We start from the raw sequence: 277,290 nt of genomic DNA on the forward strand, positions 1-277,290 counted from the left end.
GGCAACACTGACCCTCACCTCCTCCTCCTCACACACCCAGCAACACTGACCCTCACCCCCCTCACACACACTCAACAACACTGACCCTCACCCCCCTCACACACACCCCGCACCCCGGCAACATTGATCCCCCCCCCCCCCCCCCACACCCCACATACCCGGCCACACTGACCCTCACCCCCCCACCCTCCCCATACACCCGGCAACACTGACCCTCACCTCCCCCTCCTCACACACCCATCAACACTGACCCTCACACCCTCACACACACACCCAGCAACACTGACCCTCACCCCCCCACCCTCCCCTCACACCCGGCAACACTGACCCTCACCTCCCCCTCCTCACACACCCAGCAACACTGACCCTCACCCCCTCGCACACACTCAACAACACTGACCCTCACCCCCCTCACACACCCCGCACCCCGGCAACATTGATCCCCACCCCCCCCCCACACCCGGCCACACTGACCCTCACCCCCCTCACACACACCCAGTAACACTGACCCTCACCTCCCCCTCCTCACACACCCAGCAACACTGACCCTCACCCCCCCCTCCTCACACACCCATCAACACTGACCCTCACACACACACCCAGCAACACTGACCCTCACCCCCCCACCCTCCCCTCACACCCGGCAACACTGACCCTCACCTCCCCCTCCTCACACACCCAGCAACACTGACCCTCACCCCCCCTCCTCACACACCCAGCAACACTGACCCTCACCCCCCCTCCTCACACACCCAACAACACTGACCCTCACCCCCCCTCCTCACACACCCATCAACACTGACCCTCACCCCCTCACACACACACCCATCAACACTGACCCTCACCCCCTCACACACACACCCAGCAACACTGACCCTCACCCCCCCTCCTCACACACCCAGCAACACTGACCCTCACCCCCCCTCCTCACACACCCAGCAACACTGACCCTCACCCCCCCTCCTCACACACCCATCAACACTGACCCTCACCCCCCCTCCTCACACACCCATCAACACTGACCCTCACCCCCTCACACACACACCCAGCAACACTGACCCTCACCCCCCCACCCTCCCCTCACACCCAGCAACACTGACCCTCACCCCCCCTCCTCACACACCCGGCAACACTGACCCTCACCCCCCCTCCTCACACACCCATCAACACTGACCCTCACCCCCCCTCCTCACACACCCATCAACACTGACCCTCACCCCCCCTCCTCACACACCCATCAACACTGACCCTCACACACACACCCAGCAACACTGACCCTCACCCCCCCACCCTCCCCTCACACCCGGCAACACTGACCCTCACCTCCCCCTCCTCACACACCCAGCAACACTGACCCTCACCCCCTCGCACACACTCAACAACACTGACCCTCACCCCCCTCACACACACTCCGCACCCCGGCAACATTGATCCCCACCCTCCCCTCACACCCGGCCACACTGACCCTCACCCCCCTCACACACACCCAGTAACACTGACCCTCACCTCCCCCTCCTCACACACCCAGCAACACTGACCCTCACCCCCTCGCACACACTCAACAACACTGACCCTCACCCCCCTCACACACACCCGGCACCCCAGCAACATTGATCCCCACCCCCTCCCACACCCCACATACCCGGCCACACTGACCCTCACCCCCCTCACACACACCCAGTAACACGGACCCTCTCACCCCCCCCCCCCCTCCTCACACACACACGGCAACACTGACCCTCACCCCCACACACACACAGAGTCTGTATCTCGGGGTTGGCTGTTGGGCGGTGATGCGCCGGCTGCCATTGGTTCATGCAGCCCCGCCGCTAACACGTTCTAACTGCGGCGGTTGGGAATCGGCACGCGCAACACCGGTTTCAAGCAGTTAGCGTGAAGCGTGGGGCCCTCAAAAGAGCGGGGCCTGTAGCAAATGCTACTTTTGCTACTATGTTAATCCGGCCCTGGATGATGTGTAGTCCTTCAAGTGCAAGCCAAGCTTTGGCCTGGGGTGGGATGTAAACTGCTGTCTGGATGGCACTTCACTGTCAGATATTCCAGGTTTGGGATGCAAGGGATGGGTGGAGCAAGTGACAAAGGGTAGAGAGAAACAGGAGACAAAAGTGTATCAGATAAGAAAAGAAGAGGGATGTAATGTAAAGCTGGAAGGAGGGATATTGGTGGAAAGGAGGAGTGGAAAAAAGCAGGGATTTAAAGGGAAATTCAGGATTTGGGGATGGGAGATGAGCAAACAGGGGGATAGGAAATGAGTTAATAGTTGGGAGTGCACCTGGTACTTGGAGTAACAACCCATTGAATATGAATTTTGTTACAACCATGGCATATTTCTGATCTGAATATCGTTGTCACTGCTGTCTTTAAACCAATAGAGACATTGTCTCCGGCGCTGCCTCTAAAATATAATTATTAAAGTATATAATTATTTAACTGCTGCATTCATGATGGGTAAGAAAGCTTGCAGTTCATGATTCTATTTCCTATTTGCATTTAAGAAAATCCTGTAGTTCTGTCAAGTTATGGATTTGGCACTTGGCAGATTGAGGAGCCCATCAAGTGCTCATGGAAACTGCATTTGCTCCTCTGTTGTTATGATATTATTTTTCATAAAATAAGTTGAATTTTATTTTATTCCAGGCACCAGAAACATCTTCCTATCTGTTCACATTGGAAAGTACCCTGAAGTAAATACAGGACCTGTTATTTGATGTCACGTCTTCTTTTCCTTAATGGCATTTAGCTTGCTGATGCCAAACCTTATTTTTGTCAGAGATAATGGTTTTTGATTAGAATATCTTTGCTGTGTCTATTTCCATGCACATTAAAAAATTCTTATTTTCGTCCTATCTTTCATCCTTTTGAATCAGGTAATTACCTGCCTCACTACATCTCACTCTGGATCTTTTATTCTTTGGATGGATGCTCATGCCAGCTCACAGCTGCACCATCTAATCGATTCTCCTCTGTCTCCATCATTAGCAAAACCTGTGATCCAGACTATGGAATATTTCACAAGCAAAAGGGGCCAGGAGAAAAAGAGATAGTTGAAAACACAAATTTTCCTTTTCCAAATATCGACTGTAATTGCCCATCACAAAAGAAACAGTAGCACAGCTGGTAGACTTGCTGCATCACAGCGCCAGAGACCCGGTTCGATCCTGACCTCAGGTGCTGCCGGTGGATTTGCACATTCTCCCTGTGATTGTGTGGGTTTTCTCTGGGTGCTCCAGCCTCCTCCCACACTCCAAAAAAATGCAGATTTGTTGATTAAATGTCTTTGGTAAAATTGTCCCCAGTGTGTAAGATAGTGTTAGTCCGCAGTGTGATCTCAGGCCAGCGCAGACTCGGTGGGCCAAAGGGCCTGGTTCCACCTTGTATCTCTAAGGTCTAAAGTCGAGAATCCAGATGCAGAGATGAATGCTGACTCCAAGTTCCACAAGTTTGCAGATAAGCTTGGATGGGATAATCCTATTCAAAGCAGAGCTCTAGTCTATCAATAGAAGTCTGATGTGGGTGCCTCTCTTATCCAGGTGTTCCACGGATGTGTAAGGCCAGGGGGATGGCATCAGATGTGGATCTGTTGTGCTGGACCAGAGTGGTCTCAATGCCAGAGAGAAGGAATGGGTGACGTTTCGGGTCGAGACCCTTCTTCAGACTGAAGAAGGGTCGCAACCCGAAATGTCACCCATTCCTTCTCTCCTGAGATGCTGCCTGACCCGCTGAGTTACTCCAGCATTTTGTGATACCTTCGATTTGTATCAGCATCTGCAGTTATTTTCCTACGTACAATGCCAGAGAAATAATTTTACAGGTTCCAGCCCTTTTTATGTCTAACAATGGCAGGGCTTCAAATCTTGGCCAAACCCCATTGACCCTTTGAAGGGTCTTTCCAAGCTTAAATATGTCTCTCAGCATGTAATCCTGGAGCATGAAATATGTTAATGAACATGAATAGTATAAATTTCCCCCAGGGTGTAGGGAGTGGTCGCAAAAGTGGGATAACATCCAGTGAGGGTGAATGGGTCTTCTGTGGGCCGCTGAGTCTCAATCAAAATGATAAGAATATGCAGAGAAGGAATGGGTGACGTTTCGGGCCGAGATCCTTCTTGAGAATGAGAGTCAGGGGAGAGGGAGACACGGAGATAAGGAAGTGTAAGGTGAGAAACAAGAGAACAAAGGGGATGAAGGTCAAGGAAAATGTAGAATAAATAAAAACATTGAAAAGTAGGTGCAGGAGTAGGCCATTCAGCCCTTTGAGCCAGCACCGCCGTTCAATATGATCATGGCTGATCATCTAAAATCAGGACCCCATTTCTGCTTTTTCCCCATATCCTTTGATCCCAGCCCTAAGAGCTAAATCTAACCCTCTCTTGAAAACATCCAGTGAATTGGCCACTGCCTTCCGTGGCAGAGAATTCCACAGATTCACAACTCTTTGGGTGAAAAAGTTTTTCCTCATCTCAGTCCGAAATAGCCTACCTCTTATTCTTAAACTGTGACCGCTGGTTGTGGACTCCCCCAACATCGGGAAATTTTTTCCTGCATCTAGCCTGACCAATCCTTTAAGAATTTTATGTTTCTATAAGATCCCCTCTCATCTTTCTAAATTCCAGTGAATACAAGCCCAGTCGACCCATTCTTTCATCATATGTCAGTTCCGCCATCCCGAGAATTAACCTGGTGAACATATGCTGCACTCCCTCGATAGCAATAATGTCCTTCCTCAAATCAGGAGACCAAAATTGCACACAATACTCCAGGTGCAGTCTCACCAGGGCCCTGTATAACTACAGTAGGACTTCCTTGCTCCTAAACTCAAATCCTCTCTCATCCTCTGCCATTAGCTTTCTTCACTGCCTGCTGTACCTGCATGCTTGCTTTCAGTGACTGATGAACAAGGACACCCAGATCTCGTTGTACTTCCCCTTTTCCTAACTTGACACCATTCAGATAATAATCTGCCTTCCTGTTCTTGCCACCAAAGTGGATAACCTCACATTTATCCACATTATACTGCATCTGCCATGCATCTGCCCACTCACCCAACCTATTCAAGTCACCCTGCATTCTCATAGCATCCTCATCGCAGCTAACAGTGTCCCCAGCTTTGTGTCATCCACAAACCTGGAGATGTCACATTTATTTCCCTCATCTAAATCGTTAATATATATCGTAAATAATTGGGGTCCCAGCAACAAGCCTTGCGGCACCCCACTAGTCACTGCCTGCCATTCTGAAAAGGTAATTCCGACTCTTTGCTTCCTATCTGCCAACCAGTTCTCTATCCTTGTCAATACCCTACCCCTAATACCAGGTGCTCTAATTTTGCACACTAATCTTGTGTGGAACCTTGTCAAGGGCTTTTTGAAAGTCCAGATACCCCACATCCATAGTTCTCCCTTATCCATTCTACTTGTTACATCCTCAAAAAATTCCAGAAGATTAGTCAAGCATGATTTCCCCTTCATAAATCCATGCCGACTTTGGCCGATCCTGTCAATGCTTTCCATACATGCTGCAATAACATCTTTAACAATTGACTCAAGCATCACAGGCTAAATGGTCTATAATTCCTCATTTTCTCTCTCCCTCCTTTCTTAAACAGTGAAGTACATTGTCTACCCTCCAGTCCACAAGAATTGATCTAGAATCGAGAGAACATTGAAAAATGATCACCAATGCATCCACGATTTCTAGGGCCGCCTCCTTGAGTACTCTAGGATGCTGACCATCAGGCCCTGGGGATTTATCTGCCTTCAGTCCCAACAGTTTACCTAAGATCATTGTTAGCTAGTGGAAGGTGACAACAAGGCATACAAAAATAAAATTTAATCAGGACAGTCAGACTGGTCAGAGAACTACGATGGGGGAGGTGATGAAGAGAGAGGGGAAAGCAAGGGTTATGAAGTAATAGAAGTCAATATCATACTGCTGGGGTGTTTAGCTGCCTAAGCGAAATATGAGGTACTGTTCCTCCAATTTGCATTGGTCCTGACTCTGACAGTGGAGGAGGCCCAGGACAGAACGGTCAATGTGGAAATAGGAGGGGTTAAAATGGTTAGCAACTAGGAGATCATAGAAACATAGAAAATAGGTGCAGGAGTAGGCCCTTCGGCCCTTCGAGCCTGTACGCACCGCCATTCAATATGATCATGGCTGATCATCCAGCTCAGTAACCTGTACTGCCTTCTCTCAATACCCCCTGATCCCTCTAGCCACAAGGGCCACATCTAACTCCCTCCTAAATATAGCCAATGAACTGGCCTCAACTACCCTCTGTGGCGGACATATTGTAATCTCTTTGAATGGATGAACCATGAGTAATATGACCAACTGTCATTTTGTGAATTAAATTTATTATTAAAAATGTCTTCTAAAAAAAATTGCCAACTTTATCACTTTAACCACCAGATGGAGCTCTCGTCCAGGTAATCTTTTACCTTTTGTTACAAAGAACCAACATGATGTCTTCCCCATGGTGTCTGAAATGTTCACGGTTTCATGCATCCTTGTTGGTTTTACAATGTTGCGCTCGCTTCCTCTTACTCACTTAGAGCAATTAATTTTATTGCAAACTATAGGTGCCTGTTGTAGTTAATTTCTGCAATGCTTCTGTTAAAAGTAGAGAAATAACAAAAATGTCTGTAGTGATCATGAATTCTGATAAATAACACTGCGTAGCTTAGTTTAGACTATTTGGAGACTGGACTTATTTGGGTAACAGTGCTATTCAAAAGGTAATAAAAGACAGATGGTTGGGTTGAAATATGCTAAAAAAAATACTACCCTGCAGTCTTAATGGCTTTAAAACAATTATACAAAGATCCCCACATTCTTCAGTAATCCCTTTCCCAATCTAAAGGAAACAAGAAACATGTTGGAAATGAAAAAAAAATGCTCAACGCACTCCCAAGTAGAATGATGAATAGGAGAATGCTAACCTATTTTTAGCTCCTGTGAAATTCAATAGACTTCTTAAATGGATTAGCAATTCTCCATCATCTCCTTTGCACTACCACCAACGATGAATATTGTCCCAGAAAACTCCTGCAGAGATTGGGGGAAGCGTTTGTTTTCCTTTCCAATCTCCTCCTTCACTGACCTGGTATTTTACACTGTAATATGCCATCTGATTGATAATACCATAAATTGATCTGTGTGAGGGATCTGGGAGGCTGCCTGGTGAACAGCTGCAATCAATAGCTGAGAAAATGCCTTCAAAAGTAACCATGCATTAATAGCTACACAAATATAACTGTCAGTTCCTTCAATACAAAGGGCCCTTTCTTCCTTTCATTTAGATAATCGATATATTCTTAGCGGGGCAAATGTTAGTCTGAGATCCTATTCCAGGCCATTCACAGCCCCTTGCATTGGGATTGAAAGCTGGAAAATTACCACCTTGGTTGCATGACCAACAGTGAATTTGCAAATTGCCACATCTCCAGATCAAAGCCCTGGCCTAACAAGGATAGTAATCCTTGCATAGACTACGATGAAATTTGCTAACACTCGTAGATTAAAACCGATGGAAAATTGGTCCTCCACTGCTTTTCAAACTTTGAATCAAGAGGAGTTTAGGCGAGGGAAGAATTAAAGAAATGTAGTGACATCTGTAGCATTCAAGCATGTTCCATTGGTAGGTCAGTCCAGCTGTACCTGAGACCACTTAGGCATTTTGCAAACAGTAAGACCAGGGCTCAGGCTTCAGTTAGACGCATACATAGCTGCAACGCTTGCTCCCCCTGCATTAGGGGAGGTGTGAGGATGTCCATGCCTTGACCCTGCCGAAACACACTGGTGCCCAAGGGCTTGTACTTTTTATCCCTGTGTGGTTACCACACCACCAGTTACACGAGGGCACTTGTTGTTTTGCCTGTTGCCGTCAAAAGCCTACTGTTCAAGAAAGGAGCTACAAGTTCCACGTGGTAGAGCAGCTCCTCCCCATTGTGCACAAGGAGCCCACTAACTTCTGTAAATGATCCAAGTTTCCCAGGCAATTACCTGCAGCAGTCAGTGTGTGCTTTGCATCGGCTCGCCAGAAGCTGCACTGGCTTGACGACAGAAAGTCAGTAAATATAAAGAAACCAGCACTGAATTCTCCACAGCTTTATGATGGCAATTAATTCCTTTGGCATGATTTGGCTTTTGACAGCAGGTTACAGAGTCCTACGTGGAAACTGAATGTGAACATGATAAACCCAGAAACAAAAGGAACTAACAAGGGAAAACACAAATTTAAAAACTATGAAATGGCTCTTTGATTCATTGGATGATTTAACATGGAAATAGGCCCTTTGGTCCACCAAGACCACGCTGGCCATTGATCACCCGTTCACACTAGTTCTACGTTATCCCACTTTTGCATCCACTTGGGGCCAATTAACCTACGTGAATCCCTGATGCACTGCTTGGAAGTAATTAGAGCAAACGTCAGTAAGTGTTGTCAGAGAGAAGCACATCCACACCTGGAAAGCTTGCTGCCGTTGTTGGGGTGGATGTTGAGGAGAACCTCAAAAGGCATGGAATGCAGCAAGACTCGATCTTTGCCTCAGATCCCATCAAGAACGAGTATCCACTTAGTAGAGCAGGAGAACTTGTGCTCATCCTTCTTCCAAAATATTCAGAGGGAACTTTGTGGCCATGGGCACAATGCAAGAGATGGCTCAGTAATGTCTTCACAGACATAGAAACATAGAAACATAGAAAATAGGTGCAGGAGTAGGCCATTCGGCCCTTCGAGCCTGCAATATGCAACCATTCAATATGATCATGGCTGATCATCCAGCTCAGTAACCTGTTCCTGCCTTCTCTCCATACCCCCTGATCCCTTTAGCAAAAAGGGCCACATCTAACTCCCTCTTAAATATAGCCAATGAACTGGCCTCAACTACCTTCTGTGGCAAAGAATTCCACAGACTCACCACTCTCTGTGTGAAGAAATGTTTTCTCATCTCGGTCCTAAAAGACTTCCCCCTTATCCTTAAGCTGTGACCCCTGGTTCTGGACTCCCCCAACATCGGGAACAATCTTCCCGCATCTAGCCTCTCCAACCCCTTAAGAATTTTATATGTTTCTATAAGATCCCCCCTCAGTCTTCTAAATTCCAGCGAGTACAAGCCTAGTCTATCTAGTCTTTCTTCATATGAAAGTCCCGCCATCCCAGGGATCAATCTAGTGAACCTTCTCTGTACTCCCTTTAAGGCAAGAACATCTTTCCTCAGATTAGGAGACCAAAACTGCACACAATACTCCAGGTGCGGTCTCACCAAGGTCCTGTACAACTGCAGTAGAACCTCCCTGCTCCTAAACTCAAATCCTCTTGCTATGAATGCCAACATACCATTCGCTTTCTTCACTGCCTGCTGCACCTGCATGCTTGCTTTCAATGACTGGTGCACCATGACACCCAGGTCACGTTGCATCTCCCCTTCTCCTAATCGTTCACCATTCAGGTAATACTCTGCTTTCCTGTTCTTGCCGCCAAAGTGGATAACCTCACATTTATCCACATTATATTGCATCTACCATGCATTTGCCCACTCGCCTAATCTATCCAAGTCACTCTGCAGCCTCCTAGCATCCTCCTCGCAGCTAACACTGCCACCCAGCTTTGTGTCATCCGCAAACTTAGAGATGTTGCATTCAATTCCCTCGTCCAAATCATTAATATACACTGTAAATAACTGGGGTCCCAGCACTGAGCCTTGCGGTACCCCACTAGTCACTGCCTGCCATTCCGAAAAGGACCCGTTTATTCCTACTCTTTGCTTCCTGTCCGCCAACCAATTTTCTATCCACTTTAACACTGAACCCTCAATACCGTGTGCTTTAAGTTTGTACACCAATCTCCTATGTGGGACCTTGTCGAAGGCCTTCTGAAAGTCCAGATATAACACATTTACTGGTTCTCCCTTATCCACTCTTCTAGTTACATCCTCGAAAAATTCTATAAGATTCGTCAGACATGATTTGCCTTTTGTAAATCCATGCTGACTTTGTCTGATGATTTCACCACTTTCCAAATGTGATGCTATCACGTCTTTAATAACTGACTCTAGCATTTTCCCCACTACCGATGTTAGGCTAACTGGTCTATAATTCCCCGTTTTCTCTCTCCCTCCCTTTTTAAAAAGTGGGGTTACATTAGCTACCCTCCAATCCTCAGGAACTACTCCAGAATCTAAAGAGTTTTGAAAAATTATCACTAATGCATCCACTATTTCTGAGGCTACTTCCTTAAGCACTCTGGGATGCAGCCTATCTGGCCCTGGGGATTTATCTGCCTTTAATCCATTTAATTTACCTAACACCACTTCCCGACTAACCTGGATTTCCCTCAGTTCCTCCATCTCATTAGACCCCCGGTCCCCCGCTATTTCCGGCAGACGGTTTATGTCTTCCTTAGTGAAGACAGAACCAAAGTATTTGTTCAATTGGTCTGCCATCTCCTTGTTCCCTATGATCAATTCACCTGTTTCCGACTGCAAGGGACCTACATTTGTCTTAACTAATCTTTTTCTCTTGACATATCTATAAAAGCTTTTGCAGTCAGTTTTTATGTTCCTTGCCAGTTTTTCCTCATAATCTATTTTCCCTTTCCTAATTAAGCCCTTTGTCCTCCTCTGCTGGACTCTGAATTTCTCCCAGTCCTCTGGTATGCTACCTTTTCTGGCTAATCTGTATGCTTCATATTTTGTTTTAATACTATCCTTGATTTCCCTTGTTAGCCACGGATGCACTACCTTTCCTGGTTTGTTCTTTTGCCAAACTGGGATGAACACTTGTTGTAGTTCATCCATGCGACCTTTAAATGCCTTCCATTACATGTCCACCGTCAACCCTTTCAGCATCAATTGCCAGTCTATCTTGGACAATTCACGCCTCATACCCTCAAAGTTACATTTCTTTAAGTTCAGAACACTTGTTTCTGTATTGACTTTGTCACTCTCCATCCTAATGAAGAACTCCACCATATTATGATCACTCTTGCCCAAGGGGCCTCGCACAACAAGACTGCTAACTAACCCTTCCTCATTACTCAATACCCAGTCTAGAATGGCCTGCTCTCTCGTTGGTTCCTCGACATGTTGGTTTAGAAAACCATCTCGCAAACATTCCAATAAATCCTCTTCCTCAGCACCCTTGCCAGTTTGGTTCACCCAATCTATATGTAGATTGAAGTCACCCATTATAACTGCTGCACCTTTGGTGCATGCATTTCTAATTTCCTGCTTGATGCCATCCCCAACCTCACTACTGCTGTTAGGTGGCCTGTATACAACTCCCACTAGCGTTTTCTGCCCCTTAGTGTTTCGCAGCTCAACCCATATCGATTCCACATCCTCCGAGCTAATGTCCATTGCGTTAATCTCCTGTCTAACCAGCAACGCTACCCCACCTCCTTTTCCTTTCTGTCTATCCCACCTAAATATAGAATATCCCTGGATGTTGAGCTCCCAGCCTTGGTCACCCTGGAGCCACGTCCTCGTAATCCCAACTACATCATAATCATTAACAACAATCTCCACATTTAATTCATCCACCTTATTCCGAATACTCCTTGCATTGAGACACAAAGCCTTCAGGCTTGTTTTTATAATGCTCTTGCCCCTTATATAATTATGTTGCAAAGTGGTCCTTTTTGATTTTTGCCCTGGATTTGTCTGCCTGCCACTTTTACTTTTCACCTTGCTACCTATTGTTTCAACCATCACTTTATACCCCTCTGTCTCTCTGCTCTTGTTCCCATCCCCCTGCCATATTAGTTTAAATCCTCCCCGACAGCACTAGCAAACACTCCCCCAAGGACATTGGTTCCATTCCAGCGCAGGTGCAGACCGTCCTGTTTGTACTGGTCCCACCTCCCCCAGAACTGGTTCCAATGTCCTAGAAATTTGAATCCCTCCCCCTTGCACCATTTTTCAAGCCACGTATCCATCTGTAATATCCTCCTATTTCTACTCTGACTAGCACGTGGCACTGGTAATAATCCAGAGATTATTACCTTTGAGGTACTACTTTTAAGTTTATCTCCTAGCTCCCTAAATTCACCTTGTAGGACCTCATCCCGTTTTGCACCTATATCATTGGTGCCAATGTGCACCACGACAACTGGCTGTTCACCCTCCCCCTCCAGAATGTTCTGCAGCCGCTCTGAGACATCCCTGACCCTTGCACCAGGGAGGCAATATACCATCCTGGAATCTCGTTTGCGACTGCAGAAACGCCTATCTATTCCCCTTACAATCGAATCCCCTATCACTATAGCCCTTCCACTCTTTTTCCTCCCCTCCTTTGCCGCAGAGCCACCCACGGTGCCATGAACTTGGCTGCTGCTGCCTTCCCCTGATGAGGCAGCTCCCCCAACAGTATCCAAAATGGTATATCTGTTTAGGAGGGAGGTGACCGCAGGGGACTCCTGCACTACCTGCTTTATGCTACGCTGGCTAGTGGCCACCCTTTCCCTTTTTGTCTGCTTAACCTTTACCTGTGGTGTGGCCAACTCACTAAACGTGCTATTCACGACTTTCTCAGCATCGCGGATGCTCCAGAATGAATCCAACCGCAGCTCCAACCGTTCAATGCGGTCTACCATGAGCTGCAGTTGGACACACTTCCTGCACACGTAGTCATCAGGGACACCGTCAGTATCCCTGATTTCCCACATGCTACAGGATGAGCAAACCACGGGGCCGATCTCAGCTGACATGGCTTACCCTTTATATTAACTCAAATCCCTTAAATTAAATCAAATCAATAGTCACACATAGTCAGGATCTACACCTATCAATGCCAGGCTATACCACCTGAAAGGTAGTACAGCCACCCAGAACTTTGTGTTGTATAACATAGAACAGTACAGCACAGGAACGGGCCCTTCGGCCTACAATGTTTGTGCCGAGCATGATGCCGTTAAACTGATCTCGTCTGCCTGTACATGATTCACATCCCTCGATTCTCTGCATATCCATGTGCCTATCCAAAAGTCTATTAAATGCCACAATAGCATCTCCTCCACCATTACTCCAGCCATGCGTTCCAGGACGTCATTACTCACTGTGTAGATAAACATGCCCCGCACATCTTCATTAATCTTACCCCCTCTCACTTTACAGCTATGCCCTCTAGTGTTGGATATTTACATCCTGGGAAAAAGATATAAAAACATACTGTCTATCCTATCTCATTATTTTAGATACTCCGATATAGTCTCCCCTTAACCACCGATGTCCAGAGAAAACAATCCGAGTTTATCCAACTTCTCCCTCTGATCCAGACAGCATTCTGGAAAACCCCTGCGCCCTCTCCAAAGCCTGAACCTCTTTCCTGTAATGGCGCGAGCAGGCAATACTCCAACTGTGCTGTGGCCTAACTAAAGTCCTATAGAGTAGGACTGCATCATGACTCCCTTGTTCCTCGGGAATTATAGATAATTGTAAGCGGAAAAAGCTGGACTCTCCATTAACTCTCGATGAGCTGACAAGGTCGACCTGTTGCTTTGGGACAAATTAAAACTCCCAGATACAACAGCTTATTGGTTGAGTTGCACTTTCCTCTGTAGATTGATTGATGCAAACGTTCTGGAATTGTCTCTATCTGAGAGAATGTTTTGCCTCTAGCTGGGAGCATGTCAGGATCTTTAAGGGAGAGTTTTGTCCATCTCATTTTATTTCATCTCATTTTACAAACAAAAGTGGGAAGAGGCAAAGATTGAAAATTGGCCGCCCGATTCACTGACTATGAGGCAATTCAGTCAGGTTTGTGATGGGGTAATGGATTAGTCAGGTCAGACCTGAACTGTACCGGCAGGGAAATTGCACTACTCAGATATGATCAAGCTGGGAAGGGTACAGGTCATAAGGTCATAGTGATAGGAGCAGAATTAGGCCATTTGGCCCATCGTCTACTCCCCTATTCAATCATGGCTGATCCTTCTCTCCCTCCTAACCCCATTCTGCTGCCGTCTCCCCATAACCTCTGACACTTGTACTAATCAAGAATCTATCTCTGCCTTAAAAATATCCACTGACGCCCTCCACAGCCTTCTGTGGCAAAGAATTCCACAGATTCACCACCCTCTGATTAAAGAAATTTCTCCTCGTCTCCTTCCTAAAAGAACGTCCTTTAATTCTGAGGTTATGACCTCTAGTCCTAGACTCTCCCACTAGTGGAAACATGCTCTCCACATCCACGCTATCCAAGCCTTTCACTATTCTATATGTTTCAATGAGGTTCCCTCTCATTCTTCTAAACTCCAGCGAGTACAGGCCCAGTGCTAACAAATGCACTACTCATTCCTGGGATCATTCTTGTAAACCTCCTCAGGACCCTCTCCAGAGCACACATCGTTCCTGGATACTCTCCCCATTAAGAAAATAATCTACGCCTTATTCCTACTACCAAAATGCATGACTCCACACTTTGCTACATTATATTCCATCTGTCACTTCTCTGCCCACTCTCTAAACCTGCCCAAGTCCTTCTGCAGAGTTCCTGCTTTCTCTACACTACCTGCCTCTCCATCTATTTTCATACCATCCACAAACTTGGCCACAAAGCCTTCAATCCCCTCGTCCAAATCATTAATATACAACGTGAAGAGTTGCGGCCCCAGCACCGACCCCTGCGGAACCCCGCTAGTCACTGGCAGCCAACAAGAAAAGCCCACTTTATTGCCACTCTGTCTTCTGCCATTCAGCCAACCTGCATCCATTGTAGTATCTGCCTTTGATACCATGAACTCTCATCTTCCTTAGCAGCCTCACGTGTGGCACCTTAACAAAGGCTTTCTGAAAATCTAATTAAACAACATCTATTAACTCTCCTTTGTCTGTCCTGCTATTTACTTCTTCAAAGAATTCCAGCAAATTTGTCAAGCAAGACCTCCCCTTCACAAAGCCATGCTGACTTTGGCCTATTTTATCGTGAACTATGTACTCTGTAACCTCATCCTTTATAATGGACTCTACAGAGAAGATTTACGAGGATGTTTCCAGTACTCAAGGTCCTGAGCTATCAGGAGAGTTTGAGCAGGCTAGGATTCCTTGGAGCAGAGGAGGATGAGGAGTGATCTTATAGAAGTGTACAAAATCATGTAATAGATCGGGTGGATATACAGTTGCTTGCCCAGGGTAGGGAATCGAGAACCAGGGGACATGGGTTTAAGGTGAGAGGGGAAAGATTTAATCGGAACCTGAGGGGTAACCTTTTCACACGAAGAGTGGTAGGTGTATGGAACAAGCTGCTAAAGGAGGTAGTTGAGACAGGATCTATTGCAACATTTAACAAACATTTGGACATGTACATGGATAGGACAGGATTAGAGGGGTTTGGCCAAAGGCAGGCATGTGGGACGTGTCGATATTCTCCAGAGATGCTGCCTGACCCGCTGAGTTACTCCGCTGAGTCTTTCTTTGGTAAACCAGCATCTGCGGTTCGTTGTTATTACTCAGTCAGCCAGCTTGGATGTAGAAGTCTTTTACAGAATGTAGCACATGTGCATGATGAGTATGCTCTCCAGAATGGGATACAAGGAGGGAATCAACAATTGGACATTACTGGTTCAGAGATCAGAAGCATAGTCCTAATCAGTGGGTGGGGAACAGAAAGCTTTCCAATCAAATTTGGAGTTCAGCGAGGCTTCCCTCTCCCACTTCATCCGTCTTCTGTCGAGCCTTTTGCCATATTCTTTGTGCAGGATGCAGACATATGAAGCATGATGAGCCCAGTTAGTGGAGGTTCTAGCATCAAAGCCTTCCTGGTGCACAGACATTGCTAACTTCTGTAACCAGTTCTGGACTCTGGGGCCTGAGGGAATTGCAGCAAAAGGGAAACTAACAAGGTTAGTTTGGTTCTTGGTTCCCTACACCATTTATTTCAATTGTCTGGAAGTACTGGTAATATAGTCGGGAATTGCCAGGCCATGCACCAACAGGATGGGATTTATGGCCAAGATGACGCAAAATCTGAGTTCGAAAAAAGGTCCCGAACCGAAACGTCACCCATTCTTTTTCTCCATAGATGCTGCCTGACCCGCTGAGTTACTTCAGCATTTCAGATCAATTCAGTTTTGTTTATTGTCACGTGTACCGAGGTACCGTGAAAAGCTTTTCTTGCATGCTAGTCAGCAGAAAGACAATACACCATTACAATCGATCCATTTACAGTGTACAGGTACACGATAAGAGAATAACGCAGTGCAAGGTAAAGCCAGCAAAGTCCGATCAAGGATAGTCTGAGGGTCATCAAAGAGTTAGTTGTTCAGCGCTAGTCTCTGTTTGTGGTAGGACGATTCAGTTGTCTGATAACAGCTGGGAAGAAACTGTCCCAGAATCTGGTGATGTGCGTTTTCACATTTCTATACCTTTTGCCTGATAGGAGAGGAGAGATAAGGGAGTGGCCAGGGTGCGACTCTTCCTTGATTATGCTGATGGCCTTGCTGAGGCAGCATGGAGCAAAAAATGGAGTCAATAGAGGGGAGGTTGGATTGTGCAATGTTCTGGGCTCCGTCCACAATTTGCTGCAATTTCTTGTGTCTATCTTTGGTATAACCCAGAATTTGCAGTTCCTTGTTTCTACAGAATCTGAGATTGTTGTTGCTTTGAAGTGGCACTCCTCTTATGACTACAGGAAATTTTTATATGTTGGAAGGTGTTCTTGGCCTCTTATTTTGTTTTGGGATTGAAACCAGATGTATTTGCAGAGATGTGATGTACAATTCTCCTGACAGGAGGAAAAGGTATAACCAATAATGCCTTTACATCAAGCTATGACTGGGCATGCAACATTAACTGCATTACATACAGAAGTATTACCTGTCCCCAGTGTTGTGCAGGATGGGTCTGGCTACATTGCCAGTGAATATTGTATTCAATTGGACTGTATATCATCCCCTCAAGGAAGGTTTGTGTTGAACACTTTTGCCACAAATCATTCAAATAGAGATTTCTGTATGAGATGTCCTTGAGTGTGTGCAGAAAGAGATGGTGGATCCTGTCAAATGGCTCCCCAAGTAAACTGTCAATGCCATTTGGCAGAATATCTCATCAGAACTTTCAAACAAGCACTTTTCAACTTTCAATTAAGATCTTGCTTGGATGGTGATGAGAGGGGTCCTCCGAGTTAGGCCTTTCATGTACAGCCAGAATCCCATTCCTTTGGGACATTCAGTGAGGACACTGGCGGAAATGTGACCGTCATTCATTTCCAATCCATATTTGCCAATCAGGAAAAAGATGCAGTTTCTTAAGGTTTTAGTTTAGTTTAGAGATACGTAAATAGGACCTTCGGTCCACCAAGTCCGTGGCGACCAGCGATCTCCGTACACTAGCAAGCACTATTCTACACATTCGGGACAATTTACAACTTTAACGAAGCCAATTAACCTACAAAGGTCCTGACCCGAAACATCACCCATCTATGTTCTCCAGGGATGCCGCCTGACACACTAAGTTACTCCAACACTTTGTGTCCTTTATTTTCTTGCTTTTATTACCTGACCTAAGGTGCTTAATAATTCATCTTTGCATTTTTTAATTAATGGGATGAAAAACCACTTATCATTGTATAATGTTGTTACTATTGCTAAAGATCTGGCACACGGTTTTAAAAACTCACATTTTAGCATTTCATTACTAATACTGTTCATTTACTTTAGCATGCAAATACAAATTGAAATTATTTGAGGTAACATCCAGAAGTTAATTTATGCATTTTAAATTTTGACCTGCATGTCAAACAAATCTTTTGAACTAACAAAATGCTCAGATTTCTTCTTTAAAAATGAATATACAAGAAAAATAAAGAGGCACACAACTAGGAATCTCATTAGTCGACTCACTTTTCCATCTATAGATACCACATTTACCACGCTAAGTAGTTGACCAATAATAAACCACATAATATACCCAGATTAAATAAAACCTTCTAAGAATTTAATAACTAGTTTATTTTCTCTTTCCTTTCGAGGAGGAGAATGGATAGAAGGAAACAAAACATCTTCACAGAGTAAGGGATGTATTTTGGAAAGTTCCACAACACTGCCCAAATGAATGTGGTTAAACTGTTCATCAGCTGAGGTGTAAAAATAACCAGTGGTGGCTGTCCTTTTTTTTGAGTCTGGCTGAGATTTTGAAGAATAAAAACCTAACTACAGTACATTAGAATTCACAAAAAAAAGTGTATACATTTAAATCTAGAATTGTGAAATGCAATTTGATTATTTACATTTATTTGACTTCAGATATAAGCATCAGGGATAAATATTACCTTTTTCAATAGCATTTAAGTGACTCCAGCAGTTCCTCAAAAATTACATCTCCAATAATTTTTTTATATTAAGTTTATTCCTTCATAGAATTTTGACAAATGGCAATTCCAATTCACAGTATAAACACAGACGTGAACAGTCAGTCATACAGCTGGGACCACTGGTCCTTTGGTCCAACTCGTCCAAGAAAGCCAAAGCATCCTGCTGATCTAATCCCATTTGTCTGCATTTAGCCAATATTTCTCTGAATCCTATCCATGAACTCGTTCAAAGGTTGTAATTGTACTTGTCTCTATTACTTCCATATAGCCACCACTCTTGAATGCAAAACCTGCCCTTCAGGTACCCTTTGAATATTTTCCCTCTCACCTTAAACCCATGCCCTCGAGCTTTAGACTCCCATTACTGTGGGAAAAAGACTGCTACCGTCCACTTATGCGTGCACCTCATGATTTTATAAATCTCAGCCTTCTTCATTACAATAATACTTTATCACAATCACAATAATACTTTATTAGCCAAGTATGCTTTGCAACATACGAGGAACTTCATTTGCCATACAGTCATAACAATAAAAGGCAACAGAACACACAAAATACATTTTAACATGAACATCCACCACAGTGACTCCTCCATATTCTTCACTGCGATGGGAGGCGAAAAAAAGTTCAGTCCCTCCCTTCTTTGTCCTCCAGCGGTCGGGGGCCTCTAACCCGTTGATGGGACAATCTTGACTCCCGTAGCCAGCAGCGGGCCTTCCTCGTCGGGGCAATCCAGCTCCTGCAATGGTGGTGGTGGGGGGGATTTCAGCTCCCCCACGCCAGGCCATCTACCCCGGGTCGGAACCAGTCGAACGTCGTGCGGCTTTTGGAGCTCCTGACTGGTCTCAACCTGAGACTGCGAGCTCCTTGATATTAAAGTCCTCAGGCCGCGGTTGGAGCATTGATCCAGGCAAGGAATCGCACGCTCAGATGGTAAATCCATGGCCCACGGGGGCTCAAAGTCCCAGGCAAGGCCTCCAGCTCCACAATGTTAGGCCGCAGAGCGACCAGAGATACGACCCACAAAACAATTGCATCTCCGGCAAGGTATGAGATTGAAAAACAGTTTCCCCCTCCCCCCCATAAAATAAACCAGAGAACATCTGCACAAACTTTTAAAACTTACCAAAAATAATTTTAAAAACCCCAAAATGACAGACAAACTGTAGGCGAGGCAGCCATCGTGTGGTGCCCCCTGGTTGAGTAAACAGACCCAGCCTATTTAATTTCTCCTTATAACTATTGCTATCCTGTCCAGGCAATATCCTTGTGAATCTTTTCTGCACCTTCTCTACCTTAATCACATTCTTTCCATTGTATGGTGACCAGAACAATGCACAATTTTCCGGGTGCAGTCTCGCCAACATACTATATAGCTTTAACATGATCTCCCAACTCTTGCACTCAATACTCCATCTGATGAAAGCAAGCATGCCATATACCTCCTTCACCACCTTGTTTACCTATGTTACCGCTTTGAGTGAACTATTTACTTACAACCTTAAGTATCTCTGTTCTACAACATTTACTGTCATTTACTCTGCATGTCCTACTCTGGTTTAACTTCCCAAAATGCAGCACCTCGCACTTGTCTGAGATAAATTCCATCTCCAATTCCCTTGCCCACTTTTCCAGTGGATCTAGATCCATTGTCACGAAGACAACCTTCTCTGTCCACTGCACAAGTTTTGTTGTCAATCGTAAACTTACCAATCATGTCACCTACTCTCTCATTAAAATATATACGATGAATAACAAGGGAACCAGCTCTGATCCCTGTTGCAAGTCTTACAGAAAATAACATTTGGGTCAAACGTGTTTCAGATGCACAATTTTTATATTTTAAATGTATGCAGAGTCTGTCCTTAATTTCCACTGTGCTCTGCTCTGCCATCAATCGATAGTAAGAGATTGGAAAAAGCCTTGTGGATACTTAAGGCTACATAACCTGAGCATTATATTTTGGCGATATATTCAACTCAATTTGAATTCATAAAGACACAGCACAAGGCAATTAATTTTCCACAATTTATTACCAATGCGAAAGTAAGTGTATGCTAATGGAAGTTTCATTAAAAAAAAATTCAGGACCATTGCACCACAGAGAGCTTTAGAAAGTCATTGTCATGTTATGCAAAGTTTTGGTTCTAAAAATGCAGATGGTCCCCTTTTACTGAAAAATAAATTCACACAATTTACAATTTAAAAATGCACTCATTCGCTGTTAAGACATTTTCATGTTTCAGACCCAAACATAGCAGAATAAACCCACTCATTCATATCAACTTGGCATTTTGGTACATTTGGTAAAAATGTTTATGATGAATGTTTAAATTGACTGAAAATAATAAAATTAAGAGCACAACCCCAATCATTGGTTTGTATGCAACTATCAGGGTGTGCCAATGTCAAAGCAAGTGATTAACACACTTGAACAGCACTAACATTCTGGAAACAAATCCACATATATCTACAAAACCCTAGTTTAAACTATTTAATCAGAACTGTACATTAAATTTACACAGGAAAACTGCAGGACAGGAAAAATTCTTTAAAAAAATTAATCTCTGTATTATTAGAATTACATAAATACAGACCAATACCACAATGAAAAGATGGTGTGAACTATATTGCCAAATATCAAAATCCTTCAATACTTTGCATGTTGATACTGATACAAAACCACATTTTGAAATGGCACAGCCAATGAAAATGTAAGTTGTTAAATTCAGTTCCAGTAGCTCAGGAGAAAGAAAGTGATGGTGTTTAGGAACATGCTGCATGATCCACTGCAGCCATGCTGAAATTAGCTCACCACCCACGCTCGCAAATCAATATGCAAAATAACATACAATACTTGTCAATATAGAAGCTGTTGCATGACACAGTCCGGTTAAAGCCCAGGCACTTTAATTTTGTATGAACTGTCAGACTTCAGTGTGTTGCTGAAAATCCAGTGGTGGAATAGTTACATCATCAAAGTGGCCTTCATCCCCACTTTCATAGTCACTCATCATGACTTCCGATTCTTCCATCTCACAGCACGCTGAGACATCAGAGCAAGAGGCGGTGGTAGACGTGTAGACAGACATGGAGATGTTATCCATGCTGGGTGCTTCAAAGTCATCGTTATACGTTAAGGAGTAGGATGGGTAGGTGCCCCGGTAGCTGTTTCCTGTGGGGACTGCATTCTGGCATTCTGAGAAGTCCGCTGAATAGTGATGGTGGGGTAGATACTGGTTCATGTTAAAATGCGGTTTATTTTGCGATGTTGAATTCAGACTTGCTGCAGTGGGCATGTCCCGTGGAGGCTGTATGGAATCAAACTCATTGTATTCCGGGGGCAAAGGCGGCAGTTCATCGTGAATGGGGAAATCATCTGGAGGTGGTGGGAAATCACTTTCAATGTCATACCCTCCAGGGTAGTAGTCCGTGTCAATGGCATTGGGATCAGAATAAAGTGGGGGTGGGTGCTCTGTTACCTCATACTGCGGATATTCCTGGATGCCAGGCAGTTGAACATTGGGCATCCAATCCGATGTGTCCCAGTGATATGCTTTTCCAAAGGAGGGGAGGAAAAAGGGGGGAAAAAATTAGCATGTTTTACTTTGAATTGCACATTTATTATTATCAAAGTCAAGAACACAACAAAGAACAAATGGTATGGAAGAACATATTGTTAGTCTGCTGGGGATCACCAAGGTGCACAAGGACATGGGATGGTGGGCACCAAATCCCCATTACAGATTGCAGAGACAAATATTCTGTTACCTGCATACTTTAAAAATATGACAATTGCCAGCTGCACATAGCCATTTACATGTATGGTTTAAAACCAGCGGGCAATGTTATTCTGGTTACATTACAAATGCAGTGGCTGATTTACAATAAAACAGGTGAGATTTGGTTTAAAACATAAACCTTCTATATTGTCTACCAACCACATTAATAGCTGTACAATGAGTACAATGGATTAACAATTCACTCTTGCAGCTATACCGATTACCGTGCTGTGGATGTTAAAGTGAAAGATGCACAGCTTTAGTGAGTAGGAGGGGGAAAGAAAAGGCATGCAGACAAAAGTCACCTCTTGGATTCTTGAGGTCATGACCCGCAAAAGTTTCTTTAGATGGCAAAGAAGAAAGAGAGGAACAAAACATGAAATATTAAAGCACCAGGATATTAAAGAAATCTCCATACTAACATTCCATGTGCGTGCTTGCAACAAACATTTTAAATGCCCACTTACGTACATTTGAAAGAGCAGTTAAGTGCTGTTTATCGAATAAGTGATTTTTAAAAAGCTCTTTGTAATATCGAAGAATGCCCCTGAAAATTTCCCATTGTACCAACGACAAAGTAAATTGAAACATTGAAGAATTTGTAGGGAATTGAAAGAAGATACTGAGAAGTTGTTTAATCCAACGGGTAATACTGAGACTTTATCTCCTTGTGTGTCAGCCATTTTAGATGGAGATAGGATATTTATTGATAAAAAGGCTGAATACTTTTTTGAATTCTGTACCTCTGAAGTATGTAGAGATTCAGTTGCTGAGCATACCCAAGGCTGAAATCAAAACCGACTTTTGGACTAAAGAAACTGAAAGACATGGAGATCAGACACAAGAAGAGGATTTGAGCGAGAGGATGAGCTTTGATCATCTTGCTGTAAAATGGAGAAAGCTCAAGGGGCTAGGTGGCCTACTCCTACTGTTCCATATGTTCTATATTTATGACTTTGGTCTCATTTCATCATTCTAACTTTAAAAAGATGACTTCATGAAAGATAAACTTTGAAATGTTCCAGGAAACAAAAACTGTGGCTTCAAGTAAGATAAATTCAAATATGAAGATACATGAAAAAAGGTTTTTTAATATATTGCATAGTGGTTCAAAAAAAGATTTTACATTAAAGTAATATTTAAACATTCAGTCAATCAATTTTTAACACTTATGTGGTGATTTTGCCTAATAGTCAATTCCCCTACCTCGAGAGATTATCTGATATTTTGAGGATGGATTCTGAAATAAAATGTTTTCTCTTAATTCTGGCATGGTGTACGGAAACTATTGCCCTACTGCCAAGTCTGAAATGTCAATGGATTTGAAATGAACAATAATTCCAGTCCGGGAATTAATCCTCACCTCTTTTCCAGCTTTCTCCCCCCCCCCCACCAAGAATGGTCCCAGGAATGAGTGGGTTAACATGTGATGAGCGTTTGACAGCACTGGGCCTGTACTTGCTGGAATTTAGAAGAATGAGGGGGGACCTCTGAAACGTACTGAATAGTGAAAGGCTTGGATAGAGTGGATGTGGACTACTAGTTTCCACTAGTGGGAGAGTCCAGGACTAGAGGTCATAACCTCAGAATTAAAGGACGTCCCTTTAGGAAGGAGATAAGGAGGAATTTCTTTAGTCAGAGGGTGGTGTATCTTTGGAATTCTTTGTCACAGAAGACTGTGGAGGCCAAGTCAGTGGATATTTTTAAGGCAGAGATAGATTATTGATTAGTACAGGTGTCAGGGGTTATGGGGAGAAGGCAGGAGAATGGGGTTAGGAGATATCAGCCATGATTGAATGGCAGAATAGACTTAATGGGCCGAATGGCCTAATTCTACTCCCATCACTTATGACGACAATCAGTCTAAAGAAGGGTCCCGATCTGAAATCACCGATCCATATCTTCCAGAGATGCTGCCTGATCTGCTGAGTTACTTTTAGTTTAGTAGATTGAGAACACACTGCAACAAAATACTTGATTCATATTTTCTGAGCTCTCAGACAGACATCATCCAAATGTTCATCTGGATTATTATTTTTTTTTTTTTACAGATGGGTAGTGATCTTCCTCATCTATGGTTTCTTCTGCTACTAGAACTGCTTCTACCCATCATTCAAACACTCTATACCCTAAATGGCTTTTAGACAATTATACATAATACTTTCTCAGAGAATCTTGGTACTTATTTAGAGTGAAGTCTACAAAATGGAGGGAGGAATGAGTAACAAGAGGAATGCAATATCAGTGTCACATCATAAATGGAGAGGTGTATCTTCAACTGATCCACGTATTTCTTAACAAGTATAACACAGAAAACAACGAGGATGCCTTCAGCAATTGTAACTACGTTTTGCAAAGCAGAAATAGCAAATTATTAGGTGAAGGAAAATTCAATCAGTCTGGAACCACTATAGTTTGGAGCATGAATTGAAAAAATGCTCTGGACGTATTTTGAAAAGTGAATAGAATACTGCTTTTCAAAATAATAATATCGATGACCACTGGTCAATAGATAAACAGCACTCACTGCATTTGCATGACAGTGTTATAGACTTACAACATAGAACAAGGTTCAAGTAATCACAGTACACTTAGAACTGAGCTTTGTAAAAAAAATATACCTTCTTTTTCTACCGTGTCAACAACTGCATTGACAAGGTGTATTACAGTCACTATGGAAGCTTGGGGAGGAGTAGATTAAAATAAATGTATCATTAGTACAAGAAGTCAAGATATTCATAATTTATTTATCTGAGCATTTCTGCTATTTAAAATGCAACTTTAAAACATACCGCACAAAGTTTCAAGCAACAAGAATATCTAATTGGCTAATGGAATAATTTTATTTACATCAATGTTAAATACCCGAGGAATCCATTTGAAGTGATAAGCATTTGGCAATTAGTTTTCCATTTGCATGATTGCTTTGTAGGGGTTTCAGAAACTTCACATAAAATGAAAGGGCAAATATTGTCAAACTCAACATCACCTAAAACCTCAATAAAAAAACCCTCAATTCAAGGAAGCTATATCGTCTATTTAGAGAGGAACTGATGCTTCTCAAGATGTCACTTGTAGTTCCAGAAACTCATGCAAGCTGAAGCTTTAAAAAACTACAGTACATTTATTTGCAGAAAAAACCCACCAAATTCCTTTAAAATGAATGTGGAGGGTGAAAAGTACGGTTTAAAGACATTATACCTCAGGTCCAATTTACATACTGAAGAACTTAAATGAGAGATATTCCATCTGTAAGCAATTAATATCACATGAATTGCTGTGCATTTCAACTGTGCAGACAATTTCTCGGACACAACTAGAAACAGATTTATTGATGGGTTATACAGAATTTATTTCACAAACAATCTAATTTCTTCAGTCAAATCTACTGGATTCATTATGATATACTACAGAATTCAAAGCGGGCAATAAAAACAGCCAAGTTCTTTGATTTCCCTCCTTTGGGCCTGCCCTCTGACTCCTACTTCCCTCAAGAGCCTTGCAGTGGAACTGGCTACAAAGCCCCTGCACCCCACCTCCACTGAACACTCCAACCTTGCTCCTCTGCCTCTACTGCAAGGTTGGAATATCTCAGCCTTTTCCGAAGAAGACTTTCTGTAAGATTGCGCATTTGCTGGGAAAGTTGCACAGTACACCAAGAAACTCTAAAGGATCCATGATTAAACAGAGCTGCCAAAACAAACCAGTTATGGAAATTCTTTACCAATAGAAAATTGTCTAAAAACAATTTTTTTATGCTCCGATGTCAGGAAAATAATCCTACATTCCACAAATAAGTCTATATGAGGTTTCATTTATACCCGGGAGCTACTAAAATGTTTGTAAGCACAAACTTCATGAATAAGAAAATTATACTTTGATCTCCTGTGGCAGAGTCAACCTCAGGCAGCATCACGAAACATGAGAACATGCCTATTTTGCTGCACCCTGGGCTCCCAATTTTCCACAGTACCTCAGTGATATCTTTTGTTAACCTTAAGCAAAAATCTGTTAGTTCTACTCAATTTTCCAAGCTTATTTCCTTTAGAATCGCTTGTGGTTTTCTTTCAAGGCTAATGCAAGTAGCAACTAATGGATTAGATTTTAACTTCCTCCACCCAATGAGTTAGTTTTCTTTTATATTTCAATAATAAACTTTATTCATAATATGTGGTAGACATTGTCCTTGCTATTGCACTAAACTCTGTTTAAGAAAGTGTTGCACTTATGAACGATCTTTCATGGCCTCGGGGTGTATCAAAGTGCTTTGCTGTCAACATAAGTGGACTCACTTGAATATAGAACAGTACGGCACAGGGACAGGCCTTTTGGCCCACAATGCCTGTGCCGAACATGATGCCAAGTTAAACTAATGTCATCTGCCTGCAATTACTGTTGTAATAATGCCCATAATTTTGGCTGGGTATTCAGGAAACTTGCAAGAATGAGTTGCCTGCCTCAGTAATCGAAAGAGAACAAGAACCCTCAACATGCGTAAGTCTGAAGAAGGGTCCAAACCCAAAATGGCGCTTGGCCATTCCCTCCACAGATTCTGCTTGATCCACTGAGTTCCTCCAGCACTTTGTGCTTTGCTCAAGATTCCAACACCTGCAGCTCCTCGTGACTACAGTTTACTTTAATTGGGTGTTGGAATGTTTATTCATAAAATGTATTGTGCATTACATGCCTGCAATCCTTTCCACCTTTCACCTATGCCCTTCAAGTCAGTCTTCAATTTGTTCCATTGCTAGTAGTCACGCCTTAAGTTGTTCAGGCACCATATTGTGGAATTCCCTCTCCTTATAAAATGTCCTTCAATATCTGTTTATTATCCTCCCCTTCTCTCTGACACAATTTCAATTATTTTTCCTTACACCTCTGAAGATATTTGGAATATTTTTTAAACACTCTCAAACACTCCCAACTGCTGCTGTGTAGGACCACTATATTTAAGTAAAGCTGTTCGAATCCCTGATGCCCAGAGTTCACAACATCAAATTGCTTATTAATCCTAAATTCATGGCAATCTTATTTCAGAGAGGCCAGGCGATGGATAGAGCAGAAAATTAAAGAAAATTATAGTCTAGAGGAATGCAGGGAGTACCTCTAAAGTTCGAGGCATTACTCTCCATCTGATTGACAGAGAAATGGAAGCCGCTGAAATTGGTCTGTGAAATGCAAAGAAGTGTGTATATTATAGGGAATTTATAGCAGCTGGCTCACCGATCTAAGGTAGTTTAAACATGACATTCAAATAAATTTATATTATGATATTTTGACTTGATTTTCAGAAGAATAAGCCATAAGCAGAGGTACAGTGAGAATGAAGGGTCCAGGAAAATGTAGTCATTGTAGAGGGTGTGGAAAGGGTTGGAGAGTTCTTAATATTCAGAGTGGAATTAACACATGTCGAGCTCATTTGGATTTGGGGATTGCCTCTGGAGAGTCATACTTACCATTGCACTGTGTCTATGGGAACAGAAGAGTGGGAGGTGAGCATTTTGCAGTAAAAGTAAAACAATTGTGAATTAATAATAAAACTATTCATTTGTGCATCTGACAAGGCCATTTAATGCCATCTTCAACTGCCCATACGAAGGTGGGAGTGAACCACCTTTTGGAACTGCTGCAGCTTTATCTTGAAGAGTTCCAGGTTTTATATCCGGAACTGGTGATATATTTCCAAATTAAGGATTTAATTGTTTGAAAGATACAGAATGAAAACAGGCTCTTTGGCCCACCAAGTCTACACCAACCAACGTTAGTGTACAACTTGGAGGGGAAAGTGCAGACACTGCTCTTGGTAGTTCTTGGTAGTAAGAGATTGCATTTTTGGGGGGTGTTGTCAGGGTAGCCTGGTCGGGTAACCACAACGTATTTTGCAGATGGTGCACAGTGCAACTACTGTGTACTGGTAGGTGGGAATGAACAATTGGGGTGGTTGAACGGGAGCAACTCAGAAAGGTGAATATAGTGCTACTCAAGTAGCACTACACTCGTTCAGTTATTCCATTATCCTCTTGACTTGTGCCTTGTTAATAGTGGAAAAGTTGTGGGATATCAGTAAGTGAGTCACACCCTCTGGATATCCAGCTTCGGTCTTGTACATGGTGTTTGGCTGGCTGGTCCAGTTGACCTCCTGGTCAATGGTGACCCCCAGGATGTTGATGCTTGGTAACTCAGTGATGGTAAAATTACAGAATTACAAGTGTAGGTAGATTATACTCTCTCGTGTTAGAGGCAATCATTTCCTGGCACTTATGTAATGGGAATACCACATACCATTTATCAGCCCAAATCTAAATGTTGCCTCGGTCATGCTGCTAGCAGACATGGGGTACTTCATTTTGGAGTAGCTATTGAAATTGAACACCGTACAGCCCTCAGTGAGCTTACAATGAAAGGAAGGTCACTGATGAGGCAGATGAAGAGCATTGCTCTGATCAATGTTTTGCAGCGAAATACGGTGTTTTTTGTACACTATCCTTGATTGGTAAAACACTGCACATAATAACCTTCTTCCCATGTAGCATCTGTAATAATTGGAGTATCTCTACCTACTGTCTATTGACTTCCATTTTACTAGGACCTTGATGCCACATTAAGTTAAATACTGCCTTGACATGAAGGTCACTATGACCTCTGGTCCATGTTTGGACCATAGCTATGTAGAAGAGAGAGAGTATTTAGTTAAGTGGCAATAATTTGGTTAGATGGTGCCTAATAATGGCAGATAGCAGACCACCCAATGAAGCCTGAATCTGTTCTTGTCTGTAATGCACACATGTATCAGTAACATGTGTGTAAGGTATGGGTGGGGTAGGACTAGGGGATTGCTACTCACTCTGCAATTTGTCCTCCAATTCAAAATTTGATGACGTAATTTTCTTTTTAAGGAAAACACAATTACAGCTCAATTAACAGTTCAACCTCTGCTCCTGGATCCCTCTGCAAAACTAGAAACCAATAACTGGACCAAGCACTGGGAAAATTTGCTCAGAATTTTTCAATGTCTTCTATGTAAACAAGCTTTTTAAAGTTTTGAATAAAAGAGAAACCTTGCAGAGGAGTCAGTCAGAAGAGGTGTGCTCCTTAACTTTAGGCATTGTGTTTGCCTCCAGATTTTCTTCTTCTGTTAACTATTCCAATCAGCTTTCATAGTCTTACCAGTGAGTTGGCACCAGTGTGGCAAACAGCTAGAAACTAAATACTTCTACCATGCAAGTCAGCAATGTAGGTGTGAATACTATATAAAACACTGGGTCGGTCTTGGTCCTCATGGTCGAAAATAGGCTTTGAAAAATTTCTTCACCCGTACATTTGCACTATGTAAATGGCAATAAAACTGAACATAGGATTAATGGCAACAACTTGAAATTGATTTTTGAGGATCTCTATAAAAAATAAATTACTGCTATAGGTGTCTGGAACCCTCCGGAAATTTACTCCATCTTCACAAATTACACTCCTCTTAAAATAATGTGAGTTATATTTTAAGAGTGTAACTTTGACAGCTAATTTACAAACTTTTACACATGACTGCCAAATATCAAATTCTGCCTTAAAACTTCAGGAAATAATGATTGAAAAAAACCATAATCCCTGTTTAGTTTTGATCACTTGTATGTAGGTTATCAAGAGCATAATTTTGAAATTAATCTACAATTTACAAACAAATGCATCCCTGCGGATGTACAATAAGCCTAATGACCTTTTCTTGCCTGTATTATTCAACCTGATTTATGATACCATCGCTTTGATATTCCAGGACTCCCTTTGTATAATAATGTTCTACCAAATTATACACTGGTTTCTGGAGTGATTTCTAAAATATCACATGCAGTTAGATTGCAGTTATCCAAAATTTAATTGTGGAGTTTGCAGAAGCAATTGCTGGCTCTGCTCTGAAGATAACATAGGGAGTTCCATTTCCATTCACCCCATAAGCATTCTTGTACTATTAACTTCAGTTAGGTGACTCATTTAAATTCCACAAAAATTGATCATTACAGACTTAACCTGGGGTAAAATGCTAGATCTCAAGAAGGCACTAACAAAATAGTCCTCGTTATTGTTCATCCTAATTTGGATTTTTCAGTGTTCAATACACAGCTCAACAGCATTTTGTAGCGACATTACTTCAGCTTATTTGTAAGTACTTCTTCTCTATAACAAGCAGTCAAGAATATCCACTCCCAAGAGTCGGATAATACCTCGTCAGATAACTTGAAGAGATTTTTTTTAAAAACTGTTTTCATTAAGGATCTATCACTAACTGTGAGACTATCAATCAATATCAGAGAATCCCATTTCGCTCAAGTACATCCTCCATTACTTCTGCAATCAAACACGAAACTGAATACTTGTTAAATCCTGTTCTTGTTTATCAGTAACCGAAAACAGATGGCAGATAACACCAAAGCAAAATCAAGTTGTAAAATCTCATATATCACCCAATGATTAAGATAGATAGAAGTCACTTACTTAATATAATGGACTTCTATTTCAGAATGCAATACTTGGAATTTTAGTGAATTTAGTGTTTGTAGTAACAATGAAACCTCAGCTACTTATTGCAGGGAAATGTGCAAAATTGTTTTCCAGTAACTGCTTTGAAGGGCTTAGATAAATGATATGCATTGAAATTCAATAAGCATTAAGAGTCCTCCAAAAGAGACAAATTAGTATTGGACATGACAATATAGATTTTGATGCCTGAAATTCTTACCATTGTCATCACATGATTCAGACTGGAAAGAACTAAGAGACTGGACCTCTGAGATGCTTCCCCGGGTGTTAAAAGGATGGCAAGCGCTATCCTCAAGAGGCATTTTTGATGGACAGGGTTCAAGATCCACCACTTTTGCTGTAAGTGAACAAAATTGATATGAGCTCTTAAAATCTGATAACCGGAAAAGATACATGCTTAAAGGAACCATTAGTGCAGAAATCTGGTAAAAGTGGATTTAAAATGCATGGAATCAGATGACCAGAATCTAAAACAGAATTAAAACATTGAACATATGTTTGTAACTAATCAATTCTCAGGGTAGTATGCAAGAAGCACTACACAGAAATGCAGAAACAACATTGTAGTCAGGTTTTAATCAAACTAACATAAAACTGCAGATGCTGAATATCTGAAATGGGAAAGTGCAGGAGGAGCAATACCAGGTCTTTCACCTCGTTGCAAATAGTCCTTACAGGGTGGCACAATGGCCAGTCTGAAGAAGGGTCCCGACCTCAAATGTCACCCATCCTTTTTCTCCAGAGACGCTGCCTGACCCGTTGAGTTACTCCAACACTTCGTGTCTTTCTTTGGTATAAACCAGCATTTGCAGTTCTTTATTTTAGCATAATGGTGCAGCTGGTAGAGCTGCCGCCTCAGAGCCAGAGACCTGTGTTCGATCCTAACCTCAGGTGCTATTTGTGGGGAGTTTGTACGTTCTCCTTGTGACCACATGGGGTTCCTCTGGGTGCTCCGGTTTCTTCCCACATTCCAAAGACAAGCAGATTTGTACATTAATTAGCCTCCGAAAAAAAATGCCCTTAGTGTGTAGGAAAAGAATGAGACAATGGGATAACAAAGAACCCACTGTGTAGGCAGGACCTACAGAGTGAATGGTAGGGCTCTGGGGAGTACATGAGCATGGTTCCTTGAAGGTGGAGTCGCAGGTAGATAGGTTGGCCAAAAAGGCATTTGACACATTGTCCATCATCAGTCAGAGTATTGAGCATAGAAGTTGGGAGGTCATGTTGCAGTTGTATTAGACTTTGGTGAGGCCACTTTTAGAGTATTGTGTTCAGTTCTGGGCACCATGTTAGAGGAAAGATGTTGTCAAGTTAGAAAGGGTACAGAGAAGAGTTACAAGGATGTTGCCAGGACGAGAGTGTCTGAGCTAGAGGGACAGGTTGAGTAGGCTGGGACTTGAAGAGCAGGAAGATGAGGAGTGATCTTATTGAGGTGTATAAAATCATGAGAGGAATCGATGGGGTAGATGCACAGTCTCTTGTCCAGAGTAGGTGAATCGAGGACCAGAGGACATATGTTTAAGGTGAAGGGGAAAAGATTTAATAGGAATCTGAGGGGTGACTTTTTCACACAAAGAGTGGTGGGTGTATGGAACAAGCTGCTAGAGGAGATAGTTGAGGCAGGGACTATCCCAACATTTAAGAAACAGTTAGACAGGCACATGGATATGACAGGTTTGGAGGGATATGGACCAAATGCAGGTAGGTGGGACGAGTGTCGCTGGGACATGCTAACCGGTATGGGTAAGTTGGACTGAAAGGCCTGTACACACACTGTATCACACTATGACTCCATAACTAGTGCAAATCGTTGTTCAACATGGACCCATTGGGCTGAAGTGCCTGTTGTATGCTGTATCTCAAAACAACTTACACGTCTTCCAATCTACTTCATGCGTTGGTTATATTTCTATGTGCTCCCCCCCTCCCCCCCACCACATATTGGATAAACCAATCACAGAATGAGTGACTGTTTTGTGGAACTCCACCATGCAGTCCACAGGGGCAACCCCAATCTTTCAAACGCCCATCATTAATTCTCGATCACATCTCTACTCCGACCTGCCTATCTCCACTGTTCCAAAGCAAGCTTAAGGAACAGCATTTCACATCGTCTGGGCATCTTGGAATTTTCAGGTCCTTAATTATTTCTGGTAACTAGTTTTCTGCTGTAATATCTGTTACATTAAAAAAAAAAATTCCTCATCAGTCACTGCTTGATCCTGTCAGCATTTCCAGCCCTGTCTCCCTCTCCATAAGGCTGCCTGACCTGTAGACCTGGATTTTCCATTCTTATTCTGTTTATGGCTTCTTAATGTTTTCTGATTCACAAGAAGTTTCAAGGTTTCCATAGGCTTCAGTTCTCGAGAATGGTTTGTAACCTCAATTGTTCAACAGTTCATTATTGTTACGAATGCACAAGTGAGATTTGTTTGCACAACTACAAAATGCAGAGTCGCCACAATTTTGGCACTGATTAAAAAGAAAATAATACTAATCAGTTAATTAAAAACAGTACATGCGAGAGGGTCACAGAAACAGCTGTGACAGGAAGGACAGGGAGCAGGAGCGGGAAGAGCAGCCAACGTCACTATGTGGGCGAGTATGCTCAGCATTCCCAGCTCTGCTCGGCTCAACCCAGCCCTGACCCATGCATTTCGGCAAGGAGGGAGGAGGGGTTTAGGTGGGGTGGGTGGCGAGAGGAGGTAAGTGGAAATTCTCCATTCGTAGCTGACAGAAGATGTCTGCAGTCCCGCCACACCTGGCAAACACATTCCTATCCCTCCTGCTGGTCTCCCGAATGCTGTTCATATGCACGGGATGTCCATAAGTTGGGTGTTCATAACCAAGGGCAGGGCCTGTACTAGCTTCATGAGTGACAAATGTAACAGGCTCTTTTCGGAAAAATGCTGTAGTGGTATGACATAACAAGACGACCAAAAGGTTACACAAATTTCTCATGCAATTTGCTTCTAATGATACTGAAGATATTTTCAGGAAATAAAAGTGGAGTGCAAAACTAAATAAGCAAGCAAGTTGGGTTCTTCTCAGACTTTGGCCAACAATTAGTGGTAGTATATTAATACAAAAGGTTTGTTTCAATAAGAAATTCTGTGGCACAGATTGGATCGAAAACGATTCTTTTGCACTGGAGGGCACTTTCTACAGCTGTTAATAAATTTTGCACAATCTTTAGTTATGCATTTGTCTGATAACTGGGAGAAGTCTGTAGATGGTGATGAAACATCTAAACTCTGCAAATTCTGTCAATTCACTATGAAGAGAGGCTAAGTTCTCCGCTTGTTAAAACAGTCTTGTTTGATTACTGCAAAATCTCCATTGACAATAAAGGCATGGTACATTCCTTCTTAATATAAATATCAGCTGCAAGTGGCTGAGATTTCCGCATTAGCACAAACAAGTAAAAGAAATGCATTACTAAAATGGTGTGAGCAAATAGGCACGGTATTGTTCTACCTGCTTGTCAGGAGATGCATGCGACTGAGTTCAGAATGAGGCATTAGAGAAACAATTACCATGTGTAATAGCTACAGTGAGATACCTACCATCGTAGTCATAGTCCCAACTGGGTTTTTGTATGGAATCGCAATCTGATGGAGAGTTGGATGGAGGAGGAGGAGGTAGGTTCGGAGCAACACTGCAAACGGCCACAGTTTTCCGGTGTCCATGCACAGAGTCTGGATTGAAGGTGCTGAATTCTGGATGCTCAGGTATTGCAGATCCTTCAAAAGAATTTCGGTCAAGATTGTTTCTGGAGTCACTTGGAATACTTGGAGTATAAGAGATTGGACGAACAGGCACCTGTGGTGGAATGTCTGAATAGATTGTTTTATTCATTTTAGAATCAAAGTAGTTCTTCTGCAAGAAAGAAGTGGTCGCTCCAATGCGTTTTTCACTAGCGTCGTTATGATGCTTCTTTTTACAAACCTTCTTACGGAAGAAGACAAAGAATAAAACAAGGATAAATATGGTTGCGACAAAGACTATAATTCCAATAACTTCTTCCAGGCCAATGTTCCAGGGTGTAGATATATATTTGTTAACTACAGTATCGTCACAAAGTTTTCCAACAAAGCCATGGCTGCAATTGCAGTTGTAGGACCCATATGTATTTTCACACTGGCCTTTGTTAAGACAAGGGGTTTTGTAACATTCATCAATATCAGCCATACACCTAGGAATAAACAAAATAAGGTAATTTTCCGGGGAAAAAAAACCAAAACGGATATTACATATATCTGAAGGGCATACTAACCTCTCTCCACGATAACCTGGTTCACATTCACAAACTGGGCCGTCGAGACTATCGATGCATTTGCCATTATTTTTACAAGGATTATCTTTGCAGTAAGGACCAACTTGACACCTGAAATCAATTTAGATCAAATTACAGGAATTGATGTGATAGGCCTTAACATTTTTCATTTAAAAAACAGATTGAAATTAAAGAAGATGGCTGGGTTTAAGGGAAGAGCGGAAATAGTTGTTGTAAAATTTAACATCATCAGTGGCTCAAAGTTGATGACTCGTAATGGCTGCCTCTTGTTCACCCTGACTACCTAAAGACTACCTTTTGTGGAATTATATTTTACTTTCCATTCACAAAACCGGAAACTTCTAGCACCCGAAAGAAGAGTGGTGCCACTGTGCAAGATGTTCAGAAAGGATGAACATATGATTTTGCTTATAACGTACAGAAAAAAAGAAATCCCTTCATGAATCTCAAGTACATTGCTAAAATATCAAATGCTTACTATTGCTGCCACAATCATGTTTGAAAACCTATGATAAAGGTTTTAGGTGGGATTTGGCAAGTTCTATGTTTAGGAAAATAGTTGCTGAAAGGGGCTAAAGCATAAGAAACAATTAAGCATAAGAAACAGCAGGATTGCTCACCACTGCCTTGCATCTTCTTGACTTTTGCCCAAAGCCATCAGTCATTAGGGGTAAATAAGTCTCCCATTAACAATGATGAATACCATTGTTACACGTAAAACTATAGCTTGATGAAAAAGATTGCTTGCAGCAATGATTAAAAGCTTGGAGTTCCTCAACAATAAACAGGATTAATGTCAGATAGACCAAAATGCAAAAATCCCAGATGTTTCCTATTGCCTAGATTGAATAACCAAGCAGAGAAGGAGAGCATCCAGACCATATTTAAACATTGGACAGTGCAGCGACACAGCTGGTAGAGCTGCTGCCTCATAGCACCAGAATCCCAGGTTCCTCCAGGTGCTCTGGATTCCTCCCACATCCCTAAGATGTGCAAATCTGCAGGTTAATTGGCTTGTGTAAATTTCCACGAGGGTGTAGGGAGTGGATGGAAATGTGAAATAACATAGAACTAGCGTGAACGGGTGATGGCTGGCATGGATGGCTGGCTGGCCGGCATGGCTGGAGGCCCAAAAGGACTGTTTCCATGATGTAATGCTCAGCTAAAACACGAATGCCAAACTATGCCCCAACCTTACCAAAATTCTGATTCTTTTTTCTTCAAACTAACAGTCACATTGAGAATTTGGGTGACAGCTACTATAGATATAAACGTGTTTTCAGTAAATGGAAGGATGGAAATAACTTTGATATTTTCTGTTTTAAAATATGTTTTTTTAAGAAATTGAATTTCCATTAAGATTCAGTCTGGCATATAATGTGAAAAATAAACTAACCTTAATCCCGTATATTGTCCTCTACACTGGCAGATATAATCATCATTCACTGGAATGCAAGTTCCACCATACAGACACGGGTTCGAAGCACAAGGGCTGACACCAATTTCACAATGAATGCCCATGAACAGAGAAGTGCATTTACAAAAGTAGCCTGCAAAAAAGGAAGTTCATGCAAAATGTGATGATCATTAGCAATTAAAGAATCAGCAAAACTACCACAAGCAATAAACTAAGAACATTTGAATATTTGTTAAAATCAACAATCGGCAAATGAGGTGAAAAACATACCATAAGATTATGCGTCCAGTTAGTACCCATCATTAACTCAAACAAAAATTATTAACAGCACCAGTGTTAGCCATTTGGGCCACTCAATCCGTGCCAGCCAAAAGACCTACTCAGATTATTCAAGTTTTCTAGCTCTCCTTTCGCAGCCTTGCTGACGATAGTACTTCAAATGCTCAATGAATTTTAAAAAAAAAATCAATATGAAAAGAAGATTGCTGCCCCAGAAACTTTTACACGGTGAGTTTATGATCTCCATTCCCTTAAATTCATGCTCCCTACTTAAATATTTTTTCATCAGTCCACATTGCTGTGCTTCTCCATGACGTACAACATGACTCATTTTCCACTTGACTCTCGGGAAAACAACTACAGCCAATTGTGTCTTTGCAACTACAATTCCCCAATCTGGCAAAATCCTTCTAAATAAATCACCTGGTTAGTCACCGGCTTTCAGTGCTTCCTTTAAAGTAGCGATTGGACTCTTACACAGTTTTCGAGCTGTGACTTAACTAGTGCTTTATACAGTTATTGCTTCACTTTCCTCCACTAGTATTCTATACCTCAACTAAGACTTTATGGGCAAGGTCCCCAATGAACATTACTCCTCTGCTTTTACTGCAGGAAACGACATGAAGATGATGGAATGTTTTGAAAGTTAATGGAAATGTCACGAGGACAGTTCATGTTACAGTTGAAGAGGTGCTGGATATCCTAATTCATATAACGGTAGATAAATCTCTCGGACCTAATCTTATATATCCAAGGACACTTAGATATATTGTGGCACTTGGATAGATTGTGAGAAGCTAGAAAATAAATTACAGCAGTCCTAACTGAGATTCATGAATCATCATTAGATACATGTGAGTTGTCGGATGACTGGAGGGTGGCTAATGTTCCTCTATACAAGAAGGGCTGCAAAGAAAAACTTGGGAACTATAGACAAGCCAAACATTTATGGTAAGAAAATTACTGGAGAGCATTCTGAAGGATAAGATATAGCAATTTAGAAGGGCAGACATTGAGTAGGGACAGTCAGCATGACTTTGTTCATGAATTTGATTGGAATTTTTGGAGAACTAACCAAGAAGTTTAATGAAGGCAGAGCCGCAGACTTAGTTTATATTATTGTCACATATACCGAGGTACAGTGAAAAGCTTTGTTTTACATGCTATCCAAACAGATCAGATATACCATACATAAATACTATCAAGTTAAACTCAACTACAATAGATGGAACAAAGGAGAAGATAGAGTTTCGAGTACAGAATGTCGCTTTTAGCATTGTAATGCATCAGTTCCATAGACAAAGACCAACGTCCACAATGGGGAAGAGGTGAACGGGACAGTACCCTAGCTCATGGAAGGACTGTTCAGAGGATGGTAACAGAAGGTAAGAAGCTGTTACTGTGTTCGGTGGTGCACGCGTTCATGCGTTGGGACCTTCTGCTGGATGGGAGCAGAGAGGAGGAATGAGTGGGCTGGGACAGGTTTTTTATTATGTTGGCAGCTTTTCCAAGGCAGCGTGAAGTGTAGATGGAGTCAATGGTGGAAAATCTGGTTGGTGTGATGGACTGACTAGGTTAGATCTACGACTCTGCAATCTCTGAACACAGAACTATGTAGAATTGGCTTCATGGTAGGAAGCAACGGGTGTTGGTGGAAGGTTGTTTTTCAAACTGGAGGCCTGTAACTAGTGATGTGCCTCTAGGGATCAATGCTGGGCTGATTGTTGTATGTCATCTATATCAATAATTTGGATGAGAATGTGCAGGGCATGATTAGTATGTTTGCAGGTAACTAAAAATAGGTGCTATGAATGACAGTGAAGATAGTTATCAAGAATTACCACAGGATGTTAATTAGCTAGGCAAATGGGCCAAGGAATGGCTAATGGTAGTTGAATTTTTTCACTCAGAGGATGGCAGATATATGGAATGAGTTACCAGAGGAAGTAGTTGAGCAGATCCAATATCCACATTTAAAAGACATGTGGACAAGTGCATGGATAGAAAAGGGTCAGAGGGATATGGGCCAAATGCAAGCAAATGGGATTAGCTAAGATGGATCTTAGTCAGCATGGATAGGTTGGACCACAGCATCTGTTTCCATGCTGTATAACTATGATAATGGGAAGCATCCTGTAGGTCTTTATAGCCTTATCTACCTGCTGTGTTATTTCTGAAATGTGAGCAACTACTCCAAGATTCCCCTCTTCTTTCTGCAATTTTCAGTATCCTATCATTTATTCTTTGTTCAAACTCCAGCTACCAAAAAATTTCAGAGAGTGGCAACGCGTTGCCAGGGGTGATGGTAGAAGCAGATAAATGGTGGCATTTTAAAAAGCATTCTGATAAGCCCATGAATAATCAATGACATTTTTTTCTACAACTTTTCCTCAGATTACTAAATGCTTACAGCATATGTTGTACTCGACTGGAGATTCAATTGGCTCCATGATACTTTCTTATTCCTAATATTCTTGAATTAAGTAACGTTTTATGGCGGCATGGAGGAACAATGGAGGGGCGGCATGGTGGCGCAGCGGTAGAGTTACTGCCTTACAGCGCCGGAGACCTGGGTTCGATCCCGACCACGGGTGCTGTCTGTATAGAGTTTGTACATTCTCCCCGTAATCTGCGTGGGTTTCCTCCGAGATGTTTGGTTTCCTCCCACACTCCGAGAACGTACAGGTTTGTAGGTAAATTGGCTTGGTAAATGTAAAAATTGTCCCTGGTGTGTGTAGGATAGTGTTAACATGCGGTGATCGCTGGTTGGCACGGACCCGGTGGGCCGAAGGGCCTGTTTCCGTGTTCTATCTAGACTAAACTAAATTCATGCTTTGTTTTTACCTGTTTCATATTTCATTCATTACCCAAACTGAAGCAAGCATCCATTAAATGAAAATTGTTTTTGATGACAACACATTCAACACCATTAAACAGCTGATAAATAGTAAATTTAAATCATTTGGCATTGTAACCATTTCCGATTTGCAAAAAAAAATAAAAAAATTCACTCACCTCCACTAGGCAGTGATGAACAAGTGCCACTGTTCAGGCATGGACTGCTTGAGCAACCTTCTGCAAGCATTAGTGAACAACCAGAAGACATTTCAACAGATTCTTCCATGACTGCATAGGCTCTAGGCTTATTATTTAAAGGCAGCTCTTGCCCATTCAGCATGACTGATTCCAGGCAGCCTCTAAAGCCATTGCTGACCTGCAGATTTCTACTATGTTTTGTGCGCGGTTGACGGATATGACCACCAAAATACAAGAAGTTGTCCAAGTTTAATGTTCTGAGAGTGCCTGGAGCAGTACCAGCCGCTGTATGGACTCGGTCGAGAACCAATCTTGCGTAATTTCCATCAACTTCCAATGAAACAGAATGCCATTCTCCATCATTGACTTGTATGCTCTGCACAGACACAGTTCCTGGACCGCTCCCACAGTCAAACTTGTATTGCAATCTTCCATTGTTAATCTGCAAAATAGCATTGTGAGCATCAACTCATCTAGTTTTATATCTAAATACCGTTGCTGGTAATGGCAGGATGATATTAACTTGCAGTAATTCAAATAATTATCAAGTTTATGACCTTGCTCTACAGTAAGGCGATCATTATGAGATCAGTCCTAACATCACATTACTAAATCAGTCCAATGTTATTAAAACTAGCTGTCGGAAGTGTTTCCACTGACCTTTATGGATATTAAATCTTTTATGTGACATACTATATTAATCTAATTGTATAATAAAAGGACGGTATTCAAGAGCCTATAGCATTGGGGGAAAAGTATTAATAGCGATTGAAGGCTGGTTATCACACAGACGACAAAATCAGAACAAACGGTATTTTTCAGATGGCAAAGATGCAACTATTAGAGTTCCTCACTGATCCTGGGCCCTCGATTATTTACTGCCTACATTGATGACTTGGAAGAGGGGACAGGATGCCAGGTATCCAAGTTTGCTTGCAACATGAAAATAGATATGAGGGAATGCTCCGATGCAGATAGTTGGATTCTAACAGGTTACAGAAAGACTGAATAGACAAAATAAGGCAATTAGGCTTTAATGCAGGGGAGAGTGAGGACATGTACTCCCATAATATAAATTAATAGGTAGACCGGTATCTAAATGGAAAGAAATGGAGATTAAGTGGAGTGGAGGACAGAGGGATCTAGGTGTTCTGTGTTAAACACAAAAGGTTAGCAAACAAATGCAATAGGTAGTTAGGAAGGTAAATGATATATTAGCCTTATTTCCAATCTCCAACGTCCTTATGATAAATATGTTTTGTCACAAGTTTACAGGGTACACCTGGAGCATTATTTTGATCCATTTACTTAAGGATATACTAACATTGGAGGTATAATTATTAAAAGATCAGGAAACCGATGGCTATATTGTACTGGCACAGAGAAGCCATGATCGGCTTGAATGGCGGGCAGGTTTGAGGAGCCAGCTGGCCTTGTCAAGTCCCTTTTTTCTTGCATTCTTGTAATAGAACATGCCATCAAAAAATTGATTTGTTTGCACATCCAACACCTCAGCTTTCAGCATCTCTAAGTTAAAGTGGCTGTGTCAAATTCTCAGGTTCTTGATTTCAACAGGATTGTTCGTACACATAAATGAATAAAATGCAAAGAATAGCACTGAGCAAATTTTTGCCCACTTTTGAGAATTGCACATACTTCCAGAATGCTGTAGTCTGTTCCTCTTGCATACATGACAACAGCATGTGGATGGTAAGTCCGTAAACGCAGAGAAAGTTTCATTTCTTCTTTATTCTCATTTTCTATGAGCCGATATTTCACGTAACTATTACCGTTGAATGACAGAGAAGCACCACCTAAAAATGCAAAACAAAGGCGGTCCCAATAATTCAACACACAAAAAAAGTCAGCAAATAATTATGCACACACAGAAATAAAAGCTTTCACTGGCAGTGTAAACCTCACAAAAAATTAAAACTTAAAAAAGTCTTTATCTTAGATTATAGAGAAAATCCTTACCAGAGCATTGGCCCCGATTCCCATTTTTGCATAAGCACGTGTATCTTCCCTCTTTCGCGTCAGGTACACATTCAGTATCAGCCGGACAGAGATTACCTTCACAGAGTTTATGTATAGTGGGGCATTTGCTGCCTGGAAGTAATAAAATATATCTCTATAGAACATTGCTTTTGGGTTAAATTGATGACATCTCAATGATTAGAAATCTATAAAGTTAGCTGCAATTTAATTAAACAAATGTGTATTCTCATGTCACATACATTTGACTTTTAAAATTTGTAAACAAATTATCATTTCCATATTATATTTTTGGTTCTTTGGCACATCTTATAGTTAATAAGCAGACCAAAGACAATACATCCTTACCTTTACAAAGACAGACGGCCGTTCTATGGTGCCTTGGTGTTACAAAGCTCAGCCTTGCAGTGCTGTGTGTTGACATGGTATTGCCATCTATGGTGATCTTCTCTTCACAGAATCTAATTGGGCAATCTAGGCCAGCACAAAGTTTGTGAATGACTCTTAGTATTCGGACACCCATCATTTCTTCCATGTCTACCACAGAGGTATTCATCTTACGGTAAAGAACTTCAGGTAAGTGTAAAGAATCACTTGCTTTATTGACCGTTAGGAGCACATCCAAGTTTGAAGGTGGTTCAGAAGGTTGCAAACTCACAACATGTACATCGTGCCTTCTAACGCCAAGAATGTTTCGCAATGCTCTTTGGAAATTACGCCAATAGTCACCTATAAACTCCTCAGGTGTAATGTTTGCAAATTGTATGGCAATGGAGTGGTTGACCTGATTTTGTGTCACTTGTTTAACATGCACAGATACGTCAGCGGCTGTTGTAAACCGGCCATCAGTAACGGTGACGTTAAGAATATATTGTCCAACATCCAAATGCTTATGTGCGATCATTTTGCCGTCAGTGCTGGAAACTGCAAATGAGTTTCCCATGTCAGAAGCAAGGCTGTAGCTGAGAGTATCATATATATCCTGGTCTGTTGCATGAATCTTTCCTATAACGCCTCCTGCATACTCATCCCCAACAGTGGTTATGTGAATTTCTAGAGGAAGTATAGCTGGGGGATAAATACTTTCTTCAATAATTTTAAGGTTTATGAATGTTGATGAGGATAATGGAGGTCGCCCATTGTCAGTCACCTGGAAAAATAAAGTAATCATAACTGATATTGGAGAATAATCTGTTTCTTATATACTTCTATTTACAGTCATGGAGCAATACACCACAGAAACTGGTCCTTCACATTCTATACACTGTATACATTGTATACACTGGAATTTAGAAGGATGAGAGGAGATCTTATCGAAACGTATAAGATTATTAAGGGGTTGGACACGTTAGAGGCAGGAAACATGTTCCCAATGTTGGGGGAGTCCAGAACAAGGGGCCACAGTTTAAGAATAAGGGGTGGGCCATTTAGAACTGAGATGAGGAAAAACTTGTGATCTGTGGAATTCTCTGCCTCAGAATGCAGTGGAGGCCAATTCTCTGAATGCATTCAAGAGAGAGCTAGATAGAGCTCTTAAGGATAGCGGAGTCAGGGAGTATGGGGAGAAGGCAGGAACGGGGTACTGATTGAGAATGATCAGCCATGATCACATTGAATGGCGGTGCTGGCTCGAAGGGCCGAATGGCCTCCTCCTGCACCTATTGTCTAACAGCCTACCACATCCATTCTAAATTAATCTCATTTGTCCACTCCTGCCCATATATCCTTCTAAACCTCTCCTATCCATATATTAAAGGATATATCTTATTTTTGATCATTTGCATTCTTTTTCAATTGGACCACAAGGATGGCATGTCTTCATTTTACATTAATCTTAAAATTAGTTGTCTCCTCCAGCTTTGCATTTAGCGATTTGAAAAAAAGCAAACCTGCCTCAGTGTCAAAATCTCCTATTAGCTTCATTGTCTCTAATTATGGATGGCTGCAGAATGGACATGTTTCCAGCCCAATGTCACATACAATGCTCATAGAACATTTCACTTTCAGCTTCAGAAAATGTGACATAAGTCCATCATCATTTCTCTAGCAGATTGTTTTTGGTTCAAGAATCCACCATCTGCAGTCTCAATCCTAATATCATTAATCCTATGATAGAGAACAAGGCTGCAAAAAAAACTTCCAAATCATGTCACACTCTTTAAATATGAGAAGGGTTCCCATTGGAACATCTGTAACTGTTATCACAGAAATAAAAGTAAACAAAAGGTCTCCAGCCAGGGTATGCATTAAAATTTTATATGCACTGGAGGATGATTTTCAATTTTCACCATAATGCTACAATTACTGACAGGTTATTTTCGATGGATTCTGTTCCGCAGAAGCCTTTGAGCTATTTTCAAGTCTGAATTTTGTTACGGACACTGTTCAATGCTCAATAACTCGTAGGCAACTTACGAAGCAGGAGAATGAGAAGACACCAGCTTCACCAACGCGCTGCCAGAAATCAACAACAAAGAGAAAGGAGTAGTAGGAGGCCTTGCGTATGTTGCAGCATTAGTCTGGAGCCCAGAGAACAATTGTGTTCTTGGCCCCATATAAGTCTCCTTAATTTTGCTACTTATGCTCACCGCACCTCCTCTCTCAGTTCTGTCCAGGACCTCAGCAATCCTGAGACAGAGGTTCAAGCACACCATTTCCATCCTCTTTTCCTGCATTCATTCACCTTGATGTGGCCTCTTTTACATTGATGAGACCAAGAGTAGACTTGGCAACCATTTTGCTGAACGCATGTACAGCTTGCCAAGGCCTGCAGGATCTCCAGGTTGCTAACCATTCCCATACCGACCATTCCCATATTCCACCCTTGGCCTACTCCATTGCCTGAGTGAGGCATGCAAACTAAAAGAACAGCACCTCAAATTCCACTTGGATAGCTTACAACCCAAGGCTATGAACATCGAATACTCTAATTTCATGTAATAACACCTCTTTCCCCTGCCCTTCATCACCCAAGTGCACACATTTTCCCACCACCACAGGCATCCAGCTCCTTTCCCATCCTGTGTACACTTATCTCCCATCCCCAAGTTTCACATTTCCCTTTAATCCCCCTCTTTCCCTTCTCCCCATTCCATTCCGCCCATACCTTCCCTCTGGCTTTACATTGTACTCCTCCGCTTGTTTCCTTATTAGACACCCTTTTGTCTTCTTTTCACCTCTAGCACTTGTCATTTCACCCATCTGACGATCACCTGTATCATCCACTTGTTACTTGCCATGCTTTGTTCTGCCCCCATCTCTCTTTTCCAGCTTTCTCCCCATTTCTCTAAAGGGTCCCAATGTGAAATGTCATGTCATTTCCCTCCGCAGATGCTGCCCGACCCTGCAAGTTCCTCGAACACTTTGTTTTACTGCTTACAATGCTCACTGTTTGGTGTGAAATGTGTGTAGATTGGGCAGTGCGCATTTCATTCATTTGTACATGAAATATGCAAATTGAGGGTAACAATAGGGATGTGGCCAAGAAAAGCGTCGGTAATTTTTCCATTTGCTTTAGGCCAGAGCGCCTTATAGCCAGCAGAAGAACTTCCCAGAAAACCTATTAGATGGATACTGTGCATTCTGGGAATACCTGTTCAACTGCCACACACTTTGGACAGGCAATTGGCATTTCATTGTCATTCTGTCATTTCTTCTGTTTAGCTTTCCCATAAAAGTTTTGCTTTAATTTATTTTAATCTTTTTTGAACCTTAATTCAATCAGGCCATGCAGTGGGGACTGTAGAATTATTAATGCTGAATAATTATTCCAAATTACAAAATAGTTCAAAGCGTTAACGAAAGCTGTGCAGTTTGGCATTAGGGGATTTAACATCATTGAAATGCTCCATTTGCAGCAACATCACATTATACAATTGCTTAGTTTGTGTAGAAATTGCTTGAAACCAAAAATTCAAACAATCATTGCAATCTTTTTCTTCTAGAAAGGAGAAGTCTGTGGTTCTTTTGAGAAAGTGAAGCTTCTTTTCAAACCTTATTTTACTGTGGGCATTTCCTTAATTTGGCAATATATCTTCTCTCCTCTTCTGATGGTTGTGATTCCTGGGGCAGTATACAGCCAAAGATCAATGAGTGGTTCTTGTTCAAGCAGTAATTCATTGTGTGCGGCTGCATAGTGAGTGCTGACAGGCTTCTTAATCATTGACGTGTTTAGGGGAGAGTGGGAGAGGGGATTGCAGGGGAGGAACTGAAGCAACCGGAGGTATAAAACATTTCAGCAGGCTAACACCAGACGCTGGGAGAAATATGCTTAAATGTTCCTCTCTGAAGCAAACAGCTGGCCATACAAGCTGAGATTCATTATTGGCAAGTTAAGAAAGATGTTGGTAACTAAAACTCTCATCTTGTTTGTTTGATCCTTCCTTATTTTTGTGCCCCCGTCACACGATAGCTTAACAATTTTAGGACCACCTCACTCACCATTGTCCTGGGGTCACCTTAATGCAAGTTTCATTCAAATTGGCCATATATTTTTAAAGTTAGAGACATTTAAACGTTTAAAAATCACCTTTTCCAAGTTCCTGGCCATCAGACGCGTTTGACGTCACAATGGGACCCGCCTGAGTGACGGAGGTGGCGGCCAATGAGGGAGGGGTGGGGGCCCACGATGACCACCAGGGGTGGTACCCGCAAGAGTGACAGAGTGAGGGAGTGGCGGCGAACGGGGGGGGGGGGGGGTCTGGGCCGACGATCTGCCGCTAACTCACCCACTCTATCCCCCATCAAAACCCCTCCTCCACTCCACTCCAACCCCCCTCAACCCTCCCCCTCTCCCCCCCCCAACGAGGACGAGCTGCGTTTTCGACGTCAGTCCGTGCGTGCGCAGCTGGGGCGACCTACAATATTTGCAACGATGATGCAAACGGCAGTTCAAACGGCCGCAGCTCGCTTCTGGCCAAGTGAGGGGGGGGATGGAGTGGTTGAGTGGGTGAGGGGGGCGGGGGGAGATAAGGGGGGGTTGAGGGCAGATGGAGTTGGGTGAGGGAGGGGCAGTGAGAAGAGGTGGGATAAGGGGGGTTGAGGGAGGATGGAGTGGATGAGGGGGGGAGGTGAGGAGGGAGGTTGAGGTGGGATGGAGTAGGGGGAGTGGACGAGGGAAGATAAGGGGGATGAGGGGGGATGGAGTGGGTTTGGGGGGGAGGAGGGGTGGGTGCTCGACCAATGCAGGAGAGGTTTGGGGGTGAGGGGGGATGGAGTGGGTGGTCGAGGGGATAAGGGCGGTTGAGGAAGGATGGAGTGGGTGAGTGCGTGAGGGGGGAGGGGAAGGGGGGGATCAAGTGCGTGTGGGGACGAGGGGGGGTTCAGGTGGGATTGAGTGGATGAGTGGGGGAGGGGAGATAAGGGGTTTGAGGGGCAATGGAGTGGGTGAGGAGGGGGGTGCGGGAGTAGGGGAGGCGAGGTTGCTGGACAAATGCAGGAGAGGTTTGGGGCCAATGAGGGGGAGGAGGTTGCTGAGCCCATGAGCTACCGCTAACTTTAATAGATGCACTACCCCCCCCCCCCACAAATCCATTTCATTCAATATAAAAGTTTTCATACGACACACAAGACTGGATACTTTACCTGCACCTGCAATAGATACACATCTTTGATCTTGTGGTCAAGTTGAGATGACGATAAGAGCAGACCTTGTGGATTTATCTGAAATTCATTCCCTTCATTCCCCCTCATGATTGTAAAAGCGAATGGAGGGCCATTGTGCGATGAATCCCTGTCTATCACTTGAAGCTGCAGCACACTGGATCCAAAGGGCTTGTTTTCCTATAGAAAATAGATATAATTCAGATCCTGGAAGGAAGTGATTTCTCTGTAACATGCATGCTTTCCAGTTTGCTAGTTATATCAGACTAGGTCATTCTCGCAGAGAGGACAAGTCGATTCCAGAATGAAAAGCTAGATAGGAAAGTTGACCTAAAACTAGTAAAAAAAACTGGGTTGCCGAATTTGGGGAAGAAAGCCATGAGACAATTTTGGTGTAGGGGGCAAGAGAATGATATAAATTTTGTAAATGGCAAATGATAGGCTGAAGGGAAAAGGGATATACAGATCATGGACAGTACAGAATTTTAGTGGGCCTAGGGAAGACTGCTTATAAGGGTAGTATTGTGACATTTGAGAGATTAATAGATAACTATGAGAATTTTATCGAACATGTGCAATTTATAAATCAGGTTGCTGGCTAGCAGGACTCGGTGTGTGACAGATTTGCACAAGATGGAGTTATTAAGAATTGATGAGCAAGGCGAATTTTATTACAGTTGTGAGTGTGGAGGAAGCAAAGATTTCAGCATTAAAGAAATTAAGGAAGGATAGATACTGTGGAAATGGAGGCTTAAAATCCACAAATACAGTAAGATCTAAAGAGTATGACCAAAGAACACCAAAATGTTAAAAAGTCTGATTTACCCCTAGAGAATGATTATGGAGATGCAGCATAGAATCAGCCTACCTAGATCATGCCATCAATCACACTGGTTCTATGTTATCTCACTTTCTCATCCACTCCCTACATCTTAGGAACAGATTTACAGAGGGCAATTAATCGGCAAACCTGCATGTCTTTGGGATACGAGAGGAAATCTAAGCACCAGGGGGAAACCCATGCATTCTCAGGGGGAATATGTAAACTCCACATAGACTGCACCCAAGGTCAGTATCAAATCCAGGTAGAAACATAGAAAACAGGTGCAGGAGTAGGCTATTCGGCCCTTCGAGACATTCAATATGATAATGGCTGATCATTCAAAATCAGTACCCCGTTCCTGCTTTTCCCAATATCCCTTAATTCCTTTAGCCCGAAGAGCTAAATCTAACTCTCTTTGGCACTGAGAAGCAGCAGCTCTACCAGCTGCACCACTGTATGACATCATAGGTTTATCATCTAGGAGGCATTCAGGCCCTTCACATCCAAGCTCTTCAAAGAACAGCTACTCAGCCTAAATACAATTTCCACCACTTAATATGCAATCATGCAGATCATAACTCTTGAAGTGCACATTCCGGGCACTTTTTCAATGCAATACAGCTCTCTTTATCACGCTTTCACGCAGTGAATTCTAGTCACCGTTTGTCCTTTCTCGCAGCCTTTTGACAATGATGTGCATACTGTTCAAAGTTCTGCTGTTCCTCGACAACTCTGTTTTCTCACATTGTCATTAATTCCCTTGCATGGTGTACCTCCTCAAATGAATTATTTCACTTGTGCCCCAATTGGCAATTACATCACATTCTCCAGCAATTATGCTGATTTCACCGAGCACTTCATTTTCATGAAAGTCAACAAAACGACAGCAAATTCAAGTGTGAAATATAAGTATCTGTAATCCAAAATTCACTAATTCAGTGCACAAAAGTTTGATTGATCCAGCTTAATAAACACGTTTCAAAAAATAAAAAAGCCAAATGTTATAAGGACTACCATAAGATTTTGTTGCTCTTACCTGGATGACAACACTATAGTTTGTCTGAGAGAACATTGGAGGATTATCATTGACATCAGCTACATCAATATTGACTGTGGTTGTGTTGAACCGAGAAGGAGTGCCATTGTCTGAAGCTTGGACTATCAGGGTATAGCCAGATATCTATGCCAAAAGAACAAAATTATCAAAATGGAGCTTGATCTATGCATGACAAATATAACAATATAATCTCACACAGTAAGTGGAGGCTATCTTTCCATCTGTACATACCACAATTTGAAAGACAACATAATAACATCCAAACTCAAAAGTAACTTGTAATATATTTTCCTACTTTTGATCAAAAAATATGATTACAATTTGATGACATTGAACACCATTTTGTTTTAATCTTCTCCAATAATAAAGGAAAAATACTGACCATGTCAAATTAATCATGTATTCGGTTCACTTCCAATGTACTCACTTTTTCTCTGTCCAAATGTTGTGCCACCTTTATTTCCCCCTTGGTATTATCAATAGTGAATGGGCTGCCTTGATTACCATTAATAATAGAATAGTAGATTTGGTTGTTTGATGGGCCATCTGAGTCATCTGAAATGACCTACAGGAAATGATGATTATTAGGATCATATTAATAAGTATTTATAATGTAACTTATTTTCTTGTAATCTTGTAATTTTCTCTTTTCCGGGTTTGACAAAGGGCCTCAACCCGAAATGTTAACTATTTATCTCTTCACAGATACTGGGTTTTCTTTTTTATTTCTGATTTCAGCATCTGCAGTTTTTTTAAATTTACAAATTATAATATTTCATTGCAAATTAAAGAGGACTAAGCAGGCCTCTATTTGAAGGTACTTATTGAAAACAAAGACAAACAGGAACACCAATATTTGTCACTCAATTTTGAAAAAGAGAATTTAGTTCAAGAGGGCTTGTATACAAAAACAGGGATATAATGCTGTGGCTCTATAAGGTGCTGGTAAGACCGTCTTTGGAATATTGTGAGCAATTTTGAGCACAACATCTGAGGAAGGATGTGCTGGCTCTGGAGAGAATACAGAGAAGGTTTACAAGAATGATCCCAGGGATGAGTAGGTTAACTTATGATGAGCGTTTGTCGGCACTGGGCCTGTACTCGCTGGAGTTTAGAAGAATGAGGGGGGACCTCATTAATACATACAGAATAGTGAAAGGCTTGGATAGAGTGGATGTGGAGAGGATGTTTCCACCAGTGGGAGAGTCTAGGACAAGAGGTCATATCCTCAGAATTAAAGGACATTCTTTTAGGAAGGAAATGTGGAAAAATGTCTTTATTCAGAGGGTGGTGAATCTGTGGAATTCTTTATCACAGAATGCTGTGGAGGTCTAGATAGATTCTTGATTAATACAAGTGTCAGAGTTTATGGGGAGAAGGCAGGAGAATGGGGTTCGGAGGAAGAGATAGATCAGCCATGATTGAATGGCAGAGTAGACTTGATGGGCCAAATGGCCTAATTCCACTCCTACCACTTATGACCTGATGAGAAATCTTTGTAAGGGAAATTTGGATCTTTAGTCCAAATAAAAACAAAATTAGAACTCTTACTGCAAGAGTCATAGAACCATTCAATTTCATGCTTTAGAGTCAGAGTCATACAGCTTATAAACAGGCCCTTTGGCCCAAATTGTCCATGCTGACAAAGCTAGTCCCATTAATATCTAGTTTAAAACTCCGGAGTAACACCTGCAAACCTGCCTGCCTGGATATTTTGATTATGATCTGATTAGTTCATACAGTAAAGAATGAAATGAATCTCAACATTATTTTAACGCGTCAACATTTTATACTGTAATTCTTGCTCAAACTTCTTCCTTTATAAATTTTTTTAAAATACAGAGCCCATAGCAGAATTGCATATAGCAATATATTTATTTAAAACACCTGAAGGAAATTATGCTCACAGATCTGTTAAAATTAAAAAAAATATTTTGCTCTTTAGTTAATTAGCCTACAATAAATTACTCTTGGGAAATAAAAACTAGGAATATCTTGTGTGGCCTACCAGTCTGATTTCAGGTACCTTATGTAAGATTGGGAAATCACACCATTATCATTGGAGTGGGGATAGAGTAGTTGGTGGGATATTGGCCTGGGAGGCATTTCCAGGAATAGCAAATGAGGAGGGCAGATAATAAGATTAAGAGGGGTGCCCTGGAAGTCACAACTCCGCTGAGATCGAAAGGATGGCCAACAAAGAGCCCTAATGCTAAGAACTCCAATGCAGACCTGAGATCGACTTATGCAGACATGTTGGAAGCCTGAATCTGCCAGTGGGGCCCATCAGCATAGACCACTCAAACACTGCTGAAAATCATGGGAGAAATCTAGATTTGCATCACCACTGTGGAGCCCACTACACATATCAGGAAATCCTTGCATTAGTGGTTAGTTGTAGGAGGACAAATATTGGAACTGTTAATTCCTGCAGGGTCTCCAATATTAATTATTCTGAATTTAAACAGATAAAGGAGTGCAAATTAAGGTCTAAGCACATTTCTTTTAAATAGGCTGCTACCCGCTGCTAAAAGCCAGCACGTGCACGAAACAAAACCATTCCTCCAATGGTGGCTCTCCTAATCATGTGATCTATTTAAGTATTTCTAAACTCAGTATTGGCAGCCACCATATGAAAAAAAAATGATGCAGTTGTTCACTAACTAGGCAATATATTAATCTCTTTTAATAATAATAATAATGTGTCATTCACAAGAATAATTCTGCTTAATGGAGACACAAGAGACTGCAGATGCTGGAATCTGTAGTAAAACCAAACCACTGGAGGAAAACCATCTATGGGGAAAATGGACACACACCATTTCAGGCCGATGGTCTGCATCAGTACTAAGAGTGGTGAAGAAAGATAGGCACAAAAAGCGGAGAGGGGGAGGAGCGAGACAAGGGTGGAGGGGTGGAGTTGGGAGTCAGAGACAGGTGGCTTATAGGTGGAAGCAGGCAAGGAGGGTGGTAAGTGAGGATACCATGGTCACCAATGCTGGAAACTGATAAATAAGGATGATAATGGGAACCTTTAAATGAGAGATGAAGGACAGTGGGAACAAGACAGAGGGGATTTTGTGGGCACAATGTGTGGGTAGTAGGTGTACGGAACCAGGAGGAGAAGGGGGACAAAAACGGATGACAGAGGCTCTGGGTATATGGGGAAAAGGAACAAAAATGGGAAGAGGTGGGTCAAAGTGAGGGAGGAAAAATTGGAAAATTCACTGTTCATACCATTCAATAATGGTTGATACTAAAATTAAAATTTCCAGCAGTATAATCGTTTCATTGTTCAAAATAAATAATTGACTTAATTAATTAAAATTGAAAAAAAAAATAGCTCTTTTCCTCAATCTGTTTCATGTTAGGAATTTTGCAACAGATGAATTGTAATAAGGATAAAAATACATCATGTCCGCAGGACTAGAGCAAAGAAAGAATAAAATATCCACTCATCTTGCAGAAATATCTAATTTCTGTCAAAAATTACAGGTCATATTTATTGGCATTAGTGCACAATTGTGGCACCCATCGTACCAGGACATGAATGTGGGCATCACGAGAGAATTTGACATAGGTGGGGGCCTTATGCTCGAACATCTAACATTTACAAAAACAGCAGCCAATAATTGCACTCTCTTCATACATTTATGTGAAAACTACAATTGAAAAGTTAAATAATTCAAAGTGCTTTGCACTTTGACAGAAAATACCTGCATCATTTAATTTAAGTTTATGTTTAGTGGAATATAATATTATTTAAAAGGCCAATTCTCTGGATGCTTTCAAGAGAGAGTTAGATAGAGCTCTTAATGAAAGCAGAGTCAGGTAGTATGGGGAGAAGGCAGGAACGGGGTACTGATTGTGCATGATCAACCATGATCACGAAAAATGGCGGTGCTGGCTCGAAGGGCCGAATGACCTACTCCTGCACCTATTGTCTATTGAACTGGTAGAAAATTAGAGCTGCTCTTCCCACAATTCGTGATTAATTAAGCTATAATGAATTATCCTCCACTGCCAATTGTTCAACTATTTCAAGGAAAACTTTTGTTAGACAATGAAAAGTCATTAGGGATTTCTCTTGCCTTAATTTATTTCTCAATCGCAATCAATGCAACCCAAAAGCTGCCCAAAGACAGTAGAGCATAATTATTTTCCTGCTTCATTGTTTAATTTGTGCCTTACTCAATATTTATGAATTACTGCTTGTCCCCTCTGATTATGTCTTCAATTTTTTTTGTGCATTTCACTTGATCTTGAAATATTTCCTTTCGCCCTCTCCCCAGACAAAAAAAATGACTGATTGAGGCCCTCCATGTAAATCACTCTGGTTACCATTTCTTGTATTCATTCTACTGTACCTATTCTTTTTGGTTCTTCACAATACTTGCTAATTACTGTTTAAACTGAGAACATAAAGGAACAGTGATAATAAACATCAGCAGAAACTCCTGCTAATCAGTGTAGAATATTTTTTGAATACATAACACAGCATTCGGGCTTTTCAAAATGAATCATGATTTTATGGACTTAATTGTAATATGCAGTTTCTTTAGGTTACGTTAAATTGCATCTTTTTAAGAAATTCCTGCTAATCAGTGTAGAATATTTTTTGAATAAATAATACAGCATTAGGGCGTTTCAACATTAATGACAATTTTATGGACTTAATTGTAATACGCAGTTATCTTTAGTTTTTGGTAAATTGCATCTTTATACAAAATCTATTTTTGAATTCTTGTTAACTTCTCTCTCAGCTGTTGAGTTATCTTTAACATTTAAATGAAGGAGGAATATCTGAAGCATCTGAACATACTGTAACAACCAGCTGTCCCAGAGGAGCATCTTCACTTATCACCGCCATGTATACATCGTGACTAAACTTCGGAGTGTTGTCATTGATGTCTGTCACATTAATATTCACTGTCGCTACATCATTAAGTGAAGGTGTTCCACCATCCGTGACTTCAACTGTCAAATAATATTCATGAGATGTTTCAAAGTCCAGACTTGAGAGCACAAAAATGGCACCTGATGGAAATCAAATGGCAAATTAATAGAAGTGCATTGCACCAACCTTACAGACGGTTTGCAACACTCAATATATTACTGCTGATTGAATTATTTCCAAATTTATCCACATTATCATATGTATAATGATATACCTGTGCTTGGATCAATGCTGAATTTCTTATGTTCATTGCCACTAATGATGGAATACGTAATCTCGGCATTGGCCTCAGCGTCCCTGCTGGCTGCAAATACCTGAAGCACCTCAGTTCCCAGGTGAATATTCTCAGGAAGTGTTGCTAGGTACTCTCTATGCTCAAACACAGGTGGGTTGTCATTAATGTCCAGCACAGAAATCAGTACAGTACATACGGATGAGAGCTTTTTTAGAGCTCCCTGATCAGTGGCCTTCACAGAGAGACTGTAGGATGCTTGGAGTTCTCGATCCAATGTCTTCTCCAGACTGATAATTCCAGACAATTCATCAATGGAGAAATGATCATTTGCAGAATCCATTAGCGAATAAAGCACCTTACGATTCAAGCCTACGTGTTAAAATTTAGGAATAAAAAGAGGATTTTATCAATGTCAGCACCTCATCATTAAAGTCTGCTTAAAAAGGAAATAAAACAGAATGCTTCCAGTACATGATTTTATTGCCTGAGTAAAAATGATGTCTATAAAGCTTAATAAACGGAAATTACCACTTTGCATAAGTATTGTAAGGTTTGAATAGTTTAAAATTTATTATATACTCCCTGATTTTTATATACTCATATATGTTATACATGCACATATATCAAACACAAGTTAGTAATGGTAAAAGTTATACTTGGCTTCCATTTGCCCCTAAATGTAAAAGAAAAACAAGCAGTTTTTGCAAACAATGAAATTACTGGAAATACAATGAAATTATTAAAAATAAATCCATTTCCTGGACATTGAGAAAATACGTCCCAAATTTTAAGTCTTGTTTTTAGCCTCTGAACTTTATTTCATTCTTAATGAACAGAGTACCTTATTTTTTTTTAAACCACCCCAAAAGGTGCATGCATATTTCTTCTCTGAAAGTGGCACCGGAGGTAGATAGAGGGAGTGAAGCAGAATTTTGTATACTGGCTATCATCAATCAGGGATTGAGTACAGAGGCTGGACATTATGTTATAGGCCTTCCCAGTGATGCTGTGTTTGGAATAGTGGGCCCCTCGATTTATGTGATAGGCGACTTGCGTAAACCTGCACTTATGTAAGCAATTCTTTAAGCCCACTGTTGCCCACGTGGTCTCGGCGTCGAATAGTAAAATCACGCTTGTGCAGTCATAGTTCCGTTTCTGACTTTCGTAAGGATCCACAGGATCATAAGATCATAAGTGATAGGAGCAGAATTAGGCCATTTGGCCCATCATGTTTACTCCGCCATTCAATCATGGCCGATCTATCTCTCTCGCCTAACCCATTCTCCTGCCTTCTCCCCATAACCTCTGACACCCATACTAATCAAGAATGTATCTATCTCTGCTTTAAATATATCCACTGACGTGGCCTCCACATATAACACAAGGGATATAACCCTTACATTAGTCAGGGAGCATCAATAGTGTCCTCAGTTTTGGTCACCCTGCTATGGGAAAGATTCCATTATGCTGGAACGGGTGCAGAGACGATTTACGAGCATGCTTCCAGGATTTGAAGACATGAGCAATAGGGAGAGGGTGGGAAGGCTAGGACTTAATTCCTTAGAGTGCAGGAGACTGAGAGATAACCTTATAGAGCTGTATAAAATTAAGAGGCATGCATAGGGTGAATGCATAGAATATTATTCCCCAGGGGGGGATTAAGAACTGGAGAGCATGTTTCAGATGAGAAGGGGAATATTTAGCAAGAATACTAGGGACAACTTTTTCACACAGAAGGCAATGGGCATATGGAACGAGCTGTTGGGGAAGTACCTGAGGCAGGCACAATAACATTTAAAATTCATTAGGACAGATACATGGATAGGATGGCATTGATGGGTCAAAAGGCCTGTTTCCACGTTGTATAACCATGATTCTATTTGAGCACAAACTTCCTTTCTGTGGTAATTCACTGATATAATTCACTTGTTTTACAAAGAACTGCAAATAGTTGGTGAAGTTAATCAGTTCTGGACAGCCTGGCTCCATTCTAACTTTCTTGTAAAGATTACCCAATAATCTATTTAATCACAACGGAGTAACTCAGCAGGTCAGGCAGCATCTCGGGAGAGAAGGAATGGGTGACGTTTCGGGTCGAGACCCTTCTTCAGACTGATGTCAGGGAGGGCGGGACAAAGGAAGGATATAGGTGGAGACAGGAAGATAGAGGGAGATCTGGGAAGGGGGAGGGGAAGGGAGGGACAGAGGGACTATCTAAAGTTGTAGAAGTCGACGTTCATACCACTGGGCTGCAAACTGCCCAGGCGAAATATGAGGTGCTGTTCCTCCAATTTCCGGTGGGCCTCACTATGGCACTGGAGGAGGCCCATGACAGAAAGGTCAGACTGGGAATGGGAGGGGGAGTTGAAGTGCTCGGCAACCGGGAAATCAGTTTTGTTAATGCGGACCGAGCGCAGGTGTTCAGCGAAGCGATCGCCGAGCCTGCGCTTGGTTTCGCCGATGTAAATGAGTTGACATCTAGAGCAGTGGATGCAATAGATGAGGTTGGAGGAGGTGCAGGTGAACCTTTGTCTCACCTGGAAAGACTGTTTGGGTCCTTGGATGGAGTTGAGGGGGGAGGTAAAGGGACAGGTGTTGCATCTCTTGCGGTTGCAGGGGAAAGTGCCCGGGGTTGGGGTGGTTTGGGTAGGAAGGGACGAGTGGACCAGGGAGTTACGGAGGAAACGGTCTCTGCGGAATGCAGAGAGGGGAGGGGATGGGAAGATATGGCCAGTGGTGGGGTCCCGTTGTAGGTGACGGAAATGTTGGTGGATGATATGTTGGATCCGCTGGCTGGTGGGGTGGAAGGTGAGAACGAGGGGGATTCTGTCCTTGTTGCGAGTGCGGGGAGGGGGAGCAAGAGTGGAGCTGCGGGATGTAGAAGAGACCCTAGTGAGAGCCTCATCTATAATGGAGGAGGGGAAGCCCCGTTTCCTGAAGATTACCCAATAATCTTATGGCAGATGTGCCCTCTTGTCTTTGAGTGGCTCAGTACTTTACCTTTAAACCAATCTATACAAGTAGATTGCTTAATCATGATTCCTAATGCAACCTGTTCCAATCCTCTCCCTCTCCACCAAGTCAAATACAAGCTAGACATGTTGAAGCTGATCCACATAATTAAGCAGGCTCAGCACACAAACTCTCATAGATACAGACAATACATTACTTAATTAGTGTATGGATGGTACTCCAACTGAACGATGTACTAGTGAATAAGTCCATCCTGGTAAATCATGGCCAGTGACACATAATATGCAATAATGCTTCTTACAGAATTAATTTAAAAAAATTAAAATATGTAACACTTTATAACATTCTCTTAATTTAGATAGCGACATAGGCTATATACCAAGTCTCCATCAACAACACAGTTGTAAATTGGTAAGATTATATCTCACTTTAATGTCCAAGCAATGCACTATTTTAATAAACCAATTACATTAATTGATACAATCTTTATCTCCCTTTATTAGTAAAGATACTCCAAAATTGACACATTTTTGTCAGTGACTAAAAGCTATATTTCATTTTCGATAAACTGTAAATGTCTAAGGATTTATACCACCAAAATGAATTTAAGTGAGAAAAGTTAAGGTACTATTTATTTATCAACTTATATCAAAACTTATTTTGAATAGTTAAATTTTCATATTTGTAGAATAACTGTTGCTGAAATGATTCCAAATTTACTGAAAGGACTAGAAGATTAATAACAATGTGGATAAAATCGGTGTTGAAACCACAATTTATTCTGGCTTTGTGCAACTATTGTTGGGGTTTATTATTCCTTCAGCACTGGTCTGTTTCATGCACACAACTGTACTATGATTCTTCTATGTCCTCATTCTTCAGGAAACGGGGCTTCCCCTTTTCCATTATAGATGAGGCTCTCACTAGGGCCTCTTCTAATCCCGCAGCTCCGTTCTTGCTCCCCCTCCCCCCATTCGTAACAAGGACAGAATCCCCTTCGTTCTCACCTTCCACCCCATCAGCCAGCATATCCAACAAATCATCCTCCAACATTTCCGTCACATACAACGGGACCCCACCACTGGCCATATCTTCCCATCCCCTCCCCTTTCTGCGTTCTGCAGAGACCGTTCCCTCCGTAACTCCCTGGTCCACTCGTCCCTTCCTACCCAAACCACCCCATCCCCGGGCACTTTCCCCTGCAACCGCAGGAGATGCAACACCTGTCCCTTTACCTCCCTCAACTCCATCCAAGGACCCAAACAGTCTTTTCAGATGAGACAGAGGTTCACCTGCACCTCCTCCAATCTCATCTATTATATCCGCTGCTCTAGATGTCAACTTCTTTACATCGGCAAAACCAAACGCAGGCTCGGCGATCGTTTCACTCAACACCTTCTCTCAGTCCGCCTTAACCAACCTGATCTCACGGTGGCTCAGCACTTCAACTCCCTGTCCCACTCCCAGTCTGACCTTTCTGTCATGGGCCTCCTCCAGTGCCATAGTGAGGCCCACTGGAAATTGGAGGAACAGCACCTCATATTTCGCTTGGGCAGCTTGCAGCCTAGCGGTATGAACATTGACTTCTCCAACTTTAGATAGTTCCTCTGTCCCTCTCTTCCCCTCCCCCTTCCCAGTTCTCCCTCTATCTTCCTGTCTCCACCTATATCCGTCCTTTGTCCCGCCCCCCTGACATCAGTCTGAAGAAGGGTCTCGACCTGAAACGTCACCCATTCCTTCTCTCCTGAGATGCTGCCTGACCCGCTGAGTTACTCCAGCATTTTGTGAAATAAACTGTACTATGATTAATGTTTTCACCAATTGCTCCAAAATATTGTTGGTAAGGAAGTATAATTAGTCATACTCAAGATTCCTTTACTAAACTGTCGCATGAAAGCAATTCTGCTTTGAGAGACGAGTTATAAAATTCTAAAATATCATATACTGTAAATATCTTCGACAATTGCGTTCAACAAGTGCTATTCACAGTCAGCTTTCACCTGCCAAATGTGCCCTAATCAACCCCTAAGCTATCACCTGACTTATGCACTATTTACAAAAAACAGCATTACTATAATCTGGCCAATTACTATCCTGACGCACTCCCCATTGATTATTGCAGCCCGAGTCAATATACCCATTAATCAATAGCATGCTGATTGCTAACAATCAGTGTGTAATCTATCAGAACAACTTGGTTCTATCTAACGCTTTCACTGCCCCCAATCGAAGCACAGGCATAAAAGCTGTAAGTAAGAATCCTGTTTTTGTTTTTACATAACTGGGAGGTTGTTGTTCTTCTTCCCTATTTCTAGTTGATATATTTATAGTAATGTACATCTGGTAACAAACCAATGAAATGTTCTTATTCTCTGAGGGCAATGGAGTATTCAGACTGGTAATTTAGTACCAATTAACTTAATCATACCTGCATCTGAGTCAGTGGCTTGAACTCTTGTCAGCAGTGTTTTATTGGCTGTGTTTTCAAAGACAGATACAGTGTACGATTCAGATGAAAATACCGGTGCATTATCATTCACGTCCTCCAGTGTAATAACAATCTCGGCCTGACAGAAACGGCCTCCTCCATCACTGGCTCTGACCAACAGATTATAAACTGCTTGCTGCTCACGATCAAGAGGAGCGGACGTTTTCAATTCACCTAATATTTAAACAAAAAACAATTACATATGTAATTATTCAGTGAAAAATCTTTGCCTGTGATTATTAATATTTGAGATTTATTTGACTTTCAACCCATTTAAATACTCAAAAATCTATGTAGTTTTATATTCTCCAGTTATCTCATGAAGCCATATGATTTAATGAAAATACAGCACATATCTTTAAGGTTTTAATTTGGATGGCCCATATTTTCCACTCCATCATAGTCATGCAGCATGGAAAAAGGCCAACTTGTTCACGCCGACCAAGATGCCCCATCTATGCCAGTCCCATTTACCTGCATTTGGTCCATATCGCTCTAAACTTTTCCTATCCATTTATCTTTCAGTTCCTAGGGAGACAGAGGAACTAAAAGAAATTTGCATTAGGTGAGAAATGGTATTGGGTAGACTAATGGGGCTGATAAATCCCCAGGGCCTGATGGTCTGCATCCCAGGGTATTCAAAGAGGTGGCTCTAGAAATCGTGGACGCAATGGTAATCAGTTTCCAATGTTCAAGAGATTCAGGATCAGTTCCTGTGGATTGGAGAACAGCTAATGTTATCCCACTTTTCAAGAAAGGAGTGAGAGAGAAAACTGGGAATTATAGTCGAGTTAGCCTGACATCGGTGGTGGGGAAGATGCTGGTAATTATTATTAATGAGGTAATAACTGCACATTTGGATAGCAGTAAAAGGATTGGTCCAAGTCAACATGGATTTATGAAGGGGAAATCCTGCTTGACTAATCTGGAATTTTTTTGAGGATGTGACAAGTAAAATGGATGAAGGAGAGCCAGTGGATGTAGTGTATCTAAACTTTCAGAAAGCCTTTGATAAGGTCCCACATGTGAGGTTGGTGAGCAAAATTAGAGCACATGCTATTGGGGGTAGGGTATTGACATGGATAGAGAATTGGTTGGCAGACAGGAAGCAAAGAGTAGGAATAAACGGGTCCTTTTCAGAATGGCAGGCAGTGGCGAGTGGAGTGCCGCAAGGCTCGGTGCTAGGGCCGCAACTATTTACAATATATATTAATGATTTGGATGATGGAATTAGAAGTAACACTAGCAAGTTTACAGATGACACAAAGCTGGGTGGCAGTGTGAACTGCGAAGAGGATGTTAGAAGGTTGCAGGGTGACTTGGACAGGTTGAGTGAGTGGGCACATGCATGGCAGATGCAGTATAATGTAGATAAATTTGAGGTTATCCACTTTGGCAGTAAAAACAAGGAGGCAAATTATTATCTCAATAGTGTCAGATAAGGTAAAGGGGAAGTGCAATGGGACCTGGGTGTCGTACACCAATCACTGAAAGTAAGCGTGCAGGTACAGCAGGCAGTGAAGAAAGCTCATGGCATGTTGGCCTTCATAACGAGAGGATTTGAGTATAGGAGTAAAGAGGTCCTTCCGCAGTTGTACAGGGTCCTGGTGAGACCACATCTGGAGTATTGTGTGCAGTTTTGGTCTCCTAATTTGAGGAAGGACATCCTTGCTATTGAGGCAGTGCAGCATAGATTCACAAGGTTAATCCCCGGGATGGCGGGCCTGTCATATGAGGAAAGATTGGAAAGACTAGGTTTGTATTCACTGGAGTTTATAATGATGAGAGACTTATAAAAGTCTAATAGAGACTTATAAAATTATAAAAGGACTGGATAAACTAGATGCCGGAAAAAAGTTCCCAATGTTGAGGGAGTCCAGAACCAGGGTACACAGTCTAAGAATAAAGGGAAGGCCATTTGAAACTGAGGTGAGAAGAAACATTTTCACCCAGAGAGTTGTGAATTTGTGGAATTCTTGCCACAGAAGGCAGTGGAGGCCAATTCACTGGATGAACTTAAAAGAGAGTTAGATAGAGCTTGAGGTGCTAGTGGAATCAAGGAATATGGGGAGAAGGCAGGCACAGGTTACTGATTGTGGATGATCAGCCATGATCACAATGAATGGCGATGCTGGCTCGAAGGGCCAAATGGCCTCCTCCAGCCCCTATTGTCTATGTTTCTTTCTGTCCAAATGTCTTTTAAATGTTGTTATTGCACCTGCCTCAACTACCTCCTCCAGCAGCACGTCCCATACATCCACTGCACTGTGTGGAAAAAATTGCTCCTCGGTATCCTTTTAAATTTTTCCTCCTGCACCTTTGACATATGTTTTCTGGTTCTTGATATCCCCTGCTCTGGGAAAACAATATTCTGTGTATACACCTTCTTTATTCCCCCCATAAGTTTATACACCTTTATAAGATCACCCCTCAGCCCCCTGCACTCCAAGGAATAAAGTCCCAGCCCGTCCAACCTCTCCCTATAGCTCAGGTCCTTGAGTCCTGGCAACATCCCTGTAAATCTTCTCTGCACTCTTTTCAGCTTAATGACATCCTTCGCATAGCAAGGTGACCAGAACTGAACACAATACTTCAAATGCAGCCTCACCAACGTATTGTGCAACTGTAACATAACATCCCTACTCAATATCCTGATTGATGAAGGCCAATGTAATGAATGCCTTCTTGACCACCTTATCTACCTGTGATTAAACTTTCATGGAACCCGTGATTAAACTTCCTGCATGCCTAGATCCTTCTAGTCACCAACACGCCCCAGGGCCCTACCATCCACTGTGAAGGTCATGTCTTGGTATGACCTCACAAAATACAACATCTCGCACATCTCTGCATTAAACCCCATTAGCCATTCCCCAGCCTACTTACCCAGCTGATCATGACCCTGCAGTAGTTTTTGATAACCATATTCACTTTCTACGATACCAGTTACTTCCGTGTCACCAGAAAACGTACTAATCGTGCCTTCTACAACCATTGATATAAATTCTAAATGGAATGGGCCCAGTATCGATCCCAGAGGCACACCACTTGTCACAGGCCTCCAGTCCAAAAAACAACTCTCCACCAACTCTGCTTCCAATGCAGCCAATTCTTTATCCAATGGGTTAGCTCTCTCTGTATCCCATTCGATTTAACCTCCTCGAGCAGCAGACACCATCATCCACATACAACACCATGCTGACTATTCCTAATCAACCCATCTATCCAAACGCATATTTTTCCTCAGAATCCACTCCAGTAACTTGTCTACCACAGATGTTAGGCTCACTGGTTTATAGTTCCCAAGCGTTTCCTTGCTGCTCATCTTAAACAGAGGCAAAACATTAGCCACCCTCCAGTCTTCGGGCATCCCAACAATGTCCAGTGATGAGTCCTACACCACAGCCAGGGCTCCTGCAGTTTCTTCTTTAGCTTTCCATAGTGTCCTCGGATATATCTGATCTGGCCCCGGAGATTTATCCACCTTCATATACCTTAGGATGTCCAGCACCACCTTGACTGAAATACAGACCGTTCTTGTGATATCTCTATTAATTGTCCCAAATTCCCTTCATGTCTTTCCAAGAAGAGGAAAATACTCATTGAGGAGCTTGCCCCTCTTTTGTGGCTCAACGCTGGGTTGACTGCTTTTAATTTCCGAGGGATCTTATTCAAACTCTATTTAACCACTTTCCATTCATGTACTTATGAAATCTGTTTGGCTTTCTTAATTCCAGAAATTAACAATTAATTCTCAGAATACTGAGATTTCCATACAACCATGGCAAATGAGAAATGCATCACACCATATCTTCCCAGAGTGCGAGGAAGCAAAATAAACAAAAATACAATTTATTTCTGTAGTCAAAATGTTTCTCACCGGTGACAGAATCTAATCTGAATTTCTCTGCCCCAGTTCCATGGAGCGTGTAAGTGACTGCTCCATTCGAACGGATATCTGCATCTTCAGCCAAAACCACAAGGATTAGTTTGGCAGAAGGAACATCCTCTGCAATGGTCTCAGTGTAGAGTGTCTAAAAAAGAAAATAGGATACTTTATATCTTAATTATACCAGTTTTCATCCATGTGCCCCATTTGACAAAAAAAACCCTTGTAAGCACAGGTCCCTCTGACTATCATGATTTTAACAAATCCATAATTGACAGCTAACATTTTAAAAGCCTATAAATTGTGATCTGTAATCCAATTAGTTTGCCTTTTTTATTTTCCCCTATCAACGTTTATTGAGCTGTTGTTTCTTCATTTACCACACAAGTTTCCCCTTTACAGTTTAGCTGCCACTGTACTAATGTTGCTGAAGATCTAATTGTGACACTGATATTTAAAAAAAATAAGGTAGACTTCCACAACATCGCACATGTAAAGCTGAAAACATGCCTGAGATTTAGAAAATAGTGAATGAAGAGCAGGGAACAATTAGATGCACAAATTAGTCTTTGTTTTAAAATTATAGATTTTGTAATAATTTACATATTCTAATTAAATTTTTATGAAGTTAAAAGCAAAATTGATTAAGAAAACTTGACCAGTCATGTTTGGACCCCTGACAATAATGATACAGTATTATGTCTGTTGCTGAGAATAAATTACTTATTAGAAACTAATTTAGTGCTTAGAGCAGTGGTTCTTAAACTGAATGGTTCACCCAAGGGTGAATGAAACTAGAGGGGTGCATGGTGAATGACTTGATATATATATAATTAGACACAAGGGAGAATACGACGAAAATTACCAAAAAACATAAGAAAATTTAGTTGAGGGTGAATGGAATTTTGTGATAAAGACTCAAGGGTGCATGTGTTTAAGAAGCACTGGCTTAGAGCATTTCAATTCAAATATGAGCACAGGAATTTACTGTGGAATATTTGGAAGTGGGCACGTATAAGATTAGCACATCTGCATTCAAAAGTTAACATAATCTGGATAATCCATATTCCACCAGACTTTATATAGCAACCTCTATAAAATTCTGGTCACATACTTTCAGCATATGTGCTAGGGAACTGACAGATATTTAACATGGATCAATATAAAGTCATAATACAGATGGAACAGAATATTGCAAACATGTGTGGATTTATGTTGCTTGTTGACCTTTTGATGAAATAAGAGTCTGACTTCAACAAGGCCAAGCACGATATCCCTCAAGAATGTTTGGCCATAAATTGAAACATAATAATTCCATCCTGGAATGTATCATTTCAGGAACAAGGTATACCATTTTGGGAATTTACCCTCCAAAGGACAAAGAAATAAAACCAGTCTGGAGGTTAATTGTTGGACTTAATCGTTCAAATTATAACTGATTTTATTTACATTGAAGATCAGAAATATCATTGTAGGAGCCATTTTGTGTTTATTAGCTATTTTAGCATATTGCATTACTTTGTATCCTGTTGTATTATATTTTAGACATCAAGAGGTTGTCTTGAGTTTAATATTAAGCATACGTATAGGACTGGGAAGACCCAGAGGTGTGGCTAGGGTTACGAGTATAAATTCTTCCAGTACTGACGTAATGCTTTAGTGTGTGTCATCAGGAGCAGCTTAGACACAGGGATCTTGGCTGCCATAGAATATTAGAGAAGTGCCTGCTGGATATAGGTCTAGTAAGTCAGTATAGGTCACGAAGGAACGACGATAAGATATTAGATTCTTACCAAGTTAATGGCAAAAGATATGTTAATATGTTTTTATTGCAACTTCAAATAAACCACTAACTAACTGAAATGTTCTGAAGATCTCTCTGTTGTTATTTGCGTCAAGAAAGTATCGCTCCCGTTCCTCGTCAACGGTAAGCACAAAGTCTTTGTAGGGAAGCTGAAGCTGCCATAACAATCATCGAGAGGGAATTGATGATAATGAAGAAAACAGCTGCTTTACAGGCAAGTGACATGGTGTATTTTTGATGGTAGATGTAAAATTGAGGTGCCTCGTGAAACTAATGAGAACATTTTACAAGACATTGTTAGATTCACAATATTGTAAATGTGCAAAGTACAACACAAATTGCTGAAGTAACTCAGTGGGTCAGGCAGATCATCCTCCACAGATGCTGCCTGACCCAGAGTTACTCCAGCACTGTGTTCCACGCAAGATTCCAACATGTGCAGTTCCTTACGTCTCCAATTTAACAAAGTGAAACTTTTTAAAAATTGTCCTTGAACAGTATTTAAAACCTTATGACATAAGGATATATTAGAACAGATATATGAAAGCTTGATTATTGTGTTTTAGAAATATCAGAAAGGTCTTCCTGAAGGATTCAGAGATAAAAGCTTTGGCAACAACAGCTGATAATGGCGGTAAAATTAAAACAGAGTGCATTGGTGGCCAGATTTGGAGCGTTGCACCCATTTTGGAAGGTTGCACTGTAGGTGAAGATCACAAAGGTAGGGAGGTGTATTGGAGGCCACTGAGATTTGCTAAGCTGAGAGGCAGGGGTGAATGCAAGCAAGATAGCAACTGAAGGTGAAGTAGGTTGACTGCGGCAAAGTTTTGACTCGAAGTTTACAGGATGGGGAAGGAGGAAAAGAAAATGGGCTTTCCAAAGAACATTAATATCATTAAATCTAGAGGTAACATTGGAGTAAATTACGCAAGATGTGACCGTAACTGAGCCAGGAAATGGTACACAAAATAGACAGTCTTGACGACAGCACAGATATACGATGCATTTCTGAAGGCCACTGTGGAGTGCAAGTTGAAGCCAAGATTATGAATAGTCCACTCCAGACTCAATGAGTGGGCAGGGGAAGAAGAAGTGGCCACGGAACAAGATGTTGCCAGGACTGGAGGGCCTGAGCTATAGAGGTTGGGCAGGCTAGCATTTTATTCCTTGCAACACGGTAAGGCTGAGAGATAATTGTGCAGGTGTATAACATAGCGAGGGGAATAAAAAGGGTGGATGAGCAGTCTTTTTCCCCAGGGTTGGGGAATCAAGAACTAGTGGACAACGGTTTAAGGAGAGAGGCGAAAGATTTAATAGGAATCCGAGGGGCAATTTTTTCACGCAGAGGGTGATGGTTATATGGAATGAGCTGCCAGGGGAAGTTGTTAAAGCAGTTACAATATCAACCTTTAAAAGATGTTTGGACCAGTACGTGGTTAGAAAAGGTTTAGAGGGATAGTGCCAAACATGGGCAAATGGGACTACAGATGGGGCAACTTTGTCGACATAAGCGAGTTGGGCCGAAGGGTCTGTATGACTCTATGATCAGCACGCAGATTTGGAATCTGGCTTAAATGAGATCTTCTGGGCAGATCAGAACAAGGAGGATCTAAAGAAATAAAAACTAAGGAAGACATTTCAAGTTGATGATAGAAATTAAACAGTGAAATGTTTTTTGCTCTTGCAAACGTGCTATAATGTGCCCTCAAAGTAGAAGAATGATAAATAATCAAAACAATACAGTAATAATAGAAGTTGGCATCAACCTTTTTTTTCTTTGAGCCAAAGGGAGTCTCCTCAACGCATAGCATTGTAAAGTGAATTTACCACAGCATTAGCCTTTTTGCAAAACTGCCCAGAACCTACTGTGCACAACCAGCTGCCTGTGCCTATCATAGCTATCACTGATCTATGCACAAACTTGGCTTTTCCAGCTTCAGCATGCCAAATACTGGCCTATCCTCAATACCAAGGCCCTGTGCAACATAACATAATTACACAAAGTGTTGAGAACAATACCTATCTATGATTCTCGTGGCTGTTCTGTGAGCTTGACCTGCTCTTACCTGTTGAAGGTTCAAACAAACTTCTGATCTGCCCCAAGGATCTAATCTAATTTAGGCCTTTCTGATTTCAAATCTGCTTGCTCATCATAGAGCTGATCATACAGCACGGAAACAGACCCTTTGGCTCAACTCGCCCATGCCAACCAAGATGCCCTATCCCCTAGTACTGGGTAACTGACATAACTTCACACAACACGGTTGGACTCTGCGAGGAAAGCAATGCTGGATTGTAATTGGGAAATCATTGGCAGATGGGTGTTTGGCATGTCTCCAATGACTCTTGCCAATTTCCACAGATACACCACAGATAGCATTCTATCAGGATGCATCACAGCTTGCTGTGGCAACTGCTCTGCCCAAGACTGAAAGAAATTGCGGACAGTTGTGGATGTAGCCCAATCTATCACACAAACCAGTACTTCCCCCCCATCTACTCCCTCTACACTCCACGCTACAATGGGGAAGCGGCCAATTTATTCCAGGACCAGTTATTCTCTCTTCTCCCCTCTCCTGTTGGGCAAAAGACACGAAAGCCTGAATTCTCAAACCACCAGATTCAAGAACAGCTTCTTCCCATCCATTGTGCAACCCTTGAATGGGCCTCTCCTGTGTTAAGGATGTATTCCCAATTTTCCAACCCATCTTGTTGTGGTCCTTGTACATTTTGATCTTTGTAACTTTATTTTCTGCACTTTGTTTCCAAACATACTAAGCATTTAATCAATAATTGACAACAATAAACAAGAAATGTAAATACTTACCTTTTCACAAATTGGACTGTTATCATTTGCATCAAGGACTTTAACTTCAACAACTGCTCTGGCTACTAAAGTTCCATCAGTAGCTATAATGTTTAAAAGATAATGATCCTTCTTCTCTCTATCCAAAGGCTTCCTGACATAAACTTTCCATTCATTCTGAATATGCTCAATGGCAAACTGTCCCAGAAGATCACCATCTGAAGATTGATTTGAAAATTGTTATTAAAGATCACCGACATACCTTGCTTATCAACAAGAGCACAACAGAGCCACCAATTAATCATCAGCATCTGTTACTAATTTGATCAGATAAAAATGCAAGGAGAAATTTTGAAGCATATTGGAAACATTTGCACAGCATCTGCTGTTGCATAAATTTGTGAGCAATTAATCGAGTTAGGCACCATGAAATTTTCAGAGGTTGTTGTTCCAGCAACTGAGACTAATAAATAAATGTTATTATGAGAATGTTTCTGATGGTCATCCAGCGAATGCTGATGTGAAAGCACAGCTGCATTACCTCATGTCCATGAAGAGATTCATTGGCCACTCCAACTTCATGGGCAAACATACAAACCCACATTCTTTGTAATGATGGTGTGATGTATGAGGAGACACAAGAGTGGCATTGGCTATTAGATCCATTATTCAATTTCACCTTTTGAGCTCAAATACAACAAGGCAATTGTCATCCCATTTCAGCTGCCATAACACCAACTCAGAAAGCAAAGATAGACATAGAGTGCTGGAGTAACTCAGCGGATCTGGCAGCATCTCTGAAGAAAAAGGATTGGTGACGTTTCGGGTCAAGACCCTTCTTCAGACTGAAAGTAGGGGGTAGGGAGGAGGAGGGGGTGGGGAGGAGAAGTTGGAGGTAAGAGATGACCAGGACCAATCAGAAATGGCCTCAGGCAGGGCATTGCCAGGTCCATTGTTGGCTAGGGAAAGTGTGGTCTCAGGAAAAACAACGTGGAGAACTGTGGAACTGGTAAAACGACTAGGAGAAGGAAAGGGGTGAGGAGGGAGGGAGGGGAGTATGAGATGAAGTTATTTAAAATTAGGGAATTCAATGTTCACACCGCTGGGTTTTAAAGCTACCCAAGCAAAATCCTCCAATTTGTGTGAGGCTTCACTTTGGCAATGGAGGAGGCCCAGGACATAAAGGCCAGTCTGGTAATAGGAAAAGGAGTTGAAATGGTTGGCAACTGGTAGATCCCGAAGGCCTAGGAAGACCTGTTGCTGAGTCTACGTTTGGTCTCGCTAAATATATTTTATTTTTCCCTACATATCTTTGGAAAACTTTCAGCAAGGAAAAACATGATATACAAATAAAAAAAGTTAATTATTTCCACTGTCCACAATATTCTTTAGTGTACAGGTGACATTAAATCACTAAATATATATTTAGATGATGGAATTAAAAGTAACCCTAGCAAATTTGCAGATGACACAAAGCTGGATGGCAGTATGAACTGCAAAGAGGATGCTAGGAGATTGCAGGGTGACTTGGACAGGTGGATTGAGTGGCCAGATGCATGGAAGATACAGTATAATGTAGATAAATGTGAGGTTATCCACTTTGGCGGCAAGAACAAGGAGGCAGATTATTATCTGGTGTCAAATTAGGAAAAAGGGAAGTGCAATGAGACCTGGGTGTCCTTGTGCACCAGTCACTGAAAGTAAACATGCAGGTACAGCAGGCAGTGAAGAAGGCTAATGGCATGTTGGCCTTCATAACAAGAGGATTTGAGTTTGAGAGTAAAGAGGTCCTTCTGCAGTTGGACAGGGCTCTGGTGAGACCACATCTGGAGTATTGTGTGCAGTTTTGGTCTCCTAATTTGAGGAAGGGCATCCTTGTTAAGGCAGTGCAGCGTAGGTTCACGAGGTAAATCCCCAGGATGGCGGATCAGTCATATGTGGAAAGATTGGAAATACTGGGCTTATATTCACTGGAGTTTAGAAGGATGAGAGGGGATCTTATAGAAACGTATAAAATTATAAAAGGACTGGACAAGCTAGATGCAGTAAAATTGTTCCCAATGTTGGGCAAGTCCAGAACCAGGGGCCACAGTCTAAGAATAAAGGGGAGGCCATTTAAAACTGAGATGAGAAAAAACTTTTTCACCCAGAGAATTGTGAATTTGTGGAATTCTCTGCCACAGAAGGCAGTGGAGGCCAATTCACTGGATGAATTTAGAAGAGTTAGATAGAGCTCTAGGGGCTAGCGGAATCAAGGGATATGGGGAGAAGGCAGGCATGGGATACGGATTGTGAATGATCAGCCATGATCACAATGAATGGTGGTGCTGGCTCGAATGGCCAAATGGCCTCCTCCTGCATGTAATTTCTATGTTTTCTATGTTAAATTTTGAAAAGATTTATCCTCCCACTTCTACTTTGAAACACAACAGTGTTTATGAGTTTTTTTTAAACTTCATGAGAGTTTTCCCCAAATTTTAGATTGCAACTCAATCACCGTAGAGACAATGGCAAACCAAATTTTGTAACTTTTAACTTTTGCTTGGGATAGTTAGATAGGTAGTTGCCTGGGATTATTTGAAACTGGAGATGTACCATGGCAGAGGATGCTGATAACATTATCTGGTCTCGTGCCTTGCAGATAAGATACAGAGTTAATAACGTAACTACAGACATAATAATACAAATGAACTTTACTTCCCTTTAAAGTCCTTTGTACAAATCAATTACAATGCATTGGTAACACTATTTATACTTTATCTCCGTCTCCTTGCTATTGGAAATGTTGCAATAAGCAAAATTCAATAAGTAATCATAGAGTCTGTCTAATTAAGCTAAACCCTCATTGGGTAAACATTAAAGAGTTCTACAAAATATAAATCTAAAATGTAATTATTTTTACAGATATAAAGTCAAAAATAATTTTGTAAAACAGTATCAACAGATAAGTAAACATGATGTGGTTTGAAATTAGTGAAGGGATTAAATGGGGCCAATGCAGAGTACCTCTGTGACCATCTGTCATTGTATCAATTTGGCAGCAACTTATGGGAACATCTAACACATGGTCCATATTGTCAACTCAAGGGAGTTTCACTGTTTATCTCACATACGTCTCTAAACTCAAACAGTAAGAATAACAAGGGGCAGTGGAATAAGGAATGTGCTGAAGGAGCAATTTGTCCAGGCACAATTAAAGATTGGGTACCATTCATCCTGAAAATTTGGCCAACTGTCAATATTTAAAAACAGACATGTTTTAGAGGACTATTCAAGGTAAAGAGATCTCTAGCATTCTTTTATTTGTCAAAAGTAAAAAAGTAATAAGTTTAAACCAAATATGCAGCACGGTGACGCAGCGGTAGAGTTGCTGCCTTACAGCGAATGCAGCGCCGGAGACTCAGGTTCGATCCTGACTATGGGCGCCATCTGTACGGAGTTTGTACGTTCTCCCCGTGACCTGCGTGGGTTTTCTCCGAGATCTTCGGTTTCCTCCCACACTCCAAAGACGTACAGGTATGTAGGTTAATTGACTGGGTAAATGTAAAAATTGTCCCTAGTGTGTGTAGGATAGTGTTAATGTGCGGGGTTCGCTGGGCGGTGCGGACTCGGTGGGCCGAAGGGCCTATTTCCGCGCTGTAATGACGTTGCTGCTGACAAATACCAAACATAGGCACTGATATTGTTTGTAATTGAGATTGATGACTTGGACATAAATGGGTTCGTTAGTAAGTCTGCAAATGACACCAACATTGCTGGAGCTACAGACAGTGAGGAAGATTGTATAAAGCAGGATATAGATCAGTTATAGAAATTAGTGGAGGGAAGGCTGTTAAGAGGAAGTGCGAGGTGGTGCTTGTTGGTTGTTGGCAAAACTCTTAAAAGCATAAACGTACGAAAGGATGTTGAGGTCCAAGTCTGTAGCTCCCTGAAAGTGGCAAACACAAGTACATAGAGAGGTAAAGAGGGCACAAGGTATGCCCACTTAATTGGTTAGGACATTGAATATAAGATTCAGAAACTCATAATGCAGCACTATTTGACTTTATTTTGGCCGCATTTGTAGTAGTGCGTGCAGTTTGGTTACCCCATTATGGGAAGGATGTAGAGGCTTTGGAGAGGGTGCAGAAGAGGTTTACCAGAATGCTGCCTGGATTGGGGAGATTCAGCAGCAAGGATAGATGGTACTAACTTGGATTGTTTTCTCGAAAACCCCAGAGGTTAAGGGGAGGCCTGATCCTGGTTTTGGGCAAATAAATTTAAATATATGATTTTAGATTTGCCTATCCGATTGCAGCAATTTTCTTCTACGAGAAAGCTGCATTTAGTTTATACATACATTCTTAACACAAGAGTTAGCATCCTTTTTGGAACAATGCAATAAGCAAAATATTCGAGTGTAGTCCTCACCTGTAATGTAACAGGTAACTCGTTTGTTGACTTCCTCAGTATCAGCATCTGTTGTACTCAATATAGCGATCACTCCACCAGGTGGATCATCTTCACTCACTGTCCCCTTGTACACTTCAGCAGTAAAGCGAGGAGGGTTGTCATTCACATCAGTGACAGTGATATCGACTAATGTCGAAGCTGACAACTGTACCTTTTCTCCATGATCGGACGCCACCACTATGAGACTATACTTCTTCTGTTTCTCATGATCTAACTCTTTGAGGGTTGTTATCCAACCTGTTTCGCCATTAATGGTGAAGAGGTCCAGCACATGGTCAAGATCCTGAGGTTGAGCTAAGCTGTAGGTCACCTGGCCATTCACTCCAGAATCCTGGTCTGAAGCTTTTACTTGAATTACAGTGGTTCCTTCAGGCAGATTTTCCACAACAAATGCTTCGTAAGGATTAGAATCAAAAATGGGTTTGTTATCATTCTCATCTTTCACTTGAATGCTTACATCCACGTTAGAAATTACTTCATATTCCTTAAAATTATATTGCACCATGACCGTAATCTGGTACCATTTGGTCGTTTCATGATCAAGAGACTTTTCAGTTTTCAACCTTCCAGTATCGGGTTCTATCGTGAATATTTTATTCATGTTACTTTCAGGGGTATTTCCCTCCACAAGACTGTAAATCAAGGGCTGATCACTGTCTGCTCTGATCAAATCAATCTCAGTTCCAATGCTAATTTCTTCAGAAACAGCGAACGTGTAGAATAGTTCTGGAAATAGCGGAAGAGGAACTTCTGGTAGGAGTATTCTTACATAGACAGGGACAACCGAGTCCAGCTGTGGAATTCCACCATCTCTAGCTCTGACAAAGAAAGTGTAAAAGTTATTTTCTAATCCAACCAGACTTTCCTTGGTGCTGATGACACCGGTAAATGAATTAATTTGGAGGTTTTCTTCAACATTGTCGGAAGCAGCTTCAATGGTGTAGACGATATCTGCATTGCTACCTTCGTCAGCATCGGAAGCTACAATTCTAATGACTGAAGATCCTTTTGAAGCATACGAACCAATGTTTACCTTGTACTCTGCAGCTCGGAACTGAGGTGCATTATCATTTTCGTCAGTGAGTATCACATTGACATTGCAGAAAGCCACTTTTCCTCCACCATCTTTTGCCATAACACTGATAGTGATCACCTTCTCTACTGGATTTTCACGGTCCAATTTCTCAGAGGTGAAAATTTTTCCTCTCTGATCAACAGAAAACTTATCTCTTGCAAAGTCATTCACAATGGAATAACTTATTTGCCCATATGTACCCGAGTCTTTATCGGTTGCTTTTACTTCAATCAAAAGGGTGTCAATTTCCGAATTTTCCGCCAATTCTACTTCGTAGTCACTTTGATCAAAAACTGGATGATGAAAATTAGCAGTCATAATGTTTACCAGAACTTTTGCCGAGCTTCTGAAAACACCATCTGATACACTTACTCCAAGATTATAAACTGCCTCCAGATTTTGCTTGGGTAAGATTGCAATAGTAATAATGCCCAACTTGCTATCTATTGCAAAATTTGTATGATCGTTGCCAGACACAATCGAGTATCGGAGTTTCTCCACATCAGAAGCATCTGCATCAGAGGCTTGCACTAGCGTCACGAAATGCCCCCGGCTTATGGGCTCACTTATTGATGCTTGGTACAGCAGTTCATTGAACAGTGGTGGGTTGTCATTCAAATCAGTGACGTGCAGAGTCACAATAATGTCACTACTAAGTTGGGGCTTTCCATTATCCAAGGCTCTGACAAGGAGATCATACTGTTGAATATGTTCATAATCCAGCATCCGTGCTGTTAATATGAGACCACTGGAGCTATCAATGTGAAAATATTCCGAGCTTTTGGTGTCATCTTCTACTAATTGGTAGTAAAGGACTTTATTTATTCCAGAATCTGAATCTGTAGCACTGACCTGAACCACTGGCGTGCCCACCACCGAGGCCTCAGACAGAGTGGCAGTATATTTTCTCTCTGCAAACACTGGCGGATTATCATTGACATCTTCCACCACAATGTCGACAAACACCTCAGAGTGAGAGCCCGTCAGTGAGTCCATTGCTCGTATAGTCAACTTGTAAGCTGGATGTGTTTCAAAGTCTAATGTGCTAATTACATTTATGACTCCAGTGTTGAAGTTGATTGTGAACTGATTGAAAGGATCTCCATCTGTGATACTGTAAATTACCCGGGGGCCTTCTGGACTATTAGCCTGAACATGTACAACCGGGGTGTGCAGCTGAATATTTTCAGGTATCTCAATACTGTAGAATGGTTTTTCAAATACAGGCATGGCTTTGTTTATAACGGTGATGATCACTTCAACTTCTGCAGAAAGTGATACCTCCCCTCCATCCTTCACAACAGCAACAATAACATGCTCCATATTTGAGAGGTCGGGTTCAAAATTCTTCTTTAGGGATATTTCCCCCGATGGTCCTATCTGGAAATGCTCATGGTGTTCTTTGAGATAATAGTAAACTTCTCCATTCTTACCAATATCCTTATCTATAGCGGTGACCTGGCGAACAACATGGCCTATTTCAGCATCAACTTGGACAATCGCATAATAAGGCAGGTTGACAAAAATTGGAGCATTGTCATTAATGTCTTCAACGGTAACCTTTACAACCACATGAGCCACTCTTGATGGTTTCTTTTCTTCGCTAACTTCAACCACTACATCAAACACTTCCTGCACTTCACGATCAAACGGAATTCCCGTAGTTGCCAGAACACCCGATGTGTGACTTATTTTTAACTTTCTATCAGGATTAAGGATGTGGTAAAATAATGGCTCATTCATTTCATTGCCCATTGTCGTAATAATGGCTATGGTTTTAATCTCTGTGGAGTTTTCCTTGACGACAGCAAAATACGAACTTTGTGTGAACCTCAGGTGGCTTTCTTTGCTTTCTTTTATATTTATTCGAACCGACGTTGTGCTTGAAAACCTGCCATCACTAACTCTGACTGTAAGTTCATATCGGCTTCTCAAATGGGTAGTGTTCTGCACTGAAATAAGTGCTGTCTTTACACCTATGGAAAACTTCTCACCTATGTTACCATCAATTATGGAGTATATTAGATCCGCGTTTGAATTAGAATCTGCATCCGTGGCATTTACGACAGTCACTTTCACACCTTTATATGTTGGCACAAGAAGAGAGACATCATACAAATCTTGCACGAAGACTGGGGGACAATCGTTTACATCGATCACATGAATGGTAACGTTTCCGGCATGTTCTGCAAACAACCGTGGGCTTCCACTGTCGTGCACTTGCACGGTGAAATGAAAAATATTAGTCTGCTCATAGTCTAGCTTCAGCACTGCACGAATGGCACCCGTGCTGGAATCAATGGCAAAATATTTCTGGGCAGATGGCTCAGCAATGTGATAAACCAGAAGAGCATTGGATCCTGCATCAACATCTGTGGCTTGAATTACCAGTGGAGTACTTTGGTTATTCAGAACAACACTGTTGATGTGGGCAGACTCACTAATGATTCCAACATACTCTGACTGAATGAAGACTGGCATGTTGTCATTTTCATCTTGCAGCTGTATCAAAACTGTGACATTAGTCGATAACCCGGCCATATTTGTAGCTTGAACAATGAGTCGGTAGAAAGCCAGTCCTTCATTGTCAAGTGCCTTCTGAGTAATGATGACTCCTGAGTTAGGGTTGATGTTGAATGCGCCATCTGTATTTCCATCTTTTATTTCATAAATAATAGATGACTGACTGGATGCAGTTATCAGGATAACAAAACTACCAATGGTGGCCCCTTCACTTATTTCTCCATGGTACTCTTTCACTGCAAACATGGGTGCTGCATTATCAGAAACAGTCACCAAGATGCGGACAATGGTAATGGCACTCATTGGAACATTTCCTCCATCAGTTGCTTTGACTATAAGTTCATACTGCACCCGTGTACTTCGATCCAGACCTTTAGCAACCGTGATCGTTCCCAGAACTGGATCGATGGCAAAGCTGTTACCAGCATTTCCTGTAAAAAGCAAATAAAGATTAATATGTAATGAAAACAAAGGTATAGAATAATAAAGACATATTAACATTAATTCAATAGGGTAGTAGTTTGTGCTGGGGAATGAATGGCAAATTCAGCAAAGCCTAAGTACTCAGAGCAGGATCATTTATTGTTCGAAATTCATCCTCGTCAGTAGTGTTACATTCATCACACAGTAGTTTTAGCACACTAACACAGAGTGCTCTGCTTCTGAAAATCATGCTGTTGCCTCAGCTGGAAGAAAATTCAGAACAGTGGAATATACTGCCGCTATTCTACAGCATGGTTAGTGTTACCAATTGGGGATGAGTTTCCAGATGCTGATGACTTATTGACTCAGATGTCAAGGTATCCAAGTGGCTAATTTCCTGTGTCAGTTGAAGAGACAACACAGTTTTCTATTCCCTATGCACCCACCTCAATTGCTCTGAATACTGAGGCTGCCCTGGCAGACAATGTGGGAGAGAATGAGTGGCGGTGTGTGAATTTCTCCCACAGCACGCAATAAATGTAATTAACAGAAATTAAAAATCATCCCAAGGGAATCTTCTAACAGTTTTAAGAATGTTGCGAGAAGAAACCGATAGCAGCAGAAATAACATTTACTGTCCTCACTTAAAATGGGGTTTTGCAGAGGGCCAAAAACATATACGTTAGATACTCAACGGCCATTTCCAGACATGCAACTTAGATGCCGATGCCAAATACTTAACTAGTTCAAGAAATAAGCAGCCACATGCTACTTTTCACAATGGACTGATCGGCAACCTTTTCATGATTGCAAATGAACACTGCACAATCCAATTTCCAAGGCCATGATTTCTTTAGACTTTAGAGATACAGCGTGGAAGTAGGCCTTTCAGCCCACTGTGACCACGCTGACCAGCGACCATTGTCAATTCTATAAAAGGGCGTTTTTAAAGGCTTTTGAAGGCCATCAAATGTGGCAGACAAGCCAAGATGTTCAATCTAGTGATAGCTCACAACTTTACAGTTGATAGACTCTTCTTAAAAGAAAAAAAAATAATTTTCACTCTGGACAATTACTTTGAATTCATATTTTTTCATTTTATACTGTAAAAGATAAAGAATGAATTGCAAAAGAATTTCTCACTTAATATTAAACTACTTGATTGACATTTGCACTTAATAACTTCTGGCCTTTCACAAAAATCAAAATTCATGCAGAAATTGCAATCTAAGACACTCCAGGCATGCAAGGAATGTGTTTACAGTTATGCTGAATGCAACATTCCCCATATTTTCCCACCCCCACTGTCGCTGTCTCTTGTGTAGAATACAGTGCTGGGAAATTAGAGAAAATGCTTCTATAGGTTAAACATGTGTCAATGAGATACATCATGAAACAATCTCATTATTTATACAGCTCTCGGCTTTCTTTTCCTAATGGAAACAAGCCTAAACTTCCCACACAAAATCAACAAGTTACAAGGAAATACCCATCAGGGATCACAGCGCACTAGTGAAATCTAAACACGAATATTCTTCTAGTATCCTGATGCAGACATGGGAAGGATGAGGCATATCATGGAGAAGGGGGATGGCGGTTGAACGACGAGGCAATGGAGTGGAATGTCTGCCCTACACTCGACCGAAAATGTAAACAAAAAAATCTTTGTATATTTTGTTTCCATTCAAACCTCATATGTTCCTTGCACTCATGCTTAAAGTTTGACTTTTTCCAAATTTGCACATTTCTTCCCTACCGGTTTAGCCTTTCCTTCTAGTCTTTACTGAGCAGTTAACAGAATATTCACACCCACTAAATTCCTTTATCTATCATTTATTTTCTATTTCATTCTGCAGATGTGCCAAAGTTCTTATTCTTTTGGTTTAGCATCAAAAATATTAGTCCTTTCCTTTTGATAATGCCAACTGAAACCAATACGCAGCAAAAAACTGAGTATTAAACTCAGTGGGTCAGGCAGTATCTGTGGGAATGGTCAGATGTCTTAGTCAAGTCTTTAGTTTGGGAATACAGCGTGGAAACAGGTCCTTTGGCCCACCGAGTCCATGTCGGCCAATAATCACCCGTACACTAATTTTATCCTACACATTAGAGACAATTTACAAAAGCCAATTAACCTATAAACCTGCACATATTTGGAATCTGGAAGAAAACCTGAGCACCCGGCGAAAACCCATGTGATCACAAAGGGAAGGTGTAAACTCCTTATAGACAAGACACAAGGTTAGGATCGAACCCGGGTCTCTGGCGCTGTAAGGCAGCAACCGCCACACCACTGTGTCAACATTTCAGGTCAGGGCCCTTCAATCTGAAGAAGGGTCCTGACCTAAAATGTCACTTGTGCATTCCCTGCACAGATGTTGCCTCACCCACTGAATTCCTCCAGCAACTTCTTTTTTTGCTCAAGATTGAAGCATCTGCAGTTTACTATAAAACCAACATTCCTGATATTACTCAATTATCAGTAAATTGAAGTCTCAAACTAGGAAAAATAATTACCCGACTCAATTGTGTATGTAATTTCTGCATTCTGTCCCTTATCTTTGTCCAATGCCATAACCTGAAGCACTGCCGAGTCAACTGCAGCCGATTCAAAGACACGACCAGTATAAGAAGAACTGGTAAACCATGGTGCATGGTCATTGGTGTCTTCAACATTAATAATGACTCTCACATAATTGCGCTTGACGGGAACATCTTGATCTCGAACCTAGAAGAAAAATAGAAAAATAAATCTGTGAATAACTGTTCTAGTACCAAAACAACCACTTGGCCATCTCTTAACTCTTATTCTTAATATTAAGTAATAATAAGATATGGTCAGATGCTTCTATCCAGCAGTAGATACAGAAGCTTAAAGGATCACACCACCAGACTCAGGAACAACTGCTTCTCCTCTGATATCAGGCTTCTGAACAGTGCTTTTATAGGTAGAGTGTGAGCACTCTACCCCATTCACCTTTATCCCATTAAGAACATTGGACTGATTCATTACAATGCTGAGAAATATATTGTATCTATACCTTCTCCTTTGCTCTATCTATTGTACTTGAGTTTGACTTGAATGTATTTATGTATGGTAGATTTGATATGTTTGAAGAGCATGCAAAACAAGGCTTTTCATGATACATGTGACAATAACAACCCTAAACCTAAATATGTACACACAAAAAGATGACGGAGGGAAACATATTAAAAATTGAGGGGTTATGCAAGTTCTGTATGCTGCATCATGACAGGAAAGGAAATTACGGGTCATGGTTGGGGGTTCAGAGATCCAAATAACACTCATAATGTGCAATTTTATTTATTGGGGAAAAAAAGAAAATTAGAATGTGACAGAAAAGGGAAGCGGGCGATTGGAAGAAACAGGTAGAAATTAGTGCTGTGACAACGGCAAGCAAACTTACAATTAGTTAGATATATTATGAATTATCTATGAAGAGGTTTATGCAACATAGGTTGGTGCTTACAGATTCTGCATAGGCACCTAAAATAACATGCTTCTGTTTTGCAGTCCCTCGTGATCGAGGATAACTTCCTTCCACTAGTGCTTGTTCTGCAGGGATTGATGAGTTCAGACTATTCCAGACAGGACTCGGTAGAATAGTTGGTTTGTGAGTTCTGAGCTCTTTCTGCCAAATATACAGTGTTTCTGGATACAGTGATTTCTAGGAGTCAGTGGCAATGCTGCATAACCCCCAAGGAAGATTTGATCATATCCTTAAGTGTATACATACTACCTTGATTTTACATGTTCTGACAATATGTAATTTAATTTACTATGCATCAGTAATTATAATATACCGCCCCCAATCCTAAGAAAGCAAGATGAATCATCAGCTGCATGCAAGATACACCATGTGAGTGCAATCAGTCCACTGTGAGCACACATTACTGAAGAATATTGATGAGGACTCACACCAATTTCACATTCGTAGGCCAAATATGCTGACTACTGTCATTAGGCTGTAGCAATTCTGTTAAAAAGGCTACTTGAGCAACAGCTTACTCAGGAACAAACATTTCTACAGCTGCGGATTATTTGGAAAGTAATTAGAACGAAATGGGCTAATACTTAAATGCACTGGTGACTGGCAGTAGAACTGGCTGACAGCACCATGGACTACTGTTCAATGTCAGTGCCTCTGTTGTAGAAACTTCACAAACACTCACAGATCAAAGACGCCGAACAAACATTGCATCTGAACGTCATCAAGTAGCACATTTGGAAAACTGTTACAGGTAACCGCGATGTTGCAGCGACAGAACCATAAATCTGGAGTGCACAATGAGAGAAATGGGTTCCAGACATGGAAAAATATTCCAGTCTCCAGTATTGTGATCCTTAGCCTAATGAGAACCAAAACCCATCTGTCAACCTGATGCTTACAGTCAAACATAATTGATGGAAGATGAAAAAGTTGCAATGTACATTCTAGTAAAATTATTACAAAGCACCGACTGCCATGAAAACTAAAGTACACCCAGAACACATTTTCACTCAAAAGTATCAAACTCACCATGATAGTAAGTACGTGCTGATGTTTTGTCTCATGGTCCAGTCTTTCTGCTGTAAAGAGAACACCAGTTCCAGGATCCAGCCTGAACCTTTTTAGACTGATTGGATCAGTGCTGGTTTGAAGAGTATAAATCAACTTATTCTTCTCATCCTTATCTGTGGCACTAACTTGCAGAATTACTGTTTCAGGAAGTGTGTCTTCTGGGATACTAACTTCATATTCTGGTTTTGAAAACTCAGGTCGATGGTCATTTGTATCAATTACTTTAATATAGACCTGAAATCAAATAGAATTTGATCATTCCACGTCCACTATATCTCTTTAATGTATCAATAACTCATAGTACAACACCAGTTCCATTATTCAATACTATACCACTAATCGCTTTGTTTGTGACGCAGCAAGATTACATAGCTATTTTATATTGAAAATAGATCATTGACACTTGGGTTTGTTTTTATATTTTACAAAACTCTAACAGGCTGAATTATGTTTTAAAATTTCCAGATCAGAACAGCATGTTGAAGTAAAATAAATCTTCTTTTGAAAGCCCACAAATGAAAGCCTAAATGGCATATTACCAGATTACCATAACAAAAATCAGCTTCATATGTTTTCCACTTCCCTTGAGAATATTTATGAACAAATGTAATGTTTTAAATAATCAAAACTATTAACAGGTTGTGCAACCTGTTAACAGATTAATCAAGGGGATTAACAGATTAATCAAGGGGAATCCAAAATATTGCTCTGCAGAAACTCCTTCATTTCAACTGATGACCCTCAAGTGCTTCATGAATGTTAGTTAATTTTAGAGACAGCTTGCTTGCCTTTGCTATTGTTCCACTGACTCCTACTTTCAAGGGCAGATGTGCTGCTCACTGTAGCTTACTTCATAAATAAAGCTTGCTAATCCACCCACTGAAAGGAACAAATATTACATCCGTCTAAAAATTGGAATAATGTTAAATATGACCCATTGTCAATGTGAATTGTGAATGGATTCATTTATTAAGTGTACAAGTAATGCTTACTTTTGCTGACTGGACAGCAAACTTTCTACATTCCTTATGGATAACATGGCATGGCAATAAATCGAGTAGAAAATCTCAAAACATGACTGCATGAGAGAGTGCCGAGACCTTGAGTATCACAGGCAAAGAAATAAAGGAACACTATATTATAATATAGGGCCATGGGAGGATATAGGGATAGGCAGTGGGGGTAGTGAGCCGAAAGATGCAACATCACTGAAGGAGGATTCCTATAAATTGAGCAACAGAGAATACAATTGCAATGTGTAGAAATCTACCTCAGTGAACACATTTTTTGCAGTCTCTCTTTTATATGAAAAAGGTTTCCCTAAGAGAGAGCTTTTGAAGAGATAGTTTCAGAAATCTTGACCCTTAACATGAGAAGGTGGTTCTGATTAAAAAATACCTTGAGCAATTAACTATTCGGGAAATCACATCCCTCAAGATTTTTTGTCTGAGTTCCATTCTTCGCAATTTCTACTCAACTGTGATTCTATTATTTGCATCTTATGCTGCATTTCCAGTAATTTTACTGACTACTTTAGTGCACATTTTCCCAAAGTATTAAAATTAGATTTTCAACCCCAAATTTAAATCTTTGTACAACTTCATTACTTATTCTTTTGGGGGCCACTACCAGACCACAATCCTTCCTTTAGTTTAGTTTAGAGATACAGTGTGGAAACAGGCCCTTCGGCCCACCGAGGCCACGCTGACCAGCAATCCCCATACATTAGCACCATCTAACACACTAGGGTCAATTAGCAATCTTTACTGAAGCCAATTAACCTACAAACCTGTACATCTTCTGTTTGGAGTGTGGGAGGAAACCGGAGTACCCAGGGGAAACCCACACGGTTGAGAACGTATAAACTCTATACAGGCAATACCGATGGTCGAACTTTCTAAATTCCTTATGGAATCGAACTCTGGAACCTGACGTTGTAAGGCACCAACTCTACCGCTGCAGCTGTGTGCCGCCTGATTCATATATAAATACAAAAAATGCTGGAAACATTCTGCAGATCAGGCAACATCCATGGAGAGAAAAACAGAGTTAATATCAAGCATTTATCCCCTTATCATGTATTTGTACACTGTGGAAGGCTCAACTGTAATCATGTATAGTCTTTCTGCTGACTGGCTAGCAGACAACAAAAAGCTTTTCACTGTACCTGGGTAAAGGTGACAATAAACTAAACTAAACTAAACCATTCGGAATGTTAATCCTCTTTCCCTTTCTGTTGCATTGCCCAATCTGCTGTGTGCTTCGATCATTTTTTAAAATTTTATTTCAGATTTTTAGCATTTGCAGGTTTTTCTTTTTGCTTTTCATTCTTCCTGCTGTGGTCTCTTGTTCACATTGTTGCCTGATGACAATTTCACAGGTATACGTCTACTCACCAAACTCCGAGTGTTATCATTACCAGACCCTCAAAACCTACCTTTTAAACCCAAAATGTCTTGCTTTTGTAAGTCTCAAATGTAGTTTCTGCCCTCCATTGAGTTTTCTTGCTATTAAAGATCTTTCATAAAAGTAAACTACTGTAATCAGTGCGAGGTGCACGTCTTTCAATTTCAAGTCATTTTCATGAATGGTTCATTAATATCCCTGCCATAGTTTCATCCGTAACTCAATCAAAAATGTGTGACAATTCTCCATTTCCTTTTAATATTCTGCTGAAATCGAGGAAGAAGATTAGAGAACATCTAGGGAAATTCTTCATTGCTAGTTACATATTACAACAGAACCATAGAACAGTGCAGCACAAGGTCACACCCATTGGCCCACAATGTCTGTGCGAAACCACTCTCGTTTCAAAAGCCCATTCTTGACCCAATGCTTCACTAGTCCTTTCCTTTTCTTCCGTGCCCTCCCAAGGGTCTTGCTATGCTATAAAATGTTCTATCACATTTGTGAATCGGACATCGGACTGTTCAAAAGCCTTCCTGAAAAGCTTGCGCAGTGATGTCCACCAAGTGCATTTATAGAAACACAGTAAGATAACGTATTAAATCACAGCATCGTCTTTTGAAGTGTGCAGATTGCTCACTGCTTTCCTAATGCTTCTTTGCTGTAGGAACCTATTGGAAATCTTGCAAAAATAAACAAATTCTCAAAACAATTATGAATTAGTGCAATCAGGGAAAAATAATTGTCCACCGTACAGGTCTGAATTTCTTGTAAATTTGCTTATTTGACTCTTACGATGGATCTTAAGAATCAGCTTACTGGTAGAACTGAAATTGAATTCTAGTGCTGCAGAAATTTCACATCATAAGTAATATTTCTTTTTTTTTATCCTTGATATTATATTTGCCGTTATTTTGTAGGTATTTTCAAGTTCTCATTTGAAAAATTATGCGGCAAAAGATTTGGGAAAGAATGAATGAAATTAGACTTTTTAAAAAAAATTAGATTGCCAATATGCACCTTGCAAAGCTCCCTTGCAAAAGAAACAATCACATGGAACTCAGTAACGAGACGAAACCCACACATCTGATTTTACTGTACAAAACAATTATAGCTATGATGTCAACGGAAAAAAAAAATCATAGACACAGAATGCTGGAGTACCTCAGCGGGACAGGCAGCATCTCTGGATAGAAGGAATGGGTAACGTTTCAGGTAGAGACCCTTCTTGGTATCTCAGCCTGAAGAAGGGTCTTGACCCGAAATGTCACCCATTCCATCTATCCAGAGATGCTGCCTGTCCCGCTGAGTTACTCCAGCATTTTGTGTCAATCTTCGGTGTAAACCAGCATCTGTAGTTCCTTCCTAAAAACAAATCATACTTGGATCATTCAAAATTACAAAAGCAGCAGTCTGATATGAATAGAGAAGCTATTGATAATATTCAAACTGCATGACACAAATTCATATCTTACATAGAAAAATGCAGCTAATCTTACAACAGAAAGTAATTCAATGATTAAGATGTTATATGGCAATATATTAACATCTACAAAATAAAATTCCTGTCCCAAATGAGACAAAGCAAATGTTCTTTCAAGAATCCAAATCCTTTAACAGTAATTCAATTACCTGAGTGCTAATGGACATTGTCCCATCTGTTGCCTCCACTGTCAAATTGTAATTTGATTTCTGTTCGGCATCAAGTGGTCTGGCAACGATAATGGTTCCACTACCTTTGTCCACATCAAATCGGCTGTCATAATTGCCACCTGAGTTTTGGAAATTGAAAAGGCAGATATATAAAATGCTGATTTTGCTCAACTTTCAGATGAAAAGTAAATGAAAAAAATAGTGATCTCATTTCACTGAATAAGTAAAAGGCAAATCTCATCAAATGTAACAGTTGCAGAAAAATGAAACTGACACAAAAGAAATCCCACCCCACCATTCTTCCCCAATATTTTTGTTGATATGATTTTTGTTCTTTTTGTTTAATAAATGGGAGGTTGCATGATTTGACGAGTGCTGTTTATGTGCCAGAACTACACTCACTACAATAAAAAGGAAATGTTTCTTAAGGTAGTGTGACATCACACTGAAGGACAAAAGTGGATTTTTTTCTTAGTTGGTGTGCAATTGGAGTGGGAAAGGGGATTGTGCCTGGATTCAGAGAGTGACACAAGTTCCTGGAACTGGAAATGTTACTGTTATCTATAAACATAGTATTTAGCATTCTGATTCTTTCAATAACTATTGCAGGTTATTTCAGATCACTTGATCCATCCAAAAATTGACTTCATTCATTAAAATATTTACATACACAGTGCCCTCCATAATGTTTGGGACAAAGACCCATCATTTATTTATTTGCCTCTGTACTCTACAATTTGAGATTTGTAATAAGAAAAAAAATCACATGTGGTTAAAATGCACATTGTCAGATTTTAATAAAGGCAATTTTTATATATTTTGGTTTCCCCCATGCAGAAATTACAGCAGTGTTTATACACAGTCGTCGTCTCCCCCCCTCCCCCCCTCCCCCCCCTCCCTTGAAGTCTGCGATTCATGGACATCACCAGTTCCTGGGTTCTTCTCTGGTGATGCTCTCCCAGGCCTGTATTGCAGCCATCTTTAGATTTTGCTTATTTTGGGGGCTAGTCCCCTTCAGTTTTCTCTTCAACATATAAAAGGCATGCTCAATTGGATTCAGATCGGGTGATTGACTTGGTCACTCAAGAATTGACCATTTTTTAGCTTTGAAAAACTCCTTTGTTGCTTTAGCAGTATGTTTGGGATCATTGTCTTGCTGTAGAATGATCCGCCGGACAATGAGTCTGAAGAAGGGTCTCGACCCGAAACGTCACCCATTCCTTCTCTCCCGAGATGCTGCCTGACCTGCTGAGTTACTCCAGCATTTTTTGAATAAATCGATTTGTACCAGCATCTGCAGTTATTTTCTTATACTATGAGTTTTGTAGCATTTGTTTGAACTTGAGCAGATAGGATGTGTCTATACACTTCAAAATTCATTATGCTGCTACCATCAGCAGTTGTGTCATTAATGAAGATAAGTGAGCCAGTACCTTCAGCAGCCATATATGCCCAGGCCATAACACCCCCACAACCGTGTTTCACAGATGACGTGGAATGCTTTGGATCTTGGACAGTTCTTTCTCTCCTCCATACTTTGCCCTTGTCACCACTCTGATATAAGTTAATCTTCATCTCATCTGCCCACAAGGCCTTTTTCCAGAACTATGGTTGCTCTTTTAAGTACTTCTTAGCAAACTGTAACCTGGCCATCCTATTTTTGCAGCTAACCAGTGGTTTGCATCTTGCAGTGTAGCCTCTGTATTTCTGTTCATGAAGTCTTCTGTGGACAGTGGTCATTGACAAATCCACACTTGACTCCTGATCAATGTTTCTGATCTGTTGAACAGGTGTTAGAAGATTTTTCTTCATTATAGAGAGAATTCTTCTGTCATCAGCTGTGGAGGTCTTCCTTGGCCTGCCAGTCCCTTTGCGATGAGTAAGCTCACCAGTGCTCTCTTTCTTCTTAATGATGTTCCAAACAGTTGATATTGGTAAGCCTGAGGTTTGGCTGATGTCTCTAACAGTTTTATTCTTGTTTCTCAGTCTCATAATGGCTTCTCTGACTTTCATTGGCACAACTTTGGTCCTCATGCAAGACTGGAGGAAAGACTAGGTGCTGAGAGCTCTCTTGCAATTAAACACATCTGAGCAATTGCAAACACCTGTGAAGCCATGTGTCCCAAACATTATGGTGCCCTGAAATGGGAGGACTATGTATAAACACAGCTGTAATTTCTACATGGTGAAACCAAAATGTATAAAAATGGTCTTTAATAAAATCTGACAATGTGCACTTTAACCACGTGCAATTTTTTTCTATTACAAATCTCACATTGTGGAGTACAGTGGCAAATAAATAAAGGATGGGTTTTTGTCCCAAACATTATGGAGGGCACTGTAGAGTTCATTATAAATATTGCCATTAGCAGTTTTGGTGTTAAGAGATCAAAACCATAACTCATAAATTAAAAACTGAGGGCATGATGGGTTCTTAGCATACATTGCTATAACATTTTCTTCACATTTTCAATGATTACAAGGAACCGTGTCGCATGCCTAAAAGTACTCTTTCTCCTTTAACCTCCATGATTACAAATGATTTAGCAATTCTTTGAGATTTCTCTCTGCCTTTGCAGTTTTTTGCTGACAACTCAACGAACCTTCAGCATAATTGAAAGACTGCCACTGTAGGGCAGACTAAATCAATTCTCAAATGTCAGAAACTAAACACACATTTATTAAGTTCATTCTTAGCTAAATGTTTCCTGCTCACTGATGCCTTGTTAAAACTTTAGAAAAACACATTGTTACAGAATACATCTTTAGAGAAGAATATTCCAAATTCCAGTCATTTTAAGAGATTTTGGCTATATATTTTAGAACCATGCAACATTCTCGGAAATCATGTTGCAATGTCAAGTTACATGGGAACAAATCAGGGCATTTTTTCTGCCATTCAATTAGTTCAGTTAAGTTTAGAGATACAAAGTGGAAACAGGCCCTTTGGCACACCGAGCCGGGCTGACGAGCAATCCCCGCACGCTATCATGATCCTTCATACAGTAGGGACAATTCACAATTATACCAAGCCAATTAGCCTACAAACCATTCAATTAGATCATGGGTTATGGGTACCCCAGCGCTATTTGCAAATCATCTTGCCCACAGCCAACCCTAATGAATCCTAATCTCAATCATGTTCATTGACCCAAAATCTACCATATTTTGAGAAGTGAGATCTTCCAGGTGAAAATGACTTCCTCTTGTACCTCTGAATTGCCTGAGTGTCTGGGACCTTCCCCTCTGTTGCACCTATCCCGATAAATACCATCATTTTCAACATTTCAATTAGATTACCCGAGCTATCTAAATTTAAGAGACTAGTTTAATTTCAAATATCCACAAAAAACACTTAAAATGCATTTTATTAATCAAGCAGCAATAAAACAGCATACATTTCTTTAAATACAAAGTTATATTGCCTTTGTGGCAAAATATTTGCATGTCATTTTAAAATTATACTGGGTGATTTGCATAACATTAAGTATTTTAATTTATTAAAATGACCAAATATTGCTGTTTTAAATGCAAAAACCAATTAGGATTATTTTCACTGCATTTATCTGGAGATAAATTTTACTACTTGTAGATGGGACTTAATAATGTTGAACTTTTACTCCTGATAGTTTCTGGTTCACTCTGCCATGTCTTGCTGCTAAAGAACAAGATTTAACAAAATGTCTAAACCCTCAACAAAAGGAATGAGCAAAATTCCTCTGGTGGTTTGATCTATGCTGAATTATTTGGTTCTAAATTCTCCAATGTCAATTGTAATTCCAAAGACTGAATCTAGTTATTAAACATATTAACCAGTTTTTTTCTCCCAAAAGGCAGTTTGTGGGAGCTTAACTGTTTGCTCCATTTATCTCAAACTTTGCATACCTTGGACCATTCAGGAAGATGAAGGTAATGTGGTAACACAAATTTCTCTATTGCTCTACAAATATACCAACATATTCCCTAATCACGGAGCTGTTTTCTGGCGATTTTACTGATGGTACATGCTTTAAGTTAAGACAAAAATTACTGCATATTAGTTCTACCACCGAATTCATCAGCCAAATGGTTAGAAATTAATTTATGAATATATTATATTTAATTGTTTGATCAACCCAATCTGCAATAGCAAATTCCATAAGATTTTTAAAAACATACATCACCAAAAGGTAGTGATCTAAGCAGTTAGAACATAGTTCTGCATAGGAATAGGCTTTTCAGCCCACATTGCTTGTGCAGAACATAATGCCAAGTTAAAATAATCTCCTCTGCCTGCTCATGATCCATAATCCCTTCACTCCATCCATTTCCATGTGCATTTACAAAGCCTCTTAAATGCCACTATCGTACCTGCTTCTACCATCACCCCTGGCAGAACCATTCCAGGCACCCAGTCCTATTGTACAAAAGCCTTGTCCTGGACGTCGCCTTTAAACTTCCCCTCTCTGACCTTAAAGCTATGTCCTCTGGTCTTTGATAGTTACACCTGGGAAACAGGTTCTAAATGGCTACCCTATCTATGCCACTTATAATATCATATACTGCTAGCAAGTCTCCCCTCAACCTCGATGCTCCAGAGAAAATAATTCAAGAAAATAGTCCAGCCTCTCCTTACAGCTAATACTGTCTAATCCAGACAGCATTCTAGTAAAGCACTTCCGCATCCTCTCCAAAGCCTGCACACTTTTTCTGTAATGAAGCGGCCAGAACTGCACAATATGCCAAATGCGACTTAACCCAAGTTTAATAAACCTGCAACATTACTTCTTGACTGTTATACTCAGTGTCCATATCAATAAAGGCAAGCATACCATATGCCTTCTTTACCACTCTAACTCCTTGTGTTGCAGGTTTCAGGAAACTATGAACGGAACCCAGTATCCCTTTGTACATCAAAGCTGTTGAGGATTTTGTCATTAACTGTTTACTTTCCCCTTGCATTTGACCTTCCAAAGTCCAACGCCTCATACTTGCTTAATGTTATCTTCCATTTCTCCGCCCATATTTATAATTGATCTACATCCCACTGTATACATTTTGTGCCAAGAAAGATGATTGGTTTTTTTAATGAACTTTTCAGAATTTATAGTTTGGACAGACTCGGTTATTTTCTCTGGAGTGACTGAGGCCGAGAGGAGACCTGATAGAAGTGTACAAAATTATGAGAGATAGAGTAGATGATCAGAACCCTTATCACAGGGTGGAAATGTCAAAGACTAGAGAGCATAACTGTAAGGTGAGAATAGCAAAGTTTAAAGGAGATGTGTGGAGCAAGTTAATTTCACACGGAGGGTGGTGGGGCCTGGAATACGCTGCTGGTGATAGTGGAGGCAGATATGATAGTGGCGGTTAAGAGGTTTTTAGATGGACACCTGGATGTGGAGATAAAGGAGGGATAATAATCGTGTGCAGGCAGATGAGATTGTTTTTCCTTGGCATCATGTTAGGCACAGACATTGTGGGCTGAAGAGCCTGTACTGTTCTGTGTTCTACTTTGACAGCCATCCTCACTATCAGCAACTTCATCACTGCAACTTACAAACCATCCCATCTGCATTGATGTCCAAGTTACAAACAGTTTGGAGCGGTCAGTTTGGAACTGCTTCACCGAATAAGCAAAATTGTAACTGCATGCTTACCTTACTTTCCAATCAGAAATATTTTAAAAATCTACCGATTCAACATAATTTTACAACTTAACAGATTAAAATAAAAACTTTTGGTTATTATTTGTTCTTGTCATTAATGCAAAACAGCAAATGTTCATGGAAGCAAATTAAACAAAATTTACTTGCAAAAACTGTTAGTTTATCCGATATATAGAGTAGTTCATACATATACACTACACAACACTACACCTGAATAATTATTGAATAACTTCAATAAAAATTAAGAATTATTCAAATGATGTTCAATGTAATAACAGAATTATAGAGTGCGAGTATAATTCACTCAGTTTTAAAGTTATTCATGTCGTCATTATACTATCACCTTTAAATTTCTGTACCCACATTTATAATTGTGTGCCTATGTAAAGTTGATACATTATAATCACACCCTTCAACCTGTTGTGAGGCTTTAGTGATCTAGTGAGAAGGGAAATGCAGTCCGACAAGCTACCATTAGCATTTTCCATTATAAATGTGGAACTGGAAGCTATAATTAAAGTTAATAAATGGTGCATGCAGGTGAAAATTTTAATATACACAGAGTGATTGAGATACACATAGAAAGAACAAATCTGTTCAATTAGACAATATATCAGTATTTTATGGAACTAGTTACACCATAAATTGAGCTAAAAGTGCCAACTTTCAAACAAGAGCACAAATCATTTGGGCAACATATTTTTCTCGTTTATAAAAGCAGTTATAAAATTTCAATCGTAATCTAATTAGTAGATCGCATAATGCAGTACCAAAGTATAATTATGAGATGGCAGCAGATACCTTCTGCTGTACAGTTCATGTCACAAGCCATCTGAAAGATATAAAACATTTCTCTAGTTTGTTTGTCACCTTGCAGAGCCAGAAATACAGTCGAAGACAGAAAAGGCAGCAAGGATAGAAAAGAAAAGAAATGCGATTAGTTCATTAGAATCTGGATAAAAAGGAAATACATAACAAGAGGCAAAATAATAAAAAAATCTAGTAAACACTTGTGTAATCCTGTCCTCCTGATGGAAAGCAGCATCCATGGAGAACATGAAGACTAGTTTCTATGATTTTATTGTCCAACAAGATTAATAGATGGAATAATCGAGGCCAAGCATCTGTGACCCCCCCAAGATACACTCTCTTTTAAATGCTGTTCCCCACCAGGAGTGCAGATCGAATAATCACCACTCATTTTCCAGTTTTTGTGCAAACTGTAATTTACACAGATTAGCATGCACATGCATGCATTGAACACTGTCTCGGCCCCTTTTCCAATTATAATCAACCATCACAAAAAAGAATTTAAATACTTAGATCATGTATTAAATGCAAAAAAATCGGAATTAATATAATCTCAATTATTATACATCTCTCAGATGGTGGTTTTCTTTAATTTTTTTGAAGTAAGATCATAAACTACAATTATAAATCTGACTTTCAAGTGTCAAATGATAAAATTTCCATGGTTGGTAGTATTATAATTTCATTTTGTAAACAGAATGTCTAAATTATATGTAAGCAATAGACGTAATGTCCATTTTTGAAATTACCTCCAATTTACAGTCAGACATAGATGGATATGGTACAAAAATTATGTTCAATTCAATTATTCACACGTTTCTAAATATAGAATGATCAATCGGATTCAAGAAAATCACCGTAGGATTAAAAAAATATATATATCAATGACTCATATTGTTTCTCTTAGCACTGAGTCAAGGAAGGTCAATTGATGTAGACAAAAAAAAACTGTGGATGTTGGAATATTGGGGAAAAAACAAAATGGTGATATGTTTCATGGGTCAGATTTAGTTAATGGTATGGCACATATAATCCGTGCATCTTGCAGGTAGTAAGACCAGTCAGGGAGATAGGTCCGTTTTCTACCAAGGTCAGTTTTCATCTCTGAATAGTAAATGACCAATGGGTGTCTTTGGTCTTTGGAAAATAGGCCACAAAATGAAAATAGTCTTTTTTTTCACAGATTTCCATGGCATATAGACTTAGCATAAACAATCCATAAAGTCATAGATATAGAAAGCAGAGAACAGGTCTTTTGGCCTAACTTGTCCCTGCCGACCAAGATGCCCTATCTACACTACTCCCACCTGCTCGCATTTAGGCCATATCCTTCTAAACTTTTCCAATATGAAATTAAGTTGAGATGATTTCTGAGGTTTATTTTCCAGAAACTGGGCAAGTACTTGGAGAATTTCCCAAATTCAAAAATCGATGAGAGAAAAAACATAAAAAGAAAAACAAAAACAAAAACAAAAAAAATCTGCACCCAAATTAACTAATATTGCAATTTAGAGGAAAAACTTTTCATATCAAAATGACTACAAATGTGAGAGGTCCATCATATTCCTTACCAGTGATATCAAACCAGAGGGTAGTGCGAAGTGGTTCAACTGCAATGACTCCCACCATATGAGTAATTGGATCATTCTCCATGATGCTAAAGGAAAACAAAGGTTCTTCAAAATGCCATGGTATGGAAGGTGGCTCAGGTTTCACGATCCACTCAACGTGCAGCCGAGCTGTAGCCGATTTCTGAGGACGTCCGTTATCCACAACTTTTATCTGTCAAAAGACGTAAATCTTAGCAAAATGCCTTATATTGCCTATAACAGAATTGTGCAGAACCATTGGTGAAGACCTCCCAACACAGATCTGTTCATCTTAGTCTTAGAGTCATAGAGTAGAGTAATACAGTGTGGAAATTGGCTCTTCAGCCCAACTTGCCCACACCGGCCAACATGTCCCAGCTACACTAGTTCCACCTGCCTGCGCTTGGTCCATATCCCACCAAACCTGTCCTATCTATGCACCCGTGTAATTGTTTCTTAAACGTTGGGATAGTCCCAACCTCAACTACCTCCTCTGGCAGCTTGTTCCATATATCCACCACCCTTTGTGTGAAAAGATTACCCCTCAGATTTCTATTAAATCTTTTCCCCTTCACCTTGAACCTATGTCCTCTGGTCCTCGATTGTTCTATTCTGGGCAAGAGATTCTGTGCATCTACCCGATCTATTCCTCTCATTATTTGATACACCTCTATAAGATCATCCCTCATCCTCCTGCGCTCCAAGGAATAGAGGTCCAGCCTACTCAACCATTCCCGAAAGCTCACACCCTCTAGTCCTGGCAACATCCTCGTAAATCTTCTCTGAACCCTTTCAAGCTTGACAATATATTTCTTACAACATGGTGCCCAGAACTGAACACAATATTCTAAATGTGGTCTCACCAACGTCTTATACAACTGCAACATGTCCTCTCAACTTCTATACTCAGTACTCTGACTGATGAAGGTCAATGTGCCAAAAGCCTTTTTGACCACCTTATCTTCCTGCGACTCGACCTTCAAGGGGCCATGCACCTGCACTCATAGATCCCTCTGCTCTATGACACTCTCCAGAGGCCTACCATGCACTGTTTAGGTCCCTTGTTAGACGTCCCAAAATGCAAGACCTCACATCTCTCTGTATTAAAGATTTAATCAGGTCTTCCAACCCTGTACAATGCAATATGAATGTTTGAGGTGAATTGGAGGTTAGGTGTTGGTGGCTCTAACTTCCTGTTCCACCTCTGGACTCAGCATGGAGCCTGGGACAGCGCACATATGTACCCAATGGACAGCCCAGTTGATGACTTAACCATCGCCTTCACCTCATTTGAATGTGGTTGCTGGCCTTGACAGAAATGGTTTATTTTTCTTTATTTTAAAATGTTTCCTTTTATTGAATTACTTAAATATATTTCAGCTTTTAAATCTCCCCGAATGGGCATTTAACTACAAAACGTTAGGCAAACTGGAGGCAGAGCATCAGTATTTGTCAGCTAAAGCCTCTTCACTGCTCATGGGTTGGCTGCTGCAGGTAGAGGAACTGGTCACCAGTTTAACTGGTCCCCAAGGGCCCCTTAAAAGTGAGCTGGAGAAAAGGTTATGTTTCATAAACTCACTTTTAATGGTCAATGGGTTTTTTTTGTCACGTGTACCAGGTACAGTGGATAACATTTTTTGCATACAGATTCGCAAGACTAACCCTGTACATAAACACAATCGCCCCAGTTAGTGCAGAATGTTCAGAGCAGCCCATCCAGTCCATATACAAGAGGTGCCATTGGCGCCATTTTACAGTCCCAGCTGCAGCTGGCCACAAAGTCTCGTTGCAGCCGTCTCCTCCTCCATTTTCAAGGGCCCTTAAGCCTGCGTGCACCAAAAGGTCCTTAAAAGTGAGGTACAGAACCCAACTTTTTCTTGTGGTCAAGCAGGACTGCAAATAATCTAATCTCCAGCTCCAATCACAAAGAGGGTGAAGATGCTTGAATGATAGCCTCTCTTTTCTTCCTTTTATACAAGGATACAGAAATGAAAAACTGCACAGCAAGTGTGTAAATGAAGTGCCCAAAATCAGTCCCCAAAGGGAGCCATGGGAATGGTTGTGTGCAATTCCCGATATTATCAGGAAGTAATTCTGCAGTTTTATAGAATTTTGTAATATTTGTAATATTTGTAATATTGTATGAAGCTCTGGTCACCCCATTACAGAAAGGATGTGCAGGCTTTGATGAGAGTGCCGAAGAGAAATACCTGGATTAAAGGACGTTGGCCAAAAGAAAAATGGACAACCATGGTTTGCTTTTTATCTGGAGCGACAGAAGTTAAGGAGGAACTTGAAAGAAGTATATAAAATTATGAGAGGCACAGGCAAGCAGTCAGAACCTTTTTCCTCCCCACAAGGGGGAAATGTTAAAGAAGAGGGCATAGCTTTTAGGTCAGAAAGGGAAAGTTTAAAGGAGATCAGTGGGGCATGTTTTGTTACAGAGGGTGGTGGGTGCCTGGAATGGTCTGCCAGGGATGGTGGTGGTGGGAGCAGATATGGCTTTTAAGTGCTTTTGGATAAGCATCTGGATATGCACAGAATGGAGGGTATGGATTATATGCAGGCAGATAAGAGTTGGTTTTGGTACATGTTCAGCACAGACATTGTAGACCAAAGGGCCTGTTCTTGTATTGTACTGTTCTATGTTCTATCTTTGTCTTTGTCCTGAATCTGTTAATCCATTTGGACACGCGCAACATCGCAAACTCGCACTCCTTTCTCTTTCCTTTTAAATGAATGTTCAGAGATAATGCTTAATGCAATATTCAGGGAAACAAGAATTGTTCAGTGTTCAATCAAAGGAGGACCTTGGCACTTCTGCTTCTTCATGCATAAGAAATACCTGAATTTATGAGCTTGTGTTTTATATATATACACACAAGATATACTCACTGTAAGAATATCGTATTCTCCTGCTGCAGAAAACTTTTTGGATGAGACAACGCCAGTTTTAGGTTCAATGAAAAACTTGCCCTGTTCATCTCCCTCTTGAATGCTGTAAGACATTTCAGCATTTGGGCCTTCGTCTTTATCTGCTGCAATGACTCTGAAAATGGGTTCCCGCTTAATGGATTTCTCCCGATCTGGTTTTATCCTCTCTGGTAGTTTAATTTTATAAACCCTCTGCAAGAACTGAGGTTTATTGTCATTTTCATCCAAAACTTTCACGATAACTCTAGCAACAGCGGATTTTGGATGACTGTCATTGTCAGTAATTGTAACCTGTTAAAACAAAAGAAACAACAGATTCATGAAATGCATCTTGAATAATCAGTTTTGTACCCAAATCTAATATGTTCAAAATAAAAGAGGGAAAATATGTTAAAGTAAAATTAGTTACTCCCAGGTGAAAAAGAACAGTTTAATTTTGCTTTACTAAAAACAATCTAAAATCACTGTTTTCAATGCACCTGCGGCAATAATCAGCATCTGTACATTAGAAGAAACTTGGAGAAGGAGAATGGAATATCAAGAATAGACACTATAGTTTACAAGGCACAGAAAACTTGCTTTTTAGCTTTTTTTACGGTAATTGTGCAATTGCTTAAATTTGTCAGCAGGAAAAAAGTGGCATGAAATGGGGCCCAACAATCATTTCCAGTTTTGCATAGCGTCAGAGTTGTACAGCATGGATTTGTGTAGCATATTAAGCAAACAGATTGGATCCAAACTTTAATGAGTTCCAAATTGAAATATGTTAGAGCCGCCTCAGTGTACAGCCATGCCACAGGCAACCATCCTCACCATAAAAAAAACCCACTTGGGTTTTATCCATGAGAGGATAGTTTGATGGGGAACAATTACCTCTATTGGTGAAGTAACAGATGTATGTGACTAAACATATTTAAAATGACCTCTGAATAGTATTAGACCTTACCATTGCAGGGCTGGGAACATTGCTGGTGATGCGAGATAAAATATTAATAAGTGATTTATGATAAGCATAATAAAATCAGTAAAAAGATGCAAATATACCAACAGATAGTAATAATTACCATGCTTGCCAAATATTAAACGTTTGATTTGTTTAGTTTAGTTTTAGTTTAGCTTATTGTCACGTTTACCAAGGTACAGTGCAAAGCTTTTGTTGCGTGCTAACCAATCAACAGAAAGACAGATTTGAACCGTATCTTGAAGCTAGATAGAACTCTTAAGCATAGCGGAGTCAGGGGGTATGGGGAGAAAGCAGGAACGGGGTACTGATTGAGAATGATCAGCCATGATCACATTGAATGGCGGTGCTGGCTCGAAGGGCCGAATGGCCTACTCCTGCACCTATTGTCTATTGTCTAATTCTTCAAGACCTGCATTAACTTTGGTCCCTCTGATTTTTCCAGGGACTATTTCCCTTCCTATTTCAATTATGAAATGCCAAATGGATTTTCCGCAGACTACAAGTGAGCTGTCCATTAGCACTTCATGCATGTGGGCAAATTAAAATAATGGCCCAACCACAAATGGGGGTTGTCTTTCTCCCTGGTATCAAATGTTGTGTGTTCCGCCTAGCCGCCATCTATTGTTCATCATGTGAAAACCCTCATTTTATCAACTGCAGGTGAAGAGGAAAAAATCTTGTTCTCAATATTTTTATGAAAAAACTATTAAATGTCACTCCGTGATTACAATGTGATTTTTCCTTCAGTGAGATTAGCAAAAGCTTGAATTTCTTGTATCAAAAGGCAGCTGCTTTGGGTGTCTGCCAGAAATTCAGACCATAAAACAAGTATATTGAAATCTTATTGTAAAAGAATTGCTATGAGTGAACTCTGTGGCATAAATGAGTAATAATTAAATGGCATGTTAAGTGATTTCAGACAAACCCTTACACAAAGTTCATGTCTACCAATAAAACTAGGGGAATAAACAGTAACTTTTTCCATCAGAAAATTTTGTTCAAGTAATGATAATTATGAGAATGTGACGAATATAGAAAATGTGAAATGTGAAGAATATAATTGAAAATGTGAAGAATATAGAAAATCAAGAACATCACGATTTGATACAAAATGATTTAGCAGCAGCTGAATGAAGACAGACAAACAAGAGTCTTTGCTGCATGGAAAATGTCTCCTTTTGGATTCTGATGGATGAGTATTTTCCATTTTCATTGATAGCAACAACAGCTTCAGATTCTGTTTTAAATTGTCAATTTCTTTGATCTGATGCGAGTTGAGTGGAACATTTCCAAGATCAGGCTATACAGATTTAATTCAACTGTCAACAGCTTCTGTGGTGTCTGCACTGCGAAATACCAAGGAGCTCCAAAAATGTAATTTTATTCATTCCCAGACACAGAGGCATCTGTGCACTGTTCTAAATTGCACTGAAAGGGCTTTAATTCTTCCTGTACAATAATCCTTCTCCATATCCCCACAATCCACATATTCCATTTGTTTTTACTGAAACCGAAACGCAAAAAACAGATGCATGAGCATATCATATGAAGCAATCAGAATCTAGAACAATACAACATTATTATTTATCTATTCATTGTCGAGCAGCAGGATGGGGCCACATTTGCCTGGTGTTCATCCCTATGGATTCAGTCTAGCCAAGAGAAATGGCTTCTCCTCCTGCACTGCTCCAGACCACTGCCACAAAACGTCATGGAAGATCTCTCCTTGAACCTCTGCCATTTCTCAGTCATGTGCCAACTTCAACAAAATTCTCTGACAATGTGTGTAGGAAAATAGCTGCAGATGCTGGCACAAATCGAAGGTATCACAAAAAGCTGGAGTAACTCAGTGGGCAGGCATTGGGTGTCCCTGTATCAATTACATCTCTCACCCAGAAACTCAGTCAGATTAAACTTTCCTCAACAATCTTAATATCAGACCTCATCCTCGGATAAGCTTTGAACCACATACAGTCACGAAGATGTTGTCGTATAGCACCAGTGACCCGTGTTTGATACTGCCTATGGGTGCTGTCTATGTGAGGTTTGTATATTTTTTCCTGGGACCGCTTGGGTTTCCCCCAGGTGCTATGGCTTCCTCTCATGCACCAAAGATGTATAGGTTTGTAGGATAAATGGTTTCTGTAAAGTGCACTTAATATTTAGGATGCGAATGTGGGATAACATAAGTGTACAGGTGATTGATGATCAGCGTGGATTCGGTGGGCTGAAGGGCCTGTTTCTATGTTGTATCTCTAAACTCTAAACTTAGGTGGCCTCTTTTGACCACAAAGTCTGGCTAAACCCATGCTATCTGCTCATATACTGCTAAAACTCACTTATGCTACTTTAATCGGGAATTAGTTAATTTCTTCTTGTGAAACTTGGCATTACTTTATCTGAAAAAACCCCTGTGAAGCAGCGTGGAATTCGTTGCCACATTAAAAGCGCTTCACAAATGGAAACTTTTCTTTGCCACTATCTTTATAACTGTTTACAGTCATTAAACAAAGGCAAACAACTATACTTGCTACAGTCAATGGGCATTTAAATATGCTTCTTATTTTATAACTCCTGCTAATACCAAACCACCTTGCTGCTAAGTGCTGATAAAATTCAAATTGGTTCAAAGTTATATTTAAATGTAACATTTCACACATGATTCTGTTGCTCTGTAACTAAAATGTTATGTTTAATGTCATTCGTTTAATTGTGCATCAGTATTACAGGTGAAAGAGTTCTATCAGGCAATGGGCTAATGCGTCCCCTTAAAACAACTGTAATTTGAACCTGGTTACATATGTATGAAATCCATTGAAAGCAAGGAAGATTGACAGGATGATGAGAGCCTTGCTTGAACCAAGTCTGTAATCGGATTGGGTTTGTGGTCGAGATCCCAGCCATCATGCAACAGACATTGAATGATAACAAAAATGGATACAAAATGCAGGGCTAAGTCAGCGGGACATGCAGCATCTCTGAAGGGAAGGAATGGGTGACGTTAAACGATAACAGATTTCTAATGACAGCCAAATTGAGAAAGATTATCTTTAGTCACTGATCTCGAAGTCTATATTGAGATCAAGAAAGACTATGGACAGACACGATTGCTACTCCCTACACTTTTCATGAAATTGTCATATGACGAAGATCATCTCCATTGTACCTCACGATACACGGAAACCACATTACGACTCTGGGATCAGTTCATTACCCAGTGGAAGTCGATGGTTTTGGAAGATCATGGTAATAACTTTTCCCATGACAGACTGCAAGGAGATTCCTCTATAATTATCATAATTAGACATTTCTGTTGAAAATCGCCATGACTGTGGTCCCTCAGATGCCTGGGCATATTCTCATTATCCTAGACAAGGGCAGAGGTTATGAATTCACGTTGAAACAACTTCTCCCCAATGCTTTAAAACTTCAGATGGGATTATGCCTTGTTTGTTTTTTCAGCTGGGGAACTGCCTTTTCAATCTCTTGCTGATCCGACTGAGTACTGAAACTGTAGCGAATAACATGCTATGCGATGGCATCAAGGATATTCGTGCTGAAGACAAGAATCTTGCTTGAGTTCTTCAAAGTGCTTCTTCCCGTGGTTGCTGACTGCCTCTCAGTCCTTGACGAGGCTTCGCCTGTTCTTGCTCTATCAAACTTAGATGTTTGTGGTTGAAGAGTCCACACGTCATATTTATAGGCTGTTTTATTTCCTGCACTCTTTACAACCACAATCTGTTCTTCAGATCAAGAGGTCTTTGTTGAACTTTAGCCGTCAGATACTTGTCAACCTACGATTCTTCCTCCCTTGAGATTTTCAATCGTTTTCAGTCTCAACAAGCTTTACATTTCCAATTAATTAACTGTTGGATCTGGCCATTTCATCCATCCAGTCTTAATGTCTTCAGGCACAGAAACCATACAACTGCCGGTCATTACTAATTATGGTTGATTTAAAGGTGTGGTGGACTCTGCAACTCCTGTTGACTGGAGTTGTCAGCTGTCTCTTTTTTTTGTTTAAAGCCTGTTTAATTTTTTTCTAACATTTTTTACAATCAAAATATCAATGCACATATTATACCATCAGATTATAACATGATTGTCCAACAACATAATATAACTGCCAGTGTGCACTCCAGCTACTGCGGTGCCCACCAGTTCAAGAACACCTCAGAATGCCCGTAGACAGTGCATGTTCTCTCTCTCCCCCTGAAAACATGGACACAAATGCATCTTTGCAAAAAAGCAGACAGTAAGCTTGGGAGGGGGTGCCCTTGAATCTGTTGACATTGAATTGTTCATGGCTACATATCTATGGTGCTTATATGGTCATAAGGTCGCAAGTGATAGGAGTAGAATTAGGCCATTCGGCCCACCAAGTCTACTCTGCCATTCAATCATGGCTGATCTATCTCTCCCTCCTAACCCCATTCTGCCTTCTCCTCATAACCTCTGACATCTGTACTAATCAAGAATCTATCTATCTCTGCCTTAAAAATATCCACTGCTTTCCTTTTAGGAATGGTTGAACGACATGACTCCAGAATAGAGCTTAGAGATACAGTTTGGAATAGGCCCTTCAGCCCACCGGTTCCACACCGACCATCGATCACCTGTACACAAGATCTATGACCTACACATTAGAGGCAATTTACAGTAGCCAATTAACTTACAAATCTGCACGTCTTTGGAATGTGAGAGGAAACCGGAGCACCCAGAGAAAACCCATGCCGTCACAGGGAGAACGCACAAACTCCGCACAGACAGTACCCATACTTGGGAATGAACTCAGGTCTCTGGCACTGTGAGGCAGCAGTTCTACCGCTGCGCCACTGTGCCGCCCACAAATTAGAGGATAATTGATTTTACAGTCGTCAGTGCCTGTCTTGGCTTGCAGTCCCTCATGGGTGACGATGAAATCCAAGAGGTGCTTGTGCTTGGATTGATGGCACTGCCATGATTCCTTGTATCTCGGAGGAAATGTTACACTGCGTTATGACGTCTATGTTCCCACATTGTGCCAGGACGAGGGGATTGAGTTGGAATTAGGCTTCGCTATCTCGGCATAACCAATCTCGTTTTAATTAAAATGGCTGCAACCACACGGTGGCACAGCCTAGGAGAGCTGCTGCCTCATAACTCCAGTCCTCTATGTACCATCCTGACCCCTTGTTTTTGTCTGCGTGCAGTTTACATGATCACACGGGTATCGACCAGGTACACTGGTTTCCTTTCCACATGCCAAAATGATACCTAGAGTGGGGGGTGTTAGCTATATGTAACAGCTGGACAGACTTTGATTGTTTTCTCTGGAATGCCTGAGTTTATGGGGAATCCTATTAGAAGTATATAAAATACTGATAGGCATAGATAGGGTAGACAGAATCCTTTTCTCAGGATGTTAAAACTAAATAGCAGAGGGCATAGCTTTAAAGCGAGAGAGGCAAAGTTTAAAAGGAAATGTGCAGGGCGTTATTTTTTTCCTCAGAAGGTGATGAGTGCATAGAGCTTGCTGTTGGGGGTGGTGGCTGAAGCATATAAAAGTGACATTTAAGAGATTTTTGAAGAGGCATATGGATATGCAGGAAGTGGAGGGATATGGATTGTGTGCCGGTCGAAAAGAGATGGCCTTGGCATCATGTTTGGCACAGACATTGTGGGCCGAAGGGCTGTTCTTGTGCTGTACTGTTCTATCTTCTATGCCAATGTCATTCTGGCTAGTAGGCTGATTGGCTACTTTAGATTTTTCTAAGTGTGTAGGTGGGTGAAGCATTTTGGGGGAGTTGAATGGATTTTGGGGAGAACAAAATGTAGAATTAGTACAAATGAGGCTTAATGGTCAGCATACATCCTGTGGGACAAAGAGACTGTTTATATGACTCACACTTATACGAATCACACTTCGTATGATTAACAACACTCGCCAGAAAGGATTCCAATAACAATTCAGTGAGGTTGAGCTAATAGTTAAAAATAAGAGATCTTTTGTTCAAAATCTAATTTATATCTCAACACTCAATTTCTGAAAAATGTATGAAAATATTATCCATCCAGACATGTTTTGAACACCTGCCTAAGCTCTACATACCAAAGTAAAGAGACCTGAACACAGTAATCTGATCTATCGCCCCGAGCTCTGGAAGACGTATGCTGTGCTACTGTAATGAGTGATCTTAATTATTACTCATGCATGGAAGCCTGGTCATTTAAAGCCAAAGAAAACATGCTCAATGTAGATAAATTAATTTGTTGTCTCATCATGCACATTTTTATGGTGGCCTGAATTCACTCCCTAAGCTAGCAAATGGATAATTAGAGCGATACAGTCTTAACGTTTCCTTGCAGTGTTATAAATGTTTGTCTGAAGCACCAAGTCACAAATCAAACGTGAGATGTTTAAGAATCACATCAATTGCATAAGTATCCAAATCGTTGTAATGCATTCTATCAATTGTTTGCTGCTTGAAGTGAGTCTTTCAAACAAAACACACAGCGCCCTCAGCCAACAACTGCAGGGCAGCAAAATAAACATTTATCATTGTCAAACAGAAGCTGCTTTCCCCAATACAGCACGGTAGTTGCACCCTTAAAATAATACAATTAATGAAAGTTCAGCAGAAGTCTTGTGACAGTATGTCTCTCATAAACAAAACACAACTGGGTAGATTGTATTAATCGCAGCACAGATTTCAACCAGGCACCCGCAGCTAGCTGACTGTTCTACAGTGTCAGCGGGACAATTCATTCAGTTTGTGCACTGGAACTCATTGTGCAAGGAGTGTCTATTGTTGGAAGGGGAAAATAACTTCCACCTCCACCAAAACCTCTCTCCACCCTGGGTCCCCATTGGGCACCCATGTAGCATGAGACAGTCTACAGCTTATGAAAGTTTACGACATCAGATTGGGGGGATGGCGATGGGCAAGAGAAGTGGCAGGGAATACATGTGCGGGGTCTTGTGGCCACGGCCCAGATTATTACTGTGGAGGCCAGAAGCTACTCCTGAAAGGGATATTCCCTGCTGTTGTTCTGGAGGGGAAACTGCTTAAAGCAAATGGCCAACTGCTGGAATAAAATGGCAACAGGAACCCCAATTCTTTAGGGCAGCACAGTGGTGCAGCGGTAGAGCTGCTGTCATACAGTGCCAGACACAGGTTCAACCCTGACCAGGGTGCTTTCTGTAAGAAGTTTGTACATTCTCCCTGTGACCCTGTGCGTTTTCTTCAGTGTTCCTGTTTCCTCCCCCATTCTAAAGACGTGCAGGTTTGTAGGTTTTGTAAATTCTCCCTAGTGTGTAGGCTAGAATTAGTTTACAGATTGGTGGATGGCATGGATTTGGTGTTTCCATGCTGTATCTCTAAACTAAATTAAATGCATTATTGGATCCCGATTAGTATATTTAATGAACTTAACGCTTTACTTAACGCTCTACTTGAGCGAGTATTCAACTACTCTAAGTTGATTCCTGGAAAGATAGCTTCAGTTGCACTGTCACTAAAAATAGGGCTCAGTCATACAGCAACACCAGTCAACCACAAACAGAATGCTGAAGGTTAGCCATGTCCCAAACAATTGTCCCGAGCAGGAACAGGCCGCTTCAGCATAAAAACTTTCATAGCACCAACTACCTATAGCAGGGGTGGCCAAACCGCGGCTCGCGAGCTACATGCGGCTCTTTGACCTTTAATATGCGGCTCGTGGAAATATGTTGGCTGAGCTCCTTTTTTCATCACAGTTAATATAAAAGGTAAATAAGAAAAAAATTCAAGCTTTATAATTATTTACTGGGTATGAATTGAGACCCCATTGGAATAAAACGTAAGTTTAATGTTCATGGTTAGTAAAAATATTTAAGTTCATGTCTTGCGGCTCTTTTGTTCATGTCTTGCGGCTCTCAAACATCTGAACTTTATCGTATATGGCTCTTACATTAAGCAAGTTTGGCCACCCCTGACCTATTGGATTGCGTCCAAACTAGCTTTGCAAAATTTTCACCTATCCAATAAAAGCAATGAGGCAAAATTCCACACCATTAACCTTCAGTTCACAAAGCCCAAAACGACAATTACAGAATCGATCCCAGGAGTAAAGTAACCTTTGTATCCTGCAGAGTGCTCGATTATCTTTGGTTGTAACTATCGATGTCAATTCTATCTATTGTTTATCCACCTTTTACTGGATATAATTGGCAAAGTATCAACTGCTTCTTCTGACATTCTGTTCCAACATCCATTGCTGGAAATAGCAGGATATAGACCACGACTAACAGTTCTGGTCAGAAATTAGTCTATAAACTGAATATTTTGAATCCAAGCAGAACATCGGGTACGAGTCATAGTCATACACAGAAACAGGTTTTTAAGCACACCACACACATGCCAACGCCCGTATTAGTTGAACAGAAAATAAAATAAGCTCCATATGATAGTTACATAGTAATTTTTAAGCCAGCTATAAGAATTATGTCAAATGTCAATTGGACACTATTAATGAGATAAACCAAAATCTTGTCTATCCATGTTCTTCAGGGATGCTGCCTGACCCGTTGAGTTACTCGAGCACTTTGCATCTTTTTTTCAGCCAACTGCTGACTTTATATGTCATTCATACATAGCCCACAATAATCCCAAATGACTCTTCACACCAGGATGGGCATAAGAGGACTTGCAAGGCAGGAGAAGGAAGGTGAGAGTTAATAAAAATATTGGTCACGGTAAGTTCTGGAAGAATATTTAACACAGATCACAATTTAAATTATTTATTACTAATGAATATTTGCTTCCACATAACAAATTCAGATGATATTTCCCACAAGGATTCTTCATGGCATTTATTTCTCAGCAGTTTCAATACCCCTACTTGAAGCAAACATGCTGCAAGCAATTGAGAAGATTTCTTAAGTCTTCACTCCAGGAAAGGGATCCTCATTGAAGTTCCTTTCACAAATCCACGATGGATTAGCCATCAGCACTGTCTAATTAATGCTAAACAGGGGGTTCATGGTGCTGACACAGAACACAGGGTTCCCTTGCGCTATATCAATAGATGCAGGAGGAGGCCATTCGAGCCAGCACCGCCATTCAATGTGATCATGGCTGATCATTCTCAATCAGTACCCCGTTCCTGCCTTCTCCCCATACCCCCTGACTCCGCTATCCTTAAGAGCTCTATCTAGCTCTCTCTTGAATGCATTCAGAGAATTGGCCTCCACTGCCTTCTGAGGTGGCAATATCCAAGAAAAGATATTTAAAGATGAAGATGCAAAATCTTATCTCTATAAACCACATTATATTTCAGCAACAATGTTATCTGAGGCCATTTTCTTTTACTTTAATAAGACCAATAATAAACATAATCATTTGTGTTTTTGAAAGAATTGAATGCAAATAAACTCTTCCCACCTCAAGGATGTGTTCTGCTTGTTGCTCCCGGTCTAGTTTCCGTGACGTTGTTGTAATCAATCCTGCAAACCCAAACAAATTTATTATAAAATCTCTAAAAAAGTAAAATATGAAATCCCAAATATTAATGTTCATGATAACTTATTCGAAAGATTAATAAAATAGATGAATTTGATATTTTAATGTGAGATTTCTATTGAGAAATAATTCAATAATACTGCTGAAAAGGCACATTAACACAATATTCAACAGCATAATGTGCTATGATTAAGTTGCTTTAATCACCAATAATGCCATGATATACTTCATTCATGCCAGCATTCAGTTTATGCACTGAATTGTTAGCAATGCTTCCAAAACATTTTCTCATTTTGTGTTGGTGTGAAATTATAAGCAGTGCACACATTACATTTTTGGTAGTCAAGGCTACCGGCCAGAAATATCATGCCAAGAGTATTGTTAAAATTAATCTGCTGAACATCAGTACATAAAGTGAGATACAATGTCACACAGGTAACATTACCAGACCAGTCAGTATCGAGTGGCCTAGACTATTCATCTGGAAGCACAAGGGTTTAAATTCAAATAATGAAATAAAAATGTAGATTCTGTAATGGTGCCCACAAAACTGCTGGGTTGTCCAATGTACACAACTGGATTACTAATGTATTTTAAAGAAATTGCGGTCCTTCTAGCATCTGTCCAATGTTTGCTTCAGAACTGAACAATGTGGTTAATTCAACTGCTTTCTGAACTGGCCAAACATTCCCCACTTCAAGAGCAATTAGAAATGGATGATAAACATTGCATTTACCCATGATACCAAGTATGTATTGAGAATAAAAGTAATGTTTTTCTAAAATTACGGTGCTACATTTTTCCAGAATTGTTTTGAAGAGCAATCTGTTACTCTTACGATTATTCTTATGTGTTAATTTTGATGTACAACTGAGATATGTACAACTGAGACATGTTATCCAGTTCACAAACTCCTTCATTTTCATACAGACGCGATGTAGAGCAGGGGTGTCAAACTACCAACCCGCGGTCCGCATCCGGCCCGCGAAGGGGTCCAATCCGGCCCGCGGGATGATTTGGCAAAAAGAAATGCGCTGTTAGATTATACACAGAGAGTGAGCTACTTGTCCGCTTAAACTCGCAGGAAATATGGATTTTGCACAGAAAGAAAATGCAAGTCGGATCTGCAGCTGTCACCTCCCCACTCTCCAGCTCCCGGGGGCGAGTGGAAGCTCCCGCCATTTCTGGCCATGCGGTGACGCGGGCGGGAAGGGGCCGGCGCTGGGGAAGGTGGGGAGTCTCAGCGTTGTGGACACCGGGAAGTGCCTGGGCTGCCGCCACAGAGACCGCCACCATGTACCTGAGACCCTGGTGAGTGCGTGAATAGAGGCTGGTGGGAAGTCGCCGCACTGTGAATGGGGCCACAGCCAGCGATCCAAAATCTGAGCTGCTCTCCAGGTGGGGGCTCTGGGTTTGGGGTTAAGGTTAGGTGGGGTGTGAAGACGTGCAGGTAGTTATGCGAGAATAGGGAAGAGAAAGGAGAAGGTGGTGGTAAAAAAAAGGGGAGGGGAAGCAGATGAGGGAATGGAGGGTTTTTAGGGATGAGGAAGGGAAGAGAGGGTGTCGAGGGAGGGTAGTGGGGGAGTAGGTGGTAAAGAAAGGAAGTAGGGAGGGAGGGGGTGAGGAAGGGAGCAGATGAGAGAAGGAATGGTGTTTAGGGATGAGGGAAGGTAGGGGATTTAGGGACCAGGTAAGGAAAGAGAGCGGATGAAGTAAGGGAGGGTAGTGGGGGAGTAGTTGGAAGGAAGGAAGTGGGGATGAGAGAAGGGATAGGCGGAGGAAAGGGAGAGGGCAAGTGAGGGAGAAGGTGAGGGTAGAAAAGGACATGACAGGTGAGGAGAGAGGATGTGAGGGGAAGGAAGAAAGACATGAGAAGGATGGGGAGTGGGGCCTTCATGTGAGATGATGGACAGACCATCTTTCACCATGCCAGGTAGCTGCTGTTTGGCTGTTCACCCAGCCAGCCCATTGTGGGCAAAACATAAACACTGTAGGAAGACTATAATTCAGAGGAACAGAATCAGGCCATTTAGCCCATCAAGTCTATTTTGCCATTCAACCATGGCTGATCTATTTTCTCTCTCAACCACATTCTATTGTCTTCTTTCTCCCTGTAACCTAATCTAGACCTATCAATCTCTGCCTCAAAAATACCCAATGTCTTGGCTTCCATCACTGTCTGTAGCAATGAATTCCACAGATTCACCACCCATTCCTCCTCATCACCATTTTGAATGTATGACCTTTTATTCTGATGCTGTGACCTAGACTCCCCTATTACTGGAAACATTATTTCCACATCCATTCTATCTAGGGCCTAGATACCAATCATAAAAGTAATGCTTGCTAGGCAATATTCTTCATAAGAAACTAAATTCATAAAGTGAAACACTTTGTAGTTAAAGCAGAGACTGAGACACATGAGAGCAGGATGAAAAGGCAACGAAAACTGTGGGGCGTGCACAACTGATGCGGCCCGCATGAAGTTGCATTTTGCACATTCCGGCCCGTGACCTAAAATGAGTTTGACACCCCTGATGTAGAGGCCAACATTTTCAAATAGGTCATTAGTGCTTGTGATATTCCATTGTCAAAGCAAATGATTGTTGAGGGCAGTATCCAGCAGCAGCAAAGACAGAATAAACGGTCGTTTCAGCGCAAATGGCAAATACGTAAAAAATTTAAACCGTTCACTAAGATTCTTTACGCTCTGCTCATACGCAGATATCAAGGTATAATTTAACCAAATGACTAAAATAGCAGACGGATAAGTCTGTTGCCATTCTGACTTAGACAAAAACATTCAGAATAAAACTCAAGGACGGAACCTCTTCCAGTGACATATTAAATGCTAATTTTATGCAATTTACTTTTATGCTGGTCTTCACAATTCAAATACTTTGCATAAAACACAAAATCTTTGCAGATGAACCATCAGAAAACAGTACAGTTTGCCTTTTCATGTATTTGGATGCATCAGATGTGCAAACAGATTGCATAATTAAAACTATGTAAAACAGCACAAAAGTATTTTAAATAAGTTTGTCCAGATATGTCTGAAAATAGCTGTCACACTTGGAGACCAAGTCCTCTTCACAAGCATCCTATTCTGTGGGTGGTTATTTTAATATTAGATTAAAAATTCACAAATTCACCGTCTATAGTGCAGCTGTTTGCTGTATTGCTTGGTAACACTGTTTCAATGCAATGTAATCATTTATTATACTTTAAAATCAATAACAAACAAACATCAGCTTCTAAAGCTGTTTAAAGCTATACATCCAAAACCATTAAACTATGTGTCTAGTTCTATTATGTGCGAATTCATGCACATTGTAATTATGCTGAATGAAAGACACTGGCACTTGTTAGCAACTATTAATCCATGGCTTCACATTCCACTGATGCAAATTAAAATAAGGCACTAGACAGTCTGGGCTGACGAGGGGCCCATTTTGGGGAACATTGGTGACACAAATTTGTTTTCAGAAGAAAATTAATGGTGGAAAACCAGAATCATTTTTTTTAATGGGAAAGAAATACAAAACGCTCCCTTTTTAATGGCATGTTTACAAATAGATGACTACCGTAATGACTTCTGAAAATAGTTATAATTTTTGAAGATTAATTGAATGCTGGTGGAATTAAGCATCTTGAAAAATAATTCTTCCCCTGTTGTTAGGTTCTGCATGAATTGAATTAATATTTGCTCTCTCTCCCTCCCATGTTCATTGCAGCAGTATGCAGCAAATGTGTATTTATTCAGTTAAAAAAACAAAACTCTTTATGCATTTATATTAACCCAAAACCAGCCACACAACATATTCCAGAATATAGCTGATTTTTAAGCTTCCTGAGAGGCAGCATTTCATTAAATGAACCGGCTGCTAAAACAAAAGCAGTGAAACATGTGTGTCTATGAAAAAAACTGTAGTTAAGGTGTCAACTACACAAGGCACTGCAGAAAAGATCTCCATCTCCTAAAATGCAGGATTAAAAAGGTTGGCGAGAATGAGGTACACAATGGTCTGAAGAAGGGTCTCGACCCGAAACATCGCCCATTCCTTCTCTCCTGAGATGCTGCCTGACCGGCTGAGTTACTCCAGCATTTTGTGAATACCTTCAATTTGTACCAGCATCTGCAGTTATTTTCTTACACTATAGGTACATGATGGTGGTCTGCCATTCACAAGCCTGTTTACGCACGGTTTGCCCTGTGATTGACAATTCCAGTAATGAGGGTAAACTCCAGTAATCAAAGAGGATGTGTGCAAAACAATGTAAATATGAAGTTTCGATGCAGCAGATGCAGTTAACAGATTTCTGAAGGTTTTGGCAAGTTATGGAATTAAATTTAATTCTGACAACTGCACTAAAGAAAATAATGAGCAGCAAGGTAAAAAAAACTGGAAGCAAAATTAGAGTAATTATTTTCATTGTCAGGATCATGCTGAAAACCAGTTGTAAAATAAGAAATATAAAATTGACTACACTGCCAAAATAGCAAAGCATTAACTCCACAAATGTTATACCAAGGAATTATTGGAGAATTTCTAATCAATTTTGGTCACTGCACTTCAGAGGTATCAGAAAGCTTGTACAGGGCAGCAACAAGGGTGATGCAAATGTTTTAGGATGAGCTGTAAGGGATATCAAGAGAAGATGGACTTGATAATGATTGTGCAGGAAGGAACTGCAGATGCTGGTTTACACCGAAGATAGACACAAAAAGCCGGAGTAACTCAGCGAGTCATGCACCATCTGTGGAGAAAAGGAATAGATGCGTTTTTGGTCGAGACCCTTCTTCAGAGTTCAGTGCCCTTGGAGATCATTACAAGCGGCTGCTGGATTTTTCCCTACTGTTATTTTGCCAAAAGAGTTTACTTTTCTGCTTGTCAATTTCCAAACAAACTTTTAGTTGGTTTCTAGTTCCCTGTAGAACACATTCCAACCAATTCAGCCTGTACAACACAAAAACTGTTCCCTCGTTTATCAATGGTGTTATATCCAATTCACATCATGAAAGCACCCATTGTAGCAGAACTGCCTGTAAGCCAAATCCAGAACATTACACCATGCTAAGCCACGCTGGTAGCACCAGGAAGGGCGAAAAATTACATCAACTATATTGCAAATTAAAACAATTAAGTAAAATAGTTAGCCAGTTAAATGAGTAATCCAATATGTAAAATATCAAAATTGTTGGGCATCATTCAAATTGGAATTTGGACTGCGATCTAGCATGAGAGGATTATAATTTTTAGTTCAGTTTAGTTTAGAGACACAGCACGGAAACAGGCCCTTCGGCCCACCGAGTCTCCACTGACCAGCAAGCCCCGCACACTTACACTATCCGACACACATTAGAAACAATTTACATTTATACCAAGCCAATTATCCTGCAAGCCTGTGCGTCTTTGGAGTAGGGGAAGAAACCGAAGATCTCGGAGAAAACCCACGCAGGTCCCAGAGAGAACGTACAAACTCCGTATAGACAGCACCCGTAGTCGGGATCGAACCCGGGTCTCTGGCGCTGCGAGGCAGTAGCTCTACTGCTGCGCCACCGTGCTGCCCTCATGGGAGGTTAGAGACTTATTTGACTCTCCCTCATTATTAATGTTTTATTTTCAAACATATGGGCAATAGGATCAGATTCAAGATTACATGCAGCTTGCAAACTGATCCACTTCTCAGTTAATTGGAAGAATGTTCACAACATGAGATGCAATAATGGCCAGAGATAGAACCAGTACTTATGGTTCTGTCAGTCTCGCAAATTGTGAGGAAAAACTAATAAACTCTGAGCAATAACATTACAATAACAAGTTCCAGCTCTTTCAAATTCAGATTAAGGATTGAATCACAAAAGACTGACAGTTAGAAGATCAACTTTGTCCATAGGTTGTCTCGAGAAATCAAGGCTGAAACAATCTGAGCAAACAAATGCTGGAAATCTAAAATAAAAACAGAAATGGCTGTAAGAACTCAGCAGGTCAACCCACATTATCTAGGAGAGGAAACGAGTCCACATAAAGTTGACTGTTTTCCTCCCCACTGATGCTACTTGACCTGCCGAATGTTTCCAGCATTTTCTGAATTGCCATTGAAATGAATTATGTAAAAATGGAAATTATTTGCAGCTATATGTGTAAGAAGCAACATTATGAAACTAGGCACTGAATCCAACTAAACAGCTACTACAGCTGTCTGCAATTACCATTGTGTATAATCAATCAGCCATTTATTCACATAAAACTTCAATGCGATCACTGAGAGGTAGAAATAATGGTGTTTTATTATCGCCATCTGTTAAACTAGGTTTATCCATCAACATAACAACAAACATAACCCAGAAGCTCAGTCTAGTAAATTACTCAGTAGACTGCAGCAAAAAAATTGGTTAGATTAGCAAGGAATACTGAAGGGAGAACCAAAATTAACCATCTGGATTTGCTCTCTCAACAATATGGGCATTTTGTACCAGCAATAGAGACAATTCTTCAATAGAGCAAACAATCAATTCTGCACAATCACAAACTGGTGAATCTTCATTGACTGCCAAGACACTCCCTCGAACTAAAACCATTATAATCTATCTGGTTATACCTGATGTGTAGGAAAGAACTGCAGATGCTGGTTTAAATCAAAGGTAGACACAAAATGCTGGCCTTTCCTGCAGTGCTCAGGAGTGAAATGCCCCTGTAGTTATTGCAGTCACTGCGATTTCCCTTGTTCTTGTGCAACGTGATGATGTTGGCGTTACGCATGCCTTGAGGGACCCCAGAGCAGGAGAAAGGAGTGTAGGTATGGTAAGAGTTGATGGTTTCCGTGCTTGAGGAGTTCAGCAGATTTGCCATCCTGCCCAGGAGCCTTCCTCACTGCGAGACGATTGATGGATTTATCCAGTTCATGCAACGATGGTTCATCATCGAGCTCACTCATCACTGGCATCTGAGGGAGATCATCAAGAGCTGCAGTGGAGATGTCTTCCTCGCATGAGTATAGCTGAAAGTAGTGTTCGACCCAGCGATCCAGCTGCTTCGTTTTGTCAGTGATGGTGGTGCCTTCTGCGGACTTCAAAGGAACAATCTTGCAAACGGATGGGCCTATTGCTCGGTTTATGCCATTATACACGGCACGCAGGTTTCCACAGTTGCTTGCAGCTTGGATTTCTTCGCACAATTCATTCCAGTATCTGTTCGCATAGTAACTTGCTTCTCCCTGTGTGGATGCTTTTGCAAGCCTCAGGTCTGCTTGCGTGCTGAGGTCAATAGTCAATCAATAGTCAATAGTCAATAGTCGTTTATTTGTTACATACACATAAATGTGTAGTAAAATGAAACATTACCCGCAGTTGAACAATAAGACCAATAAGATTAATCAATAAATATGCAATAACACATACAATCACAACTAACACCAAACAAAAAGAAACATCCATCACAGTGAGTCTCCTCCAGTCCCTCCTCACTGTGATGGAAGGCCAGAATGTCTTTTTCTCTTCCCTGCCGTCTTGTCCCGCGGTCAGGCTGTTGGAGTTGCCACGTCGGGGCGGTCGGGGCTCCCGATATTGAAGCCCCCGCTGGGCGGTGCATCATGTACAATGTGCGCAGAGCGCTTAGCTTCGATGATTAGCAACATTTCATTGGAGTAAGCCTCAATCCAGTCTGTATTCTTGCGCTTTACTTTTCTGTAGGCAAATGAAGCTGCATTGTAAATGACCGTTTAAGGATTTTCATGCCTCGTTTGTGTCCCCTTGAGAGTCCAGGGTTGGGAGTGTTTGAGTTAGCAGTTTTGAGAAATGCTGATGTTCATCCACATTGTTGGAGATCTTGACCAATTAGAAATGTATTAATTGCTATTCAACATATTCTTTAGTCGCATCTCTTAAAAAAATCTTTCTCTTTACAAAATTTGAAACATTATGCTGAAGGACCTGTTGTTCACTTCTAACAGAAATCGTAATAACTGATTCAGGTAGGATTGCCGGGTGGGTGCATGATCAATGATCAATCCCAGCTTCTTCCCTAGATTCCCGCCTTCACAAAATGTACCAATTTACTAGAACAGCTAGATCCCACCTTAACAAAAGCAGGCCTTCAGATGATGGATTCATCCCACATCATATCAAAAAACTACAAAAATCACTGGTGTACGCTCTGGCTGTAGTACCAAAGGTTTGCACTCCAGAACCTGCTGAACGTCCAATATATTGACAAGTTCAATAGTGTTTCCACCCATCATCAGTGTGGAAAGATACCCAAGTATTATGTCCTGTCCTGGTTTTGTCGACCATCCAATTAGCTTGCCCACAATCATCCCCGGTGATGCCAAGTGCCACCAAGTGACATTTACGCACTAATGACCACTCGCTGATGCCCATTTTTGAATTCACAGGATCGCTTAGTCTAGTTTTTGTTTAGCTTATTGTCACTGTACAATGAAAAACTTTTGTTTGCACGCCATCCGAAGACTATGCATGATTACAACCAAGCCATTCACAGTGCACAGCTAAAGGAAAAAGGGCACAATATTTACTACAAGATAAAGGTCCAACTAAATATAGTTCATAGGTCTCCAATGAGGTAGATGGAAGGTCAGGACTGCATTTTAGCTGATGAGAGGGCCATTCAGTTGCCTGATAACAGCTGGGAAGAAACTGTACTAGAATCTGGTATGCGTTTTCAAACTTCGGTTCCTCTTCCCTGATGGGCGAGGGGAGAAGGAGGAGTGATGGGTTAGGACAACTCCTTCATAATGCTGGTGGCTTTGCCGAGGTAATGTGAAATGTAGGTGCAATCAATGCGTGATGGTCTAGGCTTCGTCCACAACTCTGCAATTTCTTGCACTCTTGGATGGAACTTTTCCCAAATCAGCCTGTGATGCATTGCTGGTTTAATGTGCATTTCCCACTGCAAGACAATTTCTAAGCCAATCATACTAATTTGCACCAATAATGTTTGCCGAATTGAATGAAACTTTTTAGAGTAAACAAATTAGTAATTATAATCATTTTTAATGTATCCCATAAGGAAATAAATTACAGGTTAAAGTAGTATTTTTTCCATCATGAATGTAAAGTTCATAAGTTCATAAGTGATAGGAGCAGAATTAGGCCATTCGGCCCATTGTGACCTGATCCTTTACAGGTCATAATTTTGGACATAAAATTATATTTTTGTAATTATCATTACAGCTTGATAGTGCTTCTCGTGGGTTTTATAACCGAGGTTAGTCATCATCAATTTCCATTAACCTAGATATAACACAGAGATTTCACCCTTAGTTTTAGTTCAAAAAATTAAAGGCTGCAAACACAGAAGCATTTTGTGGATTCTGAATATTAGAGCAGCATTCGGATTGGCATACATGAAGTTTTTTTTGGTAGTAAAGGATTAGATGTTTAATGTCTACAGCCTAAGGTTTTTAACACATCATTAAAAATAACTGCCCTGTGGAAGGAATCTAATTTTTAATGACCTCTGGAAAAAGCTATTTTTTGTTTCTTTGTAGTTTGGAATTCCAACAGACAGTGCTGTTACTATGGTGCAGCCAGTAAATAGTTACAGCAACTAAATTCTGGCAAAATCTTTCATAAACTATCAGGAACCTGCTTTCAAGAGGGAACAAGAATTTATGTTTATAACTTTTTTGCTGCTAACATCTGTTATGCATTTATAGGATAACTTTGATGGATTTCATTTGTCCCAATATTGACAGAGACAGCAGATAGTGGGATAGCAGATTACACAACTGTTTTTCCTTGTTTCTGCTTTAAGCACAAGAGTTTGAGTTTAATATTTTAAGAGTTTTAAAATAGTGATTTTAGCGTTTAATATTACCTTCGTGTAAGCAGCCGAGAATGAACTCGTATAAAATATAACAAATAGTTTTTAAAAGCAGTGATGAATAACATCTAAAAAATAACTATATGTCTGCTTAACTTCCTTTGATCAAATTAATTTTGCAGGCATACTAAGAAGCCAATGAAGTGCTAAATGAAGATAACCCAAAATGGCACATCAAGAATAGATCAGATATCTTTTTGATGTCTTAAAACCAGAATAGTATATTTCAAAAACATGAACAATTCACTTTACAAGGCAATTATTAGATATTAAAGCAGTCCTACACTGATGTTTAGTTCAAAATTTATCACTAAATACAACCAGCTATGCTTAGCTTTAAATTTCAGGTTGAAATCTCTAATGTTGCATTAAGTTTAGAGGGGAAAAATATATAGAATTAGAATTGCCTCAAGAATGAATAACTTAAAAATAAAATCAAACCAAACCAGTATAACAGATTCTGTGCTGAACAATTCTTCAATTTGAACAGCATTTGGATTCAGTGTGGCATACCACAACACTAAAGAGGGAGAGTAATGCTCGTCTAGAAAGGAACTACAGATGCCAGTAAATACCGAAGAATTACACAAAGTGCTGGACAAACTCAGACACAGGCAGCATCTCTGGAGTAAAAGGATGGGTGACAGGTTGGGATCCTTCTTCAGACCATTTACTGGATTCATCCATTTTCAATGATGTTAGTGTTGCTCGATATCTTCTTCTGTCACTTGCCCACATATACACACATATTTCCTGTTCTCAGCTACACAGGATAACTTACTGGAGAAAAGTCAGGTGGAGGGAGGCAATTATAGCAGATAGCTCCACTTTCATCTCTCCATGTCAACCAAACAAACATTGTTCATAACAATACAATCACGACTTCAGTGAAAGAACCAGCAAGGAGACAGAAGAAATGTCCAGAGAAGAAGTAACGTTCGTGGACATTATGAATCGCTCAGCAAGGATAACAGATGGACACTATTGTTTAGACTTACCTTTCAAGCAAGAAAACGCCAGCATGCCAAATAACCATTGAATTGCAGAGTAATGCATTCAAATCTTGAAAAGCAAACTCAGCAAGAATGAGTTTTATGATATCTTTTCTCACAGAAATGACTGACAATGGTTATGTTGAAAGGGTACCAGTGGACCAGCTGAATCGAAGTGATGGAGAACTCTGGTACATCCCTCACCACGGGGTGTATCATTCAAAGAAAGTAACTTTAAGGGTGGTCTGACTGTGGTGCAGTCTTCAAAAGATCACTTAACTGCCAACTGCTGCAGTCATTTGTACAAACTGGATCTGGTGCTGAATGATGTACTTCTGAGAGTAGGCGGTCGCCTGAATAGACTAGCGATGCCTGAAGAGGCTAAACATCCTATTATTCTCTCGAAGGACCTTCGCATACTACTGTTACGACATATCCATGAACAGCTCAGACATGGAGGAAGTAATCACACGCTATCTCGTCTCCGTAAAAGATACTGGATTATCAAAGCTAACTCTGCTGCAAGAAAAATCAGAGATGGTGTTGTGTGTAAATGACAGCCGTGAAGAGTTGTGGAAGAAAAGATGGCAGATTTGCCCCTGGTGAGAATTCTACCAGACAAGCCTCCATTTACAGATGTAGGAGTAGACTTCTTCAGTCCTATAGAGATCAAAAGACGATGTTTTGTTAAAAGGTATGGTGTAATCTTCAGGATAGTACATCTTGAAGTTGCATATACACTTGACAAAGACTCCTGCATCAATGCATTACATAGATTCATATTTTTACGAGGTCAAGTTTCATCTTTAAGATTAGACAATGGCACAAATTTTATCGGAGTGGAAAGAGAATTGAGAGAAGCATTCAATGACTTGAATCAGGCAAGATCCAGGATGCTATGCTTCATCAAGGGATAAGGTGGTACTTTAACCCTCCAGCCATGGTTTTTGGTTACTACTGCCTCCAATGTTCATCAGTGCACTGAAGTTACACAAAGTGCTGGTTAGTCAGCGGGACAGGCAGCATCTCTAGAGAGAAGGAATGGGTGACGTTTCGGATTGAGACCCTTTTTCAGTTCATCAGTGCACTGCAGGTTTGCATGGGATTGCGGACAAAGTTGAAAAGCTTCTGAACTGTCTTTGCACATCAATACCAAATGTTGCTGCATCACCACTTTTTCGTGATGCTTACTTCCTCTGCTATATTTGTGGGATTTTCAAACGTTGTAAGTGGGACAATATGAACTCCTTTGATCAGATTAGGCTCACACTGCCTACGGATAAAGCTTTACAACACTGCAATGAATTCATCTTTATGATTTCCAAGGGCTCTTTCTGACAGGGATTTTGTACATTGATGGTACTTAAGAGAACCATAATGGAAATTCCAATAAGCATACATTATACTGACGAGACACTTCAAGGCTCTAATGTTCTATGGAGGTTACAATTTAACATGCAAATTTCGACCAACATCATCTTTCTTTGCCATTATTCTGTTTTCTTCAGAACTCCTCAAACAAGGGAAAGATTTGTTTTAAGTTACTTGAAAAGCAGGGCTTACCATCTCTGTTCATCCGAGTTATCGGATCCAAATTACAGCAGAGGATTAAATGTTCCAAATATTATCCTGCATTTGTACCAGAAGGAATATAGTATATAAAATAAATGTCCTCCTACATACTTTTTCCTAAGGTGTGTACGTTTTCATTAAACATAAAGCTAAATTGCCACATCGCCCATACTGTGTTGGCATTTAATTCTAGAAACTTCAAAATGTCCTCAATGGTTAATCATCTGCCTAGAAACAACTATTAATGATGGAGTCTTTATCTATTCATCACAAATTATTTTTCTGTTGTCACCTGCAGTACTTTACACTTCTCGTGTGCGACAATAACAGTTGACTTCACAAATTTGCATTGTTGGTAAACAGCTTTGTTCACCAAGTGTGTGTGGTGGGGAATCAGGCATGGATGTCAGTGAGCCTAATAGGATCTTCCACGCATTCACATTAGTGGCTGAGAATGCCTGAGACAGAAAACCCTGAAGCGTTGATTGACTGCAATATCTCTTCATGGACAAAGAAAAGCTCCAAAATGTGCTGAATTGGGCAGTAGTGGGATCTGGAACTACAGGTCATCATCAAACGACATAGACAGAAGTGAATGGGTTAACGAAGAGTGAATGAATTCAGGCAAACTGCAATAAATATTTCTGCAGCCTTGTGCTATATTATTACAATAGACTGTGGTTTATCACCTGACCAATCAATTTAGTACTATTATGTTGCTCTCAACCTCAGTTTCCTTATTGCCTGCATTTCCTTCTACTACAGGAAGCCAGGGAAGTTGTTGGGAGAGTTAGACATATTTCCTGAGCAATTTGCCCTGCAATCTGCAGACTATTCAAAATCATTGTTGAACATAAAAGAAAGCTGAACAGAGGATGTGAAATGACAGACCAGGCATTGTAGCCTACAGCTACATTAATTTTACAACTCATCAGGGTTCTGTGAGGAATCATTCCAAGCGATAAAATAGTTAGCAACTCAGTCACTAAGTGACTATAAATCCATGACCATATGTACAGAACTGGAAGTTCTAAGAATAAAACTCCAAAAATATTCTTTTTAAAAAAAAATTATAATAAAATATATATATATATATTTTTTTAATCTTCAATGTGCTTTGGCTGATTAAGGAAAATTGGATTTGCTGATGAAGACCTCAGATCTGGCACAGAATTCAAAATCTACCAGGCAGCTGTGATCCCAAGCATCATATTTGCTTTTAAGAATGACTACTGTAGGCATCTCAAAGCACTAGAAATATATCAATGCTGATTCTGCAAATTATCTGGAAAGATAAGGGAACCAACTTCAATGTGCTCTCCCACACTCGCAACCCCAGAATTAAGGCCCCATTTACTCCCAGTCAGTTACACTGAACAGGCCACATCAAGTGCACAGCCAACATCAGGTTCCCAAAACCAACACTTTATCCCATGGGAGGAAATTACCAGGCAAAGGAATAAAATGAATCAAGGATGTGAACATGAAACAATACACCACAAGAACAGGCCCTTCAAGAGACAGTGTGAAAACAGGCCCTTCAGCCCATCTTGCCTGGACAAGAGACTCTGTGCATAATGTCTATGCCAAACATGATGCCATCACTTATGTTCTTGCACATAACCCATTTCCTTCCATTCCCAGCATACACACGTACCTACCCAAAAGTGCGCAAAACATACGTGTGTGCAAGTTCCCTACCAAATTTTGGAAAGTTGTGGCCCAAAACAACTCAAGAATGGAGGATCAACAATCAAGATAGTACTGGAACCTCAAAGCCATGCACAAAGAGCACACAGGAGCCATGAATAAAGTAGGAGAAGCAGTGAAACATCTCACAAACTACCCACCTACCCACACTGTCAGAAACTTCCTGCCCCATCTGTGGAAGGGTCTGTAGTTTTCACACTGACCACATTAGCCAACTCAGATCCCATAAAACCAGATTGGGAACAGGTCAACCCGTTACCGAGGGACATCCTAAGAAGACTATGCTTAACCCTAAGAAATATGCTCCAAATTATACACAGGGGGCCGATTTCTGTACAGTAGGTGAACCATTCAAATAGAAGAAAATATAGTCTTTCTATTGGAATCTTTAATTACCTGTACCAAAACTGAGAGGATGGGGAATTGTTATTATCAATATCACTGTCTTTCTTTTACATGCTGTGCATAAGTTTTTTTTTATTGGTGGCAATTTTCATTTTCCTGTTAAGTACATCAGAGTAAATGAGCACCTTTGGACAAGAAATGATCTTGGCCCTTAGATATGATCTTGGCCCTTAGATTTCCAATTAGGCCAAACACCAAAGCTTGCAGCTCATTAATCCTTTATACGGAGACATGGGCAAGTGAAATAAATGCCTTAAGTGAAATAAACATAAGATCAAAGGAATCCCACAGATTCAAAATGTTCTGTTCAATTTCTATGGAACAAGATTCAAATCCTATGTCAGTGCAACTCAAGGATCAAGCGACTGAATTTTTTTTGCAGTTTTTATTACATCAGAATGTGAGTGTGTTTTCCCCTTAAGATCTTACCAAAGGCAGATGATATGAATAACAAAATGAACATCAAAAAACTGCAATTGATGAAAATGTGTGGAAAAAGTAAGCATTTTGAACACTTAGCAGGTCATTCAGCATTTGTGGAAAGAGAAATGGAAAAGAGAGAAAACATGAATAATTGTAACCTTCAATCCATTCTGCCACAGTGGTTGAATATCCACACTGATTCATTAAGCATTAAAGGTGTCTACAACAAATGTATTATTTTTGGAAGCCTAATGTATCAGTTAGTATTGTATATCAGGTCTTTCCCATTCAAAGGGAGACAATGTGGAATCTCAAAGTTGCTCATGGTATTTTTCTGTACTAAGAAAAAATAACCAAGATTTTTATATTCACCTTCCAATTGAAATATAAACCACGTCTAGCTTTTATTAAATGTGGACACAGCGAAGTGGGAGCAAACAAAGACTAATGTCATGAAAGGAGATGACCCTGCTGAATAACACTTCCTACAAAGTTGCTCAATAACACTTCCTACAAAGTTTAAAAATGGATGCCAGCATCAATCTGTAGTGAAGATAATATAAGAAAATAACTGCAGATGGAAGATAAGGCTGATCAAAATCAGTTCAAATCAGAATTATTAAAGAAAAGCAGTGTAATAATATGACCAAAAAAAAATGAGAGCAGTTAATAAAAAATCAAAGGACACTCCCCCCACAAATAACTATTATCATGAATTTAGCTCCAACGTATCTCACAGAAAGCCAGCAGCATGATATCTAGTGTGCAAGTTGCTTCCAATGACATTGGAACCCAAATTAACCCACTTCTCCCTGGCATGCAGAGGGAGTCAGGTGTTTTTCACAGCCTGGTTCAATCCCCATCAATGGCATGATGTGTATTTTTGCTTTGTTGCAAGCCTCACAAGGAAATCTTCAGTCTGAGGAAGGATCTCGACCCGAAACGTCACCCATTACTTCTCTCCTAGATGCTGCCTGACCTGCTGAGTTACTCCAGCATTTGGTGATACCTTCGATTTGTACCAGCATCTGCAGTTATTTTCCTATTTTAAAGTCACATAATCACTTCTAATAGATTAGGTGATCAAGATGTTCTAGTTCGGAGATAACCAAAGACCCAAGTTTGGATGTTGGAATGAATTCTCTCAGAATTTCCAACACTTCTGGCAACTGTCACAAGGACACTGGTGGAGGGGGCTTGTGGAAGACTCCTAACTTTTATTAGTCACTCGAAGCACTCATGCCTGAATGTATGTATTCGGAGCATAACCCACATGAAACAAAGCACATTGCAAAGGAGCAGTTATTCACAAAATGCTGCAGTAACTCAGCAGGTCAGGCAGCATCTCAGGAGAAGGAATGGGTGACGTTTCGGGTCGAGACCCGATACTAGTACCCACTACACTCACCCCAGAGAGGATAAAGGCTTTGCCCGATGTCCCTGCACTTACATCATTCCTTTTGACATAACATTTGTAGAGATTTGGAAATGTAGAAATTCACTGCTTCTTCACATGTTGCCAGCTTTCTTTAGATTAGCAAAATAAAGCCGATAAGGCCATGAGAAAATCTCAGAGATTGTTGCAGCCAAGTCTTGATCTCATTTGCAACCTTATTTCCATTTATTAAAGAAAAGTCATTGAATTTGTGCCAGGATAAATACCAATTCCAGTTGTTCGAAGTTGCTGCTCTATAAACATAAAAAAACAGCAGAGGGTACAAAAATGTACCAAATGTTGATTCAAACCAAATCATTACTAATTACTGGTGAGGAGATATGATACAGAAAGTCTGATGGCACTGGTGTAAGATCCAAAAAACAGCTCTCATTAAATCAAAGTTGCTAAACCAGGCAGATCGGATACTAGGTTAGACTCTCTGTTGGTATTAAATGGGTTGGTCTCAATGTCAATCGTTCTACAATATCCAAGGTAAGAGCTGGAAAGTTGAATAGGGTATTATCTGCTCAATATCAGGGGAAGACAGAAGGAAATATGAACTTTTACATGCTCAAGTCATTCCAAAGACCTTTGCCAGCTCGTTCGCTGTTTGGAGCTGAAGTAACTTTTACAAGATAATTGATCTCCATTCACAATTGTTCCACAAACAGGAATGCTGTAAATAAAAACGACTGTTTGGACTGAGTGAAAAGCATTCAACACATCTGGGGAAAATTGCACAGCCCCTCAGACTTCATTAGGTTACTTAGACCCACCTGAAAGGGCAGATGTGGTGTTAGTTTAACACCTCTTCTTCAAGAGTCCAAGAGTCCAAATGCATCAGCATTCTAACTGCCTTTCCAAGCCTCAGGATGAGAATCACAACTTTCTGACTTAGTACAAGGCAAGTGCATTTTTAAGTGTAATTGACACCATGGTGTGAGATTAGAGGAGTAGACAGCTTGCCTCCAATAGTCTTTTCTAATGGAAAATCTGTGGTTAATGGCCAGGGAAGAAGTATTATACAATCATCAAGTATCAGTACAATCAGAAAACCTTCCAACAGAAGACGAGGCGAGGACATATGCAACAATGGGAAACAAAAGATTTACAGGATGCAATCAGACAAAAAGGCAAATATTTAACCTATAAATTAGTAATGGATGCTAGGATATGGTGTCAATTCACATTGTAATAAAATAGAGATTTGAAAGGTGATGTTCTATTGTTAAGCACAGGGGCAAAGGATTAGTTCAGTAGGCAGAGAACTTGATATGTTAGTTGGGAGCATTCGAGGAGGAAGCGTGGTCGAAGTTTCAGCAACAGAACCCGCAGATTGCAGCATCTGCACTCTCGTGTCTCCACTTAAAGAAAAGTGCAATTACTAGATTTGTTTTTAAAAGAAAAAAATTTAAATAGATTATTGATGTTCAATTGTCCATAACTGGCATATTACAGATTTGAAAAAATTCAGCAAAACATTCTGGTTCAAACTTGAGAAAATAAAAGACTGCATTTCAATAGGAAGAAAATGTAGTTTATGACAGCGCACATTTTCGCAAACGCATGCTTCTTGACCATATGCCAATCAATAACCTGCATATATATTCTGATGATAGACACTAAAAGCTGGAGTAATCTCTGGAGAGAAGGAATGGGTGACGTTTCAGGTCGTGACCCTTCTACAGACTGGTTAGGGATAAGGGAAATGAGAGATATAGATGTTGATGTGGAGAGATAAAGAACAATGAATGAAAGATATGCAAAAAAAGTAACAATGATAAAGGAAACAGGCCATTGTAAGCTATTTGTAGGGTGAAAATGAGAAGCTAATGTGACTTGGGTGGGGAGCGATAGAGAGAGAGGGCATGTCGGGGCTACCTGAAGTGAGAAAAATTCATACCACTGGGCTGTAATCTGCCCAAGTGAAATATGAGATGCTGTTCCTTCAATTTGCATTTAGCCTCACTCTGACAATGGAGGAGATGGGGGACAGAAAGGTCTATGTAGGAATGGGAAGAATTAAGGTCTCCAGCAACCAGGATCATATTCTGATGTCCTTGTTTATATTAAATGACTCTAAAACAAAGAACATAGAACAGTAAAGCACAGGAAGAAGCACTTCAGCCCACAAGTCTGTGTCAAACAACTTAAACTAATCCTTCTGCCTGCAGGTGCTCCATATCCATTTAGAGCAGCACAGTGGCGCAGCGGCAGAGCTGCTGCCTTACAGCACCAGAGACCCTGATTCAATCCAGACTACGGGTGCTATCTATATGGAGTTTGTACGTTCTCCCTGTGGCCTGCATGGGTTTTCTCTGGGATCTGCAGTTTCCTCCCACACTCTAAAGACATACAGGTTTGAAGCCTAATTTAGTTTGGTGATTGGTTTGGTATAATTGTAAATTGTCTCTCGTGTGTGTAAAATAGTGCAAGTGTGCAGGGATCACAGGTCGGCGAGGACTCAGTGGGCCAAAGGGCCTGTTTCTTTGCTGTATCTCTAAACTAAACTAAAATATCCCTCCATTCCCTGTATATTTTGTGTTCATCTAAAAGCCTCTTAAACATCACAATCAAATTTGCTTTGACGACCACCCCTGGCAGCCTGTTCCAGGCACCTACAGGGATCTGTCTACAAAAACTTTCTACATTGTAGATAGCCCGGCATTAAGATATCTTTATACAATTGCAGATATCCATTGTCCTCCCGAGAATCTTTAGGGACACCCCGCACCCCCCTGAGATTGCCCAGCCAAACTTGTGTTTGGGGAACTACATTTTAACAAACCTGGGTCTTCTTCCCACTGCACTTAACCCTCTTACCACTAATCCTTCAACTTTAGTGCCATCTTCACTCTAGTATTTTCAGTTCATCTGTCACTGAAATACTCAGCTAAGCATTTGCTATGTTTAGTGAAACTATTCTAATCCTCTCCCTGCAGACTCCCATCCTCCAGCAATTAATCCATTACTTAGATGCACTTTTCTGTGCCAAACAGTTTTATTGGCCACTCTTCATCCTCTCACTGATTTGTAATTGCTCTTGGTCCTTCAATTACAGATCTAGAATCCCATCAATCATTCTATCTAAGTATTTTGTCTTCCATTGCAACTCTTCCCAGAGATATTTCACTTCTCAACTCTCTTCTTTGAATCATCTTGTCATTCACACAACATGAACAGCCATTCCCGAAGCCAGCTATGTTCCGTGCTCTAAATCCTTCTGGCTCGCCAACCATTACCACTTCTTAAAATACACCTCTTAGGCTAATTTATTTTAGTTTAGAGATACAGTGCAGAAACAGGTCCTTCGGCCCACCAAGTTCTCGCCGACCAGCAGTCCGTGTACACGAGCACTATCCTACACACTGGGGACAATTTACAATTTTTAATTGAAGCCAATTAACCTACAAATCTGTTTGTCTTTGGAGTGCGGGAGAAATCTGGAGCACCCAGGGAAAATCAGGAGAGTCATGAGGAGAACAGACAAACTCTGTACAGACATCACCTGTAGTCAGGATCAAACCCTGGTCTCCGGCGCTGCAAGGCTGGAAATCTGCGCGCCACCATGCTGCCCTATTATCTGATCAACTTCCTAATTTTGTTCTTAACTCAGTACTCAGTATTTCCTTGGGTCTCTGAGAAGTGCCTTTAGTTTATTTTCTGCAATAACTTGAAGATGATCTGCAATGCTTCTTTAATTACCTTTTCACCCCAAAATCTAGACTCCAATTCAAGTCAAACTGCTTTCCTCAGCTAACCACAAGGTCTCAAAGTGAATGGGTTTGGCAGCTGAACACAGTTCCTAGTGAGCATGGGCTGCCAAGTTGCTTTGTGCCAGTACTGCTGCACAATTGGTGCTGAACCGTCACTCACTTAACAATTCCACAATACTGGCCGGTCGGTGTAGGAAGGAACGGGTTTCATAATGGTGCAGTGGTAAAAGTTCTCAATACTGCAATCAAAGCAAATTGCACCAGCAGTATCACTCTGCATCTAACTTGTTCCTTATGCAATTTGGGTCTGCTTCATCTTCAGAATGAATAACAGACGGAAAAATCTGTTACTTTCCAAGGCATTGACATACCAATTGAATTGAATTTTTTTTTTAAATCACTTTTCCATCCTGAAAATAACACAAAAAAAGTCTTAAATTCTGTTACCATGCTTAACTGCGGTTTCACCCAATTTTTCAAAAATGTAGCACCTTGGAACTTTCAGCAGTACAATCCAATAATTTATTAACAACCTGGTGCTGACAGATTGGTAAATACTTCAAACAGGGGCTTACACACATTGGAGCTGACTATATAAACAGCAAATTAAGCACAACTCACAACAGCCAATTGCTTTTTTAATCGAGTGGTGGAACAATGCAGATAAAGGGTTCCAAATGTCCCACATTAAAAGACAAAAAGCTTGTAACTTGACGAAATCTGAAAGCTAATTGCTCCACTCGTTCCCACCCTACCCCCACCCACCCACCATGGTTGAGAGCTTCACTGCAAACCTGATAGAAGAAATTGACTTCAAGTACTGTTTGAGATTATTTGGCACCAGAAAGGGGCAGAAAGTTCACACACACTTTTAATTCCTTTTAAAATAAGGCTGCAGCAATTCTATGAAGAGGACAAAAAATTACAAAAGATGAAAAGAATGCCCAATAACTTAATTACAGCTTCATCACCCTTCTTTAATCCTCAAAGATTTGAACAATCTTCACAATACTTTCTCCTATGAAGCAACAGAAGGCTATACTTCAGGCTAATTAAGGCCCAACATTTTCTTTGGTTTATTCATAGCCTTCTAATTGTGCCATTTTTTCCATCAATTCAACAACCACATAAAGCAGTTTTTGGAAATATGATAAATCAATCCATCGTATAGAACAGTGAAACACTGGACCAGACTGTGCTTGATCTAACCTGCACTTTACTCCCACCCCCTCGATGATCTGTGCGGCAACATTAACCTTTCACGGCCCCACACGTTTCAATTGATCCAAAAGCCTCACTGTCATAGTTGTCCTGTGAAGTGTAAGCAGTCCACATGTGCCAACTGGGCCTCTGGTGATGAACCACAAGCCTCCCTCCCAGGTTGCCTCCTTTGCTTGTTAACAGCTTCTACTACAAAGGCCTTTTTATTGTTGCTAAATGTCTTTGAAGATCCAAGATATTTAAAAACAATTGAAAGACATAAATAATTAACTAGAATTTTAATTGATATTAATTAAAAACATCATAAAGAAATAAAATAAAAGAAAACATCAAATCACAGCATTGTCATTCAGCTTGACAATTCCATTCAAACGTAAGGGGTCTTGCTACTAGAGCATGACTGAGTTCCACCCTTGGATATTATGTCAAGTCCAGCAGTGGACTGGGAGGTCAGCTTTGCTTTTGTACTGTAGAACTGGGGGAACCAGTTGATCCATGCAATGCTCTTAGTTGCCTGTTGAAAAGCACATTCAGGCCTTTGGATAATTAAGCATTAAAACTACGATGGTTTGTAAATGCTGATGGAAGCAAAATTTTGTTTAACTTTTTCTTTATGAGCGACCAAACAATTAAAATAAAAGGCCGGCCACTATTATGAATGAATAAACAATCTTACGTGTGAATTCTGCAACATAAAAGCTTGGAAATAGCTTTTCATCATTACTGTAAAATGCTCAAAGAATGATTTTATGTGAACCAGTTTCAGGATACCACCACTATTAAACAGCTGACAGTGAAAAGCCATCAAATGCTCAAAATATTCACATATTATTTGCAGTTTCAAAAAGTTTGATTACATTTCTCAAGTATTTAAAGCTTAAGGGTGAATAATATTTATGAAGACTAGTGAGTCAATACTCAATGAAAGAATGCAAACTGCGTAATCAAGAATTAAGAAAGAAGCGTGAACAAATTTGCTTTTGTGCTCCCAATACATTCTAAAGACACCTACTGGGAAATTAGACACTACATCTGATGGCTGTCAACCCTTAAAATCCACAAATGAAATTTTATGACAAGAATGTTAATTCTCCAATTTAATTTCCCATCAGAGGTAATCTATGGTGAATATTGATTGTGTAAAGGTGTCTCTGTGTGCGATGTTGATCCACGTGGGTACACACGTTCTAGATTTAATTCCCAGTTAGTTTTGAGGATGCTGAAAAGTATAATCTTTGTTCCATTTAGTGATTTCAGTTGGACTGAACATGTGCATTCACATCAGGTTAGAGTGAGAAGCCTCTTGAAGCCTATGATTCAGCACCATATTAATTAATGGGGCTTTATTTGCAGAAAAACAGCAGCAGAATTGTCAGGTCTATCAGCATAGAATGGGAGAATTAAAAAATAAATAAACAGAAGTTCCTTTTCTGATTTGGGTTCGAATTCTTTAAAATAGACATCTGTAATTGTTGCTGATTTTCCTCTGATATTCATGACCCTGGCCTCCCAAAAAAAAACATTCACATAAATTCAATGGAGGCATCAAAACAATCACCATAGATGAAATTTGTGAATTCAATTTATTATTGAAAGGAAAATCAACAAAATATGAGACCACCCAAATCTTGTTCTATCTATTGATCTCCAAACAGGTTCATTTGCCTCAATGTAATCAGGCCAGTTAAGTCGAGGTAGCTAAGAAATTGAAGTATTTATCAAAGTAGGGCTTAAATAGCACAAGGGCACACAATGAGCCCTGAAGCGATGAAAATTAACAATATTACCAAATAGATTGTACTTGTAAGCGACCAATGTTTCGAGAAATAATATCAATAATCCATTTATGCTTTGGTCTCCCAATCTGAGGAAGGACATTCTTGCTATTGAGGAAGTGCAGCATAGGTTCACCAGGTTAATTCCCGGGGTGGCGGGACTGACATATGATCATAAGCATAATCATACTTTATTAGCCAAGTATTAGCCAAATACGTTTTGTAACATACGAGGAATGCAAACATATGATGAAAGAATGGATAGACTGGGCTTATATTCACTGGAATGAGAGGGGATCTTATGGAAGCATATAAAATGTTTCAGAGATTGGACAAGCTAGACGCAGGAAAAATGTTCCCCATGTTAGTGGAGATCAGAACCAGGGGTCACAGTTTAAGAATATGGGGTAGGCCATTTAGGACTGAGATGAGGAAAAACTTTATCAGCCAGAGTTGTGAATCTGTGGAATTCTCTGCCACAGAATTCATTGGATGTATTCAAGACAGAGTTAAATTTAGCTTTGAGGGCTAACGGATCAAGGGATATGGGGAGAAAGCATGAAGGGTGCTGGTTTTGGATGATCAGACATGATAGACAATAGACAATAGACAATAGACAATAGGTGCAGGAGTAGGCCATTCAGCCCTTCGAGCCAGCACCGCCATTCAATGCGATCATGGCTGATCACTCAATCAGTACCCCGTTCCTGCCTTCTCCCCATACCCCCTCACTCCGCTATCCTCAAGAGCTCTATCCAGCTCTCTCTTGAAAGCATCCAACGAACTGGCCTCCACTGCCTTCTGAGGCAGAGAATTCCACACCTTCACCACCCTCTGACTGAAAAAGTTCTTCCTCATCTCCGTTCTAAATGGCCTACCCCTTATTCTCAAACTGTGGCCCCTTGTTCTGGACTCCCCTAACATTGGGAACATGTTATCTGCCTCTAATGTGTCCAATCCCCTAATTATCTTATATGTTTCAATAAGATCCCCCCTCATCCTTCTAAATTCCAGTGTATACAAGCCCAATCGCTCCAGCCTTTCAACATACGACAGTCCCGCCATTCCGGGAATTAACCTAGTGAACCTACGCTGCACGCCCTCCATAGCAAGAATATCCTTCCTCAAATTTGGAGACCAAAACTGCACACAGTACTCCAGGTGCGGTCTCACCAGGGCCCGGTACAACTGTAGAAGGACCTCTTTGCTCCTATACTCAACTCCTCTTGTTACGAAGGCCAACATTCCATTGGCTTTCTTCACTGCCTGCTGTACCTGCATGCTTCCTTTCATTGACTGATGCACTAGGACACCCAGATCTCGTTGAACTCCCCCTCCTCCTAACTTGACACCATTCAGATAATAATCTGCCTTTCTATTCTTACTTCCAAAGTGAATAACCTCACACTTATCTACATTAAACTGCATCTGCCATGTATCCGCCCACTCACACAACCTGTCCAAGTCACCCTGCAGCCTTATTGCATCTTCCTCACAATTCACACTACCCCCCAACTTAGTATCATCTGCAAATTTGCTAATGGTACTTTTAATCCCTTCGTCTAAGTCATTAATGTATATCGTAAATAGCTGGGGTCCCAGCACCGAACCTTGCGGTACCCCACTGGTCACTGCCTGCCATTCCGAAAGGGACCCATTTATCCCCACTCTTTGCTTTCTGTCTGTCAACCAATTTTCTATCCATGTCAGTACCCTACCCCCAATACCATGTGCCCTAATTTTGCCCACTAATCTCCTATGTGGGACCTTGTCGAAGGCTTTCTGAAAGTCGAGGTACACCACATCCACTGACTCTCCCTTGTCAATTTTCCTAGTTACATCCTCAAAAAATTCCAGTAGATTTGTCAAGCATGATTTCCCCTTCGTAAATCCATGCTGACTCGGAATGATCCCGTTACTGCTATCCAAATGCTCAGCAATTTCGTCTTTTATAATTGACTCCAGCATCTTCCCCACCACTGATGGAATGGTGGTGTTGACTCGAAGGGCCGAATGGCCTACTCCTGTACCTATTTTCTAGTTTCCATATTACATATTCAAATAGTTAAAATATTTTTTTGGATGATGGAATGAAAACTCTAAAATATGAATATTTGTTTTATAGAGCATGCCTGTGTTGGGTGAGAGGGGAGACAGCATAGATGCATGAAAGAACTCAAGTAGCATTATGCATTTAACAACGTAATTCATAATATTATGAAACATAATGAGTAGCTAGTGGATGTCGTAAAAACAAATGTAGCTATGATTTACAGTGCGTTCCATAATGTTTGGGACAAAGACCCATCATTTATTTATTTGTCTCTGAAATCCACAATTTGAGGAAAGTAATAGAAAAAATCACATGTGGTTAAAGTGCACATTGTCAGATTTTATGAAAGGCCATTTTTATACATTTTGGTTTCATCATGTAGTAATTACAGCTGTGTTTACACATAGTCCCCCCATTTCAGGGCACCATAATGTTTGGGACATTATGAGAGTTCATAAAAACAAAGGAATGGAGACCATCATCCTCGACCTCGAGGGATAACCATGAATGTTTGGGGGGAAAAAGGAAGAAACTGCAGATGCTGCTTTTCACTGAAGATCGACACAAAATGCTGGAGTAACTCAGCCGGATAGGCAACATCTCTGAATAGAAGGAACGGGTGACATTTCAGGTCGAGACCCTTCTTCAAACTGAGTCAGGGGAGAGGGAGACACAGGTATAAGGAAGGGTGTGTGAAAACGACATCAAAAGAGATGGAGCTCAAGGAAAATGGAGAATAGATCATTGTTAGCCAGGAGAAGGTGATAACAAAGCAAACAGAGATAAGATGTAATCAGGGACAGTCAGACTGGTCGAGAACTGGCAAGGGGAGGGATGGAGAGAGAGAGGGAAAGGAGGGGCTACTTGAAGTTAGAGAAGTCAGAGATGCTGCCTGCCCGCTGAGTTACTCCAGCATTTTTTGTCTATGCTTTAGGTTCTTCTCCTTTGAACAATTGTGTGATCTGTTCAAATAATTTTATTGTCTATAATTTTAAAAACGAGGAGCATTTTTTTGCCTATCTTGCTTAGCGTATGACTCGGGTGGTAGATTATAAGACCCCACCCTCTGGTGCATTGATGGCTCACTGTTGAGACAGATTTTATGTCATTGATGATCAGGCTTTTGAAAATAGATCAAATATTTTAATTACTTTAATCTTCAATTGTTTTGGTTAATATTTTTAAACTCAAGTTCAGTAAAAAAAACGCACTTAACCTTCATAATAAAAGTGATGTTCTGATTCAGACTGGCAGAAAGCTTATTTAGTCCCTCAACTTTTCGCTCATGTACTAACCCTGAGAACTCAGTGGCAAGTCTAGCAGCTGAATGGCAACTTAGCCACAGCAGCATCTGACCTCCAGCTTGTCCTGGACTGAGGCGCTAATTTGCAAGTCAGAGGTTAGCTGATCAAAAGAAGCATCTCCTTGGGGCCATCAGCTTTGGGCAAATACTACTTGCGCACTTATCTGTAATAATTACTATCCCACAGCTGATATGTCTAAATATGGATAGATTCATTACAAACTCAGTTGTACGTATAGCTGACTGATTTAGATGTTATTCGGTGCACTCCATAATGTTTGGGACAAAGATTCGTCATTTATTTATTTGCCTATGTACTCCACAATGTGAGATAGAAAAAAATCACATGTGGTTAAAGTGCACAATTGTCAGATTTTAATAAAGGACATTTTTATACATTTTGGTTTCACCATGTAGAAATTACTGCAGTGTTTATACATAGACCCCCATTTCTGGGCACCATAATCTTTGGGACACCGCAATGTCATGTGAATGAAAGTAGTCATGTTTAGTATTTTGTTGCATTTCCTTTGCATGCAATAAATGCTTGAAGTTTGCGATTCATGGCCATCACCAGTTGCTGAGTGACTTCTCTGGTGATGCTCTGCTAGGCCTGTATTGCAGCCATCTTTAGCTTATGCTTGTTTTGAGGGCTAGTCCCCTTCAGTTTTCTCTTTAGCATATAAAAGGCATGCTCACTTGAGTTCAGATCAGGTGACTGACTTGGCCACTCAAGAATTGACCATATACAGCTCTATTTATATTCTATTTTCAAATTAAGATAGTATATAACATGGAAGCGAATTTTGCAACAGAGGTACTTTGATGTGCCTGCTTGGCTTCTGTGGTAGATGTACTTTTGTGAGATAGTTTACAAGAAGCCTGGAAAATGTGGCTTGAATGCAAACCTGAGTCATTGTACAATTAGTTTTTGGGAGGAGGGAAGGAAGACAATGACTGAATGTTTAAGGTGGAGACTGTTTGGCAATTTTACAAGTAATTTAAACCTAGGTGTGTTGAGCTTCTTTTGTGCTGTTGAAACTGTAGCCACCCAGGCAAATGGAAAAAATGCAAATCAGACACCTAACCGTTGCTTCATAAATGGCGGAAAATAATCGAGAAGCTGGGTGATGAGTCTCTCAGCAGAATATCTAGCTTCTGACTGACATTCGGTAGAATGCATATTATTTATCATTTTCCAAACCTCAATGTTGTTCAGATCTTTCATGCAAGTGGGCACAATCTGCTTCCTTATCTTAGATGAATGGAATTAAACACCGAGTAATCAATTTAACGTGGACATGTGAAGTGCTGCACTTTGGGAGATCAAATGCAGGAGGAAAATATACAGTAAATGGCAGGATGGACAGCAAGATCTTGGAATCAAGTCCATAGCTCCCTGAAAGTGGCAACACCAATGGATATGGTGGTATGCTTGTATGGTATGGTATGCTTGCGTTCATTGGTCGGGCATCAAGCATAAAAGCTAGGAAGTTATGTTGCAACTGTATAAAACTTTAATGAAGTCATATTTTGGAGTATTGTGTACAGTTCTGATCGTTACACTTGGCGAAGGATATGGAAGATAGGCATAAAAAGCTGGAGTAACTCAGCAGGTCAGGCAGCATCTCTGGAGAAAAGGAATAGGTGACGTTTCGGGTCGAGACCCTTCTTCAGACTACGGATTCAGGATATGGGATCTTTACAGAAGGTGCAGGGGGTGTTTTTCAGGATGTTGCCTGGATTAGGGAGTATAAACTCTAAGGAGAGTTTAGCTAAACTTGGATTGTTTTCTCTGGAGCATTGGAGGCTGATGGGCAACCTAAAATAAATATTTAAAATTATGAATGGCATATATAAGGTAGACAGTTAGAGAGTGGATTGCACTGCTGGGAGAAATGGTGAAAACAGATGCAATAGCATCATTTCAGTGGCATTTAGACGGACACATGAATCGGCAGAGAATGGAGGGATATAGACCGCATGCGGGCAAATGTACCTTTTAAATTGGCACTATGGTTGGCACAAACATTGTGGCCCAAAGGACTTGTATCAGTGCTGTACTGTTCTAACGAACACCCCATCTGAGAATATGGGGATGATCACTGTTGAGATAGCTAATAATGATTGGGTCTAGGACTCGACCTGGAAATATTCCTGAAGAAATGCCGTGGAACTGAGATGTCTGGCTTCCAAAAATAATATCTGTGAGAGATTTATCTCCAGTCAATGGAGAGCTCCCCCCACTACATACCCAAACTTGTTTGTTAATGCCTTCTAGCTTAATGCCACAGTAACAAACGATGCCTCGATGTCAAGTGTAGTCACTCTCATCTTTGGAATTCAGCTCTGTTGACTACGGTCAGTAAAAGGTTCTAATGACCCCTATGTACCACTGTCTCTCAATCAAGTGAATATGTATTTATTCTGTAGATGAGATATGGCATGCCCAGAACCAGTAGAAGAACTAGGGTATCTCCCCGAAGATACATTTATGGCGTAATTGATGCCAGGCAGTTCCTGGTTTAGCTTCTATAATAGCTCACTCAATATCAGCACAGCCACAGTTGTCAATGACGTGGGTGAACTTTGAACTTGTCTTCCTGACCCAAAACTCTGGTTAATCTACTAATGTAATAATATTACCATGCCTCCTCACCCTTTTAATTTCAGATGCCATACAGGGAGCTACTGAAATTCTCAGGTTAAATAAACTCAAAGGTTGATTGTTAAAGAAAATAATAACATTTGGACACCAAAGGATATACATTATGGTAAATTTGATAAGGCTGGGTGTCACCGTTTATTATGTAGGGCTGATCAGGTGGAAATTTGAAAGCACTGAGTATTAGATATGTCACCATGATAGAGAAAGTTCATATAAACCGATGACCTTAATGCAGCAGAACAAATATGGAAATTTTGCATCATGTTTAAAATCAGCTTAACCCCAATTTGGAAAGTTTAGATTTGTGAGGAATTTGAACAGATAGCTTGATTTCACATAATGTCATGGAATTGAAACCACAATCGAAGGAAATGTTTTTTATTCGATGAATTATGAGAAAATAACCAACTGTAAGAGCCAGGAAGTTTAAATACTTCAAAAGAATGATTCATGATGCAACAGACTAAATAATTTGATAATCACAAAGAAATATACAATCTCTTTTTAATTAAATTGGCAAGTAAGCCCATTGTTTCTTCATTTTGGGCAGCACGGTGGCACAGCATTAGAATTGCTGCCTTACAGCGCCAGAGACCTGGGTTCGATCCTGACTACGGTTGGTTTCTGTGTGGTGTTTGTACGTTCTCCCCAGGACCTGCATGGGTTTTTTTCCCCAGTGCTCCAGTTACCTCCCACACTCCAAAGTGTTAGGCAAATTGGCTTGTTAAGTGTAAATTATCCTTAGTGTGTGTAGGATAATGTTAAGTGTACGGGGATCGCTGGTCGGCAGGGACTCGGTGGGCCGAAGGGCCTTCCGTGTATCTCTAAAATAATTTTATTTTGTAAGTATATTGCATTTGAACATGTGTATGAAGGAACTGCAGATGCTGGTTTAAACCAAAGATAGACACAAAATGCTGGAATAACTCAGCGGGACAGGCAGCATCTCTGGAGAGAACAAATGGGTGACGTTTCGGGTCTGAAGAAGGGTCTTGACCCAAAACGTCACCCATTCCTTCTCTTCAGAGATGCTGCCTGTATCGCTGAGTTACTCCAGCATTTTTGAGTCGTGTCTATCTATCAACGGTTTCAATGATCAAAGGTCTTTTATTGTCACGTACCAATTAAGGTACAGTGATATGAGAATTACCATACAGCCATACTAAAAAAGCAACAAGACACACAACTACATAAAAGTTAACATAAACATCTTTGCACTTGAACATAATGGATGTCAGGGTTGGGATGGCGGGAAAAGGGGCTGAAGATGATGGGAAAGTTGGATAAGAAATAAGGAACACGAGGTGAGGAAATATCTCACTCCAGAACATATTCAGCATTCTAGTTCATTCAAAGGGAAATTGATAAACAAGACATATATGAAATGCTCCAAAATGTTTTTCTGTCTCAGCATGTTTGTTATCTCAGTGAAATGGCATAGGAGATCTATCCAATGTAAACACTTACCTGTCTCGTGATTTATAGTGAAGAAACCTTGCGGATTGCCACTGGTAATTTTGTAGCTCAGCCCGTCACTTGCGCTGGAATCTGGGTCAGTTGCCTCAATCTGTACAACTGACACATCTTTGGGAGAGTTCTCCATGACTTCGGGGTAATAAACTGGCTTAGATGTCTGTGGAGCATTATCATTAACATCCTCAATTTCAATATACACTTCGATGAAGGAGAAGAGAGGCACGACTCCAAGATCAGTGGCAAAAACCGTGAGCCAGTAATGTGATGTAGTTTCGTGGTCCAGAAGGTCTGCCGTTTTTATTATGCCTGTGTGAGGAACAAGAAAAGAAATGAAGCATTTAATGTAATGAAAGAATCCACTGTTGATAACAATGCTTTTGAAGAGCATGGTAAAACATTTATCAATTCAACTACACACTTTTTAAATGCTGTTTTTGTTAAATTTGGTAATTCCTTCAAAAAGGAACAAAAGATTTAAACATTCTCTTATTTACAATCCACATTACCATTTAAGAACTGTTCAACAGCTTTGCATAAAAGGATACTTTAAAAACCATTCCCCTTAAAATAGATCATGCTAATAATACATGCAAGATCTTCTGAGACCACAGGTGAATTGAAGATCATCTCTACAGAAACAGTAGCAAGTCAGAATGCAACCACCCTGGGAAAAGGACTGTGCATTTACCTTATCTATTCCCCTCAAAGTCTTATCTATATTATATTATATTACTAAAACTCTCTGTCCATGTGTATGTGTGTTTGTGCACACCATAACTTTGCTGCTTCGTGCAGCCAAAACGGAACACCATAGCGCCACAATTTTTGCACCACGCCACTCACCATTATCCTGGGCATAATGTCTAACAACTCTCATTCAAATTGAAGCTACATTTTTTAAGCAACAGACATTTTAAAATTTAAAAATTCACTTTCTAACCCATTTTCTGAAACTCCTCAGCGAATGACGTCACAATGGGTGACGTTCGACTTCATTTGCTCCTCACGCGCCAAAACAAGATGGCCGCAGGCAGCGCTGCCGCCCGCCCGGCCTCAGTTATTCCCCCTCCCCTCGCACCTGGGGGTGGGGGCAGGGGAGGGGCAAGTGGGATGGATGGAGTGGGGATGTAGGAGGGATGGAGTGGGTCAGTGGGGGGAGGAGGGGGGATAAGGGGATTGAGTGGGGGGGGGGGGGGGTTGAGGGTGCTACACCAATACAGGAGAGGGTTTGAGTCCAGGGCTCACTCAGTGACGACACCCTCTCCCCTTCCCTGTTCCCCCTCTACGAGGAATGGGCCCAACGGGTCCACTTGGTCTAGTATTCCTTAAAGATCATTCCGCAGACTCCTGCACTGCTAGGAATAAAGTCCTAACCTGCCCAACTTCTCCTAATAACTCAGGCCTTCAAGTCCTGGCAACTTTTGCTATCCATGTCTGGTGTACCCCTCAGAATTCCATATGGAATTTAACAACTTCAGGAAATCTTGCTCCCACTCCCCTTCCCCAACAGATATGTCTGGATTTTCGTTCTAATTTATCTTTTTTTTCCTTCTCATCTTTCTAACTGCCATGTTTTAAGTTAATTGTTACCTTAATAACTCTGGTCTGCAACCTACAACAGACATACCTACCCTACGTTCTCTCCATGTCTCCCCTCTCTGCAAAATTGAAACACTGGTTTTCTCTTTTTTCCCCAATTCTGATGAAGGGCTTTTGACATTCTCTCCTCAGCACTTCCAGAATTATTTTTCATGTTTCCAATCCAAAGTTTTTTGCTCTAACCCCCATGATGTCTGGAGTATATGTTAAATTTCCACTTGCACGCTATTAATCCGTTGATGATCTATATCAATTTTAACAGAAAATTGTTGGGATACAAAGACTACAGCAGTCAAAATAAATTAAAATAAAAATAAAAATAAAGCAGTTAAATATTTTATCATTCCAGTTATATTGAATCCAGTTATATATAATGGAAGAAAATTTACATTGATACTTTGGTAAAATTCAGTGTGTTGAAAGTTTGGAAAATTTGTACATGTTTTGTATTATTTTGCTTTATCCATCCTAGATGTAATGAACACCTGCACCATGATGTGCTGAAGCTAGCAGGTCAACGTGTATTCTCTTGCAGACTGTAATTAATTAAAACCAATTATTTTGGTTCTATTTGGGAACCGTAAACAGATAGCTTCCGAGATGTCCTCGTTCTTCAGAAAACGGGGCTTCCCCTCCGCCATTATAGATGAGGCTCTCACTAGGGTCTCTTCTACATCCCGCAGCTCCGCTCTTGCTCCTCCTCCCCCCACTCGCAACAAGGACAGAATCCCCCTCGTTCTCACCTTCCACCCCACCAGCCAGCGGATCAAACATATCATCCACCAACATTTCCGTCACCTACAACGGGACCCCACCACTGGCCATATCTTCCCATCCCCTCCCCTCTCTGCGTTCCGCAGAGACCGTTCCCTCCGTAACTCCCTGGTCCACTCGTCCCTTCTTACCCAAACCACCCCAACCCCGGGCACTTTCCCCTGCAACCGCACGAGATGCAACACCTGTCCCTTTACCTCCCCCCTCAACTCCATCCAAGGACCCAAACAGTCTTTCCAGGTGAGACAAAGGTTCACCTGCACCTCCTCCAACCTCATCTATTGTATCCGCTGCTCTAGATGTCAACTTATTTACATCGGCGAAACCAAGCGCAGGCTCGGCGATCGCTTCACTGAACACCTGCGCTCGGTCTGCATTAACAAAACTGATCTCCCGGTGGCCGAGCACTTTAACTCCCCCTCCCATTCCCAGTCTGACCTTTCTGTCATGGGCCTCCTCCAGTGCCATAGTGAGCCCCACCGGAAGTTGGAGGAGCAGCACCTCATATTTCGCCTGGGCAGTTTGCAGCCCGGTGGTATGAACGTCGACTTCTCCAACTTTAGATAGCTCCTCTGTCCCTCCCTTCCCCTCCTCCTTCCCAGATCTCCCTCTATCTTCCTGTCTCCACCTATATCCTTCCTTTGTCCCGCCCCCCTGACATCAGTCTGAAGAAGGGTCTCGACCCGAAACGTCACCCATTCCTTCTCTCCCGAGATGCTGCCTGACCTGCTGAGTTACTCCAGCATTTTGTGAATAGAGCTATTTTAACAATATTTTTAACGTAAATGTAACAAAGGAAATATTAAAAGAAAAGAAAATATGAGTCGAGGTACACCATTCAACCCGTCAAGATAAACGCTGTCAAATACAATTAGCTGATCGAAACAATACTGATAAAATTATAGGAAGGTCATATTTATGGTAATTTGCTAAAGTCAGCTGACATATGTCTCTGGAAAGGAGTAGCTTAAACTGCAAACATTTTCATATTAAAAACAAACGTGGCATTAGATCAAGCTTGTGAAGTATTATACCTGAATAACTACAGCTTATTTAGCCCATCATGCATCCATGGGCAGCGGAGTTCATTACTCCAATCCAGGAATGCGGTTAGTTAAGTTTGCAGGGTCTAACATAGAAACAAGCCAGTCTGCAGACTGAGCAACAAGCAAGTCTTAGTGACAGCCAGAAGCTCTGGGAGTGGGTCAGGCAATTTAGTTTGTTGCAGTAGATACCGTATATTGCAGAATCCACAATATGTAGAGCCTAAGACTTGGAGGAATTTTTAAAAAGTACTGTCCAGATGACTTATCGTTTGGTTTTCATAATCTCTCTATGATTAAATAAAGTTATGTTATAATTGAATTATTCTACCAATATATTAGATGTAGTTCATTGCATGTTAATCATCCTGTTCTGTCTACAGTAGTTACATTCTTTGGACCACAAAGTATGAAAACAAGGCCACAGAATCAATTAAAATGAGTTTGAACTCTTACATTTGAAGTGCCGCTGCAAAGATCACCCACCACATTTCCATGATGGTACAAATTCCATTTTCAAAGGCTATTGAGCAATTGAGCATCTTTCAGCAATTGAGTGGTTCTACCAACATGTCTGCACAGTTTGACCTTCTCTGAAACATGATGCCATGAATCTCTTTTCTAAACTAATTAATTACAATGCAAATAGAGAAATGAAATATCCATTCATTTACAAATATGTAAATATAATGAAGTATTTCTTCATGCTAGACATTTTAAAAAGAGCAGACTTTGTATTACCAAACATCTAGTGCTGTAAATTAATCCCTAACATTAGCCACACTTTCTCATATAATACTTTCTGCTGCACATAATCAGAGTTCTTCAGATTCAATTAATTAAATATATTTCTTTACAAACAAGGAACTGAATGAATGAATGAATAAGTTTATTGGACAAGTATGCATATACAAGGAATGTGCCTTGGTGCTCTGCTCACAAATGACAACACAAACATACAGTTAACAATTAAGAATAAAGCATAACTACATCAAAACAATAAGGATACAATATTACGGTCTAAACATGTGGGTGAAAATATAAAGAGCAAAAAAGAGACTACAGACTTTGGTTATTGAGTAGAACTATCACTCGTGGAAAAAAGCTGTTTTTATGTCTGGCTGTGGCTGCTTTGACAGTCCGGAGTCGCCTTCCAGAGGGAAATGCTTCGAAGAGTTTGTGGCCAGGGTGAGAGGGGTCAGAGATGATCTTGCCCGCTCGCTTCCTGGCCCTTGCAATGTACAGTTCGTCAATGGGGGGAAGGTTGCAGCCAACAACCTTCATGAGCCTCGGCAGTCCTTGATACACCCACAGTACCGTTAAGCCCAGTCTTCCAAGATTTTGACCCATGAAGGAGCATTTAAGATATTCCCGAGGCAGGATGAAGTGTGGCTTGGAGGGTAACTTTCAGGTGGCAGTGCTCCCACGATTTTCCTATCTGCTAGCTAGCAGATTTGCTGGCAGATTTGCAGGTTTGAAAGGTGAGTGAGCTGCTGCATTGCATCGTGTTGGCAGTACAAATCGCTGCTGCTGCACCAATCCAGGCAAGTGGACAGTATTCTATCACATTCTGACTTGAACTTTGTGGATGGTGCAGACACAAGGAACTGCTAATGCTCGTTTACAAAAGAAAACAAAAAGTTGGAGTAACTCAGCGAGTCAGGCAACAACTCTGGAAGACCTGGATAGGTGACATTTCGGGTCGAGACCCTTCTTCAGACTTACTGCTATTGAGGGCGTGCAGCATAGGTTTACTAGGTTAATTCCCGGAGTTCAACGAGATCTGGGTGTCCTAGTGCATCAGTCAATGAAAGGAAGCATGCAGGTACAGCAGGCAGTGAAGAAAGCCAATGGAATGTTGGCCTTCGTAACAAGAGGAGTTGAGTATAGGAGCAAAGAGGTCCGTCTACAGTTGTACCGGGCCCTGGTGAGACCGCACCTGGAGTACTGTGTGCAGTTTTGGTCTCCAAATTTGAGGAAGGATATTCTTGCTTTGGAGGGCGTGCAGCGTAGGTTCACTAGGTTAATTCCCGGAATGGCGGGACTGTCGTATGTTGAAAGGCTGGAGCGATTGGGCTTGTATACACTGGAATTTAGAAGGATGAGGGGGGATCTTATTGAAACATATAAGATAATTAGGGGATTGGACACATTAGAGGCAGGAAACATGTTCCCAATGTTGGGGGAGTCCAGAACAAGGGGCCACACTTTAAGAATAAGGGGTAGGCCATTTAGAACGGAGATGAGGAAGAACTTTTTCAGTCAGAGAGTGGTGAAGGTGTGGAATTCTCTGCCTCAGAAGGCAGTGGAGGCCAGTTCGTTGGATGCTTTCAAGAGAGAGCTGGATAGAGCTCTTAAGGATAGCGGAGTGAGGGGGTATGGGGAGAAGGCAGGAACGGGGTACTGATTGAGAGTGATCAGCCATGATCGCATTGAATGGCAGTGCTGGCTCGAAGGGCTGAATGGCCTACTCCTGCACCTATTGTCTATTGTCTATTGTCTAATGGCGGGACTGTCATATGTTGAAAGACTGGAGCGGCTAGGCTTGTATACACTGGAATTTAGAAGGATGAGAGGGGATCTTATCGAAACATATAAGATTATTAAGGGGTTGGACACATTAGAGGCAGGAAACATGTTCCCAATGTTGGAGGAGTCCAAAACCAGGGGCCACAGTTTAAGAATAAGGGGTAGGCCATTTAGAACGGAGATGAGGAAAAACTTTTTCTGTCAGAGAGTTGTAAATCTGTGGAATTCTCTGCCTCAGAAGGCAGTGGAGGCCAATTCTCTAAAGCTCTTAAGGATAGTGGAGTCAAGGGGTATGGGGAGAAGGCAGGAACGGGGTACTGATTGAGAATGATCAGCCATGATCACATTGAATGGTGGTGCTGGCTCGAAGGGCCAAATGGCCTACTCCTGCACCTATTGTCTATTGAAACATCAGCCATTCCTTCTCTTCCGAGATGCTGCTTGACCCGCTGAGTTACTCCAGCATTTTGTGTCTACCTACAATTTGGGGAGAGTTAGGTAGTGAGTTATTCGCCACGTGATTCCTAGCCTCGGAACTGCTCCTGCGTTAGTTCTCCCCGTTACCAAGTGGGTTTTCTCCAAAATCATTGTATATCTGGCTGCTCCAATTCAGTTTCTGCTTAGTGTGTTGATAGTATGGAATTCAGTAATGGTAATGCCAGTGAATGACAGGGGATGATATCTGGATTTTCCCTTGATGGATATCCTCATTGCCTGACACTTGTGTGGAGTGAATGTTACTTGCCACCTATTAGCCCAGCCCTGGACACTATGCGAGTCTCGATGCGTTAGGTCGTGCCCTGCTTCATTATCAGATGGGACCTGAGTGGTGGTGAACATTGTGTAATCATCAGTGAACATCTCTACGTCTGATCGTACGATTGAAGGAAGATCATTGTTGGAGCAGCTAAAGATGGTCGGGCCAGGGACACTAACCTGAGGAACTGCCACAGCGATGTCCTGTGGCTGAAATTAAAATACAAATGTTGACATACCACTCCAAAACCTCTTCATTTGGTTAAAGAGTCTAGTTGCTAAATAATTGTATACCTATTATAAAGGGCGGCACGGTGCAAAGGGTAGAGTTTTCTGCTTTACAGCGCTTTCAGCGCTAGACGCAGGTTTGATCCCGAGTGCTTTCTGTACCGTGTTTGTACGTTCTTCCCATTACCATGTGGGTTTTCTCCGAGATCTTTGTTTTCATCCCACACTCCAAAGACGTGCAGGTTTGCAGGTTAATTGGCTTTGGTATAAATGTAAATTGTCGCTAGTGTGTGTAGGATAGTGGTAATGTGCAGGGCCTGTTTCCGCAATGTATCTCTAAACTAAACCAAAGCAAACGCCCAAACAAATATAACCAGAAGTTTCACAAATTTATTTGTGCCATCAAACTATCATCCTTAATTTTCAGATTTCTTTTCACATTTTAAATATGCATATGAAGATTGTTTCTATGGTCCAATTTTAGGGATTTAAATGGAACCGTCAAAATACAAATTTATTACATATACTGCAAGGCAAAATATAAATGAATTAAGTAATTTAGAACATACAAAATTAATGATTACATAAATCTTTGTCAAAGGTAATCAAAAACTTAATCCTCTTTCCATTGTTCCATGACTCCTCACACTACCCACAGACTTTCTAATTTGAGCTACAATCAGCCATTCTAATCCACCCAGTTTCTAGGAGATATGAGAAGATTCTTTTTGGGCGAATGGATATAAACAGAAATTTAAACAAATGCTATCAAAATTTGTACAAGATAATTAAAAGAGTGAGAAAAATAATTTTACGTTGATCAGGATGCAACAGTGTCTGCTACATTCATTTTTATTCATCAATGACTTCCAACATTCACCAGCAAGAAATTATGAACCTTTGTGAACTATTTAAATTAGATTGAAAAGTCAAACACGCATTTAATCAATCATTTTTGATTCAGTTGTTAACAAGAATTGCTTTGAGAATTTCTTAAACTCGCTTATCTTGTCAACAGCCAAGCATTCTGGCCTTCATATCTAAATGGTTCAATGCTCAATGAACAAATGCATCAACAAAGCAGAGCCGCTCAGCTTTTGGGGAATAAGGCCATTTTTTAATTGATAATGTGAAAGAAGCACTTAACTCACAACCTCTGCTTATGATTCTCAACCCGAATGGTAATCTTTCACATATTTTTGCTTTAATATTAACTAGCAAATTATATGGTGCTCTTCAAACAACCTTGAGGCTGTACAAAAATGAGGACACAAATAGATATGGTACACTCTTCATTAAACACCAGATTCTGTTGTTAACATGCAACTCACTCTGCAGCAAAACCCCAAATAAAACTTCAAACCAGCTCTCAAACATTAACAAGAGAAGCTACATTATAAAGCAACTGATACACGAAAACTTGAGTGCAGGTCGTGTGGAAAATATAATTATTCAGTTATTTAAAAAGCAAATGCATTTTCATTGCAAAACACACGTCTTATACACCCACTGTATCGTATTGTTGAAAAAACAACAAATTTTCAGTACTTAAAGGGATTTTATTCTGCAAAGAAAATGTTTTGGTCTTCTGGATCCATTAAAGAGCAATCAGAAATAGACTTTATATTACAATATTGGTTTTATCCTTCAAATTAGATCTGCACAATCCAAGTCATCACATCTTCCCTCATTATATTTTGCATTTTCAAAGACTACTGCAATTTCTTTTCAAATACTGAATTCTATAAATGAATATTCAGGCAAAAGAACTGTTGGTTCAAATAACCATGTGTGCAACAGGTTTGTCCACTTATGTGCCAGAAGAAAAAATGATGGATCTTTTCAAACTTATCCTGATGCCTCCAACCCCTTGATTTGACATTGTGTTGCAGCATTCCACCATTTTTTTCCAATCGCCATTTTCTCTCTTCCTTCACTTAAAGGATTTTACATGACGCATGTGGATGCCGTTAATTTAATGTGAATCCCCAAAAGCCACGATGATAGCGGTGAACTGCTCGGTCGGTGAAAGCGGTTAATTCCTTTGCATGGCAGTGCAGTCAGTATGCTTATGTAGGGAGCTCCAGGACTTTGACCCAACAAAGGAACTGTGTTTCATATCGGAGTTGGGATAACACTCAATTACAATGGGACTTAGCACAGTGTTATCGCTTGCTTTCTCCCTTTGTGCGTTATCTTTAATGAATGGCATTAAACATGGTGCAGCCACAGACAAGAGGGTTGGTTATTGTTAGACCCCGGACAATGTTTTAAGGAACCGTTGAAGCAAGATGACTACACTAAACCACCTTCCTTGTAGTAGGTGAAGGTCCAGCCTGTGGACGAGCCTTCTCTTGATGTACATTACTTTCAACTGTCTTCAAGCAATTGTATATCCATCTATGTACATGTCCTTTGAAATCATATATTTACTCAGTGACTCTTTTGTGTTGAACCTCAATAAACCATTCATAGAATCAGACATTCTCTGCTTCCTTTGATAATTCATTTAAATCAGTCAACCATGATAACCATGCCAGATTAGTTCAGTTGTTAACCGTCAGAAATTTATTTTTCTCTTTCTTTTTATAAATCTTCAGCTTTATAATTTAGTGTTGTGGTCAGGAACCACAAATTTTATGACTTACTGAATAACAAGTGTGGTATAAAGGGTATAAACAGATGGATAAAATTGGACACAAAATGAAATTACATGCAGTAAAATATTCCTTCCTCAATGATTTCTGGAAAAATCTCAATACATTCAAAGCAAAAATACTCCAATGTAACATTATTCATCAACTCTCAACTACAACTTACTTTCCCCTCACCATTTTTTAACCAAACACAAGTAAATTCCCATGCCAAGTGCAGGAATCCTTACCCATAAACTGCAAATAGCTCAGAAGGAAGCAACATCCAGAAAAATCTCTCCATTGTTTTTCCTTAGTTTGATGTAAATTAGTATTTACAGAATTACATGGGATTGGATTTGGGCACCAAATTCCCACGGGATGGAAGCAGACAGCTTTATCTGCCATGGTTTGAAGCAGGGCTGAAAAACAAACAAAGCGATCCAATGGCAGTGCACTAAAATGCCACTGGCAAGCTTCATTGCCATTAAAGGCTAGAGGGTCCATGCATGAAGTGGAAGCATTAGGGCTGACACAGCTTGAGTGGTTTTGTAAGAAACTGAAAAAGGCCATCATGTATGGTTTCAAGTGTTTACTAGCAATGTACAGGTTTATCAGGGGAAGGCAAGTAGCTGAAAGGGCATACAAGCAGAAAACCAAAGTGCAGGCTGTCAGTAGCCCACAATTATGCTATGAAGCCAGATGATGTTCTCCTTCCAAAACTATATTTCTTTTGCAAAAGTCTGAAAACATGTTTTTTAAGTCTGCTGGTTAAGCCATCCCAGAATTTAAAAAACTAGTCAAAATGTGTCCTGAACCTTCCCTCCACCCCTCCCCCCACCCCCAATTTAATTCAGGATGTTGCACCTGGAAACCAATCCCCTAGAATTGTTTCACCCAGAAATATGGCAGAACAGAAACTAATTTATCGACAAAGGTGAATTTGCACAACACAAAATAAATCTCAATTTTCTGCACAAATAACAATCTGGTAACCTGTTGAACATCCTTGCTACTGCACACAATCATTATCCAATTTACAACATGGCCAAGACTGCAGCTTGGGGTTTAAAATTACAGAGAACTCCCAATATAAATTGGGCGCCTATTCTTAAAGTAACTATAAGGTGAAGCAAAAGGAAGATCTCTGTTTCCAGCAGGTTTCATGATGTTGTTTGCTCAGTACCAGACTCATTTCATCCACATTATCACCACAGTATAAAGTCACATTTTCATCCACATTATTACCACAGTATAAAGCAAAGGTGAAAAGAATGCACCATGTATTTTTGAAAACAATTATCCTCATACACCAAAGTAACTGCTTGTAAATTGTAGTACTGCTTTTATTTTTGGCTTCTCAGTTCTGTTCGCTCTGTGCTCTTCAAAGGGCATGAATAAACCATACAATGACAAACCAAAGTAAATAATCACCTTTCTTCCAGAATTATTGTTTACCCCTGCACACAATCAAATTTTCTTTTCCTGGTATTCTCGTGACTGAAATCCAAGCAGTTAACAGTATTGCACATTAACCACACTTCCCCTTTTTCACATCTGCAGGTCATGTATTCATGCTCATTCTGTTACGCCTTCTTGATGAAAGGGTCAGGTTTATTCAAAAACTATTACTCACAGGCCTCATTTGAATCGTTGCACATACAGTTTAGAACACACACATTTGCACGTTCACTGTGGCTAATCACCAGGCACTCAGCATGGATCCAGGCCAAAACTGTGTAGCCGCTCATCTGTCAACATGGTCTCACAACTAACAGTCAATGGCAGTCCATTGTTCCTTTATGGGTTTCAGGACATTTACTGCCCAAAGCTAGAATACTGAGCAACAGAATACCAAATAAAAAGCAGATTTTACATTTATTTTGCAAATTAAGTGGAAGTTAACCCCCTTACCCCCCAAAAGGTACAAGCACGCTGACTAACAACTATGGTTTAATGAAGCCATTTCAAAGGTTGCAACCAAGCTTGCAAAATTAATATTAAATTAAGTAATAATTATTTTAGATATCAGATATATGCAATTTGACGCACAACTTTGCACTGGTCCAGGTTCAGGAACAGCTTCTTCCTGACAGCCATCAGGCTATTAAACACGACAACCTCAAATAAGCTCTGAACTACAATCGACTATTATAATTATTGCACTACTATTATTTGTTTTTTGAGTATGTGTGAATGTGTATGTCTGCGTGTGTGTGTGTGTGTATATATATGTGTGTGTATATATATGTGTGTGTGTGTGTGCTTGTGAGTGTGTGTATATGTACACTGCACTTTTTTTTCTTTTTTCTTTTTTTGTTCTTCTCTCGTTTATCATACAGTTTACAGTGTACTATGTTAACATATTCTGTTGTGCTGCAGCAAGTAAGAATTTCATTGTTCTATCTGGAACAAATGACAATAAAACTCTCTTGACTCTTGGTCTTCCAAAAGGATTTTACTAAATGATTGTGCTTTGTGAAAGTGTTCATCTACTATGATAAATGAATGTCAACTGCATGGATTGAAACACAGATCAAAAAGGTTTAAATAATGCACAACTGCCAGGTCCCAAAACCTTCCTTGTCACAGTTTATGGAACTCAGAACCATTTTGATTAGAATTATGTGTTTGCATGCATATTATTGACAGAACTCCAAAAAGCAGCAGTTCTCAGCAGAATACATACATACACAGGCTATGTTTTACAAGGTATCAGAATTGAGCTACAAAGTTCTGGTATTAAAATTTCAAATTAAAGGACCCCAAAAATTATAGAAAATGTGCTTATGTTAATGGTTTAAAATGCACTTTCCTTTCTCAGCTGAAAGCACAGGTCCAAATGTTTGGTTTGGAGAAGACAAACAGCTGTTCAATCTCACAAAATATGTGCTCCCTGCCTAATTCTGTCAGGGAAAAAAACATCTTACTACTGGATTAGTGCAAAGTTACCTTTCCACTGTACAAGAAAAACGACTTGTTTTTTAGCATTAATAGTTGACAAAAGTACCAGTTCAAGAACTAAGTATCAATGAAGAAAAAACAGTGATCACAGAAAATGTTCATAATCTAGATAAAATTAATGGCATACTAATACAAAATGTTTGGATTAATAATGTTTTACCCCGAGAGAATAAATTTTGGTTGTTAGCTGTGGGTTTCAAAATGGCTTGGTGATAGAAGGCAGCGGATAGTGGTGGATGGGTGTTTATCTGACTGGAAATCTGAAACAAGTGTTGTACCTCTAGATCAGTACTGGGACCTTTGCTTCTTGTACTATATATAAATAACTTGGATGAAAATGTAAGTGGTCTGATTTGAAAGCTTACAGTTGACATGAAAATTAGTGGAGCTGTAGACAGCGAAGGTGGTTGGTTGTCTTTGGATACAGTGGGACACAAATCAGCTGGAAAGTTGGGTAAAACTGGTGCGTGGAATGTAATCCAGGCAAGGGCAAGGTAATGCATTGATGAAGTCAAATTTGGGTGTGATATCTATAATACTAAAATTCTCATTTGTTTGTTTTGTTTGTTCATGAACAACAGCCAAAACGGTACACGATAGCACGACAATTTTAGGCCCACCTTACTCACCGTCGTCCCTTTGGTGCTAATGGAAGAAGTTTCATTGAAATCGGTGTTATATTTTTAAAGTTATTCACATTTTAAAGTTTAAATCTATCTCCTAAGGAGGGAGGGGGAAGGAGGGGAGGGGGGTGTGGAGGGAGGATAAGGGGGGTTGAGAGGGATGGACATGGGGGAAGGGGAAGGGGGATGGAGGGAGGGAGTGGAGGAGGGAGAGGGGGTGGGGGGGAGATGAGAGGAGGGGAGGGGGGGAGGAAGGGAGGAGGGAGGGAGGGAGGGCAGAAGGGGGAGGGTGGGAGGGGGGGAGGAGGAGAGGGTGCTGCACCAATGCAGGAGAGGTTTGGGTCCAACGGGTCCACTTGGTCTAGTATAGATTAAATGGCTAGGACTTTAGGAACACTGATGTACAAAGGGAACTTGGAGTGCAAATCCATTGCTCACTGAAAATGATGACATGGGTGGATAGGGTGGCGGAGAAGATATTTGCTATGCTTGCCTTTAAAGGCAGAGGCACTGAGTGTAAGAGTTGAGATGTCATGTCGCAGCTGTACAAAATATATTGTATATATTTCTGGTCACTATACTGCAGGAACGATGTGTAGCACAAGAAAGTGCAGAAGAAATTCAACAGAATGTTGCCTGGAATTGAGGGCTGTAGTTATAAGGAGAAACTCGATAGGCGGGACCTATTCCCACAAGCACAGGAGGCTAAAGAGGAGCCCTTATTGAGGTACATAAAAACATGAAGGGGATTGATAGGATGGTTAGTCTTTTTCCTCCCATGTTCGCAGCAGGACGTTCTACAACCAGAGAACGTAGGTTTGATGTGAGAGGAGAAAGATTTAAAGGAGATCTGAAGGATAGGTTTTCCACACAGAGGATGGTCGAAGGGTGGTGGTGGAGCAAGAAGAATGACAATGTTTGGATGTGTAATTAGATAGGAGAGGAGTAAAGGGCACAGGTCTGATGCAGGCAAATAGTAGATAGGCATTGTTCGCATGGATGAGATGGGCCGAAAGGGTTTGGATCAGAGCTGTATTATTCTGATAAAGGCTATCCCTATCAGAGTGTGAGGAGACAACTTGTGGTGCAGATGGCATAATTTGTCTGTCAGTAACACAATTCCATTCATACTGAATACAGTGTAATGAACAATATGATTCTATTAGTAATAATCTAAATTTACTCATTTGGGGTTTCAAATTCAAGTCCATATTATTTGCCAATCTGAGAGAGAAGATCACCACTTATAAGCACTTGTATTATGCAGCTACTGTTGCTGAAGCCAGATGTTCCACATCATGTTGCAAATTAATCATATTTGGCAGCAAAATATTTGGTGATAGGTTAAAGCCGTGGCCAGTAGATCCAGGCTGCAGCAATAGCGGGATGTAGTTACAGCTCACGTTGCTAGAGAATGTTACTCGGGTTTATGACTTCGTTACAGGTTGTGAACAGACAAAGAAAAAGGTTTGCACAGTGAGATAACTTTACCATACAAGGTCATCTGTTGTAAATGGCCTGGTCACAAGTGCCAAATACTGTATGTCTCTGGGATAACTAATGGCTGAGAAATGCAGTTGAAGTACTGCTCCTTGAATGCTTTAGATTAGCTGCTCCAACTATGCTTTCAATGGTTTAGATGAACAAAAGCCGTGAAACAACTGAGTCCCTTTAATTCTGAGTTAATCCTTGCATTTTGAACTGCATTGCCCATTTACTTGTGGATTATGCTAAATTACCATTATTAGTCCAATGAAATTAGGATCCTGAATTCAAGTATGATTGTACAAAAAAATAACCTTTCTGACAATCTTTTTATTTTGGATATGGGCTATAATACATTTCTATGATCAATGTACCCCAAATGTATAGGAAAGAACTGGAGACGTAAAATGCCAGAGTAACTCAGCGGGCCAGGCAGCATATCTAGAGAGTAGGAATGGGTGACATTTCGTTTTTTTTTCTGACAGTTGGGAATAAAAAAGGTCTAAAGAGGCTAGAGGGCCATCCGGGGCAGTCCAAGAGGAGGGGGACCACAGACGCTGCCTGCCCCGCTGAGTTACTCCAGCATTCTGGGTCTATCTTCGATGTACCCCAGTGAGCTCCTCTTTAATCCAAACAAAAAAAGCAACTTTATTTGGTGTTATTTTTGGCCTTGCAATGTGCATGATTTGAGGTTCTATTTCTACTCATGAGCAGAAATACGAGGAGGAAGAAGAAAACAAATTGATTATGGTGGAATGAGAAATTGTTTATTCCTCCACAGATGTTAAACCAGCTGCTGAGTATTTCCACCATTTTATCTTCAGTGAAGAACGTAAAAGACAGCTGAAGAGAATGGTAATAAGGATATACAGTTAGTGCCATGAGAAAAGACAACAAATGGATAGAAAATGAGCAGCACAAAAGTACCATGAATAGTCAAGGCACAAAACAAAGAACTCAGCAGGTCAGGCAGCATCTGTGGAGGGAAATGGCTAAATGACATTTCAGTTTAAAGCACTTCTTACATGCGAGTTCTCCAGCAGTTTTATTTTATTCCAGCATCTGGAGTCTCAGATGTCTCCATTAATAGTCAAGTATTATTCTCACCTGTTTCAATAATAATATCAATAAAGATGCTAAAAGATTATAAACATAAAAGAAGCCAATTTCTTAAGTTTGTAGAACTGCTCATCCAGTTTTGAACATTGTTGTGAAGAATTGCTCACCTACATCCAGTAAACCTAGATGTTCTTACATTTCTAGATTCTGTGCCATCAACCCACAGCTCAAAAATAATACTGACCAGTCTGGTGTCTCCAGATCCTTCAAAAAAAACTTAGAAGGCTTTTTTTTTTTAAAGAATCAACATTCAAAAATATAAAAATTTCAACATAGGTTTTATTGTCATAAATGTAGTCATATTAATGTCATAAAAAGACACAGTAACAAGAGTTTCATCCAGTGCAGTAAAAAAGTTTAAGCAAGCATTTAAAATTGAAGGGCGGCACAGTGGTGGAGTTGCTGCCTTACAGCGAATTCAGCGCTGGAGATCCGGGTTCGATCCCGACTACGGGTGCTGTCTGTACGGAGTTTGTACGTTCTCCCCGTGACCTGCATGGGTTTTCTCTGAGATCTTCAGTTTCCTCCTACACTCCAAAGACATGGTTAATTGGCTTGGTAAATGTAAAAATTGTCCCTAGTGGGGATAGGATAGTGTTAATGTGTGAGAATCGCTGGTTGGCACGGACCCAGTGGGCCGAAAGGGCCTTTTTCCGCGCTGCATCTCTAAACTAAACTAAACTAAACATTGCTGGGACTCAAATTCTGCTCAATGGACCATTACGCATGTGAGCAGGTTGCAATCAAGCCACAGGCCCAATGTCAGGTATAATGGGAAGAATTGCTGGATTTGACATCAGAAGAGTCAGACAATCATTGAATAAAAAGAATGATAGAATCAAAGATATAAAAAAACAGGCCTGTCACTGAATTTCACCAATTACTTCCAGACCAGAAAATCTTTTGAAATAAGGCCAGACTGAATCTATTGTCACCCATTTTTAAGTTATTATTGCAGCTCCAGTCTGCTACTGCACTTCTCATACATAAGGTTAGCAAGCAGCCATCTTTTTATTGTTTTATTTGGTCTATCAAATATAAAACCTTTCATATCGAATATAATACAAGAATTCAAAAATATTTAATATTTTGAATTGAATGAATGCTGCAAGTGAGAAACAAAACACACATATCTTCTCATGTAGAGCAGGCAAAACAATAAAAGATCCATCCCACCCCGGCCACCGTTTGTTTGTTCATCTGCCCTCTGGTCGACGTTTCAGGTCGATCAAATCCCGAACAAACAGACTTAAGAACAGTTTTTACCCCAGGGCCAAACGAGAACTGAACACTACCTTCTGCACTAGGCAACACTGTTAAAAAATCTTTTGTACTTAATATAATTGTATTTATTGTTTTTGCATTTATTGCATATATGTTTTTACGCACCGTCAGGATTGGCTATCTTTTAATTTCGTTGTACTCGTTGCAATGACAATAAATGAATATTATTATTATTATTATTATTATTATATATGTCCGAATTGGACTAAGAATAAGAACTATCGTATCAATCCAAATTCACAATGACACCGGACTTTAGTGGAAATTTCAGTTATCAATGGCCCATTCATGTTTTGAGTTTTGACAAAATCCAAAATAGTACATTGCATTTTGGTATTTCCACCATTCATGATGTTTAGTTATTGTCCATCTTTTTAAAAGCGTAAAAGAAATGGCGCCTTTTGATAATTCCAGTTTAAACGTAACCATTATCAGCAAGCTGAACAAAAACACGAGGCAAGATATTTATAGAATATTAGAGGCAAAACCTACTTCGGGCTTCACAGATCAAAATTCTTCAACGTGGCCAGATTTTACAGAGCACTGGAACAGATGCTCCACCCAGAAGTAAACTTAAGCCCATGTAATATTTCAGAGTCTGTGCAAAGCTTCTACACAAATTTTGAAAGTACGATTGGTCAGGCACTGTAGGTAGTTAAGCAGTAATTATGCCACGACTGCACCAATCTTCATTTTGCTTGGTTTACATAAAAACATTAAAAAAATTGGTGCAGGAGGAGGCCATTCGGCCCTTCGAGCCAGCTCCGCCATCCATTGTGATCATGGCTGATCATCCATAATCAGTAACCTGTGCCCGACTTCTCCCCATATCCCTTGATTCCACTAGCCCCCAGAGCTCTATCTAATGCTCTCTTAAATTCATCCAGTGATTTGGCCTCCACTGCCCTCTGTGGCAGAGAATTCCACAAATTTACAACTCTCTGGGTGAAAAAGTTCCTTCTCACCTCAGTTTTAAATGGCCTCCCCTTTATTCTAGGACCGTGGCCCCTGGTTCTGGACTCCCCCAACATTGGGAACATTTTTCCTGCATTTTTTCCTGCATCTATTGTACAATATTGCAAATGCCAATATATAATTTCTATGAGGATTTATTTGTGTCTTTGTGGTTTATTTTGGTAAAGCTCATTTCCCCCCCTCAGTTGAGATGACTACAACCATCCAAATGCTTGCTTGTGTTTTTTTATTCCTGATTGTGGTGATTACAATGTTCCAGATGCAACATGAGCACATTATGAATTTGCAACGTGGCTTCTGGAAGCTTCTACTCCTTTTTTTACTTTTAATGTCTGATTACTTTGGAAAAGCAATGAACCAAGCATAACTCACTACACCACTAGCACTAATACCTCCAACTCCCATCTCCATTCGCCATAAATGGATGAGCCAAACATTTGAAAAAGTACAGCCGTTTCAGTGGTTTTAAAACTTAGATATGTCAATTGCATCACTTTCTTTACAATGATCTTTATTGATATATAGCGAACTGAAAAGCACAGAGCTTCACACATATTTTCCATTTTTACAGATGCCAGACTTGCCAACAAATGTGTTGGAAAATCATGGCAACCTATTTGTCATGGATCTGTAAAATTTATGCTTTGGTTTTGATAGTTTTCTCACATACGTTCATGGTTTAAAATGTCATCCAGTAGAAATCACCTGGAAAATCTGGACAGGAGTCTGAAATCTACTTCTGTGAGAAAACATTTAGCACCTTGCCCAAAGTAATGCTATCAGATTCACATACATGCCGCAGAGAAATACCCAATCACTGAGCAGAAATTCATGCACAGCTCATGTTTAATTTTCCACGTGAATTTCTACAGGCTTACACTTCCAACCAAGAATGTATGTGCAAAATTAGCATCTCTCTGACAAACATTCCCTCTTTTACCAAAGATATGTAATTTTAGAATTGTACCCAAATCCCTGTGATTTTAAGAATAATTTGAATTTGTTGCTAACATTCCCATCTGTTAGGTGGAATGCTGTTTGTAGAAACTTTGCATACATTTGGGTTGACATTTAATGCAGTATTCAATGAGTGTACATTATTTTTGCATATATTCATTATTTATCTGATCAGCCTATTCAGATGGGTTCAAAAGATGCAAAATTATATTTGTCAAGGCAGTTCTTCCTCAATGTCTGGACTAACATCCTTCAGAGCCCAAATTGCTCAAGTCTTCAGAAAGGGAATTGAACACCCAAGCTTCTGATTCAGACGCATGAGTGATACCAAACGAGCAATTAGATATTCTTTACCAACCTTTTCCAAATCATTTACCACCTGCACGCCTCAGTATCACCTCAAAATTGCTTTCTTTCCAAAATTCAAGGCCAAAGAGTCTGCAATGATCTCAAACTAGATTTCTGCATCTTTAGATTGGTCTTTTGTCACAACTGCAGAACCAAGAAGTAGCCACAGTCCATCCGAAGCATTGACATAATCCAAGCATTTCTACTCAGCACAATCATCCTCAAATCCAAAGTTCATCCACAATTTTTCAATAACTTTAAATGAACATCACCAGCTAGTGATTCAACTGAGAAATTCTCTGAGGAATAAGAAATTTATGATCCAAGAAAGTAAACACCAAATAAAATAAATGGAGGAAAGGTTTTGTTTTCAAATTCTTCTCTCCCATTCCATTTTTAACTCTTTGCAAACGCCTCCCTTTGTCTTAGACCACATTATTTCAATCGCAATTCATTCAATTCACACAGCCCGATTCTCTGAAGGCCACCTTGGTGATCACCACTGTTTACAGCCTCTTCTCATTGGAGGTTGTTGAAAGAATACGGCTGCCTGCCTGTGGCCTTGTTCCAACTTGACTTGCTCTGCGATATTCATGCAGGGATAAACATAGAAAATAGGTGCAGGAGTGGGCCATTCAGCCCTTAGAGCAAGCACCGCCATTCAATATGATCATGGTTGATCATCCAAAATCAGTACCCCATTCGGGCTTTTTCCCCATATCCCTCGATTCCATTAGCCCGAAGAGCTAAATCTAACTCTCTCTTGAAAACGTTTTACTTGAGTGGATGTCAAACACCTCACCGCAATTCTCACTGCACCACTGAGTACTCCATAGCAGTCTGCAGGACAGCAAAATCTTCATGACCTGCACCAGTGGACAGCTTCACAACCGGCAAGCAAGATAACATCAGCACGTGCGGTATTCCTGCTCCACTGAAAGGCAAGTGGAACTTCCCACCAGTTGTAACTTCCCACCAGCCCTCACAATCTCCGCCAACCATCCCTAACCTTGGTGAAACTCAGGGGCAGGAGCAGGGCCATTCACTAACAGTTACGCAGGGACCTGATAATAAGCTGCGAGGTGTGCCACCTATCTCGCTCCAGACCTAGGGGAGGGAGAGGTGGTTGTTACCTTATGCCCAGGAGCACACAGAAAGAAAGCTTTTCCCAGCTCCTGACAACGGGTGTGCAAGTGTGTCAGACATCAACATATCTTGGCTTCAATCAACATCAAAATCCGGAGCATTTAATTAAATGCCTCTGCATTGGAAATATTTCCTTCGAGCTAACCACAACTTCCCTGCAGCAGAATAATACAGAAACATTCTAACAGAAAATTGGAATGGGTATTAATGCACATCTTCCAAGGGCAAGAATGTGCATTTAAAATCAAGGTGTGCAGATGCCATGGGGAATATTCATAAGTTCAGTGGATAAGATCAGTGGTTTTCACCTTGTTTCAAAAGTTCATCTAAGGTTTAAGGGCCACCCTGCTGTTGCCCTTTTTGCCCCAAATTCAACCGTTACCCCAAACTAATTTTACCCTTCTTATTCAAACCTGTATCATGACAATTTCCTGGGATGTGCAATATTTGATAGTGAGAGCTCAGATAATGTCCATATGCAGCAGGGTTGAAGGTGTTTTAATTTATTGTCACGTGCACCAAGGTAGTGAACTTTGTGTGCTATCCTGTTAGTGGAAAGACCATACATGATTACAATCAAGCCATCCAGTGTACTGATATAGGATGAAGGGAATAACAGAAAGTGCAACATAGTCCGATTAAAGATCATCCGAGGGTCTCCATTGAGGTTGGGTAGCACAGGACCACTTTCTGGTTGTTGATAGGATAATAATAATAATGAATTTTATTTGTCATAAATAGGTTGGCACAGGGTCAACGGTACAATGAAATGTATTCGACAAGACAACGGGTCACCTCAACAGTAATATTCCAAGGATAAATAAGATAAAAATTTACATTAGTAAGGTAAAAAGACAATATTAAAAAGAATCAACATGTATGATTTGAAATGTGTTTATGAGTTCAGAAGCCTAATGACCTGATGATAAAACTGTTCTTAAGTCTGGTGGTATGCACAGCCATACTCCTGTATCGTCTGCCTGACGGTAACAAGGAGAACAGCCTGCGTGCTGGGTGGCTGTGGTCCTTGATGATGCTGCGTACCTTCCGCAGGCACCGCCGGTAGAAAATGTCCTGAATGGCCGGGAGACAGTTGCCAGTGATGTGCTGTGCCGTCTTCACCACTCTCTGTAGTGATTTGTGGCTGTGGGCAGAACAGTTCCCGTACCAGACTGTAATGCAGCCCGTCAGCAGGCTCTCGATGGTGCATCTGTAGAAGTTTGTGAGGATGCTGGCGTTCATGCCAAACTTCCTCAGTCTTCTCAGGAAAAAGAGCCGCTGGTGGGCCTTCTTTGTTATTGTGTCCGTGTGCAGTGTCCAGGAAAGGTCCTCAGTGATGTGCACACCGAGGAACTTAAAGCTGCTGACCCTTTCAACCTCAGCATCACCGATGTGGATGGGGAGGTGTCCACTCCCCCACTGTCTCCTGTAGTCCACGATCATCTCTTTAGTTTTGCTGACATTGAGAGAGGTGTTATTTTGCTGGCACCAGCAGTTTAGTGCCTTTACCTCCTCTCTGTAGGCCGAATCATTGTTGTCTGTGATGAGGCCCAAGATGGTCGTGTCGTCAGCAACTTTAGGATGCTGTTTGAGCTGTGCTTAGCAGTACAGTCATGCATGAACAGGGAGTACAGGAGAGGACTGAGCACACAGCCCTGTGGTGTGCCTGTGTTGAGGATCAGTGAGGAAGAGGTGTGGCTGCCAATTCTCACCACCTGGGGCCTGCCCGTCAGGAAATCGAATATGCATCCGCAGATGGAGGTCTCCAGTCCAAGATCAAGGAGCTTGGGGACGGGTTTTGAGGGAATAATATTGTTGAATGCCGAGCTGTAGTCAATAAAGACCATTCTCACATATGTATTTCCTTTGTCCAGGTGGGTGAGCACAGTATGTATTGCCATGGCGATGGCATCGTCCGTGGCCCTGTTTGGTCTATATGCAAACTGAAGAGGGTCCAAGGTGTCAGGGAGAGAGGAGCAGATGTGAGTTTTGACTAGTCGCTCGAAGCACTTCATGATGACTGATGTCATTGTGACAGGATGGTAGTCATTTAAACAGGAGGTTACTGGTTTCTTTGGAACAGGAACGATGATGGAAGCTTTGAAGGAGGTGGGAACCACAGACTGTAAGGCCTCATCAACCTCATTGTTCCATTTATATATGACCCTGGAAACTGGTTTTTCTTGTTTTAGTTTCTGCCTGTATGCAGGAGGGGTTGATAACAGTCTCTGAATGGGGTGTAACAATGGTCCAGGGTCTGCTCTTCCCTAGTGGGAAAAGTGATGTGTTGGAAGTATTTTGGGAGAACCTTCTTCATATTGGCTCTGTTGAAGTCTCCCAGAACAATGAACGCAGCCTCAGGATGGGAGTTCCCCAGCGCATTTACAATCCCATACAGTTCGTCCAGGGCTAGAGATTTATCAGCCTGTGGGGGGATGTAAGCAGCAGTAAGGACTGAACTCTCTGGGGAGGTAGAAATGTCTAGCTTTAATGGTCAACAGCTCCAGAACCAGGGAGCAGTGTATAGTTAAAACGCAGACATCCATGGGACACAAAGCGTTAACCATAAAGCGCACTCCCCCTCCTCTCGACTTGCCCGAGTCCTCCGGTCTGTCTTGTCGGTAGACGGAAAAACTCTCCGGAGTGACGGCACAGTCGGGTACGCTGGTCGCCAACCACGTCTCCATGAACGCCAGAACACAGCGGTTCTTAAAGTCCCGATGGTGTTCGATCCGTGCGCGCAACTCTCTAATTTATTGTCCAGGGATTGCACATTAGCTAACAGAATGCTGGGCAGAGGGGGTTTGTTACTTCTTCGCCGGCTTCTGCACAGAACGCCAGCACTCTCTTTGCTTTCCTCTTTGCTTTCCTCCTCCGCCGGGCAGGTAGACAAAACACCCAGGGGAGGCCGTCGTCTGTGTTATCAATAGCTGGCTTAAAGTCCGCGTTGGCTGACGTTCCTATCTCCAAAAGTGTTTGTCAATCATACTGAACATGTGATAGTACAGTAAGTGCAAAGAGAGCAAGTAGTAAAAAGTAAATCCACACAAGTTTGCTGAGTTGACTCGGAGCTCTCATCAGTACAGCCATCTGCACGGCGCACCGGAAGTAATGGTTCAGTTGCCTGATAGCAACTGATGATGAAGTAGGTTGGTAAATGATAAGTAACACCTTCACGATACAAGTGCCTGGCAAAACCATATAGAACAATATTTAACAATTCAGGCATAGTGGTGCAGCGGCAGACATGGTGCTTTACAGTGCCAGAGACCCAGGTTCGATTCCTGACTACAGGTGCTGTCTACATGAAGTTTGTACATTCTCCTTGTGATCGCATGGGTTTTCTCTGGGTGTTCTGGATTTCTCCCATATTCCAAAGGCATGCAGGTTTGTAGATTAATTAATTGTAAATTGTACCTAGTGCGTAGGCTAAAATGTGTGTATGGGTGATTGCTGGTCAGTGAGCCGTAGGGTCTGTTTCCAAGCTGTATCTCTAGACTAAACTCAGAGCAGAGGGAAGGAGTTAAGTTCAGGGGATAGAAATAAGGACTTTTTTCATCCAGAGGCTAACAGAGTGGTGGAGACAGTGATCCTAGCAACATTTAGATATCTAAACAAGAACTGTGCTGGAAAGTAGTAGTACCGATGGATACCTGATGGCTGGCATGGACAAAGGAGACAGGGCCTATATATGTTCTTTATGACTCAATTTTCAATTCCAAGTCTGCCACCATCAACGTTCTGTGGGGTTATCTTGACTAGAAATGCGCCTACATCAACCACATACAGTGCCCTCTATAATGTCTAGAGATACAGCTTGGAAACAGGCCCTACGGCTCACCGATCAGTGATCACCCATACATCGGGTTTAATATCAGGTGATATTAAAATCTGACAATGTGCACTTTAACTATATGTGACTTATTCGATTACAAATCTCAAATTGTGGAGTACAGAGGCAAATAAATAAATGATGGGTCTTTGTCCCAAACATTATGGAGGGCACTGTATACTACGGCTACAAAGGGCAGAGGGAGTATATCTGACAGACCATTTCATCTCCTGGCTCCAGAAAGCCTTTCCACACCTGCAAGGCACATCAAAATTCGAATCAAATACTTTCCAATTACCTGGACTTTGCCGTTTCCAAGACATGCTAAGGTCCAAAGGGAAAATGAAAAGCAGATGACTGGCATGGCATCGACCGACTTGAACATTCACCTCCTCCAGCACAGTCTACAAACTGTACAACAACTCACCAAAAAGCACTTCCATCCTCAGACTGGCTCCCACTGAGGAAGCCAAAAAACAGCAGACGCGTGGGCAGACACCTACCTCTCTCGCTTTCATTCTAGTCTATCACCATCCTCCAAACATATTTTAACCAGATCAAAATCCAGGAACAACTTATCCCAACCACACAGTGGGATTACCTTTCAGATTCAGACCACCACCTTCTCCTGGGAAATTAGGAATGGATATCAAATGTTGCCATTGACCGCAATACTTTATTGCATGAGTACTGTTCAAACCTCAAGCAAAACTTCCAACAATTTCTCCACTGCTTCAAGAGGATTCTCCATCCATAGTCTCTGCATATCTTCCACTAAAATCCTCACAAAAGAGGCAAAAGGAAAACTGAATGTAACATATAATTTACAGCTAAGCTGCTGAAGCACATTATATATTCTTGCCAAAATTGAAACCTTCTGTCCAAATATTTCAAAATTTTCTTGGATAACCTCCTATGCATCATGCCTATAAAATCTGGCCCATCCTCAACTCTGCTCCTTAAATGCCTCCTTTCTCATTGTAGCGGCCAGCTATATCAATTAGCTCCCAAGCTGCCACTTGCATAGACCGGGTCAGCGATAAGCGTAATGACTCAAACAAATAATGAGAGATCCTCCTTGACGTTTAAGTTAGTCTTCTTTATTTGAAGGTGCAATAAACATATTGGCATATCTCTTGTCATCGACTGGTTATTAATTGCTAGGTAAAATTCCATATCTTACCACAGTCTATGCGATCTTTACGAATTGCCAGACATAACTTTGACGGTTTGTATTAATCTTCTAGTTAATAAAACTTACAGGCGATTACATCATGGCTGATAAATCTTTTGGCGGAGCTTCTAGCTGACCCTCTGTCAGCACCTCCCAGCTCACACACTCTGTGCCAGCACGTACCCAACTGCCCGTACTCTGGCTCCGCCCAGCCCCTATGTAAGCATTGCATTAACTCTATAGTGTCCAAACTACAGCAGGATACAAGGTAATGATATTAATAAGCAAAAATAACTAATAACTGCAAAATGGCTCCTACACACATCATCCCAGTCCTCCGAACATTAGGACCCCAGTTATTCTTTCATAATAAAGGTAAACTCCAATAATCTGCAATTTAACTATTCAGAAATCTAAAGAAAGACACAAAATGCTGGTGTCAGTCAATGGGTTGGGCAGCATCTCAGGAGAGCATAGATAGATTATATTTCAGATCAGGACTGTTTTTCAGACTGATTTTAGGGGGGTGGGGGGAGAAAACTGGAAAACAGGAGGGGCAGGACAGAGCCTGGCTGGTAACAGATGAACGCATGCAAGGTTTATTTTAAATAGGCAGATTGTTGGACAAAGGCCAGGGATGGAAAGACAGCCCAAAATGATAGCAAGTTGCAAATGTTGAAACTCAAGGATAGAAAAGTTGTGAATTGTGAAGCTGGTGGAAAGAATGCAGTTGTAAGGGGAGGGGGGGGGGGGGGTAAGAAACTGGTGGGCGGTCAACCAGGGTTAAAGGGAAAGGGGTCGTGCAGGTACATGGGGAGGGGGGTGGGGACCGTTTGTGGGTTAGTTACTCGCACTGGAGAATTAAATGTTTATACATTTGGTTGTAAGCTGCCCAAGCAGAATAGGAGGTGCTGTTCCTCCAGTTTGCATGTGGTCTCCCTCTGGCAATGGACGCGGCCCAGGACAGAAAGGTCAAAATGGGAACGGGATGGGGGACTTCAAATGGTCAGCAACAGGGAAATCCAGTATGCCATGGTGGACAAAGCACAAATGTCCAGCAAAGCTGTCGCCAGTCTAGGATTGAACTAACAAGACAGAAAGCTCACAAAGGAATAGGAGAGAATGGCCGTGTAATAGGAATCGATGTGGAAGCTGAGATGAGCAAAGGATTGAAAGTACTATGTATGAATGCGCGAAGTATAAGAAGTAAAGTGGATGAGCTTGAGGCTCAGTTAGAGATTGGTAGGTATGACATTGTGGGGATTACAGAGACGTGGCTGCAGAAGGATCAGGACTAGGAACTGAATATTCAGAGCTGGATAGAGCTCTTAAGGATAGCGGAGTCAGGGGGTATGGGGAGAAGGCAGGAACGGGGTACTGATTGAGAATGATCAGCCATGATCACATTGAATGGCGGTGCTGGCTCGAAGGGCCGAATGGCCTCCTCCGGCACCTATTGTCTATTGTTATACGTCAAATAGAAAAGACAGGCAGTTGGGCAGAGGAGGTGGGGTAGCTCTGTTGGTGAGGGATGAAATTTAGTCCCTTGCGATGGGTGACATTGGGACTGACGATGTAGAGTCACTGTGGATAGAGTTGAGGAATTGGCAAGGTATGAAGACACTAATGGGAGTTATCTACAGACCCCCAAACAGTAGCCTGGATATAGGATGTAAGTTGCAGCAGGAGTTAAAATTGGCATGTAACAAAGGTAATGCCACTGTAGCTATGGGGGATTTCAATATACAGGTAGACTGGGAAAATCAGGTTGGTTCTGGACCCCCCAAAAAAAGGGAGTTTGTAGAATGCCTCCGAGATGGATTCTTAGAGTAGCTTATACCGGAGAGAAGGCAATTCTGGATTTCGTGTTGTCCAATGAACCAGATTTAATAAGGGAACTCAAGGTAAAGGAACTGCTTGGAGGTAGTGACCATAATATGATTAGTTTTAATCTGCAATTTGAGAAGGAGAAGGTTAATCCAGGAATGTCAGTGTTGCAGTTGAACAAAGGGGACTATGAAGGCATGAGAGAGGAGCTGGTCGAATGGAAAGGGATCCTAGCAGGAATGACAGTGGAACAGCAATGGCAGGAATTTCTGGGCATAATCCAGAAGATGCAGGATCATTTCATTCCAAAGAGGAAGAAAGATTCTAAGGGGAGTAGGAGGCAACCGTGGCTGACAAGGGAAGTTAGAGATGGAATAATACTAAAAGAAAAGATGTATAAGATAGCAAAGAGTAGCGGGAAGCCAGAGGAGTGGGCAACTTTCAAAGGACAACAGAAGACAGCAAAAAAGGGCAATACGGGCTGAAAATATGATGTATGAAGTGAAGCTGGCCAAGAATATAAAGAAGGACAGTAAAAGCTTCTTTAGGTATGTTAAGAGAAAAAGATTAGTAAAGACAAATGTGGGTCCCTTGAAGTCAGAAACGGGTGAAATTATTATGGGTAACAAGGAAATGGCGGTAGAGTTGAACAGGTACTTTGTATCTGTCTTCACTAAGGAAGACATAAACAATCTCCCAGATGTACTCGAGGATAGAGGATCAAGGGAGACAGAGGAACTGAAAGAAATTTGCATTAGGCAAGAAATAACATTGGGTAGACTGATGGGATTGAAGGCTGATATATCCCCAGGGCCTGATGGTCTGCATCCCAGGGTACTTAAGGAGGTGGCTCAAGAAATCGTGGACGCATTGGTGATCATTTTCCAATGTTCAATAGATTCAGGATCAGTTCCTGTGGATTAGAGGGTAGCTAATGTTATCCCACTTTTCAAGAAAGGAGCCAGAGAAAACAGGGAATTATAGGCCAGTTAGCCTGACATCGGTGGTGGGGAAGATGCTGGAGTCAATTATTAAAGAGGTAATAATGGCGCATTGGATAGCAGTAAAAGGATAAGTCCAAGTCAGCATGGATTTATGAAAGGGAAATCATGCTTGACTAATCTTCTGGAGTGTTTTGAGGACGTGACAAGTAAAATAGATGAAGGAGAGCCAGTGGATGTAGTGTATCTAGACTTTCAGGAAGCCTTTGATAAAGGTTGGTGAGCAAAATTAAGGATCACCAAAGATCTTTCTAATACTCAGAACAATTACCAAAAGTAAACCGCAATGCACATTTATTATCATGGTTCTGTTAGAATCTCTCTAATATTTGGTTACCAATTTAACCCAGTGACAGGTTTAGTACTTTATATATTTTGAATGTGCATCGTAAGCAAATAACAGCTACTCTCAAACAACTTGAAAGAGAATCAAGAGCAAGGGAGGAGATGCGGTTCCTCTCAAATTTAAATGGATTTTTGAATTAAACAAATTTACAACATGTACAGAATTAATATGAAGTACAACTCATGATGAAAGGTCTGCCTGAAATAAGAACCGAATGTTTTTCTTAAATCACAAAAACAACCAGAACCTCATCTGCAGGATTCTGTACTGTTGACACCCTCACAGCAGTTGGCTATCAGTGCTTGATATGCTTTTGTTGTCCTGCACCCGCCCTTAATGCAAAGCTTATTCCAGGAGGGTAAATAGGCTTTTCATTGGGCTTACATTTCTTCAAAACATTTCTGTTTATAGCAGAGAGTAATCTTGTGGCCGCATGTGGTAGTTCACACCCAGCTCCTCCAAATCCCCTTCAATGCCTTGGCCGCAGGCACTTCTGTTGTCATCAAACCAGCCTGTGACCCCATGAACCTCGTAGAGCAAAACACAATCTTTGCATTTAAAAGATGATGTGATTAGTGCGGGGGAAGGGAGATGGGAAAAGAGAAATGAAGGCTGCTTACTTAAGTAACACAATGGCCCAAATATATCTGAAATAAATTGCACCAGCCAGTGCATTTAAAAAAAAGTTAATTTGATAAAAAATAGATCTTTCCCCTCAAATATGAAAACCAAACCCAGTTAATTTTCTTGATTCCCAATTAAATCAACTTAAAATCAGATCGATTTAAGTTTTTTATTCTTTACCAACACCACAGATACTTCACAATTTGGACACAAGCTCGGCCTTAAAGAACAAAATGTTTCAGATTCAAAATGTTTGCATTCAAAAGAGAGTGAGAGCATTCACAAGAGAGTTAGACAAAGCTCTTCGGGCTAGCGGAATCAAGGGGTATGGGGAGAAGGCAGGAACGGGGTACTGATTGTGGATGATCAGCCATGATCACATTGATTGGCGGTGCTGGCTCAAAGGGCCGAAATGGCCTACTCCTGCACCTATTTTGTGTATCTATGTATTTCATTCACTGACAGTTTTCTGTTGTGCAGCTTTAGCAGCAAAATCTCTACGTTTGGTTGAAAGCAAGCCTTCATTTAATGCTGTCAGGATCCCAGATGCAAGAGGGCAAGCGCAGGCTATTTGTTGACTATTTGTGTGTCTTTATTCCTTAGAGTCAGAGTAGCTACTGACATTCAATGCAAGATTCACATAAATAAGCAAATGATTAATATTGTATGAGAAAGTATTGCCAAAGAAAGTAATTGAAACAAGGTGGAAACCAAGAAAGTGATTCTAAACTATGACGGGGGTTGTCCAGTTACCAAAATAATGTTGCTGCAAATAAAATTAACTATCCCCTTTATTATTTTCAATGCACAATAAAGAGTAATTATGGGATAAATGCCAAATGTATGCAAGTTCTACTCTAAAAGAAAAATGATTTTTGCTCCTGAAATTGTAAATATAGATTCAAGCATAAAGACTTGCATTACATTCAAATTCATCAAACACTTCTTTTGTCTAAATAAAGAGCCCATCTCCCAACCGTGATGTTGAAGATTCAAGTTTAGTTTAGTTCAGAGATACAGTGTGGAAACAGGCCCTTTGACCCAACGAGTCTGCACTGACCAGTAATCCCTGTGTATTAACACTATCCTCTACACACTAGGGACAATTTACATTTTATAGAAAGCCAATTAACCTACAAACCTGTATGTCTTTGGAGTGTGGGAGGAAACCAAAGTACCCAAGTTCTAAGAATTACTGGCAATACAGGATTATTGTTTTGGTTGATCCAATTTGAGGTGAGAGGCCAAACTGCACGTTGGCAGTAGTACCACAGGCACTCACATGCCACATGCAGCAAAAACACCCATCAACCTTATGTAACTGCCATCTTGTCCTGCTTCAGTGGCAAACAAAAGATGATTAATGACAACTTCAAGAAGCTTACGTGTGAAGTTAAATTTATGTTCTAGTGACAGATGATGATACAGACACCTTGCATTTTATGTGGGGGTTACGCAGTTGTAAAACGTGTGTACATCAAACAAAAAGTGCATAAATCAAACGTATGCCAGGCACTGCATGCCACTACGTTGCCAGACAGTGCCAGGCTCAAATTTGAGCCCATTATTCTGAAAATAGGAGCATATTAAATAAACCAGTGATAATTAGACAAGTGGGTTATTCTAAAAATGCATAAAACGTGTAAAACATGAGCTGTCTGTATACTGTATAAGTTTTCTTTTTACATTTGCACTTTCAAAATAAACCAATTAATTGGAATTTAGAAAAAGTAACCTAACATTTTACAGAGAATTAAGATTGTCCTCAACTTTAACCTACAAAATCTATTTCATATAATAAAAGGGTCACTGCAATTGACGTGTTACTCAAAAACCAGCTGGTACATTCGAAGTAGATTGGGATATGAAAAATAAACAGATGGCTTAGACTGTGAGAAGATCTGAGTATGCTCATCTTACCATAAGGAACTAATTAAATAACAGAATGTCACCTCAAGAACAACTTTTTCAGCCATACGTTTGTTTTTATCTGTGATTATGCTTCAATTACATGGTTGAAGATATCTTATTTTATTTAAACAATGCTGATTACAGTCACAATGATGTTACTGAATTATTACAGTTTCTTCTGACAGCAAATAAGCAGCAACTCCTGCTGTCTGGATTAGCTCCAAAGTATGCCCATTAACAATGCACTGACAGAGATCCTACTTGATTTGAAATTTATTGACTGAGTCAGAAACTCACTTAAAAATAGGAGGGATTCTCGCCTTCAGGAGGGCTCTGACAATGGAAGAAATGCCAAGGGGGAAGATATCCATTCTATATGCACAAAAGATTCCCGGCGGGATTCACCACAGGAGAGAAGTCACCGGGACAAGGCCCAAAAATCTGAATGCTGCTGCTGCAGGCATGGAAATGCACAAGAGTGAGGATGAGTCTTGGTGGCAGCAATGACCCATACGAAAAACTTTGCCACATGCATACCAAGTCCAACTTACAAGGCCTATAATGCTGACATGAAACCTTTAATTTTGTTCAAGGTGAAACCTGTCACCCCACATTACTACACCCCAGATGGTCCACATGTATGTACATCATCCAAACTCACATTTATCAGCACATTGATTTCAAGCAGAATCTCAGAGCAGTTGAGAGATAATATTTGCGAGGTGTCCATGAGAAATCAAATTTATTTCATGGTGTCAGGACATTCTAATGCTTCACAGTCAATGTCATAGACATATAGGGTCATACGGCGTGGAAACAGGCCCATCAGCACAACTTGCCTACACCGACCAACATGTCCCATTTACATTAGTCCCATTTACATTAGTCCCACCTACCTGCGTTTGGCCCATATCCCTCTTAACCAATCCTAACCATATACCTGTCTAAATGATTCTTAAACGTTGTGATAGTACCTGCCTCAACTACCTCCTCTGGCAACTCATTCCATATACCCACCATCCTTCCTGTAAAAAAGTTACCCCCCCAGGTTCCTATTAAATCTTTCCCCCTCACCTTAAACCTAGGTCCTCTGGTTCTTTACCATACCGCGGGCAAGAGACTCTGTGCATTTACCCAATCTATTCCTCTTACGCTTTTGTACAATTCGAAGGTATAACAACATGCTGGAGTAACTCAGCGGAACAGGCAGCATCTCTGGAGAGAAGGAATGGGTGACGTTTCGGGTCGAGACCCTTCTTCAGACTGACCTCTCATCTTCCTGCACTCCAAGGAATAGAATCCGAGCCTGCTCAACTGCTCCCTATGGCTCAGGCACCTCGAGTCCTGGCCACATCCTCATGAAACTTCTCTGCATCCAGCTTGACATCATCTTTCATAACATGGTTCCCAAAACTGAACATAATACTCTAAATATGGCCTCAACAACATCTTATACAACTACAACATGACCCACCCCCCCAAATTTATATATTCAATACTGACTAATTAAGGCCGAAGTGCCAAAAGCCTGTACAACTAATGCAAGTTTTAGAAAGCTCTTAGAAATACTGAGTTAAAATGACAATGGGACAGAATATATTTGGAACACAGCCGTAGATGAACCACCAAATGGATCGATTGTAATCATGTATTGTCTTCTGCTGACTGGTTAGCATGCAACAAAACCTTTTCGCTGTACCTCATGACAATAAACTAAATTAAACCATATATTTGAAACCACCTTCACACCCCACCTCTCTTTGGCTATAAACAGGCCAGTGCCAAACAGTCACTTTGCACAGTTTCCACGTGATTGCACAAATGTCGAACAAGCTGTACAAGTCTACTCCAGAATCTGTGGTACGAGTCCGTTTAAGTCACTGATTATGTCAAATTTTAGTTAGTTTGAGAAAATACTTCCTTTGGGTTGGGCAGCAAAGTAACCACATTTAACCTGCCACTAGAGGGAATTAGCTACAAACTTCAAAATTGTCTCAAGAAGCTATCCAACAACACAATGTTTGTAATTACCTATGCTACAAGTAGACATCATTCTAATAGAATCTAAAGCACACAGACCCAATAGACAATAAGTGCAGGAGTAGGCCATTCGGCCCTTCGAGCCATTCAATGTGATCATGGCTGATCATTCACAATCAGTACCCCGTTCCTGCCTTCTCCCCATACCCCCTGACTCCGCTATTGTTAAGAGCTCTATCTAGCTCTCTCTTGAAAGCATCCAGAGAATTGGCCTCCTTAGAATTCCACAGATTTACAACTCTCTGACCCATGTCGTGTTACTAAAGCCTGCAACTTTCTTTGTTAATCCAGAAATAAACATGGGGCTGCAGTCTCTGCTTTGGCCTCTAGGTGGCTCCGAATCAACCTCAATCCCCAAATTCCCATGTCAAAACTTCTGAAGTGGCAGATTTGTTCAGGCATCCACTTTGTTCTCTTCACCCTTCCTCCTTTGCAACCCAAAATATTCCACTTTAATCTTATTTTTGATGTGATAAAAAAAAGACAGAAAACATTAAACGACGGTTTCTCTCTTCGCAGATGCTACCTACTCTGTTGAGTAATTAATAGTTATAGATACAGATAAAGCACAGAAACAGGCCCTTTGGCCCACCCAGTCAACACCAACCATCATATTACTCATTTACACTAATCCTATGTTAATCCCCATTTGTATCCCCCCGCCCCACATTTTCAAACTCCCACCAGAAACTCCCACATCATTGTCTATATCTCTCATTTCCCTGTCCTGTGACTCTTAATCTGAAGAAAGGTCTTGACCCGAAACGTCACCCATTCCTTCTCTCCAGAGATGCTGCCTGTCCTGCTGTTACTCCAGCATTGTGTGTTTATCCAGATATTCTTCACCAACACACCATGGGCCAACTAACTAAACAACCTGCACACCTATGGGATGTAGGAGGAAACTGGAGCACTTAGAAAACCCACACGGTCACAGGGAAAATGTGCTAATACCACACAGCCAAGTCCCAAAGGTCAAAAATGAATAGAACATAGAAACATAGAAAATAAGTGCAGGAGTAGGCCATTCGGCCCTTCGAGCCTGCACCGCCATTCAATATGATCATGGCTGATCATCCAACTCAGTATCCCGTACCTGCCTTCTCTCCATACCCCCTGATCCCTTTACCCACAAGGGCCACATCTAACTCCCTCTTAAATATAGCCAATGAACTGACCTCAACTACCTTCTGTGGCAGAGAATTCCACGGATCACCACTATCTGTGTGAAAAAAAACTTTCTCGTCTCGGTCCTAAAAGACTTCCCCCTTATCCTTAATCCGGGTCTCTAGTGCTGTGATGCAGCAGCTCTCTAGATGTGCTGCCTTAATTCTAACATAATCTATTTCTCTTATACTGCAGTAGACTTCATCACATCATATGTATTTTAAACATTCATTCACTGATCTGAAACTCAATTAGCTAGCTCGGAATGCTCCAGCCTGATTCAATCTGCAACCTGCATTTGGTCTCAACTCCCAATGTGCAACAGCCCAGAAGATGAGATATACCTTTTAAAATTTGAAAAGTAGTGGGCTTTTACAACAACCGCAAGCTCACAGAAATTTGATTCCATGCCAGAGTGGAGCTCTGTAAATACATTACCCTGCAGAGTCAACTATGTACCAAGCAACCAGCAGAGTAACTGATTCTGAAGCAGATGGTAGTGGGAAACTGCATTCTAATGGGGTGATTGCATATCAATCTTCCATACAGCTTAAACACATCAATTATACACATTTTGACATTCAAAATTTCACCATCATTGACCAACATTTTATTATTCAAAAAGTTGTAAAACAATAAATTTTAAATCGTATTCCTGACACTAAGTGGTTTCCAGGTGAAAGCAGAACAATATAACAATATTTAAAATGTAAACTTCCCTAACTTTTTATCACTTCATTGAACTATCTTACTCAGCAGAAATCTTTACTACTATGATTTCCAAGTATATACTTATTCTGTATATACATCTTTGATTCTACAGTATTCTATATCGTTTAGATTCAAAGGTATTGTTAATGCCATTGAAATATATACAGTGCAATGACATCAAAATCGTTGATATTCTTTCTTCTTTAAGCAGTCCCCAGGAATGAAGGATGACTCGCTTCCACTCAGGGTGCCAAGGAGAGTGACAAGGTCAATGTGGGCCAATAGATTCTTTCACAGATGGAGCAGAGGGTGCCTGATGCCCAACACCTCTACTTCCTTGGAAGGCTAAGGAAGTTTGGCATGTCCCCTACAACTCTTGCCAACTTCTGCAGATGCACCATAGAGAGCATTTTATCAGGATGCATCACAGCCTGGTTTGGGAACAGCTCCATCCAAGTCTGCACGAAATTGCAGCGAATTGTGGACGCAGCCTAGACCAAAACACAAACCAACCTCCCTGCTATTGACTCCATTTATACCTCACGCTGCCTCGACAAGGCCAATCAAGTTCGGGTCACACCCTAGCCACCCCCCTTTCTCCCCTCCCCCATCAGGCAAAAGGAATAGATGTGTGAAAATGCACACCACCAGATTCAGGGATAGTTTCTTCCCACCAAGTGAATCAACCTACCACGCCAGAGAGCAGTGCTGAACAACTATCCATCTCTTTCATGACCCTCAGACTATCCTTGATCAGACTTTGCTGGCTTTACCTTGCACGAAACATTATTCCCTTACCTATACACTGTAAATTGATCGATTGTAATCATGTTTTGTCTTTCTGCTGTCAGCCCGCCACAAAAGCTTTTCAATTGTACCTCGGTACATGTGACAATAAACGAAACAGAAATTGAAACTGATGAGAAGAGGCAGTTTGTTAGGTGGTCCACTCCTCTTGCCCGTTACACTAGATTTCTGCTTCTTCCCCGTACATGGACTATGGTTAATAGACAATAGGTGCACGAGTAGGCCATTCGGCCCTTCGAGCCAGCACCACCATTCAATGTGATCATGGCTGATCATTCTCAATCAGTACCTCGTTCCTGCCTTCTCCCCATACCCCGCTATCCTTAAGAGCTCTATCAAGCTCTCTCTTGAATGCATTCAGAGAATTGGCCTCCACTGCCTTCTGAGGCAGAGAATTCCACAGATTCCACGGAGTTTTTCCTCATCTCCGTTCTAAATGGCCTACCCCTTACTCTTAAACTGTGGCCCCTGGTTCTGGACTCCCCCAACATTGGGAACATGTTTCCTGCCTCTAACGCGTCCAACCCGTTAATAATCTTATATGTTTCGATAAGATCCCCTCTCATCCTTCTAAATTCCAGTGTATGCAAGCCTAGCCACTCCAGTCTTTCAACATAGGACAGTCCCGCCATTCCGGGACTTAACCTAGTAAACCTACGCTGCACGCCCTCAATAGCAAGAATATCCTTCCTCAAATTTGGTTAATGGTTTCTTTATTGTCACTGGGTATAGTGAAATACAATTTTTGCATACAAATCCACAATGGCCAAAATGGCGGCGCTGCCATAGCAGCTGCGGTCCATTTGTCTTTGTGTTTATGTTGTTTTTTTGTCTTAATTGTAGTTGTGATGTCGTGTTTTTGTGTTTGTGTACTATGTGTGTATGGGGGGGGGGATGGGGGGGAACTGTAAAATTGTAAATAGGTGTCCCTTCCGAACGGAGACCCGACCTTTGTTTTCTGGGTCGTGTCTCCGTTCCTGCTGCGGCCTACCATCGGCCCAACTCCTGGAGCTGGCGGCCTCCAGGGCTCCGGTTCGCAGAGTCTGCAGACCGGACTAACCATCACCGGAGCCGGCCGTCTTCGGAGGCTGCGGGAGCGGCTGCGACTCGCCTTAGGCTCGGGCCGCGTGGATGCCGACATCGGGAGCTCCGGCAGCGGCAGCGTGTTCGCCCGCACCGGATGGCGGGGTTTGGATCGCGGACATTTCACCGTCCGGCGCGGCCTAAAATATGCCGCGGGATTTTTCTCTGCTGGGCGGGGGCTTCAATGTCGGGAGCCACGACCTCCCCGACGTGCAGCAACAACGGCAGCGTGTTTGCCCGCCCCGGATTGGACTTATCATCGGCGGAGCCGGCCGTCTTCGGAGGCTGCGGGAGCGGCTGCGACTCGCCTTAGGCTCGGGCCGCTGCGGACCGTCCGGCGCGGCCTGCAACCACAACAGCCTGACTGCGGGAGAAGACGGCAGGAGAAGGGAAAGACATTGTGGCCTTCCATCACAGTGAGGAGAGGACTGGAGGAGACTCACTGTGATGGATGTTTCTTTGATGGATGTTTCTATTTTTGTGTGTTTTTGGGGTTGTGTAATTTTAATGCCTATTTAATGCTTTTACTGTTGGACTGTGGGTGACAGAATTTTGTCCAATTTGGATGACAAATAATGCTATCTTGAATCTTGAAGTCTATCCCCGTACATAAACACAATCGCCCCAGTTAGTGCAGTACGCACAGAGCAGCCCACCCAGTCCATATGTAAGAGGCATAATTTTGGCACGATTTTACAGTCCCAACTGCAACTGGGATGTTGCAACATTCTCTTCCCCATTTCAATAGTCCCGCGAACTGTCATCCGGAAGTGGCGGCGCTGCCCTGCAGATGCGGCTCGCCGGCAGTCTGTTTGTCTTTCTTCTTTTCTTGTCTATTTGTTAGTGTTAGATGTATGAAATAGTCTATCTTTAGCTGTGTATATGTGGGGGGTGGTGGGGGAAACCTTTAAAAATCTCTTCCTCAACGGAGATACGACCCTTTCCGAGTCGTATCTCCGTTTGCGCTGGGGAAAAAAACGCGAGGCCTTCCATCGCCCGGTGCGGCTTGGCCGCTGGACTTAACAGTGCCCGGCGCAGCTCGGCCGCGGGGCCTTCCATCGCCCGGTACGGCCGCGGGACGGTTCAGCGCCAGGTGCGGCTCGGCCGCGGGGCCTTCTATCGCTGGTGCAGCTCGGCCGCGGGGCCTTCCATCGCCCGGCGCGGCTCGGCCACGGGACTTAGCTGCGCACGGTACGGCCGCGGGGCCTTCCATCGCCCGGCTCGGCCGTGGGATGTTTCAGCGCCCGGTGTGGCTCGGCCGCAGGGACTTGGGCGTGGGGAAGAGAGTGGAAGTTTTGTTGCCTCCATCACAGTGAGGGGGTGTTTGGAGTCACTGTGATGGATGTTTGTGTTGGGGTTATGTGTCTTGTGTTTCTTTTTTTGTGTGGCTGCTGGTAACGTAATTTCGCTCGGTACCTCGGTACCGAATGACAAATAGAGGCTCTGTATTCTCTGTATTCTGTATTTCCACACCTGGCCCTCTTCAGCCTTCACTCCCCGGGTCGGGCACCTCCCGCAGCAGATCTCGAGGGCGCAGAAGGCAAAAACCCCACCGGTTCCTCTCACCGGGCCATTTGTCCAGCGTCTGCCACCATCGCTGTCACCGCCTCTCCGATTCCCGATCCATGGGACTAGAGATTCTCAATGCCATTCAAATGCTCTTTCGCCACTCTTTTGAGTAGTTATGAGCCAGTTTGTTAGCCTTAGTTAGTGGGATGGTGCACTTTAATAAGGAGGCATTGAGAACATCCTTCAACATTTTCCTCCATCAGTCCAGTAATCTCTTCCTATGATAGAGCTCTATTTGGAGTGCCTGTAATTTACCACCCATTTCACTCACACAAATGCACGTTAAAGTGTGCTGTCAATCCACTTGATTAACAACTTCTAGACTAGATAATTTCTCTATTAAGTGGGGTCATGCTTTTACTGCAAACCCTCAAATCTAGCTCACAGTTCATATTTCACTGCAGTTATCATGTTAGGGTACTTATTAAGCTTTCAAAAGGCAACACTTGCTGAAAAGTACTGCACGGACAAAGGCTATATTCTTCTAAGACAGAAATGGTGTGTGCATTTTAAACACTAGCTATTTACAGACACTGCAGCAGAAATAGTGGAGCACGTAACTCTTCAAATATGGTTCAATTCTTTTTTAACAAGCATTCACTGACGTTTGTATATGAGAAACAGCACTCAATATTGTTTATTAAACCTACAAAGTGTACTGTTTCATTTACTATCATGCAAACATTATTCACGTCACTTCATGTACCACAGCAACACAAAGCATGACAGTCCACTCCATTCACTGTGTTTGTGGCAATTATTTGTAAATTAATCAAAAGCTAATCCAATTTTTCTGCCCCATCTCCTTTTTCCTATATTTTGTTCTAGTTCAAACTTCTTTAAAGTGCAATGGGCTACATCATTCAGTCAACAACAAAGTGTTTTCAAACACATAAAAACATCTATGTCAAGGACCAATTTTTCTGGTAACTATCATCAAAAACCTAACATCTAGACAGTCATCATGAAACTGACTGAACCGCTATTTGGATACAAGTACTCTCTATACAAACTGAACAAGTACGAAAAAGTCAAGATTTTGAGGTTCCCACAGCCTTTGTTGCCTTTGTTTTTTCAACCTGCTCTCATGTGTCTCAGTCTCTGCTTTAACTACAAAGTGTTTCACTTTACAAATTTTGTTTCTTATGAAGGAGATTGCCCAGCAAGCATTACTTTTATGATTGGTATCTTGGCCCTAGAGTGGATGTGGAAATAATGTTTCCAGTAATAGGAGAGTCTAGGACCAGAGGTCACAGCATCAGAATAAAAGGTCATACATTCAAAATGGAGATGAGGAGGAATGGGTGGTGAATCTGTAGAATTCATTGCTACAGGCAGCGGTGGAGGCCAAGACATTTGGGTATTTTTGAGGCAGATATTGACAGGTCTTGATTAGGTTACAGGGAGAAAAAAGACAATAGAATGGGGTCGAGAGAAATTCGATCAGCCATGGTTGAATGGCAAAATAGACTTGATGGGCTAAATGGCCTAATGCTGTTCCCCAGTCTTATAGTCTTCCTACAGTGTTTATGTTTTGCCCACGATGGGCTGGCTGGGTGGTGAACAGCCAAACAGCAGCTACCTGGCATGGTGAAAGATGGTCTGTCCATCTCTTTCCTATTCTCGCATAACTACTAGCACGTCTTCACACCCCACCTAACCTTAACCCCAAACCCAGAGCCCCCACCCTGGAGAGCAGCTCAGATTTTGGATCGCTGGCTGCGGCCTCATTCACAGTGCGGCGACTTCCCACCAGCCTCTATTCACGCACTCACTGGGTCTCAGGTACATGGTGGCGGTCTCTGTGGCGGCAGCCCAGGCACTTCCCGGTGTCCACAACGCTGAGACTCCCCACCTTCCCCAGCGCAGGCCCCTTCCCACCCGCGTCACCGCATGGCCAGAAATGGGGGGAGCTTCCACTCACCCCCGGGAGAGGGGGAATGGGGAAGTGACAGCTGCAGATCCGACTTGCATTTTCCTTCTGTGCAAAATTCATATTTCCTGCGAGTTTAAGCGGTCAAGTAGCTCACTTTCTGCGTATAATCTAACAGTGCTAGCTTTTCCCCCAAATCGTCCCGTGGGCTGGACTGGACGCCTTCGCGGTAGTTTGATCTAAACTAACTAACATTTCAGAATTAATGAATTTTTAAATATTTACTTTTAAATTAAAAGTTTGCGTTAAATTTGTCAGATTGTACAATAATTAGTTGTACACCATTTAAAATGCACTCGCTTCAAACGGAACAAGTTATAAAAAATTTCAAAAGCTTTACAATTAGAATAATTCTTAACTACCGTAAACTTTTATTAATGCACCGGCTTTCTCAGATTACAGTGAGATCAACTGCAAAATGGCAGCCTGCTGAGGAGTGACATGCTCAGCAAACTTTTAGACTGTGCAGAAACACTGCCGATGTTGAAGTCACAAAGTTATTGTCCATTTAATGGTGTGCAGTATTATATGCTGACATTTTCACTAATCATTGCAATAGCAAATGGTTCTTGGTCTTTATCTCATTTCCCTGGAACGATACATTGTATTTTCCAGCTTCTGCGTAAGTAAATGTCTCCAAACGTCCCAGGCAAGTCTCAGCTTGATAATGTTCTTTCCTCCACAAAACAGAGGATCTCCCGTTCCCAGCTAGAACTATTCACCCAGCATATTTCACAATATCAGTTGATAAACAACCTTTAAATCTTCCATTCTTCAGTGAAAAATCACCCCTTAGCGAGCTTCAAATAACTAGTTTCCCATCCTTTGGCAAATTCATATCTACCAAACCGAGTGTAGCTTTTCTCGAATGGAACATTCAAAGCTATGACTTAATTACGGCTTAAATCATCACATTATCCAATTAAATTTGCCATGCCCCAAACTCCATACACCTAGTTATAAAATCCAAAATATCATTCAATTATATGCTTGTGAAAAATGGCTCAAAAATTACAAGAATAAGTTCAATTTCAGGAAGGTTAGAAACCTGGCAGTATTGGTGGTGTACATGGCCTGATTTTCAAATGGTCATTATGCTTCTTGTGTCACACGTAATTTGGTGTTTGCAGAAACCCAGTATTAAGCAGCTTCTGAAAATCCACACACACTTCTTCAATTACATTATCCAAAATATGAGTCAATTCATCAAGAAGCAACCTCAAAAAGGTTTATGCAGGGTTTTCTTGACTGCCCCATGCTCCTCTAATATTTATTAATTAGAATGAATATTATGGTTATTTAGAATTCACCTACAACTGGCAATGGGCTGCATAGAGGCACGGCATGTAAAGCTATATTTCAAAGCTCCAGCAAACTGTTTGAGTGGAGTTTGCACACTCATCCTCTGACCCAGTGTTTCCTGTTCTCACCCCATTCCCTCCAAGGTGCTCTGGTTTCCATCCACATATATATTGTCAATTATATATTCTTCTCACACTTGTTGAATATTGTTATTCCTTTAGCTTGTTCTTACCAAATATAACGTTTTTAGTCCTGAGCCACAATCCATCATTGCTGTTGTATCACGTCCATCCAATGAACTTTTCGCTTGATTTGGAAACCTTATATACAATCACAAAATTAACACTAATAATATCTCTTTTTTGTCAGTCTTCGAATTAAACTGCTTTCCATTATTTTTCTCCTTTTCTTTTCCCTCCAACTCTTCCCCAAAACAAGAATCTAATTTCAAACACAGCTTCCACACTTATTCCCAAAAGACCAGAAAATTGACAGTGAAACTGAAGCCGAGGTAATCTATTCCATAATATAAACTCTACTTTCAGCAATCCCTTTGGATTCAGAAGGAGCAAGAGCTCAACCCTTGAAGGATGCCATTGGGAATACACGTCCCAATTACTGACCTAAGAGACCTGCTGCTGCTGGTGTTCACTCTGGCTCTCACACAGCCTAGCCATTGATCAGCTGCCCAGCAAGACACACATGATCTAGCCTTTAACATTTTCAAGACCCCTACACCCATCCCCGCCAAGAAGCACCACGTTATTGGTTTAATGTCATACCTAACCTAACTTTGTACGCAAAGGTCATTGTTTCCATTGGTGTATTCTGACAATGATATGACATGCACGCATCCTAGAGCTCAAAGTGCTGGAGTAACTCAACGGTTCAGGCAGCATCACTGGAAAACAAAGATATGTGACATTTCTGGTCAGGACCCTTCTTCAGACTTTTTTTTGTAACTCTCATCTGTCCCTTCATGCACACATCCTAATAAGGCTCTGGTTCCATCTACTAATGTACACACACACATATATCAAAAGACTGTTCTTAGTTATTTTCATAAATCAATTAAAATGCTAATTAATAATAATTAAATTGCTGTTGATGCTGAGCAATTTTCTTTGAATTCTATGGTTCACATAACTATTTTTTTTCCATTAGACGTTACTGATATACATCACAAGCATGAATCTGGACAAGTTTCTGTCTCCCTAGTCCAAATAAAGTGAGGTCAATTGCAATGTGCCAGCTTTACCATTATTAATTAAATCACCACAGAATGGGCACCTTGACTGATGTCCTCCAGATCTGTACAACACAGTTCCACTGTACTGCATCACAGGGGGAAATTACTGTTACCCCTCACCATAAAGCTAATACTTCTATGGCTTATACTGCAATCCTACACCCCAAAGTCACAAAAGATCGCAGTTGCTAGAATTTCGAGCAATAAAACAAACTTGCGGTGGAACTCATCAGGTCAGGCAGCATCAGTAGAGGATAACAGATAGATGGATAACAGTTGGAAAACGACCTGAACAAAAACAAGGCTTGAAGAAGAATCCCAGTCCAAAATGTTAATTGTCCATTTAACATTTATTTCCATAGATACTACCCTGACCTGCTGAGTTCCTCTAGTAGTTAGTAGTTAATGCTGGAGTAACTTAGCCGGACAGGCAGCATCTCTGGACAGAAGGACTGGGTGACGTTTCGGGTAAAGACCCTTCTTCAGACTTCTTCAGAGTTCAGCAACCACTGCAAAATCTCCTCTAGTAGTTTGTTTGCTCCAAAAAAGTCGAGGAGCAGAAGCCCATATAAGTTCAGGGCACAGCAACTTCTCCAGTCACTGGAGCCCCAGCCACCACCAACTCTATTCCCAGGGGTTTTCCCAGTGGGAGTGAAGTATCATACAATTACTCTAACAGCCATCCATTAAACCATAGTTAACAGGCCATTTCCTGAAGAAGCAAATTATGACAATCTACATTATTGGTTAATAAAATATTCATCGTGCATACACTTAGCAAATTCCCCAATGCTTTCAGATTTTGGTTGCACAAAACAGTAAATTTTGGTTGCACAAAACAAAAAAACACATATTCCAAACATATCATTTTAAAAATTGGCCTTTTACAATACTGCAAATGAACTTGGGTTTACTTAATATTTATCCTGTTACATTAAAATCTGCTTAAAGTATCCTAACAATCCATGGGAAACAATCAATTTGGAATCTCAATCTACAATCCAGCTACCAATCAAACACTGAAACCTTTGAAAGAGCAAAGTAATAGCAATAAATGCTGCAGGTCAAACATAAAAGCATAAAACACAGATGCACAGTGGCCTGCCAGTATCTAGAAAGTAGGTTTTACACAAAACATTGTCTTGTGCCTTCAAAATTCTAACTATTGTGGAATTTTTATTTCAAGTGACTGAAAATTTTATATATTTAAGACAATGCCTTTACAATGGCTTGTGAAATTATAGAATACATGGCAGACTGAATTAGTTACTGAATTAAATTTTGTCAATGTTTCGAGATTAGGTAAGTAACATTAGACTAATCTTAAAATGTGTATGGCAGGGAATACACTAATAGGACATGAAAGTTACAACGACTGTATTTACATAAAAACGTGTTGTTCTGACCAGCTTGTAATTTCATTGTAGGTTTGATTTAATTCTATGTAGGAGGCCAATTAACTTCTGACAAGGGTACAAACATGCACACACACTAATAAGGCTCAGGTTTCAGCTACTAATCTATACAAGCGTATCAAAAGATTGAAATCAGCTCTTCTTTCCATGAGCCAATTATAATGTTGAGCAACAATTATTTTAAACACTGCCAGCTATAGGGAGGAGCCAGCGCTGCCGTCGCAGCTGCGGCTTGCCTGCAGTCCGTCTGTCTTTTGTGTTTTTTGTTGTTTTTGTATGAATTGTAGTTTTAATATGGTGTAGGGTTTGTATGTTATGTGTGTGGGGGTAACGGGAACTGTAAAATTCTCTCTCCCGAACGGAGACGCGACCTTTGTTTCTGTGTCGTGTCCCCGTTCCCGCTGCGGCCTACCACCGGCCATGCACCTGGGACCACCTGGGGCTCTGGTTCGCAGAGCCCGCGGCCCGGACTCACCACCTGCGGCGCCGGCTGCCTGCGGATGCTGCGGGAGCGGCTGCGACTCGTCTCCGGAGGCTCCGGCGCGGGCCGCGTGGACGTCGGAAGCCCGCAGGCCCCTGAATAGGGGCCGACATCGGGAGCACGGGCAGCGGCAGAGGCAGCGTGTTCGCCCGCCCCGAATCACGGGGCTTGGGTTGGCCCGCCGCGGACCTTTCACCGTCCGGCGCGGCCTGGAATAGGCCGCGGGATTTTCACCGTCCAGCGGGGGCTTCAATGTCGGGAGCCCCGACCGCCCCGACGTGGCAACTCCAACAGCCTGACCGCAGGGACAAGACGGCAGGGGAAGAGAAAAGACATTGTGGCCTTCCATCACAGTGAGGAGGGACTGGAGGAGACTCACTGTGATGGATGTTTCTTTTTGTTTGGTGTTAGTTTGTGATTGTGTGTGTTATTGCATTTTTATTGATTATTAGACAATAGACAATAGACAATAGGTGCAGGAGTAGGCCATTCAGCCCTTCGAGCCAGCACTGCCATTCAATGCGATCATGGCTGATCACTCTCAATCAGTGCCCCGTTCCTGCCTTCTCCCCATACCCCCTCACTCCGCTATCCTTAAGAGCTCTATCCAGCTCTCTCTTGAAAGCATCCAACGAACTGGCCTCCACTGCCTTCTGAGGCAGAGAATTCCACACCTTCACCACTCTCTGACTGAAAAAGTTCTTCCTCATATTCTTATTGGTCTTATTGTTCAACTGCGGGTAATGTTTCATTTCACTACACATTTATGTGTATGTGACAAATAAACGACTATTGACTATTGATCCTATTGGATTTGAACTTTTCACAATTCAAATTTATTTTAAATGCTTCTCAAACCTTAAAGAATAGTTACATTGTGTCAATTACATTTTTTCATCAAGTATCTTTTCAGGTATTTTTCATAACATCCCCTCTTGACCCTTTTGTTCATCTCCTAACCTGAGTTTTTCAAGAACGTTCTCTTTCTAGTTAGATATCCAAGAGAAAGTCTAATGGGAACTGCCAGGACAGATTCATTAGAATGCAAACTTGGATTCCAATTCTGCACATCCTTTTTTCCACTGCCACATTAAAACCATCATTTAGTCTCTTAATAACCATGCCAGGGTTTGAACATTACTTCAACCAATCAAGGACACACCCCTCCCCTACATGAGGCGCTGCCTCAGGAAGGTGGAATCTATCATCAAGGATCCCCATCATCTGGGCCATGCCATCGTCTCACTGCTGCCATTGGGCAGGAGATCAAGAAGCCTGAAGTTCCACATAAGCAGGTTCAAGAACAGTTACTTTCCTAGGTTTACTTGAACCAACTCACGCAACCCTAGATAGACACAAAATGCTGGAGTAACTCAGCAGGACAGGCAGCGTCTCTGGATAGAAGGAATGGGTGATGTTTTGGGTTGAGACCCATCCCCGAAACATTACCCATTCCTTCTGTCCAGAGATGCTGCAAGTCTCGCTGAGTTACTCCAGCATTTTATGTATATCTTCAGTGTAAACCAGCATCTGCAGTTCGTTCCCACTCAACCCTACGCGGCCCACCTGTTTCATTACCATGGACTTATTTTTTGAAAATTGCACAAATGTCTTTCTTTTTTATTTTGCACACACTTATTCCTTTAGTAATTTGGTGTCATTGATGCATTTTTGTCCGATTCTGTGCCTGTGATGCTGCTGCAAGAATGAATTTTCATTATAACTGTACCAACTATACTTATGCACCTGGCAATATACTCAATTTGAGAGGCATAAAATAAGTCAGATTAAAAAATACACTGGTAAAGAAAGTTAGAGACATCAACGTAATTTTAATGATGCATCTATTTTTAGATTGAATAATCTTGCATTCTACATAGTGTTTTCAATAACCTAGTAACATCCTAAAGCATTTTTATAACCACTGGAACATGTTATTGCCCTGAACGGTTGACATGTTGGAAACAATCAGTCTACATTCCCATAAAGAGCATTATCAGGTAAATAGTTGATGAGATTTGGTTTCAGCCAATATTTATGAGATTAAATATTAGCAAAAAACATCAGGGTATCTCTGTTGCAGTATGCAAATATTACAACAGGATCTCTTACATGTAATAATGTAATCTTTTATTTACAATTGCTGAGGCAGACAAAAGACCTTTGCAGTCCGTCCCCTCAAAACAACAAATCTCAGCCTAAAGATGACTTGAATTCAACGTTTTGTTTCAGAAGTGCTAACAACCCTCCCATGGTTGACAGCTACCAATTAAACCATGGCTAATGCAAGCAGAACAAATTTTCTCATTTATTGGTGTCTCAACTATAAAGAAATAAAACAACATTAAAAGACAGAATAATTATGCTTCATGTTTGAAAGTTGAAACAATTCCTTGCTTCACATTATCTCCTCTTTTAAACGTATTCTATTTTCTGCTTCTAAAGTTCAATATTTATATGAAAAAAATATTTTTTCAAATTGGAACGGCAAGTCTTTTTTTAAAATTTGGGACAATGAAATGAAATGAAAAGACTAACTAAAAGTCAAATTGACTTCAAATTTGAAAGACAAGTATTATTTTTAAATTTGGGACAATGAAAGGAAATGAAGTAGAATGAAATATAAGTATTAGAACATCCAGTATAGTGCAAACAAAAACTCCAAAATTAAATATAATTTTAAATCATCTTACCCTTTTCTTCATCAATTGTGAAGACTCCAAGTCCGGATCCATCTCTGATGGAATATCTAACATCCCCATCTCTACCATTGTCATTGTCAGAGGCTGTTATAGTCATTACTGATGTACCAATGGGAACATCTTCACCGACAGATCCATTAGCCACAAAGAAAGGAAACACAGGAGCATGAAGATTCTCATTTACATCCACCACCTCTACTTGAATGTAGCATGTTGAAGATAAAGAAATTGGTCGTCCTTTATCCTTCGCACGAGCAGTCAAATTATAGAACTGCTTCTTCTCAAAATCTAGTTTGTGCACAATGCGAAGAGCCCCACTTAGCTTATCCACATCAAAAAATCCTTCTCCATTGTCTATCAGACTATAACGTACTTGACTGCTTTGCCCAACATCAGGATCATAGGCTTCCAACCACATTGCAACCATTCCTTCTGGTAAATCTTCTCGAATTTTAATGTGATAGTTTCGGGGAATAAACTCGGGTGCATTATCATTGACATCTTCCAAAGTCACCTTGAGAATAACTGTTGAAAACAGCTGTGGGTCCTCTTTAGCTTGATCTCTGGCTTGGACCTTCAGTAAGTAAACAAGTTCTTTTTCTCGGTCTAGCAATCCTATAACTTTCACAATTCCAGTTACGCTATCAATTGCAAACATATCTGTGTCTGTCAGAATAGAATATCTGATTTCTCCATTTGCACCTAGATCTCGATCTGTTGCTTCAAGCTGAATAATTTTGCTTCCCACTTCTTTGTTTTCACTCACTACTTCTGAATACATATCCTGCAGAAATTCTGGCCGATTATCATTTGCATCTAGTATGTTTACATCTAGCAAACGCCAAGCAGATTTCTGAGGTATCCCAAGATCATACACAGTTATATTAAGTGTATAATGATCATTATTTTCCCTGTCCAGAGGAGAAAATACTTTCAACCATCCTGTTTCCATATCAATAATGAACCTGCTGTCGATGTCACCTCCAGAAATTACATGGACCAATTTCCCATTGAAGCCATTGTCAAAATCTGTAGCATTTATAAACAATAACTTTGTTCCCACTGGACTGTCCTCTTTAAGTTGAATTACACCTGGGAAAGAACTGTGAAACTGTGGCGCATGGCGATTAATTGAATGATTATCAGAAAACAGGTCTTCACCATCACCACGGTTGTAGATCTTATTTGCCTGGAGAAGTTTTTCTGCCAAGAATTTAGCCACTCCAGTTTCCGTACAGTGCAAATGAACTTGTTTACGACTGGTTGCAACAGTGATGTTGATGTACATTGGAGCAGCAAAGTTCTCTCCATCAGTAGCTGTGATCTGCAGACTATAAAAAGATTCTGTGACACCAGGTCCGTCATTGAGAGGCCGCTTCAACACAAGAACACCAGAGTTGGGATTTAAATCAAATAAATCCAATTCATTCCCTGTTACTATTTGATATCTGACAAGCTGCATCTCATCTGCATCAATAGCAGATACAGTGGCAATCAATTCACCAATATTCAGATCCTTCGGAATCATACCTATACAGTTGACTTTTTCAAACAATGGCTTATTGTCATTTTCGTTGCTTAAGAAAATAGTCACAAGCGCTTCAACTTCACGCCGATAAGGTGAGCCCCAGTCAGACGCACGAACCCGCAAGTTATAAATCCTTGGCATCAATTCATAATCCAGTTCTTCCGAGGTCCTGATATCACCACTGAAATAGTCTATTACAAAAGGTGGTGGGTTCAAGTTGGCAATACTGTAAGTTACATATCCATTCTCATCAGCATCAATATCTGTGGCACTTACAGTCAGGATCACACTGGTGCCAACTGGCACATTTTCACTGACAGTAGATTTGTATGATGACTGCTTGAATTCAGGAGCATTATCATTCATATCTATTATGTAAACAATTACTTTGGTCGATACCTGTCTGTCAACAATTACAACTTCAAACTCGTGGGAGGAAGCTTCTTGGGCTTTAATAAAATCATTGGTGGTGATGAGACCAGTGTCAGGGTTAATATGAAACTTATCCACTTGATGCCTGAAAGCAAACTTGATTTGCGGGTACACTGGATTTGCTGTCACCATCACAACCGGAGAATTTGGAGGAGCAAACTCGTTCAGACTGGCCTCATATACAGCTTTCTCAAATCTACAGGGCAATGATTTTGATTGAGGGGATGTCACATGGATAACTTTCACAGAGGAAAACTGAGGGGGACTTCCTTTGTCCTTGGCTTGAAGTGTGAGATTATATCCTGAAGAATGGCCTTCCCAATCAATCTGATCAATAGCTTTAATGCGGTATTCTTTGCTGCCAGGACTTGATCTCATGGCTCTGAACTGATGCAGGGGGTCACCTGCCACGATATTTAAGGAAGCTACTTCTCCATTGACTCCTGGGTCTTCATCGTCCACAGTTACAATCGCATATATTGGGTCATCATCCATGTCTGATGGGACAAGAGTAACGGCTGTGATGACTGGAGCATTTTCATTTCCCTGTTCCACGTGAACAGTAAGCTTTGCCAAGCTACTAGTTCCACTACTGCCATATAATTTCTTGCCACGATCAGCAGCGAGGATTTCCAAATCATATTGTTTCGTCTCTGAGTAGTCCAGCCTGTTAGTTAAGGTAACCACACCATTGGTGGGATGAATGGCAAACATATCGGTCCAATCCTTGAAACGGTAATAAAACTCTCCATTAGTGCCGATGTCTGCATCAGTGGCTCTGACCCGCGCCACACTGGTTCTCAGGGGTGTGTTTTCTGCCAAAGATACGCTGTACGATGTTGGTGAAAACAATGGCCGCAGGTCATTTGTGTCTAAGACATGGACTTTAACCTTTGTCCGTGTTTCAGCATTAGTTTTTTTCTCAACTGCCTTAACATTCAGCAAATAATGGTCCTTCACCTCTCTATTTAAGACTGCAGAATTCCCTCCCTTGGTCCTAATGCGCAAGAAACTGAAATCCCCAAGATTGTAGTCTTCAGCTTTAAACAAGTTTTCGTGATCACCAGAGATAATTTTATATCGAAACTCTGATGCTGGATGCGTGATGTATATGCCCATTTTTGGATGACTTTCTAAATAGGTCTTGGCTGCAGAATTCTCATAAATATAAGCATTGTAAAGGTGCTGTGTGAATTGTATCGATGGCGCGGGTTCCTTCTTCCTATTTCCTTCACAGCTATTAAAAAGCTGAAAAAGCAGCAAAGAAACCAGTAGTGCAGTAGATCGCATCATGATGACAACTGAACAATCACCAATTGACCTGAAAAACAAAATAACAGCGTTATAATCTTTTCTCAGCTGCATGTTTAATCATGCTAACAAGCTTTTACACTGTAATATAACTCACATTCACGACAAACCAGAAAATATAAAAGAAAATGCATAACAATGTTCTGTAAAGTATGATACAAGTACAAAATATTGGATTTATTTTTCCATTTCTAAAATAATAGCCTCTCCATCAATGTCAGCAAGATGAAGGATAGTTTTTGACTGCATGAAGCACGGTTGATCCATCAGCATCAATGGTGTGGATTTGGAAATAGTTGAGAGCTTCAAGTTCCTTGATATTAATATCACCAATGATCTGTCGTGAACCAACATTGGTACGACAGCCAAGCAGCCAAGGAGGCGAGGTGAACCAATCCCTTTACTTCCTGAGGAGACTGAGGAAATTTGGCACGGCTCCAGTGACACTTACAAACTTCTTCAGATGCGCCACACAGAGCATACTGTTGGGTTGCATCACAGCTTGGTCTGGGAACAGCTCTGCCCAAGAACGCAAGATGTAGCCCAACCCATCGCACAAACCAGACTCTCCACCACTGACTCCATCTACGCTTCACACTGCCTCAAGAAAACAAAGACATGTTCCACCCCAGTCATTCCTTCCCCCTGCTTCCGTCTGACGAAATGTACAGAAGCTTGAAAGTGCGCATCACCAGACTCAGGAACAGCTTCTTCCCGTCTGTTATCAGGCTTCTCAACTGTCCTTCCATAAGCTAAAATACTCTTCAATTCACCTCTACCACATTGAGGTCATGGACTTTGCCTAAGGAACTGATGCACTACAATGTGCTAAAATGCTGACAGCTATATTTTGCACTCTATTTTCCCTTTTGCTCTATCTACTGTACTTGAGTTTGAACCGATTGCATCTATGTACAGTATAACTGATCTATTTGGATAGCATGCAAAACAAAGCTTTTCACAAGACGGTGCATAGGACAATAATAAACCTAAACCTAGTGGTCAAACACACCTATGCAATTCACAGCCAACTGATGAAATTAACACCCTTTCCATAGCTCCACTTATCATTTGTTCTTCAGCAGCTATTTAATTACATAGAGTTCCCCCATGAGGTAGCCATGGTGCTGCTCAGTTCCAAACCCAAGTTCTCAAGTTCTAAAGACTGGAGCGACTAGGCTCGTATACACTGGAATTTAGAAGGATGAGAGGAGATCTTATCAAAACGTATAAGATTATTAAGGGGTTGGACACGTTAGAGGCAGGAAACATGTTCCCAATGTTGGGGGAGTCCAGAACAAGGGGCCACAGTTTAAGAATAAGGGGTAGACCATTTAGAACTGAGATGAGGAAACATTTTTTCAGTCAGAGAGTTGTGAATCTGTGGAATTCTCTGCCTCAGAAGGCAGTGGAGGCCAGTTCTCTGAATGCATTCAAGAGCGAGCTAGATAGAGCTCTTAAGGATAGCGGAGTCAGGGGGTATGGGGAAAAGGCAAGAACGGGGTACTGATTGAGAATGATCAGCCATGATTACATTGAATGGCGGTCGGTGCTGGCTCGAAGGGCCGAATGGCCTCCTCCTGCACCTATTGTCTAAATGAAAACCCACTTCCTCAGCAAGCCAAATATAAAACCATTATGACTTACAAAGACTGGACTTCAGAAAGAAGTAATCTTAACTAATCCATGCATCTTTACAGTTTGTTTGCATTTATGTGCATTGCAATAATTTTGAGAGACCAAGTATTATTGACACAACTTAAAAACACCTCATCATAATGGAAAGTAAGGGACAACCTCTATCATATAGCCAAAAACGAAATGAGATGCCAGGATAATGGGAATTCTATCTAAAAGCAAGTTTCGTTCTCTAATTATCTCTACAGAAGTATATATCCCTGCTGAAATGGGGTTTGCAGACATTAATAATGCTCTTGTATATCAATCCAAACTATTCTTCAGAATCAGCAAAATTTCGGAAGAACTGAACATTTATAGCAAGTTTTCACAAAGGCATGCATATCACTTTTGTTTCTCTTCCATTGAGTATGCAAGAATATTTAGCTTTGGGCATAAATTTAATTTACACAGGTCATTAAAATGCATGTTATCAATCTCTTGTTGTTGTAACACAAGGTTCAAATAAATGTTGCTGCAATTAAGTTGTCAAGTTCAAAACAATTGAGAATATTTAATTTTTAGTCTCAGTTGGCTGCAGGAGATATAGTAACTGAATCAAGTAAGATATGATCTTTAAAAAAAAAAAATGTCACGATTTATGATAATCCGGCTGAGTTGTACCGACCGCATAGCGATTTTTTCTGGAAAGGTTTAAATTACTAAATAATGTGCAAAAATATATGCTACAAATGTTAGATACAAAGATACATAGATAATAGGTGCAGGAGAAGACCATTCAGCCCTTCGAGCCAGCACTGCCATTCAATGTGATCATGGCAGATCATCCACAATCAGTACCCCGTTCCTGCTTATTCACCATTCCCCTTGATTCCGCTAGCCCTAACAGCTCTATCTAACTCTCTTTTGAATGCATCCAGTGAATCGGCCTCCACAGCCTTCTGAGGCAGAGAATTCCACAAATTCACAACTTTCTGTGTGAAAAACATTTTCCTCATCTCAGCTCTAAATGGCCTACCCCTTATTCTTAAACCGTGGCCCCTGGTTCTGGACTCCCCCAACATCGGGAACATGTTTCCTGCATCTAGCATGTCCAATCCCTTAATAATTTATAAATTTATAAAATCGAAAATAAATATACACCAATAGCCATTACAATATTAAATCGCCAAAACAAGATTATCCCGTTGCACAAATTAATTGATTGTAATTCAGAAGATTTTACTTATTCTTAATCTTATGGCTATATTTCTGCTTTGGGAAAGCTTCACTGTACAGTCAAAACCACAATACATTTATAACAAGCACTAGTTTTACACATATTTGTGGTAAACTTCAGTGCATAGCAAGACCAAACGCTCTATTTTTGGGCATGTTAGCTAGCTGTCCAGAAACTAATTTACTTCAGGACTTTTTACTATATTCAAGGAGTAAATCATTGGTTCCAAGGCACATGGTTTTCATGTAAAGACAAGGAATCAATTTCTATTTTAGCACATTCTCAATATAGCTTTACCCTGAATTCCTTAACTGAAAAAGCTTACCAAAAAAAACATATTTTCCTTCTATATAAATAACATCAGTTGTTTCATATACAGTGCCCTCCATAATGTTTGGGACAAAGACCCATCATTTATCTATTTGCCTCTGTACCCCACAATTTGAGATTTGTAATAGAAAAAAATCACATGTGTTTAAAGTGCACGTTGTCAGATTTTATTAAATGTCATTTTTATACATTATGGTTTCACCATGTAGAAATTACAGCTGTGTTTATTCACAGTCCCCCCATTTCAGGGCATCATACATCATCTTATGTGTGCTGGAACAGCTTTTGGACGTCTTCGAACAAGAGTCTTTCAAAATCGTGACATTCGAACAGACACCAAAATCTTAGTGTACAAAGCAGTGGTGATTCCAATGCTCCTGTATGCATCAGAAACCTGGACAACATACCAACGCAATCTGAAAACACTTGAAAAGTTCCATCAACGATGTCTTCGAAGCAGCTTAAATATCAGCTGGGAAGACAGAAGAACCAGTCAGCGTGCTGAATGAAGCAAAAACATCAAGCATCGAAGCCTTCATCATCAAGAACCAACTAAGATGGTTCAATCTGAAGAAGGGTCTCGACCCGAAACATCGCCCATTCCTTCTCTCTGACCTGCTGAGTTACCCCAGCATTTTGTGAATAAATACCTTCGATTTGTACCAGCAACTGCAGTTATTTTCTTAAACTAAGATGGAGCGGTCATGTTGCTCGGATGGAAGACGAGTGTCTACCAAAGCAAACCTTCTACTCCCAGCTTAAAGAAAGCAATCCGAAAAGAGGCGGACAAAAGAAGAGATTCAAAGACGCCTTAAAAGCCAGCATGAAGAAATGTGAAATCGACATTGACAATTGGGAAACCGATGCCAAGGACAGGAAACTCTGGCGAACCGTCGTCCAAAAGGGAACAGCGACCTTCGAAGTCAACAGATGTGCAGAATCAGAAGAAAAAAGAAGCAAACGGAAAGAGAGGCAGCAACAACCAAAGCCCGATCTGACATCTGGAATTACCTGTCCTGAATGCCAAAGAACTTTCAAAGCCAGGATTGGACTCGTAAACCACCTGAGAGTTCATAAACACAACGGAACGTAGACCATCATCCTCGACCTCGAGGGATAACCACGAATGTTTGGGAAACATGGCTTCACAGGCATTTATTATTGCTCAGGTGTGTTTAATTGCCTCCTCAATGCAGGTATAAGAGAGTTCTCAGCACCTAATCTTTCCTCCAGTCTTTCCATCACCTTTGGAAACTTTTATTGCTGTTCATCAACATGAGAACCAAAGTTTTGCCAATGAAAGTCAAAGAAGCCATTATGGGACTGAGAAACAAGAATAAAACTGTTAGAGACATTAGCCAAACCTCAGGCTTACCAAAATCAACTGTTTGGAACATCATAAAGGAGAAAGAGAGCACAGGTAAGCTTACTAATCGCAAAGGGACTGGCAGGCCAAGGAAGACCTCCACAGCTGATGACAGAAGAATTCTTTCTATAATAAAGGAAAAAACCCAAATACCTGTCCGACAGATCAGAAACACATCAGGAGTCAGGTGTGGATTTGTCAATGACCACTGTCCGCTGAAGACTTCATGAACAGAAATACAGAGGTCACACTGCAAGATGCAAACCACTGGTTAGTTGCAAAAATAGGATGGCCAGGTGACAGTTTGCTAAGAAGTACTTAAAAGAGCAACCACAGTTCTGAAAAAAGGTCTTGTGGACAGATGAGATGAAGATTAATTTATATCAGAGTGATGGCAAGAGCAAAGTATGGAGGAGAGAAGGAACTGCCCAAGATCCAAAGCATATCACCTCATCTGTGAAACACGGTGGTGGGGGTGTTATGGTCTGGGCATGTATGGCTGCTGAAGGTACTGGCTCACTTATCTCCATTGATGACACAACTGCTGATGGTAGTGGCATAATGAATTCTGAAGTGTATGGACACACCTATCTGCTCGTTCAAACAAATGCCTCAAAATTCATTGGTCGGCGGTTCATTCTGCAGCAGGACAATGATCCCAAACATACTGCTAAAGCAACAAAGGAGTTTATCAGCAAAAAAATGGTCAATTCTTGAGTGGCCAAGTCAATCAGGCGATCTGAACCTTTTATATGCTGAAGAGAAAATTGAAGGGGACTAGCCCCCAAAACAAGCATAAGCTCAAGATGGCTGCAATACAGGCCTGGCAGAGCATCACCAGAGAAGACACCCAGCAACTGGTGATGTCCATGAATCGCAGACTTCATGCAGTTATTGCATGCAAATATGCAACAAAATACTAAACATGACTACTTTCATTTACATGACATTGCTGTGTCCCAAACATTATGGTGCCCTGAAATGGGGGGGACTATGTATAAACACTGCTGTAATTTCTACATGATGAAACCAAAATGTATAAAATGTCCTTTATTAAAATCTGACTATGTGCACTTTAACCACATGTGATTTTTTTCTATTACAAATCTCAAATTGTGGAGTACAGAGGCAAATAAATAAATGATGGGTCTTCGTCCCAAACATTATGGAGGGCACTGTATCACTATACACCCTCCACTTTGTTCAACTTGGTCATTATTCTGCTTTTGCATATTGAGAACCCAATATCAAAAAGGCCTCCTTTCCAGGATAAAGCCTGACAAGGAATGCAAAGAGTTTCACTTTTTGAAATCATAGGAAGTAGTCAGTCATATGGAGTAAATTATGCATTCCAACAGGGTTGGTATAAATAAAGGAAGGGTGTGTAGGACAGTTTATTTGCAGCATTAAACAAAAAAATTCAGAACAGCTACATCAATGTTCATTAGCTATGTGCAAGAAAACAGCCACAGAAAGAAGAAAGATGTTTTCAATGAAAGAAGACTAACAATAGATCATAAGCGTTTGCTGAGACAAAGAACTGCAGATGTTGGAATCTTGAGCAAAACAAAGTGGTGGAGGAACTCAGCAGACCAGGCAATATCTGTGGTGGGAATGAACAGGTGACGCTTTGGGTTGGGATCATTCTTGTGGCTTGTTAAGAATTTGCTTCTATGCTGCAAAAATTCAATTAAGGATTTGCAAAATCCACCTAGCAGTTAGACATCAGCAAGCGAAAAATAAAATTTGAGCTTTCTCCAGGGCAGCAACTCAAATGTTCCCCAAGTCTGCAGAGTCATCAAAGGAAAAAAACCCCACAGTTGACTAAGAACTAAAGATAACCCATCACTGCTTAAACATGGTGAATAATTCAACACTGTAGTAAAAAGATTTTATTCATTTGGAAAATCAAAAGAAATGGACAACTCATTATGGATCTGAGGAGAAAATAGATTGTTATGTAATGTACCATCTTAATTACAAGAACTCGAAGCTGTCACCACCCGAAGTAATAAAGCAGATTTTATCCTGTCAAAACTATTACAAAAACTGGGGATTGCAACCACAGAGAATGAGAGACCTGGAAAGAAGCTGCAAATGGAGTGGCGAGTATACACAGAGAAAACAAAGTAAAATGGCAAGCATTTTAGGAAGGATGAAGATTAAATGCCATTCATGGAAAGAATGGTGAGACAGACAAGCTGGAGTCTTGGAGACCTAGTGAGCAAACAGGGAAATGAATGAACCACAGCCGTGAGAGAGAGTAATTTGAATAAAATAATAATCACTTCTGGTTTTATTGATACATTTTTCATTTTGGAGATTTAAACCATTTTTTAATTAACTGTTTGTAATCACACCCCATATGTTGTTATTTACTTCAGCATGTTTCATGTAGGGCTGAACATAATCAATTTCTACTTTGAGATCAGCTCAGGGATAATTTTTGTCCAGTGACAATGCTATCATTGATTCTCTAAAGAAACTCAGGTATTTTTGGTTTTGAATGAATCCTGGGATGAATACAATTTTTAGTTTCTGTAATAAAGTTGAATTAAATTGGTAATTACAAAAGTAATAACTGCAAACCTGTGCATTGCTGTGCATGTTTTTACTAATGTTCTTGGTCCTCCAAAATATTCCAAATGGAATTTAAACTGGAGGTGGGAATATGAAAAAATATATATTTTTCATATCATAGAACATGAAACTACTGCACATGAAAAGGCCCTTCGGCCCACAAAGTCTGTGCTGAAAATGATGCCAAGACCAAGTCAAATATACGTGCCTTCACATTATCCATGGGGGAGTTTATCAAAATCTTACTACAATCCATGTAGACAACAACCTTATTGATCACCTTCATCACTCCAAAAAACTCAATCAAATTAGCAAGACAGGACCTGCCACGTACAAAGCCATGCCGACTGTCTCTAATTAACTCATTGTCTTCCAAAGGGGAGTAAATCCTACCCCAAAGAATCCTCTCCGATAACTTTCCCACCACTAATGCGAGGCTCACCAGCCAGGATTCTCTGGATAATCCCGATTCTCCCTATTCTGCTTCATGAATAAAGGAACAACATTAGCTACTCTCCAATCCCCTGGGACCCTCCCTAGCTCCTGTCTAATAACAATGTGGTTTGCCTAACTCCAATTTATTACATTCCCACAAAGCCCAGCCTTCTACCTATTCAAAACAATCTTAAAATTCGAGTCATGATCACTATCACCCAAATGCTCTTCCATTGTAACACCAGTCACCTAGCCAAGTTAATTTCCTAACACAAGGTCCAGTAAGTTCTTCACAGGATGGACTATTCACATACTGTTTCAAGAAACCCTCTTGGATACATGTCACAAGCACTGCAATTCTGGCTCATCTAAGCCTTTGGCATTGAGCAAGTCCGTGTCAAAATTGGGGAAGTTAAACTCACCAGTAAGAAAACCCTGTTGCTCTTGCATCTTTCGCTAATCTGTCTCTATATCTGTTCTTCTATCTCCGCTTGTTATTGGGGGTCCTACAGTACAATCCCATTAAAGTGTTTGCACCTTTGTTATTTCTAAACTGTACACATATCATCTCACTGGACAAACCCTTCAGTATGTCCTCCGAGTGTCACCGTGACAGTCTCCCTGATCAGTAAAGCAACTCCTCCATCTCTTTTGCCTCCCTTTAAATCACGTTTGATACATCAAAACCCAGAACATTGACCTACCAGTCGTGCCCCTCTCGCAACCACGTTTCCACAATGGTCACATCGTCATAGTCCCAAGTACTAATCCAAGCTCCAAGTTCATCTCCTTTCCCCACAATACTCTTTACATTGAAATAAACAAATTTCAGCTCATCAGCATCATCATATTCCTTCACCTCGTCCCTGCCTGCTCTTCCCTTAAAACTTACTGGCCCCAACTTCCACCTTCCAAACACTCCTTCCAATATCTGACCTACTAGTCTGGTTTACCAGCATCTGCAGTTATTTTCTCATACTAGTCTGGTTAACTCTCTCTGCCTCTCTAGTTCAAGCTCTCCCAAGTAGCACTAGCAAACCTCCCTGCAAGGATATTGATCCCCTTCCAGTTCAGATGCAACTCATCCCTCTTGTACATGTCACATCTGCCCGAGAAGATTCCAATGGTCCAGAAATCTGAATCTCAGCCCCCTGCACAAATCTATGAGCCACGCATTTATCTGTCCTATCTGCCTATTCCTATCCTCACTACTCTATGGCACCAGGAGTACTCCAGAGATTACAACCCCCAGGATCCTGCTTTCTAATCATCTGCCTCGCTCCCTATATTTACTTTGGAAGACCTCATCCCTTTTCCTACCATGTCATCTGTGCCAATCTACACAATGACTTCTGGCTGTTCTGCAACTGCTTGGAGACACCCTGGACCTGACACCAGGGAGGCAACACAAAATCCTGGAGTCTTGTTTGCTGCCATAGAATTTCCTGTCTGTTTGCATAAAGAGACTCCTATCACTATTGCTCTGCTCACCACGCCCTTCCTAACTATGCCTCAGAGCTAGGCCCCACACTGCAAACTGGACCGCTGTTGCTGCTTGCTTCCGTCGTCTGACCGGGCATTCTGCACCCCAACCCCCCCTCCCCAATCCCCCAATACCCCGACAGTATCCAGGAGGCATACCTGTTGTCAAGGGGAATGGTTACAGGGGACTCCAGCACTCTCTACCTACTCCCTTTCTTAGTGGCCATCTACTCCCTTTCTTAGTGACCACCTACTCCTTTTCTTAGTGGCCACCCATCTACGTTCTGCCTCTACCCTTTTTTTTTCCTGGTCAGATGTGCAGCACTTTGGTCAACGTGGGTTGTTTTTAAATGTGCTATACAAATAAATTGACTTGACTTGACTTGACTTGGACGTGACCACCTCACAGCAACTCTTACCTGTCACCTGCTCAGTCTCCCAGACGATCCCAAAGTTGTCCAGCTGCTGTTCCAGTTCCATAACACGGTCTTAAGGACCTGCAGCTGGATGCACCTCATACAGTTGCAGTCATCAGTGACACTGAAAGACTGCCTGACTTCCCATACCTTGCAGGAGGAACTACAACTGCCCTAATTGTCATCTTTACTGCAGCAAAAAGTTAAGAAAGGAAAAAACACGACCACAACTTATCCCACCGTGACACTCTACGCCAGAACTTCTCGACCTAAAGCCTCGCATTTACCCTCCACACAGATCACTTCACCTCCACACCACCACTCTCCCAATCAGCTGTTCTGCCACACCCTGCCTTCGTTTTATTGCCTGCCCAATTAGCCAAATTTGATCACTCAACCTCGAAATCCCCCATTGCTGCTTTGACACTGAAATATCCTCAATCCCCATTCAAGTTGTCATCCACAAACTCCTACCCATGGCCTTCATAGATCACAAAGAAATACAATTGGTCATTCGTTTATGTACAATATCTATATTTGGAAAATAGAATTTCAAAAAGACATGTATGGCTGGAATTACAAAGTATATTGCCAACAGAATGTTATCAGTGACATTTTTTTTTAAAGGTTTTCTGAATTGGTCTGCATGGGCATTTTTTGAGGCATTATTTAAACTACATAATTGATGTACTGATGTACATCTTCCAAATCAGTTCCTCAGTGTGGATCAGAGAATTAACCATATTTCTAATTTCCAATGAACTAATTAAATTGTGTGAAAACAAGGGTCATCGCAAATCTCAACCACTAGCTTTAATCTAATTTGTGCTTCTTCTAAATGAAGTTTCATTGTGTACTTGGCCTCAAAGTTTAAAGCTCTCAGCAAGATTTGAGACGTTAACAATTAGTAAAAGAATCAGCAGCATTAACTGGACATGTCCAAACATGCCCCAGAAGTCATCACAGTACAGTTCACCAGCCTGTTGACAACTTCAACTTTATTTAGATCGGATTTTGACAAAAAAAATGACACTAACTCACATAGCTTGGCCAAAGAAGAGAAAGCCTGACCATTCCGTCACTTATGATGATTTAAGAGAGATTCTGTTAATGAGCAGCCAAGATCTTTCAGATAATAGTTTCCTGTCAGTATCAATGGTAAAATCAATCAATTTTCTACTTCAGCTTTTATGCCAATGAACAAATGAGTGAATTTTATTTCTGGGAATCCAAAACTTGTTATTTTATAAAGTTCTTTCTACTCTGGTTCCCCTTCATCAATATTGCCCAAGAATATCAACAGTGCTTTTTTTTTGTTGCAAAAAAACACAAATTCCCTGATCATTTTATTCAAATTAACAACCTCAGTATGTGAACTTACAAATACACTTAAGACATAGAACAGTACAGCACAGGAACAGGTCCTTCAGTCCACAATGCCCGCCTAAATGTAATACCTGTTGAGCTAATCTTCTCTGCCTGCACATGATCCATATTCCTCCATTCCCTGTCTATCCAAAAGCATTTTAAATTTCACCGTCGTATCTGCCTGCACCCACCACTGGCACACACCACTCCATATAAAACAAAAACTTGCCCTGCACATCATCTTTAAATTTTGCACCTCATCTCAAACCCATAACTCTTGCCTTTGACATTTCCACCCGAGGATTAAAGATTCTCTCTGTCTACACTATTTATGCCTCGTATAATTTTTTATAAATTTCTATCAGGTCTCCCTTCAGCCTTCAGTGTGCATCCAAGCAATCCTAGTTTGCCCAATCTCTCCTTCCAGCTAATACTTTCTATTACAAGCAGCATTCTAGTAAGCCTCTTCTACATGCTCTCCAAATCCTCCACATCCGTCCTGCAGAGTTACGAACCAGAACTGCAATAATACTCCAAATGTGACCTAACCAAAGCCTTATAAAGCTGTAAAATTACTTCCTGACTTGAAGCCCCGACGAATGAAGACAAGTGTATCATACGCCTCATTGAAACATGAGAATACGATCATTCCTCTATCTTTTGTTACTGTACTGAACAAAATTATAATTCTGTCCTTAAGAGGCAATTTCTTAAAATAATATGTCAATATTTCCCAATAGCAGATTGAACTGCAACACAAACTGCTGGAGGAATTCAGGGGGACAGGCGGCACCTGAATCAGATGAAGAAGGGTACTGACCCAAAATGTTGCCTGTCCATTCCTTTCCCAGAAGCTTCCTGACCTGCTGGGTGCCTCCAGCATTTTGTGTTTTGCTCAAGATTCCAGCATCTGCAGTTTCTTGTGTCTGCTGGTTTAACTGTTTAATGGCACGCGGTTAGGGGGCTCTCCACAAACAAAAAACTCAAAACTCCTAAGAAAATTTAGCCCATTACATCATTTTCTTCCCTATTCATGCCCACATCTCCCTCCCCAACATACTTTCATGAGTGAATCTACTCGACCTAAATAGTCAAACACCAAAGCTGCTGACTTCCAAACACCCTGGACAATAAAACATTCTGCACTGGAACAAAACAGTATGTCAGACCAAACGACTAAAATTAATTACTAACATTTCAAAACTACAGCATAATAGAGAAGGAACATTGTGAAACAGCAACCACTTGAAAACAAATAAAAATAATTCAAGAATTTTCAATCGGTAATCTTAACGGCTGCAAGTTATTCCTGAGAGTCAATCTGTAACTCGTAAATAAACTTTGAAGTGGTACTATGACTTCAGATACAGCACGGGAAGGAAATAACAGGATACCTTGATCCACCTTGATCAGAAACCATTTATCGACAACAACACCGGTGGAAGAACTCTCAAATTGGTTTCCAACCATCTCTTTCCAAACCTAATTCAAAGTTACCAGCAGATGTCCAACAAAAGTCGAAATTACACACAAAATGCTGCAGTAACTCAGCGGGACAGGCAGCATCTCTGGCATCGTCTCCAACACGCTTTACGGTAAGGAATGGTCAGTCCACTTCAACGTTGGCTTCTGATCTCATTCCCCTCCCATTGAAGAATCTTATCGTCCAAATTATCACCAAAAGAAAAATGCCGAAGCAGCAAAACCACTTCCCTGTGGTGGGAAATAAGCTTACAGGCTCTCCTCGTCGTACCTTGCCAGCGTCGACCTCGCAACAACTGGAAGCAGTTGAGTTGCAAGGCGACCTGCTCCCGACTGCTGAAACTACTCCACTGTACAACTGGGCTCACTCGCGGTGGCGTGACTGAACGCCGGATCCCCAACTACCGCCATCGAGACAGCACTTTGAGGAGCTCCAGACAGGCGTTTACCGTCATGTTGCAAACGCTTTACTTTTTTTCCTTTTGATCCGGCTAGGTAAACCTCCACTGTTGAAACAGGAGTTCCTCTCACCACGTGTGGCTGCACGTCCCCCAGTCAGAGACCGCTTCGCTGCCTGATTTGGACCTGACTTGCATGCTGGTGCGGATATTATAGTGTAACGCCCGCTCGCAGTGTTGAAACGTTTACAAATTAAAATGAAGCCATAGCTTCCCGGGATCGCCCCAATTTCAACCTCGAACCTATACTCTGCTCTCCCACATGCACAAACACACAGAGACATCGCGCTGCTCGAGTCGCGGTGCTCGCCTGCCGCTTTGGAAAAGCTCCAGCAAACCTCAAAGGCGCTGGAGTAACTCAGCGGGTCAGGCAGCATCAATGGTGGGAATGTAACAGACAACGCCTCGGGTCGGGACCCTTCTTCAGGCTCTAATTAGGAAAGGCTCCAATTCCTTCCACCCTCTGATCAGGATGGGATATGGGGGGGGGGGGGGGGGGGGGGGGGTGGGGAGACCCGAAACAGCTTTGCACTCGTGGAAACTGCACTCCATTCTCCCCCAAAAGTCTTTTTGTTGTTGTTGTTTGTTTGCAAAGCGAGACATGGGCGACTGTGCCCGTCACCCTAGAGACCGTCCGGGCTGTGGACTTCATGCACGACAGAAACCACTCGTGCGAGGAGAAAAAAGATCAAAATGCCAAATCAACTTGGTACAAAATAACCCCCCCCCCCCCCCCCGGCAAACAAAAAGTTTGATGAGCTAAAACCGGTGTGACAGATGGCCGGTCAGGTGGCTGGAGTTACCTGCTTTCTCACGCCTTTCCTCAGTCTCAGAGAGAGAGCGCCGCCATCCCCACTGCCCTGCCCTGCTCTAGCCCCCCACCCCCGCCCCAAGACGAGTCTGTCCGACACAAACTCCGCAGCGACGCCACCGCCAACTTCCCCAGGGAGCGCTGGCTGCACAACGGCCCAACTAAACCACACTGGAAGAGTCAAATGCTAGGAGGGAGTGAAAGGCGGTGCGGTGAGAACTCACGGTGGCTGGCGCTGGACGGTGCGGTGCTGTGTCCCGGGCACAGAGTTCCCTCTCCTCTCCTCCCCGGGCCGGGCTGGGCTGGGCTCCAACAGCCCACAAACTTTCCAGGCGCTGGTTGCCAACTCCTCGCTCCCGCTCCCGCTACCACACGACGCCCCCCGGCCGAGGCATTAACTCGAGTGGGAGGCGACCGGCGGCTTTGTCCTGGCTGAATGCAGCATGGTGTAAGTGTCTCACTCCTTCCCTCCCTCCCTCTCTCTCTCTCTCTCTCCCTCCTCCCTCTCTCCCCCTCCTCCCTCCTTTCTCCCCTGGCCGGTCCGGCTGTGGCTGGCGGCGAGCATGCGTCGTGCCCGGCACTACCTTCCCCTGGCATGCAGCTGCAAGAGCCCCGGCTACCTTCTGTTCCCACACACACTGCGACCTTCCCCCAACTCGCTCCACGCACTCACTCCTCAATTCAGTTCAGTCCGCCCATATCCCTGCTTGTAATTATCCCCCATCTAGTAAACAGTCTACGTCTTTTGATCAAAATCAACCAACCGCAACTGAACTTGGTGGAAACTGATTTTAATGGGATTAAGTTAACAATTCGACTAAAAGTCTCCAGGCATTCATTTAAAAGTTTCACTTCTTTTTGCAGTTGTTAATGGTCCTGTGGCACTCGGAAACCGTGTGTGTATCTATCTCCCTGCTCCGTCACGACACAGTTCCGTCGATCAGAGAAAGAATTAACTTCCAAAAACGATACAATTAGTTTCTTTCCAGATATATCTTCAGACGAAACTCAGTTCCTCTGAAGCATCTTATAATATTTTAAAGCACGAAACAAAATGTTCAGCAACGAACAAAGGTGTAACCAGGCAGTCATAATAACGTCCCTCCCCAATCAAAAGGTCGCTGTAACCGCGACGGTAACGTGGAGAAAAAAGGAAGAGACTATACTTAAACACGCCGAAAGGGTTGCGCTGCACAGATTTTGTTTGACTACTGACATGAACTATCCACCATTCGCAAAGTTAGTAACATTATAGGGTGGATGTCTCCGTGAACACACTTGGAATGATAGAATGGCAACAATTTGATATGATTTGACTCTCCATACAAAACAACGGACAACTGTGCTATGCCAATGACATTTACAAAAGGGCTATTCTAAACTAGAACTGTTATTAATAGGAAAACCGTCAAAATAGCATTACACCACATTGGCAAAGTCTATTTTGAGACCTTTTTATTGATCTTACATTAGACTGCAAATTAAAATAGCATTGTCCCTCCCCTCCAAATCGAAGAAGATCGATAGCAGTGAATTACATTCAAATGCTACATAGCCGAACATTACTTGCTAATAAACAAATCTTCCAAGTTCCAGAAGTTAAAATGAATTTACTGTGGGGAAAGTTTGCGTTTAGTGTTACTCTTGCTTATCAAATGTTGCGAGCGAGACACAGTCGTTTGATTTACTCTGACTGCTGCCGGCAAGCACCGCGAGGATGAAGGGGGAGTCACCAATTTCCTGTACAAACAATTTCATCATGAATTTCAGACTTTGAAATTAACAACTCCAAGATTGATCAATGCGACCTTTCACCCGCAACTAGGACGGAAATCAGTATTGCAATGGTTCATATTTTATGTTGTTCTGTCAATGATAGCCGAGGTTTAATTTGGTTCCAGGAGGATTATTCAGAGGACGGACCAGTACAGCACAAGAACAGGCCCTTCGGCCCACAAACCCTGTGCCGAACATGATGCCAAGCCCATCACTTACCTACCTACACATAACCCATTATCGCTCCACATGCCTTTACAAATATCTTTTAAATGCCACTGGCGTATCTGCATCAATCACCACACCAGGTAGCGCGATCCAGGCACTCACTCGCTCTGTGTAAAAAACATGCTCCGCAAATTTACTTTAAAATTTGCCCCTCTCACCTTAAAACAATGCCCTCCAGTAATTGATATTTTTCATCCTGGGAAAAAAGATTCTGACTCTCTACTCTGTTTGGCTTCCATAATTTTATATACTACTGTCAAATCCCCAGAGAAAACAATCCAAGTCTGTCCAACTTTTCCCTATAGCTAATATCCCCTAATCCAGGCATCATCCTGGTAATCCTCCTCTGCAACCCTTCCGGAGCCTTCACATCATTCCTTTAATGGGGCGACCAGAACAGCACACAATACTCCAAACGCGGCCTAACCAAAGTCCAAACCTGCATTATAATAATAATAACAATAATAATGCATTACATTTATATAGCGCAAAGCCGTGACCTCTGGAAGCAAGCATGCCATATGCCTCCTTTGCCACTCTACCACGTTACCACTTGTGTTGCCACTTTCAAGGAGTTGTAGACTTGATCGCCAAAATCCATAACATATTTGAATGCAGTCATTGTAACCAAAATATATGTAAAACATATCATTTTGGTTTCAGTACTTCTCACCTCACACACCAGTGAAACCTTTATTGAAACTATCTACTGACTGAAAAGGCATACTTACTAAAGTCTAGTCTGTTGAAAGACCAAACCCAAAATCAAATTGAAGCGGTTTAAAGTCTCATCTGGGGTTTCAAGAACTTCTGTTGGAACAGTTATCATTGACAGAACAATAACAAAAGTATTGTAGGAAAATAACTGCAGATGTTGGTACAAATCGAAGGTATCAAAAAATGCTGGAGTAATTCAGCAGGTCAGGCAGCATCTCTGGACAGAAGTCTGAAGAAGGGTTCGACCCGAAACGTCACCCATTCCTTCTCTCCCGAGATGCTGCCTGACCTGCTGAGTTACTCCAGCATTTTTTGATACCAATAACAAAAGTATTAATCATTGCAATATTGATGCCCATCCTGGTTCCGGGTAGAAGGTCGCGTTGATCAATCCTTGTTATGGAGTCTAAAGGGCTAGTACCAGGCAAACTTACTGATGCGTCGATTCGACTTGTGAAAAGCCTGCACCTTGCACATTTCATTGGAATCCTTTTGTAAAATCACTTTCCTCTTGGTGTCACATTTTTGAGTTCCAAAAATTCCTACTAATCAGTCATTCCAGACTCGCATGAAGCAGATTTGGAAACACATATTCAATTATAAAATGGTCTGAGCGATATCCCAATGAAGTATTCATCGGGATGGGAACAGGCTATTACTTTCAACTGGGGGCTACTTATTGAACTGACTTCTGTGCCACCGACACATGGGGGCGCTCCTTTACAATATTGCCGCAGAAAGGATTTTGAGATGGTCTGATCGCCGCTGCAGAACTTAAGGCTGCAAACTTAAGCAATCACACAATTTCAGTATAAAAATCACCAAATGCACCCATTAACTGGACGTCTCTGGTGCACCTTCGTCACTGTTGCAGGCACTAAACCTGCTTTCCAAACAACTTGATCTGCGCTTTGAAAATCGTGCTGTTTATTCAAACAAACCCGAGTTACCGCAGCTTTCTTTCGCGGTTACTTTTGAGGAACTGCGCCTCGCCACATTGAATTTGATGCCAAGGTGAGTTACGTTGTCTTCGATCTCCATTCGTTTCAATGTCAATGCAAAATAAAACGATCACACCTGAAATTACAAGGCCTGGCTTGAAATAGCACCTGTCTGAAATCACCGTTGCGCACACCATTGCGAAGACTTACCACGACAGATGGGGACTCGACAGTTCCCGAGCAGATAAAATCCCGGGGATTGCCAGGCAAAAAGACAACGTTATTCCTCCTTGTTAATTCACTCCGCCAGAGAGCGGGATCGGAGGTGATATTCTTCGGAACCATCACATTTCCAGCGACTCAAAACAAGTTTGTAACGATGTGGGTAAAGTGAAAGATTCATGTAAAAGCTTTCCCAAAGTCAGCTACTCACACAATCCTTTTGCTGGGATGTCTTTGGATGAGAGGCTGTGACGTAAGTCACTCCTCCCCTCCCCTCCCCTCCCCTCCCCGCCGTCTCCCGTGTCTGGGAATGCACTGAAAGTTTCCTAAGTTTAAAACACATTCCAAAGCATTTCACACGATAAAAATAAAAGTCCAATTTACTTGCTCATTTTTGCTGTTTGTGCGCCTGTGTACAACATACAGAATTGCATATTGCGTTCTTTATTTTTGATTCACGCAGTCATTATCTGAGTTGATCGACTTAAAATATACAAAGTTATCTTTTTATTGGAAATTACTTAATGATGAGCATTGAATAATTCGCAAAAGTGCACTGTTGACAATTTATTGTGATGCTTGATTATTCGACAATCCTAACTCCAGTGTAACTGAATTATCTTAAATATTATAGGTAATAAAATATTTAATATATCTGTCAACAAGTTTGGCATATGATTTATGGCTGCTTTAGGGCTGTTTCCATGGACAAAATGTTGAAAATCTCTGCAGTTTAAAAAAAACAAAATGCCCTTATAATGTAATTTTGTTTGGATGATCAAAGATAAAACTGTTAAAACTACATTTATAGGGTCACTGTATCAATTACTCAACAAGGAATTCATTAAGCACCCACAGAACCTATTAATTTAGCAATCTGATCAATAAAGAGGAGCAAAGCAAAGATAAGCAGTCCTCTCACAGGGTTGGTAGGACGATGAGGGAAGATCATTCTACCAAGGAAGCTTGCATTTGGCCCATATCCCTCTAAACTAATCCTATCCATGTACCAATCCAAATGTTTTTTTTATATGTTTCTCTTCTCTCTCAGGGTCTCAACTAGAAACTTCGACTTACAATTTTTGCCTCCATGGATGCTGCTCAACCTGCTGAGTTCTTCAGTATTCTGTCTGTTATCCTTTCATTGGCTTCATCATTTCACCCTATTGCAGACATGTATTTGTTCTGCCCATTGTCCCCCCCCCCCCCCCCCACCTTCTCTTCTAACTTGCTTTCTCTCCTCTCAGTTCTGGTGAATGGTCTGCAACCTGAAAGATTAACTGTTTCTCCTTCCGCTGATGCTGCTTGACTGGCTGAGTTTATTGAGCACTTCTGGTTTCGTTTCAGATTCCAGCATTTGTTGTTGCATCTTGGTCTTCCCTCCAATATAAGCTTTCCAACAGGACCATACCCATCACTGCTCCCCAGTATCCACTCCTCCATCTCCACTAAATCATGGTGCTTTCCATGCAACTGCAAGAAATGCAACAGTTGTTCTTTTACCTCACCCCCTCACACCAACTAGGGATACAAATTCTGTTTCTGTTTGTATCAGAACTGGACAGTTCTGCTGAAACTAATTGATTGATTCCTGGGATGACAGGACTTTCATATGAAGAAAGACTGGATAGACTCGGCTTGTACTCGCTGGAATTTAGAAGATTGAGGGGGGATCTTATAGAAACTTACAAAATTCTTAAGGGGTTGGACAGGCTAGATGCAGGAAGATTGTTCCCGATGTTGGGGAAGTCCAGAACAAGGGGTCACAGTTTAAGGATAAGGGGGAAGTCTTTTATGACCGAGATGAGAAAGTTTTTTTTCACACAGAGAGTGGTGAATCTGTGGAATTCTCTGCCACAGAAGGTAGTTGAGGCCAGTTCATTGGCTATATTTAAGAGGGAGTTGGATGTGGCCCTTGTGTCTAAAGGGATCAGAGGGTATGGAGAGAAGGCAGGTATGGGGTACTGAGTTGGATGATCAGCCATGATCATATTGAATGACGGTGCAGGCTCGAAGGGCCGAATGGCCTACTCCTGCACCTATTTTCTATGTTTCTATGTAATGTAGAATCAGTTGTAACCTCTCCCTTGACACTGCCCAAGTGATTGGGTATTTCCTACAGTTCTGACCTGTTTTTACATGCTCCTTTGGTTTTTGATCTCAGCCTAACTGCCCTTTTCAAACTTACAACTGCTTCATCAATAGTTTATCACCATGACAATCATGGCTTCACCTTATGAGAGATAATCCCTTCCTCCAATTCATCTTCACCCACTCTAAAAGCTTTTTTTTCTCTCTTTCCTAGTTTTGATGGTGTTTTGACCTGAAGCACTCAATCTATTTCTCTCTCCACAAAGAACACAGGACAATACAGCACAGGAACAGGCTGTACAGCCACAATGTGTAGCGGCTGTACACCCGACGTGCAGCGGCAGCGTCTTCGCCCGCCCCGAGTCGCGGGGCTTGGGTCGGCTCGCTGCGGACCTTTCACCGTCCTGGAACGTGGCAACTTCAACAGCCTGACTGCGGGAGAAGACGGCAGGGGAACAGAAAAGACATTCTGGCCTTCCATCACAGTGAGGAGGTGACTGGAGGAGACTCAGTGTGATGGATGTTTCTTTTTGTTTGGTGTTGGTTTATGATTGTGTGTGTTATTGCTTATTTTTATTGCTCTTATTGTTGGACTGTGGGTAATCTTTCATTTCACTGCACATTTATGTGTATGTGACAAATAAAATTGACTATTGACTATCGAACAAGATGCCAAATCGCTTTTGCCTGCATGTGATCCTTATCCCTCCATTTCCTGCATATTCATCTACTGTGGTCTAGCGGCACATCAATCCCCTCACATGGCCAGTCAGGAGCTGCAGTTGAGCGCACTTCCCACAGATGTACTCCACAGGGTCACCGGAGGTCTCCCTGACTACATCCTGAAGAGAGGCATACCAAGAGTCAAGAGTGTTTTATTGTCATTTGTCCAGAAGTGTAACAATGAGAAAGGGTTTGAAGACCTGATCCAAAATGTCACCCATTCTTTTTCTCCAGAGATGCTGCCTGACCTGCTGTGTTAGTCCAGCACTTTGTGTCTATCGGACACAATGAACTAGGAGCACAACGGACACGATGAGCGAGGAGCACGGCAGGCGGAAGAGTGGTTGGGGTCTAGACTATCCGCGCCCTTGATATCGGCTGCGGGAGGCACTCCAGGGGCACAAAGGTGGATGGGAGTGGAGAGGGATTTCAGCTCGCTGGTCAATCTACTCATCCAAGGAAGGCGATGGCTGGAGACCCAACAGCAGTCTGGATCGGGCACCACTCATAAGACCTAAGAGCGTGCACTGGACTTTAAAAATGGTGCCAAAACCTGGCGTCTCTTTCATGTGGGCACAGTGGGCTATTTGTGGACACTTTGCTAATCGGAGCTTGTGGTTAGGTACAGCCATTCTCTACTGAACTGCATGCAAGGATAGAATTTTGCTGTGCCTTTGCATATGTGACAATAAAGCACCATTTAATCATTGAACCATTGAACCATTAATAGCTTGATGGTTGACGGTATGCCTGAACTTTCATTTTCACTGCATTACCATTGGATGAATTTATGAAAAGAAAGGACCTGACCTTATATTACCCTCAGCCCACTGGACGAACCCTCCCCAGCCAAAGCTTCAACACTCACACACAGCACTTCACCTCAACACAAGGCTGCTCCCAAAAGACCACTCCTCTATATCTTCCTTCCTTCTGTTTGACTGCTGCACCTCTCACCGAGCCAATCAACTGTCTCTCTTTTAAACTTGTAGGAAGGAACTGCAGATGCTGGTTTAAACCATAGATAGGGATAGGCACAAAATGCTGGAGTAACTCAGCATCTCTGCCAGCCAGCCACCAGCCAGCATCTCTGGAGAGATGGAATGAGTGACATTTCAGGTCGAGGCCTTTCTTCAGACTGTTGTCTATCTCTTTTAAACTTTCCAGTTGCTTCTCTGCTTCAAACTGACTACCTCAGTTGTCAATGGACATACAAAGTTGGCGTAATTTAGTGGGTCAGGCAGCACATCTGAGAAAACAAACGGGTGACATTTTGTGTCGAGACCCTTCCTCGGCTGTCTATTCAATCCCAACTATGGGTGCTGTCGGAACGGAGTTTATACGTTCTCCCCATAACCACATGGGTTTTCTCTGAGATATTTGGTTTCCTCCCACACTTCAAAGACGTACAGGTTTGTAGGTTAATTGGCTTGGTATAAGTGTAAATTGTCCATAGTGTGTGTAGGATAATGTTATTGTGCGGGCATCGCTGGTCAGTGCAGACTCCATAGGCCGAAGGGCCTGTTTCTGCACTGTATCTCTAAACTAAACTAAACTAAACTAATCTGCTGAGTGTGTCAAGTGTTTTCTATTTCTATTGAAGGTAAAAATATCTGTACCTGCAGAGTACTATCATTGGATGAATGGCTAGTTTAAAAAAAATAGATACTTTCTTTGGTTAATAACAAATAACTTTCTTTGGTTAATAACATGGATTCTTCGAGCAGCTTGTAATGGAGCCCACCAGAGAAAAGGCAATTCTGGATTTAGTGTTGTCCAATGAACCAGATTTGATAAGAGAACTCGAGGTAAAGGAACTGCTTGGAGGTGGTGATTATAATATGATTACTTTTAATCTGCAATTTGAGAAGGAGAAGGTTAAATCAAAAGTGTCAGTGTTGCAGTTGAACAAAGAGGACTATGAAGGCATGAGAGAGGAGCTGGCCAAGGTAGACTGGAAAGGGATGCTAGCAGGATTGACGGTGGGACAGCAATGGCAGGAATTTCTGGGCATAATCCGGAAAAGGCAGGATTATTTCATTCCAAAAAGGAAGAAAGATTCTAAGGGGAGTAGGAGGCAACCGTGGCTGACAAGGGAAGTTAGGGATGCAATAAATCTAAATCTAAAAGATGTATAACACAGCAAAGAGTAGCGGGAAGCCAGAGGATTGGGAAACTTTCAGAGGACAACAGAAGGTAACAAAACGGGCAATACGGGCTGAAAAGATGAAGTACGAGGGGAAGCTCGCCAAGAACATAAAGTAGGACAGTAAAAGCTTCTTTAGATATGTTAAGAGAAAAAGAATAGCAAAGTCAAATGTGGGTCCCTTGAAGGTAGACACGGGTGAAATTATTATGGGTAAAAAAGAAATGGCAGAAGAGTTGAACAGGTACTTCGGATCTGTCTTCACTAAGGAAGATACAAACAATCTCCCAGATGTACTGGAGTACAGAGGATCTAGGGGGGTAGAGGAACTGAAAGAAATTTTCATTAGGCGAGAAATAGTATTGGGTAGACTAATGGGACTGAAGGATGATAAATCCCCTGGGCCTGATGGTCTGCATCCCAGGGTCCTTAGGGAGGTGGCTCTAGAAATAATGGACGCATTGGTGATCATTTTCCAATGTTCAATAGATTCGGGATCAGTTCCTGTGGATTGGAGGATAGCTAATGTTATCCCACTTTTCAAGAAAGGAGTGCGAGAGAAAACGGGGAATTACAGACCAGTTAGCCTGACTTCGGTGGTGGGAAAGATGCTGGAGTCAATTATTAAAGAGGTAATAACGGTGCATTTGGATAGCAGTAAAAGGATAAGTCCAAGTCAGCATGGATTTATGAAAGGGAAATCATGCTTGACTAATCTTCTGGATTTTTTTGAGGACGTGACAAGCAAAATGGATGAAGGGGAGCCAGTGGTTGTAGTGTATCTAAACTTTTAGAAAACCTTTCATAAGGTTCCGCATGGGAGATTGGTGACTAAAATTAGAGCACATGGTATTGGGGGTAGGGTGTTGACATGGATAGAAAATTGGTTGGCAGACAGGAAGTAAAGAGTAGGAGTAAATGGATCCTTTTCAGAATGGCAGGCAGTGGTGAGTGGAGTGCCGCAAGGCTCGGTGTTGGGGTCACAACTGTTTACCATATATATTAATGATTTGGAAGAGGGAATTAGAAGCAACACTAGCAAGTTTGCAGATGACACAAAGCTGGGTGGCAGTGTAAACTGTGAAGAGGATGTTAGGAGGTTGCAGGATGGCCTGGACAGGTTGAGTGAGTGGGCAGATGTGTGGCAAATGCAGTATAATGTAGATAAATATGAGGTTATCCACTTTGGCGGCAGAAACAAGGAGGTAGATTATTATCTCAATGGAGTTAGGTTAAGTAAGAGAGAGGTCCAGCAAGACCTGGGTGTCCTTGTACACTAGTCACTGTAAGTTGGAGTGCAGGTACAGCAGGCAGTGAAGAAAACTAATGGAATGTTGGCCTTCATAACAAGAAGATTTCAGTATAGGAGTAAAGAGGTTCTTCTGCAGTTGTATAGGGCCCTGGTAAGACCACATCTGGAGTATTGTGCACAGTTTTAGGCTCCTAATTTGAGGAAGGACATCCTTGTAATTGAGGCAGTGCAGCGTAGGTTCACGAGATTGATCCCTGGGATGGCGGGATTGACATATGAGGAAAGATTGAAAAGACTAGGCTTGTATTCACTGGAGTTTAGAAGGATGAGAGGGAATCTTATAGAAACATATAAAATTATAAAAGGACTGGACAAGCTAGATGCAGGAAAAATGTTCCCAATGTTGGACGAGTCCAGAACCAGGGCCCGCAGTCTTAGAATAAAGGGGAGGCCATTTAAAACTGAGGTGAGAAAAAAAAAAATTCACCCAGAGAGTTGTGAATTTGTGGAATTCTCTGCCACAGAGGGCAGTGGAAGCCAAATCACTGGATGGATTTAAGAGAGAGTTAGATAGAACTCTCGGGGCTTGTGGAATCAAGGGATATGCAGGCATGGGTTATTGATTGATGACGTTCAGCCATGATCACAATGAATGGCGGTGCTCGCTCGAAGGGCCGAATGGCCTCCTCCTGCACCTATTTTCTATGTTTCTATGTTAACAAACAAACTGAGCATCTCAGTGAGACATGCTGCATGTGTGGGTAGAAAGGATGCGTCGATGTTTCAGGTCAATACCTGCATTGGGACTTTCCTTGGTTAATTTAATATTCACATTATTGTGAAGCAGAAACTGCAAATGGGAATGATCATCAGTTTGGTCTGCCGTCACCCCTGTCTTGAGAATACCATTATAAAATTATCAGCCTTTACCAAATAACATTTCATTTCTGACCTGTTTCTACCGTGACAGATTTTATGATATCATAAAGATATGTTACAAGGCTACCTCGAAATGAAAGTGGTGACGCAGTTTAGATATTGACATATTTACAATAGATTTTGATATAAACTCACACTGACATATGAATTTCCAATGGATTTTAAAATGGAATACTGAAACCCACGGAGCAATCTTTATATACAGTACAGCAGACATCCCCACAGATTCAAAACCTAAATGTAAAATTGACTTGTGTTGTAGCAAATGAAAATACATCAAGCAGTTTTAAACCACACATTGCTGAAGTAAACTAATCCTGATATCTAAGCAGAGCCAAATGCTCATCACTAGTACACTTCAATATTTGCTTTGCCCAATGAAGGAAAGAATGAATTGCAATTATATAGCAGTCTTGAATCTCAGAGATTCTCAAAGAGCATTAAAGTAAATGAGTTACTTTTAAAATTGAGTCACTATTGAAATGTAGGAATATGTTTTAGTGCACGTTTACCAAGTTCATAATTAGCTATTCCTTCCACAATGCAAACACCTTTATATTTACATACTGCCTTTATTGGGGCAAAAGACTCTAATGTGTTTCATGGAGTGGTGTCGAAAATGTAATACCCACCCCCATGCACAGATATTAAGGCATCTGATCAAAAGCTTGATCATCAATGTGGGATAAAGGTATCTTAAGGCAGAATAGCAAGCTAACAAAACAGAGCGACCTAAGGATTGGATTTCTGAGTTGATGGCCTTGGGAGGTGAGAGCAGTGCCACCTGCCATGGAGCAATTTAATTTGGGGCTGTTCAAAAGGAAAAAAGATGAGGATCAAAGATATCATTGAAGATATAGCATTGAAGGAAGTTACAGGGATATATATAGAGGGGTGTTGCTGTGGATGAATATATAAATCAAAGGGTGAGGACTCTGAAATTAAACCTCTGTAACCAAGAACCCATGCACGTCAACTTACCATAGAAAGAAAGACCATTTATCTCCCTGACATCAATAAGGTCACATATAAACTACCTTAACTCTGGGTCCTTGCCTGGGCTCCTTATCCACTTAAAAATCATAGTTTAAAATTTATAACGATCGCATTTAATGAGGGTTCAATTTAATCCAGGATCCACAGATTTTAGAGACTGACGTAAGAGAGAAGATTAAGAAATAGAAAGAATAGGAAAAGCTGAAAAGCTGAAATCTTAAACATTGAAAAACAACTAAAGGGAGGTAACACCATGGATGTACCAAACAGTTTAATGATATTAATCAGGTTAAATACTAATACAAATTTGCATGGGTATAAGTTGGTAAAAAGCAAGTTCTGAGTGGTTGTGATAAATCCTTTTAATATAGTGAACAATCTATACCTGGGTTGCCACAGAAGCAGAAATCACCCATGAGTCAAAGAACATATAGGTGGGATGCTTGTTCTTGGCCATATATTCTTATGGCTGATGAAAATTAACGTAACTCCCATCCCACTGCCGAAGAAAAGTAAGATGGCTTAATGACTATTGTCCAGTGGATCTGGCATACACCATCGTGAAGTCCTTGGAGAGACTGTTGATGATACACATTATCTCCAGCATCCCAACCAGCCTTGATCCACTGCAGTTTGATGACAGTTGCTACAGTTGACAGCAAATGCCATCCCCCTGACCAGACAGAATACAGGAAAGAGAAAGAGAGCATGGTGTGAGGACAATAACCTCACCTTCATCATCAGCAAGACAAAGGAGCTAGTTATTGCCTTCAGAAAACATGGTGCACATGCCCCAATCAGCATTTATGGTGTGGAAGTGGAAATGGTTGAGAGCTTCAAGTTCCTTCTCTTAACATTACCAATGATCTGTTTTGGACCAACCACATTGATGTGACAACCAAGAAGACACACCAACACCTCTACTTCCCGTGGAGACTGAGGAAATTCGGTATGTCTCCACTGACTCTTACAAACTTCTACAGAAGTGCCATAGAAAGCATATTGTCCTGTTGCATCACATCTTGGTACGGGAACAGTTCTGCCCAAGACTGCAAGAAATTGCACATCGCTGTAGATGTTGCCCTGTGCATCCCACAGACCAGACTTCCCAACATTGATTCCATCTACACTTCATGTTGCTTCAGAAATGTAGTCAACTGAATCAAAGAAATATCCTACAACATATTCATACTTATCTTTTCATCTATCTATCTTCTTATATACTATTAAAACTCAGATCTTGTATATATATTTTTTTGTGGTTTGGCCTGATATATTCGTAACAGCGATTGCAGCAAAACGGCGAACCGTAGCGTGACGGTTTTCACACCGCCTCAATCACCAATCTCGCGCTCGCTCGGCCGTGATATTTTCATTTAATTTGGTCGCGTGTTTTTTAAGTTACAGAGGTTTTAAAGCGCTGCCCCCCCCCCTTTTTCAGGGGGGCGCTGCGGTGCAGATTTAGTTTTCAGCTTGTGACGGCTACATTGTTTCGAAAAGTTTCCAGAAAAGCACTGATTGTTTTGTTATTGCAAGTCAAGTCAAGTCAAGTCAAGTCAATTATATTTGTTAGCACATTTAAAAACAACCCACGTTGACCAAAGTGCTGCACATCTGATTAGGAAAAAAAAAAAAAAGAGAGTTATAGTGGTCACTTGACATACACAGATCAGGAGGACGGGCCCAACGGGCACACTTGGAGAGTAAGAGTGGGGCTGGGGGAGGAGAGAATGGGGGGTGTGGGGACGGGCCCAACGGGCCCGCTTTGCTAGTATACTATTAAAACTCAGATCTTGTATATATATATTTTTTGGGTTTGACCTGAATTATTTGATATGTTCGCGCGTAACAGCGATTGCGGAAAACTGGTGAACAGTAGCGTGATGGTTTTCGCACCGCCTTAATCGCCAACCTCCCAAACGACCGGCCGTGATATTTACATTTGCTTTGGTCGCGTGTTTTTTAAGTTACAGAGGTTTTAAAGCGCTGCCCCCCCCCCTTTTCAGGGGGGCGCTGCGGTGCAGATTCAGCCTTCAGCTTGAGCCTTCAGCTTGTGACGGCTACATTGTTTCAAAAAGTTTCCAGATTTAGCCTTCAGCTTGTGACGGCTACATTGTTTAGAAAAGTTTCCCAAAAAGCACTTTCCAGATCACTGCTTGTTTTAAAGTAGTTTTTTTTGTTATTGCAAGTCACTTGACATACACAGATCAGGAGGATGGGCCCAACAGGCACACTTGGAGAGTGCTGATTGTTTTAAAGTTGTCTTTTTTGTTATTGCAAGTCACTTGACATACACAGATCAGGAGGACGGGCCCAACGGGCACACTTGGAGAGTAAGAGTGGGGCTGGGGGAGGAGAGAATGGGGGGCTTTGCTAGAGCCTTCAGCTTGTGACGGCTACATTGTTTCAAAAAGTTTCCAGACCTTCAGCTTGAGCCTTCAGCTTGTGACGGCTACATTGTTTCAAAAAGTTTCCAGATCACTGCTTGTTTTAAAGTAGTTTTTTTTGTTATTGCAAGTCACTTGACATACACAGATCAGGAGGACGGGCCCAACAGGCACACTTGGAGAGTGCTGATTGTTTTAAAGTAGTCTTTTTTGTTATTGCAAGTCACTTGACATACACAGATCAGGAGGACGGGCCCAACGGGCACACTTGGAGAGTAAGAGTGGGGCTGGGGGAGGAGAGAATGGGGGGTGTGGGGACGGGCCCAATGGGCCCGCTTTGCTAGTTTCTTATAAAGAAGCAAGAAACAAAGTGCAACAAATGAAGTTACAAATTTGTTATAGAGTGATACAGTGTGGAAACAGGCCCTTTGGCCCAACTTGCCCACACCGGCCAACATGTCCCACCTACACTCGTCCCACCTGCCTGTGCTTGGTCCATATCCCTCCAAACCTGTCATATCTATGTACTTGTCTAATTGTTTCTTAAACGTTGGGATAGTCCCAGCCTCAACTACATCATCTGGCAGCTTGTTCCATACACCCACCACCCTTTGTGTGAAAAAGTTACCCCTCAGATTCCTATTTAATCTTTTCCCCTTCTTCTTGAACCTATGTCCTCTGGTCCTCAATTTCCCAACTCTGGGAAAGAGACTCTGTGCATCTACCTGATCTATTCCTCTCATGATTTTGTACGATCACTATAAGATCACTCCTGCGCTCCAAGGAATAGAGACCCAGCCTACTCAACCTCTCCCTATAGCTCACACCCTCTAGTCCTGGCAACATCCTCGCAAATCTTCTCTGAACCCTTTCAAACGTGACAATATATTTCCCATAACAACATGGTGCCCAGAACTGAACACAATATTCTAAATGCGATCTCACCAATGTCTTATACAACTGCAACATGACCTCCCAACTTCTATAATCTGACAAATGTACCAAAAGTCTTTTGACTACCTTATCTACCTGCGATTCAACCTTCAAGGAACCATGCACCTGCACTCCTAGATCCCTCTGCTCTACAACACTCCCCAGGGGCCTACCATTCACTGTGGAGGTCCTGCCCTTGTTAGATGTCCCAAAATGCAACACCTCACACTGCTCTGTATTAAATTCCATCAACCATTCCTCAGCCCACCTGGCCAATCGATCCAGATCCTGCTGCAATCTTTCACAACCAGCTTCACTATCTGCAAAACCACCTTCTTTTGTATCATCAGCAAACTTGCTAATCTTGCCCTGAATGTTCTCATTCTTAGAGCAGTGGCAGGATGACTATTCCGTCATAAACTGCAATTCAGGTTCATTGATAACAAACATATTAGAGTAATTATGTAGGAAGGAACTGCAGATGCTGCTTTAAGCCAAAGATGGACACAAAAAGCTGGAGTAACTCAGCAGGATGGGCAGCATCTCTGGAGAGAAGGAGAGGGTGACATTTCGGGTCGCGACCCTTCTTAAGTAATTATTCTGCATTGATGACAATTAGGGAATTAAACTCAAAATGCATTTGGTTTGGCACTGGTTAAGTTACAGTTCATATTTCCAAGGAAGTATTTTGTAACTGAAGTACTGTTGGGTGTAATTCACCAGTGTTTAAAATTCTGAGAGCTTTTGCATCATCTGGACAGATTATGCTTGATCTGGCCATAAATGAAAAGAAACGATTATCCAAATGCTCACAATGTGCTTAAACCTGTTTTATTCCTTGCACAATGATAAAATCTCTAAATTGTCTTCTGGATAAGTACTCAATAAAATTAAAATGCAACATTTATAACAAGCATATTCTAGTTGTTAGATACAAAGATTTACCAGCAGTGTTAAGGAAACACGCTGTTCTCATATTTCTGAAAATTACCTTTCCAAACCAACATCTGCTTTATTCATGTACAATATATTTCACTATCTTCCACTGGGAAATGAACACAATTCCCATTATCCATTGTTTCCCATTATCTATCTTCTGTGAGGGGACTGAGATTACAAATAAATAACATTTCTTGACAATTTCTTTCAATGTTGTTATTGAAATGTTTTTGAAATCAAATTTCTGTTTAAGATTATTTGGAAAAATTAGGCAAACATTAATTGCTATGAATTAGTTTCCAGAAGATATCAATCTAGTATAATTAATCATTTATTCTCTTTAGGTACGCCAACATACCATGCAGTTACCCTATTATTCAATTTTCTAATGCCAAAGTGCGGGGGTGGTAATATGGTGAACAATTGTAATTCTTTCCAGTAATGTACTATTTCTGCAGTTGGCATCAATTTCAGAAACAGTTTGTGGACAAATGTTTTGAACTTAGCCTCTCATTGCCAATCATTGAGCCAGACATGAAGTTGGATATCAGATGTAGAAAACTGGAATATATTTATCAAACCTGATTTTTCACTGTTCTTTTCTGGAAACAGAAAAAAAAATCAATTTGTGTGTAAATATATTTATTGTTTGTATTGCATTTAGAGGCATCTACCGCAAGAAATTGTAAAGGTTTGTAGATATAGCCCAGACCTCCCACCATTGACTCCATCTACATTTCACGCTACCTCAGAAAAGTAACCAACATAATCAAAGACTTGCGGCACCCCAATTATTCCTTCTCTCCCTACTCCTGGCCAGCAGAATGTACAGAAACTTGAAAGCATTGACCACCAGTGAGTAGCTCCCTCTCCCCTTCCCTGTCCCCCCTCGCCCGCCCACTGCCCCGGGGACACTCCCCGGACCCATTGGGCCCAAACCTCTCCTGCTTTGCTCCAGCACCCTCTCCTCCCCCACTCTCCCCCTCCCCCCCGCACTCCCCCCTCCCTCTCCCCCTCCCCCCCACTCACCCACTCCATCCCCCTCAACCCCCTTTATCCCCCCCTCCACTCACCCACTCGATCCCCCCTGAAATCCCGTTATCCCTCCCCTCCCCCCAACTTACCCACCCCATCCCCCCTCAACCCCCCTCCTCCCCTCCCCTCCTCACCCACTCACCCACTCCATTTCTCCTCAACACCACATCCCCCCACCCCCTCCCGCTGAGTTACTCCAGCATTTTGCGATACCTACAAGTCTTTAACTGTTCAGTCTTGCTGTTGGGAATTCTGTTCCCCACACTATTATCCCCATTTTTTTTAAACTTTCCATTAAAGCTCATTGCCATGAACTAACCTTTTAATTGCCTTTCCCAGCTTTCCCACAAAATCACATCATCTCTTCCTTTTTTTTTGCTGTGAATTACAAAGCCTTGTCTCCCCTTAAAAGAGTATTTAGATGCAAATTGCAGTTATAAATATTGAATGGGTTTGCAATTTCACAGTAGGCTCCTATTGACAATATTGAGAAAGAAACGTTCTTTAACTTTAAATAGTTCTTGAGAGCAAAGGTGTGATGTTTCTTTGCACATGCAATGATCTCATCCCAGGTAGTTAGAGCCAATACACATAGGTGCTCGTGAATTCCAAACATTTGTCACTGTGAATAAGGCTGTTGTCCTTGGACTTGTTAGAGCAAGTAGGCAAATTTATCCAAGCCACTGAAATAATGATTTGATAATAGGTGCTGACAGTTATGAAATGCTTAATAATAAAGTGAACAAGCATTAATAAAGTGTTGTTTTCATGAATGAAATCCTGAAGAATGACGTCACAGTGGAATATTGCACAAGAGTTATGAATGAGCCTCAGGCCCACTGAATCTGTTACCACTGTAAAATGCACTTTTTTATACAAAACCTTAGCTTGTAGGGTACAAGATGGCATCAGGTGCATGGCGACTCTTGGATACTGTCTCACAGTACCAACTATTATTCTTACCAACTTGTACTGTACTTAGGCATGATGATGCCTATGTATACTAAGGATTTTTACTGAACAGTATGCCAAAATGGAATTTCTTGGCAGAATCTTGTGTCTGATGCCAAATGAAACATTAAAATCGCTGCAAACGCCCTTTGTACGTGTGTGCGTCACATGTACAGAAATACCAAGAACAGTTTGAGCCTCTGGATATTTGCTTTGACATGAAAATGGCCCTCTGCGTACAAGACTTTGCCAACCTAAATTTTCGTAGTTGCTCCATGTGGCTGTAATTATTAGTTCCACTGTGTGGGCACAGCTCCTTTAATGCGAAAAAGAGAAAACAATAATTGTTCTACTTAATTATCACATACTGATTTCTGGTGCACGACAATTTGGCTAATTGCATTAGAAACACTTGGGAACTTCATAATAACAGCATTAATGGGAAATAATGTCAGATCAGCCCAGCATTAGCAGCTCTGTATATGCTAATCAAATAATACCAAAAACTGATTCCCAGTTTTTGTTTTGCTTTTCCGAACCTATACGGAAGATAATCATTCAAACAGGATGGCTGCAATCCTCGAGTCTTTCTTTATGTGCTCGTTTTTCTTGATCAAACACAAATACTGATTTTTTGTAAAGATGCATCATGGTCTTGTTGTGCATTAATTCAATTCTACACACGACTGCCTTTTAGCAAGGGTTCCTATTCCAGGGCTAAGGGTGTTCAATCCGTTTGTTGCACTTCAACTAATGTTACAAGATTCACCACAAACTAAGGACTGCATATGTAATGACTTTTACCCAATTACAGGAAGGATGTGGAGCTTTGGAGAGATTACAGATGAGGTTTATCAGAATTCTGCCTGGATTACTGGGTATTAGTTATCAGAAGAGGTTGGGCAAACTTGGCGTAGGAAGGAACTGCAGATGCCGAAGATAGACACCAAAAGCTGGAGTAACTCAGCAGGTCAGAGAGCATCACTGGACAAAAGGAATGCGTGACATTTCGGGTCGAGACCCTGCAGGGGAGTCTCAAAGAAGAGTCTGAAGAAGGGTCTCGACCTAAAAGGTCACCTTTTCCTTTTCTCCGGAGATGCTGTCTGACCCGCTGAGCTGACCAGCTTTTTGTGTCTATCTTGGACAAATCTGGATTGTTCTCTCTGGAGTGACGGAGGCTGAGGGAAGACCGGATAGAAGTATACTAAAACATTGAGAGGCATACCTATAGATAGGGTAGAAAGTCAGAACCTTACTTAAAGGATGGAAATGTTACAGACTAGAGGGCATAACTTTAAGTTGAGAGGGGTAAAAATTAAAGGAGATGTGCAGAACAAGGTTTTTTTACACAGGGTGTGGAGGATGCCTGGAACATGCTACAAGGGGTGGCAGTGGAAGCTGATGTGATAGTGCCATTTAAGAGGATTGTGGATAGGCACATTGATATACAGGGAATGGAGAGATATGGATCATGTGCAGGCAGAGGAGATTAGTTTCTCTTGGCATCATGGTCAGCTCGAACATTGTGGGCCAAAGGGCCAGTTCTTTTGCTGTACTGTTTTATGTTCTATATTCTTTGTGAATCAGAAGGAGGGTCATATATCACACAATTCCCAATCCCTAATGTACTCCTGATACCACATTGTTTGACACAAATACTTTTTTTGAAACAAAAACGAGGCCAGGAGATATGTAATGCTGGCAAAATGCAAACTGAACCTCCAAGAAAAAAGCTATTAATGAATGAGATATTCTTGATAGTGTTGTCATTGATATTTCATTACTCTTCCAGTGATTAAGAGATTGACATGGTGATAATTTGCAGGATTGTTTGTTATTAGCTTTTTTGTGTGTTGGACACACTTGGGCAGTTTGCTACTTTGTGGAGCAGATGCCTGTGCTTTACCTCATTAAAACTCCAGCTGGCTCTGGAGCACACATGCATTGTCTTAAACCTCATAGTAAAAATTCCGTGTTAAGCAATAAATTAAATAGGCTATGTCAGACATCAAGAACTGAAAACTTCATCAACAATCTTGCTAGCTGCTCTCCACCTCAAAAAAATGGAAAGAAATCAGTCCAACTAAAATAACTTTTCTTTGTGGAATGAGCGCTATGACTTCTACAATGAAACAAACAAGCCATGGTTTTCATTTCTGTGGTATCTTTTCTGGCACATCAATGATTCAATGAAATGTTAATTGTTGTGTGAAACTAACATTTGATTTGGCATGATGTGAACTGTTGCCAGAAGAGTAGAATTATTATGTTATGAACAATGATTGCATTAAGAAATCTTATTTCTCTATTACCATTTAGGTCATTGGAAATAAAAGAATGATTTCTAATTCTAACAAAGTCATCTTTCAGCTCTATAGGACTTTACTATAATTCTATGGGCTAGCCTGCAGTTGGAGTTGTGTGCAGTTCTGGTCACCCCAATATTGGAAGGATACAGAGGCTTTGGAAAGAGTCAGAAAAGGTTGACCAGAATGCTGGCTGGATTCAAAGGTATCAGATATAAGGATGAGTTTACAAACCTGAATTGTTGTCTCTGGAATATTGGAGGTTGTGGGGAGACCTGTATATAAAACTATGAGAGCATAGATAGGTTAGACTGTCAGAATATTTTTCCCTGGTTGGAAATGTCAAAGACCAGAGAACATAGCTTTAAGGTGAGAGGGGCAAAATTTAAAGGAGATATGGTGGGCAAAGAGTTTTACACAGAGAGTGGCGGGTGGCCGAAATGCACTGTCAAGGGCAGTAGTGGAGGCAAACACGACAATGGCATTTCCGAGGATATTAGATAGAATGGACATTGTGGGCTGAAGGGCCTGGACTTGCGCTACACTATTCTACGTTCTAAGCGTAGTCCCCTCTCCCTGCCCACCAGTGTGGCATGAATACTTACTTCTTGAATGCGAAGGATGACGTATGTGCCAGTGTCAATTAGCAACGGCAATATGTCGATTGTGTAGAAGTGTCCAATATGATTTGCTGCTCTAGGTCTAGGTTGCACAGATCAATCTATTCAGAATCTCACGTGGTGGAACATTTGACAGTTCCTGCAATGTGGTTGATCAGAGTCAAATCAATAAGCGAGTTCGGTATATCGATAAACACAAGGAATCATGGGATTTGGCAAAGGGCATTCGGGATAAACAAAGAGCGTTGCTAGTTAATGGATAATGTACACAAAACAATGGTTGATAAATGATTAAATGAAATGAAATAAATTAAGAGTTGTATGAACTTCTGTACATTTACTGATTGATTTTTGGGTTTCAGTTCATATCAAATCTGGTTGAGCATAAAGTTGAACTTCTGATCAAAATGATCTGCAAGTGCAAAAACATCTCATTTACACACCAATGGAGGCAGTAAATTACATAATGCTGCGCAGGCGGTGAAAATATCATCAATATGCAGAACTAAAGTGATGGGTAAAGTGTTGGCAAAACATCAAGTCTTCTTGAATGTGAAATCCTCTATCTGCCATTATGCATCCCCAGGATCAACTAAGTTCAAAAATCCACTTCCTAACAATGTGTGTATCAGATGATCACCCACCCCAAGCTTTTGATAAGAATGTGATCATGCCATTGGGGACAGTTCCAACCAATAGTTTCACAGTGTTGTGTTTCTTGTAGTCGGACCATGTCAAAGCCTGCAACTGTAGATGCCGTGGTCGTTCTATAAATATCTCTGCGCAGTCGAGAATGCAGCTTAGCGCTGGGCATTTATTTATTATCTGTTTCAGCTGTGTGGACCTTATCAAATCATGATCTGTAAGAAGGGTCTCAACCCGAAATGTCACCCATTCCTTCTCTCCTGAGATGCTGCCTGACCCGCTGAGTTACTCCAGCATTTTGTGAAATAAATACCTTCGATTTGTACCAGCATCTGCAGTTATTTTCTTACATGATCTGTAAGCATGTCCATTACATAATTAGTATTTACATAATTACCTAAACAAGTTATAATGCAAGATAAAATACTGCAAGTATATTGATCTAATTTATATAATTACAAGATTATAACTGAAAATTAGAATGTCAAATACTGATTAAAATCATCCAATGTAATGGAAATCAGAAGAGACATGATTAGTCAGGAAACTCGTTACTAAGTTTTGTACTATACAACTTTACTTACACATGTACATGCAGAACTCATTCAGAAGTCAACAAACGTGCATACAGCCCGTCGCCATGGACTAGTATTTTTCTGCCCTTGCCTATTTCCCAGTTCTGTTTCACCCATACCGATTCAACAGCATCTAACCTGATGTCTCTCCTTGCAATTGCTTTAATCTTATCTTTAACCAGCAATGCCACCCCACCTCCTCTTCCTTCCTATCTATCCTTCCTGAATATCGAATACCCCAACATGTTTAGCTCCCACCCTGGAGCCAGGACTCTGTAATTCCAACTATATCACATTCCTTAACTACTAACTGCGCATTCAATTCATCCACCTTATTACGAATGTTCCTTGCATTAAGCACAAAGCTTTCAGGTTCCTTATCTCCCTTCTACCTTTTGCTTCTGTCCTCCTTTTTTGTCCCTCTGTCTCCTTGCATTGGTACCCACGCCCTGCCCTGTTAGTTTAAACATGACCTTTCCTACACTCTCTTTCCCGTTAACTGCGCGCATACGCTTCCACATTGTTGACTCCACCCCCCCCCCCCCCCCCCCCCCCCCCCCCCCCCCCCCCCCCCACGGCTTGATTTAAACCCACCCGTGTAGCACTAGCAAACCTGCCTGCCAGAATGTCGGTCCACCTCCAATTAAGGTGCAACCCGCCCATTTTGTACAGGTCACCCCTGCCCCAGAAGAGATTCCAGTGATCTAGAAATTTTAAACCCTGCCCCCTGCACCAACTCCTCAGCCACACATTCAGATCCCTTATCTCCCTGTTCCTACCCTCACAAGCACGAGGTTCTTGAAGCAACCCAGAGATAACCACCCTAGAAGTCCTGCTTTTCAGCCTCCTGCCTAGTTCTCTATACTCACGTTGCAGAACCTCCTTCCTCTTCTTACCCATGTCATTTGTGCCTACATGCACAACTACTTCCAGCTGTTCACCTTCCCGCATGAGGATGTTCTTAAGTCGGTCTGAGACATCTTGGACCCTGGCACCATGGAGGCAACACACCTTCCTCGAGTCTCGTCTGTCGCCACAGAATCTCCTGTCCGCACCTCTGACAATGGAGTCTCCCACCACTATGGCTCTGCCTGACGTCGGTCTCGCTGGTTGAACCTCAGCGGCAGGTTTTGTGTATTTGGACATGTGGCTGCTACTAAAATTGAGACAAAGGTCAGTTTGTAAATGAGACAATTATCAGTTTGTGTATCACTTATTCTCACGCACAGCACTGAGATAAATGATTTGTTTTAAAGGTGTCATTTGAGGAATCATTTCTGGCCAGAACTTCAAGAGAAATCTTCTAATGCTATTAGTTTAGTTTAGTTTAGCATAGTTTAGTTTAGATGTACAGCGCGGAAACAGGCCCTTTGGCCCACTGTGTCCGTGCCGGCCAGGATCCCCGAACACTAGCACTATCCTGCACACTGGGAACAATTTACAACCAAAGCCAATTAACCAACAAATTTGGAATGTGGGAAGAAACCAGAACTCCTGGAGACGGACACGGAGAGAACGTACAAACTCCATACGGACAGAACCCATTGTCAAGATCAAACCTGGCACTCTGGCGCTGCAAGGCAGCAGCTCTACTACTGTGCCACCTTGCCTCCCCAAGTGCCAGTAATAGTACGGGATCTGAGGTCTGAGTCTGATGCTTTGTTCTAAAATGCAGCATCTCTGATTGTGCAGCACTCACTCAGTACAGCCTTGGTCTGCTTTTATTACAGTCACAATTTGAAATATTTGCCGCATAAAGGGAAATTGCCACATTTAAAAGAGGAGGTGAAGGACAAAGCAACTCTTTTCTTTATGCCAAAAAATGAGTTGCTGGAGGAACTCAGCAGGTCAGGCAGCATCTGCAGAGGGAAAAGGGACAGTCAATGTTTCAGGTAAGTCCTGATGTCTGGTCTTGATTGAGATGCCAACTATTTGTTTGCCTCCACACAAGCTGCCTGATCAACTGAGTTCCTCCAGAAGCTCTAGTTTGCAGCATCTGGACTCTCTTGTGCAACAATTTTTTTCTGCATATTGGAAAGAGGATGACGGTCCAACGTGGTTTCATAAATCCAGAAACAATTTATATGAATGAAATTGACTGATGGCAAAGAAGCAACTCATGAAGTTAATAACTCAGCTGGCTTAAAGGAAACAGCTATAGAACACTTTCATCACTTCTCCAGAACACAATTAAGTGGATTCTTCACTGTTACTTCAAGGTCATTTCATATTTTGAAATGTATTTAAGAGAGGATAGCTAGGAGAGGCAAAGAATTTTGTTAACCTTCGGGAAAAATAGATGTCCTTTGGATAACAGAAAATATTGTAGGACCCAATCTTTAAAATGGCTTGGACTGGAAGAAACTGATCAGCAACAGAAATAATTACTTTTATTTGTTATCCATGAAATATTATTATTTTTTAGTTCTCTGATTTAATAAATAAATAGATCAAGGTTGAATCCACGGCACAATTTTAACGTTGTTTTGCAAAGTTAATTATTGCAGTGTTAAGTTATAAACACTTGAATTTGGCAATTAGAAGTAGAAAGGTTGTGATCATTAATCTTTAAGATAATGTTAAGATAAGATTTATTAGTTAAAAAAATATGCCAAGTTTTAACAAATATAGAACTGTTTCTTTTGCAGAGTAGTAAGGATCCAGAAGGTGCCAACGAAGATAAATTGTAACAGAACACAGAAGGGAGTTGGGATCTTTATTTTCACGCAGTAGGTTCCAAAAATCATACTTTGGAAACTGATTCAATGGTAATATTCAAAAGGAATCTAGCCTCCCTATAAAATAATACACCCTTGTGTGTGACGCAACTCCTGGGTTGAATGATTTGATGAAATGAATTAACTAATAACTGAAATTTTATTATAAGAATAATGTGCTAATCTATATACTAAAACTCTCGTTTGCTTGTTTGTTTGTGACCTAACTTCAGCCAAAACTGTACAGGATAGTGCGACATTTGTAGGCCCACCTCATTCACCATCGTCGCTTTAATGGTAAAAATGATAGTTTTATTGAAATTGGCATTATATTTTAAAAGTTATTCACATTTTAAAGTTTTTAAAAACCAGCGCATGCGCAGTTGGGGCCTGTCCTCACGTAAGATGGCCACCCGACCAGCGCCTACACTTACGTAAGACGGCCGCTGGGTGACTGCACGTGCGCAGTTCGGGGAGGGTCATCATTTTCGTTCAGTTCCCACTTCCCGCCAGACACCCGTTTGGTTCCGTGGCCCAAGTGGGGGGAGCATCACCGCCGCCGCTCCAAACCCCGGGCATCACCATCATGGCCGCCGCTACGCCCCGGTATCTCCACCCCGCTATTACCGCTGCTGCAGCCCCAAACCCTTGGCGTCTCCTTCGCTGCTGCGCCCGGAGCCGCCTTCGCTGCTGCAAACCCCAGGCGTCTCCGTCACCGCCAACGCCGCCCTGCCTGGAGCCCCCACCCCGCTCCCAACCTTGGGTGTCTCCATCATGGTTGCCGCCGCTGCTTCTTCTTCCCGCTCTAAACCCCGGGTGTCTCCATCGCTGCCATCGCGGCTCAGCCCTCCAGCTCCTGCTCAGCATCGCCGGACCAGCTGGGACCAAACCCCTCCCGCATTCGCGCAGTGCCCTCGCCCCTTCTCCCGTCCCTCCACTCCTCTTCCCCCTCCACTCACCCACCCCTCCTCTCCCCCGTCCTCTCCCCCCCTCCTCTCCCCCCTCCTCTCACCCCCTCCTCTCCCCCCTCCTCTCCCCCATCCTCCCCCCGTCCTCTCCCCCCTCCTCTCCCCCTCCGCTCCCGCCCTCCTCTTCCCCCTCTCTTCCCCTCCTCTCCCCCCCTCCTCTCCGCCCCTCCTCTCCCCACCCCTCCTCTCCCCCCTCCTCTCCCACCCTCCTCTCCTCTAATGACTTAGACGAAGGGATTAAAAGTACCATTAGCAAATTTGCAGATGATACTAAGTTGGGGGGTAGTGTGAATTGTGAGGAAGATGCAATAAGGCTGCAGGGTGACCTGGACAGGTTGTGTGAGTGGGCGGATACATGGCAGATGCAGTTTAATGTAGATAAGTGTGAGGTTATTCACTTTGGAAGTAAGAATAGAAAGGCAGATTATTATCTGAATGGTGTCAAGTTAGGAGGAGGGGGAGTTCAACGAGATCTGGGTGTCCTAGTGCATCAGTCAATGAAAGGAAGCATGCAGGTTCAGCAGGCAGTGAAGAAAGCCAATGGAATGTTGGCCTTCGTAACAAGAGGAGTTGAGTATAGGAGCAAAGAGGTCCTTCTACAGTTGTACCGGGCCCTGGTGAGACCGCACCTGGAGTACTGTGTGCAGTTTTGGTCTCCAAATTTGAGGAAGGATATTCTTGCTATGGAGGGTGTGCAGCGTAGGTTCACTAGATTAATTCCCGGAATGGCGGGACTGTCGTATGTTGAAAGGCTGGAGCGATTGGGCTTGTATACACTGGAATTTAGAAGGATGAGGGGGGATCTTATTGAAACATATAAGATAATTAGGGGATTGGACACATTAGAGGCAGATAACATGTTCCCAATGTTGGGGGAGTCCAGAACAAGGGGCCACAGTTTGAGAATAAGGGGTAGGCCATTTAGAACGGAGATGAGGAAGAACTTTTTCAGTCAGAGGGTGGTGAAGGTGTGGAATTCTCTGCCTCAGAAGGCAGTGGAGGCCAGTTCGTTGGATGCTTTCAAGAGAGAGCTGGATAGAGCTCTTAAGGATAGCGGAGTGAGGGGGTATGGGGAGAAGGCAGGAACGGGGTACTGATTGATAGTGATCAGCCATGATCGCATTGAATGGCGGTGCTGGCTCGAAGGGCTGAATGGCCTACTCCTGCACCTATTGTCTATTGTCTATTGTCTATTGTCCTCCCCTCCCCCTCCTCCCTGCACCTCTCTCCCCTCCCTAGGAGATAGATATAAACTTTAAAATGTGAATAACTTTTAAAAATATAACACCTATTTCAATGAAACATCTTCCAATAAGACCAAGGGTCAACAGTAAGGTGGACAATAGACAATAGACAATAAACAATAGGTGCAGGAGTAGGCCATTCGACCCTTCCAGCCAGCACCACCATTCAATGTGATCATGGCTGATCATTCTCAATCAGTACCCCATTCCTGCCTTCTCCCCATACCCCCTGACTCCGCTATCCTTAAGAGCTCTATCGAGTTCTATCTTGAATGCATTCAGAGAATTGGCCTCCACTGCCTTCTGACGCAGAGAATTCCACAGATTTACAACTCTCTGACTGAAAATGTTTTTCCTCATCTCCGTTCTAAATGGTCTACCCCTTATTATTAAACTGTGGCCCCTGGTTCTGGAAATTGTGGACCTAAAATTGTTGCGCTAACGTGTACCATTTTGGCTGTAGTTCAGAAACAAACAAACAAGAGTTTTTGTATAAAGATTTTATTTGCTGCTGAGCTGCTAAAGATAAGCCCCCTTAAAAGCTCCCAGACCTCCCTGCATTAACTGAAATTGAGTTAAGGTTGTTTTAAAGAACCCTACTCACCCACTCCATCCCCCCTCCACCAACTTTATCCCCCTCCTCCCCCTTCCCCACTCACACACTCCATCCCCCCTCCACACCCTTTATCCCTCCTCCCTTCACCTATCTCGTTTTAACATTATGCCAAGAGCGAGGAAGACCTCCGAGGTCATGCAGACCTCCAAACCCTTCTGAATTTGGCAGAAAGCCTCCACCTTCTTATTTAATTTCCGCCATTCCGATTTTGCCTCACATTTTTCCAGAAAACACATGCCTTGACACTTGCCCCGCTGCTTGCCCCACCGCTCCCCCCACCCTGCCTTGCCGTGCCTCTTGCTTGGCCTCGTCGCTCACCCAGCGTCACCAGTCCGGGCAGTGCCTCACCGTTCACCGGGTCTCTCCTCGCCGCTACTCTCACTGGGCCAGGCCTCGAAGCTCGCCGAGCCTCGACTCACCTCGCCGCCCCCACGGGCCGAGCCTCGCCGCCCCCACGGGCCTCGCCACGCCGGGCCTCGCTGTCACCGGGCCTCGCCGCTCGCCTCGCCTCGCCACCCACCAGGCCTCTCCACTCAGCGGGCCTCACCTTGGCTCGCCGGGACTCGCCTTCCCACTCGCCGGGCCTTGGTTCGCCTTGCCGCTCACCGGGCCTCGCCTCGCCGCTCGCCGGGCATCACCTCGCATCGCCGCTCGCCAGGACTCGCCTCGCCTCGCCTCGCCGCTCACCGCTCGCCGGGACTCGACTCGCCACTCTCCGGGCCTTGCCGCTCCCCGTGCCTCTCATCGCCGCTCCCCGGGCCTTGCCTCTCCCCGGGCCTCACCTCGCCGCTCACTGGGCCTCGCCTCTCCGCTCCCCGGGCCTCGCCTCACCTCACCGCCCACTGGTTCTTGCCTCGCCGCCCGCCGGGCCGTTGTGATTTGCTGTTGAAGACCAGTGGTGCAAGTATGTCTTCAAAGAAATTAGGTATATGCAGTTTTAAATGAAACTCTTTCTTCATAACTTAGTCATACATTTTCTGACCATTGTTCTTTTATTCAATATTAAGAGAATTGGGATGTGTACGGAAAAAACAAAATAGAAAAGCCAAAACAAAACAGTTTTTTCTTTGTTGTAAAAAGCATTTCTGTTCAATAACCTTTCTATAAATACCAGAAAATACTCATGATAGGCCTGACATTGTACATGTAGTCCATGAAACTACAGACTGTTGGAAATAATAGTCATTTTTCGCACATGAAAGTAGCGCAACGCGTATGCGCATTTGGCATGCATACTTTTTTTGCTGAAAAGTTGCATCACGAATTTGATGTAAAATTTGATATTATGAATTTGATGTAAAATTCTAAATTTTGGACATCAAAATTATGAATTTGTAAAACCAAATGTTGGGAGGTCTGTTCATGAACCATACTGTGACCACACCTCTCCATGTTGGAAGAATGGAAGATGCAGAAAGAGATTCCCAAAGCCGTTTATCGAAAGCACAAGGTGTGGAGATGAGTCGCATCGCCTGTACAGGAGACGATCTCCGGATATGAGAGGATTTCAGGGACATCAAGAAGGATGCCGGGATCAACCTATTACTTCTGAATGGGTGGTGCCAATAATGCTCAATTTTTGAAGTTGTTCAAATGTCACATCAACGTTAAGATATGCTCCTCTGTAAAGTCGGTCAAATACGTGTTCAAGTACACCTTAAAGGGGAGTAATCAAGTAGTTTTTGGAGTTAACAGGGATGACGAAATTGCACAGTACTTTTTCTGGCAGATACATTGGTCCGTCAGAAGCAGTGGGATCAATCCTTGGATTTCCAACTCATGAGAGCTGTAATTCGACTCCAGGTACATCTACCACAAGAACAACAAGTCATCATCAGAGTCGATGCTGGTCGGCTGGTGAGAAATGAGGATATCACGAGAACAACTTTAACTGAATTCATGGAATTATGTTCTCGAGATCAATTTGCAAGAACACTGTACTATGCTGATGTACCCCGATTTTACACATGAAACAATAAGAAATAGCAAAGAAGGAAGTTTGGGAAGATAGTGAAGTATCTTCCAGGTATTTTTGAAGCCAACGTTCTGGGACGAGTGTATACCATTGCTCCAAGATGTGACCTCCACTACTTACGTGTTTCTCCATCACGTAAAAGGGCCAGTATCCTTCGATTCATCGAGGACACATGACGGACATATTCTTCCTTCCTTCAAAGACATCTGCATAGAAAGAGGTTTGGTGCAAACTGACGACCATTGGCAACAGATGATGGAAGATGCTGAGCGGACAAGACTCCCCGAAGCAATGAGAGATTTGTTTGTTTTGCTGACGATTGCTGAGATCAACATTTCTCGACAATTATGGGATCGCTTCAAGAATTCAATGTCTGAAGATTACCTTCAGAATGGAGAACAATCGATGATCCAAATATCATGATTGATGAGAGGCATCATGATCAGGCTCTGTTGTATATTCAAGACAAGCTTGTGAATTACAACAAGACTGGGATACTTTCATGTGCCACTACCAAGACATGGAAGGATGAACCTTGATGGTGATAATCCAGAATTGCTGAGTGAATTGCAGTACAATAGACCTGAACAACTGTGATTTGTTGAAGAGAAGGAGCCTCTGCTGAATGCTGAGCAAAGAGCAGTGTATGACCATGTGTGCAGCTGCTTGGAAAGGAATGTTCCTTCAATGTTTTTCATTGATACACCAGGAGGAATGGGCAAAACAATTCTCACTAATTTGATCCTCTCCAAAGTTCGAGGTCAGGTTGATGTTGCTTTTGCTGTAGCATCCTCTGGTATAGCAGCTATATTGTGCCTGGTGGAAGAACTGCACATTCTCGATTCAAGATACCCATCGAAGTGACCGATAATACAATGTGCACCACTGAGAAGAACTCCAACATGGTTCATTTGATCAGGAGTATGAGACTGATTGTTTGGGATGATTAGGAGGGAGAGCTTTGAAGCGGTGGACAGGACTCTTCGAGATCTATGCAAAAAGAACGATGAGCCTTTTGGCAGCATTCTTACCTTTTGTTGTGGCGATTTTCGACAACTCCTTCCTGTTGTGAAAAGGGGAAATTATGCTGACGTTGAAAATTCCTGCATCAAGAAATCCTATTAACGTTCAAATTGTTATATTTTGTTATTCACATTTTAAAGTTTAATAAATCCCTTTTCCACTTGCTGTGCCCGTCAGCCGCCCATGCGCAGTTATACCTCCATGTTCCACGTCACAATGGAAACCCGACGGGCGGGAATGGCAGCGCCGCCGGAGAGCCCTTAAGAATGGAGGGGGGTAGGTAAGGGGGGATGTGGGTGGGGGAAGAAGGGGGGTTAAGGGGATGGAGTGAGGGAGGGGAGGGTGCTAGACCAATGCAGTAAAAAAACACAATTTTAGAGAAAAATCGCAATTTTCATTGATTGATTTATTTAATTATTTTTAAAAGCCATTTATTTTATAGAAAAAAAGTGTGATTTCCCCCACATCACAATGGCAACCCAATGAGTTGTGGGCCCAACGGGTCCACTTGGTCTAGTATTTTATAAATCTTTCAACGCGTGATAGAGTTTGACAAGTAATTTTGTTTTCATATATTTTCTTTCAATAATCACGTTTGCTTGATAGTTAAGTTACTGTTATTCTGCACCAAACAACCTGAGGCTTTCTTGCTACACCTGATGGGCTGTATGTCATCCATGGGCAAAGTTAAGGGTGGAGGTGTCTGCTTTCTAATTAACATGGTGCTTGGACGTGACAGTCCTTTTCCTCAGAACTGGAATATCATACATTGAAGTGTCATTTCCTACAGCCTGCCATGGGAATTCCCTTCAACAATCCTGACAGCAATTCACATCCCACATCATGCCATGCTAAGCTTTCATTAGTGAAACTACACACTATCACCAATAGCCTTGAAACAAAGTACCCCAAGGCCTTGTTCATTGCAGCTGGAGACTTCAATCAGGTCAACTTCATGACCATGCTGCCAAAATACCATTAGCATGTCTCCTGCCCTCCTTGAGGCCCAAATAGTCTTGACCACTGCTACGTAACCATCAAAAACACGTACAGCTCCAAACCCAGACCACACTTTAGTAAATCTGATAACCTGGCTGCTTTTATTCCCAGCTTACAAGCAGTGCTGGCTCGAAGGGCCGAATGGCCTCCTCCTGCACCTATTGCCTATTGTCTATTGTCTACTGTCTATTGTAACTGAAGTGGGAGGATCCGTTATAGAAAGTTGTGTAGTATTGGTCCAAGGACAAAAAGATGACACACTTCGAGACTGCTTTGAGTCAGTGGACTGGTCCATATTCAAGGAATCTTGACAATAATAAACCTAAACCTGAACCTACATATTCTCTTGAATGTGCCAGAAAAGTTTAGCTCTGCATGGACAAATTTTCCATTTAGATAATAGACAATAGACAATAGGTGCAGGAGTAGGCCATTCGGCCCTTCGAGCTAGCACCACCATTCAATGTGATCATGGCTGATCATTCTCAATCAGTACCCCGTTCTTGCCTTCTCCCCATACCCACTGACTCCGCTATCTTTAAGAGCTCTATCTAGCTCTTTGAAACACTTGTTCCATATTTTATGTTCCTCTGTTCACTTGAATTTGTTTTTTAGTCCTTTAGCAATATTCTTTTCTCCAAGCTTCAACAACTGATGTTTTTAATGCCCTTTCATTCATAGGCCATTATTTTATCCTGACGGGTTATGTGCAGAGCTTAAAAAAAAAATGGTGCCAACACTCCAATGGGATTGTTTTATTGACCCCTCCAAAAGCAAGTGGGAGATAGAGGAACAGCTTACAGCTATGTAGATAGATTATCAAAAGATGCCAAAGCAACTGGGTTGTCTTGCTTAGTGACTTCAAGTTCCCTAATATTGATTGGGACCTGCTCAGTGTTAAAGGCTTAGATGGGGCAGAGCTTTCAAGTGTATCCAAGAGGGCTTCTTGAAACAGTATGCAATTAGCCCAACCTGAGAAGGGAACATACTGGACCTTGTGTTTTGATATGAGCCTGGACAGTTGACTGGAGTTTCAGTGAAAGTGCATTTTGGGGCTAGTGATCAAACGTTGACTGTTTTGAACAGGGTGAAGGCTAGACCTTGCGGGAAGGTACTCTATTAGAGTAAGACAAATTACAGCAGTATTAGGCAGGAGCTCGGATGGATACACTAGGAACAGTTGTTATTGGGTAAGTTCACATCTGACATGTCGAACGAGAAGCAGGGTCCCGGCCTAAAACAACACCTGTCCCATGCGTTCCAGAGATGCTCCCTGAGCCACTGAGTTAATCCAGGACTTTATGTTTTTTCTGACATATGGGTGTTGTTAATCAGCCAGTTAATCAAGGTTCAGGACTGGCATGTTCCAGTAAGGAGGAAGGATAAGGATGACAAACTAAGGAACCCTCAGATGACCCCATAAAGAAAGGAGGAAAGAACGTAAGCGGCAATTAGAAGGGCCAAGAAATGGCTTTGATGAGTTGGATTAAAGAAAATCATGGTTTTTATACCTACATTAAAATTAAGAAAACAACCTGTGTGAAGGACCCCTCAAAGATAAAGGTCAAGTCAAGTCAAGTCAAGTTTATTTGTCACATACACATACACGATGTGCAGTGAAATGAAAGAAATGAAAGGAGGGGATTTGTTCTTGGAGTCAAGGGATGTAGGCGAGGTACTAAACAAATATGTTATATTTGTTTTTACCAAGGAAAAGGACATGGGGGAACAGTGAGATCATTGTGAAGAATATTAATATGTAAGGGTGATAAATATTACACAAACCAATTAACTAGATATTAGTTATCCATTTGTCAGTTACGCAAAACTTGAGTTTGTGATTATTCAGGAAGAGGTGATTGCAAAGTCTTCTAATTTAGCAATCTCCTTGTTAATTTTGCTTCCATCAGCTTATAACAGGCTTTATTTCCCAAGAAGTAAATTTTTGAGAGAGATTTTTAAAATTTTCTCATGAAGATTTATTTTCTTCAAAATTAGCTGCAGCTTCTCTGTGAGATAAAGAAGATAGTGAGAATCTTAATTGGTGTGGTTTGGAAATAAAGTAGGGAATAAAAATGGAATAAGTTTAATGGAAATAATTGCAAATTAAACTGCACCTCGAATTAATGAGGTTAAACTCTGAGTTTACTTTTAGGTATTTTATGCTCGCCATTTTACTGTTCAAGGAGTGTTCATCAGTTGGATTGTAATGCTTATAATCTTAAGATCTGTTCTCTGTTTTGGTATTGACGATGGAGGAGACACTATCTATACAGAAGGTGGGGAGAGGAGGTGTTAGAACAGTCAAACTCCATAGGAAAATTGAGCTATGATGAGGTACGATAGAAACCAACTAATTCATAAATAATGCGTGAAGCCTTCTTTACATAGAATTGGGAAAAGGGTGATAGGATTGCAATGCATGATTAACTTGAGGAAAGATGTTCTGCCTTCCTATTATCATGAATTTGTGACCAGCCAGTGCTAATCCCCCTGCCAATTGCTTAAATCCATTCCCCTGAGGCCCATCTGTCGGAGTGGTTAAACACATTTCAAGTGAGCAAGAGCTGATTAAAGCCAGCCTGCACCTAGTGGACCAAAGTGGAGAGTCATTGTGGGCTGGATGCACAGGTGGAAGTCCTCAGCAGCTCATTAGAAGTCATGGCTGAACATGAAGTTGTAGCGACCATAGGGATTGGTCCTGAGAGTTGAACTCTCGGATTGGCCAGCAAGGTCACATGGTGGTGCGACCATAGGGATTGGTCCTGAGAGTCGAACCCACTGATTGGCCAGGAAGGTCACGTGGTGGTTTTGGGCCCAAAACCCAGTCAGTGGGAAGAGAGTGGGAAGAGAACTTCAAAGCGAACAGTTTGATTTAATGGTTGTCTGTAATTTCGTTTGTTATACTTTGTAATTGAATATTGCTGCCGCAATAAACTTCTTTAACAAAGAACAAGCCTCCAGATTCACCATAAAGTAGAGTGTCCTACCAGATCTTTCTTTGTTGCAGTAGGGACATTGGCAATTGAGATGAGGGTAGAGAGGGTCATACTATCCACAGGTCCTCCAGGGAAGTCCTGGATAGTCTTTCTTCCACGCACTGAAACAATGGCAACTCCAACAGCCTGACCGCGGGAGAAGACGGCAGGGGAAGAGAAAAGACATTCTGGCCTTCCATCACAGTGAGGAGATGACTGGAGGAGACTCACTGTGATGGATGTTTCTTTTGTTTGGTGTTGGTTTATGATTGTATGTGTTATTGCATATTATTATTGCTTATTTTTATTGGTCTTATTGTTGAATTGCGGGTAATTTTTCATTTCACTGCACATTTATGTGTATGTGACAAATAAATTGACTATTGACTATTGACAATGGGAAAACAGGCTGTCTCTGTCCCTTATATACCAGAGGGCATAGCTTTAAGGTGAGAGTAGCAAAGTTTAAAGAAGATGTGCGGGGCAGGTTTTTTTACACAGAGGGTGGTGAGTGCCTTGAATGCCCTGCTGGAGATGGTAGTGAAGGCAGATATGATAGTGGCTGTTTGAGAGGCATATGGATATGCAAGGAATGGAGGGATATGAATTTATGTGCAAGCAGATAAGAATTGGTCTTGGCATCATGTTCAGCACAGATGCTGTGGAGTGAAGCAGCTATTTCTGTGCTGTACTGTTCCATGTTCTATGTTATGTCTGAACATGCTCTTAGACATTTACTCTTTCAATATTTTAACTGTTGGTTCTTGTTTATTCATTTTAACTCTACTCTGCATTGACTCCTCATTTTATTTGTTTACACACTAATGTATCAGGAAACTTTCAGGAAAAATATTCTAAACTGTGAAATAGCATTTTCTTTAAATTTCCGAGAGGAAATGAATCTATGTATTCAGCACTTACACGCCCCTTCAAGCTAAAATAAACTGTGTCTGGTTTGCTACCTGAAATTACCACCTAGGGTCTCTGTTTGCCTGGGCTGTACATGGACGGCTGAACAAGCCAACCCTCTACAGCTGAGTGGCATCTCAAATACCAGATAAGGGCAGCACATTGGTGCAGCAGTAGAGTTGCTGCCTTACAGCGCCAGAGACCCAGGTTCGATCCTGACTACCGATGCTGTCTGTATGGAGCCCGCGATGGCAGCCTTGCTGACAGTCTGTCTGTCTTTTTCGTTTTTTTTTGTTATTTTTGGTATGTTTAGAGAGTCTGTGTTAATGTTCTCTGGTTTGTTTTTCAATCCCTTACCTTGCTGGAGATGCATTTGTTTTCCGGATCGTATCTCTGGTCGGATCGTATCTCTGGTCGCTCGGCGGCCAAACATCGTGGAGCTGGAGACCTTGTTTGGGACTGACTTTGAGCCCCACCACGGGGTGTGGACTTCCATCGGAGCCTGCGATCCCTTGCCTGGGATCGACGCTCCAACCGCGGCCTGTGGACTTTAACATCAAGGAGCTCGCAGTCTCGGGTTGAGAACGACATCGGGAAGTTCCAAAGCCGTACGAGGTTTGATGGCCCTGACCTGGGATCAGATCACCCGGCACGGGGGAGCTGATTCCCCCCGATGCAGGAGCTTGATCGCCCCGATGAGGAAGGCCCGCCTCTGGCTACGGGAGTCAAGATCGTCCCGTCAACGGAAGGTTGGAGGACCCTGACCGCTGAAGGACAAAGAAGGGAGAGATTGAACTTTTGTTTCGCCTTCCATCACATTGAGGAATGCGGAAGAGTCACTGTGGTGGATGTTCATGTTAATATATCTTTTGTGTGTTCTGTTGCTTTTTATTGGTATGACTGTATGGCAAATGAAATTCCACGTATGTTACAAAACATACTTGGCTAATAAAGTATGATGTGATTATGATTAAAAATCGCCGCCCAGCGATCCTCGCACATTAACACTATCCTACACACACACTAGGGACAATTTAAAAAAAAAACATTTGCCCAGCCAATTAACCTACATACCTGTACGTCTTTGGAGTGTGGGAGGAAACCGAAGATCTCGGAGAAAACCCACGCAGGTCGCGGGGAGAACGTACACACTCCGTACAGACGACGCCCGTAGTCAGGATCGAACCTGAGTCTCAGGCGCTGCATTCGCTGTAAGGCAGCAACTCTACCGCTGCGCCATTATGATTATGATGGAGTTTGAACGTTCTCCCTGTGATCGCATGGGTTTTTTCTGGGTGCTCTGGTTTCTTCCCACATTCCAAAGACGCGCAGGTTTATAGGTTAATTGGCTTGCAAAATTGTGGAAGATTGAACTAATGCATGGGTGAACTTTGGTTGGCATGGACTTGGGTCAAAGATCCTGTTTCTACACTGTATCTCTAAATTCTCCACATGCCTGGAGGAGTGCAGCTTCAACAACACCCGACACCATGCTGGACATACTGCCCTTTTGATACCCACCCAATACAGAATTATTCACAGCAGCAACTCATCAAGGTTTCTTAGTAAGTACCTTCCAAATTCACAACCTCTATTGGGGAATAAGACATATTACATTTATTTTTGAAATTGAAAATTTAAGGGCTCAGCGCTCAAAGTCCATATTCCTTGAATGAACAAAAATGAACATCCATTGATTTTCCTCTTTTTCTGCCCAAGTCTTTATTCTTCTGACCTCATTCAGGCCTCAGGCCAACACCTCCCACAATGGGATTTTGGAGTTTAGAGATACAGCACGGAAACAGGCCCTTGGACTCACTGATTCCGTGCTGACCAGCAATCACCCTGTACACTAACACAGTCCTCCATACTAGAGACAATTTACAATTTTACCGAAACCAATGAACCTACAAACCTGTACGTCTTTGGAGTGTGGGAGGAAATCGGAGCACCCGGAGCAAACCCACGCGGTCGCAGTGAGAATGTACAAACCACGTACAGGTAGCACCCGTAGTCAGGATCGAACCTGGGTCTCTGGTGCTTTGAGGCAGCAGGTCACAAAAGTAGGTCAGTAGTTTACCCGCCCATTGGTCAGTAGTTTACCTGTGTAGAAAAATTATTATAAATGTGCAGCGGGACACTGGAGACCCAAAATTTAGAATACAAATAATTCTATTATATTAACGAGAATCCTTTAAAACACATGCAAATAAATAATTGTTTTAAAAATAATTTATATTCATCTAGCTACCCTATGGTTTGGAAGGGAAAAGCTACAATTCAGCCTCTTATGGGTAATAAATAGCCAGACATAAATGTACCTGTTGTCCATCCAGGATATACTGATTGACCACTCCACTCCATCACTGGACTCGTCTTGAAAAATAACTGGCAGGGCCCTGGTTCTCTGGGATTTTCCATCATACAATACAATACAATACAATATATCTTTATTGTCATTGTACCCAGGGGTACAACGAGATTGGGAATGCGCCTCCCATACGATGCAATAATTTAAGTAATTTAGACAACAGCAACCCAACGAAACAATTGTAACAGTTTTAGACAGGGTAAAGTGCAAGTTGATCTATGCGTTGTGACCATCCGGCTCAGCAGGGCCGGTTCATAGCAGCTATGGCCCTGGGGATGAAGCTGTTCCTGAGTCTGGAGGTGCGGGCGTAGAAGGCCTTGTATCGTCTGCCCGATGGAAGGAGTTCGAACAGACTGTTATTAGGCTGGACAATCTGCCTCTCAGATTGTACAGCAGCCAGGCTTGGAGGCCCCATTTATTTGAATGAGTTTTGCCGGGCTGGCGAGAAGGAGGAAAAAGGGCAGTTGAATTATTTAAACTTTAACCCGTTTATTTTAACGACTATTTACCATCTACAAGGCTCAAGTCAGGAGCGTGATGGAATTGTCAGTGAACATCCCTACTTCAAACCTTGCAACCATTTACATTTGCTGTTACATGAAAGAAAATGAAGATTGTTTCTCAGAAATATACTTAGATCAAGGTTAAACATAATTGTCATTATTACAAATTTTGATCAAGTTGTGCTTTCTAAAGACCAAAACATGACGCACCTCTGAACCAATTTTTGATCTCATAATTAAAATTAGCTAACTTAGTCAAAAACTAATGAGAAAAACAAAATAATATACGAACTGAGCCAAAAAATAAAAAATGTATTAAAAAAATCAAGTTCTGATTGAAGGACTTGGTGGAGAAGAAATCATAGAAATTCTTGAAATTGATCAAACATTTGATTTGAGCTTTGTCAGTTTATTTGATACGCTCAGTGAGTTTTAGCTAGTTTTGTCAATTAACTTCTGTGCAGCAGTTATATTTCACTTCAACTTCTCAGCCATCCATGCCAGATCATTCTCAGGCACATTGCACAGTGCACTACATTGTATATTCAAGCTCACACTAGAGGCTCACTCAGGTACTCTGCTCTTCAACACTACCTGTTTCCACCTGCTCTGATTGTTTCTAACTGTACATGCATATATTAAAATGTTGCAAGTATATGAATATGGAAAGACACAAAACGCTGGAGTAACTCAGCAGGTCACACAGCATCCCTGAAGAGCCGGGATAGGTGATGTTTCGGGTTGGGACCCTTCTTCAGACTGAAGAAGGCTCCCAACCCGAAACGTCACCTATCCATGTACTCCAGGAATGCTGCTTGACCTGCTGAGTTACTCCAGCGTTATGTGTCTTTTCTTGGTAAATGAATATGTGCATGTGCAGTTCTTTGTTTTTACAAGAATTTTCAGGCAATCTAAACCTGTAAATACAATAAAAGCAATTTTTGCACAGTTATCTAAAAAGGTGACACGAGAACATAGAACATAGAAAATAAGTGCAGGAGGAGGCCATTCAGCCCTTCGAGCCAGCACCGCCATTCATTGTGATCATGGCTGATCGTCCACAATCAATAACCCGTGCCTGCCTTCTCCCCATATCCCTTGATTCCACTAGCCCCTCGAGCTCTATCTAACTCTCTCTTAAATCCATCCAGTGATTTGGCTTCCACTGCCCTCTGTGGCAGAGAATTCCACAAATTCAACTCTCTGGGTGAAAACGTTCCTTCTCACCTCAGTTTTAAATGGCCTCCCCTTTATTCTAAGACTGTGGTCCCTGCTTCTGGACTCGCTCAACATTTGGAACATATTTCCTGCATCTAGCTTGTCCAGTCCTTTTATAATTTGATATGTTTCTATAAGATCCCCTCTCATCCTAAACTTCAGTGAATACAAGCCTAGTCTTTTCAATCTTTCCTCATATGTCAGTCCCGCCATCCCAGGGATCAATCTCGTGAACCTACGCTGCACTGCCTCAATTACAAGGATGTCCTTCCTCAAATTAGGAGATCAAAACTGTACACAATACTCCAGATGTGGTCTTACCAGGGCCCTGTACAACTGCAGAAGAACCTCTTTACTCCTATACTGAAATCCTCTCGTTATGAAGGCCAACATGCCATTAGCTTTCTTCACTGCCTGCTGTACTGCACGCCAACTTTCAGTGACTGGTGTACAAGGACACCCAGGTTTCACTGCACCTCCCCCTTACCTAACCTAACACCATTGAGATAATAATCCGCCTCCTTGTTTTTGCCGCCAAAGTGGATAACCTCACATTTATGTGAGAACAATGACATTTATGCCATAGTATCCCAGCACTATGTTCCTGGGTTAAGACCTATGTCCAACATTTCTTATGAAGCAGAAACAGCTTCCCACCAGCACAGAAAAAGGAGAGTAATTGGATCCTTCAGGTATAGAATCATGAAAATTACAGTAATTCCACACTTTCATATTCAGGTGTTTAGATAATATATAACTATTACACATTTTGTGAAGCAAGCTCAGCAATGTTGGAAAAGAGAATTTACATATCGTCTGTGATGTGAGAAGATCGTTTGCCACAAAAAGTAAAAGTCTACAGAATTTAATGAAGTCTGCAGTGGAGGGGGATATAAATTAAATTTACTTCTTCATAGAGACTTGTTAAATTAACCAGTAATGAAACAGTGTCCAAAGACATTCACAAAATTAATCCATATTTTTTTTTAGTGAAGCAGAATAGCTCAGTTTCAGCACCAAAAACACTCTATTAATGTGCACATTGCTTGTTTAATAAACATTGAACATTATACTGAACATACAATTATTGAATAATATGCTGCACTGTCTCTTTATTTTTATGATGGTCATATATAATAAAGTGAATTAAAATGTTATACTGCATGCACAATTCACAGAAAGCAAAGTGGATCATAGTAGTGACTTTAAAACATTTACCTATTAATGATCTCCATAATATATTTCTGAAGAACCAAATGTACAAACTCAGAAGAGTCAAGAGAGTCATTCTAGAGTGATCAATTGTCAACAATAGAACATTGGAAATCTTATTTTCTGCAGCTTAATAGGGCTGTAAACACAATAACACACAGATAATATATAATAATAAAAAATAATAATAACTGTAAAACAACGCAGTCTTAATAGTGCAAAAATCTAAGTCAGTAGTGCAACCGAAGACACAATCCACTGAAGTTCATAGTTGCTGAGGTTAGTGTTGTGTTGTGTTCAAGAGCCTGATAGTTGCTGGGAAGAAGCTGTTCTTGTACTTAGTTGCCACGGCTTTCAAGGTTATGTACATTCTTCCCAATGATAGGAGCGAAATGAGAGCACAGCTTGGGCATTGTGGATCTTTGATAATATTAGCTAGCTTTTCGAGGCAGTGGCTTGTATTGATCCGTTCAATGGTTGGGAGGTCAGTACCTATGATGGACCAGGCAATGCTTACCACTCTCTGTAGTCTCATTCATTCATGGCCGTTTGAGTTGCCAAATCAAGCCCATGATCCCTCCCTTACCACCAAACTCAGACTGTGTCTCTGTGCTCCTTCCTATACAGTTAGATCTTTGGCTTCCTCATCGGCAGACCACAACCAGTATGAATTGCCGATAACACTTCATCCTCCACAACCATCAATGCAGGACCACTTCAACAATGCATGCTCAGTCCCCTGCTCTACTCATTCTATATCTATGGCTGTGTAACTATTCATAGCTCCAACGTCATCTTTAAATCTTCCAATTATATTATTGTTGTTGGACAAATAAGAAGTAATGATAAGTAGGAGCGCAGGAGGAAGGTTGAAAATCTGATTGAATGGTGCCAGAACAGCAATTTTTCTATGTTGAATGCTGAGCTATAGTCATTGAACAACAGCCTGAACTGTGTGTTCTTATTGCCCAGTGATGAATGGAATTTGTCTTTATATGTATTTGCTATTTTTGTATTGTTAGCCAAACTTTTTTTTGTCTGCATAATTCTGTTATGGGTTTCCTTTGATCACATCTGAAAGGTTGCAAGAGACATATTCTAATAAACACATGTTTAACTGTAACTATTCCCATTGCTTGGAGATAGTCTGGAGAATATTGCTAAATAAGCCAACAAAGGCCAGATATATCCTGCATTCTGTTTGATCAGCTTCACACAGGCTGTCACTGAACTGAAAATTCCTGCGTTGCTGTTCCTGAAAGAGCAACAGAAGGCTAACGATAAGTCAGTATTTGCAGATGAGCAGTTTAGTAAACATGAGGTAACAAAAAAAAAGTCCAAGTTTAGTTTTGTCTACTTCAAAAAGACTTGTGTTATTTTGGAAAATGTGACTTTGTTATCAGCACATCTTGTAAGGTTTGAATGTCTGATCCAGAACTAGAGGATATCAATGAAGTTGCACTTTTTAAAGAAAAGATGGGATGGTGTTTCAATGTTTTGTTATAGCAAATGACAAGAATCTTGATGATTTCTCCATTCTTGTTAAAAATATCTAAGATTGTTTTAATAAAAGGAGAGGTTTAAAATAGAAGGCTGGGTCATGGTGGGACCATTTCACTGTCCAGACTCACTGTCTGGGTCCCAGTCAAAGAGTTACAGTTCTCTTTACTGAATATGAGTGGCTGGACAAGCTGACGGTACAATAGAAGGAGCCTTATGCCCGTGGCCTTGTGTACTTAGAAATGGAGCACGTTGCAAGTTTGTACGTTATTTGGTCTTTGTAAATTGCTGCTAGTGTGTGGGAAGTGGATGAGAAAATGGAATACCATGGAACAGGGCAGTTTTTACAGCATTATGGGCCCCCGGGCAAAGCAGTGTACTGGGGCCCCTACCGTTACTCTCCCCATCCCCCTTTCCCTACCAGCCCCCCCCTGTCGTGCCGGCGAAAAGCACTTACCGAAAAGCACTTAGCGATGGACTTAGGGTGCTACATTGTTGCGAAAAGCACTTACAGATCGCTGTGAGAAGCACTTAGGGACCGAAAATGTTGCGAAAAAAGCACTTATTGAACCTACATTTTTAAAGTAGTATTTATTTATTGCAAGTCACTTAACATACACAGATCAGCATGGGGCCCCTATGCTCGTGGGCCCCCGGGCAAGTGCCCATCAGGCCCATGCGTTAAGACGGCCCTGCCATGGAACTAGTGTGAAGGGGTGATCGATGGTCGGCGTGGACTCTGTGGACCGAAGAACCTGTTTCTATGCTGTATCTCTAAACTCTAAACTAAATAAAGCACTTAGGCCTTTACATCATCGGAAAGTAGTGCATTGCTACTTTTTCACATTAGAATGGGCATTTGTAGAATGTGAGAAGAAAGATGACATGTGGGGATGATATGATCTTCTGACACCTCAGCCCGATGGGGACATTGGAGGCCTTCTGTGAACGCTGGTCACCACAAGGGCTCAAATGCCTCATGGTTATGGCTGCCAATGATGTAATTTGATGGTTGATGTTTGCAAACTGCATGAATAACAGTTTTGATTAATGTATTATTGTGTAAACTGCAAATTTGTAATGAAAGCAAGCTGAATTAGAGGAATTAGCATAGACATCACAGTTGGGTTTCAAGTGGTGGGTTAGTGGGCAGTGGTATTCTCAGGCCCTCCCCCAATTTTGCCCCATTAGTATTTTAACATCTCTGACAGAAACATTTAAAATCTATTAAAAATAAATAAATAAATAAAACGACTTTCAGAATAATAAATATTTAAAAAATAAAAGCATGCTCTGTTTCAGTTTCCGTAGACATTGCCTGATGTGTTGAACATTTCCTGCTGGCAGAGCTGCAACTTCACAGCACCAGAGGCCCGTGTTCGATCCTGACCTCAAGTGCTGTCTGCTTGGTGTTTGCATGTTCTCCCTATGACTGTGTGGGTTTCCTCTGGGCACTCTGGTTTTCTCCCACATCCTAAATTTGTAGGTTAATCAGCTTCTGTAAATTGCCCCTAGTTTGTGGGGAGCGGATGAGAAAGTGGAATACCATAGAACTAGAGTGAAGAACTAGAATGAAGGCCACATTTTAAGAATAAGGGGTAGGCCATTTAGAACGGAGATGAGGAAAAACCTTTTTCAGTCAGAGAGTTGGGAATCTGTGGAATTCTCTGCCTCAGAAGGCAGTGGAGGCCAATTCTCTGAATGCATTCAAGAGAGAGCTAGATAGAGCTTTTAAGGATAGCGGAGTCAGGGGGTATGGGGAGAAGGCAGGAACGGGGTACTGATTGAGAATGATCAGCCATGATCACATTGAATGGCGGTGCTGGCTCAAAGGGCCGAATGGCCTACCCCTGCACCTATTGTCTATTGTCTATAAGGGGGTGCTTCATAGTCGGCTAGGACTATGTGGGCAGAAGAGCCTGATTCTATGCTGTATCTCAAAACTCTAAACTAAATAAAGCACAGGCCTTTTCATTATTGGAATGCAGTGCATGGCCACATCTTCACATTGGAATGGGCATGTGTAGAATATCAGAAGGACGATTACATGTGGGGATGACATGATCTTCTGCCACTTCAGTTCCATTGTTGGTATGGTTGCCATTGAGGCTGCTCCATCGAGTGCCAGCGTTATCTCTCGATGGGCGTGAGAGCATCTAACATCCCTATCGTCTCAGTGTTCCCAACTCATAGGAACACAGAAATATACAACAGAGAAATGGGCCCTCTCGACCCACCTCATCGATGCTGACTGTGATGCCTACGCTAATGCCCTTCCTATCTCAGGCCCAGTCCACACAACTTTTAAATGTTGTAATTGTATTTGGCTCCACTTCCTCATCTGTCAGCTCATTCTAAATATTCACCACCCTCTGAGTGAAAACGTATCCCTTAGATCTCCTTTGAATTTCTACCTGCTCTCCTTAAATCTGAAGAAGGGTCTCGACCTGAAACGTCACCCCATTCCTTCTCTCCAGAGATGCTGCCTGTCCTGCTGAGTTACTCCAGCATTTTGTGTCTATCTCCACCTTTAATCTATGTCGTACAGCTGTAGACTCCATTATCCTGGGCAAATGATTATGATATCCTATCCCTTCCATGCCCTCATAATTCTATGAAGTCACCCCTCAGCCTGCTATCTTCTAGTGAAATTAACTCATCCTCAATCTCTCCTTTTAACTCCAACTTCCAGGAAACATCCTGGTGAATCTCTTCTGCATTTTTTTCTATCTTCACCAGAACCTTCCTGTAACAAATTCAAATCCTGAAGCTCTCAAAAGATTTGACAACTTCAGACAAAAAAATCCTCCTCTATGCAAGTTTAAGTGGCTCTTTGTTGACGAGTCATGGTTTCTTGGGAATAGGAAAGAAAGTGGAGCTGAAGCTAAGATCACACTGGCAAAAGAGTCATGGAGGCATTGAGTCATACAGCACGGAAACACAGGCCCTTTGGCCCAGCATCCATACCGACTAAGATACTCCATCAAAACTAGTCCCATTTACCCACCTTTGGCTCATCTATATACTAAAACTCTTGTTTGTTTGTTCCTGAACTACAGCCAAAACGGTACACGATAGCATGACAATTTTAGGCCCACCTTACCTTTTGGTGCTAATGGAAGAAGTTTCATTGAAATCGGTGTTATATTTTAAAAGTTATACACATTTTAAAGCTTTTTTTAAGTCGCATACGCGCAGTGGGGGGCAGTTGATCCAATACTTACGTAAGATGGGAGGGTGGAGGGGGAGGGAGGGAGAGGGGTGAGGGAGGGGAGGGAAGGGGAGGGGAGGGTGAGGGAGGGAGGGGTGTGGAGAAGGGGAGGGAATGGAGTCGGAAGGAGGGGGTGAGGGAGGGAGGGAGGGAGGAGAGGGTGGGAGGTTGGTGAGGGGAGGGGGAGGGGGCGAGGGGGGGAGGGAAAGAGGGGGGAAGGGGAGAGGAAAGGGGGGGATGGGGGAGAGGAGAGGGGGAGTGGGGGGGGGGGGAAGGGAGTGGGGGAGGAGAGGGTGCTGCACCAATACAGGTGGTTTGGTCTAGTATCCAACTAAACTTTTCCTATCCATGTATCTGTTCAAGTATATTTTAAATAAGAGCCTCAAGTGTCTGAATTGTTTACTGCTCCTTAGCTTCTGTGCTTGACTAAGCAAGCGTGGAAGCCTTGGACTTTTATTTATATAAATTAGATGAATATTAACAGATTTACTTTGAACCAAATGAATTGACCAAAAAATGCCTGGCCATTATTTTACATGACATACGATTGCTACTTTCAAACATTATAATCAATAATTCACAGAATAGATTGGTTATTTTGTTATATTCAGAAGCTTTTTAGAAGCTTTCAGGTGTACATGTAAAGAACGTACAAATGCATTGGTCTGTTGTAATTTAATTATTTCAAGAAGCCTGATTACTACCTTTCAGTATAATTTCATTAGCTGCATAATAATTCAGGTGAATTCTTTCACCAGATGGCGGTTGAAATCTGGATCGTTATCAGTGTGTATGGTGTAGACAGGTACTCTCACAACATTTTAAAAGCATTTGATTAACATTTAAATGTTTAAAAACATTTAAAGAGCACTTGAATCATCAAGGTTCAGCATGTTGTGGGCCATGTGATGATCGGGGTGGAACAGTGGCACAGTGGGTGAGTTATTGCTTACTGACCCGGGTTAGATCCTAACTAAAGGTGCAGTCTGTACGGGTTTTGTACGTTCTTCCTGTGACCGCATGAGTTTCCTCCGGGTGCTCTGGTTTCCTCCACATTCCAACGACATGCAGGTATGTAGGTTAATTGGCTTCTGTCATTTGTCCAGTAGTGTGCAGGATAGAACTAGTGTACAGGGATCGCTGGTCGGCGTGGACTAGGTGGACGAAGGGCCTGGTTCCACGGTGTATCTCTAAACTAAGTAAACTAAGGAGGGATTAATATAGATAGGACTTGAAGGTTGACATGGACACAATGTTTCACTTGCCCCTATTTGGGTCAGGTATCTCTTGGATCTACAATGTGGCAGTGATTAATCATTGGACGGAGCAGCCAATGGTCCACAGTGAATGGCAATGCAGAATCATCGCAGCAGTATGGATTCATCCTCTGCTTCACTTTTGGTGAGCATTTTGGCATAACTGTGCAACGATTTATGGAGCCAGGAAAATCGCAGGCAGCGAAGGTAACCTTCAGTGCTGTTTTGATTGTTTTTATTGTTGGGTCGTGTTATCAATGATTTATAATGTACTTTCCGTTGTTTTTTTTAATCTGTACTAATGTGTACTGTATTACTGTGAAACAAAGTTTTAAGTGGTTCTCCTGTGCGAGCAGAATTTATGGATATTTGCCTTATCTATTTCTCTTCTTACTGTGCCCTTTTGCTTGCTCACTCATCTCATGGAATGACAGCTTAATGTGGTATGATGCTGCCATTAATCTGACAAACCCTGCTGTCAATGCTAGAGTCTGACCTGCATTTCTCTTGTCTTTGACGGAGACTTGGAATGAAGGAAAAAAATCTTGATCATATATATCATCACACTCTCAATTGAGTGGAAGTTAGCATTCTACATGGCTTCAGCAGTGTGTAAGAGGAGTTTGTATAGGAAAATGGGCACAACAGTGGCATATCCGGTAGAGCTGCTGCCTCACAGTGCCAGAGGTCTGGGTTTGATCCTGATCTCTATGTGGAGTTTGTACTTTCTGTGACAGTGTGGGTTTCCTCTGAATGCTTGGCTTTCCTCCCATGTTTCGAGGACCCGTGGGTTTGTAGGTTAATTGGCCTCTGCAAATTGCCCCAAGTGTGTAAGGAGTGGATGCAAGGGTGGGATTACTTAAAACTTGCGTGGAAGGGTGGTCTATGCTCGGTGTGGACTCAGTGTTTTTTTTCTTCCATGCTGTATCTTTCAATCAATTCAAATCACTGAACAGATTGCGTGGCATGGAAGGCTGAGGAAAGTACCAACTGCAAGGCCAATCTACCACACTTTTACTGAAGAGGGTAAAAGTAGACTCTTTTCAAAACCAATGTGTCTATGCAACAATCATGTAAAATATTGAACTGCTCTGTTCTGGTTATTCCCTACATATGCTGGAGAGGATGGTGGTTGTCACATCTGATATTGACATTCCATAGTTAGCAATTAAGCATGTGGTAATTTTTTATCAACAAGGATGAGCCCATAACCCTCTGTGTCTATAAAATTCAGAGATCAGTGTGTAATCTGTACCCCTGTCAGGCTTCAAGATCAATCACAAAGAAGGCTCTGCAGTGCCTTCTTACTTTCTTAGAAGTTTAAAGAGATCAGTATGTTTTCAAATCAACAGATTTTTACAAATGTACTGTAGAAAGTATCCTGACTCGATGCATTATGGCCTGGTATGGCAATTCCAATGCACAAGAGTGCAAGAGGTTGCAGTGAGTGATTGACTTAACTCGGCCCATCGAGGCCAAAGTCCTCCTGCTGTCAGTAACAAGATAATTGGAGTCAGAGAGTCATACCACATGGAATCAGGTCCTTCAGCCCAACTTGCCATACCAAGCAAAATGCCCCATCTACACTTGTCCTACCCACTCGCGTTTGGTCCTTATCCCTCTAACGTTTCCTATCCATGTACCTGCCAAATGTCTTTTTGAAATGTTGTTATAGTATCAAAATAGGCAGCACAGTGGTAGAGCTGCTGCCTCTTAGTGTCAGATGTCCGGGTTCGATCCTGACCTCTGGGGGGAGTTTGTACATTCTCCCTTTGTCCATGAAGGCTTCTTCTGAATGTTCAGGTTTCCTCCCACATTCATCTCCCTGTGGAGACTGAAAAATGCAGCAGGTCTCAGGATGGCAATATCTCTGCACTCTTGTGACCCATTGAGTTAAGGCCCATCAGACCCAAAGAGCAGATTGAAGCAAATAAACACAAAATGTTGGAGTAACTTCACGGGACAGGCAGCATCTCTGGAGAGAAGAAATGGGTGACGTTTCCGGTCAAGACCCTTCTTCTCGAACTGAAAGGTCACCCATTCCTTCTCTGTAGAGATGCTGCCTGTCCCGCTGAGTTACTCCAGCATTTTGTGTCTATCTTCTGTTTGAACCAGCATCTGCATGCAGTTCCTTCCAACACAGATTGAAGCAAATGCCGCACAGGATACATAAAAACATAGAAGCATTGAAAATAGGTGCAGGAGAAGGAAATTCGGCCCTTAGAGCCAGCACCGCCATTCAATATGATCATTGCTGAGCATCCAAAATCAGTACCCCTTTCCTACTTTCTCCCCATATCCCTTGATTCAGTTAGCTCTAAGAGCTATATCTAACTCTCTCCTGAAAACATCTAGTGAAATGGCCCCCACTGCCTTCTGTGGCAGAGAATTCAACAGATTCACAACTCTCTGGGTGAAAAAGTTTTTCCTCATCTCAGTCCTAAATGGCCTACCCCTTATTCTTAACCTGTGACCCCCTGGTTCTGGACTCCCCCAACATCGGGAATATTTTTCCCGCATCTAGCCTGTCCAATCCCTTAAGAATTTTATATGTTTCTTTCAGATCTCCTCTTATCCTTTTAAATTCCAGTGAATATAAGCCTAGTCGATCCATTCTTTCATCATATGTCAGTCCCGCCATCCCAGGAAATAACCTGGTGAACCTACGCTGCACTCCCTCAATGCCAAGAATGTCCTTCCTCAAATTAGGAGTCCAAAACTGTACACAATACTCCAGGTGTGGTCTCACCAGGGCCCTGTACAACTGCAGTAGGACCTCCTTGCTCTAATACTCAAATAATTGTTACAGACTGCAGCCGGGCGCTCTCCTGCCAGAGCATGGGACTGGAGTCATTCACAGCTCACCTAGATAATAGCAGGAGAGTGGCCTAAAGGACAATTGTGTTTTAATGACATCCTTCAGGTCGAATTGTCATTTTGCCATTTACTTGCCATTTATCAGCCCATGCCTGAATGTTGCCTGGGTCTTACTGCATGCAGACATAGACTGCGTCATTGGCTGCCCTAATGGAATTCAGCTCTTTGGTCCAGTTTTTGACCAAACCTGTGGTGAGGTTTGACTCTGGGTGATCTTGACAAAACCCTGATCCTGAACTATATTGGGTTCAGGTAAAGAGGTGTTATTAACAGTTCCAGTAACAGCACCTTACATCACTTTGCTAACTGCTAAGAGATGACTGATTGGGCATTATTTACCCAGAATGGATCTGTCCTGCTGTCTGTGGAACTGATGTACCTGGTCAATTTTCAACATAGTTTAGTTTGATTTATTATTACATGTAGCGAGGTACAGTGAAAATCCAGTCAGCGAAAAGACTGCGCGATTACAAACAAATCGTCCACAGTTTATGGACACAGGGTAAAGGGAATAACGTTTAGTGTCAGATAATGTCCTGTAAAGTCCGATTAAAGATAGTCTGAGGGTCTCCAATGTGGTAGATGGTAACTCAGGCCCGCTCTCCAGATGGTGATAGGTTGGTTCAATTGCTTGCCAACAGCTGGGAAGAAACTGGATAGGTGCTAGAACTGGGATTACATTTGAAGAGTTAACTAGATTCATTGCTGCATTGAGTTTTCTCAGCCATGCCGTGACATTATCCTGCGTGCATCAAATTGGCCGATGAGGAGGAATGTCTTTAGTCAGAGGGTGTTAAATCTGTGGAATTCATTGCCACAGATGGCTGTGGAGGCCATCAATAGATATTTTAAAGACAAAAATAGATAGAATCTTGATTAGTACAAGTGTCAGGGGTTATGGGGAGAAGGCAGGGGAATGGGGTTAGGAGGGAGAGATAGTTCAGCCATGATTGAATAGCAGAGTAGACGTAATGGTTCAAATGCCCTAATTCTGCTCTTAGAAATTATGAACTTATGACTGACCTCCGTGATGGTGTGGATCTCAACTGGAAATTGAGATGGATCAGCTGCTGAACTCATCTTGTTGAATGTGGCTGCAAATGCTTCTGCCTCTGCCTTGACTTCGGCAATTGCATTGTGGAGAATGAAGTGATCCTTGGAGGTTCCTCCCCCCATCAGCTGTTTAATTGCACCACGCAATTCTAGATTAGTTGGGGAAGCACTGCAGAGGTTTGATCTGATCTATTGTTTGGGGAATTTAAAGAAGAAACCAAGAATGATGATGAGGGTAAGGCTGTAAACGTTGATGCTGCTGATGGTGCACATACTGGGGGCCGATACTGGAGGTCACCATTACATTCTGACTAAATCCGATTTAATGAATTATAGTACCACATAATATGATGGAGATTGTCATCAGTATGAAACCTGTTGCTGCCTGCCAATCTAGATAAATGAAGCGACATGATTATATTGTGACAACTGCAAACTAAGTGACCGACTATATATTAACCTAGAACTAGTGCTGCCTGCAATAAGGAGGCTTTTAAATAACTGCATTACAGCAAGGTAATGGACCGTGCACTAATGTTCTATGAAATTCAATCATCTGAACCCTTCCAGTGTAAATCTGATGACAAAGGGGAGAATCTGGTATGGGAAATTGTGAGACACAGTCGAAGAATTATGGTGCAAACCCTTACTCTGAACTTAACATAGAAACATAGAAAATAGGTGCAGGAGGAGGCCATTTGGCCCTTCGAGCCAGCACCGCTGTTCATTGTGATCATAGCTGATCATCCACAATCAGTAACCTGTGCCTGCCTTCTCCCCATACTCCTTGATTTCACTAGTCCCCAGAGCTCTATCTAACTCTCTCTTAAATTCAACCAGTGAATTGGCCTCCACTGCCTTCTGTGGGTGAAAATGTTTCTTCTCACCTCAGTTTTAAATGGTCTCCCCTTTATTCTTAGACCCCTGTGTCCCCTGGTTCTGGATAAAGAACAAGGGATTGCAGAACAAGGGACTAGAGCAAACACATCAACTACTTATTAAATCTCAGCATTGCATTTTATGATGCACCTTTTTCATTGTAGCCATAAAAAGGAAGAATAGATACTGTACCCCATCAGATGGGGATAAGAGATTCTTAAAGGATTTCATACAGGGCATTACAGCTAACCTAGCTGCATTATTTATAAGGAAAGACACAAAATGCTTGAGTAACTCAATGGATCTGACAGCATCCCTGGATAACATGGGTAGGTGATGTTTTGGGTCAGGACACTTATTCATTCCCAGGTAGGTCCGAAACAAAGGCTCTTTAGACCAAAGAAGGGTCCTGACCCGAAACCTAAAGGTTTGCAAAGGAAAGAAACAAAATGCTGGAGTAATTCAGCAGTATATTATATATATATATATAAGTATGTCGCACAGGTATGTCGTTTAACACAAGGTTGTCCAACAGTGAGACTATTCTATGATTCTCATGTTACTAAAGCTTCCAATTTCTCAAACTGTTGTGCTAATTGCCCCTGGTGTGGGTAGTGGATAAGAAACTGGGAAAACATAGAACTGGCGTGAATGGGTGAACGATGGTCGGCTTAGACTCGGTGAACTGAAAGACCTGTTTCCACACTCCATCTCCAAACTAAACTAGACTAAACTAAACTAATCTCAACGCCTTTCATACCCAGTCATGCTTTTAGCAATTATTACAACCCACGTGATCAATACATTAGTACACAAAATCCATAATAACTCCAGTAATCATGGAACATCCGGAAATTAGGTAGACAATTCATGTAGTCTTCCAGCAGAGAATTACTGGCACTATTACACTGTAACTCCAAGTGCACCTATTACCTTGAACTAATTCAAGGTGCATGTTGGTGGACAAAGCTTGTCTGTTATTATTCATGCAAAATGAGTTTCTTCGAAAGACAGATAATCATTCCATTTCTATTTAATTAGTCCACTAAATCAATAGTTTTCTTCCTGTGCAAAGATTTTCTTGGAAATATATGCACCCGCCCCTGGCTGCCCCTGATCTATTAGATGGATGTCACTTCCATTGCACATTTAACCAGATTGATCAATTAATTCATGTTTGAAAATATAACAATATTCACTTTGGAAGAAATTTCACTAACTACATGGGGAGGTAATCTGTTAGAATGGCAGACCTTGAAACCTACGAGTTGGTAAGGCAAATCAAATCCCCATTCACTTCTATCATTAATGATGATACTTGGAGATGAGTACCTTCATATATTACTAAAAAATATGCTTCAATTGGAAAGGAGAAAACTACAAATTCAATTCATTGTTGAAGAAACAACATTTGCATTTCTGAAATCAAAAGTGAAATGGTTGGTTACAGAATGGGACAGGCAAAAATATCATATGTATTGATTTCATATTTCAGATATTTACAAAATTAGCTAAAATGAAATACATAATTTGTATTCACAAGCTTATAGACATTTACGAATTATACTTTCGGTTTTGGTTTTGGACTGATGTTTGGATTTCTTGAAATGAGTGATTGATTACTTAAGAACCAAAGGTGCAATGATACTTTCTGTTCATTTATTCTCACTCCCTGTTAAATGACAACAGCAACTTCATTCTGTGTATATGACATTATTCAGGCATTTTTCCAAATATGTTAACAATTGCTAAAGTTTAGCAGTTTAAACATTTAAACATTTAAAAATTCATAACTCAAATCTCACTTTAGCACCAGACCATGAGGACCAGTATATGAGGAATAAAACACTATGTATTGGAGGAACTCAGTGGGTCAGGCAGCATCTGTGGAGGGAAATGGATAGATGATGTTTGGGGACAGGACCCTCCTCCAACTGGTATCTAACTGATATAATTCAGTCGGAAGAACCATCCTGACCCAAAACATTGCCTGTCCATTCCCTCCACAGATGCTAGCTGACCTGTTGAGTTCTTCCTGCGTTTTGTGTTTTGCTCATGATTCAAGCATCTGTAGTTCCTTATGTCAAGGGTTATGGGGAGATGGCAGGAAAATGGGATTAGGTGGCAGACATCAGCCATGATGGAATGGTGGAGTCGACTCAATGGGCCGAATGGCCTAATTCTACTCCTATAACTTGTGAACATGACATTGAAGCCTTTCTTCTGGTCTCCAGGGAATCCTTTGCCATGTTGGAACCCAGAGCAGAATACTTATTTTGACAATCTGTTGTAGGTGTGCAAATTGTGTGGAATGGTCACAAATACATGTTCCCATGTGCACATATACAGGTCATCCCAGGGTTACAGATGCCCGATTTATGGATACCCCTACAAACGAAAGAACTCTTAGAATATTATTAAATTCAAAAGTCTGACATACATACAAACATTTGTTCCTATGAATCACAGAACTAGTTTCCTCTCTCTCTCTCTCTCCACTTTTAGTAATTGTAGTTTATTATCAATCTGCTGTGATCTCGATGACATTCATTACAAAACTGTGGAGCTATTGTGACCATATTGAGTGATTGTTGTCTATTTTCTGATTTATGGATAAAATCAACCTTAGAACATCTGTAAGAACAAAACACATTTGTTACCTGGGGACAGCCTGTACTCATTTCTTACGCACACTGCTAGGATCTGATGTCCACGCTTTTACTCAAATTCTCTGCCCCCATGTACCTTCCCCCCTACCCCAACTAATAATGGAAGATCTACTGAGATAGAGATCTTAGTTTTAGGCCGACATAACATTTGAAAACAACTGTGAAACTGAGAACACTTGCAATCATCCAATTGAGTGCACTGTGTTCGGTGTTCACCCAGGTGTGAACATAGTGTCTTACTTTACTTTGGAGATACAGTGTGGAAGCAGGCCCTTCAATGCCTTTGGGACAATTTTTAGAAGTCAATTAACCCACAAATCAGTATGTCTTCAGTGTGTGGGAGGAAACCGGACCACCTGGAGAAAACCCGCGTGGACACAGGGAGAACGTACAAACTCCGAGCAAACAGCACCCTTTATCAGGATTGAGCCTGGATCTCTGGCGCTGTTAGGGGGCAACTCTACTGCTGCACCACTGTGCTGCTCTTTTACACCAGAGTATCCAAATGCTGATTGGATGACCACTTTACAGGGCACCTACATTCATAACTGCCTGTTACCTCTCCCAAGATGTAGTCTATCTCTCTGTGGCCTCCGGCGCTGTTACAATGAGGGCCAACACAACCTAATGAAGCAACGTCTGATTATCCGCCTGGCCATGTTGCAGGCTTCTAGACTCAGTAGCAAATTCCACAACTTCAGGCAATCCACTCAGAACTGACCAGCTCTGCTGCAGGTCAACTAATTCATGATGTTGGGTAATTTTTCTCTCTCCATTGGCACAAGCACAGCCGGTCAAGCTGAGCATGTCATCGTGTGTGTATTTCACAACTTTGTTTTTGGTCTCTTTCTCTAACTGATCCCATTTCATAGCTTTTGTTCATGCCCTCTCTCTGTAATTGTTCCTATTAACCCATCAACTATATGACCTCCGTGGATTGTCACCTTGCCATGGTGGAGAAGCTCGTGTGGTCCTGAGATCCTGAGAGCGATGCCGTCTGGAGCTATGCTCCTGGTAGGGTCACCCATGGCGATAAGGTCAAGGGGGAGGTCCCTGACAAAGAGCAATCCAACGAAAACCTCTACGGTGAAACAGGCAGAGGATGATGGCTGACTTTAGTGGAGCGTCACAACGGCTGGGAAGGTGGATGAAGGCTGTTTTGGGCAGGTGCTATAGATGGGAAGATAGACGCTCCCGCACCCACGAGTCTCGGGCAGATGAGGCTCGTCAGCCTGGGAAGGTAGTCCATCTAGGAGAGGGAAAACTCTGATCTAAAACCTCCACTGCCTTGTGGCCATATCCAGTCATGGAAAGGGTTCCAGGAGTAAACCTCAAGAAAAATCCGGAGTCGGAGTCCCTAAGGCAGCTCGTCATTGTCTACAACCTCGTTTTGGCAGCTCCTGTGACGGAGCTGGTGCCAAACTGTAACGGCTCTGCTGTTCCTTTGGATCGATCAGCGACGTGGAGAGGGGGGACGTGCTGCATGGGTAACAGCCTGTCCTTCATATGACATCGCCCAGGCTTGCAACTGACCACACATCGACGCTGCTCTAGCCAAGGCTTGGAGAAAACAGCCAACAACCAGAATGCATCACCCATGGTCAGCCATGACCGAGGGGGACCTTAGAGATATGACCTCTGCAGTCAATCCCAAAACAACCTCACACTATTAAAGATATCTTCCATCTTATCCATTTTATCTCTCTTATTCATCCCGCTATAACATAAATTAACAAGATAGACACAAAATGCTGGAATAACTCAGTGGGACAGGCAGCATCTCTGGAGAGCAGGAATGGGTGACGTTTCGGGTCAAGACCCTTCTTCAGACTGGGGGAGTTGGGGTAGAGGGAGCAGCGGGTGAGAGTGGGAGCGCGGGGTGGGGGAGGGTGTCAGAGGGTGAAGGAGCGCCGCCACTTGCGGGTGCTGCCCCCTCCCTCTCTCCCTCTCTCTCCCAGAGCCAGCGAGATCTGCGCCGCTCCTCCACTCTCTCTCCGGCCCCGTCTCCCTCGAAAGCAGCGAAATAAGAACAAACACAAGGGAAACTTCCTTCCTCGTCGCCGCTGCCGCCGCTCATCCAGGGCATGCTGGGCTTCTGAACAACAACTACACTAGTGTCTGTTCTTGTTTCGCTACATTAGAGGGAGACGGGGCCGGGGAAGAGAGTGGAGGAGCGGCGCAGATCTCAGTGGCGCTGGAAGAGAGGGAGAGGGGAGAGAGGGGGAGAGAGAGGGGGAGGGAGCAGCCCCCGCAAGTGGCGGTGCTCCTTCACCGGACCCTCTGACACCCTCCCCCTCCCCGCGCTCCCACTCTCTCTCGCTGCTCCCTCTACCCCGACTCTCTCTCCCCCCCCACTCTCTCTTTCTGCCCCCCCCCCCCCCCTACTCCTCTCTCTCTCTCCTCTCTCTCCCCCAGTGGTGGTCACTTTATGTTTTCTGTTTTATAAATAATTGTATACCTACGGTATATATATATTCCAATATTTGAAGCTCTTTTTAAAAATTGAATATTATTTATTTGTTGCCATTTAAACCTAATGTAAACTAACTTAATCTAACCTAAGCTAGTTTAACCTTTCCTAATCTAATCGAACGTAACCTAGTCTAAACTTTTTTGAGTTCATTAAATTTATAAAACTCACACTTCTTTATTTTTTCCTACTGCCCGCAAAAACGTGCCAAATATATAATGTGGCCCTCATGCTGAAAAGTTTGGAGGCCCCTGATGTAGAGAGATATAGAACACTGAATGAAAGATATGTAAAAAAATAATGATGTTATAGGAAGCAGGCCGTTGTTAGCTGTTTGCTGGGTGAGAACGAGAAACTGGTATGACTTTGGTGGGGGTGGGATGGAGGGAGAGGGGAATACAGGGGTTACTTGAAGTTAGAGAAATCAATATTCATTCCACTGGGTTGTAAGCTGCCCAAGCAAAATATTAGATGCTGTTCCTCCAATTTGTATTTAGCCTCACTCTAACAATGGAGGAGGCCTACACATAAATTAACTAGTTCTTTCTTTCTTAATTCTGAAGACAAATCTGTGACCTAAGATGTTAACTCTCTTTCTCTTTTCACAGATGCTGCCGGACCCGCTAAGTATTTTCCAGCATTTCCTATCTTTATTTCAATAGTCCTGTACAGTTGGTTTGTTATAACACTCTGGGTGGTGGATGGGGATTAACACTGGTATTGCTGGAGGTAAGACTTTGCTGCATTTCTGCTAATGATGGACCATTGTAGAAGAATAATGTCAGTGGTTATTACTCACTTCACTGAGTTGATAATTATTGATTGCAACCCTCTTGCAGGACATTTCTTCTATTATTAACAAGATATAAATTCTTCTTGCTTGACAAATATGAACCAATAATAAAAAAAATATTTCTTACAGTTGCTCTAACAGAGTGGGCCACGGAAATACCCAAAGTAAAACTTAGTTTAGTTTAGTTTATTATTGTCACATGTACCAGGGTACAGTGGAAACCCTTTTTGTTGTGTGCTACCCAGTCAGTGAAAAGACTAGTCATGATCACAATGAAGCCATCCATGGTGTACAGATCAGGATAAAGGGAACAAAGGGAGCTTTCTATAGCATTGTTTGCAAACCACAGATGGAGAATGTTGAGTCAATTAGGTGATACCTGCCAAAGAATAATGAACAAAAGCGCTCCAAATACATGTGTCAAACAGAAGCAGACCAAGTTAGGTTAAAGTTTAGTTTAGATTTAGGTTGTTCCAACATGTACCTAGATACAGTGAGAGGCGTTTTTCCATGTAATTCAAACAGATCAGATAAACTATACAAGAATACAATCAATGAAACTCAAGTACAATAGATAGAGAAACAGGGAAGATAAGGAAATCACAACATACTTCTCAGCATTGTAGCACATATTAGCACATCAGTTCCTTAGCCCGAGTCCAGTATCTTCAATGGGGTAGAGGTGAATCAAACAGTACCCTAGCTTGTGGAAGGACCATTCAAAAGCCAGATAATGGATGGGAAGAAGCTGTTTCTGTGACTAGTGGTGCGCACTTTCAAGCTTCTGTACCTTCTGCCAGACGGGAGCAGGCAAAAGAAGGAATGACTGGGGTGGGATAAGTCTTTGATTATGTTGGTTTCTTTTGGATGGCAGCTTGAAGCGTAGATGGATTTCTCTAACCAAGTAACCTTTGCATCCCCTCTCTCTCCGTCCCTCCCCCACCATCGTCATTGTCTATGTCGTCCTGGTGAGTTTCGTTGTCTTCAACTCGTTTTCACCTAGCCCACAGCTAACAATGGTCTGTTTCCTTTATCATCATTACTTTTTGGCATATCTTTCATTAATTTGTTCTGTATCTCTCCATATCACCTTCTACATCTCTTGGTCCCCTTTCCCCTGGCTCTCAGTCTGAAAAAGGGTCTCAACCCGAAATGTCACCTATTCCTTTTCTCCAGAGATGTTGTCTGACCCGCTGAGTTACTCCAGCATTTTGTGTCTAGCTGGAGTTCACACAACATGTTTCAAGGCCATAGAAGATAGCCTTGGTTTCAGCAGAAAAGCTGATCCCACGTGACAGATACTTTGAGCTGCTTACCTTATTGTTCAAATATGCACTTGAGTGCCTTATCAGCGGTGTTTACACAAAATGGTTCATAAAGCTTATGATCTCTGGCTTGGGTGCAGCTACACAGTTTCATTCCAACCATTTGTCATATGGATCACAGGATATTACATAAAATACCAGGAATTTACTTTGAAATTGATTTGATAAATAATGTCAAGATAGAAATGTAGAAACAAACCTGAATATTTTTGGGATGTGTGAGAAAATTTGAGCACCCGGAAGAAACCCATGAAGTCACAGGGAAAAAATACAAACTCCACACAGACAGTGCCCCATGTTAGTATCGAACATGGCTCACTCTGCCACCCTTCATGTGAGGAGAAATCCAATGTTTAGAGTGCAGTTTGTGAAAAAGGGCCCCAACCCGAAATGTCACCAAGCCATGTTCTCCACAGCTGCTGAGTTGTTCCAGCACTTTGTGCCATTTTTTTTTGTAAACCAGCATCTGCAGTTCCTTGTTTCAGCAAATAAGGAAAGCACTGATCCCACGGGAAACTTGAGCACTATCATTCATAATTCACAATCCTACTTTATTAGCCAAGTGTGTTTTGCAACGTACGAGGAATTTCATTTGCCATACAGTCATAACAATAAAAAGCAACAGAACACACAAAATACATTTTAATATGAACATCCACCACAGTGACTCCTCCGCATTCCTCACTGTGATGCAAGGCGAAAAAAAGTTCAATCTCTCCTTTCTTTGTCCTCCAGCGGTCGGGGGCCTCTAACCTTCCGATGACGGGCGATCATGACTCCCGTAGCCGGCGGCATGCCTTCCTTGTTGGGGCGATCAAGCTCCTGCGTCTGGGGGGGGGGGGGGGGGGGGGAGGGACTCAGCGCCCCCATGCCGGGCGATCTACCCCGGGTCGGGGCTTGTCGAACCTTGTGCAACCTGGAGCTCCCGACTTCGGTCTCAACCCGAGACTGCGAGCTCCTTGATGTTAAAGTCATCAGGCCACGGTTGGAGTGTCGATCTAAGCAAGGAATTGCACGCTCAGATGATAAGTCCACGCCCTGCAGGGGCTCATAGTCAGTCCCAGGCAAGGCCTCCAGCTCCATGATGTTAGGCCGCAGAGTGACCGGAGATACGATCCGGAAATCAATCGCATCTCCAGCAAGGTAAGAGATTGACAAAAAGTTTCTCCCTCCCCCCTCCCCCCTCCCCCCTCCCCCCTCCCCCCTCCCACCCCCCCCCCCACCCCCACATAAAACAAACCAGAGAACATTAATACAGACTTTTTAACACTTACCAAAAATAACAAAAAAATAACAAAAGGACAGACAGTCTGTCGGCGAGGCAGCCATTGCGGTGCCACCCGGTGTCCAGCACATTCTGGTTTATTATACAGATATCATCACAGATAATATGTGAACTAGCTGTGACACAACAGTCATTACAGTTCTGAATCTAGGTAATAAATCGGGAAAAAATAGGGCTATTTTAAGGTTGTCTGCATTGTGAGTGGCATATAAAAAAGTCTATCTCTTCTTCAACCAAAAGTAAGAATCATTGTGGGCTTGGGCCAATGAATCACCTTGTTCCTGAAACCTCACTACTGGGCGCTGTGCATTGGTGAAATGGGAGCTCGCACGTCGGGTGTCTAGTGTAGAATATGCCCTCCTTCCAGCTCACTCTCTCCGTTCCCCCATCCTGCCACCGAAACTTCGCTATCAATAGAGTCGATACTAAATATGCTAACATTTACTTCCTGAAAGATTCTACAGATGGAATGGAATGGAATACTTTATTGTCACATGTGACAAGGTACAGTGAAATACTTTGCTTGCATACCCAAGGTATGCAAATAGTCACCACATAAACGGCACTGACAAAGTTACAAAGTATCCCCACCGGCTCCTCCTTTGTTCTCCCCCCTCCCCTCCCCATCCCCCTCATCCTGGCGGTCCCCCCAATGCCGGGTTCTCCATTGTTCTTCCCCTCCCCCCCCTCACGGCGGCTCCCCCGCGACCTCATCGACCGCCGATCGTGGGGTCGACCCGCGATGCTCCCACTGTCATACGAGGTTCCATTGGCCGTGAGGCTGCACCGCTGACGAGGCTCCATCGTCACCACCGAGGCTCCGCTGCCGCCGCTGAGGATCCTGGGATGTGCCATAGAAAGCATTTCATCGAGATGCATCACAGCTGGTTTGGGAACAGCTCCATCCAGAAAGTGCAGATAGTTGTGGACATAGCCCTGACCATCACTCAAGCCAACCTACCTTCAATTGACTCCATCTGCATTCTGCCTTGGCAAGGCCACCAGCATAAACAAAGACCAGTCTCACCCCCAGTCATTCCCTCTTCTCACATCTCCCATCAGAGAACAGGCATTCTTCCATAGTATGTTTTTGGTCAAAATATCAGTTTTTGTTCTATTATAGATTTGCAAACTGATTTCTAAACTGATTTAGTGAATAAAGACACATTATACTTTGAGAAAAGAATTTAATAACATTTAGATGTTTATAAAGTTTATAAAAATGACGCATTTTGTTACTTTTCAAAACAATGAGCAGTATTATGGATTATTATAGAACACCCATGCATCCCTGCATCTGATGATCAGATAACGCAGACAAATAATGCGGAGGTGAATTACCGGAGATTGCATGAATATCCTGATTGTAGAAATATTCCCTTCTTTACAGTACCCCTCCAAGTCAATAGAAAGCACATAGAACATGGAACAAAGAAAAGCACAGCACAGGAACAGGCCCTTGGGCCCACAATGTCTATATCGAAAAAGATGCCAAGATAAACTAACCTCATCTGCCTGCGCGTGAAATCCATTCCCTGCATATCAATGTGCCCATCTAAAAGCCTGTTAAATGCCACTATTGTATCTGCTCCACTACAATTTCTGGCAGTGCATTTCAGGCACCCACTTTATTCTGTGTGAAAAACTTGCCTTGCACATCTCTTTTAAACTTTCCCCTCTCACCTTAAAGCTATGCAGTTCAGTTTAGTTTATTGTAAGTGACAGAGATACAGTGAAAAGCTTTTGTTGCGTGCTAACCGGTCAGCGGAAAGACAATACATGATTACATCGAGCCATTCACAGTGTACAGAAGAAATGGTGCTGTAGGAATAGAGTTTCAAAAATGTGGAGCAATTGTTATGTGTGATTGCAGATCCACTTCTACGACTAGCACACAAATAGTCACCTGAGTTGGGCGCCATCTTGAATTCAAACTGAAGCCAACTAGTCTTTGACATTCCTACCCTGGGATAAAGGTTCTGACTCTCTACCCTATCTATGCCTTACATAATTTTATATACTTCTGTCAGGTTTCCTGTCAACCTCCGATGTTTCAGGGAAAACAACCAAGTTTGTCCATTCTTGTAGCTAATACTTTTTAATTCAGACAGCATTCTACACCCTCATATGAATATAGGCCAATTTTCCTTCATTATTGATTAGTACAAATGTGGATTCCCTTCCTCCCTCCGTATGATGACACAATCAATGCAAGGATTAGTACGGGTGTCAGAGGTTACGGGGAGAAGATAGGAGTTCACCATGATTTTATGTCTGAAGAAGGGTCTCGACCCAAAAGGTCATCCACTCCTTCTTTCCAGAGATGCTGTCTGTCCCGCTGAGTTACTCCAGCATTTTTTGTCTATCTTTGGTGTAAACAGCATCTGCAGTTCCTTCCTACATGTTCTGTCTTATGTTCTGTTAATATATTCCTAAGATTGAGAAGTGGAGATGGAATAAAATGGGATATGGGCAAAGCCGCCCTATAAATTATTCTCTAGCTGCAAGGTACTTGTGATAGAATTTAGTGAGCAGGGCAGTAATAAGGTAAACTGTTCTGTTCTAAATGCAACATAATCTTTTACGTCATGCATATAGATGATAGAGAGCTCATGAGATATAAGCAACAAGGCATGCATTTTGTAACAAATCCAGCCACTCCATTGCATTTGATGTTCTTGTACAGTTAAATACAGGTAAGCTCCATTTTCAATGTCTTAGGATTTATTGTGTGGAGAACTGGGCCACGCAGAGAGTGCTGTTGATCGCAGTAAGAGAAAGATTTGGGGCTTTCTCAGCTCCTATGTTGAACATAGTGATTGGATAGGAAACAGTCTCATTTCTAAAGAAGAAAAGGTTATCGGTGAAGTGATGGAGGATTATTGACTGAGGTGGACGCCCCAAGAAACTTACGGCAATGTGACATGTTAGTGGAATATTATATCGACATTATTATGTTAATTTTTTTTAATAGTTTCAAAGGCATTCGAGAGGATATTTGACCTTTCAGAACTTCGTGGAGTAAGATTAGTTTTCAAGTGTTTTCACAGTCTTAGATATTGGCGATACGGCAGCTGGAATCTGAACACTAACTGTGCAAGAGAATGTCAGAGTCACATGGCAGTGATTTACCACTGACAATCACGAACATCAGCCTTTGTATTAAGTATTACTTTTGTCTTTTGTTATGACGAGGACCTGCTTGGAAGTCTTTCCAGGTCAAATGGTCATCAAAGATGCAGTTAGATATCTCAGTACCAGCCATAATGCATGTAGAATGATGAATGAAACTTTGAAATGGTTTCATAAATTTATTGAGCAAAACACAGTGTGAACAGGTGGCGCAGCGGTAGAATTGCTGCCTTACAGTGAATGCAGTGCCGGAGACCCGGGTTCAATCCCGACTATGGGTGCTGTCTGTACGGAGGTTGTACGTTCTCCCCGTGATTTGCATGGGTTTTCTCCGAGATCTTCGGTTTCCTCCCACACTCCAAAGACAAACAGGTTTGTAGGTTAATTGGCTTGGTAAATGTATAAAATGTCCCTAGTGGGTATAGGATAGTTAATGTGTGGGGATGGCTGGTCGGCACGGACCCGGTGGGCAATTAGGGGATTGGACACATTAGAGGCAGGAAACATGTTCCCAATGTTGGGGGAGTCCAGAACAAGGGGCCACAGTTTAAGAATAAGGGGTAGGCCATTTAGAACGGAGATGAGGAAGAACCTTTTCAGTCAGAGAGTGGTGAAGGTGTGGAATTCTCTGCCTCAGAAGGCAGTGGAGGCCAGTTCGTTGGATGCTTTCAAGAGAGTGCTGGATAGAGCTCGTAAGGATAGCGGAGTGAGGGGGTATGGGGAGAAAGCAGGAACTGGGTACTGATTGAGAGTGATCAGCCATGATCGCATTGAATGGCGGTGCTGGCTCGAAGGGCTGAATGGCCTACTCCTGCACCTATTGTCTATTGTCTATTGTCTATTGTTTCCGCGCTGTATCTCTAAACTAAAGTAAAACACAGAATGATGGAGGCGAGGCAGCATATGTGGAAGAAATGGGCCTAAACCCAAAACAATTCCCTCCATAGATACTGCCTGACCTGTTGAGTTACTCCAGCACTTTGTGTTTTGCACAATTATGGTGAATCTGCCCAGTCCTATCACTTCATCTGTGGAAGGAATGGGCTGATGACATTTTGAGTTGGGAATCTTCTTCAGATGGTCTGAAGTGTCATCTGTTCACTCCACAAATGCTGCATGACCTGCTGAGGTCCTCCAGCATTTTATGTTTTGCTCAAGATTTCAGCGTCTGTAATTTCTTCTGTCTTCATAAATCTATTGTTTCTCAAGAAGCGATGCTTTATATTGTGGTGGCATCAAGTCAGGAACTGACTTCCTGAACAATATCACAAGATGGCTCTGAGTAAGAGCTTTCTTCATTCATGGTGTTAAATTCACTCAGCACTCCCTGTTCAAAGTCTAAATTATCCTCAATTCTGTCAGAAGATCTTTGACCTGAAATGTTCACTGCTCCTTTCTCCACAGAAGCCGCATTGCCCGTTGAGTGTTTACCAGCATTTTCTTTTATTATTTCTAACTTTAACTCCTACCTCACATGGACTGATGCCAGCTACAGGTGAAATTAGCAAAGGAATCCAAGGTTGCATTATGCTGGAAGACCAACAGTTTTACCTGTTTTTGATCAGTTCATATTCTGTACCAAAGTCACCAACACAATTCTGAACTCACCTGATAATTCAGCAATATGACTATGACTCTGACTCAATGATGCCACGACTCAGACTCCAACATGGTCTGAGGTTTGAATTACTTTGTACATTCTTTTCAAAATAACCATTGTGATACCTATGTAAAGTCTTGTGCTTCTTCTCAGTATGATATAAATTTAATCTATTTTCTTGAAGGGCCTGAACAGATTAAATATCATATGGCTTTCAAGGATATGAGGGAGTAGAGGTGTTGGCGAGCTTTCTTTGTAATCAAGAAAAAAATATACATAGAAATGAGCAAATTCTAAAATAACAATGAAAGGATATGAATGAACATGTTTTGTAAGTTTGGGATAATTAGGATAATTAAATGTTTGGGATGATTGGATAATGTTTTTGGAAACATGATAGAAAGGCTTGATGCAATGTAACGATAAACACTGATTAGTTATTATCTAAGAAATGTTCTTGTATGGTAATTAAAGACATTGTTCTTGGTTAATTTACAGTAATTAAATGCATCACTGCTTTTTTTTACTGCATGGAAACAAACAGAGAATTTCATGTTTCTTGCAGATCTTGCCATAGATAAAATATCAAGACTTACTTTTCTCTTCGAATCACAAATGCCAAATCCTGCATCCTTAAATGTATCCTCCCATTACTTAACCACATAAATTTGTATGATAAAGGTTTGATAGCTTTTCATTGTAAATCCCTGAACTGAGCAACACACCACAGAATGTTTTTAGATGGCTCAGATAATTAATCACTGAACATTTTTTAGTTTCGTTTTGTTTAGTTTGGTTTAGTTTATTAATGTCATGTGTACTGAGGTACAGTGAAAAGCTTTTGTTTTCATGTTATCCAGTCAAGAAAAGCCTATACTTGAATACAATCAAGCCGTCCACAGCGCACAGATAAAGTGTAGAACATTTTAGTGCAATGGCATAACATTAAATGCTAATTGTCATCATTGGGTTAACTGCACATTCAATAGAAGAAACAAACGTAATGTTAGTAAAGGAGTTATTTAATAGTGACACTCTGTTTTATGTGTGTATTAGTGATCCAAACTGCTTGCTGTGTGAATGTAGTGTGCAAATGAAAAGGTGGAAGTGGGAGTGGAATATTAAATTGTCATTTGTTTTCACTTTCTTGATCATTTCAAAGGCATTCAAAAGGACATTCTTACTTTGAGAACCTCAAGTGAAGGAGTATTAGCCTTTAAGCTTTTCCACAGTCTCAGCGTTGGAGCCATGCACCAAGTGCAGCAGCTGGAACCTGAACACTAACTGCAACTAACACATGCCAGTGATTGTCATGCAATGTGATGTTCATGCAATGCTGAATTCAGAACATAGAAACATAGAAACATAGAAAATAGGTGCAGGAGTAGGCCATTCGGTCCTTCGAGCCTGCACCGCCATTCAATATGATCATGGCTGATCATCCAGCTCAGTAGCCTGTACCTGCCTTCTCTCCATACCCCCTGATCCCTTTAGCAAAAAGGGTCACATCTAACTCCCTCTTAAATATAGCCAATGAACTGGCCTCAACTACCTTCTGTGGCAGAAAATTCCACAGACTCATCACTCTCTGTGTGAAGAAATGTTTTCTCATCTCGGCCCTAAAAGACTTCCCCCTTATCCTTAAGCTGTGACCCCTGGTTCTGGACTCCCCCAACATCGGGAACAATCTTCCCGCATCTAGCCTCTCCAACCCCTTAAGAATTTTATATGTTTCTATAAGATCCCCCCTCAGTCTTCTAAATTCCAGCGAGTACAAGCCCAGTCTATCCAGTAGTATAAGAAAATAACTGCAGATGCTGGTACAAATCGATTTATTCACAAAATGCTGGAGTAACTCAGCAGGTCAGGCAGCATCTCGGGAGAGAAGGAATGGGTGACGTTTCGGGTCGAGACCCTTCTTCAGACTGATGTCGGGGGTGGGACAAAGGAAGGATATAGGTGGAGACAGGAAGATAGAGGGAGATCTGGGAAGGAGGAGGGGAAGGGAGGGACAGAGGAGCTATCTGAAGTTGGAGAAGTCGACGTTCATACCACCGGGCCACAAACTGCCCAGGCGAAATATGAGGTGCTGCTCCTCCAATTTCCGGCGGGCCTCACTATGGCACTGGAGGAGGCCCATGACAGAGAGGTCAGACTGGGAATGGGAGGGGGAGTTAAAGTGCTGGGCCACCGGGAGATCAGTTGCGTTAATGCGGACCGAGCGCAGGTGTTCAACGAAGCTTGGTTTCGCCGATATAAATAAGTTGACATCTAGAGCAGCGGATGCAATAGATGAGGTTGGAGGAGGTGCAGGTGAACCTCTGTCTCACCTGGAAAGACTGTTTGGGTCCTTTGATGGAGTTGAGGGGGGAGGTAAAGGGACAGGTGTTGCATCTCGTGCGGTTGCAAGGGAAAGTGCCCGGGGTTAGGGTGGTTTGGGTAGGAAGGGACGAGTGGACCAGGGAGTTGCGGAGGGAATGGTCTCTGCGGAACGCAGAGAGGGGAGGGGATGGGAAGATATGGCCAGTGGTGGGGTCCTGTTGTAGGTGACGGAAATGTTGGTGGATGATATGTTGGATCCGCTGGCTGGTGGGGTGGAAGGTGAGAACGAGGGGGATCCTGTCCTTGTTGCGAGTGGGGGGAGGGGGAGCAAGAGTGGAGCTGCGGGATGTAGAAGAGACCCTAGTGAGAGCCTCATCTATAATGGAGGAGGGGAAGCCCCGTTTTCTGAAAAACGAGGACATCTCGGAAGCCCTAGTCTGAAACACCTCATCCCGGGCGCAGATGCGGCGTAGACGGAGGAATTGGGAGTAGGGGATAGACTTTTTGCAGGGGACCGGGTGGGAAGAGAGGGACAGAGGAGCTATCTGGTCTATCCAGTCTATCCAGTCTTTCCTCATATGAAAGTTCCGCCATCCCAGGGATCAATCTGGTGAACCTTCTCTGTACTCCCTCTAAGTCAAGAACGTCTTTCCTCAGATTAGGAGACCAAAACTGCACACAATACTCCAGGTGCGGTCTCACCAAGGCCCTGTACAACTGCAGCAGAACCTCCCTGCTCCTAAACTCAAATCCTCTTGCTATGAATGCCAACATACCATTCGCTTTCTTCACTGCCTGCTGCACCTGCATGCTTGCTTTCAATGACTGGTGCACCGACACCCAGGTCACATTGCATCTCCCCTTCTCCCAATCGGTCACCATTCAGGTAATACTCTGCTTTCCTGTTCTTGCCGCCAAAGTGGATAACCTCACATTTATCCACATTATATTGCATCTGCCATGCATTTGCCCACTCGCCTAATCTATCCAAGTCACTCTGCAGCCTCCAAGCATCCTCCTCGCAGCTAACACTGCCACCCAGCTTCGTGTCATCCGCAAACTTAGAGATGTTGCATTCAATTCCCTCGTCCAAATCATTAATATACACTGTAAATAACTGGGGTCCCAGCACTGAGCCTTGCGGTACCCCACTAGTCACTGCCTGCCATTCCGAAAAGGACCCGTTTATTCCTACACTTTGCTTCCTGTCCGCCAACCAATTTTTTATCCACCTCAACACTGAACCCTCAATACCGTGTGCTTTAAGTTTGTACACCAATCTCCTATGTGGGACCTTGTCGAAGGCCTTCTGAAAGTCCAGATATAACACATCGACTGGTTCTCCCTTATCCACTCTACTAGTTACATCCTCGAAAAATTCTATAAGATTCGTCAGACATGATTTGCCTTTGGTAAATCCATGCTGACTTTGTCCGATGATTTCACCACTTTCCAAATGTGATGCTATCACATCTTTAATAACTTAATCTAGCATTTTCCCCACTACCGATGTTAGGCTAACTGGTCTATAATTCCCCGTTTTCTCACTCCCTCCCTTTTTAAAAAGTGGGGTTACATTAGCTACCCTCCAGTCCTCAGGAACTACTCCAGAATCTAAAGAGTTTTGAAAAATTATCACTAATGCATCCACTATTTCTGAGGCTACTTCCTTAAGCACTCTGGGATGCAGCCTATCTGGCCCTGGGGATTTATCTGCCTTTAATCCATTTAATTTACCTAACACCACTTCCCGACTAACCTGGATTTCCCTCAGTTCCCCCAGCTCATTAGACCCCCGGTCCCCCGCTATTTCCAGCAGACGGTTTATGTCTTCCTTAGTGAAGACAGAACCAAAGTATTTGTTCAATTGTATAGAACAACTGTGACATTATTGACATTTGGCCGAATTAATGTTTAAATTGCTTGGAGGGAATTAAAGATATTTCTTCATTTCAAGACACATTATTGTAAGATAAACTTGAAATCCATTTTGCTTACATGCTCCCGGTGCTCCGGTTTTCTCTGACACTCCAGAAATGTGCAGTTTGGAAGGTTAATTGGCTTTTGTAAATTGTCTCTCGTTGTGTAGGAGAGGACTAATGTATGGGTGATCGACCATCAGGGTGGATTCAGTGGGCCGAGGTTTCCAGGCTGTATTTCTAAACTAAACCAAAGCACATGTCATTCAGTTATATTGTGGGCGCAAACGAAAAATTACTTTTCAGATCAATGAAATTCAGATCACTGGTGATAACAAAAATGCCTATGCCATGCAAGCTGTTATTAAGATAGTGAATTACCCTATCACCATTAAAGTTGCCAGCCAAAGTCTACTGATGGTGAAATACATCCTGACAGGACGTAGCAAATGTTTTTCTTGTATGAGCACACTCTGAGCTATGTTTGTGTCGCCTATCACCCAGCTTAGTGCTTCTCCAATGACCACGGCATAGATGAGCTTAATGTGAAAAGTGACACAAAATGCTGGAGTAACTCAGCGGGTCAGGCAGCATCTCTGGAGAACATAGAAAGGTGAAGTTTCAGGTCAGGACCCTTCTTCAAACTGATTGTTGGGGAGGTGGGGAAGAAAGCTGGAAGAGAGGAGGGGCAGGACAAAGTGTGGCAGGTAATAGGTTGATACAAGGAATTGTAGATGCTGGTTTTTTAAAAAAGACATAAAGTGCTGGAAAAACTCAGTGGGTCAGGCAGCGTATCTGGAAAACATGGACAGGTGATGTTTAGGCTGAAACATCGCCTATCCTCACTTTCCAGAGTTTGTAAGTTGATCCAGGTGATGAAGGGTTTTCTGGGGCAGATGGTTGGACAAAGGCCAGAGATGAAAAGGCAGGTGTGAAACAATAGGATTGAAGAGTTGAAAATTGTGAAGCTAGAGTAAGGAATGTAGGTGGAATGGGAGGGGGGAGAGGATAAATAGGTGAGAGTCCAGGTGAGGCACAGAGGAGAGTGGGAGGGGGGGGGGGGAGGGGAGTTGGGGGAGGAGAGAGAGGGGTTATGTAGTTAAGTTGGAGAATTCAATGTTCAACTTAATACGTTTGAGCTTGAAAAGACTATTGATTCCCCTGCAGTTAGGAAGGCACCTGACAAGAATGGAGTTTCAGCTGAATTTATCAAGTATGGAAGAACTCATCTGCTGCCGTACTCCCGTGTCTTCTTCCTTCTCTCTGAGAGAGATGGATCTGTCCCACAGGATAGTCGTGACACAAATATATTCATGAAATGTGAAAACAAGGGTGATCAGGAGGACTGCGACAATTAGCTGCACATCTCATGCCATGGCAACACTATGTTAAGATTTATGTTAAGACCTATGTTAAGAGTTGTTTCCGAGAACCTTCACCTTAAAGAGCTGACACAATGTGGCTTGTTGCAGGAAGATCCACTGCAGGCATAGCCTTGTTGTTAATCTAGTCCTAAGGGAGATGCAATAAACAGGGCGACCTTTGAAACCATGTGTAGGAAGGAACTGCAGATGCTGGTTTAAACCGAAGGTAGACACAAAAAGCTGGAGTAACTCAGTGGGTCAGACAGCATCACTGGAGAAGGAATAGGTGATGTTTCGGGTCGAGACCCACCATGTGCAGGACTTCTTCTTATCGAGTCCACATCACAAGATTAGAAATTGTTCAGCCAGAGCCGGACACACTTCTCGGCATCTGCATACAATGGCACCTTGCGCTTCTTGTATTTCTTGTGCGTAGTGGTGGAAACAGGGCTGCAATGTGAATGCCCTTTCCTTGACCCCATGAACAGAACAAAATCTCTGTTGTACCATTCGTGACGACACAAGGAATGTGGGTGGAAACTGGAGCATCCAGTCAGTGTTCTCATGCAGTCACAGGGAGAAGGTGCAAATGCCACACAGATTGCACCCTGAGTCAGGATTGAACCTGTCTCTCTGGCGCTTGAAGCACTGTGAGACAGTAGTTCAACAAGCTGTGCCACTGTGATGCCACTTTTATTTATTTTTTAACAAACTAAACTTAAATGTGATTTTTTTCATCTTTAAATCTTCCGTTCATTAAGGTAGAAAGTGCAGTACAGATTGGTTTTATGTAATTGAGAAAAGTGGAAGCATGGAAATAAATTATTAATCTCAGATGTGAAACATGCCTCAACAAAGCTTTCTTTACCTACATTCTGAATCTATCTGTGGATCTCAGAATGACCACATGGTGGTAAAACACCATAGGGCAACATAGTGGAGCAGCAGTCGAGTTGCTGCCTTACAGTGCCAGAGACCCGGGTTCGATCCTAACTACAGGTGCTGCCTGGATGGAGTTTGTACCTTTCTCCGGGTGCTCCAGTTTCCTCCCACATTCTAAAGACGTACAGGTTTGTAGGTTAAATGTGTATGAAGGAACTGCAGATGCTGGTTTAAACCGAAGATAGACACAAAATGCTGGAGTAACTCAGCGGGACAGGCAGCATCTCTGGACAGAAAGAATGGGTGACATTTTGGGTCGAGACCCTTCTTCAGACTGATGCCAGGGGGAGGGAGATACATAGATAAGGAAGTATGTAGGTGTGAAAACAGGGCAAAGGGAATGGAGATCAAGGAAAATATAGAGTAGATGGAAGAAAGTAACAACAAAGCAAACAGAGATAAAATGTAGTCAGAGACAGTAAGACTGGTCGACGAACTGGGAAGTGGGAGGGTTGGAGAGAGAGGGAAAGCAAGGGGTACTTGTAGTTAGAGAAGTTAATGTTGGGGTGTAAGCTGTCCAAGTGAAATATGAGGTGATGAAATATGAGGTGACCTCCTCCAATTTCATCTGCTGTATCCGCTGTTCCAGGTGTGGACCTGTATATATCAGCAAGACCACCTCCGCTCAGTCCACCTAAACCCACCTGATTTCCCAGTTGCTGGACACTTTAACTCCCCCTCCCATTCCCACACTGACCTTTCTGCCCTGGGCCTCCTCTATTGTGAGAGTGAGGCCCAGTGCAAATTGGAGGAACAGCACCTCATATTTTGCTTGGGCAGCTTACACCCTAACACTGACTTCTCTAACTTCAAGTCTCTGTCTCCATCATATCAAAGTGTTAATCACTCCTTCCAAACCATTCGAGCCTCCTGAAAGAAGAGGAGAGCACTCTTTGTTTTGGGAAGGTACAATAGGGTGAATCTTGGACAATGTATGATTTGACATTAGTTTTTCTCTCGTTGCTAATTGAAACGGTGATCAGTTTGAGTCGTGTACATATTAAATTCGCACCAATCAGCTGGAAGCTGGTGAGGTTGTGAGCAAGTTTCGACAGTGATGTGCGGAGTGCGTAGCTATTATCACTGAACATTCATCATAGATAAACTTGCTAGGCTCCAGCAGTCTGGTGGAATCAAGCCAGCGGCCCAGGAGGCAGGCCATTCTTGCATGATTCATCAGTGTGATCTCGTACGAGCTGAACACTGATGAAACTAAGCCACCTGAGGTTGATGAAAGCTTTTGAGCGGTCACAAGGTGCCTTGTTGGCAACATGAGTGCAATCAGTTGCTCCTATGATCTAAACCTCCTCGCCTCAGCATTTGTATTATTCCTTTGTGTTTCCGATACCAATTCAGTTCAGTCAACCAAAGGCAATTCACCATTTCAGTGCACTTTTACAGTTCGATTCATTGAACAAATACACTTATTTCAACTCTGTCACAGGCTGATGGATCCTACATCATTCCCTTCTGTCAGTCTTCTGCTAATCCAGCCTTATCTAGGGCCTGTGCTTACTTGTTTAAGCAGTAACATTTGCCAGCATTTAGTTTGGAACCCAGGATATTGCCACTGTAACCATGGACATTCCTTCTCACATTAAAGTTCGGGTTAAAATCAGGGCCATTCTGAAAAGAAAGTCTCCAGGTTATGACAATGTCCCATCCCTCAGAATGTTTTTAAGTTGGAAATGAACAAAATCATTTTCTGGGAGAAGGTCACAGAAACGGTTGTAATGATGATGATGATGATGATGATAATGATGATACATTATTGTCACTTGAACCTAGGTACAGTGAAATTCTTTGCCTTTGCTTACAAAGTACACAAAAGTGTCGCCATGAAGGCACCGACAAAGTTACAAAAAGTACCCATCCCTTCCTCATCCCCCCACCCCCCCACCCCACCCTCTCCCCTTTCACTGGGTCCCCCTTAGGTGCCAGCGGCCTCTCCACGCTGATTCCCCCCGAGTTCTCGGCTTTACTTTGCACTAAACGTTATTCCCTTATCATGCACCTGCACGCTGCAAATGGCTTGATTGTAATCATGTATTGTCTTTCCGCTGACGGTTAGCACACAACAAAAGCTTTTCACTGTACCTCGGTACAGGTGACAAGAAACTCAACTGTAAACTGTGATGGGAGAGTGAGCAAACACAGGAAGACCTGGCACCAGCCAGCCTCACTGACTCAGCGAGCGAGCGAGACTCCTGGTAGGGTAGAATCAATGGTCACATTGGCTGATCTCCCAGGTCGAGGCGATGCCATTGCGCGCCGCATGTGCTGACGCCTGCGATGTTCCCAAATACGAGATATTCGACTGCAAAAGTTGTGGGGGACTGCATTTTCGCTGGAGCGGCACAGTGGCACAGCAGTAGAACTGCTGCTTCACAGCGCCAGAGACCTGGGTTCGATCCTGACTAAGGGTGCTGTCTGTGTGGAGTTTGTAAATTCTCCCGGTGACGGGATGGGTTTTCTTTGGGAGCTCTGGTGTCCTCCCACATTCCAAAGACGTCCAGGTTTGTAGTTGATTGGCCTCTGTCATTTGCCCGTAGTGTGTAGGATGCGAAAGTGGGATAACAATACTGGTGTGTGGGTGATCATGGTCAGCATGGACTCAGTGGGCCAAAGGGCCTGTTTCCATGCTATATCTCTAAACTAAACTAAAACTAAACTAAAACCCAGCCTCTAATAGTTGTGACTTGGGGATGGGAGGAAGGGGAGGAGCAGATGCCTTGTGGAGATGCTGCATTCCCACTCAGCAGTAATAGTCCGGTGAGTTCCTGATACTGACGTGATGCCTCACATTGGGATAAGTTCCAACTTCTAACTATCAATATCCCTTACCTACGTGAGCATATAAACATACTTAGGATATTCTTGTTCATCAGGTTGATCAAATGGCAGTGACTTGAACATGGAGATTGTAGGATTCACTGCCAAAAAATGTGAGCTCTGTTTTTACAAGAGAAACTGACAGCATCGGCAAGAGTCATGTACCTACTATCTATCGTAACGTTAGGGGATTTGAATTTACCTGATGCATGCACAGCAGACCACTGGGCACTCTAGTTGGGTCCCACCACTTGGAAAGTCAATGGCGCCAAAGGCCCAAAGCCACAGGCACTACGGGTCAGCTTTACACAATGCCTTCTACGCCTTCACCTCCAGACTCAAGGCCTTCTACGCCCGCACCTCCAGACTCAGGAACAGCTTCATCCCCAGGGCCATAGCTGCTATGAACCGGTCCTGCTGAGCCGGATGCTCACATCGCACAATGATCCGGCACAGATCTACTTGCACTTTATTCTGTTTTAAAACTGTTACAATTTGTTTTGTTGGGTTGTTTAAATTAATACTGACTAGCTAATTAAATTATTGCATCGTATGGGAAGCGCATTCCCAATAAAGATATATTGTATTGTATTGTATTGTATGTGCAAAGGAAATCAGGTGCGTTTTATACATGCAAAACTAAGCTCACTGTGCAATTGCATATTGTGACAAATGGAACACCATTGAACCGGTGATGTTTTTTTGACACTTTGCTGGGTCATGAGGAATGTAGGATAGAAAGGACTGAGGGCAAGGAAGGGTATTGTCGA

The 277,290-nt window shown here is 41.7% G+C and overlaps 1 protein-coding gene across 8 annotated transcripts; it reads right to left on the reverse strand.

Annotated features, from left to right (window-relative positions):
• Nucleotides 1-20,355: 20,355 nt before the first annotated feature.
• Nucleotides 20,356-206,004, reverse strand: fat1a (FAT atypical cadherin 1a). Of its 8 annotated transcripts, XM_078397631.1 has the most exons (30): nucleotides 205,809-206,004; nucleotides 185,072-188,361; nucleotides 137,435-137,749; nucleotides 106,766-106,827; nucleotides 96,359-96,688; nucleotides 93,446-93,656; nucleotides 91,866-91,934; nucleotides 85,396-85,535; nucleotides 81,316-81,591; nucleotides 79,292-79,502; nucleotides 72,712-76,782; nucleotides 68,323-68,519; nucleotides 63,683-63,836; nucleotides 59,743-59,976; nucleotides 54,321-54,710; nucleotides 53,972-54,186; nucleotides 49,577-49,714; nucleotides 49,129-49,272; nucleotides 47,252-47,449; nucleotides 42,017-42,818; nucleotides 41,651-41,782; nucleotides 41,330-41,487; nucleotides 39,653-40,115; nucleotides 36,338-36,491; nucleotides 34,921-35,031; nucleotides 34,211-34,839; nucleotides 30,841-30,978; nucleotides 24,734-24,793; nucleotides 22,418-22,453; nucleotides 20,356-21,886 (listed from the first exon to the last, which is right to left on the reverse strand). In XM_078397631.1, exons 2-30 carry the CDS (start codon nucleotides 188,331-188,333, stop codon nucleotides 21,258-21,260), a joined length of 13,929 nt encoding a protein of 4,642 aa, XP_078253757.1. In that variant the 5' UTR covers nucleotides 188,334-188,361; nucleotides 205,809-206,004; the 3' UTR covers nucleotides 20,356-21,257. The 8 variants fall into 8 exon arrangements, with proteins under 8 accessions (XP_078253757.1, XP_078253787.1, XP_078253777.1 ...); XM_078397661.1 differs by lacking the exon at nucleotides 91,866-91,934; XM_078397651.1 differs by lacking the exon at nucleotides 24,734-24,793.
• Between the last annotated feature and the right edge of the window lie 71,286 nt (nucleotides 206,005-277,290).

The sequence above is a fragment of the Rhinoraja longicauda genome, chromosome 1 (genome assembly GCF_053455715.1).
Source record: "Rhinoraja longicauda isolate Sanriku21f chromosome 1, sRhiLon1.1, whole genome shotgun sequence".
In the NCBI taxonomy this organism is placed as follows: Eukaryota; Metazoa; Chordata; class Chondrichthyes; order Rajiformes; family Arhynchobatidae; genus Rhinoraja; species Rhinoraja longicauda.

Excerpts from the sequence above, each read along its gene's own strand:
- fat1a (XM_078397631.1), bottom strand. The coding sequence starts at position 188,333 with ATGATGCGATCTACTGCACTACTGGTTTCTTTGCTGCTTTTTCAGCTT. Across the intron at positions 137,750-185,071 it reads CACAATTGATGAAGAAAAGG|GCATAATAAAAACGGCAGAC; the intron begins GTAAGATGATTT and ends TTCCTCACACAG. Across the intron at positions 49,273-49,576 it reads AACATTTGGACAGAGAAAAA|ATATCTGGCTATACCCTGAT; the intron begins GTGAGTACATTG and ends CTTTTGGCATAG.